Here is a 222939-nt window from a genome sequence, read left to right as displayed (position 1 = left end):
TCACAGCGGCACGTCACGGCAACTGCCATCATCGCCACGACGAAGTCCGGCACATCGGCGTGGGTGAATGGTGGCGTGCAGTGCGTGAGGGAGAAGCGGTGCTACAACTCCATAGAAGAAGTTCCGAGAGGACGTCGGAGGAACGCAACGTGCGCGGCCGCCGTGGCTGTAGCAAGCGTAGCCCCGCCGACAACCGCGACGTCGACGTGCTTGTGTGTGTGTGTGCGCGATAAAGCTGGGGGGCGAGGGGCACGTACGCGGCTGAAGCACTGGTACGGCGGCTGTCCAGCACCTGCGTGCATGCGTTGCCGAGTCTGAGCCCGTCGGTCTCTCTCTCTTCCTCCCCGCCGTCGCCACCGCGGGTGCTTGTAGGCGCCCGTGCGTTCTGCGCAGCAGCTGAGCGGACGCATCGGCGTAAAATACACGAGAAGCTCGAGGCCTTCCACACACCGCGAGAAAGCCGCACACATACACGCATACACACATGTAGGTGTGCGCATGCGCACCCACTCCCGCACGCATCAGAAACGAAGACAGGGCGCCGAATAGAAGGGGGAGCTTGTGCGGGTGCCGGTGCTGCTTCCGCCACGGTGCCCCCTTCACACCTACACTTACACAAACACACACAGGCACCGACACCCCATACACTATCCAGAGGTCCAGCCATCACCGTTCAAGCCCTCCCTCCCAACAACGAAATTTTTAGCCGAGAAAGCGAAAAAAGCGAATGCGGATTTTCCTCAGCTCGGCTGTGCCGCGCACAGGGTGGAGTCTCCGTCGCCGCCGTGCTGACCCACTCTGCGTAGTGGCCGCCGCTCTCGTTGCGGCATCTCTGTCGTGCGCCGACGGCCAGCGTCTCATTCATGGGCCGCCGCGGTTGTCTTCGACGTGGCGGCGCGGTGCTAGGCGTCTGCCAGGGCCCTCTGCGTTCCTGCCTGCCTCATCGGCGGTAGCGGCGTCGCTAACAGCGCAGTGCCGCGGCGTTTCGAGCACGACGAGCACATCAGCTGATGCAACTGCTGCCGCTGCTTCTGCTGCTGCTGCCGTCGCCGCCTTGTCAACGGGGACGAAGTTGCGCCATCGCCGCGGCGCTCATCGCAAGCGCGGCCGTGTCTCGGCGACGGCAGCGGCGGCGACCACGCCGCCCCTCAATGCGCCGCTCGGGGATGGCGCGAACGGCAGCTTCTCCGTTGTCGATCCTGTTGTGCCGGCGTCTGTGCTGGTCAACCCATCAAACACATCCAGCGAACCGCTCAGGCGACGAGCGGTCAAGAGCAGTGACGCAGCGGTGACAGATGCGCGCCTGTGTGCATTGGGCGATACCGAAGCCGAGGCGGAGCCACCGGTGGTCACCGCTGCCGCTCACCTCAACGGCTTTGGCAAATCCGCTAATAAGCCTTCGACGACCCCTCAGCCAGCTGGCGAGGCGGATGCTGCTGAGTCGGTGCCCGCACCATCCGTGACGGCTGTCGTTGCCGCTGAGATGCCCTCGCCTTGCCGCAAAAGGAAAAGCGGCACGGCAAAGAGGGGTACCAGGGGCCGCCGCGCGGCGGTGGAGACGACTGTGGAGCTGGTCGCTGTTGCTGCAGCTCCTGCTGCCGCTTCTAGCCCTGCTGCTGCGACGCTGTTAGCAGAGGCGCCAGCCGAGGCAATCAAAATGGCCGCTGCGGTCTCACGCGAAAGGCTATCGCGAGGCCTAAATAAAAGGCGCTCGAGGCGCAGCGGAGCTGGTACCGTCACGGCTGCCTCTGCTGGCGACGCCGAGGCGGACGAGGTCGTGACTGCCGGCGTCACAGTGGTGCCATCTGTCGCTGTCAACCCTAACCTCGCATCTTCATTGACGGCAGGCGCCGTTGAAGGGGAAGGTGGCACACCCTCAGTCGACCCGGTGAGAGCCGCAGCCCTGCCGCCGGCCCCACAGCACCTGGATGCCACTGGTCGTGTGGTCGCGTCCGATGCCGACGCTGTTGAGGGGCGCGTGAGCAGCGGCAGCAGGAAACGTATAGCGCGGCAAGCGAGGCAGAAATACGTCGAGGAGCCGGCGAACGCGAGGAGCTCGGGAGTCGTTCTGGACAATTACAAGGACGGTAGTGCTGCTGATGTGGACAAGAATCCAGATGAAATCAGCGAGGATGGTGGTGCTCGACCCAGTGGTCGGCTCAGGCGAGCCAGCTCACGCACCCGAAGTGGCAAGCGGCTGCGCGCCAAGGCACCGACAGCTGCCGCCAGCACTCTGGTAGAAGACGCCATCGCGGCTTCTGTGGCCAAGGCGGTCGCTGAGGGCGTTATAGGCGCTGCAGGGCAAGCACCAGCGACTGGCGCGGCGACGGCAGGAGGGGCCACGTTGGCGTCCTTCTCGCTTCTCACTGCGGCAACGTCCCACAAGCCCGCGAGCAAGACCACCACCACGACCACGACCATCACGAGTGCAGACACTAAGGTGCCATGCGCTCCCACCGCCGAGGTGGAGTCGTTGGAGCCGAAGACGGATGCCGACGGCGAAGGTCCAGCAGAGGCCATCAGCTCCACTGCTGCCTCTCGCGCGCCCAGGAACAGGGAGCGGGCTGGAGGCAAACGGATGAAGAAGAGACTTCTTGCACCTGCCGCCGTCGCCGCGGCCTCGGCAGCGGTAGTGGCGGCACCACCACCACCACCCATGGCGGCTGCTGCGGACGATGGGAAGACGGCAACGACACCGCGGCCGGCGGACTCGTTCAAGAGGCTCTTCGATACCGTCGACGCCGCGAAGGGGATCTCCTCTCTTGCCTTGAAAAAGCGTCTCGCCGCGCAGATCGTTCGTCGCCGCTGGCAGCTGCAGCGGGGGCTCACGCTGTCCCCGCAAGCCCTCCTTTCCACCGCCACACCGGCAGCAGACGAAGCAGGCGTTATGGCAACCTCAGCAGCAGCCAAGGCCGACGAGGGGGCAGCGGCGGTGACGGCGCCTAAGTCGTCTGCACCTTCGCCGACATCGCCGCGCCGACGTCTGCTGCAAGGAAAGAAGTCGGCTTCGCTTGAAGCGTCTGCGTCGTCACCGATAGCGGCTGCGCCTCTACCGGAAAAGCCGGCGCAGAGCGACGAGGCAGCCGTCGCAGGTGGTGCCAAGTCGAAGAGCCGTATCACCAAGAAGGGTGGCAAGCGTGGCGGATCGGCGGCAAGGAAAAATAGCGGGCACAGGGTTGCCATGGCTGCAGCAGCGTCCGTTGCACCCGTGGCGGAGCCGACCAAGGCTGCTGAGGTCGAGGATCCTGCCAGTGACGCAGATCGAGAGGCGGATGTGGCGGCGGCAATGGCAGCAGCGGTGGAGCTGGTGTCAAAGCCGGAGGTCATCGATGACGAGTTCTCGCTAGCACCGCAGGCGTGCGACGATGCCGCTGCCCATGCGACGCCGAAGTCGCACTCTCCATCTGCCCTCGCCGCCGGCCGCGCATCGCAGCAGCAGGAGCTGCTTCAGAGTGCCGGCGTCTCGAAGGTAGCTTACGGCGCCAGTGGCGGCAGCAGCGCTAACGGATCGGGCAATCATGCCGGCAGTAGCGGCAGCAGCAACGGTGGCAAGGGCGGCAAAGGTGCGAATTCGAAGGACACGCTCTTCTTCCCCGACTACCGCGAGCGCGTCGTGCAGATATTTGAGCAGCTGACGCAGATCAACAGTGCCCTCGGCGAGCGCTTCAAGTCGCAGTTGTACGGGCGCACGGTAGAACGCTTCAAGCGCGGCGACAAGGTATTTCAGCTGCTGCCGCCGAACTTGCTGCCGCTGCCCGAGGAAGACCCGAAGAAAAAGGCGATAATCGAGGCGCTCTACAAGGACGACCCCGCGGCGCAGAAGAAGCGCGTGGAGGAGGTGGAGCGCAACCGGGCGAAACGCAGTCTTGTGCTCTCCTCCGACAACCTCATCCCAGGCCTGGGGACGAAGCTGCGGGAGAAAGTAATCGAAATCCTGGTGACGGGTGGCTTGGAGGAGCTGCACCGGCAGGAGGCGAAGCCCATCATTCGCGCCATCCGAGAGCTCACACAGGTGCACGGCGTCGGCCCGCGCACCGCTATCGACTACTTCAAGAAGTACGGCATCAGCACCGTCGCGCAGCTTCGCGACTACGCCATCAAGGCAGGGGAGCTCGACATGAGCAACAAGGACAGCGGCAAGCCGTCGAATCTCGTGGTCTGTGCTGACAAGTCCAAGTTCCACTTGAACGACGCGCAGCGGCTCGGGCTTGTCTACTACGAGGACATGTGCCACCGCATCCCGCACGAAGAGGGCCGCCTGCACGAGGCTTTCATGAAGCTGCGCATGCGAAAGTACCTTGGCAAGGACTACGAGCTCGTTGTGTGTGGTAGCTACCGTCGTCAAGTTGAGTCCGCTGGTGACATCGATGTGCTCATTACACACAAGCGCAGCGCGACGGAGGGCGGTGGCCGTCCTTTGTTACCACCGTCGGAGGTGCTTGGCTCGTTCCTCGCTGGGCTCAAGGCGGACAAGTACATCGAGGCTACGCTGGCGCAGGGGCCGACGAAGTTCATGGGGCTGTGCCGTCTGCGCGCGATGGGCACCGAATCTGTATCGGCTGCTACGGGCAAGGGCAAGACAGCGAAGACGAACGGCAAGGCGCCAACCAAGTTCCGCGCGCGCCGCCTCGATGTCCGCTATGTGGACTCGGACAGCTTCCCTGCAGCGATGCTTTACTTCACCGGCAGCAAGAACTTCAACGTCATTATGCGCAGCGAAGCCATCAAGAAGCACTGCGTCCTCAACGAGTACGGCCTCTTCCGCAAGCCGACGCGCAAGCAGATGCAGCACTACAGTGTTGTGCAGAAGAACCCGGATATGAGCTTCCACGACATGATCACCCGCCTCGCTCGCTTCGACCTCTCCGCCATCAAGGACGAGGAGAATGAGCTCGCCAGCGGATCGTCGGCCGAAGCTGGAGGCGGGGCTAGCGGTGCGACTGCTGCCGGGAGCGGTGCCAGCGGCGACGCAGACGGTGCGGCATCAAAGAAGGTGACGGCTGCGTTCAAGAAGATCAAGAAGAAGGGGAAGGAGAAGACGAAGCAGGAGCTCGCCGAGCTGCGTGAGATGGCGAAGATTGTGGAGCGGCAGCGGGTTAAGGCGTGCACGGAGCGCGAGATCTTCGAGGCGCTGGGCATGGACTACGTCCCTCCAAAAGACCGCAGCGTTTAAGGAGGATGCGAGTGCCTGCACGTGTGTGTCTCGGCAGTTCTTCTGCTACGAGAGAAGTTGTTTCACGGCTCTTCGACTTCTCCTTGTCGCATGTCGGCTCGCATGCGCATGCATGCGCGCTCGTGTGTCTGAGAGTGTGTGTGTTTGTGTTTCCGTGTGTGTGTGTGTGTGTGTGTGTATGGGAGGGGGGCGTACCGCGTAGATGAGCTCATAGATACGGACGGCGTGCGAGAGGGCTCGCGACGAGGCGGCTGAGCTGCAAAGTGCCGCGCGCTCGTGCGCGCATGTGTGAATGTGACTGGTGATGAGCGCGTCGGGTTGCCGACGCCGTTGCGCATTTTTCGCGTGCGTGCGTCTCACTGATAACATTTGCGTGAGCTTGTGCTCTCTGTTTGAATGAACAACACCGAGGCGAAGGAGGCTGGGTGAGGGGGGGGTGGTGGTGGTGGTGGTGGCAGAGGCCAGAGGTGAAGGAACAAGGAGAGCAACAGAGCCAGCGGACTGCGCGCACGGAGCAAGAGGAGTGCGCCCCGACATCAACGCATTGCCTGCGTGTGCGTGCACTTGTGTGTAGGTGTTTGCCCCCTCCCCCCTCGCTCTCTCGCCTTTCAGGGGTGGGTGGTGGTGGTGGGGGGGAGGACACCTCCACGCGATGGCTTACCGCTGGCAGAGGCGTCACCAAAGAGGGAGGGCGAGGGCAGATCGGAGTAGTCCGCTCACTATCTGTTCGCGTCCTCACGACCACCGCTCTCTGCCGCCTCTGTTCTTCTCTCCCTCCCCTATTATATCTCGCGCAGACCCTCTCTCTGACCGCACCATTGCTGCCACTTCGACTGTTGCCGAACACCGATGCTGAGCTCCCCCCGTATGACCACCGTGACCTCGTGCAACTGCCTTCGCGCTCTGTCCAGATGTGCGTTGAAAACGGCCACAATCTTCCTCTTCCTCTTCCTCTTCGACGCCCTACTCACTCGTTCTCTGCCTCTGCCCACGTTGCCGGCGCCGCACGAGCACAGCAGAGAGCACTCATCTCCTAGGTTAAGCGCATCATCCGCCTGCGTACGCCCCCCTCCCCCTGACTCTCGCATACCCATACCGGTAGGTATATACATATATATATATATACGTGTGTATATCAGCCCTCATAGAGAAGGAACAAGCCTCCCTGAACAGGAAGAGCAACGCGTTCGCGGCGTCATCGGCATACGCCGACTGGCACCACTCCCTTTTTAGCAGCCACACGGACAAGCACGCACCCGCCACATGCACATACGCGTTCCCATCGAGCTCTAGATACCGACACACGTACGAATACATATATATATATAGAGAGAGAGAGAGAGGCACGCACACGCACCCATACGCGCCCGTGGACATACACGGCCCTCGGTGATACGGGCTCTTGCTCTTCATAACGGATCGGACGCGCCTCGTCACGGCTGTGCGAGTGCGTGTTTGCTTGCCTCCCTTCGTCCTCAGGTTCCTCCTTGCAAGCAGACGGACAATGCTCCGCCGGACGTTCCTGCGTCGCGATCATCGCGAGAACATCATCCGCATCTTCCAGGAGATGGCGGATTTGAACAACGCTCTGGGCGAGAAATACAAGGTGAGCAGCTACCACCGCAGCATCGAGAGTCTCAAGACGAACCTCGACAAGCCTCTCAACACCCCGCAGGACCTGAAGGCGTTCTCCGGCTTCGGCGCGAAGCTGCTGAAAAAAGCGGAAGAGATCATGGCCACCGGGAAGCTCGAGGAGCTGGAGAGCAAGACGAAGCCGAAGCTCAAAGCCATCCAGGAGCTAACACAGGTGCACGGCTTCGGCCCTCGCGCCGCCGCGGCGCTCTTCGACCGAGAGGGCATCTTCACCGTGGATGAGCTGCTGCAGAAGGCTGACAGCATCCCGTCGTTGACGGACCAGCAACGTGTCGGCATCAAGTACTTCTACGACATCAACGAAAAGATCCCGATGCAAGAGAGCGTGCTGCATGAGAACTACCTGCGCGAGAAGTGCATGGAGGTGCTCGGCAAGGACTTCTCGATTCTTATCTGTGGTAGCTACCGCCGTCGCCACCCCTTCAGTGGTGATGTGGACGCGATCCTATCACGCACGCTCGACGCGCCGCCGCTGAGCGAGCCGGTCGCCGCTACCGGCGTACTAGGACACTTTGTGGAGTTCCTCGAGAGCCTCAAGTACCTGGAGGCGACCATGGCGCAGGGGCCCCTCAAGTACATGGGGATGGGCCGGCTGCCGCCCCGCATCGTCCGCGACAAGGCTGGCCGCGAGAACACGAAGGTGTACAAGGCGCGCCGTGTGGATATCCGTCTCATCGAGACAAAGAGCGTGCCGACGGCGATGCTCACCTTCACGGGAAGCAAGAACTTCAACGTCATTATGCGCCAGGCCGCCATCAGCAAGGGCTACTTGCTGAACGAATACGGCCTCTTCAAGCTGGGCACACCCGAAGAAGCGCGTGCGCTGTACGAGCGCATCGGCATTCGCGGTAAGAATGCTGGCGAGGAGCTTGGCGTCCCGAAGGACGAGCTGGAGGACAAGCGTGTTGAGGTGCGGTCGGAGCAGGATGTGTTCGACGTACTTGGGATGCCCTACGCCAAGCCGGAGAACCGCGACCCTTAAAGTTGCACTGTGATCACGTAAGCATAGAGAGGGCGAGGCGAAGATGAAAGGCCTTTGCCGCATCCCAGCGGCACACCATAGAGTGTTCGGGAGCGAGTGCGACAACGCAAGGAGGAAGGGGGTGGGTGGGGAGGGGCATTCTGAAAGAGAGAGGAAGAAAGCTAAACCCTGCGCTGCCGTGCTTGGCGGTGCGGCTGTGTGGGGCGCCTACACGCGTGCCGTTGGCTGTTGCTCAGTGCTTCGGCCCCTCCCCTCTGCTTCCTCTGCTTCTTCGCCCTTCCTCTCCGTTCTCTTCTTGGGCCACGCTGTGCTGTTCCTGAGCGCGGCTTTACATACACACACACACATAGGTGTATGCACCCCATCTTTATAGAGCGCCGGCGCGCTTGCATCCTTCGTGCGCGTTGTCGTCGTGGTGCGGTGATGTTGAGCGGTACCTCGTTATTTTCTGTTCTTGTCGTCCCTTTTTTTGTGTGCGTTGCGGCACCCCGTGATGGCCGGTCGGGTGTCCCCCTCCTCCGTGCGTGGTATCAACAGGATACCGTGCACCTTACCCCCCCCCCCCACTATCTCTCTGTGTGTGCCTAGGTGTTGGTGATGTGTGCGGCGTGTTTTCCCGTTGTATGCGTGGCGTTGCTCTGGTGCATCCGTCACAACGCGGCCTGTAGCGGCGGTGATAAACGAAGAAGCAGGAGAGCACGAGGGAAGGATCTTCTCCGCCCCCCCTCCCCCCTCGCCAAGAGGGTGTGGGTGGGATGCGCGTGTGTGCTTGTAAACTGTGGCTTACTCTGTTGTGTTGTCCACCTTCGCTCGGCTCCTGTTCGTTGGGTTCGTTCATCATGGTGTCGAGCCAAAGTACAGTGAAACCACTCAAGCAGACAGGCGGGTAGACAGCGACGACGACAACAACACACACGCACACGCAGCGAAGCAATGAATGAGTAAACCCTCTAAAGCGGTTCGCACCGGAGGCGGCAGGACGACTTCACGAGGTTGGGGGATAGAATGGGGGCGGCATCACAGTGGATTTCGTGTGCGTCGCATGCTTCACGTTGGACCTACCCCTCTCCTTCTCGCTGCCATCTTCTTCTCCGTCTTGGACTTCCTCCTAACTTCATCTTCCGCGCTGGTGGGCTTGTCACTGGCCCACGAAACTCTCGCGTTCCGCCCGAAGGCGCACCACCACGCTGCTCGCGGTGCGCCTCCTGCTACCCTTTTTATCGGCTCCCTCACGCCATCGACCTCCTCTCAACTGCTCCCCACTTCGCTCCCCACTTCCCGCAGAGATGCATACAGGCCATCACTTCTTGTCATTGTGAGAATCGACACGGCGCAGACGAAGGGGCAGTAACAGAACGCACACGCACTCTCTCCATTTTTCAGTTCTTGCCATTTTATAGCAGCGTGCACTCTGCCGTTCCAATGAGCAGCTACGTCCACCCGACACAGGTCTCCATCGGCGCCGCCCCGCGCATGGCGGTGCAGGAGACGCACCCGGATGCGAAGCGCAAGGGTCGCCGAGTCGTGGCAACTATGGAGCTGAAGCCCGGCAACGCGATCTTCGCCGCCCCGCCGGACATAGCCGTGCTCTACTCGCCTTTCGCACGCCACATCTGCGCCCGGTGCCTTGTCGCCGACGTTCGCGCGTGCGCGGAGCCGCTGAAGGCACATCACCACCAGCACCAGCACCCACATCAGCAACCGCATGCCACACTTTCCCGATCCCCCGTTGGCGCGTCGTCTTCGCCGCCGTCATCGTCCTCGTCGACCACCGCACCCGCCGCCGCCGCGGTGCGCTCCTACTGCTGCCCCAACTGCGACCAGTTCGTGCTCTGCGCACCGTGCGTGGCTCAGCTGCTGCTGGACAGCGGCGTGGATGTGACGAGCTCTGCCGGCACGGACGCGGCCCAAACGGCCGGCCTCCTGCTGCAGCGACGCGGAGAGAGCAAAAGAGGTGGCAGTGTCGTGGATGAGCGACTCCACCTTCACCCGCTCCTCCGCGCACACGCGATATCGTGTGCGTGGTACACCTCCCTCCCCGCCTCCATCCGTGCACCGGGCAACGATACTGACTTTCTACGCTTCTGCCTGGACTACGGCGCGCGTGCGTACCTCGGCGACACGGCCATGATGCGTGCCCTGGCGACACTCGACACGAACGCGAGCGTGCAGTCGAAGGAGTCGATGCAGCTGTGTGAAGTTTTTGCGCGTGACCGCGTTGTAGCGACGTTCGGGAAGGAGCCGAAAGCCACCACCACCACCACCACCACCCTCGCCACCGCAGCATCAGCAAAGTACATGGGAAGTGATCCTCTTTCGAATCAGGCCGGCGCGCACGACTCCGGTGGCATCCGCCGGGGTGGCAACAGTGATGGCGTCCGTTGCCGTGGCAGTGCAGCTGTGGCTCCTTTTCCTCCACGCTACCCCATTTCTTGGACAGACCTGCGCGACACACTCCTGCGCACCCGCTGCAACAGTATCGGCTTCCCGTACAACACGGAAGAGACGACGGGGTGGTCGCTGCACCAGACGGTGTGCATGCTGAACCACAGCTGCGTGCCTAACGCGGCTGTCATCATGCTGTACGACTCGGCGGACGCCATGGCAGCGGCGGCGGCACTGGGAGCGCGCACCGGTGCCTCACACACCGCACTGCCGAAGGAGCGCACGCAGGAAGCGGCTCGTCGAAAAGCCAGCGAGCGCATTGCTGCCTTCCGGGCTGTCGCGACTTCCTCGGAGTCGCCGTACTCCACATCGTACTCGCCGTCGCTGGCCGGCTGGATCGGCATCGAAGCGACTCGACCCATCGCCGCTGGCGAAGAAATCACAATCTCTTACGTGGATCTTGGCAGCCTTGGCGACGACCTGCAGACGCGCTCGCGACACCTCCTGGAGCAGTACCGCTTCTTGTGCACCTGCGAGCTGTGCATGCGCCAGCGTTCACAGAAACGGTGACGTGTAGAAGAGGGCGGACGCCTTCGTCACCTCCACGAGAGACGCTGAGAAGGGAAGAGAAGGGGGTTGGCAGGCGGCAGGGGTTCGCAGTACTGTCTCAGTTGTTGCGTGCACAGTGCGGCGCATGTATCGCTGCGCTCTACCCCATTCGACTCCCTCTGCTGCTCTCCCCCTCAGCTCACACATCCTCGTCTTCTCTGGCTTGCTGGAGGACACGAGCGCATGTGTAGCCATGCCTTCCTCATCACGTCTCGGTGTCATAGTCGTGTTCGGTGCCGTTCCGCCGGCACAGTGGGAGGGTGCCGAGTGGGCTGGCTGGTTAAGAGGGGTGGGGCTGTGTACGCCTGGTGGTGACGCGCTGCTGAAAACGACAAGGGACAGCGTGGAGGGAGAGAGCGGGAGCGGGAAGGGCAGGCGCCTCCCTCCCTCTCCCTCTAGCCCAAGCAACTATAACGAAACTGTCGTGACTTATGGAAAATAAAGATGGATCGGGGACGCACAGGTGCGTACACATGACTGTGCCAGGAATGCGTCATGGGATATGCATGTATATCTGGTTGCGTGGTAGTGTGCGCAGGTGCCTCTCAGCGCGGGACCACGTGAGTGCCTGCGCTCGCGAGAGAAGGACTCTACGTCTTCCTCCCCCCAAGGACGGCTAAACCGGAGGCAGGAGGGCGGCGGCGGCCTCCGCAGCCTGCGTGCGCGGGGACCGCAGTCCGCAAGACCGTGCACGAGACTTTGTGCCTATCCTTAGCGGCGGCGGCACGTCTTCCTCTTCTCCATTGTCTTTCGAATGCGTGCCGCCGGCCACTCTCTCTGACATTCCCTTCAGCGCTCAAAACTCGCGAACCATGCTTCGCATCGCATCACCGCTTGCTCTCGTGTATTTTCGCCAGCGCCCCTCCTCACCACTTCTTCTCGCTCCCTCCCGTTCTGTCGCTCTTTCTGTCTGTCTTTGCCTCCTTTGGGATATCACTGGCTGCTACTGATTACGCTCGCACGCTCGCTCTCACTCTCCTCACATATGTCCTGGCGGCTCGCGACAACATCGCCCCCTTCCCCTCTCCGCTTTCCTACACGGTCAACTTCTTCCTCTCTCGGCGATTATGATGTGCGTTGCATGCGGGGAAGCAGAGAAGTAGTACTACTACTATCCACCACTCACCTTCTCGCCTTCCCGTCCCCCGCCTCTCTTTCTGTTTCTTCCTTGCCTGCCCACTTCGTCGTTATCATCGTATTCCACGCGCGCTCTCTTGCTCGCTCTTCAGTTTACTTTGCTACTGTTGTCCTTCTCTCTCCCACCGCATCTGTCACGCCTGCGTGCGCGCGTCTGCTCGCGGGGCGTTCCAGTTGCGGGCGTGCTGTGTGTGTGTGTGTGCCTCTTCCACTCCACATCTGCTTTTCGACCACCTCTCCTGCTCCTTCAGCGTGTCCTCGTCCTGCCCTGCGTAGCGTTACCAAATCTTGCCCTTGCCCCCCCCCCTCCCCGTTCTAGCGCTCTTGCGGTACGCAAGCACGCGTACCGCATCACCCACCCACCCCCTTCTCTTTCTCGCGCGCGTGCAGACGCACACGCACACACACACACACACACACACACACAGTCAGTCACCCATACGTGCGTGCACACAGCTGCACCGCCTTCCTCTCTCTCTCTCTTCGCGTTCCTACATCCATGCAGAAGCTTCGCGCCGACCTGACGAAGCACTTCGACTCGGAGAATACCAACATGACGGCGTACCGCGACTATGACTTTGAGCGTCGCGTGAACGATATGCGGCGCCTGCAGCACGCCGTCGACCACTTCGACCACGCGGTAAGGCAGGGCATGATGGCAATGAAGGAAATCGCGAGCGCGTACGAGGCTGTCGGGCAGGCCTTCACGGAGCTGACCCTCACCAACAACAACCCCGTGCCCGGCCCAGGGGAGGCCGAAGAGCCGAACCCCTATCCGACTGAAGCGGATGTGCAGTACATGTCGCAGCCCAACGCCGGCGCCGCGACGGCGGACTACGCCGCCTCCGTCGCGAGCACACGCATGCCGGACGAAGCCAACTCGCAGGTGCGCCGCCTGGCAAAGACCTTCGCTGAGGAGGCGCGCCGCATCAACGAGGGCGCGCCGTACCAGTCGTACAACGCCGGCATTCACCGCGACGTCCATAACCGCCTCCTCCCTGTTCTGGAGCACCTTAAGAGCATCAACGAGTACCGCCACAAGCGCATCGAGGCACTGGAGCGCTACAACAAGTACAAGGCCGAAGTAGAGAAGGTTGAGAAGCACTACACGAAGAAAGGAAAGCCGTTCTGCGACAGCAAGGACCACAAGAAATACACCGAGAAGCGCGACGAGGCGTGGAAGGAGTACATCAAGCGACGCGACAAGTTCAACAAAACCTTCGGTATGCTGATGGAGGTGAACGACCACGCCGCCGCGCAGATCATCCACCGCTACCTCGTGCTGAATCACGAGTATCTGCAGCAGCTCGTGGCCTCGATGGACCGCGTGCTGCCAGCGATGGCGGAGGTGTATCCGCTCAACAACGAGTACAACAGCCTCCAGAACACGCTGATCCTCGAGGCGGTCGCGAACGCAAAAATGCCGTTCGCCGACCACTCCAAGACGCGTTCGAAGCAGGCCGATCATGCCAAGCGCGATGGCGCCGGGGACGAGACACACGAGGATGCTCAGGAGGCTATGGACGCCCATTACGAGGCCCAGCAGAGTACTCTCACTTCCATGAGCTCGGACGGTGGAAGCAACATCGCCTCCGGCTCACGGCTGGAGGATTCGGTCAGCTACGACGCGCACGCGAAGCCATCGACGGCATTAGAGTCCATGGAGCCGCCGCACGACCCGGTGCAGGGCCGCGCCCAACATGCCGGGAGAACGAGGGTGGATCGCGGCCTCACCATGTCGGAGCCGCAGCATATTTAGGCCCAAGGCAGATACCTCGACAATGGCGAAGCGCAGCCGCTCGGGGACGGTAGAGGTGCGGACAAAGGAAGGCTGCACCTACGTGGAGGGCGCGTGCGTGCGGGAGACCTTGAGTCGGCCGACAGATTCGTTCCCTTTTCCCTCAGCCATGCGCGCTCACCGACACCCCGCGCTCCTGCGTCGCTGCTGCGCCGCCCAACTGGGCCCATCGTGGTAGCCGTCTCCTTCTCTCTCCCTCCCCCTTTTCCGTTGTTCGTCGAGCCGTTCGAGTAGCAGTGCACACGCACTCAGCCCGGACTCACATGCTTCCGCAGCAGCCACTCCCGTTCACGCGTCGGCGCGCGCCCTTTCCATAACGTTCTGCTGTCTTCGCTTACTCATCCACGTCTGCCCTCCGCTCACGCCCCCCTAACCCCTCCCCCCTCGCACACCCACGCACGCCCCACGCACGTGAAAAGACGCACATGCATATACAGGCGTGGCACATTTTCGCTCGTTGCGTTTTCGCAGGCTCGTGTGGATCTCTGCCCTTCACTCTCTTGTCCTGCGGCGGTGTCTTGTACGCTTTCTCTTTCTTTCCCCTCCCTCCTTCCTTCTTCTTTTATGCGTCACCCCGATTTCCTCTTCATGCTTCTCTCGTTGGCTGCTTCGCTGGTTCCGCCGCCCCCCTCTCCCCTCCCCCTCTTGTTGCTTTCCTATTTTGCCTCACGCGCACGTGTGTGTTTCCCTCTTCTTCGTCTGTCGCTCGCTCTGTCTCGCCCCCACTCCCGCTCGCCCTGCATGTGTCATGCACGACGAGGGCATCATTCGCATGAGGGGTGCGAAGAGAGGGAGAGACAGGGATGGCAGTGCGCCTCGTATCGCTGGTGTGCTGTCGCGCTTTCTTGGGATTCGATGCGGCATGGTTGCTTGTCTTTGTGTAGGTTCGATTCGAGTGCTTGTCCCTCCGCCTACTCCGTAATGTAAGTTCTAATCATAGTAAGGGTGCTGACTGAACGCACAGTGAGGAGCAAGATGGACCACGAAGAGCAATCCACGAGACGCCGCTGAGCGCACGTGCGCACACTGGCAGCACGCGAGGGTCACATTTTGGTTGTGTGTGTGTGTGTAGGGAGAGGGCCAACGGTGATGCGTGTGCGTGCTTGCCTGTGGTCTGCGCAGGACAGACTCGCCAGCGCAAATCTGTGCCTCTTCCCCCTCACTCGGTGACAGCATGTGCTCACCGGCGGCACACACGCCCCCTGCGCTTTTCGCATCGACGTTGGGGTTGGCCAGGGGTGTCCGGTGGGGGCGTTTCGCTGCCACCGCGGTTTGGCCCGCCGGTTGCTCCCCTCCTGCTTGCCGTTGCGTCGCCCATCCCTCCTGCCTCCTGCGTGGCTTTCTCCTGCCCTTTGCGGGCATCGCCGCCGGGCGCGGTTTCCTGTGCGGGCGCACCTCGGCTTGCGCGCGGGCCCAGCCGCTCCGCCCGGCCCGGCCCCTTGGCGGCGGGCCAGGGATGGGGGTGGGCTGGGTGGCAGTCCCCAGCCCCGTCGGCGGCGTGGTCGGATCGGGATGGCGAGGTGAGGGGTGCGGGTGGGTGGGTGGGGTGTGGGGTGCGTTGGTCGGCGTGCTTTTGCATGTGTAGCACAGGGTGGGGTGAGGGGGGCTCGAATCATCCGTGTGCGCGCATTCCGCTGTAGTTCGGGTGGCCCGAGAAGCGGCCGCCGCGCATCATCCGTGCCGGCTGCGACCGCGCAGGGCACTCGATTTCTTTTTTTTTTCGCTTGAGGGACTGTCTTTGGCTTCCCAATAGGAGGACACAAGCACACGGCACACGCGCGCGCAGGAGATGAAGCGAGAGCAGCGCAGAAGTGTGCCAGGCGAACCACAGTTGTTGGTGGCCGGGGGTGGGGTGGAGAGAGGAGGGGAAAGAACAAAGAGAAGCGTAGGGGCTGGACGACAAGTGGCGGTAGTGTAGCGCGTGAACGACGGCGGGGAGGGGCGGGGTGGCTTGTGTGTTTCTTTCTCCTTTCTGTGTGCTTGGGCGCGCGCGTGTGTGTGTGTGTGCGCGAAGGGTGGATGCATCAACATCCAAAAGCAAAAGCCTCGCCACCACATGAAGCCCCCTTCTCGCCCACCCCCTCCCCCACTCTTTCACTGTCCCACACATGCCGCTAAGGTTGGCGAACCTTCGAAAGAAACTGGAAAAAAAAAGAGAGTGAGAACGCGTTTCGGAGGCCGCTGGGTCGTGTGTACCATTCGCAGGAGAGAGATGGGGGAAACGAAGGATCACCGCCAGCAGCCTGTGCGGTATACAGCGGCGCTGTCTTACCACGACGTCGCCACTATCACCTTCTTCACCCCTACTCGTGCGTCACTAAAGCACACAGCAGCACGCCTCTCTCTCCCTCCTCATCTCCAACCCATCCCTTCACGTGCTCATAAATAGCCGTGGTTGTAAAGCGAAGGAGCTGACGACCTCCGCAGTCAGTGCTATACGTAAATAAATATATATGTTCTCTCGTTGGTGTAGTCTCCCTGCGGTGCCGCCTCGTCATCCCTGAGGGTGGTGCGTCGCATCCGCATCGTTCACGAGACACACACGCCTTCACACCTCGCGGCTTCGGTTATGCCCATGCTTCCATCGTGGCGAGCGAAGCGCAGGAAGACACACACACACACACACACACACACACACACAGAGGGCAGAGTGAGAGAGGGAGAGGCAGAAGGGCGGGAGGAGCACGTACAGCAGACACATCGTTCCCTTCTATCCCTCCCCCACGCGTCTCTCCCATGTAAACAAAACCATATATATATATATATATATTGTATCTGTTTCGTTTCTTCCGTCTTCCGCCTAGTAGAGGCAAGCACAGCGGAGAGGATGGACAAGGGAGGGAAGGCGAGCAACAATAAGAAAGAGAGAACAGGACAGGATGGAAAGGACCACAACCCGATCCTTCAGCACGTGCGCGCACACACACACACACACACACACACGCACGCACGCACACACACGCACGCACACACGCACAAGAGTTGCCCGCGTGGACAAGAGAAGATACATATATGCACATCCATAAGCATACGCTCCCGGTAGCGGCGGGCCCGAGGGCAACACGAGCAAACCCAAAGATACCGTGGATAGCATCATGCCGCCTGTGAGAGAAACGAGACGTGGCCGTCTGTGTCTGCGTCTGTGTATGTCTATGGTGTGATCAGCTTGACCGGTTGCTATATGTATATATATATAGTTTTTGCCCTCTTGCGCATAGCTCTCTCCCTCACTCTCTCGAACAGACCGCCGCTACGAGAGCGAAGGCCGCCCCTCAGGACACGAGGGGCATCCACGCCGAGGGAAAGAAAGGCGTGTGTCTCTGCTGCTTCTTCGTGACGTAGGCAAAATGCAGAGTTCTTTGGGTTGCCAGAAACACACACACACACGCACGCACGCACACGTTCGAGGGAGGAGAGGGGTCGAAGAAAAAAAAAAGAAAGAAAAGTAAAGAGCAGCGAGAGAGCTCAGCCAAGACGTGAAGGTAACGAGGCCGCCGGGAGCGAGGTGGGCGGCAGAGACGTCGGCAGGGATGTCGCATGCGCGCGCACTCGCATCTCTCTGATGGTTGTTCTCTCACCCTACATAAAACGCGCAAAGGGATCGACGCCGCCGAACATGGCGGCGCGCTGCTTATGCATGTGGTATTGCATTGCCTCCATCATGCGAAACGGACTCTCGGGCCCGCCGGTGCCAAAGAAATCTCCCGTGAACGGACCGCCCATCACCCCGCCGCGGCTGTAGGGGCTGAGCTGCCACTTCGATTCGTCCGAGGCCGACGGCGACTTCTGTCTACCCTGCGCTGGCGCACGCCGAGAGGTGAAGGGGAACGCGTCCCCAAATCCCAGCGGTGGCTGCATCATCTCCGCCATCATCGACTCCATACCCCACGGATCCCTCCAGAACTCTAGGGCGTCTGGATGTGAGCTGCGCTCGCCTTTCTTGCCGCTGCGGCGGTGGGCTCGCGAATCAGCGTCATTGTAGTCGTTTTCACCGTCGGGCTCTTCAACGATGGGATCCTGTTTCGACGTTCGACGCTTCCCCTTATCCCTGTGATTGGCGTACACGTTGGCATTGTTACCACTGTCCGTGCTCGCCTCGTGCTTGTCCGCGCCCAGTGGCTCCTCGACCACGACTGGACGCTGGCGCTCCTTCACGACGCCGGGATTGCGACCCCCGCCACATCCGTGCGACACATATGTGAACTGCGCGCTCTGCACAAAGGCATTGCCGTTGTTGTGCCGGTTAAAGCGCTCCTGAAAGGTAGGGTCGTCGTTGGAGTTATAGTAGGACGCGTACATCTCGCTGCCATCGGGGCCGCGCTGGTACAAGGACTTCGTATGGGTGCGCGGATCAACCCTCATCCGTCGCTCCACCGGCGACGCGGAGTCGTCCGGACGGTGCGCGACGAGCGCACCGTCCGTGCGGGAGGAGCGACGGCGATCGTCCGGCATCGCAAATAGAAAATAGAGAAGCACACAACTCTGGTATGTTTTCCCTTCTTCTCCCGATCCTCTTCGTCGAATATGTTGAGGGATGCTGTGGAGATGTGTGTGCTTGGGGGGGGTGGGATGGGGTGGGGGGAAGTATGATGGTGGCACGCACCCGAGCCTCGACGGACACACGCGCAAAGACGATCCCTCTTGCGCTCTCGTCCGCCGCACAACTTGATGAGAAAAGACCGAAGCGAAGCCCCAGACAGGGCGCGAACAGCGAGAAATGGGAGAGAGGGCTGCACGGAGGAGAGAGGGAGGAGGTGGGGGAGGAGGGGGGGGTAGAAGAAAGGAGCGCGTGACAGGGGTGCTGTTGTCTGCGCTTCGTCCAAACAAAGAGAGTTGTGTGGCACTTGGTACGCTGTGAGAACGATCCTGGCGAAAACACGAGAGAGGTGAGTGCGACCCCTCATCACCGATAAGATGTAGAGGGAGGGAAGTAGAAGGCTTTCGCGACTACAGACAGCATAACGCCCATTTCTCTTCAGAGTGAACATGAGGAGGGGCAGTGCAGGTTGTGCTCAGAGAAAGCCCAGGAGACACGCGTAAGCTATACGCCCGTGCTGTGTGCGCGCACACAGCCTCGTATCCACAACACTTGCGAATCCGCGTGGAATCACCATAACTGATGCCGGTGGCATTCGCTAAATGCCAAACCTCCCCTCAGCGTGTTCCAGTCGTCACAAAAAAAATCGATAACAACACACATACTGTACGAGATCCAATTTCACCGGAGCGCTCGCGCACCTACGCGTGACCCATAACATGTATCCCGCATGAGCCACATCACTGGATTGTCTCCTAAGACGCTGCTCGCATATGCGCCCATCACAGCAACAGGTAGAACACCGATTGACAACGAAAAAAAAACACAAAAAGACGAAAAATACACACACACATACACACCTCCTCCGTCGCGGCCCTGGCACGCAGCACCACCGCGCCCACCGCTGCGACAATCCACCGACACCACCGGCGCCGCGCCGTCACCGCCCGTCCCGCTCGTTGCAGACAGCAGAGATGGAGGCGGCGGATAGGCACGGGGCGAGGGCGCACAGAGACGGCACCGCAGCCGCTCGGCACCACACAGAAAGGCGGCAAGACGAAGAGCAGCAGATGCGAGTCGGAGCATGTGAGTGTGCCCCTCCACCCCCGCACTCACGCGCTCGCACAGATCCCTGCCCCGCCCTCCTCCATCACCACCTCACCTCACCTCGCATCTACAGCCGGCAGCACCGGGGAAAGACGCAGCGGAGCGGAAAAGCCTCGTGCGCAGCAGCCACACATCCTTTACGGGACCGTGCGGCGCAGTGCCCTCCACAGCGCCGCCGGCCGCGGCCTTGGTGCACGGCGGCAAACAGCTCGTCCAAATCGCTGCTGCTCGTTCCGATGATGTCGATGATGCGGCTGGGGCTGACGGGGCCCACAAAGTGTGCTGCGCGTAGGCGAGTGCCTGCGCTCGCGGTCGAGCACGGGACTCGTGCAGGCGTCGCGGCGCGGCAGCCCAGCGCCTGCCACGGTCAGCGGCTCCATGGCCACCTCCCGGGCGAGATCGCACAGACGACCGTCGCACGCCAGCGCGACCGCGCCCTTGTACACCCGCCGCGAGCTACTGCCCCCGCGCAGCCTCCGTGCGCACCGCCGCCTCCTCATCCTTGCGCTTCACGGCGAGAGCATCGTCGGCCGTCGCCAGCACACCCTCGCCCTGGGATCACCGTACGGCCCTTGGAGGGGGTCTCGATGGCTGTCTTGAGCTGATGGCCCCGCTGCTGCCGCCGGTGGGGCGCGGCGGTTCATCGTGAAGACGTCACGGACCGCAGACACGCCGAACATGCAGCTCATGGTGCCCTTGTACTTGGCCGGGGCACGGCGAAGACTCCCCTCCTTCACCCGCTGCGCCCTCTCGCTAATGCCGTCCTGCTCGAGCTTCGACGCAAACACACACGGCGAGGGGCCCGCCCTCCCCGGCAGTCACAGCCGCTCCGCCCGCCAGCCGCGGCCAAACAGGATCAGCGCGATGGCCTCGACGTCGCGCGGGTCGTGCGCGCAGGAGCGCAGCGGCCTTACTAGCCCCAGCAGCCTCGCGCGGTGCAACATCCTACTCGGCGGCTCCCGCGCCGCAATGCGCTCCACCCTGGCGACGGTGCCCATCGTGTGCATGCCGGACTGCACCACGGCCGCGGCGCGGGCGGCATCGTCCTCGAGGCTCGTCGCCACGACGGAGCACACCGGCGCGGCCCTTCCTGCCAGCCCGCAGGGCCCTCACCCGGTGCGCCGTCTCCGACATCTTGCCGGTGAGGCGCCCGGGCGCGTGGGGCGCCACAGCATGAAATGCGCGCTCCCGCCACCAGCGCCCGAGGCGGGCGAGCAATCAGAGCAAAGAAGGGACTTTGGGGGATGCGGACGCAGCCGCACCAGAGGTACGGGCAGCAGCAGCACCGCCTGCCCCACGTGCCGCGCACCGACGGATGCCGGCGATGCCGCTCAGCATTGTGCTCAGCTGAGTGTACGAGAGCGCGTACCTTTATGTGGGTATGGGCGTGCCTGCCCGTTTGCGCGTGTGCAGTGGACGAGTCGCGCGGACGAGGCAGCGAGTGGGGAGAAGCGACGCAGGCGTCCCGCACACACGTACGTACAGGGGGAGAGAAGAAGGGCAGGTGAAGGGGAGTGGAAGCAGAAAGAGGCTGCGCTGCCCGAAGGCACACGCGTCTGCATATGTGTAGTTATGCATGTGCATGCATCTACGGGCATACACCGACGTACGAGAACGCACACACGCGCGCACATAGCGCAGCCCGACCAGTGGCAGCGGCGCAGAGCTCGGCGTCCCCTCTGCCCCTCCTCTCCGAGGGGAGGGAGGGAGGGCGGTGACGCTGCTGGGGTGGACGAGTCGAGGAGCGAAAGCGAGAAGGGGCGGAGAAGCGAGAAACGCGCGCCGGAAGACGGCACAGAAAAAAAAGCATAAAACAATAACGCAACGGGGAAGGGGAGAAAGGCGCACGCACGCCGTCTTTTCAGCCGAAGAAGACGGGCGACGGCGGCGGTCGGGCGAGCAAGCGGATGCGGGGCGTTTTGCATTTGGTCGTTTTGTGTGTGTGTGTGTGCGCACTCCCTTCTCGTTCTGCTTATCGTTTGCCTGCGTGGCGGGGCAACGGAATGCGCGCTTTCAGCGTGTCACGCCATCGCAGGCAGGCCCGCAAGTAGACGCGCGCGCTACGGTCCACCGACCTCTGTTGCACTGCAGCTAAATCCGGGCCGTCTAGGGCGAGCCGCGCTCAGGGTGCTGCTCGTGGGCGGAGGTGGTGGCGCCTGCCGCGCAGGTAATAGGGGACGGGTACAGGTAAATGCCGGATGAGCTCAAGGAGGAAGTCGGCCAGCTTCGGGTCAGGGCCCTCTGAGACCCTGCACACGGCCCGCATGCCATGCTTCCACCTGAGTCGCCTCAAGCTGCTGCACTCCATAGTACGGTAGGGAGACTCTTGACATCGGAGCCTTGAGGATCCAGCGGTGTAGCCACGAAGTGAGAGAAGCAACGAAGATAAAGCACAGGAGAGGCGACGAGATGGAGGGGCGGAGCGCGCACACAGGCACAAGCACACGCAGACACGGGCACGGGCACGAGTTGCAGCGAAGAGGAAAGCAGCCACGTCTCTCGTTCGTTGTTCATCTTTTCCGTTTCGCATGGGCCCCTTCCGCTCTGCACTTCTTCGCTCCTTCCTTTTCCCCCTCATTGCCTCGTGCGTGTGTGTGTGTGTGTGCACTTGCTGCCGCTGCTCGCTTCCCCACCCAGCCCATCGGCCTCTTGCGTCTGCACACGCGCAGAGAGAGCGCAACGAAAAGAAGGGCAAACACGCGCACAACGAAGAGAGAAGGCGAAGCACCGACAGCCGGGAGTGCGGCAGAGACGCTGCTCGGCGCCTTCCATGTCGCTGCGGTGCTCTGCGTCGTCCTCTCGCCAGTGCGAGGAGCACCGGGGTGCCGCCGCAGCAAGAGAAAGGCGAGGTGGACGGAGGGGAGGGAGGAGGGCCGCGGCCGCTTCTCCTGTTTCGCGCGCGTGCGCATAGGCCTCTCTGACTCCTCCCTCCCTCCCACTCCCGTCTCACGAGCGCCTCCGTCACCCCCCTTCTCCGTCCCCCTTCCACTCCCGCTTCGGCTGTTCTCTTCTCTCTTTCGCCCTCGTTTTCCCTCGCCGATTCGCCGGCCTGCGGCGACGGCGCCACCATCTCGCTTCTCCGCTCCGCCAAGGGTGCGCCGGGCGAGCGTGAGGGCGGGGAGGGGGGACGGGGGCATGGATGGGCTTGCCGGCGCCGGATGCGCGCTGCCATCTACACAGCGCACACCCTTGTGCAGATGGAGAGCAGGCAAGCGGCGAAGGAAAAGACGCGCCGCGCATGACATGACGTGAGCACGAGAGAGGCAAACCATCGGCACACCGTACCATGTTCCTTCCTACGTGCCACACCGCCATCCACACGTCAGAGCATATTCGCGCACACCGCCATAACGGTTGAGATGGAGGAAAGCGCTCGAGAAGAGACGCGAGGACAATGGGAGCGAGAGCGGCTCCTCGGGCTGTGTGCTGGGGCCTGCGCGTGTGTGTGGGAGCACGTCTGCGCCGCCTCGAGAGCGCGTGGGGCGCGCCGCACGCGCACGCACGAGAGGGCAGCGCGAGAGAGAAGCCGGTGCGAGGCAGAGACCGGAACCAGCAGCCCTAGCGCCCTCTCTCGCTGACATGAGCGCCGCTTCCTCCTGCGCTCTTCCTCCTACTGTTCCTTTTGATTTTGGTTCGCGACTTTCTGCTTCCCTGAGTCTGCGGAGTGGCAGCAAAGAAGTAGAGAGATAATACTGAATATATCTCTGCACCATGTGGACACGAAGAGAGCAAAACCAGCACCGAAGTGATAACGGTCGCTCAGCCTCGGACAATCTCTGCCGTCATCCTTGTAGTAGGCCACCACCATGAGCGCCCAGACGACGCCCAAGGTGCCGAAGCCAAGGATGTTGAGCGTCAGGCAGACCCAGCGGAGGCAAAAGCAGCAGAACAGCATAATGAAGCCGAGGATGAAAGCCAAGCCGTACACGACGATGGAAATGGCAGCGAGTGCCTGGGCAACGCGGAACTGGAGGCGGCGGTCCGGGCACTTCGCCCACAGATCGTCCGACTTCACGTTGTAGACGGTGCTGTAGCACTCTTCCTTTACACCCCACAAGGTCAGACACGGCGTGTTGCCGAATTTGCTCGTACCATGTTGGCGAAACATGTCGATCGGCGTGCCCACCAGCACAAAGAGAAACGCGAGGAACTGGGAGATCACGTAGAGAATCATGCCGATCCTGCACGCCATCTTCGCACGCTCACACCAGAAAACGGATGTAAAGCAGATGTGGACGGAGGGGGGGGGGTGAAATGGCAAGGGGGTCGAGATGGCGCAGCGGAGCTGGCGAGGAGGGCGGCGAGGGTGAGCGAGTGGGAGAGCGGAGGGGAGTCGAGTCCTGGCAAAGGGATGTCGTTGTTGCTGCTGCGTGTGCACGCGCTTCTTGTTGCTGTGCGCTTGCCCGTGCGCGTTTGTTTTGGGGGCGGGGAGGAGAGAGAGGCAGAGCGAGAAGTGTGCGGGGGGGGGGAGTGGTGAGGGGACAGGCAAAGACGACTGCGAGTCGTGCACAGCTGGGGCGGGTGGGCCACCTGCTGGCATACACACAAGCATAGGGAGAGGGGGCCGGTGGGTGTCAGACACGCCGCCGCGGCGCACAGCCGGGGCGAGGGACGGGAGGAAGAGAGAGCGCAAAGGACCGCCGTGGCACAAATTGTCGCCCGCGGTTGCTTGCTGCTTTCTTTCTCCCTTGCGCTGTCCTAGGCGCGCCTGTGTGAGGCCTGTGGTGCGCGGTGCGTGCAGAGGGGGACGGAGGGGCCTCGGCGTGCCTGTGCGGCAGGGCTCCAGCACCCTCCATCCTGCACCGCCGCGCCACCACCCGCCAACCCCGTCACCCGTGCGCCACCCTTCACAGCACCAGAGAGCAGAAGAAGCATCCACGACAACAGCGCGAGGAAAGACAGCGACACACACACACACACACACATACACACCTCCTCCGTCGCGGCCCTGGCACGCAGCACCACCGCGCCCACCGCTGCGACAATCCACCGACACCACCGGCGCCGCGCCGTCACCGCCGGTCCCGCTCGTTGCAGACAGCAGAGATGGAGGCGGCGGATAGGCACGGGGCGAGGGCGCACAGAGACGGCACCGCAGCCGCTCGGCACCACACAGAAAGGCGGCACGACGAAGAGCAGCAGATGCGAGTCGGAGCATGTGAGTGTGCCCCTCCACCCCCGCACTCACGCGCTCGCACAGATCCCTGCCCCGCCCTCCTCCATCACCACCTCACCTCACCTCGCATCTACAGCCGGCAGCACCGGGGAAAGGCGCAGCGGAGCGGAAAAGCCTCGTGCGCAGCAGCCACACATCCTTTACGGGACCGTGCGGCGCAGTGCCCTCCACAGCGCCGCCGGCCGCGGCCTTGGTGCACGGCGGCAAACAGCTCGTCCAAATCGCTGCTGCTCGTTCCGATGATGTCGATGATGCGGCTGGGGCTGACGGGGCCCACAAAGTGTGCTGCGCGTAGGCGAGTGCCTGCGCTCGCGGTCGAGCACGGGACTCGTGCAGGCGTCGCGGCGCGGCAGCCCAGCGCCTGCCACGGTCAGCGGCTCCATGGCCACCTCCCGGGCGAGATCGCACAGACGACCGTCGCACGCCAGCGCGACCGCGCCCTTGTACACCCGCCGCGAGCTACTGCCCCCGCGCAGCCTCCGTGCGCACCGCCGCCTCCTCATCCTTGCGCTTCACGGCGAGAGCATCGTCGGCCGTCGCCAGCACACCCTCGCCCTGGGATCACCGTACGGCCTTGGAGGGGGTCTCGATGGCTGTCTTGAGCTGATGGCCCCGCTGCTGCCGCCGGTGGGCGCGGCGGTTCATCGTGAAGACGTCACGGACCGCAGACACGCCGAACATGCAGCTCATGGTGCCCTTGTACTTGGCCGGGGCACGGCGAAGACTCCCCTCCTTCACCCGCTGCGCCCTCTCGCTAATGCCGTCCTGCTCGAGCTTCGACGCAAACACACACGGCGAGGGGCCCGCCCTCCCCGGCAGTCACAGCCGCTCCGCCCGCCAGCCGCGGCCAAACAGGATCAGCGCGATGGCCTCGACGTCGCGCGGGTCGTGCGCGCAGGAGCGCAGCGGCCTTACTAGCCCCAGCAGCCTCGCGCGGTGCAACATCCTACTCGGCGGCTCCCGCGCCGCAATGCGCTCCACCCTGGCGACGGTGCCCATCGTGTGCATGCCGGACTGCACCACGGCCGCGGCGCGGGCGGCATCGTCCTCGAGGCTCGTCGCCACGACGGAGCACACCGGCGCGGCCCTTCCTGCCAGCCCGCAGGGCCCTCACCCGGTGCGCCGTCTCCGACATCTTGCCGGTGAGGCGCCCGGGCGCGTGGGGCGCCACAGCATGAAATGCGCGCTCCCGCCACCAGCGCCCGAGGCGGGCGAGCAATCAGAGCAAAGAAGGGACTTTGGGGGATGCGGACGCAGCCGCACCAGAGGTACGGGCAGCAGCAGCACCGCCTGCCCCACGTGCCGCGCACCGACGGATGCCGGCGATGCCGCTCAGCATTGTGCTCAGCTGAGTGTACGAGAGCGCGTACCTTTATGTGGGTATGGGCGTGCCTGCCCGTTTGCGCGTGTGCAGTGGACGAGTCGCGCGGACGAGGCAGCGAGTGGGGAGAAGCGACGCAGGCGTCCCGCACACACGTACGTACAGGGGGAGAGAAGAAGGGCAGGTGAAGGGGAGTGGAAGCAGAAAGAGGCTGCGCTGCCCGAAGGCACACGCGTCTGCATATGTGTAGTTATGCATGTGCATGCATCTACGGGCATACACCGACGTACGAGAACGCACACACGCGCGCACATAGCGCAGCCCGACCAGTGGCAGCGGCGCAGAGCTCGGCGTCCCCTCTGCCCCTCCTCTCCGAGGGGAGGGAGGGAGGGCGGTGACGCTGCTGGGGTGGACGAGTCGAGGAGCGAAAGCGAGAAGGGGCGGAGAAGCGAGAAACGCGGGCCGGAAGACGGCACAGAAAAAAAAGCATAAAACAATAACGCAACGGGGAAGGGGAGAAAGGCGCACGCACGCCGTCTTTTCAGCCGAAGAAGACGGGCGGCGGCGGCGGTCGGGCGAGCAAGCGGATGCGGGGCGTTTTGCATTTGGTCGTTTTGTGTGTGTGTGTGTGCGCACTCCCTTCTCGTTCTGCTTATCGTTTGCCTGCGTGGCGGGGCAACGGAATGCGCGCTTTCAGCGTGTCACGCCATCGCAGGCAGGCCCGCAAGTAGACGCGCGCGCTACGGTCCACCGACCTCTGTTGCACTGCAGCTAAATCCGGGCCGTCTAGGGCGAGCCGCGCTCAGGGTGCTGCTCGTGGGCGGAGGTGGTGGCGCCTGCCGCGCAGGTAATAGGGGACGGGTACAGGTAAATGCCGGATGAGCTCAAGGAGGAAGTCGGCCAGCTTCGGGTCAGGGCCCTCTGAGACCCTGCACACGGCCCGCATGCCATGCTTCCACCTGAGTCGCCTCAAGCTGCTGCACTCCATAGTACGGTAGGGAGACTCTTGACATCGGAGCCTTGAGGATCCAGCGGTGTAGCCACGAAGTGAGAGAAGTGACGAAGATAAAGCACAGGAGAGGCGACGAGATGGAGGGGCGGAGCGCGCACACAGGCACAAGCACACGCAGACACGGGCACGGGCACGAGTTGCAGCGAAGAGGAAAGCAGCCACGTCTCTCGTTCGTTGTTCATCTTTTCCGTTTCGCATGGGCCCCTTCCGCTCTGCACTTCTTCGCTCCTTCCTTTTCCCCCTCATTGCCTCGTGCGTGTGTGTGTGTGTGTGCACTTGCTGCCGCTGCTCGCTTCCCCACCCAGCCCATCGGCCTCTTGCGTCTGCACACGCGCAGAGAGAGCGCAACGAAAAGAAGGGCAAACACGCGCACAACGAAGAGAGAAGGCGAAGCACCGACAGCCGGGAGGGCGGCAGAGACGCTGCTCGGCGCCTTCCATGTCGCTGCGGTGCTCTGCGTCGTCCTCTCGCCAGTGCGAGGAGCACCGGGGTGCCGCCGCAGCAAGAGAAAGGCGAGGTGGACGGAGGGGAGGGAGGAGGGCCGCGGCCGCTTCTCCTGTTTCGCGCGCGTGCGCATAGGCCTCTCTGACTCCTCCCTCCCTCCCACTCCCGTCTCACGAGCGCCTCCGTCACCCCCCTTCTCCGTCCCCCTTCCACTCCCGCTTCGGCTGTTCTCTTCTCTCTTTCGCCCTCGTTTTCCCTCGCCGATTCGCCGGCCTGCGGCGACGGCGCCACCATCTCGCTTCTCCGCTCCGCCAAGGGTGCGCCGGGCGAGCGTGAGGGCGGGGAGGGGGGACGGGGGCATGGATGGGCTTGCCGGCGCCGGATGCGCGCTGCCATCTACACAGCGCACACCCTTGTGCAGATGGAGAGCAGGCAAGCGACGAAGGAAAAGACGCGCCGCGCATGACATGACGTGAGCACGAGAGAGGCAAACCATCGGCACACCGTACCATGTTCCTTCCTACGTGCCACACCGCCATCCACACGTCAGAGCATATTCGCGCACACCGCCATAACGGTTGAGATGGAGGAAAGCGCTCGAGAAGAGACGCGAGGACAATGGGAGCGAGAGCGGCTCCTCGGGCTGTGTGCTGGGGCCTGTGCGTGTGTGTGGGAGCACGTCTGCGCCGCCTCGAGAGCGCGTGGGGCGCGCCGCACGCGCACGCACGAGAGGGCAGCGCGAGAGAGAAGCCGGTGCGAGGCAGAGACCGGAACCAGCAGCCCTAGCGCCCTCTCTCGCTGACATGAGCGCCGCTTCCTCCTGCGCTCTTCCTCCTACTGTTCCTTCGGATTTTGTTCACGTTTAGGCATTCCAGCTACGTGGCTAGTCTAGCAGATGTGGAGCAGGACGATGATGCCGAGTACATCAAGGCTCCAGGCCGACACGAGGAGAATGAAACCCAAACCGAAATCGAAGCGGCTGCTCAGCATCGGGCAACAGTTGCCGTCATCCTTGTAGTAGTCCACCATCATGAGCGCCCAGACGACGCCCAAGGTGGCGCTGCCAAGGATGTTGAGCGTCAGGCAGACCCAGCGGAAGAAAAAGCAGCAGAACAGCATAATGAAGCCGAGGATGAAAGCCAAGCCGTACACGACGATGGAAATGACAGCGAGTGCCTGGGCAACGCGGAACTGGAGGCGGCGGTCCGGGCACTTCGCCCACAGATCGTCCGCCCACGAATCGTAAGCGGTGTTGAAGCATTCGTTCTTGTAACCCCACAAGGTCAGACACGGAGTGCTGCAGAACCTGCTCGTACCATGTGGACGAAACATGTCGATCGGCGTGCCCACCAGCACAAAGAGAAACGCGAAGAACTGGAGGAGGGCATAGAGAAGCATGCCGATCCTGTAAGTCATCTTCGCACGCTCACACCGGAAAACGGATGTAAAGCAGATGTGGACGGAGGGGGGGGGTGAAATGGCAAGGGGGTCGAGATGGCGCAGCGGAGCTGGCGAGGAGGGCGGCGAGGGTGAGCGAGTGGGAGAGCGGAGGGGAGTCGAGTCCTGGCAAAGGGATGTCGTTGTTGCTGCTGCGTGTGCACGCGCTTCTTGTTGCTGTGCGCTTGCCCGTGCGCGTTTGTTTTGGGGGCGGGGAGGAGAGAGAGGCAGAGCGAGAAGTGTGCGGGGGGGGAGTGGTGAGGGGACAGGCAAAGACGACTGCGAGTCGTGCACAGCTGGGGCGGGTGGGCCACCTGCTGGCATACACACAAGCATAGGGAGAGGGGGCCGGTGGGTGTCAGACACGCCGCCGCGGCGCACAGCCGGGGCGAGGGACGGGAGGAAGAGAGAGCGCAAAGGACCGCCGTGGCACAAATTGTCGCCCGCGGTTGCTTGCTGCTTTCTTTCTCCCTTGCGCTGTCCTAGGCGCGCCTGTGTGAGGCCTGTGGTGCGCGGTGCGTGCAGAGGGGGACGGAGGGGCCTCGGCGTGCCTGTGCGGCAGGGCTCCAGCACCCTCCATCCTGCACCGCCGCGCCACCACCCGCCAACCCCGTCACCCGTGCGCCACCCTTCACAGCACCAGAGAGCAGAAGAAGCATCCACGACAACAGCGCGAGGAAAGACAGCGACACACACACACACACACACATACACACCTCCTCCGTCGCGGCCCTGGCACGCAGCACCACCGCGCCCACCGCTGCGACAATCCACCGACACCACCGGCGCCGCGCCGTCACCGCCCGTCCCGCTCGTTGCAGACAGCAGAGATGGAGGCGGCGGATAGGCACGGGGCGAGGGCGCACAGAGACGGCACCGCAGCCGCTCGGCACCACACAGAAAGGCGGCACGACGAAGAGCAGCAGATGCGAGTCGGAGCATGTGAGTGTGCCCCTCCACCCCCGCACTCACGCGCTCGCACAGATCCCTGCCCCGCCCTCCTCCATCACCACCTCACCTCACCTCGCATCTACAGCCGGCAGCACCGGGGAAAGGCGCAGCGGAGCGGAAAAGCCTCGTGCGCAGCAGCCACACATCCTTTACGGGACCGTGCGGCGCAGTGCCCTCCACAGCGCCGCCGGCCGCGGCCTTGGTGCACGGCGGCAAACAGCTCGTCCAAATCGCTGCTGCTCGTTCCGATGATGTCGATGATGCGGCTGGGGCTGACGGGGCCCACAAAGTGTGCTGCGCGTAGGCGAGTGCCTGCGCTCGCGGTCGAGCACGGGACTCGTGCAGGCGTCGCGGCGCGGCAGCCCAGCGCCTGCCACGGTCAGCGGCTCCATGGCCACCTCCCGGGCGAGATCGCACAGACGACCGTCGCACGCCAGCGCGACCGCGCCCTTGTACACCCGCCGCGAGCTACTGCCCCCGCGCAGCCTCCGTGCGCACCGCCGCCTCCTCATCCTTGCGCTTCACGGCGAGAGCATCGTCGGCCGTCGCCAGCACACCCTCGCCCTGGGATCACCGTACGGCCTTGGAGGGGGTCTCGATGGCTGTCTTGAGCTGATGGCCCCGCTGCTGCCGCCGGTGGGCGCGGCGGTTCATCGTGAAGACGTCACGGACCGCAGACACGCCGAACATGCAGCTCATGGTGCCCTTGTACTTGGCCGGGGCACGGCGAAGACTCCCCTCCTTCACCCGCTGCGCCCTCTCGCTAATGCCGTCCTGCTCGAGCTTCGACGCAAACACACACGGCGAGGGGCCCGCCCTCCCCGGCAGTCACAGCCGCTCCGCCCGCCAGCCGCGGCCAAACAGGATCAGCGCGATGGCCTCGACGTCGCGCGGGTCGTGCGCGCAGGAGCGCAGCGGCCTTACTAGCCCCAGCAGCCTCGCGCGGTGCAACATCCTACTCGGCGGCTCCCGCGCCGCAATGCGCTCCACCCTGGCGACGGTGCCCATCGTGTGCATGCCGGACTGCACCACGGCCGCGGCGCGGGCGGCATCGTCCTCGAGGCTCGTCGCCACGACGGAGCACACCGGCGCGGCCCTTCCTGCCAGCCCGCAGGGCCCTCACCCGGTGCGCCGTCTCCGACATCTTGCCGGTGAGGCGCCCGGGCGCGTGGGGCGCCACAGCATGAAATGCGCGCTCCCGCCACCAGCGCCCGAGGCGGGCGAGCAATCAGAGCAAAGAAGGGACTTTGGGGGATGCGGACGCAGCCGCACCAGAGGTACGGGCAGCAGCAGCACCGCCTGCCCCACGTGCCGCGCACCGACGGATGCCGGCGATGCCGCTCAGCATTGTGCTCAGCTGAGTGTACGAGAGCGCGTACCTTTATGTGGGTATGGGCGTGCCTGCCCGTTTGCGCGTGTGCAGTGGACGAGTCGCGCGGACGAGGCAGCGAGTGGGGAGAAGCGACGCAGGCGTCCCGCACACACGTACGTACAGGGGGAGAGAAGAAGGGCAGGTGAAGGGGAGTGGAAGCAGAAAGAGGCTGCGCTGCCCGAAGGCACACGCGTCTGCATATGTGTAGTTATGCATGTGCATGCATCTACGGGCATACACCGACGTACGAGAACGCACACACGCGCGCACATAGCGCAGCCCGACCAGTGGCAGCGGCGCAGAGCTCGGCGTCCCCTCTGCCCCTCCTCTCCGAGGGGAGGGAGGGAGGGCGGTGACGCTGCTGGGGTGGACGAGTCGAGGAGCGAAAGCGAGAAGGGGCGGAGAAGCGAGAAACGCGCGCCGGAAGACGGCACAGAAAAAAAAGCATAAAACAATAACGCAACGGGGAAGGGGAGAAAGGCGCACGCACGCCGTCTTTTCAGCCGAAGAAGACGGGCGACGGCGGCGGTCGGGCGAGCAAGCGGATGCGGGGCGTTTTGCATTTGGTCGTTTTGTGTGTGTGTGTGTGCGCACTCCCTTCTCGTTCTGCTTATCGTTTGCCTGCGTGGCGGGGCAACGGAATGCGCGCTTTCAGCGTGTCACGCCATCGCAGGCAGGCCCGCAAGTAGACGCGCGCGCTACGGTCCACCGACCTCTGTTGCACTGCAGCTAAATCCGGGCCGTCTAGGGCGAGCCGCGCTCAGGGTGCTGCTCGTGGGCGGAGGTGGTGGCGCCTGCCGCGCAGGTAATAGGGGACGGGTACAGGTAAATGCCGGATGAGCTCAAGGAGGAAGTCGGCCAGCTTCGGGTCAGGGCCCTCTGAGACCCTGCACACGGCCCGCATGCCATGCTTCCACCTGAGTCGCCTCAAGCTGCTGCACTCCATAGTACGGTAGGGAGACTCTTGACATCGGAGCCTTGAGGATCCAGCGGTGTAGCCACGAAGTGAGAGAAGTGACGAAGATAAAGCACAGGAGAGGCGACGAGATGGAGGGGCGGAGCGCGCACACAGGCACAAGCACACGCAGACACGGGCACGGGCACGAGTTGCAGCGAAGAGGAAAGCAGCCACGTCTCTCGTTCGTTGTTCATCTTTTCCGTTTCGCATGGGCCCCTTCCGCTCTGCACTTCTTCGCTCCTTCCTTTTCCCCCTCATTGCCTCGTGCGTGTGTGTGTGTGTGTGCACTTGCTGCCGCTGCTCGCTTCCCCACCCAGCCCATCGGCCTCTTGCGTCTGCACACGCGCAGAGAGAGCGCAACGAAAAGAAGGGCAAACACGCGCACAACGAAGAGAGAAGGCGAAGCACCGACAGCCGGGAGGGCGGCAGAGACGCTGCTCGGCGCCTTCCATGTCGCTGCGGTGCTCTGCGTCGTCCTCTCGCCAGTGCGAGGAGCACCGGGGTGCCGCCGCAGCAAGAGAAAGGCGAGGTGGACGGAGGGGAGGGAGGAGGGCCGCGGCCGCTTCTCCTGTTTCGCGCGCGTGCGCATAGGCCTCTCTGACTCCTCCCTCCCTCCCACTCCCGTCTCACGAGCGCCTCCGTCACCCCCCTTCTCCGTCCCCCTTCCACTCCCGCTTCGGCTGTTCTCTTCTCTCTTTCGCCCTCGTTTTCCCTCGCCGATTCGCCGGCCTGCGGCGACGGCGCCACCATCTCGCTTCTCCGCTCCGCCAAGGGTGCGCCGGGCGAGCGTGAGGGCGGGGAGGGGGGACGGGGGCATGGATGGGCTTGCCGGCGCCGGATGCGCGCTGCCATCTACACAGCGCACATCCTTGTGCAGATGGAGAGCAGGCAAGCGGCGAAGGAAAAGACGCGCCGCGCATGACATGACGTGAGCACGAGAGAGGCAAACCATCGGCACACCGTACCATGTTCCTTCCTACGTGCCACACCGCCATCCACACGTCAGAGCATATTCGCGCACACCGCCATAACGGTTGAGATGGAGGAAAGCGCTCGAGAAGAGACGCGAGGACAATGGGAGCGAGAGCGGCTCCTCGGGCTGTGTGCTGGGGCCTGCGCGTGTGTGTGGGAGCACGTCTGCGCCGCCTCGAGAGCGCGTGGGGCGCGCCGCACGCGCACGCACGAGAGGGCAGCGCGAGAGAGAAGCCGGTGCGAGGCAGAGACCGGAACCAGCAGCCCTAGCGCCCTCTCTCGCTGACATGAGCGCCGCTTCCTCCTGCGCTCTTCCTCCTACTGTTCCTTCGGATCTTGCGCACGGACTGCCTCCTCGGTTGCGTCCCCAGCCTCGCACTCTAACAGCAGGAAAAAAATGTCTATGGTATTCAGGCACCAGGCCACCACGAGGAGAATGAAACCGAAACCAAAATCGAAGCGGCTGCTCACCCTCGGGCAAAATAGGCCGTCATCCTTGTAGTAGGCCACCACCATGAGCGCCCAGACGACGCCCAAGGTGCCGAAGCCAAGGATGTTGAGCGTCAGGCAGACCCAGCGGAAGAAAAAGCAGCAGCACAGTGCAATGAAGCCGAGGATGAAAGCCAAGCCGTACACGACGATGGAAATGACAGCGAGTGACGCCGCAACGCGGAACTGGAGGCGGCGGTGAGTGCAGTTCGCCCACAGTTCCTCATACGACACGTCGTACATTGTGCTGTAGCACTCTTCCTTTCCGCCCCACAAGGTCAGACACGGCGTGTTGGCAAATCTCCCGAGTTCCTTCACGCGAAACATGTCGATCGGCGTGCCCACCAGCACAAAGAGAAACGCGAGGAACTGGAAGATCACGTAGAGAATCATGCCGATCCTGCACGCCATCTTCGCACGCTCACACCGGAAAACGGATGTAAAGCAGATGTGGACGGAGGGGGGGGTGAAATGGCAAGGGGGTCGAGATGGCGCAGCGGAGCTGGCGAGGAGGGCGGCGAGGGTGAGCGAGTGGGAGAGCGGAGGGGAGTCGAGTCCTGGCAAAGGGATGTCTTTGTTGCTGCTGCGTGTGCACGCGCTTCTTGTTGCTGTGCGCTTGCCCGTGCGCGTTTGCTTTGGGGGCGGGGAGGAGAGAGAGGCAGAGCGAGAAGTGTGCGGGGGGGGGAGTGGTGAGGGGACAGGCAAAGACGACTGCGAGTCGTGCACAGCTGGGGCGGGTGGGCCACCTGCTGGCATACACACAAGCATAGGGAGAGGGGGCCGGTGGGTGTCAGACACGCCGCCGCGGCGCACAGCCGGGGCGAGGGACGGGAGGAAGAGAGAGCGCAAAGGACCGCCGTGGCACAAATTGTCGCCCGCGGTTGCTTGCTGCTTTCTTTCTCCCTTGCGCTGTCCTAGGCGCGCCTGTGTGAGGCCTGTGGTGCGCGGTGCGTGCAGAGGGGGACGGAGGGGCCTCGGCGTGCCTGTGCGGCAGGGCTCCAGCACCCTCCATCCTGCACCGCCGCGCCACCACCCGCCAACCCCGTCACCCGTGCGCCACCCTTCACAGCACCAGAGAGCAGAAGAAGCATCCACGACAACAGCGCGAGGAAAGACAGCGACACACACACACACACACATACACACCTCCTCCGTCGCGGCCCTGGCACGCAGCACCACCGCGCCCACCGCTGCGACAATCCACCGACACCACCGGCGCCGCGCCGTCACCGCCCGTCCCGCTCGTTGCAGACAGCAGAGATGGAGGCGGCGGATAGGCACGGGGCGAGGGCGCACAGAGACGGCACCGCAGCCGCTCGGCACCACACAGAAAGGCGGCACGACGAAGAGCAGCAGATGCGAGTCGGAGCATGTGAGTGTGCCCCTCCACCCCCGCACTCACGCGCTCGCACAGATCCCTGCCCCGCCCTCCTCCATCACCACCTCACCTCACCTCGCATCTACAGCCGGCAGCACCGGGGAAAGGCGCAGCGGAGCGGAAAAGCCTCGTGCGCAGCAGCCACACATCCTTTACGGGACCGTGCGGCGCAGTGCCCTCCACAGCGCCGCCGGCCGCGGCCTTGGTGCACGGCGGCAAACAGCTCGTCCAAATCGCTGCTGCTCGTTCCGATGATGTCGATGATGCGGCTGGGGCTGACGGGGCCCACAAAGTGTGCTGCGCGTAGGCGAGTGCCTGCGCTCGCGGTCGAGCACGGGACTCGTGCAGGCGTCGCGGCGCGGCAGCCCAGCGCCTGCCACGGTCAGCGGCTCCATGGCCACCTCCCGGGCGAGATCGCACAGACGACCGTCGCACGCCAGCGCGACCGCGCCCTTGTACACCCGCCGCGAGCTACTGCCCCCGCGCAGCCTCCGTGCGCACGGCGCTGCAGGGACGCTACGGCACCAACTGGAAAACTGTATTCTCTTCTCTTTGTTGCGAAGTAATGTGCTGCGGCACCGATGAGGCCGTAAAAGGACGCTACGGATGCGATTTGACGTGTGCGTGAGCGAGTTAGTGGCGCTTGCGAGCTGAAGTGTACGTTGCTCTCTGCGATGAGTCATCAAATGGTGCTCCAACGCGAAGGCGATACGCGAAAGCGCCATAACCGCGCTGACCACACCGCTGCAGTTGATGGAATCGCAGCGCAAGCCGCGCTCGGCTACCCGCTTTTTCAGAAGCTGCAGCACCCATCGATGGTGGTCTCTATGCCGCCTCGATTCGTCCAGCACGCGCAGGGGCCACTCTTGCGGAATGTGCGCCAAGCAGGCCGTGTGAAACCGTTCCACCACCTCGCGGTGCTCAGCTGTGCTCAGGATTTTCGGTCGGCCTTCTGGTGGGATTATCGTCTCCGCGGGACCAGCCACGTTGAAGCCGCTGCTGTCCAGCAGCAGCGTTCTATACGTTCCGTTGCCGTTCACGCGCACGAAGACGCCACCCACCAAGCCGCTGAGGTACTCCTCGCTCTTATCGTGTTCAATGTGGACGCCAAAGCCGATCTCGATGATGAGCGGCAGGAAGAGGTGCTGCAGGTGAACGGCGTAGACGACTCCAGGAATCATGGACGTGATGCTGCCGCCAGCAGCAGCGGCGCTCGCGCTATTACCAAAGAACTTACCGACATACCGCGCATAAGGAGGCTTGGCCGCAGCGGTGTCGCCGACGCAGCCGATGAGATCGATGTTGTCAAGGCGCACGCAGGCGGACGCGATGGTGCCGTCGGTGCCGCTCCAGAGGGAGCGATGTGAGTCGAGGAGCGCACAAGCCGTCAGTGTGTGTGAAAGTAGAGCGGTACGCTGGTGCGGCGGAGTCTCGACATTGACTGCTATAGAGCGGACCGCCTTTGTGCTCTGTGTCGTGAAAGTGGCGCTCTTGCGCGCTCGAGATCAAGATGGCTGTGTGCAGAAGCAAGAGGAATCGACCATTCCACACACGCAAGAACGCACCTCTCTGCGCAGGCACGCGTGTGCGTGCGTATGTGTGTGCGGGGTGGGGTGTGCGCGGTGTCAGCAGCGCGAACGGTGCCGTAGGTGACTCCGCATCCCCTTCGCTGCTTCCTTCTTCTTCCTTGCTCGTGCGGTTGAGCCTTTTCCGCAGCAACGCAGCGGCCTCGCTTCAGAAACCCGCACACACACACACACACACACGCCAATGGACCGCCGTGCTGCCTGCTGTCTTCGCGCGCGCGCACGTACGTGCATGGGTGAGTTTACTCTATGCGGAGGAGGGGAGAGGCCCGCACCAGTCCCCGCACGCGCCTCCATCCACAAAGAGATGAAAGCGAGAGAGCACCGCTGTGACGAAACCGAACGTGGAGGCGTGCTGGCAGCCGACCCGAGAGGCGGGGGTGCGGAGGGAAGAGCAAGGGCGAGGGCAAAGGCGGTAGTGAAAGCGAGAAGGCATACATACACCAGTAGGTAAGAGGCCCCTGCCACGCGTCACGAAGACGGTGTGCGTGGGAGGTTACGCGCTGCCGCTGACTCGTTTATCTCGGTCTCTCACTATTTTCTTTCTCCCCTGCTGACGCTGCGCTCGTCCTCGACCATCCCCAAAGTGTCGGGCGCGACGGCAGCAGCACCGCCCAGCTACTAGCTCGATGCCTGCTGCCCCACCAGGCGGTCTGAGTAATGCCGGTGCACGGAGAGGGCACCCATGAGCCATGCATTGCACGGCTCTGCTTACTTCCCTCCCCCCCTGCCCCGGAGTAGTACGTCAGCGACGGCCCGCAGAGCACGTGCACAGAGATGCCTGCCGCCGCTTTCTCGTCCGCGCCGTGTTGAGCCGCCTCATAGCAAGCAGGAGGCGGCGGTGTGCAGCACTTGGTTCTTGAAGAGCCAAACATCCTGCACAGAATTGTAGAAGATCACATCGCGCAGCGATGGGTGGCTGAGACTGCTGTCGTCAAGGCCCTCGTGTTGGCCTTCATCGTATGGCAACTGCGCCAGACGCTTCACGGCCGCCTTGAGCTGCGCGTCATCGCCCCACGCCGTCTGCAGCCGGCGCATCGCCTTGAGAAGCTTCTGGTTCGTGTACTCTGTCGCCGATACACGGTGCTGATGAGCGGCAGCAAGCAGCTCATCCAAGTCGTTGCTGTTCGTGCCCACGGTGTCCAGAAACACCTCCATGCCGAGAGCGTCGAGGCGATGTTGAATGTACTCGTACGCCTGCGAGCGGCTGAAGTTGGGGACCGTGTAAAAATCCAACCGCGGCAGCAACGTGTTAGTCGTGGTCAGCGACTCGAGCGGCAGCTCAACCACGATGTGGCACGCGCGGCGATCGCACGCCAGCGTCAGCGCCTCGTTGTACACACGCGTCAGGCTATTCCCCTCACGCAGCTTCAGCACAATCACGGGCGCCTTTCCATTCGTGATGGACTTGGCCTTGTAACATGCTTCCGAGATGAAGTCGAGGGGGTCGCCGCAGGCCTCGACGTGCGGCACACCAAGTGCCTTGATGACGCTGCGCAGCGTGTCCTCCTTGTTGCGCACATCCACGAAGACGCCGGCCATGCCTTCATCGTGAATGGCAGTGCAGCACAGCGAGCTCTTCCCGCACCCAAAGTACCCGGTGATAACCACGATACGAGGGTGCGCTGTATCGAGTCGGTGAAACACCTGTCGAATCCAGCGCTCCTGCACCACCCGACTAACGTGCTTCGACATGCGATGCGCCGCAGACGACGACATCGATGTCTCCACACCCGTCGCTGCTGGCGGCGCGCCGATGGTGGCTGCGCTTCCCGGAGGCACCTTCTTGCAGAGCGTCTTCACCGCGAAACGCATCTGGTAGGAGCGCTGATGCGTCAGGTAGTTCCTGTAGTTCCACCCAAAGAGCGAAAAGGCACCGCAGAAGGCGACGCTGGCGGAGAGGATGCCGGCGTACTTGGCCGACATGTACCGTCGGTCCCGCTCCTTCACACGCTCCCTGTGAATGTTGCGCATCTGACGGTGGTGATCGCGCTGCCACTCTGCCTTCTCCATGAGCGACATGCGGGCGGACTGGGACAGGTGCGTCATGCTGCGGATGTCAGAAGCCTCGAGCAGGTACAGACGCTCCGCCCGCCAGCCGCGGTGGTACAGGATGCACGCGGTGCTCTCCACGTCGTCCGTCTCCGAGAGACCGGCGGAGCGCACCCACTCCACGACCCGCAGGTACTTGGGGTGATTGAGGAACTTGCACACGCCCTCCGTCACGGCTATCTTTTCCGGCGGGACCGCCAGATCTACCTTGTTGTGGTCCAGCAGGACACCCAAGGTGCCATTAGGGTTCACTCGCACGACGAGGCCGCCCACCAGGAAGACGCGACTCGGTGCACCACCCACGCCTCCATCGCCCTGCTGCGAAGTCTGGTCCACATCCTCCCGCTCGTAGGCCACGTAGACGCGTGATCCCAGCGACACGGCGGGCGGTGGTAGTCTGTCATCGAAGTCTACTGCGAAAACAAGGGACGACAGCTGCGCGACGACGTGACCAATAGCCACGGGAAGCCGGCGCTGCGACGACGGCACGCCTGGCTCAGTAGGCGCGTACGCAGCGATGCGCAGTCCCTCCAGCCCCGGCTGGGCAAAGGCCGACCGCCTCACCGCCGACGCATCCAGCTCGCGCGACACGCCGCCCGAAGAGGAGGCGGCAGTGGTGCTCGACACCGAGGACACCGCCGTGAACAGGCAGCGACGCGTTGGCTGGCTCAACATAGCGGCACGGTATTCGACCGCAATGATGACGATTGAAGCGCAAACGCCCCGAGCGGCTGCACTCGTCTTTCTTAGCTTGCCGGACACGAAGTTGCAACGACGGAGAGTCCGAGGCGGAGGGAGAGAATACAGGAAGAGGACGGTACCAAGGCGTGCGCACCTCTGCGAGCGAGTGAGTGGGGAGGGGGGCGGTGCGAGCTGCAATACTCCTTCGCATCCGCAGCTCTGCCGCAGACACGCATGCACGAGTAGAATAAAGCAGTAGTGGCGACAGCGATGGATGGGTTCGACCTCGTTGGCGTTTCCGGTTTAGGCGCCGTGTATATATATGTACACACATGCATATAGGCGCTTCCTTCCACAGTGTGCTTCGTCTATAGCACGGCGCTACTTTCCGCAACAAATGCACCGAAGCAAAAAAACGTGAGACGCACGCTGAGGGGCGCGCCATGCACGTTCCACGCGCGGCGTGAAGGGGGCAGGGCAGGGCGGATGTGGAGAGGGTGGAGGGAGGGAGTACCGAGAACGCAGCGCGCGTGTGTGCACACAGAGGGAAGGCGTGATAAAAGTGATCGAAGAAAAGGGTGGCGAGAAGGACAGAGAGGGAGGGAGGATAGTGTCGAGTGGAGACAGCAGTGACGCGTGGGGGGAGGGGAGGAAGAGGGGAGCTGAATGACGACGAAGACAAAGGCAGCCTGCGCCGAGGACGTACCCTTCTGCCTCGACGCCCACCTCCAAGCCCCTGCCCTTAACGTCAACGTGACGCGCTGCGCACACCCACCCCCTGGCAAGACTCAAGCGGGGGTAGATGGGTGGGCGAGAGGGGCTGAAGGGGTGTTACAGTAGGTGTGAGAGCACGCCGTGCACACGCACACACGTGGTGACGGGCGACTGGAGGAGGCAAGAAGAACGTCTCATCACGGCCTGCCAGCGCAGCAGCCCCTCCTGCCTCATTCTTGTCCAAACGCCCCCCTCCCCCAACTCCGCACAGCATCGCAGATAAGTTCCTGGCACATAGCGATGCGAGCACGGTACACGTGGCCGGGCAGGCAGGCGAGGAGCATGCCGAAAAGCAAAGAGGGTGTGCGGTGCGGCACAATGGAGAGGTACGCGAGGGGGGGGTCGCCTGCACGGTCAGCGCCCCGCATCGTCTTCCATCCTTCTGCGCTGATCGCCATGTCCTCCTCCGTTTTAGGTGGCTTTTCGTTGAGCGCGTGAATGGATGTGGCGCCCATCGCGTTTGACACATCAACAGCGTCGTGTCTCGGCTCTGCGGAGGACTATAGACAGCAGCGCGCTGCGGTGTGGTAGACCTTGTGGGTAAAAACCCATCGATCGCTCACAGGGTCGTACAAAACCATCTCCTTCAGCGCCGGATCGCGCAGCGCGTCGGTGCCATTCTCCTGTCCGACGTAGCAGTCCGCCTCAGCCAGCTTCTTCAGTGCAGCCCTCAGCTTCTCGGAGCCGGCCCAAGCGGTCTCGACCTGCCGCATCGCCCTCCGCAGCTTCTGCTCGGTGTACTCCGCTATCGAGACCTTGCGGTGCAGAATGGCCGCCAGCAGTTCGTCAATGTCGTTGCTGTTCGTCCCCATCGTTTCAATGAAGTGCTGCATCGCCACCGCGTCCACCGTGTGTTCGGTGTACTGGAGCGCCTGCCGAACGTTGAAGTTCGGCACCGAGTAGAAATCGAGCCGTGGCAGAAGCACATTCGGAATCGACAGTGACTCCAAGGCCACCTCATAAACGAGGTGGCATAGCCGGCGATCACAAGCGAGTGCGACGGACTCGTTGTACACCCGCGACAACTCGCTTCCCTCTCGCAGCGTGACAACCAAGATGGGTGGCTCACCGTTGATCTTCGCTGCCTTGGTAAAGGTATCTGTAATGAACTCCAGGTAGTCCCCGCACGACTCGAGATTCGGCACCTTCATCGCCTTCACGATGCAGGTGAGCGTGCCCTCGACCCCGCGCACCTCGACAAAGAGAGCGGGTTTGTGCTCCTTGCGCACCGCCGAGCGCAGCAGCGAGCTCTTGCCGCACCCGCGGAACCCCGTCACCACGGCGATGCGCGGGTGGGTGTTGTTCAGCCGGCGGAGCATTTGGCGTGTCCATCTCTCCTCCGCCGCGCGCTCCACGAACTGCTGCGGCACCGCCGGGCTGCTCGAGCGCCTGTGGTCTGTGTGGGTGAGCGTGTTGACGGCATGCTTCACCTGAAACGAGCGCTGCTGACGCCTGAAGCGTTTGTAGTTCCAGAGGAACACGGACAGGACGCCGAGCCCGGCCCAGTTCGCACTGACGAAGCCGCTGTACTTCTGAATGAAGTAGCGCCACGCGCGCTCCTTCACCCTCTCGCGCAGCAGCGCGCGCATCTCTGCGTGGTGGTCGCGCTGCCACTCCGCCTTCTCCAGCACCATCTGTCTCACCGACTTCCTCAAGTACTGCATGCAGTGAACGTCGCTCGGCTCCAGCAGGTATAGTTTGTCGACACGCCAGCCCCGCTGGTAGAGCAAGAAGCACAACCGCTCGCGATCAGCGCGGCGGTGCACACCGGCGCTTCGAAACCACTCCATCATGTCTTTGTATCCTTTCTCCCGCGTGAAGCGGGAGCGCCCCTCCACCAGAATCACGTCGTCCTGCGACACCTGTGCCTCAAAACTGTTGTTGTCCATTAGGACGCCGAGAGTACCATTGCTGTTCACGCGTCCGACAATGCCGCCCGCTATGCGGTCTTCGTTCGTCGCCGTGCGACCGACTCGCACGTACACTCGCGTGCTCACATCGGTAATCGAGGACAGGTGAACCTCCTCCATGTCCACGATGTACTCGTCGTGCGACAGCTGCTCCTTGATTCGGCCGACGGCGAAGTGGTGAACACCGACGCCGACAAGGGGTTGCCTGAAGTACGCTCGCACGGTAAGAGAAGCAAAGTCACCAGGGATGACGCTGACCGAATCGACAGAGGACGAGGGCACCGCCTCAGGGGTAGGATTGGGCGGTGCCACGGCTGCTGCAGAGTCGTCCGCAGCGCACTTCCGCAGCCAACGCGCTGCACCGCCAACGGCAACGCTGTGCAGTCGCCGCATGCTCCAGTACATGCTGTGGTGTGTGCGTGTGAGTGGCAGGATCTGCGAACTCGCGGAGAAGACGTTCGTATGTCCGCCAGTGACTCGGCGTTCGGCCCACCTCTGACGCGTAGATGCACCGCGTCCGCTTGCTATGGTCCCTCCTTTACAAGCTGGCCGTACATATGGTGTGCGCGTGCTGTTCTTGGAGCTCTTCGACTTCGACGCCACCCGTCGTGCGCGCTCCCTTTCGCCACCACCACCAAGACCTCTGTGTGAGTGTAATGTCGGGGAGAGAGAAGGGAAGTAGCGCGAGGAAAGAGGGGACGTAGACTCGCAGCAGCGATGTCATGCGTGGCTTCTTTAATTTTCGGGTTTTCTTCTCTCTGCCCGCTTCGGCGCGGGCGCGTGGCACATGTTTGTGTGTAGGTGGGTGGGGGCGAGGTTGACGAGAAGGGGGGCGGTAGGGGGAGCAAAGACGATGAAAGGATGAGGCCCGTGCATCCATCGTACAACCACGCGTACACTCACTCACCTGTGCCTGCTCGTGACGAGGCGACTACGGGTCTTTAACCTGCATGAAAGGTCAGCGAGCAGATCCGGAAATGAGGAAAAAAGGCGCGCTCCACGAGTCAACCGCTTCACATAACAGAGAAGCCAGCGTGGCATACGCGCCGACACGCTAACTTGCAAAACTGCATGTAAGTACCGGTCTTCCAACACAACGCTGTGCGCCCATGCACAGATACACGAGCACGTTGCGTCTCTGTACTAACGGTAGCGCGGATCCACCTGACTGTCGAGCTTCTGTCTCACCTCCCAGAGTCGCGAGTTTTACCACTTCGCGAATTGCGTGCACCATCACGGCTCGGCCTGCCGGCGGGGTTTCCCTCGCATTTTATGCAATGGGCCTTTGATAACGCACGGTGGACTGCGTCACGGTGTGAAGATCGCGCACTTGCGGAAAGCAGAGAGGACGGAGGCGCCGTCCAAATGAAGGTTAACCGCAGTTCCACCAGACGAGAGAAAAACAAGCGAAAAGTCAGCGCACATGCGCGAAGGCACCGCTCGGTGCGCCGCCGCACGCGCGCCATCGGCGGGGCCGTGACCTCAATGCTGGCTTGTCATGGGGGCTTGCTGTGTTGCCCGCTGTACGCAGGCGGCTCCTCAACTGTTCGTTTGCGCGTCGGTGTAGGGGCCGGACACTGCGTCCGCCGTCATCGTCGGTGCGGTGCGTCTTGGTGCATTGGCTGCGGCCCACTTATACCGTCTGTACAGATCACCCGGGGCACTTCTGAGCAGCGCGGCGAACACGGATAGGGGCGGCCCTGAGTGGCACTAACACACCCGTCGCTCTTGAGACCGTTTCCAGCAGCGTCAGCGCGTGGGGCGGCTGGTCCAGCCACCGCAGAGCACCCGTGATGCTCCGAGCATACGTGTGCTACGCACGACACAACACGGCCACGCGGTGGATGGACAACAGTGCCGTGTGTGGGCCCAGCGCAAGGTCGTGCGTGTGTCTGCCAACGGCTCAGGCAGTGGCCGGCGGCTGCGAAGCTGCGCGACGCTTACATTCCGGCGCGGCGGCGCACACTGTGGTGCCCGCCGTGAGAGGGGGCGCGCAAGGTTGCGCTCACTTCATTTGGCTGCTTGATCCTTCTGTCCGCTGCCGCCGCACTCCCCACCCGCAAACCTCGCTGTGGGGTGTACACGTGATAGGGGCACCCCGGTACCCTGCTCTCTTCGCACTGTGCCTCCGTCTCATGCACCTGCTCGCGGCTAAACACATCAGAGCCACGGGGTCCATCGTCCGCTCGTCCCGGGAGCTTGCGCTGCAGAGGGTGAGCAAGCGCGAGAGCCGCGCCTGAGTGAGGAGGCAGTCGAAGGCCCTCTTCAAGGCCAGTGCAATGTCGCGGGTCTCTGCTGGCGTCATGCCGCGCCCGTTGAATGCGACGCTGCAGATCGCCGAGAAGACGACGAGACGACGGTCTGCATCATGCCACAGCCTGGGCAACACGGGCTGGTTCTGACGATTTGGGCAAGGTGCGCCTTCAGCAGAGGCCCACGCCACGTCGCGCTGCAGCAAATGGTGCCTGGGGGCTGCCCGCAGCTGAAGGCGTCGTGGTTGCTTGCGCCGCGGCCTGCGCTGCATCCGTCCGCTCGGCCGTCGATGCCGCTACCAGAATGAGCCGGCACACGCTGTGTCCGCCCTGCAGCGACGCCTTGCATGCATGCCACGGACCGAACACGAAGGAGGGGAGACGGAAGAGCACCCGCGGATCCTCCTCCGTGGGCGTGCCGGTCCGCGATGGGGCCCCTCAGGGAGGGCAACATCCATGTCTTCCCAGACCCACCGCAACCCGCCCTGTGTCAGCATCCGCTTCGTCTCCCGGCAGCGGGCACGAGCGGCTGTCCGTGAATTGGCTGACAGCTGCCTCGAGGCGATGGATGCACTCCTCCGACACCGGCACCCCTCCCCTCAGCAGCATGGTGATTGAGCCATCCGCATTCAGAATCCCCACGTGCGCGGGACGCCCGCCTTTCCACGGCTTTCGGTGCTCACTGAACGCCCACCAGCAGCCGGCGTCATTAGTCAGGAGCCCCGCAAATGTGAGGCCGCGCGGGGGGCTTGGCCATGCACGAGAATGCCCATGCACAGCTGCTTTTCCGCCATCAGCCCATCGAAAACTCAACGGAAGCGGCGCCCACACCGCTCCACCGTCACGAGCACCAGGTGCAAAAAGAGAATGTTGGTGCGCGACACAGCTTCTAGAGCGTGAGAGAGAGGTATGCAGCAGAGTCGGACCAATGGGGACTACTATGAGGCGTTTCGGCGCATCCAGATCCTTTCGAAGCGACCGGTGCACTCGCTGGCCGGCCTAGGGCGGAGAGGAGGAGACAAGCAGGAGAAGCACGAGTGTGAGAGCATGAGTTTTCCCCTAGCATTCGCTGTCAAAGGTGCGCACACACACGCACACACGCCGTGGCGTCCCAGGCGGAGCCGGCATGCGGAGCCGTCGGAGTAGCAAGCAAAATCGAGGACGTCTGCATTGTCGTCCGCGTGCGTGCGCGCGCGCGTGCATTCCCCCTTTTCTGTTTTGCTGTTATGTGCTATTGACGTTTTGCGTGTCCGCCCGTGGCAGCGAGGCACCCCTCTACGCCTCGCTCCACCACGAACACGTCGACAAATATACGCATTCAACCACAGCTCGCACGCCTCTGTTGCACCACGGCAACATCCTGGCCGCCAAGGGCGCACTGCCTGCCGTTCAACCGGGGGCCCTGCGTCTGACCGGCTCATCTTGCCCTTGCTCGTCCCTTCCTCGGGTACGTGCGGCGCTTGCGGCGCCAGACGGAGACCCGGGCGGACGGCATGCCTCGGTCCAGGCGGGCCGCGTCCAGGCTCCTGCTCGAGGGCGGAAGCGTCGACGTCAGTCGTGTGGGCAACAGGCGGTGGCCAAGGTGCATGCCCGGCAAGCGCAGAGAGAAGGTTGGCCAGCCGCAGGCCAGGGCCTTTTGAGACCCTGTGCTCTGCCTGCATATGCCACGCCTCTCGCTCACTCGCTTCAAGCCGCGGCATGCCGTAATACGGTGTGGACACTCTCTACACCCGCGTCTGGAGGACTCGGCGGTGTGATGAGGCCACCAAACAAACAAGCGAAGCGAAAAAAAAGAAACGACACACGGAAGGCAAAGAGATAACAAAGACTTCGCATATATTGAGGCACGCGCACGCACGCACCCCGACCGCGGCGTTGGCCCGCGGAGGACCGAGAGTGCGCCCGACGGCTTCCCTGTCGTGGTGCCGCCTTCTCCGTGTGGGCGCGAGGGGCGCGGGGAGTCGCCGCAGCAAGGGAGGGGCGACGCCGAAGGGGCATTCGCTGAAGAAGGGGGTGCCCCCTCCTACGCACCTGCGCGCGCGCGGGTGTGCGCGCACACACGTAGGCCGTGCATGGGGCGCAAGGAAAGATCAGGAGCCAGAGCTGCAATCGCCTCGCTTTAGCGTTGCGTATGCACCTGTGTGTCGCCGCTGGGCGCACGGACGCCGCCCTCCTGTCTTCCCGCTGCGCCTACACGTGAGCCTCCTTGGCTCCTGCCCCTGCCACCACCACACCTGTGGCACCTCGCACACCCCCTCCCTCCACCTCTCCGTTTGAGGAGTCCATGCGGTGTGCGTGAGGGGGAGGCGATTTGGAGAAGGCAACGAGGGCGACGGCTCAGAGGGGGAGGGAGGGGGCCCTCGATGGGCGTGTCGCCGTCAAGGGTGCGCTGCCCACCACAACGCGCAGATCGCTGTGCAGATCGAAAAGGCAGAAGCGAAGGGGGAGGCGGAAAGCTCCACAAAGGACACACGCAGGAGAAGACGAAAGCAGGCGAGGGAGAAACCGCGAACACGCCCGCAAGCGGTCGCGCGCACGAGAGGGCAGCGAGCGAGAGCGGGAGAGATGCCGGCGAAAGTCAGGGGCGAGCGTCCGCAGCCTCCGCTCCCTCCGTCTTTCCCGCCGGCATCAGCTCCGCCGGCTCCTCCACGAGGGCGTCGTCGTGGAGCTGCCGCGCTGCCGCCACGTTTGCCCGTCACTTCCTGCGGCACTCTCCTTCCTACTCCTCCGTTGCTTTTTTAGACTGCACCACCTCCTCCTCCTCCTCCTGCCCATTCGGTTCGTCACCCTCACCGAACTCTCCGATTTGCCACGGGAGCATCAGGAAGATAATGTCGATGATATCCAGGATCCAGGCAAGCACGAAGAGACCGAAGCCGGTGCCGAAATCGTAGCCGTCACTCAGCTCCAGGCACTTGGGCTCTGGGAGTCTGTAGGTGACCACCATGACCGCCCAGACAACGCAAGCGGTGACAGCGCCCACGATGTTCAGCGCCAGGCAGAGCCAGCGGAAGCCAGCGCAGCAGTACAGCAAAAGGAAGCCGAAGAGGAACGCCGCGCCGTACACGAAGATGGAGATGACAGCGAACGCCTCACCAATGCGGAAGTTTCTGAGGCGGATGGGGCAGAACTTCCACCGTACGCCCGGGGTGATGGTTACCTTGGCTTTTCGACAGTCAGTCTTTCCACCCCACAGGGTTATGCATACCCTGGCGCCAAAGCTGTGCTCCGGCTTGATGTAAAACATGTCGACCCCCGTACCGATCAGCACGGAGAAGAACGCGATGAACTGGAGGACGACGTAGATAATGACGCCGAGCTTGCACGCCATCTTCGAAGGCCCACGGCGGAATTCTGAGAGAGGCACAGCGGAGGCACACACGGGGACACACGGCAGGGGAGTCGAGATCGCGCAGTGACGCTGGCGAGGGGAACGCGGGGGTGCAAGCCGAAGACAGCGAGGGAGAGCCTTGGCAGCACACACACACACAAACAGGTATATATACGTATATTATTGTTGTTGCACGTGCACGTGCACGTTGTCGGCGTTTGTTTGTGCGCGTGCGTTGTGAGAGGGGGTGGGCGGATGCGCCACGCGAGCAAGAGTGAAAGGAGGCGAGGAGAGAGAGAGATCGGGGTGAGGGAGGGAGGCAGTCGTGAGGAGACAGGCAAGTGGGACTGCGAGGCGTGCGCAGCGGGAGCAGGTGGGCCACTTGATGACATGCACACAAGCGAGAAGGATCAGGACGGGAGCCCGGTGGATGTGCGGCGCGCCGCAACGGCAGCGAGGGAGAGAGGCAGAGGCGCGAGAGACGGCGACCAAGCGGGGAGGGCAGATGGCGCTGCCTGCCGCCCCCCCTCCCTAGGCCCCGACAGCAGAAGACACATCGCTCACAGCACCGTGGGAGGAGACAGCAGCACGCAAACACACCGCCATCGTCGCGGCCCTCACAGGCGGCACCGCCGCGACAATCCGCCGACACCACCGGCGCCGCGCCGTCACCGCGCATCCCGCTCATTGCAGGACCACAGGGAGAGACACGCCGGGCGCAGACCGACGGAAAACACACGGACACCGCACCGCGGCAGCCCTGCACCACAACAATGAGGAGGGTCGCCAGAGAGCAGGGGATGTGAGCAGCAGCGACCCCCCTCCCCCCCGGTGTGCGCGCGATGGGGCGAGGAGGGCGGGGGTGCCGGTCGCAGCACGTGAGGGTGCCCCTCCATCAGTGCACACTCCCCTCCACCCCGACACCCACGCGCTCGCACAGATCCACCACCCGCCCTTCCCCATCACCTCCTCATCTCCCCGCGCGTCCACCGCCACCAGCACCGGGGAAATGCGCAGCGGAGCGGAACGAAGCTGCGCGCGGCCGGCACACGTCTCCTGCAGCTGCCGCGCTGCCTTCAACAGTTTCCCATTCGTACACCTTGCCGCCCACACGCGGCCTTGATGCACGGCGGCAAACAGCTCGCCCACGTCGTTGCCGTGAGATGCCGACCAAGTGGTGGAGGCTAGCAGCGTCGATGGTGTGCTGCGTGTGGGCGAACGCCTGCTCGCGGCTGAACACGGCAGTCATGCACAAGTCGAGGCGCCGCAGCCCAGCGGTCGCCATGCTGAGCGACGCAGTGGGCACCCCTCCATGGCGAGATGGCACAGACAACGGCCGCACACGCCAGCGCCACCGCTGAAGGCGACGATGCGGGGATGCGACGGCACCACCAGCGCAGGCACACTGCGCACCACCGCCGCCTCCTCGTCCTTGCGCTTCACGGCGAGGGCCCCCCGCCGGCCGTCGCGAGGACGCAACGCACCACAAGCGCGCGCGCAACGCGGCTCACGCGCTCCAGCAGCCTCGCGCTGTGGTGCAGCTTCCTCGGCGGCCCCCGCGCCACAATGCCCTCAGGTGCCACGCAGAGCTCCCCCTTCGCCAGTGCCCGTCACCAGCGGCTAGGTCGCACTGTCCATCGGCTTGACAACCGCGCCGTGCCGTAGGCCCGGTGACGGCGCTGGCCGGTAGGGGAGGGGGGGGGACGGCACCATCGAATGTGCGCCGCCGCCACCAGCGCTCCAGGCGCGCAGGCAATCAGAGCAGCAGGAGACCTGAGGGCATGCGGGCGCGTGCCGCACCGCCTGTGCCGCGCACCGCGCGCAGACGGATGCCGGTGATGCCTCCCGGCACTCGGCCTAGCCAGTATGCGAGAGCCAGCACCTTTATGTGCGCATGGGCGTTTCTCCTGTTGGTGTACGTGCGCGTCTTGGCGTTCACCTCTGCGTTGCCGCTCATCATCGTGCTTCGCCAACAAGCACCCATGAGGCAAGCGCGAAGGTGCAGCAGAGAAGAGAGGGGCAGGTGAGGAGGAATGGGTGCACAAGGAGGCTGCGTCGCCAGGAGGCGCACACGCACGCGTATGCGCACATAACGACACATATGCCGGCATGCAGGCGCACGCGCATAGCACAGCCGCGCCGCTGGCCGCAGCAAAGACCTCGGCGAGCGGAAGACACGGAGGCGAGAACGAAATGATCAGAAACGCTCGAGGAAGGCACCGTACAGAACAAAAGACAAGGCGAGGGAAGAAAGGAAAAGGGGAAGGGCGCACGCACACACGCACACACGCCGTGGCGTCCCAGGCGGAGCCGGCATGCGGAGCCTTCGGAGGAGCAAGCAAAATCGAGGACGTCTGCATTGTCGTCCGCGTGCGTGCGCGCGCGCGTGCATTCCCCCTTTTCTGTTTTGCTGTTATGTGCTATTGACGTTTTGCGTGTCCGCCCGTGGCAGCGAGGCACCCCTCTACGCCTCGCTCCACCACGAACACGTCGACAAATATACGCATTCAACCACAGCTCGCACGCCTCTGTTGCACCACGGCAACATCCTGGCCGCCAAGGGCGCACTGCCTGCCGTTCAACCGGGGGCCCTGCGTCTGACCGGCTCATCTTGCCCTTGCTCGTCCCTTCCTCGGGTACGTGCGGCGCTTGCGGCGCCAGACGGAGACCCGGGCGGACGGCATGCCTCGGTCCAGGCGGGCCGCGTCCAGGCTCCTGCTCGAGGGCGGAAGCGGCGACGTCAGTCGTGTGGGCAACAGGCGGTGGCCAAGGTGCATGCCGGACGACCTCAAGGAGGTCGCGTTGGCCAGCCGCAGGCCAGGGCCCTTTGAGACCCTGTGCTCTGCCTGCATATGCCACGCCTCTCGCTCACTCGCTTCAAGCCGCGGCATGCCGTAATACGGTGTGGACACTCTCTACACCCGCGTCTGGAGGACTCGGCGGTGTGATGAGGCCACCAAACAAACAAGCGAAGCGAAAAAAAAGAAACGACACACGGAAGGCAAAGAGATAACAAAGACTTCGCATATATTGAGGCACGCGCACGCACGCACCCCGACCGCGTCGTTGGCCCGCGGAGGACCGAGAGTGCGCCCGACGGCTTCCCTGTCGTGGTGCCGCCTTCTCCGTGTGGGCGCGAGGGGCGCGGGGAGTCGCCGCAGCAAGGGAGGGGCGACGCCGAAGGGGCATTCGCTGAAGAAGGGGGTGCCCCCTCCTACGCACCTGCGCGCGCGCGGGTGTGCGCGCACACACGTAGGCCGTGCATGGGGCGCAAGGAAAGATCAGGAGCCAGAGCTGCAATCGCCTCGCTTTAGCGTTGCGTATGCACCTGTGTGTCGCCGCTGGGCGCACGGACGCCGCCCTCCTGTCTTCCCGCTGCGCCTACACGTGAGCCTCCTTGGCTCCTGCCCCTGCCACCACCACACCTGTGGCACCTCGCACACCCCCTCCCTCCACCTCTCCGTTTGAGGAGTCCATGCGGTGTGCGTGAGGGGGAGGCGATTTGGAGAAGGCAACGAGGGCGACGGCTCAGAGGGGGAGGGAGGGGGCCCTCGATGGGCGTGTCGCCGTCAAGGGTGCGCTGCCCACCACAACGCGCAGATCGCTGTGCAGATCGAAAAGGCAGAAGCGAAGGGGGAGGCGGAAAGCCCCACAAAGGACACACGCAGGAGAAGACGAAAGCAGGCGAGGGAGAAACCGCGAACACGCCCGCAAGCGGTCGCGCGCACGAGAGGGCAGCGAGCGAGAGCGGGAGAGATGCCGGCGAAAGTCAGGGGCGAGCGTCCGCAGCCTCCGCTCCCTCCGTCTTTCCCGCCGGCATCAGCTCCGCCGGCTCCTCCACGAGGGCGTCGTCGTGGAGCTGCCGCGCTGCCGCCACGTTTGCCCGTCACTTCCTGCGGCACTCTCCTTCCTACTCCTCCGTTGCTTTTTTGGACTCCTCCTCCTCCTGCCCATCCGGTTCGTCACCCTTACCGGACTCTCCGATTTGCCACGGGAGCATCAGGAAGATAATGTTGATGAGATTCAGGACCCAGGCCACCATGAAAAGAGCAAAGCCGACCCCAAACTTGTAGTCCTTCCGCAGAGGGGGGCAAAACCTGCTCTCATTCCTACCGTACTCCACCACCATGAACCCCCAGGTGATGCCCAACGTGACGATGCCAGCGATGTTGAACACCAGGCAGAGCCAGCGGAGCAAAGAGCAGCAGCACAGCATAATGAAGCCGAGCAGCGCCGCAAGGGCGTACACGAAGACGGAGATGATGGACAAAATCTGGCCTATGCGGAAATGCTGGAGGCGGGTCGGGCAAAACTTCCACTGGTCGTCGGTGGGCATGGCGTACATGATGGTGTTGCACTCGAACTTTGAACCCCACAGGGTTATGCACAGTGATATGTTGAACAGGTCCTTGGTGGTGCCACGGAACATGTCGATCGGCGTACCGACCAGCACGAAGAGGAACGCGATGAACTGGAGGATCGCGTAGAGAATAATACCGACCGGGTACGCCATCTTCGAAGGCCCACGGCGGAATTCTGAGAGAGGCACAGCGGAGGCACACACGGGGACACACGGCAGGGGAGTCGAGATCGCGCAGTGACGCTGGCGAGGGGAACGCGGGGGTGCAAGCCGAAGACAGCGAGGGAGAGCCTTGGCAGCACACACACACACAAACAGGTATATATACGTATATTATTGTTGTTGTTGCACGTGCACGTGCACGTTGTCGGCGTTTGTTTGTGCGCGTGCGTTGTGAGAGGGGGTGGGCGGATGCGCCACGCGAGCAAGAGTGAAAGGAGGCGAGGAGAGAGAGAGATCGGGGTGAGGGAGGGAGGCAGTCGTGAGGAGACAGGCAAGTGGGACTGCGAGGCGTGCGCAGCGGGAGCAGGTGGGCCACTTGATGACATGCACACAAGCAAGAAGGATCAGGACGGGAGCCCAGTGGATGTGCGGCGAGCCGCACCGGCAACGAAGGAGAGAGGCAGAGGCGCGAGAGACGGCGCCCAAGCGGAGAGGGCAGATGGCGCTGCCTGCCGCCCCCCCCCCCTCCCTAGGGCCCGACAGCAGAAGACACATCGATCACAGCACCGTGGGAGGAGACAGCAGCACGCAAACACACCGCCATCGTCGCGGCCCTCACAGGCGGCACCGCCGCGACAATCCGCCGACACCACCGGCGCCGCGCCGTCACCGCGCATCCCGCTCATTGCAGGACCACAGGGAGAGACACGCCGGGCGCAGACCGACGGAAAACACACGGACACCGCACCGCGGCAGCCCTGCACCACAACAATGAGGAGGGTCGCCAGAGAGCAGGGGATGTGAGCAGCAGCGACCCCCCTCCCCCCCCGGTGTGCGCGCGATGGGGCGAGGAGGGCGGGGGTGCCGGTCGCAGCACGTGAGGGTGCCCCTCCATCAGTGCACACTCCCCTCCACCCCGACACCCACGCGCTCGCACAGATCCACCACCCGCCCTTCCCCATCACCTCCTCATCTCCCCGCGCGTCCACCGCCACCAGCACCGGGGAAATGCGCAGCGGAGCGGAACGAAGCTGCGCGCGGCCGGCACACGTCTCCTGCAGCTGCCGCGCTGCCTTCAACAGTTTCCCATTCGTACACCTTGCCGCCCACACGCGGCCTTGATGCACGGCGGCAAACAGCTCGCCCACGTCGTTGCCGTGAGATGCCGACCAAGTGGTGGAGGCTAGCAGCGTCGATGGTGTGCTGCGTGTGGGCGAACGCCTGCTCGCGGCTGAACACGGCAGTCATGCACAAGTCGAGGCGCCGCAGCCCAGCGGTCGCCATGCTGAGCGACGCAGTGGGCACCCCTCCATGGCGAGATGGCACAGACAACGGCCGCACACGCCAGCGCCACCGCTGAAGGCGACGATGCGGGGATGCGACGGCACCACCAGCCCAGGCACACTGCGCACCACCGCCGCCTCCTCGTCCTTGCGCTTCACGGCGAGGGCCCCCCGCCGGCCGTCGCGAGCACACACACGCCCCGGGATCACCGAGCGGCCTTGGAGGGGGTCTCGGTGGCGGTTCGTGGTTCATGGCCGCTGCTGCTGCCGCCGGCAGGCGCGCAGGCTCGTCGCGAGGACGCAACGCACCACAAGCGCGCGCGCAACGCGGCTCACGCGCTCCAGCAGCCTCGCGCTGTGGTGCAGCTTCCTCGGCGGCCCCCGCGCCACAATGCCCTCAGGTGCCACGCAGAGCTCCCCCTTCGCCAGTGCCCGTCACCAGCGGCTAGGTCGCACTGTCCATCGGCTTGACAACCGCGCCGTGCCGTAGGCCCGGTGACGGCGCTGGCCGGTAGGGGAGGGGGGGGGACGGCACCATCGAATGTGCGCCGCCGCCACCAGCGCTCCAGGCGCGCAGGCAATCAGAGCAGCAGGAGACCTGAGGGCATGCGGGCGCGTGCCGCACCGCCTGTGCCGCGCACCGCGCGCAGACGGATGCCGGTGATGCCTCCCGGCACTCGGCCTAGCCAGTATGCGAGAGCCAGCACCTTTATGTTCGCATGGGCGTTTCTCCTGTTGGTGTACGTGCGCGTCTTGGCGTTCACCTCTGCGTTGCCGCTCATCATCGTGCTTCGCCAACAAGCACCCATGAGGCAAGCGCGAAGGTGCAGCAGAGAAGAGAGGGGCAGGTGAGGAGGAATGGGTGCACAAGGAGGCTGCGTCGCCAGGAGGCGCACACGCACGCGTATGCGCACATAACGACACATATGCCGGCATGCAGGCGCACGCGCATAGCACAGCCGCGCCGCTGGCCGCAGCAAAGACCTCGGCGAGCGGAAGACACGGAGGCGAGAACGAAATGATCAGAAACGCTCGAGGAAGGCACCGTACAGAACAAAAGACAAGGCGAGGGAAGAAAGGAAAAGGGGAAGGGCGCACGCACACACGCACACACGCCGTGGCGTCCCAGGCGGAGCCGGCATGCGGAGCCGTCGGAGGAGCAAGCAAAATCGAGGACGTCTGCATTGTCGTCCGCGTGCGTGCGCGCGCGCGTGCATTCCCCCTTTTCTGTTTTGCTGTTATGTGCTATTGACGTTTTGCGTGTCCGCCCGTGGCAGCGAGGCACCCCTCTACGCCTCGCTCCACCACAAACACGTCGACAAATATACGCATTCAACCACAGCTCGCACGCCTCTGTTGCACCACGGCAACATCCTGGCCGCCAAGGGCGCACTGCCTGCCGTTCAACCGGGGGCCCTGCGTCTGACCGGCTCATCTTGCCCTTGCTCGTCCCTTCCTCGGGTACGTGCGGCGCTTGCGGCGCCAGACGGAGACCCGGGCGGACGGCATGCCTCGGTCCAGGCGGGCCGCGTCCAGGCTCCTGCTCGAGGGCGGAAGCGGCGACGTCAGTCGTGTGGGCAACAGGCGGTGGCCAAGGTGCATGCCGGACGACCTCAAGGAGGTCGCGTTGGCCAGCCGCAGGCCAGGGCCCTTTGAGACCCTGTGCTCTGCCTGCATATGCCACGCCTCTCGCTCACTCGCTTCAAGCCGCGGCATGCCGTAATACGGTGTGGACACTCTCTACACCCGCGTCTGGAGGACTCGGCGGTGTGATGAGGCCACCAAACAAACAAGCGAAGCGAAAAAAAAGAAACGACACACGGAAGGCAAAGAGATAACAAAGACTTCGCATATATTGAGGCACGCGCACGCACGCACCCCGACCGCGTCGTTGGCCCGCGGAGGACCGAGAGTGCGCCCGACGGCTTCCCTGTCGTGGTGCCGCCTTCTCCGTGTGGGCGCGAGGGGCGCGGGGAGTCGCCGCAGCAAGGGAGGGGCGACGCCGAAGGGGCATTCGCTGAAGAAGGGGGTGCCCCCTCCTACGCACCTGCGCGCGCGCGGGTGTGCGCGCACACACGTAGGCCGTGCATGGGGCGCAAGGAAAGATCAGGAGCCAGAGCTGCAATCGCCTCGCTTTAGCGTTGCGTATGCACCTGTGTGTCGCCGCTGGGCGCACGGACGCCGCCCTCCTGTCTTCCCGCTGCGCCTACACGTGAGCCTCCTTGGCTCCTGCCCCTGCCACCACCACACCTGTGGCACCTCGCACACCCCCTCCCTCCACCTCTCCGTTTGAGGAGTCCATGCGGTGTGCGTGAGGGGGAGGCGATTTGGAGAAGGCAACGAGGGCGACGGCTCAGAGGGGGAGGGAGGGGGCCCTCGATGGGCGTGTCGCCGTCAAGGGTGCGCTGCCCACCACAACGCGCAGATCGCTGTGCAGATCGAAAAGGCAGAAGCGAAGGGGGAGGCGGAAAGCTCCACAAAGGACACACGCAGGAGAAGACGAAAGCAGGCGAGGGAGAAACCGCGAACACGCCCGCAAGCGGTCGCGCGCACGAGAGGGCAGCGAGCGAGAGCGGGAGAGATGCCGGCGAAAGTCAGGGGCGAGCGTCCGCAGCCTCCGCTCCCTCCGTCTTTCCCGCCGGCATCAGCTCCGCCGGCTCCTCCACGAGGGCGTCGTCGTGGAGCTGCCGCGCTGCCGCCACGTTTGCCCGTCACTTCCTGCGGCACTCTCCTTCCTACTCCTCCGTTGCTTTTTTGGACTCCTCCTCCTCCTGCCCATCCGGTTCGTCACCCTTACCGGACTCTCCGATTTGCCACGGGAGCATCAGGAAGATAATGTTGATGAGATTCAGGACCCAGGCCACCATGAAAAGAGCAAAGCCGACCCCAAACTTGTAGTCCTTCCGCAGAGGGGGGCAAAACCTGCTCTCATTCCTACCGTACTCCACCACCATGAACCCCCAGGTGATGCCCAACGTGACGATGCCAGCGATGTTGAACACCAGGCAGAGCCAGCGGAGCAAAGAGCAGCAGCACAGCATAATGAAGCCGAGCAGCGCCGCAAGGGCGTACACGAAGACGGAGATGATGGACAAAATCTGGCCTATGCGGAAATGCTGGAGGCGGGTCGGGCAAAACTTCCACTGGTCGTCGGTGGGCATGGCGTACATGATGGTGTTGCACTCGAACTTTGAACCCCACAGGGTTATGCACAGTGATATGTTGAACAGGTCCTTGGTGGTGCCACGGAACATGTCGATCGGCGTACCGACCAGCACGAAGAGGAACGCGATGAACTGGAGGATCGCGTAGAGAATAATACCGACCGGGTACGCCATCTTCGAAGGCCCACGGCGGAATTCTGAGAGAGGCACAGCGGAGGCACACACGGGGACACACGGCAGGGGAGTCGAGATCGCGCAGTGACGCTGGCGAGGGGAACGCGGGGGTGCAAGCCGAAGACAGCGAGGGAGAGCCTTGGCAGCACACACACACACAAACAGGTATATATACGTATATTATTGTTGTTGTTGCACGTGCACGTGCACGTTGTCGGCGTTTGTTTGTGCGCGTGCGTTGTGAGAGGGGGTGGGCGGATGCGCCACGCGAGCAAGAGTGAAAGGAGGCGAGGAGAGAGAGAGATCGGGGTGAGGGAGGGAGGCAGTCGTGAGGAGACAGGCAAGTGGGACTGCGAGGCGTGCGCAGCGGGAGCAGGTGGGCCACTTGATGACATGCACACAAGCGAGAAGGATCAGGACGGGAGCCCGGTGGATGTGCGGCGCGCCGCAACGGCAGCGAGGGAGAGAGGCAGAGGCGCGAGAGACGGCGACCAAGCGGGGAGGGCAGATGGCGCTGCCTGCCGCCCCCCCTCCCTAGGGCCCGACAGCAGAAGACACATCGCTCACAGCACCGTGGGAGGAGACAGCAGCACACAAACACACCGCCATCGTCGCGGCCCTCACAGGCGGCACCGCCGCGACAATCCGCCGACACCACCGGCGCCGCGCCGTCACCGCGCATCCCGCTCATTGCAGGACCACAGGGAGAGACACGCCGGGCGCAGACCGACGGAAAACACACGGACACCGCACCGCGGCAGCCCTGCACCACAACAATGAGGAGGGTCGCCAGAGAGCAGGGGATGTGAGCAGCAGCGACCCCCCTCCCCCCCGGTGTGCGCGCGATGGGGCGAGGAGGGCGGGGGTGCCGGTCGCAGCACGTGAGGGTGCCCCTCCATCAGTGCACACTCCCCTCCACCCCGACACCCACGCGCTCGCACAGATCCACCACCCGCCCTTCCCCATCACCTCCTCATCTCCCCGCGCGTCTACCGCCACCAGCACCGGGGAAATGCGCAGCGGAGCGGAACGAAGCTGCGCGCGGCCGGCACACGTCTCCTGCAGCTGCCGCGCTGCCTTCAACAGTTTCCCATTCGTACACCTTGCCGCCCACACGCGGCCTTGATGCACGGCGGCAAACAGCTCGCCCACGTCGTTGCCGTGAGATGCCGACCAAGTGGTGGAGGCTAGCAGCGTCGATGGTGTGCTGCGTGTGGGCGAACGCCTGCTCGCGGCTGAACACGGCAGCCATGCACAAGTCGAGGCGCCGCAGCCCAGCGGTCGCCATGCTGAGCGACGCAGTGGGCACCCCTCCATGGCGAGATGGCACAGACAACGGCCGCACACGCCAGCGCCACCGCTGAAGGCGACGATGCGGGGATGCGACGGCACCACCAGCGTAGGCACACTGCGCACCACCGCCGGCCGTCGCGAGCACACACACGCCCCGGGATCACCGAGCGGCCTTGGAGGGGGTCTCGGTGGCGGTTCGTGGTTCATGGCCGCTGCTGCTGCCGCCGGCAGGCGCGCAGGCTCGTCGCGAGGACGCAACGCACCACAAGCGCGCGCGCAACGCGGCTCACGCGCTCCAGCAGCCTCGCGCTGTGGTGCAGCTTCCTCGGCGGCCCCCGCGCCACAATGCCCTCAGGTGCCACGCAGAGCTCCCCCTTCGCCAGTGCCCGTCACCAGCGGCTAGGTCGCACTGTCCATCGGCTTGACAACCGCGCCGTGCCGTAGGCCCGGTGACGGCGCTGGCCGGTAGGGGAGGGGGGGGACGGCACCATCGAATGTGCGCCGCCGCCACCAGCGCTCCAGGCGCGCAGGCAATCAGAGCAGCAGGAGACCTGAGGGCATGCGGGCGCGTGCCGCACCGCCTGTGCCGCGCACCGCGCGCAGACGGATGCCGGTGATGCCTCCCGGCACTCGGCCTAGCCAGTATGCGAGAGCCAGCACCTTTATGTGCGCATGGGCGTTTCTCCTGTTGGTGTACGTGCGCGTCTTGGCGTTCACCTCTGCGTTGCCGCTCATCATCGTGCTTCGCCAACAAGCACCCATGAGGCAAGCGCGAAGGTGCAGCAGAGAAGAGAGGGGCAGGTGAGGAGGAATGGGTGCACAAGGAGGCTGCGTCGCCAGGAGGCGCACACGCACGCGTATGCGCACATAACGACACATATGCCGGCATGCAGGCGCACGCGCATAGCACAGCCGCGCCGCTGGCCGCAGCAAAGACCTCGGCGAGCGGAAGACACGGAGGCGAGAACGAAATGATCAGAAACGCTCGAGGAAGGCACCGTACAGAACAAAAGACAAGGCGAGGGAAGAAAGGAAAAGGGGAAGGGCGCACGCACACACGCACACACGCCGTGGCGTCCCAGGCGGAGCCGGCATGCGGAGCCTTCGGAGGAGCAAGCAAAATCGAGGACGTCTGCATTGTCGTCCGCGTGCGTGCGCGCGCGCGTGCATTCCCCCTTTTCTGTTTTGCTGTTATGTGCTATTGACGTTTTGCGTGTCCGCCCGTGGCAGCGAGGCACCCCTCTACGCCTCGCTCCACCACAAACACGTCGACAAATATACGCATTCAACCACAGCTCGCACGCCTCTGTTGCACCACGGCAACATCCTGGCCGCCAAGGGCGCACTGCCTGCCGTTCAACCGGGGGCCCTGCGTCTGACCGGCTCATCTTGCCCTTGCTCGTCCCTTCCTCGGGTACGTGCGGCGCTTGCGGCGCCAGACGGAGACCCGGGCGGACGGCATGCCTCGGTCCAGGCGGGCCGCGTCCAGGCTCCTGCTCGAGGGCGGAAGCGGCGACGTCAGTCGTGTGGGCAACAGGCGGTGGCCAAGGTGCATGCCGGACGACCTCAAGGAGGTCGCGTTGGCCAGCCGCAGGCCAGGGCCCTTTGAGACCCTGTGCTCTGCCTGCATATGCCACGCCTCTCGCTCACTCGCTTCAAGCCGCGGCATGCCGTAATACGGTGTGGACACTCTCTACACCCGCGTCTGGAGGACTCGGCGGTGTGATGAGGCCACCAAACAAACAAGCGAAGCGAAAAAAAAGAAACGACACACGGAAGGCAAAGAGATAACAAAGACTTCGCATATATTGAGGCACGCGCACGCACGCACCCCGACCGCGTCGTTGGCCCGCGGAGGACCGAGAGTGCGCCCGACGGCTTCCCTGTCGTGGTGCCGCCTTCTCCGTGTGGGCGCGAGGGGCGCGGGGAGTCGCCGCAGCAAGGGAGGGGCGACGCCGAAGGGGCATTCGCTGAAGAAGGGGGTGCCCCCCTCTACGCACCTGCGCGCGCGCGGGTGTGCGCGCACACACGTAGGCCGTGCATGGGGCGCAAGGAAAGATCAGGAGCCAGAGCTGCAATCGCCTCGCTTTAGCGTTGCGTATGCACCTGTGTGTCGCCGCTGGGCGCACGGACGCCGCCCTCCTGTCTTCCCGCTGCGCCTACACGTGAGCCTCCTTGGCTCCTGCCCCTGCCACCACCACACCTGTGGCACCTCGCACACCCCCTCCCTCCACCTCTCCGTTTGAGGAGTCCATGCGGTGTGCGTGAGGGGGAGGCGATTTGGAGAAGGCAACGAGGGCGACGGCTCAGAGGGGGAGGGAGGGGGCCCTCGATGGGCGTGTCGCCGTCAAGGGTGCGCTGCCCACCACAACGCGCAGATCGCTGTGCAGATCGAAAAGGCAGAAGCGAAGGGGGAGGCGGAAAGCTCCACAAAGGACACACGCAGGAGAAGACGAAAGCAGGCGAGGGAGAAACCGCGAACACGCCCGCAAGCGGTCGCGCGCACGAGAGGGCAGCGAGCGAGAGCGGGAGAGATGCCGGCGAAAGTCAGGGGCGAGCGTCCGCAGCCTCCGCTCCCTCCGTCTTTCCCGCCGGCATCAGCTCCGCCGGCTCCTCCACGAGGGCGTCGTCGTGGAGCTGCCGCGCTGCCGCCACGTTTGCCCGTCACTTCCTGCGGCACTCTCCTTCCTACTCCTCCGTTGCTTTTTTAGACTGCACCACCTCCTCCTCCTCCTCCTCCTGCCCATTCGGTTCGTCACCCTCACCGAACTCTCCGATTTGCCACGGGAGCATCAGGAAGATAATGTCGATGATATCCAGGATCCAGGCAAGCACGAAGAGACCGAAGCCGGTGCCGAAATCGTAGCCGTCACTCAGCTCCAGGCACTTGGGCTCTGGGAGTCTGTAGGTGACCACCATGACCGCCCAGACAACGCAAGCGGTGACAGCGCCCACGATGTTCAGCGCCAGGCAGAGCCAGCGGAAGCCAGCGCAGCAGTACAGCAAAAGGAAGCCGAAGAGGAACGCCGCGCCGTACACGAAGATGGAGATGACAGCGAACGCCTCACCAATGCGGAAGTTTCTGAGGCGGATGGGGCAGAACTTCCACCGTACGCCCGGGGTGATGGTTACCTTGGCTTTTCGACAGTCAGTCTTTCCACCCCACAGGGTTATGCATACCCTGGCGCCAAAGCTGTGCTCCGGCTTGATGTAAAACATGTCGACCCCCGTACCGATCAGCACGGAGAAGAACGCGATGAACTGGAGGACGACGTAGATAATGACGCCGAGCTTGCACGCCATCTTCGAAGGCCCACGGCGGAATTCTGAGAGAGGCACAGCGGAGGCACACACGGGGACACACGGCAGGGGAGTCGAGATCGCGCAGTGACGCTGGCGAGGGGAACGCGGGGGTGCAAGCCGAAGACAGCGAGGGAGAGCCTTGGCAGCACACACACACACAAACAGGTATATATACGTATATTATTGTTGTTGTTGCACGTGCACGTGCACGTTGTCGGCGTTTGTTTGTGCGCGTGCGTTGTGAGAGGGGGTGGGCGGATGCGCCACGCGAGCAAGAGTGAAAGGAGGCGAGGAGAGAGAGAGATCGGGGTGAGGGAGGGAGGCAGTCGTGAGGAGACAGGCAAGTGGGACTGCGAGGCGTGCGCAGCGGGAGCAGGTGGGCCACTTGATGACATGCACACAAGCGAGAAGGATCAGGACGGGAGCCCGGTGGATGTGCGGCGCGCCGCAACGGCAGCGAGGGAGAGAGGCAGAGGCGCGAGAGACGGCGACCAAGCGGGGAGGGCAGATGGCGCTGCCTGCCGCCCCCCCTCCCTAGGCCCCGACAGCAGAAGACACATCGCTCACAGCACCGTGGGAGGAGACAGCAGCACGCAAACACACCGCCATCGTCGCGGCCCTCACAGGCGGCACCGCCGCGACAATCCGCCGACACCACCGGCGCCGCGCCGTCACCGCGCATCCCGCTCATTGCAGGACCACAGGGAGAGACACGCCGGGCGCAGACCGACGGAAAACACACGGACACCGCACCGCGGCAGCCCTGCACCACAACAATGAGGAGGATCGCCAGAGAGCAGGGGATGTGAGCAGCAGCGACCCCCCTCCCCCCCGGTGTGCGCGCGATGGGGCGAGGAGGGCGGGGGTGCCGGTCGCAGCACGTGAGGGTGCCCCTCCATCAGTGCACACTCCCCTCCACCCCGACACCCACGCGCTCGCACAGATCCACCACCCGCCCTTCCCCATCACCTCCTCATCTCCCCGCGCGTCCACCGCCACCAGCACCGGGGAAATGCGCAGCGGAGCGGAACGAAGCTGCGCGCGGCCGGCACACGTCTCCTGCAGCTGCCGCGCTGCCTTCAACAGTTTCCCATTCGTACACCTTGCCGCCCACACGCGGCCTTGATGCACGGCGGCAAACAGCTCGCCCACGTCGTTGCCGTGAGATGCCGACCAAGTGGTGGAGGCTAGCAGCGTCGATGGTGTGCTGCGTGTGGGCGAACGCCTGCTCGCGGCTGAACACGGCAGCCATGCACAAGTCGAGGCGCCGCAGCCCAGCGGTCGCCATGCTGAGCGACGCAGTGGGCACCCCTCCATGGCGAGATGGCACAGACAACGGTCGCACACGCCAGCGTCACAGCGTTGCGGCGCACCCTCCACCGTCGGCAAGGAGATGGCCGTGCGTAGATGCGCCAGTGCGTCGATTAGTTCGTGAAGCTCCACGCGAGAGAGGCAAGACAACACTCGGCGCGCCGCCGCACGCGCGCCATCGGCGGGGCCGTGACCTCAATGCTGGCTTGTCATGGGGGCTTGCTGTGTTGCCCGCTGTACGCAGGCGGCTCCTCAACTGTTCGTTTGCGCGTCGGTGTAGGGGCCGGACACTGCGTCCGCCGTCATCGTCGGTGCGGTGCGTCTTGGTGCATTGGCTGCGGCCCACTTATACCGTCTGTACAGATCACCCGGGGCACTTCTGAGCAGCGCGGCGAACACGGATAGGGGCGGCCCTGAGTGGCACTAACACACCCGTCGCTCTTGAGACCGTTTCCAGCAGCGTCAGCGCGTGGGGCGGCTGGTCCAGCCACCGCAGAGCACCCGTGATGCTCCGAGCATACGTGTGCTACGCACGACACAACACGGCCACGCGGTGGATGGACAACAGTGCCGTGTGTGGGCCCAGCGCAAGGTCGTGCGTGTGTCTGCCAACGGCTCAGGCAGTGGCCGGCGGCTGCGAAGCTGCGCGACGCTTACATTCCGGCGCGGCGGCGCACACTGTGGTGCCCGCCGTGAGAGGGGGCGCGCAAGGTTGCGCTCACTTCATTTGGCTGCTTGATCCTTCTGTCCGCTGCCGCCGCACTCCCCACCCGCAAACCTCGCTGTGGGGTGTACACGTGATAGGGGCACCCCGGTACCCTGCTCTCTTCGCACTGTGCCTCCGTCTCATGCACCTGCTCGCGGCTAAACACATCAGAGCCACGGGGTCCATCGTCCGCTCGTCCCGGGAGCTTGCGCTGCAGAGGGTGAGCAAGCGCGAGAGCCGCGCCTGAGTGAGGAGGCAGTCGAAGGCCCTCTTCAAGGCCAGTGCAATGTCGCGGGTCTCTGCTGGCGTCATGCCGCGCCCGTTGAATGCGACGCTGCAGATCGCCGAGAAGACGACGAGACGACGGTCTGCATCATGCCACAGCCTGGGCAACACGGGCTGGTTCTGACGATTTGGGCAAGGTGCGCCTTCAGCAGAGGCCCACGCCACGTCGCGCTGCAGCAAATGGTGCCTGGGGGCTGCCCGCAGCTGAAGGCGTCGTGGTTGCTTGCGCCGCGGCCTGCGCTGCATCCGTCCGCTCGGCCGTCGATGCCGCTACCAGAATGAGCCGGCACACGCTGTGTCCGCCCTGCAGCGACGCCTTGCATGCATGCCACGGACCGAACACGAAGGAGGGGAGACGGAAGAGCACCCGCGGATCCTCCTCCGTGGGCGTGCCGGTCCGCGATGGGGCCCCTCAGGGAGGGCAACATCCATGTCTTCCCAGACCCACCGCAACCCGCCCTGTGTCAGCATCCGCTTCGTCTCCCGGCAGCGGGCACGAGCGGCTGTCCGTGAATTGGCTGACAGCTGCCTCGAGGCGATGGATGCACTCCTCCGACACCGGCACCCCTCCCCTCAGCAGCATGGTGATTGAGCCATCCGCATTCAGAATCCCCACGTGCGCGGGACGCCCGCCTTTCCACGGCTTTCGGTGCTCACTGAACGCCCACCAGCAGCCGGCGTCATTAGTCAGGAGCCCCGCAAATGTGAGGCCGCGCGGGGGGCTTGGCCATGCACGAGAATGCCCATGCACAGCTGCTTTTCCGCCATCAGCCCATCGAAAACTCAACGGAAGCGGCGCCCACACCGCTCCACCGTCACGAGCACCAGGTGCAAAAAGAGAATGTTGGTGCGCGACACAGCTTCTAGAGCGTGAGAGAGAGGTATGCAGCAGAGTCGGACCAATGGGGACTACTATGAGGCGTTTCGGCGCATCCAGATCCTTTCGAAGCGACCGGTGCACTCGCTGGCCGGCCTAGGGCGGAGAGGAGGAGACAAGCAGGAGAAGCACGAGTGTGAGAGCATGAGTTTTCCCCTAGCATTCGCTGTCAAAGGTGCGCACACACACGCACACACGCCGTGGCGTCCCAGGCGGAGCCGGCATGCGGAGCCGGCATGCGGAGCCGTCGGAGTAGCAAGCAAAATCGAGGACGTCTGCATTGTCGTCCGCGTGCGTGCGCGCGCGCGTGCATTCCCCCTTTTCTGTTTTGCTGTTATGTGCTATTGACGTTTTGCGTGTCCGCCCGTGGCAGCGAGGCACCCCTCTACGCCTCGCTCCACCACGAACACGTCGACAAATATACGCATTCAACCACAGCTCGCACGCCTCTGTTGCACCACGGCAACATCCTGGCCGCCAAGGGCGCACTGCCTGCCGTTCAACCGGGGGCCCTGCGTCTGACCGGCTCATCTTGCCCTTGCTCGTCCCTTCCTCGGGTACGTGCGGCGCTTGCGGCGCCAGACGGAGACCCGGGCGGACGGCATGCCTCGGTCCAGGCGGGCCGCGTCCAGGCTCCTGCTCGAGGGCGGAAGCGTCGACGTCAGTCGTGTGGGCAACAGGCGGTGGCCAAGGTGCATGCCCGGCAAGCGCAGAGAGAAGGTTGGCCAGCCGCAGGCCAGGGCCCTTTGAGACCCTGTGCTCTGCCTGCATATGCCACGCCTCTCGCTCACTCGCTTCAAGCCGCGGCATGCCGTAATACGGTGTGGACACTCTCTACACCCGCGTCTGGAGGACTCGGCGGTGTGATGAGGCCACCAAACAAACAAGCGAAGCGAAAAAAAAGAAACGACACACGGAAGGCAAAGAGATAACAAAGACTTCGCATATATTGAGGCACGCGCACGCACGCACCCCGACCGCGGCGTTGGCCCGCGGAGGACCGAGAGTGCGCCCGACGGCTTCCCTGTCGTGGTGCCGCCTTCTCCGTGTGGGCGCGAGGGGCGCGGGGAGTCGCCGCAGCAAGGGAGGGGCGACGCCGAAGGGGCATTCGCTGAAGAAGGGGGTGCCCCCTCCTACGCACCTGCGCGCGCGCGGGTGTGCGCGCACACACGTAGGCCGTGCATGGGGCGCAAGGAAAGATCAGGAGCCAGAGCTGCAATCGCCTCGCTTTAGCGTTGCGTATGCACCTGTGTGTCGCCGCTGGGCGCACGGACGCCGCCCTCCTGTCTTCCCGCTGCGCCTACACGTGAGCCTCCTTGGCTCCTGCCCCTGCCACCACCACACCTGTGGCACCTCGCACACCCCCTCCCTCCACCTCTCCGTTTGAGGAGTCCATGCGGTGTGCGTGAGGGGGAGGCGATTTGGAGAAGGCAACGAGGGCGACGGCTCAGAGGGGGAGGGAGGGGGCCCTCGATGGGCGTGTCGCCGTCAAGGGTGCGCTGCCCACCACAACGCGCAGATCGCTGTGCAGATCGAAAAGGCAGAAGCGAAGGGGGAGGCGGAAAGCTCCACAAAGGACACACGCAGGAGAAGACGAAAGCAGGCGAGGGAGAAACCGCGAACACGCCCGCAAGCGGTCGCGCGCACGAGAGGGCAGCGAGCGAGAGCGGGAGAGATGCCGGCGAAAGTCAGGGGCGAGCGTCCGCAGCCTCCGCTCCCTCCGTCTTTCCCGCCGGCATCAGCTCCGCCGGCTCCTCCACGAGGGCGTCGTCGTGGAGCTGCCGCGCTGCCGCCACGTTTGCCCGTCACTTCCTGCGGCACTCTCCTTCCTACTCCTCCGTTGCTTTTTTAGACTGCACCACCTCCTCCTCCTCCTCCTCCTGCCCATTCGGTTCGTCACCCTCACCGAACTCTCCGATTTGCCACGGGAGCATCAGGAAGATAATGTCGATGATATCCAGGATCCAGGCAAGCACGAAGAGACCGAAGCCGGTGCCGAAATCGTAGCCGTCACTCAGCTCCAGGCACTTGGGCTCTGGGAGTCTGTAGGTGACCACCATGACCGCCCAGACAACGCAAGCGGTGACAGCGCCCACGATGTTCAGCGCCAGGCAGAGCCAGCGGAAGCCAGCGCAGCAGTACAGCAAAAGGAAGCCGAAGAGGAACGCCGCGCCGTACACGAAGATGGAGATGACAGCGAACGCCTCACCAATGCGGAAGTTGTTGCGGCGGATGGGGCAGAACTTCCACCGTACGCCCGGGGTGATGGTTACCTTGGCTTTTCGACAGTCAGTCTTTCCACCCCACAGGGTTATGCATACCCTGGCGCCAAAGCTGTGCTCCGGCTTGATGTAAAACATGTCGACCCCCGTACCGATCAGCACGGAGAAGAACGCGATGAACTGGAGGACGACGTAGATAATGACGCCGAGCTTGCACGCCATCTTCGAAGGCCCACGGCGGAATTCTGAGAGAGGCACAGCGGAGGCACACACGGGGACACACGGCAGGGGAGTCGAGATCGCGCAGTGACGCTGGCGAGGGGAACGCGGGGGTGCAAGCCGAAGACAGCGAGGGAGAGCCTTGGCAGCACACACACACACAAACAGGTATATATACGTATATTATTGTTGTTGCACGTGCACGTGCACGTTGTCGGCGTTTGTTTGTGCGCGTGCGTTGTGAGAGGGGGTGGGCGGATGCGCCACGCGAGCAAGAGTGAAAGGAGGCGAGGAGAGAGAGAGATCGGGGTGAGGGAGGGAGGCAGNCNNGAGGAGACAGGCAAGGGGGACTGCGAGGCGNGCGCAGCGGGAGCAGGTGGGCCCTTGATGAATGCACACAGCGAGAAGGATCAGGACGGGAGCCCGGTGGATGTGCGGCGCGCCGCAACGGCAGCGAGGGAGAGAGGCAGAGGCGCGAGAGACGGCGACCAAGCGGGGAGGGCAGATGGCGCTGCCTGCCGCCCCCCCCTCCCTAGGCCCCGACAGCAGAAGACACATCGATCACAGCACCGTGGGAGGAGACAGCAGCACGCAAACACACCGCCATCGTCGCGGCCCTCACAGGCGGCACCGCCGCGACAATCCGCCGACACCACCGGCGCCGCGCCGTCACCGCGCATCCCGCTCATTGCAGGACCACAGGGAGAGACACGCCGGGCGCAGACCGACGGAAAACACACGGACACCGCACCGCGGCAGCCCTGCACCACAACAATGAGGAGGGTCGCCAGAGAGCAGGGGATGTGAGCAGCAGCGACCCCCCTCCCCCCCCGGTGTGCGCGCGATGGGGCGAGGAGGGCGGGGGTGCCGGTCGCAGCACGTGAGGGTGCCCCTCCATCAGTGCACACTCCCCTCCACCCCGACACCCACGCGCTCGCACAGATCCACCACCCGCCCTTCCCCATCACCTCCTCATCTCCCCGCGCGTCCACCGCCACCAGCACCGGGGAAATGCGCAGCGGAGCGGAACGAAGCTGCGCGCGGCCGGCACACGTCTCCTGCAGCTGCCGCGCTGCCTTCAACAGTTTCCCATTCGTACACCTTGCCGCCCACACGCGGCCTTGATGCACGGCGGCAAACAGCTCGCCCACGTCGTTGCCGTGAGATGCCGACCAAGTGGTGGAGGCTAGCAGCGTCGATGGTGTGCTGCGTGTGGGCGAACGCCTGCTCGCGGCTGAACACGGCAGTCATGCACAAGTCGAGGCGCCGCAGCCCAGCGGTCGCCATGCTGAGCGACGCAGTGGGCACCCCTCCATGGCGAGATGGCACAGACAACGGTCGCACACGCCAGCGTCACAGCGTTGCGGCGCACCCTCCACCGTCGGCAAGGAGATGGCCGTGCGTAGATGCGCCAGTGCGTCGATTAGTTCGTGAAGCTCCACGCGAGAGAGGCAAGACAACACTCGGCGCGCCGCCGCACGCGCGCCATCGGCGGGGCCGTGACCTCAATGCTGGCTTGTCATGGGGGCTTGCTGTGTTGCCCGCTGTACGCAGGCGGCTCCTCAACTGTTCGTTTGCGCGTCGGTGTAGGGGCCGGACACTGCGTCCGCCGTCATCGTCGGTGCGGTGCGTCTTGGTGCATTGGCTGCGGCCCACTTATACCGTCTGTACAGATCACCCGGGGCACTTCTGAGCAGCGCGGCGAACACGGATAGGGGCGGCCCTGAGTGGCACTAACACACCCGTCGCTCTTGAGACCGTTTCCAGCAGCGTCAGCGCGTGGGGCGGCTGGTCCAGCCACCGCAGAGCACCCGTGATGCTCCGAGCATACGTGTGCTACGCACGACACAACACGGCCACGCGGTGGATGGACAACAGTGCCGTGTGTGGGCCCAGCGCAAGGTCGTGCGTGTGTCTGCCAACGGCTCAGGCAGTGGCCGGCGGCTGCGAAGCTGCGCGACGCTTACATTCCGGCGCGGCGGCGCACACTGTGGTGCCCGCCGTGAGAGGGGGCGCGCAAGGTTGCGCTCACTTCATTTGGCTGCTTGATCCTTCTGTCCGCTGCCGCCGCACTCCCCACCCGCAAACCTCGCTGTGGGGTGTACACGTGATAGGGGCACCCCGGTACCCTGCTCTCTTCGCACTGTGCCTCCGTCTCATGCACCTGCTCGCGGCTAAACACATCAGAGCCACGGGGTCCATCGTCCGCTCGTCCCGGGAGCTTGCGCTGCAGAGGGTGAGCAAGCGCGAGAGCCGCGCCTGAGTGAGGAGGCAGTCGAAGGCCCTCTTCAAGGCCAGTGCAATGTCGCGGGTCTCTGCTGGCGTCATGCCGCGCCCGTTGAATGCGACGCTGCAGATCGCCGAGAAGACGACGAGACGACGGTCTGCATCATGCCACAGCCTGGGCAACACGGGCTGGTTCTGACGATTTGGGCAAGGTGCGCCTTCAGCAGAGGCCCACGCCACGTCGCGCTGCAGCAAATGGTGCCTGGGGGCTGCCCGCAGCTGAAGGCGTCGTGGTTGCTTGCGCCGCGGCCTGCGCTGCATCCGTCCGCTCGGCCGTCGATGCCGCTACCAGAATGAGCCGGCACACGCTGTGTCCGCCCTGCAGCGACGCCTTGCATGCATGCCACGGACCGAACACGAAGGAGGGGAGACGGAAGAGCACCCGCGGATCCTCCTCCGTGGGCGTGCCGGTCCGCGATGGGGCCCCTCAGGGAGGGCAACATCCATGTCTTCCCAGACCCACCGCAACCCGCCCTGTGTCAGCATCCGCTTCGTCTCCCGGCAGCGGGCACGAGCGGCTGTCCGTGAATTGGCTGACAGCTGCCTCGAGGCGATGGATGCACTCCTCCGACACCGGCACCCCTCCCCTCAGCAGCATGGTGATTGAGCCATCCGCATTCAGAATCCCCACGTGCGCGGGACGCCCGCCTTTCCACGGCTTTCGGTGCTCACTGAACGCCCACCAGCAGCCGGCGTCATTAGTCAGGAGCCCCGCAAATGTGAGGCCGCGCGGGGGGCTTGGCCATGCACGAGAATGCCCATGCACAGCTGCTTTTCCGCCATCAGCCCATCGAAAACTCAACGGAAGCGGCGCCCACACCGCTCCACCGTCACGAGCACCAGGTGCAAAAAGAGAATGTTGGTGCGCGACACAGCTTCTAGAGCGTGAGAGAGAGGTATGCAGCAGAGTCGGACCAATGGGGACTACTATGAGGCGTTTCGGCGCATCCAGATCCTTTCGAAGCGACCGGTGCACTCGCTGGCCGGCCTAGGGCGGAGAGGAGGAGACAAGCAGGAAAAGGAGGAGTGAGAGCCCGATATTTGGTTGACAGCATCGCCCTTTTTGTGCCATGCACGCCCTCGCCACAGCACACATGCACAGACCGAAGGAATAGAGAGAGGCGGATATAAGCATGACGAGCCCCTTCATCATCTCCCCCGCCCGCCCGCCTGCCCCCACCAACGCAAAAGAAAATCATTCATTTACCCGTATCAGCAATCGGGCCACTTTCCGGTCCATTAAAGAGCCGTCTGCATCTTCTGTGGGCGTGGCGCGGTTAACACTTCGCACCTGTGGAAAAGTGTGTGTGCGTGCGTGTGTATGTGAGGGAGAAAGATGACCACAATCAAGCGCCGACCCTTCCTCAATAAAAAACAAAAACTGACTACGTGAACCCTCTCTCTACCTCTCCTCCTTCCTTTCGCACGCTTCGTCAGATACGAAGATGGCGCACAACACACAGGAAGCCATGAGGAGGCGCGCACAAATAAGGAGGGAGGGAGTGGGAAGGCAACTTGGATGAGGAAGTGAGAGATGCCTCACAGAGACCACGACGCCCATGCAGAGGGAAGGAGGGGGGCTTGTGGGCCGCACGGTAATCAGGGGTGGTGAACTTACGTGGCAGGCGCTGGTACGAGTGTTTCGAGGGCGGTGCGAGGCACCTGAGCACGCATGCACACCCGTGCACACACGTCCACCCGAGAACGAGAACACAGAAAAGGGCGTGGGCGGCTTGATGATGACAAGATCTCTCTTGCTCGCCCCGAAAAATATAGTTTTACCGCCCCCCTCGTCCACTTTCTCTGCCACATGGCGTGCGGTTAAAGGTCGCTCTACCTCAACCCCCCTCCCCCGCTGGCACTGCCACAGGCCCCCACCAGCGTAGTGCAATGCAGCCGCGGACACACACGCACATACGTAGACACGTGCTACAGCGCATGCGCCAGCCCAGTCATCGGAGCACGGCCCCTGCCCTACACCCCGCCCACCCTGCACCGCGCACGCTGCCTCCCAGCCGCTCCCATCATGCCGGTCGCCACGTCGTGCACCTCTCAGGTGCGGCTGAGTTACGCTCGGGGAGCGGTGACGCTTCGCCCATCATGTGGGTGGCAAAGACGTGTTCACCGTCGCCGGTCGCTCCGACGCCACGCCATCCGGGACGCGACCGCCGACATCAGCAGCGATGAGTCGCTCTGACTTCCCCTACGTCGCAGGCGCTTGGCCCCGTCGCCACCAGAGGTGGTGCGGCACTTGGCAGGGGTGCGGTGTGTGCGTAGGGGGGGGGTGCAGACTGGCTTTCTCCCACAGAGGGAGTGCGTGTGTGTGTGTCTTCTCCCCGCTCACTCTCCCGAAAAGAAAAATGAGATGAATGGAGTAAAATGGTGGCAGGGGCAAACGAGGACGACAGCACGCGCCACAAAAAGAAAAGCCGCAGCACTGAAGAGCGGGCTCGCGGAGTGCCCGACGTGCCCACACAAAGACAAGGAGCACGCGCTGAGGGGGAGAGAGAGAGGAGGAGGGGTAGGGGGGAGGGGAAGAGAACAGCGCACGTTGTCTGCTGGCGCGCCGCCAACTGGAATCGGCCAGGCCTATACACACACGCGCACAAGAAGACGCCTGGTCCGTCGCCTCTGTCGCTCCCTCACCTCACGCAAAGTACGCCTACAGGCAGTGCTGCGAGCCAAAGGGTCGGAGCATGTGGTCGGGGAGTCGGGTGGTGGAGGGGCAATCGTAGAGGCCACGTAGCGCCTTCTGAGACGAAAGGGCCGCACAGTCGGTGATACGCTGTGGTGTGCGAGAAAGAAAAAGGTAAGGTAGCAAGAACAGGCGGTGGCGTGGAGGAAGAAGGGGAGGGGGAGGGGAGGGGAGCCCCGGCTGTGACGAGGTCACTGGAAGATGACAGGAATGGGGAAAGGGCGAATAAACACACGCGACGAAACGCCAACGCATTCAAAAAACAAAACCAAAAAGAAGAGTGAGGTACACACCCACCCACGCACGTAGACGCATATATATCTATATCTATATATATATAGATAGATATATGTTTACAGGGGGTGACGGTGGTGGTGATGCGGGGCTTAAGAGATGGTGAGGAGAGCGGTAGGTGTGTGCGTGTGTGTGTTGAGGTGTGGAGGGAGGGAGGGAGGGAGGGAGGGAGGGGGAAGGGGATGCAGATTCCGAATCTCTCGCGTTTCCCTCCACGTCGTTTATACGGTGTCGCGCCACGAGCGTCACACCCACACTCGAGAAGCACTTCCTGTCCCGGATTTGAGCTCTGCGCTGTCCGCCTTCACCCTGGTAGCTCGCCCGCCGCTTTCCGTTCCTCAACAGAACACACCAGCGCTGCTGACATGATGTGCGTGCATGGCTGCGCTACACGGCACGTGAGCGAAGGAGACGCGAGCGACTGGAGAAGAAAGGGTCGAGTCGGGCCAGGTCGGGTGGGGGGTGGGGGGGAGGCGGATGAAGAGACGGGGCGGATCGCCACGTGCCGTGACGGATGTGACGCGCGCCCCTTCACCATACACACACACACACATACCTGGGTGGCGGAGGAGGCGATAGGTGTGCCGCTACTCTCTACTAATCCCCCTAACGCGTGTCTTCTTCCATGGTGATCCCCAGGAGATTGAGGACAGACTTGTTCTCCTCCCGCAGCTCTGCTGCCGTCGGCCGCGATGCCGGGTCCAGAGACAGCAGCCGTCGACACACACTTATCATGGTGTCGTTATGGTGCTCCGTGATTGGGCCGACATCCAGTTGTTCCAGGTTGAGCACAACGCGACCCTGCACCACCGCATCCGCAAACCTCTGCCCACCCGTCGCCATCAGGTCTGCCAGCTCCTTCGCCGACGGTGGCTTCGAGTCACGATGCCCTCCGTACTCCGCTGCTGTGGCCCATCTCCAACACGGCTGCTGCGTCACTGCCTCCATCGCCAGCAACCCGTAACAGAACATGTCGCACGGCGGCGTTGGGAGGGCACCAGCGGCCATGGCGGGGCTCAGGTAGCACGACGGCTTGAAGTGGAAGATCTCCCGCTCCAACGCATGATCCGCAAACTGCCCGATTAACCGGCAGTGACCATTCGAGTCCACCATGACGTTGTCCAGGTTCAGCCTACCGTGCGCCACTCCACGCTCGTGGAGGTGGGAGAGGGCAGACAACATCTGTAGCCCAAAACATGCGAAGGTGACGGACTTGACCCGCGGATAGCGAGCCAGCAGCTGCCGCAGCGTCCCACCAGGGCAAAATTCCCAGATCAGCACCACGCCACCCTCCACTGACTGTGAGTACGCCAGCGGTGCAAGAATGTTGGGGTGCCGCAGCTCTTGATGCCTCGTAATCAAGCGCTTAATGGAGGCGTCCTGCTGTGCTGTGGGCCCGCACACGGGTGTAGCGCGGCGCAGCGCATCGCTGATGGGGCCCGGAGGTGCATCGCGAATGGCCTTGGCTACCACCGGGTGCACCTCGCGGTACATGATGTAGTTGACGGAGGCGATGGCGCCGGCGGAGCCTAGCGCAAGGATGCGGCAAGCCCACAGCTCTGGTGGGGTACAGTCGCTTTTCCTGCACGCGAGCTGCCAGTACATTCCGTGATTGTCGCGCACCCATGCTGGCGGCGTTGGCACCACCACACGCGTGGTGACAGCACCGTTGCTCAGCAGCATCACGTGTCGGTCGCCCACCTCTGGATACCATGGCGGCGCCGTGAAGCTACTTGCCATTCTTCGCGGTTTGGCGCTTGCTGCAGGGACGCCGCTGCGAGCGGTGCTCACCGGCGGCGCCGTGCCGAGGGGCGTGATGTCATCTGGCAGCACGGCGTCCATTCCCGGTGGCCGCCGCGGCACGCGCTGAAAGCCATCGGCGACGCCTGCACGCACGCAGCGTTCGCACTCGCGCATGAGTCGTGCCACCTGCACCGACACGGCGCCTACGGTGGCGCCGCTAGCTGCGACCTCGCGGCGCAGGCATGGCGGTAGCAGCCCGGGATCCAGGTCCGCGATCGCGGCGACACCGCAGAAGGCGGTGAGCGCGCCTGCGTAGTCGCCCTGCCGCATGCGCGCGAAGCCGTCGAAGCAACAGCGCGCGTACAGCGGCAAGGCGGTGCCACTGGCGACACGACTGCAAAGTGCCTCGTACAGCACCAGTTCGTCCGCGTCGTGCTCTGCGCGGCCGGTGCACAGCGCCTCCACCGGTATCGCACTCACCGCCGCCGCGCCGCTATCGCCACTGCCACCACGGAGCACGCGCGCGGCGGTCTCCTCGGTCATGGCAACGCGCACGCCGATGCGTTCCACCATGCTACCGGCGTCGCGCAGCACATCGCGGCCCAGTGCCACTGTCATGGTCTGCTCGCTGTCGGCGGGGCGGTACTGCCCACACGTAAACAGACTCGTGTCCAGCAGCGCGCGCACGTCCGGCATGCGCGGCAACTCCAACTGCCCTTCCGCCGTCTGCTGCTCGTCCACCCAGCTCAGCAAAGCCAGAGCAAAGGCAGCCGCGTCGCGTGCGTCCTGCTGCGCGAGCTCCTCCGTGACCACGTCCACATCTGCTGCGTTGACCAACTGCACCTCCTGCCGCGGCAGGAGGTGCGCGCGCACGGCTGCGTGGAAGTGCAGGATGCAAGTGTCGGGGCGCAGGCGGAGCACCGTGCCGCGGTGTGTGTGCGCGAGCTCATGCACGACGCTGGCGAAGGCTTCGAGGGCCGCCGGCGTGGCGAAGGGACCGCTGCTGGTTGCGTTGACTGCGTGCACCGCACGCTGCACCATGACTGACAGGCGCTGCTTGCAGCGTGGCGTTATGGCGGCGGCGTCGTGCCCGGCTGGCTGCGTGGATAGAGGTGCTGGTGTCCTGCTCGAGCTGTGCGACGCTACTGGCGGTGGCTGCGGCGGCCGCACAGTGATGTAGACGACGGTGGAAAGGTGGCGCGCGAGGTGCGCGGCTCTGTTCTCAGACGACCCCATGACGACATTGAGGCCGGCTAGCGTTGTCTCGATGGGTACAGTGAGGGGTGCGGGCAGGGTGCCACGAGGCAGCTCCTTGCGCACGGCTGCGGGGACGAAGGCATCGACTTCGCGCAGCTGGCGCATGGCGGCGTTGTGTGCGTTGCCCAGCGCACGCACCTCCGCCAGCGCACCAATGCCGTGCTTCCCGGCGCGGTATAGTGCACGCGCACCTCGCTGCACGCTGCAGTTCAGCAGCCGCGTGATCTCGCGCAGCGGCGCCGCAAAGTACAGCTGCACGAACAGCCAAAAGACCAAACTGACGAGCACCATGACGGCGGCAAGGACACCGTTGAGGGTATCGTGCAGCCGCAGGTAGGGACCAGTGACAGTATTCTGGGAGTTGACGTACACCAGTGGCAGCGTCAGACCGTGGCACGATGTGTAGGCCCATACGGTGATGACGGCGCGTGCGTCGTTGTAGCGAAAATCGACGCTGTGCTTGTAACCGGGGTCTCGCATGCGGGAGAGGTCGACGTGCTTGAGCGCCTCGCGCATGAGTGGGTGGCTGACGTTGCTCGACTTGAGGTAGGCCGTGGGTGCATGCTCGCTGAAAGGAAAAATAATATTGTCGTGCACTGTCTGCTGACCCCAGTTGTTGGACATGATAAGCGGGTCGGCGTCTGCGAGGCTTTGGTTGATAAAGACGGCCAAGAGGAAACCGGACTTGGCTTCGCCGATGGTGTTGAGGGCGAGCCGCGCGCCATCGATGTGCACCTGCGTGCAATCAGTGATACTGACGTTCGTCGGGAGCTTGAGGCTACGGTAAATTAACCCGGCAGGATAGTTGTAGTAGATGAGGTGCGGATGCGAGGATGGTTGCAGCCACCTTAGCCGGATGTCGACTGAGTCAATGCTGCCCTTGTAGTATGCCTGTGTGTACTCGATCAGCTCACTTGCAGCGTAGTTGCTGACAAGAGCAGCGACGGTGCCGTTCCCTTCGGGGATAACCGCGCTCACCTGCAAAGGGCGGTTGAGCATGTAGTTACTGCGGTTCACGTAGTAGGTGGCGTTGACTGTATGGTTGAGCGAGATGGCTCCAATCAACGGCCCGCCAGCGTCCGCCTCTGCACTTCCGCGCCAACATGATATCATCTCCAGCTGCTCCAGCGAGATGACGGAGAAGGCGCGGTAATTCCTCGCCTCGTCGTATCTCTCCAGCAGCGCGCACAGCACCGAGAGCGTCTTTTCAGATTGCATCAGAAACTGGGTCTTCATGTAGAGAGTGAGGAGGCCGCCCGCCATGTCATCGACGCGGTCCATGCTCTGGTCAATGAGCTTGTTCACGGTGGTGATGCGGTTTTCGTGCAGGCTGCGCCCCGCCTCGATCAGCGAGCGACTCACCAGCCGATATGAAATGGAGGAGCTGACGGAGCCGACACAGACGAGGAAGACAAAGTAAAAAACGGCCCAGCAAATGTCCAGGCGGCAGAGAACGTTACGTGCGGCGGTGCCCACATGCTTTACCTTGCGCAGCCATGCCGGAGAGGAGCTGCATCGGGACGAGAGTGGCTGATGGCGCCCCTCTGGAGGATGCATCGGCACCTCCTGTTCGTGCGCGGCAGGGGTCTTCATTGGTGATACACCTGCTGCTGCTTTCATTGGTGGTGTCGCTCGCGGCGCAGCTAGCAGCGTCAAGCCCATGGAATGCCTTGAATGGCGAGGCATATATCGGCAACCAGATGTGTGCGCCTGCTGCGAAGGCGTGAAAGGGAGGAAGACAGACAGCGGCGGTGTGTGTGTGTGTGTGTATGTGTGTGCTTGTGTGGCTTAAATATGATCTCGGCTACCCCCCTCCCCCACGAGGGGGAGGGAGAGGAGGGGATGGGATGTGGACGTATATGTAAACGAGAAAAGTGAAAGTGATAATGATAACAACTTCAAGAAAAAAAAAGCGAGCAAACAACGCATAACGCCTAAAGAGAATATTGGGAATAATATATGGAGAGGGAGTGAGGAAGGGAGGGAGGGAGGGAGGGGGGGAGACTGTGGTACCCGTGTGAGGGGTGGTGGTGATATGGTGAAGTGAGTGGGCGAAGAAGGAGGCCGGTGGAGTGCATGTGGAACGTCTTTGTCGGTGCGTCTCCGTAGTGCTTGTGCGCACCTGTCTGCATGGATGGATCGGAGTGCTCGGGCGCGCGCGGTGCATGTGTGTGTGTGTGTGATGAGGGAGAGGGAGGGCATTGGATGAAAGATGAGGGACGCGACAGGAGAAGTTGACGTGTAAAGCTCGCCGGCGGTGGACGGCGGAAACACCAAGAGGCCGAGGCCCAACCACGCATATGCGGAGACGCAATGGACAGCGATCAGTGAATGAGCGAGCACCTTACACGCTGCGTGTGACCGTGCCATGCCTTTTTCCACCTTTCAACTTCTCCAAAGGAGAAGGGGGGGGATTGAGGTGTGGATGAGAAACAGCATGTTTTTGGCGATCCGCCTTTTCTGCATGCTCTCTGTTTCTTGTCCGCCTTAGGTATCGGCTGGGTGTGCAGGCATCGTGGCGCCGTCAGGCAGAGCTGGGAAGGGGAAGGGAAAGAGGGAGTCGGAGGGAGGGGGCGCGGCACTTCAAATGCAAATCGGAGCGCGCGGGCTTGAGACAGACAGCGACTAGGGAGATGTACCAAAGGTGAGGGACACTCCTCCTCCTCCTCCTTCGCAGTCGTGCGCTTTTTTTTGAGGCGCACCGCCGCGCGCGTACACACACGCACATACGTAGACACATGCTACAGCGCATGCGCCAGCCCAGTCATCGGAGCACGGCCCCTGCCCTACACCCCGCCCACCCTGCACCGCGCACGCTGCCTCCCAGCCGCTCCCATCATGCCGGTCGCCACGTCGTGCACCTCTCAGGTGCGGCTGAGTTACGCTCGGGGAGCGGTGACGCTTCGCCCATCATGTGGGTGGCAAAGACGTGTTCACCGTCGCCGGTCGCTCCGACGCCACGCCATCCGGGACGCGACCGCCGACATCAGCAGCGATGAGTCGCTCTGACTTCCCCTACGTCGCAGGCGCTTGGCCCCGTCGCCACCAGAGGTGGTGCGGCACTTGGCAGGGGTGCGGTGCGTGTGTGTGTGTGTGTGTAGGCCCTGCAGATGCCACACACACGGAAAGGGTGTGCGCCTCTCGTCATGAGAGCGAAGTGGGAGGTCGTTGGGTGAGGGGGGGGCTAGGGAGCCGGAAGAACGCCTTCGAAGGAAAGAGCACACACACATACACACACGACGTGGGTGAGAGCAAACGAAGCCGCAGCCAAACAACAAGAAAAAGGAGAAGAGGATCGTGAAGAAAACGAAAGGGGCTGAAGAGCGGCTCGTGTGTGCACATGCACGTGCACAGGATAGAGACAGCAACACTGACAACGGTTTCGCAGAGGTGACGGCAGAGGAAGCCGTGTATCCACGCATGCATGCCGCCAGTGCGTGGGCGCGTACGCGGCCATAGGGGCTTGCTTGGTGTACGTCAACGAGTCCGGCCAACACTCGCACGGCGGAGCCACTTCTTTTCCCCCTAACTCCCTTCTATCACAGACACGCAGATACCGGAACACAGACAGAGGGACGCCGGGACGCATAGAGACACACAAGTTGAGGAAGAGAGGCGTCAAAAAAGGGGGGGGGGCGCATCGATATTGTGTCTTCGTGCGCACGCCTGGTTTTGCGTGTGGGCACATGCAGGGCCCACATTGTGCAGAACCTGGAGGAAGAAGGAAAAGGAAAGTTCTGAATAGAACACAAAGGAGGGGGTCGAGTGAGGGTGATATGTGTGTGAGAGAGTCGACATCCACGCGAGGGGCACCGGAAGATGCAGCAATAACGTGAGCCGTGCCGAATTGAAAGGCAGAGAGATAGGGAGACTACGACGGAGATGCGCTCGTCTTGCAGTGGCAGACATCAACACGCGCATGCACACCTCGTCGTACATGGCCAGCCATTCACGCAGAGGAGGAGCGCAGCGAGAGCTAAAGAAGAGAAACAAAACATGTGTGCTAAACGAGAAGGGTCAAGGAAAAAGAGTGGCGAGTCCAATCGGCTGTGCGCCCCCTGCGTCCACCACTGCCATCACCGCGTCCGCCCCCGCCGCCACCATCCTTTCCTTTCCTGATGTACGGAATGGTGGGGAATCTGCCTCTTGCAGATTGGGGAGAGGGCGAGCAGCATCAACGCAGGGGAATATGGTTTGCGCGTGTGCGAGCGTAGTGGCGGGGAGGGGGGAGAGGAGGCGATGAATTTGCCACTGTCACACTCAGAGTACCAGATGCTCTTCAATGACGCGGATCCGGAGCGGCAGGTGGACGTCTGACACAGCAGAAGGAATCGCGGCTGCTGCCGCTGCGGACGGCTGCGCCTGCTCCTGCTGCTGCTGCTGCTGCTGCTGCGGAGGGGCCTCCGGCGTTTCTGTGGAGGCCGGGGTGCCTGGTGCAACTCCACTATCAGTGACGACCACGAGACCCACCGTACGGGGACCTGCCTTGATGGCGCGCACCGACACGGAGTCCGTGTATACAATCGACACGGATGACGGCGTGCTCGATGACGGCGACTTCGCAAAGTTCGCGCCGCCCTCCGGCACGGTCGCGGTCGCTTCTCCTGCCACGCCGAACGAGGTGCCCAACGCTCGTGTCATGGGGTTCGCATATTGCGGATGCACGGCACCCCTACGGGCTCCTTCCTCTGTGGAGATGGGCTGCCCGGAAGCAGGCGCGGCGCCTGCCGTGGCTGGCGCGGCGTTGCCGTCCACCGCCGTTGTCATCATTGCCTTCACCAGCCCTGCCATACGACTTACGCTCCGGTTGGCGCCGCCACCGAACGCGAACACTTGCGGCTGCGCTGTGCCTTGCGAACGACGGACCTGCTGGGGAGGCTGGTGATATACAGAGGAGTTGCTCCTCAGCTGTCGGGTGAGATAGGCGTCATACTCGCTCCGCCTTTGCGGGTTGGAGAGTACCTTGTACGCCTTGCTCAGAAGGTTCGTCCGCACCTCATCCAGTTCACGGGTCGTGTTGTACGCGACGCTGTCGTTGTCGTGGTAGCAGCGGTCCGGGTGGCAGCGGACGAGCAGACGCCGGTACGCGTGCCAAATCTCGTCTTGTGAGGCGCTCATCGGCACGCTGAGGACGTCGTAGAAGGTCTGCATGGCTGCAGCGGAGAGCTCAGCGGCGTTCGTGTGTGTGTGTGTGATGACGTTCAAGTTCGACGGTGAGCTGCGTCGAACGGAGCCGCAGGCGTAGAAAGGCAGCAGCAACAACAGTGCGGGAGGGGGGAAGGGAGGCCACGAGCCCCTGCGCAAGAAAAACTTCTTCGCAGCCGCAGCAGCGCTGTGCGCGCCGCGCAGCGGCGATGGGGAAGCAGCCGCACCGACAGAGAAGCAGGGGACGTGCAGCGGGTGGCAGCACCCCCTTCAGCACAATGAAAACACGGAGCCGACACACCACGAGAACACGTAGCAAGTGATAGCCCACTCACAAACCCCAGGCCGGCCGGCACACCTACACGCAGGAAGGCGACGACACCACGTGCGCAGCAGCGCTGTGGTTGGGTGCTGCTCGCGTTTGTGAGCGGTACGTCTGAGTGGGCGAGGCGTGCAGTGCGAGAGAGAGCGAGAGGTGGCGGGGCGGGGGAGGCACAGAGGCAAGTAAGAAGCCGAAGGAGCGAAGCGACGAATACAAGAAGAAGCGAGCAAGAAGGGGTGCGTTTGGAGGGGGGGGAGGGAGCGGCTGCGGCAAGCTTCACCGACGCGCACACGCGCACTGGCAAACTGTGTGTATGCCTTGTGGTGAAGGCTTCGAAGGTGGAGGGACGGTGGACCGCGTGCGCGTGCACGCGTTTCAGGGCGGAATGTGTGGTGTGCCGGGTCTACAGGAAAACGTGCACTCCTTCCTTCCTTTGTGTGTGTTCAAGACGACGAGATACAACGACGGAAATCAAGAAGACAGACACACGCACGCACGCAGAGAGAAGGGGGGGAGAGGGAGAGAGAGAGAGTAGAGAGTTGGTCTAAACAGGCGCGTCATCAAACGTGGCAGGCAGGCAGGGAAGGGAGGGGAGGAGAGGGTCGATGAGCGGCACAGATGCGCACACGCACACACAGACAGATAAGAAGAGCAATGAGTACCGGATCCGATCCTATTCGTTTTCCTTTTTTTTTTCGCCGTTTCGGCTGCCTCTGTGAAAGCGCGACCCAGCAAGGTAAAACAACATGCACAAGGGAAGACGTGTGCCGCGGCAAGTTGCACGTGTGCGTATTGTTGTGCTAAGTAGCAGGGAAGGTGTAGCAGCAGGGAAGACAGGTAAGAGGAGTCGATGGAGCGCTGGAGACACGAGGACACACGCGATCAGTTAATAACGCGGGTGCCCCGAATCGAGGATGTGGAGGGAGAGGGGGTGGGCCAGGCGCGATGAGTGGTGGCTGAGGCAATGAGTACAAGAGAGCGCGAAAGGGGTACGTGCTATCGAGCGACAAGAGCTAAGGAAAACAGCGAGTGTGTGTGCCGTCCTTTACGCATGGCGGTTGTGTGCGTGTGTGCCAGAAGGGAGAGAGAGGGAGGGAGTGGGTGGGGCGTGAATGCGGAAAAGCTTCACTGCACGTGTGCGCGCTTGTGTCTGTATGCGTGTGCGCGTGTGGACAGGAGCCCTTCCACCGACGTTAATCAGCGACACGCTTGCGGCGATGATGGGGTGCTATTACTGCGGCTGAAGGCCAAGCCCCGAAGCAGGAGGGCGAGCGCGAGGGATACACCGCCTTCGAGAACTTCAGCATCGGTGCTCCTTTTTCGTTGTTCGGTTGATGCCTCAACAGCGTTATCTCAACCAATCGGATGATGATGATGGTGCAGAGAAAGCAAAACGACTCCAGTCGTCCATGTACACACGCATACACGTCAGAAAGCGCCCAGACGGTGTCGACGACGACGTAGACTTCAGACACACGCACACGTTGGCAACGCTTCCAGCTCAACATTGGGTGTCTTCACTTGAAATAGGTGCAGCGGGTGCTGCAATAGTGCGGTTACACACGCCCAGCGCTGCTGTCCTCGCGAAGCTGGAGAGAATGCTGACGCATCACCAAACTGAAGAGCACGCAGGCCTCGATGCTGAGCAATACACGCCGTCACCTGCAACAGTCGCGAGCGCTCTTTCTGTTCGGCTGCACCCCGCGCTCCGCCTGCGCGTGCGTCAAGGACGCTGGTCCTGGGCTCACGTGCGTAAAGGCGATACCCGCGCGTGGCGTTCGCGCGAGACGGCGCGGAACTGCTGACGGTGGCGCTGCAAGGTCCGGCACCGCGTTCGTCACCCTCTTCGCGCTGGGCGTTGCACTTCGGCTCCTGGCCTGTCTCTTCCATTTCGAACCACGCCGCGCCACCAGCGGCAGTCGGTGTAGCGCCTCTTCAGCGCCGTGCCGGTCTGAACAACAGGAACACGGTGTTATTACGGTCGGTGAGCTCGCGAAGCTGCTTGCGTGCCGACGCTACGGTGTCCCCACCCCCTGACGGCCATGCCGGACAGCCTGCGAGGGCACGTGGCTGACGCGCCCGCGGCAAGGGGCTCAGGTGGCAGCTCCCGCGCACTCCAGGGCTTCACGATGGTGTTGTGAGCACGCGTCGCCACACAGACACAGACACAGACACAGACACAGACACACACGCACACACACACACCACAAGGCAGAAAACGCAACCACCGTCATCGAGGCCTCTCCGAGCGAAGTACAGAAGAAATTAGAGCCTGAGGATGGCACGGCCCACACCAGCGTAGGCCAGGGCGGCCTTGCAGAGGCCGTGCATCGTCATCATGAGCTCCAGATGAAGGCGGCACGGCAACGCAGCCCCGTACTGTACTGCAGAGGGACGGTTCAGCGCGGCCTTCATGCCGGAGGGCGGAGACGCCGCAAGCTCGCAGCACTACATGCTAGCCGCCGCATCACACCGAAAGGATGCAACCATGGTGGCCGTGAAAGAAGGCTTTCTACTTGCCCTGGTGATATGGTTGCTGCTGCCGCTGCTGTTCCACGCCGCCGTCGTCGATTATCATCTCCAGAGCGGTGGCGAAGCGGATCAGGAGTCGATGTTCCTCTTCGTGAAAGAGCAGCTTCGCTGTACGCCTTGCTCGCATGAAAGTGTCCAGGGTGGGCGGGGGGGTGACTAAGATGAAATATGCAGGAGCACCTCCTTCTTCGCTTGCGCTTCTCTCCTCTGTGCGCGGTAAGAGCAAGCGCTGATGAGCAGCAGGCGCGTATGTTTCTATGCAAGGAAACGTGACTAGGGAAGAAGAGAGGGGCCGCTGTGTATGCGCAGTGCCAACTCTGATCCACGGGTGCCCTACATGCGCGAGCGTACTCCTTAAAAGTATGAAGAAAAAAATGCCGTGCACGCATGCACGCACGCACGGAGAAAAGTTAGTGGATGGGGTGAAGTGATGTGGAATCGTGTGCAGATGGGAGAGCCGGAGAAGAGGATATGCCTTGACGGGCGCCGCCTCTCCCTCCTCGTCTCCTCGCTCGCCAGAGGAAACCACACTTCAACGCGCAGAGGCGCGCGAGCGAACACACGCACACACGTAAAAATGAGGGAGGGGGAGGCGGAATAACCTTTCTCTATATAATGGCTTCGCTTCAATCCTCTTCGTCCGCTCGCCTTGCTGGCGTTGTGTGTGCGTGTGAATGTGTGTTTCGCTCTTTTTTTTTATCTTTCGATGTGCTTCTGGCTGCCGCTGTTTGCTTTAATGATGTCCATCTTCGTTATGCGCACATACAAACATAAACACAAGCAAACACACACACATATATACATATATATCTAGCTATATATGAATAACTACAGATATGTATGTATGCATGTTTGTGCGTGTGTGTGTGTGTGTGTCGGGTGGTACTTTAGTCTCGTCAGACGTCACTGAGGGGTGGGTGGGCGCGATGTTTGAGCTGTATGGGCGAAACGGGCGGACAAAAAGATAAGAAGAACGTCAAGGAAAGAAGGAACGAACACCAAACGAAGAGATGCAGAGCGAAAGCCTAGCGATGGAAGCATAAATATATGTTATATATATATAATAATAATAAATATAATATATATATATATGTGCGTGCATTGCAGGCGTGTGGATGCACCTCTGTGCGGGGTACGCGTGTGTGCGCGTGCGTGTGCTGATAATGGCGAGGGCAAACAGCACCTGCGCGCATCGGCACAGGACACACACCACGTCTAAATAGTTGTGTTCGGATTTCGTAACCACGAGAACCCCCCTACCCCCCAAACGCACACACACGCACAGAGGTGCACCCACGCGCCCACACGCTGACACACACACACACACACACACAGTGAGAGGGAAGCACGAAAAGAAATCGGTAGAAATTAATTTCCGAAAGCGCCGCACCTTTACCACTCTCTTACGCACAGACATGTGCACCCGAAGAAATGATGAAGGGGTGGCGATGATGGTGTTGGAGCGGTACCCTCGGAGGAACGGCAGTGTTGGTGGTGGGCATTCGGAGTACCACCTATCGTCAACGCCACAGCGAAGCAAATAACAATAAAAGGAGGGAGAGGGGTACACACACGAGGAGGCGGCGGGGCGGGGCGTATATACGGCGAGTTGCGTGTGTAGGGGGCTGTGAACCGTGGCACTCCACCCACGCGTCTACGTGCTTGTGTGTCCCGTATGCGTGTGTGCGTGCACCCCTCCTTTCTCCCCCATCTCTACGGGTTGGCGTTGGTGGACTACCAGCATACATATAAAAGAAGGACGAAAGAAAGAAAAATGGAAAGGTGTGGTGTGGTGGTGGTGGGGGAGGGGGAGGGGCTCCATGCCCCCTCCCCCCAAATAAGCAAAAAAAAAGCAAACCGAGGGGGCCACGAGAGAGCGGCGTGAATAGCATGCAAACAACTAGACGGAAACGTAGCCACAAGCACAACACCCCGACCCCCTTCCCCTCCCCCTCACACACAATAAAAAGAAAACGGACGAGGAGGAGAGCGGGAGTGGGTGGTTGGGCAGGCCATCTCTCTCGATCTCCCACACACAAACACACAGACAGACAGACACGACGAGTGCTGGCGCTGCTGCTGTGGCCGTGGCGGCCTCGGCAAACAAAGTCACACACACACACACACACACAGACACGCATATACATGCGCGCCTACCTACACAGGTATCTGCGGCGCCGAGCCACCCCTTTGCTGAGCTTCCACACCGAAGAGAGAGCGAGAGCAACAACCACAACGACAAACGGTGACGGGGGAAACGGGAAGAAGGGAAGGCAATCGGGACTTCGCACGCTGACCACAGTACGCCCGTGCATGCCTTTTCTGCGTGAACGTGTGCGCCTTCGCTGACATGTGTGACGTGGTGTAGAGCATGGCGGCGCGTGGAAGAAAAGCAAGCAAGCACAATCGAAAAGGAGACTCGGGAAGGGGAGGCGCCAGCAGGCGCAAGAAGCACTAAAAGACATGCGCCCTGAAGAGCTCACCGTAGCAGCAGCAGCCGCAAGAACGAACAAGCAACCACGTGGAGCCTGCAGGGACGGCGAGAACCGCACGTCAACTGCAAGCAAAATCCCAGCAACGCCCTAACGCCTGCGCCCGCGCGTTGCGGGCTCTCGCTATCACGTCGAAGCGCAGCACGTGAGGCGCTCGCGGCACTCCTCCATCGTCGTCTTGTGTCTGCTCGCGTGCCATGTATATAGGTGGGCCCGCGTGCTCGCTTCCTCTTGCCCCCCCTCCCTCCCTGTCCGTCTCGCCTCCGTGAGTCTCACAGGAGTCGCTCGTCCTCGCCCTGAAGCAGTGCGACGGCCGACTCGTCCAGGCCGGCCTCCGACGAGCGACGGCCGCCGATGATCACCACCAGCGTCTCCGCGAAGAATCCGGTGACGGTCGCTGCCAGCGCCGCCCATGTCGTCTGCCACCCTTCCGCACCCGTGAACCCCATATTGTGGAAGGAGCTGATGCAGCCGTCGAACGGGTTGCAGTCCCCGAAGAGGCCACCAGTTGAACCAGTAGCAGCAGCCTTAGTCAGAGGTGTGGCGAAGATGTCGGCTTCCCGCGACACGGCAAATTTCATGTTTACGGCGGGGGTTAAGAAGGAGTGCTGGATCTTCGACATCTTGCGCAGAGGCAAGCCGCGATTGAGGAGAATCGACGGCCTGCCAATAACACCCATCGCCGACTGGGTAGCTTCCATGCACCCGGTGGTATTCTTCTCACACCAGTTGTTCTCGTACATGGCGCGCATGATGTAGCAGTTCAAGCCGGCCGCAGCGATTGCCACCGTGAGCAAAAGGCAAATCGGCGCCCCACACACGGCGCGCACGCGATAGCTCGAGCGCGTGAAGGTCGACGACATGTGGAGGACGGAGCACAGAAAGGCCAGAGCGAGGGCGCCGATGCCGACAAGAGTGCACACCTGCGCCACCTGAAACGCAAGCGCCAGATCGCTGCAGTCCTTCACGAACTTCTTCACAGGGATGTGCTTCTCCCCGGCAGGGGTGTATATGTCCGTCGTCCACAACGACTGTGTGATGGAAGAGTTGAGCGCGTCGATGTTCAGCCGAAAAATGGGCAGCATCGCCGTAGCGCCAAGGCACAGCGCCGCCGCCACCGCGCCGACGACGACACTGCTGCGCAGAAGGGTCAGATGTGTGTTCCCCGACACCATTTTTCTCGTGTGTTTGTATATAAATAAATATATGTGTCTGAGTGAGTGTGCTTATGTATCCGTGGAAAGACACTCTGATAACACGCGCACACACACCCGGTCAAGTAGCAAAAAAAAATCAATAGAATGCTCGTCAGGCGTGATGCGATGGAGGGAGAGGAGAAGGGGAGGGAGGGACTAGAGGATCCGTCCGCGAGCGCGTTATATCGTATGGTGCCGCTGTTGGTGTTCGGGCTGGAGGTGTCGCGAGCGACAAGGGAGAGTTGTTCGTGTGACCGTGAGTGGGTATCTGTGTAAGCCTGAGAAAGAGAAGTGATGGTTTTGGTGTTGGTGTTGAAGGCGGTGGGGAAGGAGTAGCGCGCGAGAAAAGATCTCTGACGATGCGGAGGGTGGGGTGAGGTGGAGTCGTGGAATGTGCAGAGAAAAGAGACAGGGGCGAGAGAGGGATGAAGGAAGAAGCGAGGGTGACCAGGCGGCTCTGCTTCTGGTCAGCATGGCCATTCGCGCTGCTTTTACGCGCTTGCATTGTTCACCGTGGCTGCAGGCGAACCGACCGTGCCCTCCTGAGGCGCTCCGACAGAGATGAGGAAAAAGAAGCGGTGACAGCAGCATGCTTGACCATACCCCACGCTGCCGCCATTATTTCGTTTCCCTGCTCGCGCTGAGCAGATGGTGACGCAAACACCCGCGCCGTGCCGCGCTCTGACCGGCAGAGAGACAGAGAGGTTGAAGATGGGGAAGAGCTCAGGAGGCGTCGCTCACAGCACTGATGGTGATGGGAAGGCTACGGCTGTGATAGACACGGCTCTAAAGCGGTGATGATTATTCTTTTTTTGTTGTTGTTGTTATCTTGAGTTTTGGGGCGGGAACTGCCATTGCCTATATGCCAAGTAAAGCGTGCGAGGAGCGGCAGTGCCGCCACTGGCAGCATTGGTGGGGAGCGGGACTGTGATGCCGCGTGACTGGGCAGAGGGGAAGAAGATCAAGGAACGGAAAGAGTGTGAGGCGCATCGCTGACGCTCCCGGCTGGCCGCCTGCCCTTTTCAGCATTCCGCCGCGTTTGAGCGCACAAGTTGGACCACGCCTTCGCGACACTGGCCAGGCACATGCTCAGCGTCTTCTTGTGCGGGAGAGAGCACACGCAGACATCACGTTACACACGAGACGGCCCATGACACATTCTTGCGCCGTCGCATGTGTGCTTACACATATTGGTGATGGTGGTGGTGGTGGTGGGGAGGCTCTCTTGTAGCGCAGTCCGTGTATACAGTGCCACCCGCTCAAACCCGCCGAGGGCGCAGTGAGCTGTCGGCGTGCCAGCTTCCTCACAAAACTGGAAGCTGGGAGGAAGCTGCATGGCAAAACGTTGACGGCAACGCGATGCAGAGGGAGATGCAAGACGGCACCGTAAACAACAATGTGAGAACTGCGCTAAAACGGTGATGAGGCAGTGATGACGTACCGTACAGAGTGGTGCACCGAAGGACGAAGAGCTCATGACCGCACGTGGGGGTGCCACGAGTTCAATGTTCCCGGTCGACGTGCGAATGCCTTGCTCTTCTGCAAAGGAAGCCACACACACACACACACAATCAAACAAACACACGTAAGGGCAGCAGAGGAGGCACGCGCTGCATTTCCAGTGCCGTCGCGTCTTCGACGAAAGAGACGTGACAAGACGAAGAACAACGCCCACTGCATTCCGGCAAGCATATAGATATATACAGATGTAATCCTGCACATAGATAATGCTAGGAGGGGGCGGCGGCGGCGGCAGGGCAGGGCGTTCTCTCCCTCTATATATGTACACCTTATATGTAAATATACCTATCTTGAAAACAATGCAGGTGGGCGATTGTGCCTCGGCGGAGTGTGGGGGAGAGGGGAGGGTCGGGTGGACAACGGCGCTCCACCACTTTCACTGGACATTCCTTGTTTGCACAACCGTGTAGATTGAGGGCAAGTGGAATGAGAACGTTCCCAGCCCCCATGCACTTGAGCGTAAATGGCTCCATGTACGCAATCCTGACATGTCTTCGTCCCGATCGCGTCGCCCACCCTCTCTCTCCCGCATTCCCCCCCTGACTTCAATGTGTGCCCGGCCATTCCTGAACCGCCTTGCCCGATCCTCCTCAGAAATCGGTTCAAACGTTTAGCGACAAGCGCTAGCCTTGCACAGCTGTGCTGTAAGCACACGTACACATACACGCGTCGACATCAGCGTTCATCAGCTTCTTTACATTGCTTACTGATGCCCAAGACAGGGAGAGAGAAGAAACATTGAAAAGTGGAAAGGGGAGGGAGGGAGGCACGCACGCATTCGTGCGTGCGCGTGTGGCCTCGCCGCGCTCCCATCGCCGTTGTCCTAACCGCTTCCGCTGCCGCCCTCCGCAGGAAGACCACCGCGGGCGTCACTGGCACTGCCGCCGGTGCTGTTGCTTCTGTTCTGCGCCCACTTGGTGCTCGCATACGGGTTCCACCGGAATGCCTCCCGCTGCATGTACGTGTCCTCGTCCACCCGCAGCACCGACTCGCCTTTCGTCTTTGATCCTTCGTTAATGAGGTTGGTAGGGAGCATGCTGGTCGGCGAGAGTCGCTGCGACCCGCTATCGTCAACCAGCAGTTGCGCCGGCGCGGACTGAGCGAACAACGACGCTGGAGGAAGGTTTGATGGAGTTAGGGGACTATGCTTGAAGGGTGTGCCCGGCCCCATGGCAGGCCCTGCCGTCGCGAGCGTCGTCAGCGAGGCTCCGAGCGAGGAGGTGCCCTGCGAGGGTAGCTGCAGCGGTGCTGGAGAAGCGCCGCCACCCACTCTGATCGCTGCCGTGTTTCCACCGCCGGTGCGCCGGCGCATGCGGACCGTCAAGTTGACGGCTGATGCGCCGGCGGCAGCCGTAGCGGAGGCGGGAGCGATTGCCGGTGCGGTGGGTGAACCAGCGTCAAGGCTGGAACCAGTACTGTGGTGGTGTGCCTCCACCGGACTCACGCCCATGCTCTCGCCACCACCGACGGAGCTGCTGGCAGCGGGCGAGCCGCCCGTCGCGGGGTGCCGCGGCGACAGCGAATGCATCTGCTGTGGCACCAGTGCGATGGGTATGGCGGCCAAGGAGGCCGTGGCCGCCGCTCCGCCTGCGGTTGGTAGCGAGGGCGCGGCAACCGGCGTGCGGGGCGCTGGCGACCCGATGGGGCCCCAGAAGCGGAAAATGGCCGGAATACCGCCGCGCCCCGTCTTTGGGTGAGGCAGCGGCACCAACTTTGTGATGGCCGTGGCAGGGTGGAAGGGGGTGCCCGTGGGCAGCGGCGGGTAGTACTCGTTCTCGTGCTGCTTTCCGTCTTGTATGAATGTGTTACCGCCGTACTGGTAGTAGTAGTTTGGCCCACCTCCGAAGCCGATCTGCTGTCCAGATCTGTACATGGCGGGGCTGCTGGGTGCGCTGAGACGGTTGCGGCTGCCGCTGACTGGATGCTGCGGCGGCGGGTTTGGAAAGGGGGCACGACGCGCTGCCGTTGTCGTTTTCGTCGTTGTCGTCGCTGCTGCGGCGGCGGTCAGCGATCCAGCCGCGATCTTGGGGGAGCAGAGGGCGGGCCGGGCCGCGTTCCTGCCGGCGTGCACGGAGAAGCCGCCGGCAGAACTGAGGGTGCTTGCGAAGTTGCCCTGCTTTGCTTGTTCTCCGGCTGTTGCGGGCGCAGCGCTCACGTGCGAGGCGGTGGCGTTAGTGCTGGCCCACTGCGGCATCGGTTGCTGTGGAAGAGTGATGCGCGCGTGTGGCGCCGAGTAAGAGATGCTGTCGGTATAGAGCGGGTTCATGCGGTGAGGCAGCGGCAGAGGCGCCGATGTCGCGGCGATCGGCTGCTGCGTCTGCAGATGGGGAGAGGAGTGACGCTGGCGCTGGCGCATTGCCGCAGGGTGTGTACTGCTTGCAGCCGCTGTTGACACAGCCTGTGCAGCTGCCGACGTTGACAGTTGCTCTTGCGGCAGAGGTGGCTGCTGCGCTGTACCCGCGTGGGCAGGTGGCGAAACGCCTAGACTAGGATGCGGAGGAGATGAGGAGGCTTGATCACCAAGAGCCGGACCCGCATGCAGGCTGCCGGTGCCGGTGACGCTGCCGCGCCGCGGCGGTTCTCCTTCTTGCTGCGCCTCAAGCGTGTCGTTTGTCCCCCAAGGGCTTTTGCCGCTGGGCCTGGGGGGAGAGGAGAGGGTGGCGGCAACGGCGGTGACGAGCGCTGGGGACGACGGTGCCGAAGGCGCCACCGACACGTCACTCGACCGCTGCACACCCACCGAGGACAACGTCAATATCCCCGCCAGCGGCTGCGCTTGCTGGCGCGGCGCCTCGACGTCCTTCTTCTTGCTGCGGTTGCGCTCAACCATCTTCTGTCGCCGCAGCCGCCCCTTCGCGAATTTCGGAATGACGCCGTAGAAGTAGCGCTGATGATTGTGGCGGAAGCTCCAGAGAAAGTAACGGCCGCCGAGTTGGATAGGGCTGCCGTCTGGAAGGCTTAGCCAGCCCAGGTCGGTGCGGTCTTCGTAGAAGCGGTTGTCGACGATCCACTTGGTCCAGCTCAGCAGCAGCTCATCCAGCCCGACGCACAGGAGTCTGGCGGACATGGAGGGGTCCACGACGGAGCGGGCGCAGCTCCGGCTGCCGTCAGAAGCTACCGCTACGTTGCCCGTGGACATTGGTTCGGCGGTTTTCACCGGCATCGCAGATGCCGCCGTCGCCACCGCATCCGCAGCAGCTGTGGCTGCCCTCGCAGCGAATCGTCGGCGCAGCTGCACATGCTCGTAGTGCTCCCACCGCCGCTCTTCGAAATTGAAGACGACCAAGTCACCATCACAGAAATCGTCCGCGGCGTAGGTGAAGACGTGACCGTACTGTGCCAGCTCTCGTGCCTGCTGAGCCGCCAACGAGCCTGCCTCCCCTGCAAGGCCACCGCTACTGCTGCTGCGGTGCTGTGCATAGGTGGTGGATAATGAGGTCGTTGGCAAGATCAGCTTGCGCAGTCGGTGCGCAGCGCTCGGCCCGGGGGCCGCCTTGTCCACATCCGACACGCTGAAGCACGTGATGAGGCCTTTGCTCTTGAAGTATTCGGCCATCACCTCCATCCCCTCTACCTGCCCAATGACTACCCGCTGGCCATCGTAGTTGCGCCCCGGGGCGGTGCGGCTGCCGCCATCCTCGTCGCCGCCATCGAGCGGGATGTCGACGGTGCTCGGCCGTCGTAGCCGCACCGAGCCACCGTAGCTGAGGCTCGTTGTGTCCACTGGCTCGATGTACGCGCCAATGAAGATGGGGGCCGCGGCGGCGGCGCAGTAGAACAGCAGCGCCCGCACGCAGTCCTCGCGTAGGAGAAAGAGGAAGTTGCGGCCGCGGGTGGTGGCCAGCATGCCGCACTCGTACAGGGCATGGCTAGGGCGCCGCGTGGCTTTCGGCTCCGCCTGCTGTCGCTCGTTCTCACGCAGGATGTCGCGTTGAACGTAGCTGGGCCATACGGTGGTGGCGGCTTTTGCAGCGGCACTGGCGGCGGTCGCCTGGCCCACGCCGTCTTCCTCTCGGCTGCCGGGATTGTTTGTGTGGTCGGCGGCTACGCCAGCCGCAACGGCGGCGGCCAGCTGCGTGACCGTCTTCTTCGCGGCTTGGTCAGCGCTAGCGTCGTAGTCGAAGAGCGTGCAGAGCGACAGTGGCGCATGCGGCTCAAGTCGGGATGAAAAGAGTTGGAAATTCGGCCGCGGCGGCACCTCTGGCCGCTGCTGGTGCGGCTGCTTTTCTGCACCGCGCGCCTCCACCGCTACCGCTGATGGTGGTGTCGGCTTCTGGAGCGAGGAACCACTCGTCTCTGCGGTCTTCGCGACGCTAACGCGTGCGCAACGGCGCTCCTCTTCCTCCGTGCGCAGGTCCGGATCATCATCATCGTCGAAGTTATTCACGGAGGGTCTCATTCCGTCGCCTTCACCACTGCTGCCCTGCCCGGTGGCGGCGCGCGCCGACGCGGCGTTTGGCAGTAAGCGGGAGGTGGTGGTGACCGTGGCTGGGGGCTTGCCAGATGCATCCTCACCATCTTTATTGCCACCACTGCGGTGGCGATGGGCCACATAGCTACTGTCGACCGCAGCAGGCAGGCCGCCTATCGCACTTGCCGCTACGGGGTTGCCCTGGCCATCACTTCTCTTCTGTTTCGTATCCTCCGTGAAAGGTGATGCCGATGCTGCGGCAGAAGCCGCGGCACTTCGGTCCGTTGATGACGCCGGCGGAGACGCGGTGTCCCAACAGAGCGATGGCAGCCCCAAGTCCTTGTGCTGCAACTTCTTCTTACCTTTTTCACGCCGTGCAGCGGCCTTGGCAGCCACGTCGCTCTCGCCCACGCCGTCGCTGGCGCCCCGCTCCCCGCCCTCGTCCCCTGCGTCATCCTCGTCGTCTTCGTCTTCCTCGACCTGGTCGCGCGGGTCGTAGCCCTCGGGTCGCCCGATCGTGGCTTCCTCGAGAGCGCGTGTGAGGTGGCGACCGCGCAGACCGGCGCCGTCGCCTTCCGCCGGCTTCAAGTCGCCGTCCTTGTCCTTCCTCTTGCAGCACACGCCCTGCGCCGCCGCGTCTGTCGTGTGCTCGGCCGTCTCGGCCGACTCGCGCGCCGCCACCGCCGCAGCGGGGGCTGCCCTGCGGCGCGACGGCGATGTCGTGGCACCGCTCGCCGACGTTGCGGAGTGCGCCGCGTGACTCTCCGTGGGGCTGCCATTATCTTCAATGGCGGAGTACACGGCCGTCTTCAGCAGCGACGGTGACGTTACCGACGAGGAGCCGGCAGGGCCGACGCCGACGTTGCCGCCCTCTCTGACGCCACAGCCACGACCGGTAGTCGTCCTCCGACTCGATGCTGTGCCTGCGCTGGCGACATCGTCGGCCTGCTCGCGCTGCCGCACCGTCCGCTCCGGTGGGGTGAAGTTACGCGTCATGTGCAGGTTCGCGTTGATGAAGTTGTAGAAGTTGTTTTCGCGATCGACGACGTCGAGCCAGTCGCGCAGCAGCAGATCGTCGTTGTCCACCTCCGCGACCGCCGCCTTGGCTCTAAAGAAGGTCTCCCGCACCATCTGCAGGTACGGAATATTCGACAGCACACACATGGACCAGATGGGCCGCGTCAGGGCGTCGCTGAGCCCCGCCTGCCGACACATGGGGCGATACGACAGCAGCGTGACAAGCGCGGCACGGTTGACGATCTTGTCCCCGACGGAGCCTTCGATAAAACGGCACACCCGCATCACTGGCGGCTTCTGCTCAAGCTGCTCGATGTAGGTGTCCTCGGCCGCCTCGCTCTCCTGCGCGTACCCGCGCAACCACGGCGTGCCACGGCTGCGGGACGGCAGCAGACCATCCATGCCGACCACGCGAACAGGCATGATGTTGATGATGAACTCCTCCTCGCCCTCCTCGTCGACACGCTCCGTGTTCGAGGCGACCTCGTCCACGCTGTCCTTCTCCCTGGGCGAATCCTGGTCGCCGTCAGGCAGCTGCTTCCGCACGGCGCGGCGATGCGCGCGGGTGGACTTGAGCCGACGCAGCTGAGTGTAGTCCATCCGCTGCGTCACACTTTCCCCGCAGCGCGCACACCAGGTGTAGCGCACAGGCGGCGCAACCTCGGGCTCACTACCCGCGAACCCCGAGGAGGACGCAGCGGCGTGCTTGCTGCTCGACGCCGGCGACGTAGACGGCTTCGCGCAGTATACCACATCGTGCAAACAACGTCCGCGGACGATCGGCGTCTGCGAGATCGGCGTCTTACCAGCTGTCAGAACCCCAGACGGCGCAGTGCCGTCCGTCGTCACTCCTTTTTGCGAGCTGCGCGAGGAGTCGGCAACAGCGACGGCGGCCACCGTCGGGGACGGCCGCTTGGCAAAGTAGGCAAAGTGGTAGAGCACGCCGTGCTCCTCGACAAGATGGACGCGGCCGTCGCGGTACTGTGGGTCGTCCTCGAAGTGGTAGTGGCGACGCTCCACAACGGGCAACGGCGTCGGCGGCGCCATGTGCTGCTGCTGAGCAGAAAATCCGCCAGCACAGGCGTCAGCGCGGTTTCCTGTCGCTGTGCCGACGCTGTGGAATGCCGGGGCGACGTACGGGATGCCATGCTGGCGGCAACACTCGGCGCGCATCTCCTCCTCTTCCTCCGTTGTCAAGCGCAGGGCTATTGCCCTTGGCATGGGATGTAAGAACTTTGCCGGCGGCGGCGGCGCCGAGGACATGGCTGGCCGGGTGACGGACGGGCTGTGGGTTGCGGCCTCGCCGACGCCGGCGCCGTTCGCCGCTGCCGCGCTGTGACCCTTCTTCACCACCTTGTCGTGGCTTTGCTGCCTTGTCGCACTCGCGCCCGCGACTGGCTGAGCATGGTCGGCGTCCTTCTCGTCGACTCCGTGGCCGCCGTTGGCGTTGCACCGCTTGCCAGTGTGGCTGCCGTGTTGCTGCTGCCCGTTAGACAGGTGCGGTAAGGCGGCCCGCCAGCGCTGCTCCTGCTCAAATAGCGCACACATCTCTGAGTCTGTGTCGACGAGGGTGCCCTCCATCGGCTCCGTCACGAGCACACGGTAGAGCTCCTCGCGGTCCTCGATGGAGGGGCGGAGATGCCGGCCGATCCGTGGCACGCGCGGCACAGCAGCGCCGGCGCCGGCGTCCTCGCAGATAGAATCGGCGTTTCTGCCGCACTCGAGAACTTTCTCGCGGATCTCGTCATCGTAGTAGTGCAGGCTGGGGTCCACCTCGTCCACCTCCGCGCCCCAGTCCTCCTCCTGTGCCTCACGGAATGCCGCTGCCACGTCCTTCGGCATCACAGATGACACGTCCTTCATGTCGAAGCAGTACAGCGCCGACTGATTGTTGCGTGCATGGAAGAGCTGACGGAAGGCAAGGCTGTGCGGAGAGGGGAAGTAATGATCCGTCATGGGGATGTGGAAGACGACGTGCGAGCCGCAGTTCGCGAAGAAGACGGAGGACGGGTCCTCGTTCGACTCCCGACTCGGTAACGCGCCCATCCTTCAATACGTCTGGTCGTGCGACCGCCCTCCTTCCCCTTTTCCCCTTCCTCGAAGAAGCACAGAGAGGCGAAACAATAGTAATAACAAGAGGCAGACGACGCACACGAATGGTGGGTGATGTCGCCTGCCTCAGATCGACCACACACACACACACACACGCACAGAGAGGGAGCACAGTACAACAACAGGAGGGGACCAAATTAAATCTGCTAGCGGGAAACACACGCACCTCCTCACACCCGCTCATACACAAGCGGAAGAACGAGGTTCGAGGCGCCTCGACACCGAACCACAACCACAACCACGAAACAAACACACGCAGGAAAAACACGTGAAAGACATTCACAACACAGACAGACTGGAAGTATTTAGATAAGAAGACGAGATCGAAACCGAAGAAAACAAAAAGGCGGGTGTGGAGGGGGGTGGGGGAAAAGGGTGGGGAGAGAAGAGGCGCCGTAGTCGTCCGGCGAACTGAAAGCAACGAGCCGGCTAACTAAACACACAGCACACACCAACAAGAGCAACAACAATAAAAGGGAGGTGATACGAGCGCAAACCCGCAGCACGTGGCGGAGAGGGAGAGAGGGAGGGAGAGATGGGGGGGGGGGCGCTCCAATACACGAAAGCCGCCGGGGGTCGGCCACAGTCAAAAAGGAGAGACGCACACAAAGACACACACACACATACACACACATATATATATATATATGTGTGTATAGAAATAAAAAAAGGAGGAGGGGCGGGGCAGGGCGGCGGTTTGCCGTGGGAACACTCGCCGTTGTCGTCAAGAGTTGAAGACGCCGTTACACTACAGCACACACTCACCCACCCACACACACACAGACGGGCAGAGAAAAAAAGATGAGAGCGATAGGCGATCGCGACTGATGCACACGCGTGCGCGAAAATGAACGTATGGGTGCGTATAGGGCGATGCCAGTGCGAGAATAGTGCACACAAGAGAGGCCCAGAGAGGAGTAAGAGAAGGAGAAGCGCGAAGACGACAACGGCAACACAACAGAGGAGGGACGCGCTGCTGATAAATACGCACACCCACGCACTCCTCACGCAACCCGCACCACCCCTTACACAGCCGATCAGAACCACTCGCTCACAGAGTTGTGTGTGTGTGTCGGGGGGGGGGTGGGGGTAGGGCCGCGCGCGGAGGAAGAAGCACTGCCAACGAATGGCAGCGCTGATGCGGGCAAGAACACGTTACGTGGGGTCTGTGCACACTTCACCGTGAGCTTGTGATGTAGATGTGTGAGAGAAGCTTTCGCCTTGTGGTGGTGTGGACGTGGCTTCCGCTACGAGCGACTGTGCACGCGTATGTGCGAAGAAGATGAAGGAAGGAGGGTGCACCACGCGGTAAATGCACCATCGCGTATTTTGCGCACCGTCACGGGGGTAGGCATGCGCACACATAGGTGGATGCGATGAGGATGATGTATAACGGCGTTGTTGTTGGCGAGCGCGGAGAGAAGGGGGGAGGGTGGTGGAGAGAGGGTGAGGGGGGATGGAAGATGGAACGAAAACAAAAAAGGGAACAAAGGAGTTCCATGGTCGAGAAGCAGATGCACACACATAAACGCGCGCGCGAACCCTTGTGAGATCTACCCAGAGGAGTCACTGGACAAAAGAAAAGGAGGACACATGCGTGTAGCTCTCTTTCTCTCTGTGTGTTGTATGTGCGCCCGTCACGGAATACGGCTTAATGACGGCGAGAGCAGAGAGAGAGACGTCGACATTTCTCATGTTTCTCCCTCCGCTAGCGCTCCAGGGCTACCACAGCCCCTCCTCGCCAAAAAAAAAGGATTGATCTTCCGCCTACTGCTCTGATACATCACCACGGCGTCTATCGACGAGGCCTCCCCATCGATAAGGCTGCTGCGATGGAGCCCGACAGCTGCTCATTTTTTGTGTTTTCGTCAACCACTGCCACGGATGCAACTGTACCAGCCGTCACGCAGACACACGCCAACCCCCCCTGCCCCCCCCCCACACACACACACAGAGACACAGACACAAGGAGGAACCATGCGCACGCTATGATACGAGGGCGTGCAGTAGAGCGGGAGGGGGAGCGGGAGCGGGTAACACGAATGCACATCCAAAAACACATACGACGAGATGCACGGGCGTCTTCACGTCGCCGCCGCCGCTGCCGCCCGTCCTGACGTACAGAGAAGATGCGTCTTCCCCTCTCTCTTCGCTTGCGGCTTTACGTAGGCGTGTGCGCCTACGCGTGTGTGTGTGTGAAAGAGAGAGGCCACACTTCGGGACGGCCCCGAATTGCCCTGCTTTCCAGTCAAATCACAACCACAAGCAAAACAACGAAGAGCGGAGGAAGGAAACGCGAGCGGTTGCGACACCGCCCTTTGCCACCCATCCACCTCCTCGCCTTTCCACACCGACCCAGAGAGCGACCTCCCCCCTCCCCCGGAAAAAGAAAAAAAAATCAGGCAACCCGAGAGAGAAGCCACCACACAGCCGCGATATCAACAGCAACAACAGCAGAGCACGCGGTCGCGAAAACAAACCTTTTATAAACTCTCCATAGACATCCACGTAAGAACAGCACACATACACATACACACACAAATATATATATATATATGGTAAGCGCCCACATACCCGCCGTACCCTAACAGAAAGTACCGGGCAGACTTGGGGGGGGGTTAGGGTGGGAGGCGGAGGGTGGGTGGGGGCAGCCACAGCGAAAGCGACACTAATAATAGCAATCACACACAGAGAAAAAAACGAAAAAAAAAGGCAAAAAACAAAAGAAGAATGGCAGGTGTGAGAGATGTGTGTGTGTGTGTGGAGGGGTGCCGGACGCAGCATCTTTAGGTGTGTCGACACCGTGCATGCGTATGGGGCGTCGCCCGCCAGGCAGCTGCGTCACCTAACTCCTCTCCAGCACATCCGCCAGACGCTCCGCTCCTCGACACGAAGCTGCTTTTTTTTTCGAAATAGGTTTCTTCATTTCTTTTTGGTGTTTGTTCCCGCTACTGCATCGCGTAGGGGTTGTGTGCGAAGCGCTGGGCCGCCGTGTTGTTGCTGTTCGAGTCGTATGAGGTCTCCGCGACGCCCACGTTGCTGTTGTGCACGCTGTGATTGTTGTAGTTGCCGCTCCTACGCATCTGCCTTTCCGCTTCTTCCTTCGTAGAGGCGTACGGAGACGTTGGCTTCTGCTGCTGCTGTCGTTGATACTGCTGGTTGTGGCGCTGCTGCGACCCCGGCGAGGCGCGGAGCAGCGTGCCGCTGGCGTTCGGTGTCGCGGCTGGCCGCTGCAATGCTACGGACGGCTGCTGCTGTTGCTGTGGATGCGCTAGAACTTGGTTTTGGTAGTACCCGCCCGGCGCAGGGGACGAATGAGTGATTCCTTGCTGCTGCTGGTGGTGGTGGTGGTGGTGGTGGTGAAGCGTGTATGCATGATTGACGGACGCGGATGGGGCCCCACCAGCGCTCATCATCGTCTTTGGTTGAAGACCACCACCTGCGCCACAGGGGAAAGGGCCAGCTGCGGCGGTGGCCCGAGTAGCAGAGCGCTGCCGCTGCTGTAGTTGGTGTTGCTGCTGGGGGTACTGGTTCTGCTGCAGATAGCGCTGAGGTTCTTGCTGCTCCTGTTGCTGCTGCGGTGACGCCTGTAAGTACGGCGAGGTGGGTCCAGACTGTGAGGAACGGTACCCGTAGCTGTCACTGCTACGCTGCAGCTGCGCCGCAGCGGATGACGCCTGCGTGGATTCACAAGAGCCGGCAGATGTCATGGCGGCGACGTTGCTGTTGAACGAGTTGGCACTCTGCATGGGAGTAGACAGGTGCGCGACTGCAGCCGGTGATATCACAACGGCTGCTGCACCGCGATCACTACTAACGCCAGCAGCTGCTGCCGGAGACGCGGGCGGCGCCCCCGCGTGCTGCGGGTACGGTGACGCTCGCTGCTCGTGCGCGTACGCTGAGGGGGCGTTCACGTTGCCCGTGGCACCGGCGCGGCTCGCTTGCGTATGGGTGTGGCCTCTACTGCCGTTGTTGTCGCTGCCGTTACCTGCCTGTGCCCCATACTGCTGCTGAACAGGAAGCGGCGTGGGCGTGCACGACGATGGCTGGGAGGAGGCTGATGTGGAGTGCTGCTGCTGCCATTGCGGATACGGCTGCTGATACTGCTGCTGGTATGACAGCTGGTATTCACCAGCTGCCGCTTGAGTGCCTCGGCTGCCGTGCATCACGGCGTCATCGTAGCTACTGCTGTCCAAACCATCACTGGCCACCGCCACACCTCTCGAAGCCCTCCCGCCAGCTGCCATTGCCGGCACGCCGCCGTTGCCGTTGTAATCGTTGCTATACGACTGCGCCATCACCTGAAGTGGATACCTCGAATCCCGCTGCTGCTGCTGCTGTTGATGCTGCTGGGGTGATGGCTGTTGGTGCTGTTGTTGCTGTGGATGCGGCGAGGCCTGGTACGGGGGGAAGGCTTTGACTGCGCCGCCTTCCGCGCCAGGCATCATGGATGATGTCGGTGCGGTCGCTCCTGCCGCCATTGCCACCACCGGGGCCGCCGTGAAACTAGTGCCGCCGCTCGTAGGGTACCCTGACGGTTGCGGCGCGTAGCCCTGCGCGCCTCGCCCTATACCACTGCCGGTAGACGGCAGAGACGCGGAGGCATTGCTCATGAGCGTTGAGGTTCCAGAGACGCCCGTAACCGCTTTCACCGTCGCCGCCGACGCCGACAGTGAGAGCCCCACGCGGCTGAAGCTGCTGTTGGCGTTCGGATTGGCGGTGGACGCGGCGTAGGTGCCGTAATTATGACCACTGCTTCCTCCATCATAGCTGGCGTTGCGTGTCCCCATCTGCTGCTGATAGGCATGCTGCTGTGAAGTGGGTGACGTCATCTGGCAGTAGTGCGCGCCTCCTGGGGCCGCCGACGCTGGGCCGCTCGGAGGCGATTGCGGCTTCTTGTGCTGCAGATAGCACTGGCTGGCGACACTTCCTTGCCCACCTGCTGTGCAGGCATCCATCATCGCTGATGGAGGGTACGCTGGCTGCCGCTGCTGCTGCTGCTGCTTTAGCGGCGGCAGCACCGGAGGGCCGGAGCCAGTATGAGGAGACGCAGCGCTGCCCTGCGGTCCTGCAGGGTGCATGGCGGATGTCGCCGTCTGCGACGACGTGCCGTAAGACACCTGCGAGGGACTCGTAGGGTAATAAGACGTGGACTGCGAACCTGACGGCGCCACGGAGGCAGCCGACACGTCCGAGTACATGCTGTTGCCCCCAGTCAGCGCAGAGGGAGGTGCAACTGAGACGGCCGTCACCGACGCCAGTTGCTGCTGCTCCTGCATCGGCGCCGCTCCGGCGCCACTGGCCACCATCCGAGGGTGCGGTGCATAGCGGGAGGAACTTGTGTTCATGGCGGCGTTGGCCTGCGCCGGCGGCGGGGCAGCGGGGCCAGCGTTCGGCGCGGACATGGCCATCATCATCTGCTGGGTGTGGTGGTGGTAGGGGCCAGGCGCCATTCCCGGCGGCTGCATCCTGGCACCGCTGACGACGTTTGCCATAGCCGGCTGCGTTTTATAGGACGGCTGGTGAGACACGTGCTGCTGCGGCTGGTGGGGCCTTGTGTTGTACGAGACATACTGCTGCTGCTGCTGTTGCTGCTGAGCGTGACGAGGAGAAGGCACTCGCGGCCCGGCGAGCACCAACGTAGGACGCTGGTTTGCCTGCGCGGCACCAGTGTTCATATACGCGGTGGGTGGATGGAGGTGTAGTGGCGGTGGTGGGGAGTCGGAGGGCTGCTGCTGCTGTTGCTCTACAGGAGCAGGGTAGCCTTGGTGTGACTGCTCATACGCCGCGCTCTCCGCGCCGGCAGGGAGAAGCGGCGGCGGTGGCGGTGACTGGGGAGGAGGAGGAGGGGGCATGTCCGAGTAGCCGTGACCCGATGTGTGTGACGTCGCAGCGTACCTGTTCACACCACTGCCGCCACCGTAGTTGGTGGTATTGGTGCTGTTGTCGTACGCTGCGGATGATGGCGCTTGCATGTACTCGTGCTGGAGCGGCGGCGGCGGCGGCTGGTGCGGCGGCGCATGGTAGCGGTTCTGCGGAGCTCCTTTACATCCCAAGACCACTGCGCCGGGGTCGCTGATGCGACAACCTTGCTGCTGCTGCTGCTGCTGCGATACAGGGTTCGCGGAGGCGAGGGAGGAGCCTCCCGACAAAGGGTGCCTGGCTGAGTGCATCTCCGGGTGTTGTTGTGGGATGTGCGGAGGGTACGGACGGGCAGCAGGGGGCGGCGGCGGCGGGGGCGGAGGCGGAGACGCGTTCGCAGAGCGAGGTTCGCGCTGCTGTGACTGTGGGGACGCATACGCCGACTCTGCTCCGTTGCCTCGCCGCTCTCCGCGTCCTTGACGGTACCCGACCTCCTCGGCGGACGTGTAAGACGCCGCGGCCGGTGCAGTGGCGGACTGGCGGCTGAACTGCGCCGTGGTAGTAGCCGAGCTGCTGAACTGCTGCTCACGCGAGACATTGCCTCGGCCGCTGATGCGGCTCACACCGTCTTGGCGTTGCGGAAGTTTGCGGGGGTTGGAGGACGATGCGGCTGCCTCGGCTGCAGCTCCTCCAACGACCACGGACGACGGCGGCGATTCTGCTAGGGAAGTGCCGGCACGGGATGCGCCGCCGCGTCCTACTGCGGCCGCGCCTGATCTTCCGGCTAGCGCTGCCTCCGATTCTCTAGGAGTCACCAACGCTGTGGGCGCCGATGATGGTGGTGACGCGGCTCCGCGTGAACCTGCAGTGCGTCGGCTGGCGACACCTGGAGTGTTGTAGGCAAAGGCTGGAGGTACCGCTGACGTTGCGACAGGGGATGAGGTGGACGAAGACGCCGAGGCTGCCGCAGGGGACGACGACGTAGGCGGCGATGACTTCTCACTAGCGCCAGTGCGGGGTGCGCCGCTTGTCTGTGCGGGTAGGCGAGCACCACTGGTGGCGTTGCTCGGGTTGCTCAAGCGGTTCGCGCCGGCCGTGCTGGCGCTTGCTGCAGCGCTGCCAGAGGAGGCAGTCCCGCGTCCAGCGCCCCCGCCCACAGCACCGGGTGATCGCGGGTGCTGCTGCTGGTGCTGTCGCCTCGAATGCGAGTCTGGGCAGGCGGCGCTCAGCGGCGCGTCAGTGCGTGTTCGCAGTCCGCTGCCCGCATCACCCTTGACGTCGCTCAGCGACACGGACGGCGCCGCTGCCATCGCCGCGTGGTTTTTGGCGCTTTCGTCAGCGGACGCTGGTCCGGCCCGCACCTCCGTTTTCTCCATCTTGCCACCACCGCGCCCATCAGTCGGCTGACCGTTTATCGAGCCGCTGACGGGGCCCTGCTGTGAGGCAGGAGTGAGGGTTTCGGGTAGTGTGCCGTGGCGGTCACGCGCGCTGACGCTGCTGCTGCCGCCGCCGCCGATCTGAGGTCGGCTATGACTGTTCAAAGCACTCGACGACCCGCACACGCTGCCGTGCGCGGTGATGCGGCGGGTGTGGCTGTCCTGATTATGTTGATTGTGCGCGTTGCCACCAGCCGTGCTGTGCCGCTTGTTCTTCTTTTCCTTGGCGAACTTTGGGATCAGACCGTAGAAATACTGCTGGCCGTCTTGCTCGAAGCCCCAGATGTAGTAGCGGCCCTCCTGCACAATGTGCCCCTCGCTGTCGCGCAGCCACCCCGGGTCAGTGCGGTTGCGCATCGTGGCGCTCTGCAGGCGGCGCTTGATCCAGCAGAGCAGAATGTCCTCGAGGTGGATATCCTGCTCATCGTCGTCATCATTGGCATCGAAGCCGCCGCCTCTGGTCGGGACCAAGGCGCCTCGACAGGCCTCGCCGCTCTCGGCAGCCTGCGTCGCCGCAGCGGCAGAGGCGGTGCCCTTGTTGCTCTGCGCCGGCGTCTTGTTGCCGTCTGGCTCACCCGCCGCCTTCTCCGCCTGCGCCTGAAGTTTGCGCGCGCGCCGCTGCGCCAGCTGCTGGTGATGGAAGTACTCGAAGTGCTCCCAGCGGCCCTTGTGGACATTGTAGATGACCATGTCGCTGTCAACAAAGGAGCCCGGCGGGTATGTGTACTGGTGCGCCGCGTACCGTCCGTCGCCGTCGGTGGAAGCCGCGGCTGCCTCCGCCTCGTCCAGCGTGTTCGCGTCGGCACCGTCTTCGGGGGCCTGCAGATTTCTCTTGTAGTGCTCCAACGAGGGCCCTCGCGCCTTGCCAGATGGGTGCACGACCGCATAAACGAGATAGGGCGGCGCCGCGTTGCCGTCCGCCGACGCGGGGGGCTGACGCCGCAGCTGCAGTCGCCGTCGATGATCGGAGAGGAGCTGGTCGAGATTGCGCGGCGGCGGCAGCACCTGCAGCTCGTCCGCGCACGTCACGCGGTTGCACAGGAGGTGCAGCCGGATGGCGCCACCGTAGTCGTACGTGGGCAGCTCCAGCGGCTTCATAAAGAGCGACGTCGACACCGGGGCGGTCGCCTCGGCGATCAGGTGAAAGAACGATTCCTGCGCCTCGCAGCGGACGCGGGAGAGGGACTGGTTGCCGCGGATCGTGAACTGCGTGTAGAACTCCATCTCGTTGAGTGGGAAGAGCAGGCTGTGCTGCAGGGCTGCTTGCGAGGACCGGGTCGGGATGGCAGGCGGGACCTGCAGGCTCTGGCTCTCTTGGGCCTCTTCCTCCGGTGTTTTCGAGGCGCCATGCCCAACGGGGAGCAACGACGAGCTTGCCGCCCCGTCGCTAGCGCCGCCACCGCCACCGCCCTCTGCGGCGGCGGCTGCTTTCGCTTCCGCTTCTGCCAGCTCGACACGCGCGCGCGCGGCCCGCTGGAGGTATGGCAGGATGTCCGAAAAGCCGTAGATGTAGGACTGAAGGTCGTTTTCCGTGCCCTTGATCATGTCGCGCAGGCCTCGGTAGCCGAGCTCCACCTCCGCGGCAGCCGCCCGCATGCGGAAGCGCATCTCACGCGAGATTTGCAGCAGCGGAATGTTCGACAGCAAGCCCAGCGTCCAGAAAGGCCGCGTCAGCGTCTTCGGCAGCCCGGCGTCGAGGCAGACGTTCCGGTACACCTGGAAGCCCAGCAGGTAGGCGCGACTAAGAATTTTGTCACCGATGTTGGCGTCGATGAAACCACCACCGGACATGATCGGCGGCTTCACCGGCAGCGACTCCACGTAGGCGTCCTCCTCGGGTTCGTCCTCGTAGCCGCGCAGCCACGGCGTACCGCGGCAGCTAGACTCGGCGTAGCCGTTGCAGCCGACAATGCGCACCGGGCAAATGGGGAGGATGAAAGGGGCAGCCGTGACAAGCTCCAGCTGCTGCACCACGCGCGCCCGCTTCTCCTTCATTGCCGCTGACGTCGCCCCATTGACGGTGGTCGCGGTCACGCCGGCGCTGCACGCCGAGACTGACGCGCCCTTGCGCTGTTCGTCACCGTCGTCGTCGTCTTCGTCGTCGCTGGAGGTGCTCGGCTTTCCGTCGGAGCGCTGCAGCAACGCGCTGTTGTCGACCAGGATGGCGCTCTGCCGCCGCTGGTGCCCTCCTGGTCCGTTACAGGCGGACGACAGCGTTGCGTCTTCCTCTGCGTCCGCCTCCTCCGCGGTGCTCTCCGTCTGCTTCGCAGCGACCGCGGGGATCGTCCCCGCCGCGACTGGAGAGCCCTCCGTGGAGCTCGCGCGCCTAGGGCTGGCATCCTTGACCTTTTTGGACTGGGCTCCGTGTTCTTCGAGGCCCGCCTCGTCCTCCTCGTTACCGAAGGCGGAGACCGTGTGGTAGAAGGATGAGGTCTGCCGGTTCCCGTGAAACAGCGCGCCGTCGCCGTCGCCGTCGCCGCTACCGCTGCCGCTGTCCGGCATCGGTGTGGCAGCGGCGTTACGCTCTGTGCTACAGCTCCCTGGTGAGCCTGCTGCGGTTCCACTGGCGGTCCCTTCAGCAGTGGTGCCAGCGACTACAGCCCCCGCGCTGGAAGGTGACCGGCAGGCTTCGCCGCGCTCCAAGCTTTCCTCCTGGCTTTCATGCTGTTTGCGCTCCTTTCCTTGGCGCTGCTGCTTCAGCAGCTCCTCTCTCTGCTGCCTCATGCGCAGACGCGGGTCGACGTAGGCGGTGTTGTAGGCGAACATGTACAGCACGCCATCCTCCTCGACGAGGTGGATGCGGCCGTCCTTGTACTTGGGGTCGTCCTCGAAGCGGTGATAGCGCGTCGTCGGCACGTGCAGGTGAGAGACGGGCTTTATCAAGGGTGGGCGGAGGACGTTACTTCCCTCGGCGGCGCCTGCCGCAGCGGGGGAGGACGACATCGAGGCAGCAGCGTCATCGCCGCCGCCGGATTGGCTTTGTTGCGGCTGCCCCGAGCGACTACGCAACCGCTGTTGCTCTGCGAGGTACGCCGCGCGCGTCGCCTCCTCTTCTTCACGGCTCATGCGAACCATAATCACTTGAGGCACCGGTCGCAGAAATACCGGTGGTGGCGGAACCGTGGCCGCCCTCTCAGCCTCCTCCTTCGTAATGCGCCGCTGTGGCTGGCCCTTTGGTGAGTTGGGGGACTCGCCAACCACCGGCTGGGGCGCGCCCTCGGCAGCGGCATCTTGCTTGCACTGGTGCCGGTAGGCGCGCACAACGTTACGTGCTTCCTTCCAGCGCTGCTCCGCTGCGTACAAGTGGCACATCTCTTTGTTTGTGTCAACGAGAAAACCTTTGTTCGGCTCCACGACGAGCGCGTTGTACAGCGCCTCCGGACTGCGTGCGAAGAACCGATTCACCAAGTCGCGCTCCTCGGCAGTTAAGTGCGCCGTCGCCGCCGTGCTGTCAGTCCCTGCCTCCATGGAGGCGTTGTGCGTCTGCCCGTACCGCGGACACTGGCCGGAGGAGCACGGCAGCGACAGCGACGATGGCAGGCAGCGCAGACCCCCTCCCTTTCCATCTAAGCTCACATAATTGAGCTCATCGGTGAAGCCCAGCTCGTTGTCCTTGTCCTGGATGAGCTGCTTGGCTGTGTCGTGGGTGCGCCAGTGCGCCACTGGGTTTGGCCATTGCAGCTCCTCGCAGACCTCCTCGTCACCATCCGGGGACAGCGACGTCGGGTCATTCGGCGACACGCACTGCGTGTCGTCCTTGAAGAACTGTCCGTAGTTGCTCGCGTCGATCGTGTCAACACCGACCCACTTCTCATCTGCGTCACTGTCGTCACCAGGCGGCTGGCCATGTCGAAGATACGGCTGCGGCTTACTGCGGCCCGCCGGTGGCGCCATCGCCTCATCCCCCACCCCCCCTTTCCCGCGCCTCTGCTCCATGGAGCGGTGCCGGTACTTGCGCAGGAGTTCAGGCGATATGAGGGAGAAGTTGTACTTGGCAGATTGCATGTCGCGGCCCGCATAGAGCTGCCGGAAGGCGAGTGAGTCGACCGAAGGGAAGAAGTGCTCAGTCAGTGGTAAAATCGCCATGGCGTGACTGCCGCTCAGCGCGAAGTGGAAGGCGCCGGGGTACTCGTGACTCTCGCGGCTGGGAAGGATCCCCATCGTGGATGAGCGACCTTGCAGGCGGCGACGTTCGAGCGTTCCAAGGACGGTGAAGGAGACGACGACGACGACGAAATAACAACAAGGCGTGTATGTATGTGTGTGTGTGTGTGTGCGTGTCTGCGTGCGCTGAGGTCGGCACGAAGAAGGGAGCCGGAGGGTGAACACTATACAAAAAATAAGGAAAACCAAACACGATGGCTTGGGGGGCGGGGGCCACACAATGCGCCCCGCACAACCCACGGCTCGACCGCTCTCTTGCCGCTACGATCACACGCACACGCACGGGACGCCAAAGAAAGCGACGACGCTGATGCCGCCCACACGGCACGAGGAATCACGATTGGGAAACTCTCTTCCTCGAACAAAAAAAAATATGTACAAGAGCAGCTACACGCGCCAGCATGAACACGCACACGCACACACACCGAGGGTCTCTGATGACACGACTACGCCTCTCGCGTTCCCTTCTGTTTCGCGCTAACTCCACAAGGCGGGCGTCCTTGGCGCAACAAAGTCCAAGCGAATAAAAAATAATAAAATAAAATTCACGAACACCAAAATGAGAACCGGAGAAGAAGACGGAGGGGCGAGCAAGCACGAGAGCGTGTCTCTGTTGTTTCACGCGCGCCCCCTCCCCTTTTTTCTTTTTTTCGGGTGAGTGAGCTGGGCAGATGCACCCGGTGCGGTATCCCTCCCCCCTTGCGTGCACGCACCGCCTCGTTCTCTGTCTGTCTCGCTCCTTTTCGCTTTCGTTTACGTCTCGATAACTGCACAGCTCGTCCGCGCAGCGGGGCGTTACCTTCTTTCTGTTGGTCTGTCTGCTTCACTGTGTGCTCCGCCACAGAGTGGTTAGCAAGAAAAGAAAACTTTCTGATGGCTGATGGAGGGCTCGACGGCCCCTTTTGCAAGCAAGCACAAAACACACACGAGAGGCGGTGAGTGGGTGGAAGGGGCTCACGGGTGTGGTGGTGGTGGTGGTGGTGCCAGTGCCTCTCCAAGCATGCAGGGCTTAGGGAGGGGCTCTTTCCGCCAAAACAAAAAATGAGCCACAAGCACACACACACACACACACACACACACACACACACACAACGCTACACAACAACTTTTCTCTGGCAATGCAATGAACAGTATATCGCGGAGCCAGTGTCGCTGTGCACACTCGGGAGGGTGTGTGTGGGGGTCGGGATGTGGGTGTGGGAAGGATTCCCTCCAAAAACAAAAACCGGCACCTGTTGCTGCTTAGCTTCTTTCTCCTCGCACACACGCACAACAACTACACATGTGCTGGATAGCTGACTCGCCCCTACCTCGACCCTTGCTGTGTTCTTGTGTTTTTCAATCTCGCGTCTCGTCTTCCGCCGTTCTATCTCGTGTGCTCTCTTCCCGTTCCTCTGTGTTTCCAATGTCTCGCCGTGCCCCGTCTTCTCGCTATCCTGTTGTTTGCTTTCTGTGGATGCCCACGGCAGAAGAGAAGAGGGCGAGCTCCTCCCTCCTCTCCCCTCAAGCAACACCAAAGAGCCGCACAGGCGGACACACAAGGAAAGGAAAAGGTGAATGACAAGGCGAAGCTGCAAGTGCCAACAACACGCACGTGCATGTGGTGTGCGCCTCCTTCCCGCCGTCCCGCCTTCCTTTGTTTTGGCTGCAGATGTTCCTACGAACGTCACACACCCACCACTGCCGCCACCAAGGAAAACGAAAAGCGGAGATGTCGAAGCGGGGAAGGGGAGATGTATATATATATATGTATGTATAGATGAATAGAGTTCGGGGAGACCGCGGTGAAGAAGACCGGCAAGAAGGGCGCGCCACACGAGTAAGCGAGGTGGTAAAGAGGATGGGGTGCTGCAGAGAAGACAACGAAGACGACGACAGAGGGAGGGGGAGGGGGGAGAATGAGCGAAATTGCAGTGGCGTTACAAAGGAGAAAACCAAAACAGAGGAGGAGAAGGCGCTGTTTGGGAACAGACGACAACGTCCCGACGACGCGGCGGCGGCGTGAATGAGGGGAGGGAAGGAGGGCGGATCGAGGGAGTGATGATCGGCGATGACCGTAATGGCGTCCGCGAGTGCAGGGATGCGCTTTTTTTTTCCTGTTGGCTCAACGACGGAGCCGATGACAATGGGGTGACGACCAATGCGGCTGACGGGTAGGAAGGGCAGAGGAGAGACAGAGACAGAGTGCGTGAATGTACGCGTGAGCGCCGCCAGTGCGAGCGAAGATCGGTAGAGGGGGAGGCACGCAGAGGAAGGGGTGTGGGATAGAAAATCAACACACACACACACGCGCGAGAGAGAAAGAAAAGGAAAAAAAACACAATAAAGGGGAGGCGGGGACGACAGCAGTACAAGAGACAACAAAACAAACCAAAGAGATGCCGAGGGAGCGAAAACGAAGGAAGCCGGCGAAGAGAGGTGCGCGTGCGTGTGTGTGTGTTGTGCGTCTAAAAAGATGCGTGAAGAGATGCGGCAGAGCACAAAAACGAAAACCGGAGAAGCACACCGCAACCAAACAAAAGGTGCAATGGGCAACTTTAAAGGGGAACGGGGGAGGAGGAGGAGGGGGGGTGATCACAGATAGATATTAGTGTGTGTGTGATAGACAGAAAAGGGAGACAACAGCCACAGCCACCACACAGAAAGCAACAACATAAAAAAAAGAAACGAAATCTGATGAGAGACGTCACACCCATACAGGCACACCGACGCGAGCGCGGACACTCCACAACAACGAGAATCACAGAGACCAACAGAGGGAAAACGAGTCGTACTGGCTATAAACAAAACGATGACGACGAAGGAGGGGTGGGTGGGTGGGTCGGTGGGGGAATAAAAAGGACTGTGATGTCGGTTGCAGAGGCGATCAGAGAGAAGGAGAGGGAAGGGATTGTGAGCTGAGCTCTGAGAGCACAAGCAGCAACAGCAGCAGCAACGGCGACAGCGAGCCACTGCGGGAGGAGCCGAACAAGGGACGATTTGCAGATGGTGTGTGTGTGTGGGGGGGGGGCAAGATGATGATAATAAAAAATAAAGAAATAAAAGGCGTGAGCGCGCAAGGACGGCAAGAAGAGAACACAAAGAGCTGATCGCACTGACACACACACACACACGAGGAACAAACTCACGAAAGAAAAAACTAAAGACAATAAGAAACAAGGGAGAACGCCAAGGAACGGCGAGACAGAGGTACGGACACACCTACACTCGCTTGCACAACGACGCAGGGATGCCGAAAAAAAGAAACACACACACACAAACGCACGCACAACACAAGACGAGGACGACGAGAACGAGCGACACGACACGAAACAGCCCAAAACAGCCGAATGGCAACAACTAAAATATGAAGACAGGGTGTGATGGGGTGGGGAGAAGGAGAGCGTGAGAGGGAAATGAAAACAAGAGAAAGACGCGCCTGTTGTTAAGGTAACACAAATCAGCGAGAGGGCCTTGAAGGGAGAAGGTGCGGTGTGGCCTAGCAGTGTTGGGATGGGCGAAGCGCGACAAGAAGGGCGACACAACACAGCTCACGGCGCTTCAGTCCGCCTCCGCCTCTGCCTCCCTTTTTTTGTTCTGTCTTCGTTCCCTTTGTGGGGAAAAGATGAGTCGATCTGTGCACGGCAGCAACGAGAGACACCTCCCCCCCCAAAAAAAAAAACAAAAACACACAGGCAAGAAACCCCAAAAGAAACAAATCGACGCGGGCTCTTGCAGGAGACACTCGGGGCAGAGCGCGAGAAAACGTGTGTGAGTGTGAGTGTGTGTGCGTGAGGGAGAGGGGGGAAGGAGGAAAAGATTTGTTCAGCTGCGAGAACAAACAAACACAGGAGAGCAATGACACACACACACACACACACACACACAAACACACACGCACGCACGGACACACAAATAGAGAGCGCGCGCGCGCGGGTGTGCGATCGTGTGTGATGTTCTATGTGCGTTGGCCGCCACTATATACGTATGGATGTTTGTGTGTGTGTGAGAGAGTATTGTTTCGTTTCTTCGGGTTTCTGTGTTGTTGTTCGTTGGCTCGACTATACTTGAATGCCGTTTTTCTTGCCCTTTCGCCTCGTGTCGGCGTGCGTATCCTTTCCTTTCTCGCGGAAGAGGGGAGGGGAAGGGAGGGGAGATGAGGGAAGGTAGCTTCCACGCAACGGCAACAGACGAAGAAAGGATAACGTCACACGCGAGACACGTACTTGTGCGCTCGCGGAACAGCGAAGAGAACGGCGAAAAGAATAAAAAATGAGAAATGGACCATGCGTGTGCGTGAAACAAACACAGAGAAGAGAGAGGGAGGTGAGAGGCGAGGAGTGGGGGGGGGAGGGGAGCGGGCGGGGATGTACAATGCCGTCGATGAAGCATGTGAGAGAGAGAGAGCAAGAGGGAAAGGAGGGAAGAGGGAGTCAGTTAAAGATGGTGTAGAGGCAACAGTGTCATATATCTATCTATCTATAGATAGATATTTTTCAGTTTCGCGCGCTGCGTGCTGTGCTCGCCACAGGATTGCGGAGGAGATCGGGCTTTGCTCGACAGCGGCGTGCATCATGAAGAGAGAGACACACACACGCGCGCGAGCGTCCCGACTCACTTTTAGTCTTGTCTTGTTCTCTGCAGTGCTCATCACTCTCCCGTCGGTACCGCGTTGATGCCAAAACCATCGGACCACGAGTGGGCCCCCGCCCGGCGACAGCACGAAAGTTAAGAGATACAGATGATGGAGGGGAGAAGGGGGAGGGTGTTTGTCTTCAGTCACCTCAAAGGCGCACTGCCACCCGTGCATCGAGACCCCGAACCCTTGCCAGCATAGGTGTGTGCGTCGTGCGTGCAGGCGATATACACATGAGTTTCGTTCCTTGCCATGACACACACACACACACACATACACACGTGTGCGGGGGCTCACACGCGGGTATATACATAACGGAGATGCACAAGCACGGCTAAGGAAACAAAAAGGCGTGAGGGTGTCCTCTGATGGGACGCGGCGACCAAATACGTACCGAGAGGGAGCACACGCGCGGAGGACGTCTCTTGGCTGCTTTGCTCCTTTTTTTTTGGATTCCACCTGCCCCCCCCCCCCATTTTATCGGCCGTTAACCAGCATGAGCTCCTCTACCCCCCCTTCCACCCTTCCCCCCCCCTGGCCCTGCCACAGGCTCCCACCGGCGCGGTGCAATGCAGCCGTGGACACGCACACACCCGCTCGCAACAGTGAGGCGATGAAGAAAATGAAAAGGGACCGACTGCGGGAGGGAGGGAGGGCGGTGATGAGCGTTCTGACGATGATGCTCGTCTCTTTATCCCTCTTCCTCTCTTTTCGGGTGTTGTTGGCGCTGCTCTCCAGCCCACGTCATTTTTTATCGTCGTTGCATGTACGCGTCCGACGGTGTGTCTCCATGTGCATGCGCGCTACGATCAAAGCAGCCATCATATAAAACAAACGTTTTAGTGCCCCATGCCCGCCCGCATCAGCACAAGTACATCGAATCCAACAGCACGGCTACACCCCCCCTTCCGCCCACCAATCAGCGCCGCTACAGAGACGCCGCAGCGTGCGAGCAACCCCTCCCTGCCAAAACAGAAGGATACGTCAGCCCCCCCCCCCTTGTAGCAGAGAACGTCTGCAGATGACGAGTGGGCGGTATACTCGGATGCGTTTCGCTGCGTGCGTGGGCTTGGCCAAGCGGGCGCATTCCGGCGCATGACTGCGCACACAGGGACAGCGGAACCCCTCCAAATTGGCCAGTGGAGGGTGAAGGAGAGGGTGGGGGTGCGCTCATTTTGTGCGAAGAATCAAGACGCAGTATTCAGAAACGAAAAGCGAAAGCCCACGAAAAAAAAAAAAACAGCAGCAGCAGTATACACGATGATGATAAAGTATAAGCGAAAAAGGCGAGAACCTGCGACACAGGAAAAGCGCCTCATCGTCTGAGGGACTCTCTGTACTGCGTGCGTGCGTGTGTATGTGTGCTCACTAAACACGCATACACACACTCACGAAAGCAGAGAAAGAGGGAGAGGGACGATCTTGTCTTCGATGCACACGTACACACATACACCCACGGTCGTGGCGCCCCCCCCCCTACGGACCCCTTGGTGCGCGGCATTCCCTCTTCACCACCGCCCCAATGCATCTCTCGTTTAGTCTTCGATGGGTTCGCGCTGTTCATCTTGGCCGATTCCATCTCCTAACGCAGAAGGCAAAGGCCGCACGAGTGACGCCAAGACGTCGCTACTCCGTGTGCGAGAAGGCGCCATGGTGCCATCGCCTTTGTGGCCTCCCTCCTTTTCATTTTCCCTCTTAGTGCTTTCCACGAATCTCAGAGAGGAGTGCGCAGCGGGTTGCTGTACGACGACCGCCCGCTTCGGCTGTACTGGCCCGCACCCTGGCTCCTTGCATCGTCATCACCGCTGCCGCTCTCGATGTGCATTCGACTCATCTCGATTTCCTTCCTGCGACGGAGCTGCTCTGAGTGCTTGAAGTGGTGCTGCACCGCGGCGTACAGCACCATGACAACCAGCAGGAGGACAAGGATCATGATGATGAAGCCAACCCACCAGTACTGCGTAAAGAAGGGCACCTTCACCTCGTAGGTGCGACGAACGTACGGCGTCGGCTCGGGTGTCTCGACTTCCGCCTGGGCGACGAGCAGCGCGCCGCCAAAAGCCGCCAGGAGCGCCGCTGCAACGAAGAGCGCGGTGAGGAGCCGCTTCGGCTGCCGCGCTGCCCCGCATCCGTGACCCGCTTCCATGACTCTTATGGACGACAAAGGCAGACAGACACAGAGGGAAGAGGCGACGCAAGAGGGAGTCGCCGCGGCCGCAAGAGAGAGGCGCTCGACAAGTCCACCGAGCACCTCACAGACCGGCTGCACCCTTGATGGAGCACCTTGGTGGAGGCGGAAAGAACGGAGAGGCAGGTGGCAGAGAGAGAGAGAAACACGTGAAAGAGGCGACGACACATACACAGGCACATGCAGAACGAGAAGATGACGATGGGTGTGGTGGGTGATGGTGGGTGGTGTGCCATCTGAGAAGCACCGCTTCACGTTAGTGCTCGAATATGCTGGAAGAGAGGGCGCGGAAGCAAGGGGACGGAGGAGGGCGGAGGGCGTACATCGATAAAGAGGGAGGGAGCAGGAAAGCCACGCGCATGTGTGCGCGACGGTTCGTATAACAACATTTTTGTCTTTGCTGTTGTTTCGTTCAAGGGAGCAGAAGGGTGGCACCATGCGAGAAGACAAGACCAACACGCTCGTGCGCGCTGCTTGTGTTTTCGCGGGTTATGGGCTCCATCCCCACCTCACCTGCCCCCCTGCCTCGTCTCCATGCTTTATCATCTCTCGTCGGCCTTTTCTGCAGCTGGGCGTGAAGGGGCAAGTTCATAGTGGCGATAGAACCGAAGCAGGGCAGATCGCACCGGGAACCTGGGGTAGGAAGGGGCGACAAGAGTCGACCCCCTCTCCCCCATAACACAGATGCTTGGCTGCAAAGACAAACACGCGCACCAAACCGCCTCTGCTGCTGCACTGCGGAGTCGAGTCCTCATACCTCTTCTTTCCTTCCGCTGCGCATATATACCCCATACCCCCCCCCCCCCCCCACATACACAAAAAGCGAGAGAGGTACACACGTATGATGGGCCGCTTGCCAACGGCTTCGACATGCGGAGAGAGAGAGGAGGGAGGGAGGGGGTATACGCGAGCAGGCAACGACCAATATATGAATAGAAACAAGAACAAAACTCAGGCACAACTCACACGCACGGAGTTTATGTATGCATGGGAGAAGGAGAAGAAGGATGTTGAGAGGGTTGAGAAAGATGGAGAGGAGGAAAGCGGAGGCGGGGGGGGGCAAAAAAAAAATAACAGATGAAAAAATGAGAATATACACCAAAGAGAGAGAGAGTGTCACCGCGCAAGCACACACACACACACACAACTCCAGCCTGTTTTTTTTTTTGTGCTCTGCTCGGCTTGGCGTCTTCTTTTCCACCCAAACATGTTCACTTTGATATCGCTTCCTCTGCATCGTGTGTGTGTGTGTGCTTGCGCGGATGAGGGCAAGGGAAGGATGCCGGCGGCTGTCGGAATCGGCTCACGGACACGCACACCCACGCAGGCGGGACGGGAAGGGAGAGGGAAGGGGCAGTGAGAGAGAAAGAGGGAGAGAGAGTGGAAGGAAAAACGAAAACCTGACACCACACACACACACACACACACACGCACACACACACATATATATATATAGAGTTGAGGGTTTGCCACCAAGTGGAGAAAGAGAGATGCACATACGAGCGGATACGTCACAGCAGCACGTCATGTCGCCATAGCGAGGGAGCAAGACAGGCATACATAGACACATGACGATGAGCGGCAGAGGAGGACATACCACGTACACGCGGAACAAACACAAAAAAGGAGGAGTGAGCGCCAAAGAAAACAACAGAAAAACCACTGCACCCCCTCCTCCGCCCCTCCACCCGTCGCCTCAACCGCACGTCTAGGCGTCAACGCTGAGCTGATGGCGAAGGGGGCCGGGGTGGACGCAGCAAAGACTTTGCGGGCCCGGCAGAACAACAAAAACAAAAAGAAGTCCACACCGCTCCACATAATCCCCTCCTCACGCAAATAAAGAGCAGCTCATAACCAAATACCGGTAAACCGTAGACAGAGAAACATACGTGTATGCATACATGCATGTGTATGCGTGTTCATTGAGCGATACATGCATGCGCAGACACGCCGATATGGGCACAGAGATGCGCCCCCCTTCCCTCCCTCGGAAAGGGAAGAAAAAGCACGTCGAAGACACCGAGAGGGAAAAAATAGAGACGTAACCGGGGGGGGGAGGATCGCATGAAAAAAAAAGAAAAGGAGAGAGAAGTGATCAGGTGGCTACATCTGCCTCTTGTGGCATATCTGCCACTTCTGCGCTGCCCATGAGGATAATCGTTTCGCGTGTGCGTGTGCGTCGAGCGTGTACGGGTGAGAGTAAGTATAGCTGTCGAGGGGGTATGAGAACGAAACTGGAAGAAAGCGTGAGAAGGGCGGTGGGAGGGATGGAGAGAGCGGCGGGGTCGGCTGGGCAAATATAGTGCTAGAAGTACACGCAGAGCCAAGAGAAAGGGCGTGCGGGGATGGGTAGTTGGGTGGACCTCAGTAAGTTGGCTGAGCAAGCAATAAGGCGCAGGCAAAGAAACAGAAGCCCCCCCCCCCCGAAATGAAAAGGTGTACGGCGATTCGGGAGAGGAGCAGGAGGAAGGGCTGGTGTTGGGGGAGGGACGAAGAAGGAGGTCACGTGGAGGCATTCCGTGTTACCTGAGAGCGAGCACCTGTATGTGTGCAACCGCGCAAACAACGACAGAAAAAAAAAACGACGGAAAGTATCTAGCGAAACTGAGCGTAAGAGGAGAGGAGGAGGTGGTGGTGAGTACAAAGACGCGGGCCTCCCCTCGCACCCCCACTGCCTTTCCACGGCGTCCTAAGTCAGCTCTGCATCCGAATACGCGGTCGTCAACGTCAATCAAGCACACACACACACACACACACTCAACCACATGCTGATACTTTTATACATCAAGGAGAATCACAGATATACGGAGTATGGGGGAGGGCGAGGGAAGAAGACACGGAGAAGAACGAGCAGGCCTTCCCTTTCCTCCGCTCCCACACAAGCGTCCCACAGGAAAAAAGATAGAGCGGGGCAACCACAAGCGGAAAATGAAGAAGAGGCGCGGCAGCAGTGCTCGAAGGCGAGATGGAAGGGGGGGGGAAGGTCGAAACAGATAGAGATCAGCAAGCTGCTGTGGTGCTGTGAGAAGATGGTGGCACAGAATGGGTGATTACAGTAGCGAAACGCCGGGAGGACGGAGCACACATATACCCTTCAAAAATACGAGCGACAAGAGGGAAGGAGGGAAGTGAAAACAAAAACAAGAACTCAAAAACACAAAGGCAAATCATCATGTCGAGCATCGACGGCAGTGAGCTTGCGCGCGAGCGGGCGTATGCGGCACCCTTCGCGTTGATGCGCACATACACATACACACACACACAGAGATGTACATGGAACCTAACATCTATCGCTCACTCGTTCCATCGCGGAAGCGTTTTAGATCACGTTTGTGTTGTCAGCTCATCTTACTCGTTTTCCCTTTTATTTTTTTTTTTGCCGCCTCCGATCGTGAGCGTGTGCTTGTGTGGAAGGGAGAAGGAGGAAGAGGAGAGAGACAAAGAGGTAGACGTGGTTGCCTAGAAGAGGGTGACCCATGTAAAGGATAAAAGGGAGAAGACGTGCACGGATGCTCAAATAACCAGAAGGTGGAGCATAGGTGCTTCATACGTCCACAAAACACACACACACACACACACACACACAGGAGAAAATGAGGCCTTATCGCGCGATACCCCACCGTTACAACGGAAAGACAAAAAAAAAGAAAACATCGCGAGAAGCACCTTCTCCAACCTCCACATCCGTACACACACACACACACACACACACACACGTGGGCTTCCTCTGCCGTTTCCCGCTCTGGTACGCCTTCCTCTGCTGTTCCGTAAAGAAAGGGCCCCGAACAAGCCAAAAAAAATGAGCAAGGAAGACGTGCGCGTGTGCACTGCTTGCGAACAACAACAAAAACAACAACGACATCTTAGAGCTGGAGGCGTGGAGAGGTGTTGACAGGGAGCAGAGAGGCGTACGATGTATAGACGAGCGTGTGCGCCGTCCCCCAGGACCACCCCTCCCTCCTCCTCCACGCCGACGGAGCTGCAGAGAGCGTGTGTGTGTGGAAGGGGAGAGCGAAGGGGGAGGGAGGAGGGGGCTGCCCATCACTTTCGTTCTCGAGCATGGCCGCCGCCACACCCCTTTTGAAGACATATATATGTGTATTTACATTTACTGCTTAGTTGGACACTGACGAACAACAACAAAAAGAAGAAAGAGACGGAGGAGATGACAACCCGGGCATACACACCGACAGCAAGTACCCAAGCAGACCAACGATACCGTCTATACTCACCCCCTTCCTCTGAGTCCCCCGCAACCAAGAAGCCAACAGCATCTACAGTGACACTGACGGAGACGAAGATGGCGACGTCACGACGCGGTGGCGGATCAGCCTACGCGTGCGTGCGGTCATGCACGTACTTCTGATATATCTACCCACATTTGCCTCAGCGCATGCACGGGTGGGCAGGTATTGGAATTTGCGTGCTCACGCACCCCTAGTCAACATCGGGACACGCGAGGAGGAGAGATCGAGAACTCTAGAGTATGCACACACGGCGGGCTGGAAAGAGCGAAGGAGGGGGAGGGGGAACCAACAAAAACAACGAAAAGGGGGCCGTCAGCCACCATCAACCACAAAGGAAGATTCCATGCATTACTGCACCGAGGCAGCTAGTAGGGGGAGAGAGAGAGGTGCGATACGAGACCCAGCTACGCGGAGAATGGGAGGCGGAGCTCCCTCGAAGCGCGCTCCTCTGCTCATGTGTGCGGATGCGACGACAGGTTCTTCGAAGAGCACACCATCAACGGGATGCCCACCCTCCACCTCAGCGAGTCAGTGCATGCGTGGTTACTGTGCGTTGTGGCGGTGCCGCTGCCCATCGAGCACAATACTGCCGAAAAGGCACGGATCTGCGTGGACGGCGGCTCGCAGCCGCCGTCCTCTTCGCGTTCATTGCCGCTGCGGATATGATAGTCGCGCTCGGCTCTCGTGGAGTTCGACTCAGCTAGGCTGCCGCAACGAAGGACATCGAACGCGCAAGAGCTGTATCGCACCTCTTGCACCGCTCCTGCATCGGCGCTGCCGGACTCTTCCGACGCAAGCGAGAGCGTCATGTGGTGAACGACATCGGATTCATGTTCCCCCCGCAGATGGCACCACACACGACGCACTCGACGATCGCGCCCTCGATACATGCCAGCACTGCCTGCACGGGGCTGAGAGCGTCATATCCGCGGTAACAGACACGCCATGACGGCCGCGCGGCGTTTAGTGCAACCGCTACGAGGGAGGACCACGCCGTATGGTCGCTGCTGGATAGGGCCACACCAGTGATGACGGCATCCGGCAGCCGCTGCAAAGCATGGCGCGTTTCGCTCCTTCAGCATCCCAAGGCATAACGAGAGCAGCACCCTTCGCCGCTTCGGTTGTCGAATCACCCTAGGCAGGCGCAATGGGGGTGGTCGCTTGCACGAACGTTGGAGGGCGGCATCGACGCCAACGCTGACACAGAGGCCCAAGACGACGAGGGCGACGGCATCCATGAAAGTGGAGGGAGGGCGTGGGAGGCGCTGCACTACCCCGTGTGCTCGCACCGCAGCGGCGGGGCTGCTGGTGAAGGGGGAGCTGACGATCCAGGGAAAAAAGAAGGAAGCAGCGGCACCAGGCGCGACTTTTGCCGCTGAGGGTGGTTGTAGGTATCGTCACTGCTATTGCGATGTCTCATATCGTGGTAGTGCATGCCGCTAGCGTCATCTGCCGGCGTCTGCTGTGACGCACGGCTCACGCCCCTCTCGGCATCGGCGAGCGCGAGCAGTACAGAGGATCCGTGGCTGTTGACGGGGGCCGCAGCAGCGGTGTCGGCGGCGTTCATCGTCATCGGCGAGCGCGGATCCAGCGGCATCGGTGCCGCTTTCACCGCAACAAACACATCCGCTGCATCGACTTCGGCATCCGTTTCGTACTCAAGGCCCGTGTCTAGGATCGACGGATACCCTGGGAGTACGGGGGTAGGGCTGGAGCGAACTTGACACAGCGGCACGTAAGTCACGAGCACGGGAGAAGTTGACGGACGCGTCTTCGCCGCTACTGCTGCTGTGGCGGTGTTGGCGGCGGCTCCGTTGCCTGTCGTTGATGCGGATGACGACTCTGAGGAGAGAGACGTCGACGACCCAGACGATGGAGCGAACCAGGTTGCCGTATCGGCGACATGAGCCGCTGCGGTGATGGCGGTTACATCACCGCAGCTTCCGCGGCCGTCAGAGCAGCGCTCCCGACGACGGTGACCACCACGATGGCGACGAGGAGCTTGAACTGTTGCACATGCATCGCTGGCCGCACACGGGCGCCAGGACGCGGCAGGGGACAGCGAGAGAGATCTCATGGCGCGCACCGGGTCGGCTTTCATTTTGCGCGTCAACGACATGTCACTCTTCTCGTCAGCGGCGGCAGTCAGCTCCTGATCCCCCAGCGGAAGCAACTTGGCCACAGCCGACATCTTCAGCGCCGCTAAGGCCGTGTTGTCTACGGAGTCGGAGAGCCTTCTTTTTGTGTCCGCACTGCTGCTGCCGCCGCTGCTTGTCTCGCCACACCGGTGCGCGCATAACCGCAGCGGTGTCCTGCCCAACACTGAAACCGCCTCTGCTGTGGCGGTTTCGCCGCGTACGCCCTGCGCGTTTTGCTCCCCGTCATCCTGGTCGCTCTCCACGCAGTTCTGCAGCTTCCTGAGGCGGTACACTGTCACATCGCTCATCTGCAGGCTTCCCCGAGCGGCTGTAGGAGTGGCTTTCGAGGTTTCCTCAGCCCGCGCCGGCGATGCATTACTCATCATGCCCGTCATAGCGCACGCTTCCTCGCTGTTTGCTGCTATGAGGAAGGCCGGCGGAGGGGATAGCTGCTTTCTCTGCGTGCGGCCACGTCGCACCGCACGCCGACGGTGCACCACGGCGAGCACCATAACGGCGAACCCGGCAAAGTAGAGAGAAAAGACGATGACATAGGAGAGAATTGTGAGGGATTCGGTGAGCGGCGACGTGGCCGACACGGTCAGCGGCGGCGCACGCTGGCGCTCCACGATCCGTTGACGACGAGCTCGTGCAGCATTGCCCGCACGGTGCGCATCCACCATCTTGTGGTCGCAGAGGATGCGGGTGATGCAATGCGAGTCGGTCTCTATCTATATATGTCCGCGCGTAAGGGATGGAGTTGGTGGTGGTGGTGGTGGTGGTGGGGGGTCGGGGCTTTCAGTCCGTGCGTGTGAGTATGAGCGTTTGCCGAACTTCTGCGATCTGCCATACCAATAAAGCTGAGCTGTATAGAGCACGCGACACAAGAACTCACATGCCGCAGCTTCCGAGGGGAAGGGAGGAGGAGGTGTTGCAGGAGAGGAGCGGGACACGAGAGACGATGCCTTCGACACCGCCTGTCTCGCGTGCCGTGGAATGGTATGCGTCAACGCCAAGCCGGATAGGTCCACTGCATCCGCCGTGTTCCGGCAAACAGGAAACGATGCGCGCGCAACACGTTCGTGTGTGCCCACGAATAAGCACCTGCGTTCCACACACGCGATACGTGTCTGCTTGGCACCTGCATGGCCGCTTACGACGTGTGTGTGTGTGTGTGTGCTTTATAACGTGTGATGGAGATGTTGCGTCTTTACTCGGGGGCCTGATCGCGTGATGAGTGCCGAAGAAATCTGAGAACTCGTGAACACTTGCGCCTTGTCCTTTCTGGACATCATCCGTCATGACAGACACAGACACACACGCAAGCAGCCCTACGTATGTGCGCATGCAAAGACCACAAGCAACCACGCGCCTGCACAGACGAAGAGGAGCGATTTGGCATCTTTTCTTGTTATTTATCGACCTTGCGTCTTCCTTTCCGTGCCAAACGCGGGAGGGTTGCGGGCACCTCCACCGCACAGTACGTCGACGGCTGGTAGAGGCAGCCCCTTCACCTTCCCTCAAAGCCGCCGTATAACTCTCGCCACATACCAACTGCTCTGACACACCGAGTCGACGCGCACCGCGGGAACGGTGGCGCGATGGCATTGTAGAAGCACGCAGCAGCAACCGCCGAAAAAAAAATAGAAAGAAGGATGCACATACATGTGGAAGGACGAGAGGACCGCGAGAACGTGTGGTGCGCCCAAAACGGCAGAGGGATGCGATCAACGATCGTGAAAGGCAGAACACATGCGTGCAGCGCCCCATCGCCATCGAACGACAGAGGGAGGGGGCCACAAAAACGAAACAGATCATATCTACGCATGCGCACAGACGCGGCGACAGACGCCGCTTTCCCTCCCTTTCACCCCGTCCAGACAGCCGGCGACGACGAAGCTGAAAGAACAACAACACACAACGGAGGACGAGCAACAACGCCACACGGCCATCAGAAGAATAACAAGAAAAAAGTACAGACATACGTATAACGAAATTACATACATGCACACATACATACATCTCTCTCCCCATACATATGTAGTTGTATAAGGAAAGCAACCAAGGCGCTCGCCGGCGCAGTCCACCTATCGGTGCACGCACAGATCATCCCGTGAGGAACACGAGCGCAACTACACCAGCACCAGCAGCACCGTCACGGCCCAAAGAGCAACTAAGAAAACTCTATCCGCTGCGAATATGCCGTATAGCTCTCGTGCGCAGGTCCGTTATGAGGGAGGCCGGGAGGCGGGGGCAAGCACAACTTCGAGAACGGCTACACACATGTGTGCACTTGCCGGATGCGAGGGTTGTGAATGGAGGGGGGGGGGTCTGAGAGAATGAATAAAAAAGCACAAGAGCCTAATAAAAAAAATGCGTGCTTGCACACGCGAGGAAGCAAAAAAAAAAGAAAGGAAGAAAGTGTGTATGTGTGTGTGTCGCTTGCTTTTCGGTGGGGGCAAACAACAAGCAAAAAAAAATATGCCCGTGTCAGGTGGCGCGTTTTCTCAGCACCATGCCCTGCGGCTGAAGCGGGTTCACGTCCACAAAAACATATTCGTCGCTCTCCGACGTCGTCGTGCTGTCGCTGCCGCTGTGCCAGTTGTGCGTCTCTTCGTGCTCGTCGCGCGATGCGGAAGGATGAACGCTGAACACTGTCGTCCTGCGTTCGCTGCTGCTGCTGCTGCGACGATCCCGCTGCGTACGCAAGCCCGTTTTACCGCGGTCCAGGTCGAAGAAGCCGTTCGTCACGTACGCGTGCTTCACCACCTTCTTCGCCTTGCGCTGCTCCGCGTACTCGAAGTGGTGGCAAACCCACAGCGCCAGTACAATGTAAGCGGCAAGCACCACCAGCACAATAATGATGATGCCAGTGTACCAGTGGGCATCGAAGAAGGACTTCGGTGGCAGGCGGTGCTTCACACGCTGATAGACGACGCTGTTGCTCGGGAACTCGACTTCGGTGCCGTCCATCGGCGCCGGGGTCGTCATCCATATCGCCGTCTGCGAGGAGCTAGGAAGAAATCGGGTCGCTGCAGCGTCGGAAGAGGCGGTGGCGAGGGCGGCACTCGGTGCTACGCAGCACAACGCGCCCCACAGCGCGAGTGTTGAAAGAACGAGGGGCTTGATCACTGAGCACATCCTTGTGTTGCATTGCGTGGACGACGACGACGACGCCGAGCGTGAGGACAGGTGGGGAGCAAGCATCGCATAGGTCGCCGCAATCGGGCAGTCGTGTTAGGGTCTGTGTAGAGTATTCCCCCTCTCACCTAGCTCACTCTCGTTGTTGAACAGGGAGTCGAGTGGGGCGCTGATGGGGGCGATGGCCGAGGAGAGACAGAGGGAGGTCCCGCGAAAAAAAAAAACGGAAGCAACGAGAAAACGACTGCGTATCTCCGCGTGCGGCCACGCCGAGGGACGACAGAGAGCACAAGACGAAGATGAAGCTGCAGCAGAGTAGAAAAAAAAACGAAACAACTGCCGTGAGAACCGTCAGAGGCGGTGTTGGTGGCGGCCAAGAACACCAGGCATGCCATAAACGATGGAGTTCTGCGAAGAACAAGAAAAGAGAGATGATGATGATACGCACACACTGGCAGAGGCGGTGAACGAGGGGATGTAAAGGGGGACACGAAAAGGCACCAACCCCCTCCCCCCTCAAAAAAAAAGAAAAACAGTTTGCTGACACGCGAGCGGACGAGAGTTTGACGTGAAATGAAGCCAAGAGGGAAAGGGGCTCTACACACGCACACACACACACACACAGCGCATAAAAGGATGGCGATGGCGGCGGCGACAGTCGTGGGGGCTGTGCCTTGCGTCCGCGCGGATGCATCGCAGATGCGCCGCGTGAGAGGGGTGGGAGGGAAGTGAGAATGCGGAAGAGAGATGGAGAGATGAGGGAGAACGGTATCTTTTCATTGCCGATGCGTGGAAGCCGTCGACCCGGTCTTGGGCGTACAGACCGGTGATCAGAGGTCAGAGAGGGAGAGAGGGGAGGGCAGAGCAGAAGAGTGCTCCCGCCCATGCGTGTGGGCGCATGTGCGACGAAGTGGAGTGCACACCCACCCAACCCCACCGACTTACTCTCACGCTGAGAGGCACGCATGCGTCGGTGACACACTTTCTGTGCTTGTAAGAGAGGTGCAGCTTCTCCCAGAGCGCACACCGTTGCTGCTGCTGGTGCTGTGGGCGCTGCGTGCTTCGGCATTCATGCCAACGTAGGTGCTCACGCAACACCCATGCACGTGCGGAGTACAAGGACGCGGTTCGCTCACCAGCTGCCGCTGCTTTGTTTGTCGCGGCCCAATACGATCACGGCCGCCTTGCTGTTTTTCTTCGCCTCGTGCTGCGTGACGCAAGCGCGTAGGCGCCAAACCACTCGAGGAGGCGTTGAAATAGGGAGAGCGAGGCGACGGCACTCATCAACGATCAGCGCTTTCACGACACACCTGCCAACGACCGACTGACGTGTGTGTCTGCGCGCGCGTGTGTGTGCGTATGTGTGGCGGGATGCGAGTGAAGGGGGAGAGGGGGGGCGGCACGTTCTATAGCGAGAAGAGCCTCTCTCCCCCTCCGCCTCGCCCCGCAAACGGAAAAGTATCGCAGTAACAGCACAATATAAGCAAAAAAAAAACAAAAATATGTGGAAAGGCAGCAGAGCGGCTGCACCGAAACACACAAACTCGGCGAAGGGGGTACACATCCTGCACACATAACATCTGTTTGCATGCACGACCCAGCAGACAGAGACAGGCAGACGACTAAAATCTGCCCCTCTCCCCCACCCCCACCCCCACCCTCTCCGCACGCGAACGCGCGCCCGCTGCTGCCACCAGCACAGTAAGAGGAGTCCTTACACACACACGAAAAAGAAAAGTATTCACAAGTGGTGCTTCCGTTCCACCGAAAACAACCAAACAACACACACACATGTGCACACGCCGACACCCCACCCGACCTCACCCACACCCACAACGGAAGGAAGGAGACCCCGAGCACGGCGACAGGCGAGGCAAACCACTACACGAAGTAGAAACGGCAGCGTCCTCTCCGCATCTACATCGATATAGATAGATAGCTGTGCACATAGATGTTCCAGATGCAAGCAGAGGGAGAGAGAGACGAGGAGAAAGAGGGAGTGGGATGATGATGGTGGGCGGAGGACAGTAAACGTAGGCGCATGCATGACGGTTATGCACCAGCGGGAGACAAGGTATGGCGGGGACCCCACACGGCCACACACACAACAGAAGAAAACATAGAGAACCCCAGAGAGGAGGCTTAGAGGGCCGCATATATACACACGACAGCACAAAAAAAATGAGCGAGACGAGTGTGGAGAGGGTCCGACAGCTGGACGCGTACGCGCAAACGCACAACGCGCGCACGTGGCGGATGTGAAAAAAAAAAAGGCTCCGAGTCAGATGGCGGCGGCGGTGGCAATGGTCGCTCGGCCAGTCGCGGCGAGCATGATTCGAGAATGAGCAGAAGAGGGAGACAGGGAGAGGATGAGGATCTACGCGGGCACGCGCCACGACGGGGCTGGCTCGACCCCCCCTCCCCCCGTGGTTCGCCCACCTCCTTCTCGCTCTGTCAACAGCGGGCGAAGGGCGTCCCACGTTCGCACCACCCCCACTCCCACCCTTTCCACGCGCACTCCCCCCGTCCCTCCAACGCCTGTGCGCCACGCCAAGTGCACGCACATGCTGCGCTCTCCTCTCAGTCCTTCTCTTCGAATTTTTTTTTCGTTCTTTGTCTTCCGCGTTCGTCGTCGCGCTCATTGTTGCTGCCCTTCTTAGCGCTGCAGAGGGTTCATCTCGATGATGCCGTCGTCAGCCTCCGACGGCGACGGTAGACTCTCGCCATCGTAGCTGTCATCGCTGTACGAGGAGGATTGCACGGAGCTAAGCGAGAGACGACGCGACCTTGCCGCGTGCGCCCCGGCAAGCGCTGCCGTCGGCCGCGGCGCACCATGGGCGTCCTCGCCGTCGAGGTTGAAGTAGCCCTTCGTGGCGTAGGACTCCCCCACCACCTTCATCGCCTGATGCTGAGCGTAAAAGTCAAAATGGTGGATGAACGACAGCGCCAGTGAGGTGTAGAAGCCGCAGACGGCGCACAGGATGAGGGCGATGGCAACGTACCAGTGGTGGAGAAAGAAGTTCACCGGCTGGATGGTGTGGTTCTGGGGCTGGTACGCCACGGCGCCCGGCGGGTACACTATGTGTGCGTCCCCCGATGGTGGCAGCGTGGTTGTCCAGACAGCATAACTGCAGATGCCCGTCACGGCGGAAGCTGAGCCCTGTGCGACGACCATCGTCGCCCACGGCGTCGTCATGCACAGCACGCACCATGCAGCAGTCAGGCACAGCAGTATGAGGGCGGCATTGCTACGCTGCGGCGCGCACGCACAGGTGGAGACGGCGGACGCCATGAGACTGCGGAGTAGATACAGTCGTGAGCAGGAGAGATGAGGGGGCGCTTCAGAGAAAAACGAACGAGGATGGCCAAGGCGCCAGGGCGAGAGGCGGAATGAGTAACAGAGGCTCGGGCGTGCAATCGTCAAGAGGCGCGCACAGCGCACCAGCGGCGAGTCGATCGCTGTGTAGGGGCACAGACGAGGTGCTGCGAAGATACTGGCACGTTCGCGTGCGCGAGCGTCAGCGGATGCGGGTTGGCGGCTTCTCGAAAATGCGCCTTGTCAGGAGCGCAGAGAAGCAGTGCGTGGGGGCGCCGCAGCTGGCGATGATGTGGGTGGTGACGGATGTGTTCGTTTGTGTGCGCGTGTGTGTTGGTGAGAGAGGTGCGCCGTTAATGATGACGGTGATGTCAAGGGTGCAAGACATATACAGCAGAGGGAGAGAAGGTGGACCAGGAAAGAGAGCGAGAGAAGTACGCAGACGCACATGCATGCGTGGCGGCACCTTTGAAGTTGACGGGCAAGAGGCGAGGCACGGAATACGGAAAGAGGGCAGTAAGAGTCCGTGGAGCGAAGGTGAGGCAGTTGAACTTCGTCGTTGTGAGGCAACTCTTGTGCACTCGTCCCCTTTCGCCCTACCCCAACGTGCTCTCAGATGCCTCGCTGTGATTTGAGCGCGCCTGTGATGCATCCACTCACGCCGTAAACGGCATCTCTTCCCTCCCCCCTCGCTCACGCACGGTCTGCCTGCGTCGTACCCCGCTCGGCGGTCACCGACGATTCGTGGAAGGGACTCTGGCCGGCGTTACTCGGGCACAGACATATTACTACAACACGCAACCAGAGAGAGGGAGAGACTTCTGACGCAGTTCTCGTAATGTGCTCCTGCATGCATCAAACCAACGTATGCTTGCGTGCTCGTGCTTCCGTCGATGAGCTCCGAGGATAGCTGTGAACCTTAACCGTGACGAAGAGGAAGGAGTCGCGCGCGAGAGAGATGGCACAGAGGCCGTATCGAAATGGCACGAGCATCCCTCTTCATCTCCGACCAACGCACACACACACACACACACACGTGCACAGACATGCCTCTCTTAGGCATGCGCGGACCGCACCACCTTTGTTTTTCTTATTATTACTTTTTTTTTCGTGCAAACTCAAAACCCTAGCCCCAGCAGCCAGTGGTGCAGCACAGCACGGCCATCCAAGTTCACATTGTACACGTACACGGAGTGGCTGCGCACAAAAATCTTCTTGGTCGGAAAGATCTTCATCAGCTCCTCCTCGAAGCGGAACATGTCACCCTCGATGTTCTGGATCCGCATATAAAAGGCCGGCATGAGCGTCTTGGCGTTCATGGAGTAGACCTTGCCGGGGAGATGGCCGTTGCTGCTGCGGTGCACAAAGAAGGGGATCACGTCGACCGGGTCCGCGGGGCCGAGCGGTGGCGCGTACCCGACCGCTGAGTCGCGGCCTGCCACCGCGTAGTACGCCGGCGCGTCCGGCGACGCGGAGGAGAGGCCGCTGGAGGCGTGGTACACACCAGGTGGCAGCCGCTCTCCGGCAGCAGCAGTGCCGCTTGCATTGGGGGCGGTGTCCGGGACAGCGTGGATGTGTGCCTGCAGCGCGCGGAAGTCGTGCAGCGCGTAGCGCAGCGGCAGCTTCAGCAGTTCATCGTAGATGTCGGAGCGGAGCTTCCGAGACCACTTGGAGAGTGTAGGCTTCAGTAAAGGTATGCGCTGGCCGCTGAGCGACATGGCGGCCCCATCGGCCATGTGCCGCAACTCCGGTGCGTGCGCGTAGTGAGTCGCGGCGAGGCTGTTCGCCTGCGGCGTGGGGTTGAAGTGACCTGCCATACGCCGCGGTTGCATGCCCTCCGGAACGACGTTTACGAACTGTCCTGCCGGAGAGCGAAGGTCGAGCCCTAGCGCCGGAGAGGAGCCGGAGCCGCCGAGCCACACCCACCGCACAGCTGAGTTGCGGAGCATCTAGAAGAGAAAAGAGGTGGGATGGGAGGTGAGGGGTTGAAGGGGCAAGAGACACTGACAACCCTTATACAAGAGAAGGGAGCACAGCTTGGCAAGCTCACAACCCGTGCATGCTACCGTTTTTTTTTGTGTGCGTGTGTATATATGCGTGTATGGAGACCTGCGCGTGGAGGGAGGGGGGGGGGTTGGGGGTGGTTGGATGAGGGGAGGCACGCGCACGCGCGGAATCGCAAAGTAAAAGAAAATGCTAGCCAGGAGCGAGGGCTTGTGTGAGGGAGCACGAGAGGATGGCTTTCGTGTGGTTCGGGTGCGCATGGCAGTCGCGTTTGCCTACTCGTAGCTGAGCAACGACGAAGTAGTGCCGTGCCCCGGAGGCTCCCCTTCCTTCCCCCCTTCGGCACCTTTCCAGCGCGTGCAACCGCTCACGACCGCCAGCAGCTCATCGGAAAGGGAAGTACCAAACAACATGCGTGTGTGTATAATGGCGGTGCCCTCTCGTCGCGTGCCGGTCTCGTTGGAACGAGGCAGAAGAAAAAAAAATCGAACGGAAGAAGCACGCAACGCATGCATCTGCACAAATGTGCTGTGCACAGCAGGCGAACCTGGCGGGCCCTCGGTGATGCGTCTCGCAGCTTCCTTTTCGTTTCGTCGCTTCTCTGCGTGTGCCAGCGCTGCCGATACCCTTTTTGTTGGTTGCCGTTGTTGTTCGCCTTCCGTGTTAAAGAGTACCGATTTAAATACCCACCCACCCACCCACCCACACACACACACACACAGTCAGACCCACGCACACGCATGCTCACACGCATGCGCGTCCGCTTTATCGACGCCTTCTTTACCAAATTTCTTGTTTTTTTTTCCCGTTTCCCTCATTGACGTCGCTGCTCTTAGAATACACCGTGCATGTGCTTCTGCCCCGCATATTCGGTCATTCACGTGGGCCGCCACGCCCAGCGCCAGTACTGCGGACATCAGCATTGCCGGTCACTGCCTTTCTTCTCCTCGCTTTTCTCGCGTGTGCGACTGCCTGCCAACCTGTTTTTCCTCTGCTTGGTGCGTATGCCGTGAGCGCACAGCCGTCCACCGAACGAGAAGAAGACGCGCACACACGCGCGTCGAGGCGCTCGCGTAGGCGAGATATCCAACGTTGTTCGCCACGACGCATGCACACATACAGGCGCGAAAGAAATCTGATCAGCAGCAAAATCGAAATAAAAAAGTAAGTAATCATCATCGTCGTCCTTGCCCTTGCCATCAGTGTCACCATGCGCTCATCCACACGAACACCCACACACAAACGTACGCGCAGCTTAGTTAGGGCACCAAAGAATAGAGTGGGAAGAACAACGACAACGAAGCCAACGAAAAGAAGCGCCGCAGCTCAGCACCAGCAACCGGCAACACGCTACGGCTGCCGTCGTAACATGGGAGAGACACGTAGAGATCTGTTCGTGTGCGCGTGCATGCATCTCTGTACAACGGAGGCGGTGATGGGCGTGCTTCGTGCTTGATACCCGCTTGCCGAGAAGCATTAAAAAAAAGATCATAGGTGGCAGAACCAGCTACAACCACAGCGCGAGGGGGGGGTGTGGGGAAGGGTGGGACTCACATCGGTGCGAGCACATCGCACCAAACTCCCCGCCCCTGGCCCCTCTCAAGCACCGAAGACAACTGCGGCCGTACCCCATGTCTGCTCTCTCGCCCCCTCACCACAGAAGCGGGCAGCGCACGTGTACAGAATGCGTCGGGCAAAAGGCGGTAGAAGAGACATCTTACATGTTCGCACGCGTCGGCTTCGGTGCGAGAGAAGGAAGGCGACACGAGAGCTGCGGTGGTCGTGAGCCCAGCCGTCTCTTCCTCCCTCCTCTCTGAAAAGACACAACCACAGATCACAGGATCATGGCGGCACGCTGGCGAGAGCGCTTCTCGATCTGAGCGCTGAACGTGGCCGTGCCGGCGGCCGTGACCGTGCGCGTCGCAGTGCACACGTTGCAGCGCAGCTCCAGACGACGGCCATCCTTGGTGAGCGTGGTGTCAATGCGGTGGCACGAGTTGCACTTCACGTACTCATCGAGGTACTTGATTAGCACACGATCGAAGTCCGTCTGCTTGCGGATCTCAAACTTGAGAATGAGCGCGTTGTTGCTATCGAGGTTGCCGCGGATGGACAGCTCCTTCTCAATAAAGTCCTTCACGTCCTCCATGGGGCGGTGAAAGGCGTCGCAGATGCGACCAAAGTTGGCGATAACCGTCTTCTTCTTACCCATACGCTCCAGGATGGGCACCGGCAGCTGGTTGCGCTCCGTCATGGCGCTGCCTTCATTGTTTCGGTTCAGAGCCTCGAAGAGGCGCGTCAGCATCGTGTTGTAGCGGTAGCCCTCCGCTGCCTCCTCCTCGGCGCCACTGCCGTTCGCCTCCGCCGCGGCGGCCGAGCTCGTCGTCGCCACGTCGAGGAAGCGCTCCACACGCTGGTTCTGCTGCTGCTGCATCGTCGACTCCACTTGCTGCTCTTTCTGCGCCATCAGCTCCTCAATCGCCGGGCGGCTTGCGCGATTCATTATGTCGAGCAGCGCGGCATACGTCAGCGCGTCGTAGTCGATCGCCTCCATTTCTTCAGAGAACTCGTTGGACGGCGCCGCGGCCGCGGCCGAGGACGGGGCATCCTCGTTCGAGCCGCCCTCCGAGTTCGTCGTCTCCGCCGAGACCGCGGACGGCGCCGTCACCTGGGTTGCCGTCGGGTCGGCGTGCAGCGTCATGCTCGGCGCGCTCACCACAGCCGCGGCAGGCGCCTTCGCGCGCACGCGGGCTGGAGGCGCTGCCGCCGTCGTCTCCTGCACCGTCGTGGTCGTCTGCTGCTGCTCATCCTCGCTGCTGCTCTCGTCGCTGTCGGCGTTGCGACGACGCTGGCGGCCGACTTCACGTATCATCCGCGCTCTTGTTGTGTTCCTTTTTTTTTTCGTAGAAGAGGACGTAAGGGGGAGAGGGGGAGGGCGCGCGGGGCTCTCTGTGCCTGGCTGTCTGTCTCTTGCGCTTGCGTGGGGCTGTGATAAGAAAGCGACCGAGTTTGAGGACTTCACGTTCTTTATGTAGCGTGTACTGTTGGCGGCCACGCATGGGCGACCGAGTATGGAGAGAAGGGGAGGGAACAGAAAAAGGGGACGGGGCCATGAGGGCGATGAGAGGGCAGAAGGAGTTCAGTGAGTGCAGCTCTGCTGCGAGACAGGGCGGGGGACAGAGGTGCACAGAGGCCTGCCGCCCTATCTGCGCCATAGAATGCGCATGGACAGTCTCGCCCGCAACGCAATGGCCACCGCATCCCATTTAAACGCACCGATCGTCTTGGCAGCCTGCACTGGCTGGTGTTGCTCACACACTCCTCCTTTCCCTGAGGGGCGCGCCATAGGCGGTGCGCACGTGAGCGATAATGGCGGAGAAGGGGGTGCAATAGATGACGATGAGAGGGTGGGGGTGGCGAGCGCCTGACCATGAGAACGACAAGCAGCCCACGACGACCCCATACAAGAGAGAGAGGAGGAAAAGAAGAAAGGCGGCGAGAGCCACACAATAGGGTAAGCGGTGGAGAGAAGTGTGGGTGGGGGTCGGGACCACCCAAGGCGAAGAGTGAAGACGCGGGCGAGCACGGACGCACACCGACACACGCTCACACACAGAGAAGCTCAGAGAGACAATGATAGGCGAGACGGGTGGTCATTGATACCAAGGCAGGAAGGAAGGAAGGAAAGGGGGTGGCCGATGGGCCAGTGAGAGCACAGAGGGTGAGAGGGGAGGGCAGACGCCATCAACCATACCAAACACCCGTAGAGAACGCTCATGAGCCACGACGACACCAACGAAAGAAACAAAAACAACAAAAAAGCCGCGATGGATAAGCAAAGAACGACGCGGCGCTATCCACCTATCCACATACGCGGGGAAGGATGACGTGATCGGTTGCCGGAGACGCACGACAGGCGAAGCGGGAGCGGGGACGTGCGCAGTAAAAAAAAATGCCTTGCGCGTTCGCCGGCAGAGAAAAACGGACACGTCGTCACATAAACGAAAGAGGCGGAGAGGAGAGGTTTGGAGGGGGGCCAGAAAAGGAGACGCCGACGCAGGCATTCCAGCTCTCTACAACTGCACGCAAACACAAATACACATAACACGGACAACGAAAAGGAATAAGAGATCAGATCGGAAGACGTTTTGTGGTTTCGCCATTCCTATTGTGGATTCAGTCTGCCTCTTCCCATTTTCCGACATCAACAACATGAGCTTGCCACCCTACCACTGGCACTGCCACAGGCCCCCACCGGCGTGGGGCAACGCACACCTAAAATAATAATAAGTGCATAAGCACCCCCCCCCCCCCCCCCACATGCACAGACGGGGGGTGGGTGGGTGGAAAGAGATGCGCCCGTGGAGGCATTTGAAGGAAGCAATAGGACAAGAGCAATCACCACCACCACCTCAAAAAAAAACGAAAGGCGAACAAGAACACCGAGGAGGGGGAGGGGGCAGAAGAGTTGGGGTGGGGGGGGTGGGGGTGGGGGCTCAGCCACGCCGATGCAAAGCCCCGGGCATGACGCGCTGAAAGCGGATGACGTGAGAAGAACACACCGGGGGGGGATAGGGGAACGCAGCTTCGCAAGGAGGGGCCCTGGCCGCATCCAGGGCGGCTCTCCGACGCGAGCGCTCAGCTCCCCATCGACGCGCCCTTTTCGCACCACTTTTACGGCCGGTACACGCTGACGTACCCAGGTGTCCCCTTCGGGCTCAGGACCACTTGCCACAGCTGAAGGTCACGTGCCTCGAAGGCGCCAGCGCTGCTGCTCAGGTAGTAGTAGAACATGCGAAAAAACGCATCCGCGCCGGGCTTCGTGCTCTCGGCCGACTTGTTCCAGTGAACGAGAAAGTTCGAGCGCCAGGCAAGCAGCGTCAAGCCATAGAAGAAGCCGAAGTTATGCAGGTCCTCCATGACAAAATACGCCTCGATGCCCTTGCCAATACTCGAAATGCTCGGCAGACAGCCGCCTGGAAAAATGTACTTGAGGTACCACTGATCGGCGCTGCTCATGGTCGTCTTGCTGCCGATGGTGTGCAGCAACAGAACCGCTTCCGGGTCGTCGTCGCGCAGTAGACGGCGCATGTGCTTGAAAAAGGTCTTGTAGTTCTTGGGGCCAACGTGCTCGAACATGCCGACGCTCACGATGCGGTCAAACTTGCGGTCGAAGGTGGCGTCGCGGTAGTCGCGGTTGAGGATAGTCACGTTCGGGTCGTCCTTCACCAAACGCGCGGCACCCTCGCGCTGCTCCTCGGAGATCGTGATGCCTGTCACCTTCACGCTGTACTTCTCGCTCAGAAACGCCGCCAGAGCGCCCCACCCACAGCCGCAATCAAGCACCTCCATCCCTGGACGCAGGCGCAGCTTCTCGCCAATCATGTGCAGCTTTAGCTCCTGCGCCTCGTCCAGCGTCTCCACCGGCTTAATCATGTGGTCTTCGGCGGAGCCGACGTGCTTCTCCCAATACGCGCAGCTGTATTGCATGCGCGGCCCCAGCATGTTTCGAAAGAACTCGTTGCCGATGTCGTAGTGCTGCATACCCACCCTGCGACTCTTCGACTTGGTTTGCGGGTTGTGCACCTTGGCGCGGATGATGTTGAGCATGTCTTTGGCGTTATTTGGAAAGTAGTACTCGATCCCACTCTGCAGAATGCGCTTGAAGAAGTCGTCCAGGGCATAGAAGTCGCGGGTGTCCCACCAACCCTCCATGTAGGCCTCACCGAGGCCAAGACTGCCCTTGCGGATAACGCGGCGGAACAGCATCGGGTTGTGCACGACCATGTCGTATGGCTTATCGCCGCCAATGGTAATGCCACAAGCACTCAGGATCTTCTGGGCGATGCGCAAGTACTTGGCCTCCCTCTTCTCCAGCTTCGCGTACTCCGCCTTGCTCATGCTGAACAGGCTTCCGTTGCCGTGCGGGCCACCGTAGTTGACTACGCGGCTCGTGCTGCCGCCCATGCCGTGGTCGTCACCCTTCATGGCGGCGGCGATGACCTCGTAGCGGTTCTCGCTGCTGGGTAAGTCGCTGGGGCACTTCGACAGCCTCTGCACGGATTCGTACGATTCACGCGACAAGAGCGCCGCCGCTGCCGCTTCCTTCGATTCGGAGTCCTCGTGTGGCCGGTTTTCCATGCTTGGCCGGAGCAACGAAGAACAAGAGACGAGAGAAGAAAGATCGACGCGCAACAACAACGCAGTCGGAGAGGCGACCGACGGACCGAGAGAGGGGGCCGCTCGCGCGCGAAGAGCGAGGGTGGAGGGTGAGAGACGCGCACAGACGCAAACAAGCCACGAAACGAAACAATGAAGGAAAACGAAGACTCGCAAAGAACACACGGACGAGGACGACCACCGTGCACTGAGCGCTGCCACCGGTGCCTTTGGCGCGGTGGTGGTGGTGGTGGTGTGTGTGCGTGGGAGGGGGGAGAAGGTAAGGAAGGAGTAGCGAAGGGGAGGCTGTGGTGGCGTGGAGGAGCGGCGTGATGTGCTGTGGACTTCGAGGACGCCAAACAATGAAAAACGAAAGCGCGAGTGAATGCTAGCTGTTGTTAGTTTTCAGTCGACACTGCATCCCTGCGTCTACGTGTACCCGTGTGTGCCTGGCTGCCGTGCCGATGCCTCTGCGTACGTATTGGGAGAGGGGGCGGGTGGGTGGCGATCGAGAGAATCTGCACTGGTGGCACGCACGCTCACTCCACTTAACACGTCCACGAAACAAGGAAAACCGCACAACGGCGACACCACCCAAGACAAAAAGAATACCCGACAGAGGGAGGAAACGTCGGGGCAGACAGACAGCCAGAGCGGGTGCGTGGGTGCCTGCCTGCCTGCCACAGAGATGCGGAGCCCCTCCCTGTCCGTTTCCCTGGACGCCTGGTTCACCTGGTCGTCTCCTGTCTGCCCTCGTAACAAGAACAGAAAGAAGCTGAGGTGGCGTGGTCGGGCGTGACGGGGCGCGTGTGGCTGCTTCTACGGATGCCTTGCGCTGCTGCTCTTGTGGTGATCGCTTGCCTTGACGTTGCGTAGTGGGTCCTGTTCGCTGGCAACGGTGGTAGGGCGATGCGAAAAGGTGGCTGGGGGTGAGAGCAAGGACGAGGAGGCTGTGGTGGTGGTGGTGGTGTCCGTAAGAAATGACGATGAATGGTCTGCACTCAGCGACTCCGTTAGAGACGCAAGCCCGCATACACAGAAAACAGAGGGAGAGAGAGGGAGACGAAAGACATGGGAGGGGCAGGCGCAGATAACGGACAAGGTGTGCAATCGCGGCGGTTGAAGTCGCAGTGATGAGGACGTGAACGCATGGGCATGCGAGTGTGTGTGTGTGTGTGTGTGTGTGTGCGTTCGAGGGGGTGTGGAGAAGAAGCTGACGGCAATTCCCGCATCTCTGTGCGATGCGCCACAGAGACGTTGAGAGACAGCGTACGAGCGGGTTTCTCGCATACCGACAACAACGGGAGATTCATTTCGCACGAGCATGCCCATTCTCCGCCGTTGATCGTGAGTTGCACGCTCCTCTACCCTCCCCCGCTGGCACTGCCACAGGCCCCCACCAGCGTGGTGCAATGCAGCCGCGGACACACACACACGCACATACGTAGACACGTGCTACAGCGCATGCGCCAGCCCAGTCATCGGAGCACGGCCCCTGCCCTACACCCCCCCCACCCTGCACCGCGCACGCTGCCTCCCAGCCGCTCCCATCATGCCGGTCGCCACGTCGTGCACCTCTCAGGTGCGGCTGAGTTACGCTCGGGGAGCGGTGACGCTTCGCCCATCATGTGGGTGGCAAAGACGTGTTCACCGTCGCCGGTCGCTCCGACGCCACGCCATCCGGGACGCGACCGCCGACATCAGCAGCGATGAGTCGCTCTGACTTCCCCTACGTCGCAGGCGCTTGGCCCCGTCGCCACCAGAGGTGGTGCGGCACTTGGCAGGGGTGCGGTGAGGGCGGGTGGGGGCTGCCTCACGCGCTCACACAGGGTGGGGTGTGCCCCTCGCGCCATGAGGGAGCGACGGAGTTTAGGTGTTACTGTTCTTCTAACGTGTTGAATCCGCCACCACAAAGTAGACGCACGACACACACACACACACAGAAAAGGGGAGGGCGAGAAGGGGATCGGGTGCCAGTGGCACTTTTTCAGTGAGCGTGAACGCACCACACGAGCGCACCCAAATCGGCGGCGGAAAACAACAGAATATAGAAAAGGAGGTGGCGTGCACCCGACAAGCACACCCCGACACCGACGCCGACACCTACACAGATGCACCGAGACCATGCGCGCGCGGAGAAGGCGCCGGCACGCATCTGCAGACGTATATGAAGGGCGGGAGCTGAAGATGATTGCATCCATGTGGGGTCATCACCGCACACGCAACAAAAAGCAACGAAGCAGGGCATCAGCAGCCCGCGGGCGCGCCCAAGAATGGACGCGCCCTGCCGCCCCTCCTTTGTCGAGAGAGCCACTGAAAAAGAGGGAGATCAGAGGAAGGCGGGTCGGTGGTTGCACGGCCGCTCCAAGCGCGACTTGCTCGTCGTTTTCAACGCGATGCACATCGAGTACGGCGCCGTACTCATCTGTTTCGTCGATAAAGAGAGAGGTGTGTATATATAAATATGTGTGTGTGTGTGCGTGTGTGCAGGCGTCAGCTCGCCATCCCGGGCGGCGGCGGCGGCCGCAGGGCCCTGTCCTCGTCGCGAATCTCCACCTTGAAGCCCTCCGAGGTCTTTTGGTCCTTCCAGTGGTGCGACCCCGACGTGGGCCCGAGCCCTTGCCGATGCAAGTGCTCTCTGCCCGGCTGCACATCAGTGAAGTTCTGGAACTGCATGCGGGACTGCTCCGGGTCGTACACCTCCTCCATGTACGTCTTCACGTCCTGACCCGTGTCCTTGGGTAGCGTCATCGAGTCGAACTCGTACGTGCCCGTCTTTGTGAAGTTGTGATGCTTTTCCAGCACGTAGATGGAGCGCCGACACTCTTCAATGCACTCGTCAATCAGCAGTTTCTCCGTCGCCATAGCGCGACGGCGAAAACACATGCGGGCGTAGGCGATCATGCTGCGGCGTCGGACGCTCTTATAGTTCATCAAGCCTTTCAGCACGTTGCGGTAGAGAAGCAACACGAGGGACTTGTGCTCTGGCGTCGGCGTGAATTCCCAGCTCGCACGCTTTCGGTTCGGGTCGTGGGGGTTGCGCGGCATGTTCTGCTCGTCGAAGTGGAGCAGATACTCCTGCGAGGCTTGCTTCTGTGCCGCCTCACGCGCGCGGGCGGCGCGGTGGATCTCGAGGTCGTACGAGAGGGGACGCCGGTTCGGCCCGGACAAGTGCGCTGCACGCTCTATCAAGATGTCGTCTATCGGCTGCTTTGGCACGGTGGACCCTGGAGCGGCACCGCCGCCGGCCTGGAAGGCTTGCCCATTGCCGACGCCACGTCTGACGGTGCCGTTCAGAGCAGCTTGCCGATAACTGGCGGTGCTCGTGCCTTTGCCATCCAGCGCCTCGGAGGCCTCGTTAGCCATGGGCTGACCCACATCGCCGCCACCGAGGCCCATCGCGCCCTCGCTGATGAAGGTGTTCTTTGCCTTTGTGCGCCACGTCGCGGCCGCGCTGCCGCGGTGTCCACTGCTCTGACGCAGCCACGAGAAGAAGAAGAGAGGGCGAGAGGCCTGCAGCGGCGCACAGCGCGGAGGGGTGATGCGCAGCATGTCAAGGCGACGGTGATGGCGCGGCGGTATCGGTTCGCCGGTGCTGTACGCCGCCCCCTTCTTCTTTGCTCGTTCTGTCCACGCCTCTCGCGCTCTCCTGTTGTTCTGAACGGAAGCGCGACCACCACGTCATGCATGTGACACGTGCGTGCCTGCGTGGGGCGGAGGGGCGCGGAGTGCGGAAGGAGCAGCAGAAACGCCCTTGGGAGTGGTGTGTGTGTGCGTGTGTGTGCATATATCTGTATGTATGTGTGCATGTGTGTTAGAAGAGCAGCGAGCAGGAGGGTGCACGGAGTGGATGAGGATTCGAAAAGGGAAAAAAAAGAAAAAAAAACAGCATTCCAGCCATGGAGAGCCAAGCGGGGAAGTGCGCATCACGGCACACACTCGCACGCACATGCACCGCCGCGAGTATCGGGTAAGCGCCTCTTTGCATGTTTCGGGCGGGGCGAGGGGGGAGGGAGGGGCTCTGTTTTCTTTCTTTTGGATTGCTGTTGTGCTGTGCAAGGCTCATTGGTGAGGTCCTGCGTGTGTCGCCCGCGCCCCGCACCGAGACAGACACACGCCCACGCACGCATGCTAGAGATCGAGCACGTTGCTGAAGAATGGGCTGCTGAGGTCAAAGCAGATGTCGCCGTCTGCGACGCAGAAGCACCGCGCCGCCTGCGCCGCCGTCGGCCTCTTGGCCGGATCGACGACAAGCAGCGACACGACAAAACTCGCGAAGGCCAGGGAGTACTTGTGCGCGATGATGTCTTTCAGCATGCGCGAGGCAAACCCGTCCCGCTTCGCCTCCTGAGACATGATCCGAACGTCCTCGGCAACGAGACGGCACGTGGCGAGTGCGTACAGCACACAGCCGAGACTCCACACGTCACTAGCCGTGCACGTGTCGCCCTTCCAGCTCTCTGGTGCGATGTACGGGCGGGTGCCACCGCCGCGGCTGCCGTGCGAGCGGCCGTGGGTGTCTTGTAGGATTGCAAGACCAAAATCGATGAGAACAATGGGCACCACAGCGCGCGTGATTCGGATCGGCGGCAGCGACGTCAAAGAACTGGCGGCGGCATCGATGACTGCGGCCGGGGTTGTGAAGGGCGGCGTCATCGGAGACACAGAGGACTTGCCCAAGGCATCGTCCTTGCCACCGCAGTGCACGGTGTTGTTAGTGCTCGCCAAAACGGCGGAGAGAGGCAGGTCGAGGTAGTCGATGAGCTCGCCTTTGATTAGGATGTTCTCGGGCTTCAAGTCACGGTGAACGATGGGCGGGTTCTGCTGATGCATGTGATCGAGCACCGAGGCAAGCTGATACGCGATGGAGAGCAGCTGCGCCTCGGTGAGGGGGTTTTCACTTGTGGGATCGACCGCAACAGAGGCTGCTCGCTGGGTATCGAAGTCGGTGGCGCGCTCGTCACCATCGGTGCCGCCGGCGGTATGGCTTCCAGAGGTGTTACCACGACCGCCGACTCCGGCCGAGAGCGCCGGGTGGAGGTCCGTTCGGCTCATAGCCACCTTCACCGTCCAGGTGGCATCTGCGGCGGCCGCCAGCAGTGACAAGGCGGCCGCTGCTGACCCCGCTGCCCCACCATGCGTGAGCGATAAGGGGCGAAGAGAAAGCGGTGAGGTCGACTCCCCTGCCTCCGCCCCCGTGCCACCGCCGTCGCGCTCGGTCGCGTTCTTCGTGGGGGCTTGCGGTTGCTGAGCAGAGCTTCGCTCGGACGTACACGTCCTGCTTTGCGTCGTCGCTGTTGCCGGTGACGTGATGGGCTGCAAGATGCCCACGCTCATCAAACTGCTGCGTGCCAGTGCCTGCGACTGGGACTGCTTCTGGCGGTGGCGCCGCATCTCCAGTTCATGCTGGGCGCGCAGCGCGTACCGGCAGAGGTCGCCCATAGGGTGGTGCTCCATTACGAGGCACAGATAGCCGGTGTCACAGACATCTTGCAGGTGACTGCTGCTGCTGTTCGTATGTGTCGTCTTGCTGCTCTTGCCGTCGTTTATGTTACTCTCCCCGGCGCAGGCGGCTGTGGGGGTTTTCGCACCGATTCTGGGCGACAAGCCCGTCAGCGCGGCAACGGCAGCAGCGGACGCCGCGCTCGCCGGGGACGCGCCCGCGTTGTACGCGTTCCACAGGTTCGGGCTCCCAGCGTTGGTGTACCGCACTTCAGACGGTGCCGCGCCAGTTAATCCGACGTTGCTGTAGCCGCGCTGCCGCTTCCTGTCGGCATCATCGCCGGCGTAGGAGTTCGATCGGGGATGCCGCGGCGATGGTGGCTGCACGCCAGTGCGGAGCACGTGCGTTGTCGTGGCGGTCGCGGGGTCGGCGGTCATGCTGGGGCCGGCGATAAGAACACCAAGGTTCGTGTACAGAGGCCTTGTAGGGGATGGGGCCTCATCCTGAGCCGCGGCCGCCGCGGGCGGTCGCCCCTCCCCGTACGGAGCGCGGGGTGTTGCCGCGCGCGGCACGGCGCCAGCGCCGTTAACGCGACCAACCGACCGAAGAAAGTACGCGCCACTGGTCTGGTTCGCCAGACCGGGTAGCGGAAGCAGCGGTGGTGCTTGCGTTGACACCAACCCAGCGTCTTTTGCGGGCCACGACGCGCTCACGCGGGGCTTGCCGTCATCCCAATCCTCACGCTCTCCCTGCTGACCCGCACGCGCCGTCCGAAGGACGCCACACACGCTGAGACGGCCACTGCCCACCGTCGGTGCAGCAGCAGCAGGGCAAGCCGCTGAAGGTGGTTGCGGCAGCTGCTTCTGCAGTGAAGGTGACGGTGGCGGCATGAGAGAGGAGCTTGCCATGCTAGACGTGGCCGGTGACGCTGCATTGGACTGAACCACGTTGCCGTACCGAAGCGGCGCGTACGTGTTGCGCACCACCGTCGCCGCCGCCGGGGCAGTACTCGGCAAAGACCGCGAAGCGGTGAGGCGTGCGGCCTGGGACGCGGGCATCGATGCGTCTGAGTCCTGTGAGCTGCTGTCCGCGCCCGTTACCTCGAAGCGCCGTCCTTGTCCTGCGCCCGCCTTACGCTCGTCGAAGGCGCTGACGCCGGTGCCGCTTGCGCTCAGCGTCAGTGAAGAGGAGGGGCTGCTAGATTGAGCGGGAAACCCCTTCGCCGCGGCCTGCAACGTCGTCGGGGCCGCGACATACGGCACAGTGAGGCTGTTGTAGCGTACTCCGCCACCTGGTGCGTACGACGTGCGCGGCGGCGGCACCGGTTCGCGGCCGCGGGCACGCTCTAGGTAGGGGTTCACACACTCATCAGTTGGACGAGCCACTGTCAGCCCAGTGGCACCAGCTCCCGCAGCTCCTGAGCCTACCCTCGCGGAGGCGGCGCATGGCGGCGGAGCGGGACTCCCACCGCGGTCGGCCGGCTGCCGGTGCGTCTGCCCATCTACAAGGGCGTTTGCCTGCGTCGCTGGCACCGGTGTCCACGATGCGGCGGCATGTGCAGTGACGGTGGTGGGCGACAGCACAAAGTCCTTGTACCGGATCGGGGCTTGCACTGCAGGCGCACCGGTCGCGGCGCTCTTGACGTCTGCAGATGAGACGGCAGCACGAGCAGGGGCGTACGAGGTCACAGACGACGGGATGGGCTGCGGGTGCTGCTGCTGCTGCTGGTGCGGAAGGGTGGACGTGCTGACAAGGCTACCGGCTGTGTGACGCAGGTTCACGGCCGCCGACGGCGACGGCGACGAGGACGTGAGCGAGGCGGAAGCGGCGGCGAACGGTGGAGGAGATGCGGTTTCTGACAGCGACCCGACGTCTGGTCTTTCAGCGATGCGCCGCACCGGAGCGGGCGCAGTGCTGCCGTTTGCCGTCTCTGGTCCCACGACTGCCAGTGCTCCGCCGGCTGCGGCGGTCGGAAAGGCGGAGTACAGGTGGTGCGAGGTGGGGCTTTCCCCACCTGTCGCACAGGTCCGGCTCTGCGGCCGCAACACCGAGGCGGCACCATTGCCAGTGCCTGCGTAGCTCACGCTGTTGTTGCTGCAGATGCTGCAGCTTCTCGGCGCAGAAGCCATTCCGTTTAACGGTGGGTGCATGTACGGCGGCGGCACGAAGATGCGGTGGATCGGCTGGATGGGCTCTTCGTCCGCACCGCTGGAGCTGGTGGCACCGGAGCGCGCATCGCTGCCTTTGCAGCTGTGCATTTCATCGGCGTCGGCATCACCGCACAGTTCTGTCCGCCGCTCCTCTCTGCCCGCCTCGATATCAGCATGACCGTCGTCCGCCCCGTCCGAGCCGCGGCCCTCCGACGACGCCCTGCGCGACTGCAAGGCTGGCTTGGCCCTTTCTCCCGTCGCGCTCTGCCCTTGTTCCGCTCTTCTCCTGCTGTCACTGCCGCTGTGAACACCATCGCCGCCATCGTAGTCCTCAAGGGTGCCAGGCTCATGACTGGCTTCGCTGCTTCGACTCACTGTAGCGTTGCGCGTCGTCGATGGAAAGCAGGGGTGCATCGATGCCGCGGTGGTGGTCGTGCTGTGCGCGGCGCAGCACCTCGCCGAAGCATTGACTGGGGCGGTGGCGTCGCTCTCGTCATGTACGACCGCATCTGGCACGTCGATCGCGTGACAGCACAAGTGGGGCTGGTCGGCGTGCGCCTCGTCACGAGGTGGGGACAATGAACCGGTGGCGGCAGCACGAGCCGCCGACGCTGTGGTCGATGAATGATGAGCAGACTGCGAAGGTACGTGCCCGCACCCTTGTGCACCTCCACCGGCGGCTGCGCACAGCTGCGCCGGTACGTAGCTGCTTCCAGCAAGCGCAGAAGAGGACGAGGCGGTGGCCGGCGCTGTCGACGCCGAAGCGGCGGCGCTGAGGGTAGGATGGACGCTGCTGCTACTTTGACTCGTGTGCTGCACGCTGTGCGGAAGCGGACGTGGGCAGCACACGGAGGACGCGCGCATGGACAGTTTGCCTGGCTGCTGTGGCTGCTGGTGCTCACTGTAGGCACTCTCTCCATTTTCCACATCGCTGGCATGATCAACGTTGACCATGCAGGCACCACAGGCTACTCCTTCGACGGATGGGCGCACGCGCGGACGGCTGCCGCGCCAGCGCCCCTCGCTATACCTGTCTCTGTCCACGCAGCTGAAATCCACGTGACCATCGTCAGCCTCGCTGTGCGCTGCTGCGCGGGACTCGGTGGAGCTTTCCATCGCCGCCTTCGTCAACGCAGCGTCGTTGAGTCCCTTGAGCCGCCCCGCGACCGACGTGGTGTACGTGCTCGCCGGAGCGGCAGAGGCCGGCGCCAACGCCGGCGTTGCAATCGCGGAGGGTGCGAGGGCGGCGGCGGGTGCTGCCGGCGCGCTTGGTGGGACACCAGGAAACGACCGCAAGCCCTGCTGACCAGACGCTTGCTCTTTACATGCGGAGTTCGTCGCGGCTGCGGTAGGAGAGCCGGCGACGGTGGGCGACGGCGATGCACGTTGGAACTGGTAGCTCATAAACATGTCCACAATACGGATCACCTGCGGGTGCCCTTGTAGGCTGTAGATCACTTCGCACTCGCGCAGCGCCGCCAGTCGCTCGCGGTCGCCCTTGCACAAGATGTACTTGAGCGCGTACTGCTTGCCCGTCGTCTTGTGCTGCACCAGATAGACAGAGGAGAAGGCGCCTATGCCAATGCGCTGCAGGAGGCGGTAGCGCGAGTTGTGCGTCGTGTTGTACACCACCATGTCCTTCTCGGTGGTCGTGGTAAAGACTGGCAGCTGAGAATTGCCGCTGGGTGGGGTGGCGCCGTGATCGGCGGTGGCAGGTGCGGCCGACGACCCAGGCGCAGCGGCCGGGTGCGACGCGGGTGCTGGGGAGGCCGACGCCGGCGCGACGGCAGCTTCGTCACACTTGCGCGCCGCGCCGCTCCGGCTCAGTGAGCCGTTGCTGTGCCAGGTGGGCTGCGGCCCTGAACGGAAGGCGCCCCTCGAGTTCTCGTCCGCGGCCAACGCGTCGGGGACGGCACGACGCCCAGCGTGGCGCTGCTGCTGTGGTGAGCTGCGCAATGCTGGCTGATTTTCGGGAGTGGGCACTGCTGAGCTCCCTGCCTGACAGCTTCTCGACCGGCGTCGCGGCGCCGCCGCAGCTCCATGGCTGCTAGCGTCCGCGGTGGGGGGCGTGGAGGAGACACCGAGAAGAATGCTGAGTGCTTCGAAGACGGCCAAGGTTGTGCGTCGACCAGGCTGCTGGTGCTGGCGACTAGCACTGCGGCGATGACGACCAGCTCCGCCGCCGCGGCCACGTACGTGATGCAGTAGGGGTTCCCGCTCATCGGCATATTCCACAAGCTGTGTGCGGCTGTCACCGTTGTCGGTGTGCAAGGCTGCTTCGTCGTCGTCGTCGACGATGCCGACACTAATGTACGCCGCGGCCTCACCAGCACTCAGGTTGTTGCTAAGAATGTCCTGGCCCCTTGCACCTTCCGCTGCTGCTACAGCTGCCGCGAACCGCTTGAGGAGGCGAACACCAACGATCAGCAGCACAATTGTGACGACCAGCAGCGTGCAGGCGACAGTCAGAAGCACGAGAGAGACATCTCTGCCAGAGTTGGTGAGCGCATGCGCGGCACCGTGGCCACCACGGCCACCATTCGTCCAGGTGTGTGCCGCCGCGCCGCTGTTCGTCACGCTTGCGGCATGCACTGTCGACATCGCCGCGGCGGCGGCGGCAACACCCACGGTGCGCATTGAAGGTGCCGAGGATGGGGACGGCGAAGCCGCATACGCATAGGGGTTCGTCAGCGGTGGCGCAGCGAAGGAGTAAGCGGATACGTTCACGGCGGCGGCGGTGCTGTTGGTCCGCGTGCCCCTTCTTACGGCGTTGCGAATGGGTGTGTGCTGCGCCGCCGGGGAACGGATACGCGTGATGTGAAACGTGCTAGCGCAAAGGAGAGGAGGGAGATGATGATGATGCGCGGCGGCGCGCATGCGTGGGCCGTAGCACCTGCCTGGGTAAGGAAAAAGCTGAGGGCCGGGGTTGATCGACGGTTGCCGGATTCGGTTGCTTGCGGGCCCGTGGGACGTGTGTGTGTGTGTGTGGGAGGGGTGGAGGGCGACGGTTGCGATGCGCATCGCCGGAGGGAGAGAGGAGAGAGGAGAGAGGGACAGTGGACAGGCCGAAACGGAGGCGGGCAGCGGCGCTGACGACCCGTGCCGGCCGCCACCGCCTAGTCAGACACGCCTACGACGCTCAGAGGAGAAGTTGCGAAAGCATGCGTACACAAACGACGCATCCCTCCCAAAAAAAGAAGAAACCAAGCCAGAATCAAGAGAAAGCACGAGTATGGGGCCAACCACCGGGCTCGCTCACCACGCCACACCCCCTCCCCGTCCGCTGAGCACGTCCCCACGAATCCGACGAGCTGTGGAGTAGAAACACTTACACCCATCCACACACGCACACACACACGTACACACGCAGGTGGTTTCGTTCTCTTTCCGCGATCATCGCTGACGCAGCGCCATGCGAGCCGTCTGCTCGTGTAGCATGACGGATGACGTTGCATCACTTGCGCCGCCGCTGTGCCGGGTGCGCGGAGGCGGGCTTTGCCGGGCGACACTGTACTCGCGATCTGCATCCGCAAGGCCGCCTCCACCACCGCGCATGATGTCGGATGCAAGGGTGGCAGGGGCGCCTGTGGTCACGAGACGCAACTGGTTCACGATGTCGCCGGCGCTGGGGCGCCGTGCCGCTACGGGCGATAGCATGCTCGCAAGGACGGACGCCAAAGCATGTGTGTAGCCCGCCTCGCCGATGACCTGCATAACCTCATCTTCCAGCGCACACGAGCGGGGCCAGCGGAGGCGGTCATCGGCAGCTTCGTCTGGCGGCTCCACATCCACGCCATCGCCCTCGTCGCCGCCTACAGACCGCAGGCCGGCACCACCATCGCAGCTCCACCCGTTGTTGCCAGGGCCGCCACTCGGCACCCCTGTTACGGCAAGGTCGTAGAGGTCGCCGAGGAGTGCCGCAAACGCGCGCTGGGCAAGCCGCGACGCGCACGTGCACGTGGGAATTGCAGGCGGCAGCGTGTCTGCGACGCCCTCGTGCGCGCGGACACGAGAGCTGCCGGCTTCAGTCGCATGTGGCGGGCTCAGCGTAGAGGTCGGTGTGGAAGCGGACGTTTGGTGGTGGCGGTGGTGCTGCTGCTGCTGCTGCGCATCCACAGTGTCGGCGCACATGCCGTAGAGCAGCACGCCAAGGCTCCATATGTCACTCGCCGTGTCCATCGCCAGCACCCGTTGGATGAGCACCTCATACACGCTCGAGCTGCTGCGGCTTCCTTCTCCACCGACAGAGCCTCCTCCTCCCTCGGCCATCCGCCGACCACCGTTGTTGCTGTTGCCACAGAGTTGGCGATCCACATCATTGTGATGACGGTGCAGCGCCTGTGACGTCGGCTGCGTAGACGATGTAGACGGCAAGCCTGTTGCCGCCGTGGTAGTGCTCGCAAACAGAGGTGCGTTAGAGAAGCTCGACGGCAGTCCACGCATATCACCGCCCAAACCCCGACGGCCACCGTCCTCTCCGGTGGTGTTCCGCAGCGGCTGCAGAGTCACGTCTGCCACGGAGCCTCCGCCCGGCGTGGTGGTGGAGGCAGCGAGAGCTCCTGGTAGCAAGGGGTCCACGGCCGCCGCGGAGGTGCGCTGCTGAGGAGGAGCCTGGCGGTAGTGGCGGCTGCCGCGCGGCACGCGGGTGAGTCCTTCCGCCTTCCACATGGCGGAGGTCAGCGCATTCACCTCCTCGCAGGTGAAGATACCGTCCTCGTCGATGTCGAGCTCCACGTCTCGATCGTCCATGTCTTCGTCCGCGTACGGGTCGTCGTGCCGCTGTAGTTGTGGCTGCTGCTGCTGAGGAAGCACACCGAGGGCTTGCTTGTCCCCTGTCACGTTCGCTCCCAGTTCGTCACTAGCAGTCGCACGCAAGAGGTTTGCTGAGCCCACCGCCGGAGACGCGGCAGGCTCGCGCGCGACATCACCACAACGCCGATGCGTGAGGCTATCACCATCGCCGCGTCGACGGCCGTCGCGGCGAGAGCTGGCCACGTGTTGCTCTCGCCGGTTTCGAATGGAGTGGAGTGACGAAGATGACTGCGTCAGCGATGAGCCGGGCACGGCGAGACCGGCAGCAGCGCCACCTTCATCACCGTGGTCAGACTGCGACAGTGTGCAGAGCCGCCCCCACAACAACTCCGGTGCGACGTGCGTGGGCACATCGATAAAGGTGAACAAGAAGTCAGCTAACGCCGCAATGCAGTCCTCGGACGGAAGGACGCTGCTCTTCGTCGTGATGGGCGGCGGCGACGATGGGGGCGGGTCAAGCCGGCGCAGCCAGCAGAGCCCAGCCGGGGCCTGCCGAAGAGTGGAGCGGGTCGTGCGCCCGAAGCACCCGCGTAGCCGCAGCGGCAGTTGCACCGTCAACCACCACGACATGCCGCCGTCTGTGAGGCTGATGGGCAGGTAGGTGTGCGTACTGAGCAGATGCCGTGCACGCTCCGGCGGCCACAGCTGTTCGTCTTCGTGTGGCTGTAGTTGTGGTTGCCCTTCCTGCGGCGCGTCGTGCGAGAAAGCCGCCGTGGATGATGACGCTGTAGCGCCAGCACGGAACAGAGAAGGCGGTGATCCGATGGATAGCGAGGAGCGCAAGACCGGCGAGCCAGCTTGCCAGACAGCGGTGGCGGCAGCTACCAAGCTGCTCGCCCGCCAGAAGGACGCGTGCGCAGAGAGCGGTCGTGCGGCGGCGGCAATGCCGGCTTCAAGGCGACGGTCCCGCCATCCACCTTCTCCTTCTCTTGCCTGCTGCGCTCCAGGTACGCGCATTGTGGCAGCGGCCATGTCTAGATCGCCGTTCGCGTCCTCGAGTCCACCGCGACCGCTGCTCACGCCCATCTTCATCCCTGCCAGTGCCGCCGGCGTTCCAGCGACGACCACACGCCGTCGTGCCACCGAGAAGGAGGCCGGCTCCCGCAGCAGCACGTTCGTCTGCTTAATGTTGCCGTGCAGGATGGGCGGCGACTGCGCGTGCAGCAGCTGAAGCCCAGTGCATACTTGGAAGAGGATGGAGCAGAGAAGCGACTCGGTCCAGCAGTGGTGGACAGGCGGCACACATGCCGGAGATGCGGAGGTTCTGCTGCTCAGCCCGGTGCGCTTCGTGTCCTTCGCGCCCGTCACGTCAGCAGGAAGCAGCTGCACCTGCTGGCAACGCAAAATGAAGTCGGCAAGGTCGCCGCTGCGCTCGTACGGCATGACCAGGCAAAGACTCCACGGCCTGAGTGTGGAGGGCTGGAGCGGGTTCACGCAGGCAGCCCAGCATACACGCGGAGTTGACTGCTCGGGGAGGCTCTGTCCTGCTGACAGCATCGGTGTGCATCGATGGCGTTGGCGGTGATGAGACGCCTTTGCTGGCTCGGCGTTCGCGCCGGGCCAGACATGCCTGCGATTCCATTCCACCGCAGCCTGTGACACGCTTAGCGGCGTCAAGCGGCCGCTGCGGTCGACGTGCGCGTGCTGGCTGCTGCTGTTGCTGTTTTGCTGCTGAAGAACGCTCACCTCGTACGATACGAACAGATCCTCTGGCAGCAGCAAGAAGAGCGAGAGGACGACGTTCACCTCGTGAGCGTCGAGCCACGCGCAGCTGTTGTCATCGTCGTCGCCGTCGATTACGCGAGCCTCGTTCGCGGCAGAAGACAGCGGCGGCAGCGGCTGACATCCCGCTCGGCTTGCTGTGGTGACGATGATGGCACTGCTGTCTCGTCTGCTCGTTGGTGGTGCCGTGGCATCCTCGGCATCCGTTTGCAGCGCCTGTGCCGCAGCACCTCCACGGCTGCTTCTACCGCCGCTGGCCACCTCGCGGGCGATGCCGCATGTGAGTTGAGTTGACACATCTAAAGGCCGAAGAGCGGCGGCAGAGGACACCGTCGTCGACGTGTCCGATGGGCGGTACCGCCGGTGAGGGCGACGCGACGGGGCACTGTTGCGGTGCTGTCTATACACCCCTGTCGCACCCAAAGCCTCTGTGACAGCGTCCGCTTGAAGGTCGCGGAGGCGCTCGCACAGGCGTGTTATGAGGGCTCGCGTGGCGTCGTCAGGGCACTGCGTGTACTTGACCACGACGGCCGTGCTCTGGTCGTGCCGCGCGGCCCACAGGGACGAGGTGGCGGTGGTCGGGACGCCTGGACTGAGGGTGGCGGACGCTGCTGGGAACGACGGTGGTGGCCGCGTGAAAAGGGACGAGCGCACGACGGGACTCGCATCGCCATCCAGCATGCGTACCCTTCGGTTCATACCGGCACCCGCCCCCCTCACTCGCTGCTGCTGCACCCGTAGCGGCGGCGGCGGCGGCGCCTTGCGAAGCGCAAGGAAGCACAGAGAATGTGGCCCTTGGCCGATCCGCGAGAGCACGCGATAGCGGTGTTGGTGCAGCCGCAGCACATCCACCGCTGTCGCCAACATGCGCGCTTCACTGTCCTCCTGCGCGCTGCCAACCACCTGGAGGAACTCGGCGTACGTTGAAATCGGGTACAGGCCAGGCTCGTCGTCATCCTCGACATCTGCGGCTTTGTTGGGCTCGCCGCTGCCGCGGAGAAGACGCTTGCGTCGGCCTTGCCCGTTGTGCCTCGCGGCGCCGCCGCAGCTGCGGCCGCGAATCCCGGGGCTCGCGTGCTGGTCACCTGCGCCATCGCCGCGGTCGAGCAGGCTCATCACCAGAAGCCCATCCTCCGGCACATGCTGAAGCCGCGCAGCGAGGAGCAGTGCCACCAGTAGCGTAACGATAGACACGCCAACGGCGAGCATGAAAAGCGGGGAGCTGGTGGTTTTGTCGGCAGGGTCGCGCGTCGGAGAAGGACGCGGTGTTGGCGTCGGCGCGGAGGTGGTGTGGCTGTTGTCGAGGATGCGCAGTGGCATCATCGGATTCAAGATGGAAAAGGACTGCCGGATGCGGCATGTAGGCCACAAGGTTGGCCGCACCACGTAGCTGAAGCATACGTACACCGGGGTCGTGCTGCCGCTGGCGCTGAAGAGGATAGTCGCGTTCGGGGAGCCGTCGTAGGCGCTGTCGAGTGTGCCGGCGGTGTTGCCGACGCAGTCGCGGCGACTGCTGAGCCGGACAGCGCAGACCACATTGTCATCGTCGTTGTCGACAAGCCGATTCCACCTACAGTAGCGTGTGTAGTTGAGGTCTCGAAACGCTAGATGGATAATGCCCTCGGAGTTGGTCTGCAGGGTGAGCGCATCGGGCCACAGCGGCGTGGGCATCGTCACGGCGAGCAGCTCGGGGCGGTCTCTGTCGTAGCGCACGTCCGGCAGCTCCCGCTGAGCCCAGCGAAGCGTCGGCTCCCGACGGACAACGGCTTCCGTGCCTTTGCCGGTGGCACGGAGAGTTGAGGGGTCACCGTGCAGCTGCGGCACCACATGCTGCCTGCCTGATGGATCGAGAAGATCAGCAGCAGCACTGTCGCCTGCCGCGGTGACCACCTGTGACCAGACGTCCTCGCCACCGAGTGCGTAGTAAAGAAGGATCGTGTCCGCCATGACGGGCGGGTCCGGCGCAGCAGCCGGGGCGGGGCGGCGGGCGTAGGGCAGTGAGATAAGGGTCGGCTGCATCCATGAGTAGCGGTACTCCGGCAGCGGCGCCGATGAAGACGACGATGAGGCGGTGGCTGAAGAAGACGATGACGTCGATGAGGTCATAGGCGCTGCACTGCTGCTTCCGCTGCTGGCGAACACGGCCGTCGATCCGGCGTGATCGTTGTGGCGGCTACTGGCCTGGGCATCCCGGCTTGCCGCACTCTCGGTTCCGGCGAACGTGCGTGCGGCAGCGTTCGGCTTCGCTGTTCGAAGCAGCGTCACCGCCGGCGGTGGTCGCAGGACCAACGGCGCACGAGCGGCGAACGCCTGTGCCAGCCTCGCGCGTATATCCAGCGCCGCGATATGTCCCAGGTTGTGATCGACCAGCACCACCTGGCCACCAAATACCGCCACGTGGCAGCCGTTGGGTGAGAGAAGAATGTCCTCCACGGCTGTGCGTGGTAGGGTAGAGGAGTCCACCGGCGACACGCAAATGCTTCCACCTATCTGCAGCGCACCACGTGGCACGGCGCGTGAGCAGCCGCGTACTCTGTCGGGCTCGAAAAACAAGAGATCAAACAAGTAACGTGCCACTGGCTGCAGTGGCGCCGGTGACGGCACGGACCGTGACGGCGGTGATGATGGCGTGTCAGAGCGGGGGGATGCCGATGACTTCCCTGGCGGCGTCGCCAGCTCCTGAACTAGATGCAGCGGCTCACCGCTCACGGCAACGCGGCTGCTTCGCCTAACGCGGCTCTCCTCTTGCAGTGCCCTAGCTTCGCGAGTCGCGCTGGCCGTGGTGTCGGCCTCGTAGGTCCAGCCGCCTGCAACGGCAGCGAACCCGGTCGATGTCGCTACGGATGGCTGCAACACAGGTGCGGTCAGGAAGGCGACATCGGCGTCGTACTTGCGCGTGACGACGTTGAAGGAGTCAACGCTGGCCGTGACGCGCTTCCCGGAGAGCAGGAAGCCGCCAATGATGAGCAGTTTGTTTTCCGTTGCGAGAGCGGTGCAGCTGGCGTTGACGCGCACGCGATCGGCGGGCACCTTGAAGTAGGTCAGGTTCACTGCTGGTGGCGGATCTGGGCCACCGACACGCGTGCTCGCGTGCGCCGTTCCTTCCGGGTAGAACGCTACCACCGGCGCGTAGGCTGCCTGCATTGCTTGCAGCTCCTCTGCCGTCATGCTCGCCACCTCGGCTGGTGATTGCGTGCTCATGGTGCAGCTACGCGCGACGTAGACACTATCGGTGAGCGTGACGGCTGCGTAGCGGCCAGCGAAGCCTAGCCCGGAAGGCAGCGTCAGCTGCGGCAGCGTTGTGATGTTGCCTTTGTCCACGTTCAAGGAGAGCAAGCGCTCGTGGTACGGCGAGGTGACGGAGGTCGCCGCGCTTGCTCGGTGGCGCGATGCGGCAACCCTCGTTCCTGACGCCCCGACGGGTGTGGCACAAGTTGCCGTGGCGCAGCCGCCGAGCAGCAAGATGGAGTTGTTCAGCAAAGCAATGGCGGGGTAGAAGACGGGGTACGGCAAGAGCGACTCGTTGAGCGTGCGCCACGGTGCGGCGGGGGCGGCGGGGGGCAGGCCGTTCGGGCGAATGAGAGAGGGGGCCGCTGGCGTCTCAGCCGTGATGGAGGGTGGCGCTGCTGCATGGCGGATGTAAGCGTAGCAGGTGGAGAGCGGTGCCGTGACGGCATGGAGGGCGATGGCGCATGCCAGCAGGAAGTGAAGGACGCGGAAGCCACGACGACACTGCAGCCCGTGGGGCCCACGCGTGCTGCCGGCGATGCTACGTGGACCTAGAGAGATCGAGTTCCATCGCGCTCCCGCCGTCCCGCTTGTGCTGTGCACCCGCGAGGTGCCCATGGAGAACTTGAAGACACAGAAAGACAAAAAAGGAAGGGGCGGGACAGGCAGGGAGGCACATGAACCCCCCCCTCCCCACACTATTCCAACAACAAGAACGATTCGGCACCGGCTTCTAAGAACACGGCACTCTCAGGGGTCAGCGGACGATCATGAGCGGGCGCGGCGAGGACCAGTGGACGCGCCAAGGGTTTGCGACGGAGAAGGGGGCAGGGCCGTCCGCGCAGTCTAAAAATGACACGAGCCGTGATGACCGTGGGTGTTGGAGGAAAGCAACGCAGAGGCCAAGCGCGGCGACGTCAAGACACGATCCGCGACCGGGACAAGCACCCGCAGCAGCGGCAGGGGCAGCACGGATACACGGAGTGCGCACCACCACCCCTTCCGTTCACAAGAAACAAAAGAGAACACAGAACACGCACCGCACGGCGATGCGATTTCTCTGCGCGCACGCGTGTGTGTGTGTGTTGTGCGTGCGTGCGCACACAGAGAGATGAAGAGCAGGGAGAAGGGCGGGCAAAGACCCAGGCGCAAGTCGAATTCGATGAGCTTGCCAGGGCAGTCGTTGAGCTAAGAAGGTGTTTTGATGCCAGCCTGGAAGAGGGCGTGTGTGGCCCAACGAAGCGACCACGCAAGTGCGGAGCGAAAGCGGGACACGAGAGAAGAGACAGCAGTGCGTGCGGGACAGAGGGAGAGGCAAGTTGGAGGGCTGAGCTGGCTGGGTGTGGCTCGGTGGGTGGGAGGGTTGCCGAACGGACATGCCGTGATGGACAAGTCACCTCACGACGCCACCGTATAGACAGAGCCGAAGAGAGAGAGAGGAGGGCCGCACCTCGCTCAGCTTCACCTTGCCCCCTCCCTCCTCCAAGCCCTTCCCCTCGTCAACTAGACGGCCTGCCGACCTACCGTAGCACGTGGTGTCGAGCAGAGATGAGACAGTCAGCTGATAAGGAGGGAGGCCCCATCACAAATGATCGCCGCGCTTGTCATCACCATTCCTGCCCTTCGCTTCCCTTGCCCCCCCCCCTCTCGGTTCTATGGACTCACGTTGGGCATACAGGTTTCTTTGTTTTCGTTTCTTGTCGCGCGTCCTGCTCCCTCGAGTGGCGTTCTCGTATTCGACTGTGCATGTCTGTGCGCGGGGACACGCCAGGGCAGGGGAGGGGGCGAGGGAGCGGAATGGCGGTGGTTTTTGGTGCTGCTGCTGCGCTGCTTGAGCAGTTCTACTCCATCTTGAAGGGCACTTCCGCTCATTCGCCCTCCCTCTCCCTTTTTCCTTTTTTTTGGCCTTTGTTGGCGGCCGCTTTCCGGCGCACCGGCGTTGAAGTTGTTACGGGAATCGAATACGACAAGGTGCCCCCAACACAGAACCATCAAGCAATGAGGGGGGGAGAGGATGGACGGAGCCAAGAACACAACGGTGGTGCGTGCGTTAGGGTCTCTGTACCCGTGCCCGTGTGTGCGTGTGTGTGCTTCGATGTAGGCACGAACTGTAGCAGAACGTCCGCGCGCACGTATCGGTGCTTCGGCGCCAGATGTGCTGATCACACGCACACACACACACACAGAAACACACAAAAAAAAAACAACAAGAGGGGTGGGGGCGGGGAGGAGGCAGAAAAAGCGGTGTCGGCGCGTGCAATCCAGCGCTCCTCACCACACAAAACAAAATATCAAACAACAACACAGGAGGCCCGGACGTCCGCGAAGGCAACTTATAACACGTCCTTCTCATCACTCTCCTCATCCTCATCAGAGCAAGGGGAAGACGATCGTTGCGTGGGTGCTGGGGCCGAGGACACACGACGGATGCTCAATCGACATGATCCGCCTTCCGTTGCGTTATCTCTTCTTCATCACCTAACCGTGCTCTTACCCACACAGAGAGACATATATGTATATACACACACATGCCACTGCTTCCACCATCAATGCATCACTTCGCCCCACCACCACTACTACCGCCACCGCCACACACACACACGCACACACGGGCGAGTGCGTCGGAGCAGTTCCCTCCCCCTCACAACTTTTCCTCTTTATATCGTCTTCACCGTTTGCTTGGTCCTATTTTTTTTTCTTCTCTCCGCATCACGGCGGACGCCGGCACGGTTGTCGCACCGCACACGCACGTCCGTGCGTGTGCGTATGCGTGTGCTAGGACTTGTCGAAAAGTGTCGCGAGCGTGTTCTCGGTGTGAATCTTCTCGATCGCGCGCGCGAGCAACGGCGCGATCGGCACGACGCGCAGCTTGCGCGCCAGCGCCGGGTTCTTCATGAGCTCGTCCTGATTTACGCTATCTGTAACCACGACCAGCTCAATGGGCGACTCGACCAGTAGATTGATTGCATTGCCGGACATGACCGCGTGCGTCGCGACGAGGATGATGCGCTCTGCGCCCTGCTCTTGAAGGCAGCGCGCCACGTGTGCCATGTTAATAGCCTCGTCGATCACAGTTTCAATGATGATGCACAGGCGGTCCTTGACATCGCCGACAAGGACGTAGTTCTTGTACTCATTGCTCGCTGTCTCCTTACGCATGATGAGTGCCTGAGGGCCCTCTTCCTGTTGCCGAAGGGCCTTCTCGATACCAAGAGTGCTGCTGCTGCGTTGCATGTCCGGCTCGCCGTGGCGCTGCAGCAGAAGGCTGTGGGTGCCGCCGTGTGCGGTGGCGTTCGTGCTGGCGTAGTAGCTGTGCGTGCTGAAACTCACGGCCTGTGATTCGCTGCCAACGATGGCGACTAGCTCCGACGTCACCGCATCCGCCGCGGGCGGCGTAGCAGGGCTATGCAGGTACTGTTTCCCCTGGGCATCGATGGGGGTGTTAACGTTGATGTGGCTTGTCGCCATGCTTGCAGCGGTGCTGCTGTTCGGCGTACCCCACTCCGTGCTCCGCGTCACTGGCCCGTGCTGCTGCTGCTGCAGCTTGCACTCGTGCGCCACCTCCCCAGACGAGGAAAGGCCGGTGCAGCGGTGGCTTTCTGCTATCACGCGCGGAATCTCGTAGTCGTGGCGGTTGGTCCGAGTGGTGCACGCCAACGGCTGCGTCTCTACCCGCCGCACCGCCGTGCACACCGACACGAACTGCGTGGCGCTGTCGAGGTTGTTGTAGCGCATGAGCGCATCCGCGTACTCCTTCGTACGACCGAGAAACTCGCCGCTTGGGGCGACGACCGTAATGTTCTCGAAGGTGTTCCCCTCGCTTTCCAATAGATTCGAGACGTAACGCACAAATTCGTACATGGCAGAGGCGCTCTCTATCGGGATGGAGAACATGCCCTCCACCTGGTCGCTGTGCATGTCCACCGTGATGACGTGGTGGCAGCCGACCAACTCAATCATCTCCGCCACGGCCGAGATGGAGGCGACGTTGCTCGTGTATGCAAGATACGGAATAACCGCCGTAATGCGCGCCGCCGCCGCGAGCTGCGCCGAGTGGACTAGCAGCGCCAGCTCCATCAGCGCCCCCGCGTTGCTGAGGTTTTCCGACTCGAGAGCGACCATGGACTGCACGACGAACACGTCGTCGCCACGGACAGGGGCCTGCAGGTTCACGCTGACCTCGCCGTTCGCAAAACGGCCGCAGCTGTTGCCGGGATAGCGCGGGCACTGCAGCACCTCCGTGATCATCTTCTCGCAGAAAAGGCTGCACGTGCCGGACAGCACTCGCACCGCAAACGTACCTGGGCGCTCGTGGTGGGGAAAGGCGTCGGCGACGAAGAAGGTCTGGCTGTTAGGCAGGATACGCTGCGCGTTGACGCCGGTGCGGTTCTCGTACTGCTTCATGTGTCGGACGGCCTGCTCGTACGTGAGTCTGAAGACGGTGCCGTACACTACAATCAGATCGAGCGCCGCGCTGCGAAAGTCGATGGAAGGCTGTGAGATGTTGCTCGCGTAGATGAGCCGGTCAATGTTCACGACGCGCTGCAGCAGCTCGAGGCTGTCGCAGGCGCACCGCTCCTGGAACTTCTTCAGAATCTTTCGGAACGCTTTCAGGTTGAGGGCGCGGTACTTGACTATGACTTCAAGCTTCAGGTAGAGCGACGGGATGTAGTTGCGCGGGAGCTCGTTGCGGATGTGGTCCTCGTTGAAAGTGCGTAGCTCCGCGACAGCGTTCACAAAGTCGCGCTCGAGCTTGATGAGGTAGCGCTTGACGCGCATGTACGACTCATGCAGCTTCTCGAAGAACCTCTCCTGCAGCTGGATGCGGCGCTGGATAAGCGCCGCCAGCTCCTTGTCCGTCTCCTTTAGCGCCCTGAAGCCGGGTGTCTCGAAGAAGAGTGGCGAGAGCGGGTCGGTGAACATGGTAGTGGTGATGTGCTGCTGCCGCCCTCTCGGTGTGACGAAGACGGGCGAGGCGGGAAACTCCTTGTCATCGCGCCGGCCCGTCGGCGTGACGGCGGCGGACGTCTCGCACAGACAGGGCTGCACGGGCTCCACCTGCAGCGGTTCCGTAATCGTCAGCGTCGACGTCAGCGATGGCTCAACGACGCTGCGGTGCGCATACCGGTCACGGTACGTGGACTCCAACGCTTGCCGGATGTGCTCGATCTTCTTTGCAATCGGCTTCAGCTCAAAGTAGGAGACGTAATTATCCAACGTGATCTCCGTGTTGTACTCGCTGAGCAGCTGCCGGTGGAAGGCCTGGCCCTGGGAGAGATCCTTGCCGGTCTTCAGCATCAGGCCCGTGTAGGCGTGTGTCGGTGGGGCGGTATGGCGGGGTGGGGGTGGGGAGGAAGAAACGAGATGGTTAGGTTATATGTACGCGTGCACTCCAGAGGTTGCCTGTGAGGTGCGGTGGTGCTGGTGAGTGCGGGGGAGGGGGGAGGGAGGAGGGCTAAGGATGAAGCTGGTTCGGAGCGATTCGCTTCTGCGCAAGGCGATGAGGACGACATAATGAGGGTGCATGACGGAGTGCGAGTATGTCAGAAAGACCGAGAGCCGTTACGGCCTTGCCTGCTTACGCGCGCGCATGCACGCGTCTACTTTGCCCGTTTTTTTTTTTTGGGGGGGGGGGGGGGGTGGGGGCGCTCCTCTGGCGTACCTGGACGTGAAGAACAGCAGCAGTAGAGGGGCAACGGAGCCGAGGGCGTCTTCTGGCTGCTTGTTGGGTACACCATGACACAGCTAGCGAGACGGGAAAGGAGTAATCTGTCTGTCTGTGTGTAGCAGAAGTGAAGTGCAGCGTATAGCAGGTTGACTGTGCTGCGTTGGCGACGGCGAGGCAAGGGAAACCGACCAGGCCCGCCGTCCCGCCAAATGGCACATCTGCACCAACAAAGGATGCTGCACCCGCGCACGAACAGATTACAAAGAAGATGTAGGGTGAGAGAGAAAGTCACAGGAAGTCCAGCACGCAGATCGTGCTGAGACCGCGTCGCACGCCACTCGGCACAGAGGCGATTGCTGCGGCGGTGTACCGGCGTATCGCTCGCTGCTCCGCGTGCGTCATGTAGGGTGAGCATGTGAGGTTGTCCAGCCGACGCCGCTGCGGACGCGCTGCTGCCTGGTGCCCCTGTGGAGGCGCAGCAGTGCATGTGCGACCTCCAGCCGTCGCAGTGCCGCTCAGGCGCCGGTGCAGAAAGAAAGATCGCCAATCGTTGCTGAGCATCGAAGAGACATCGGTGGCGGGCGAGTTCATGTCGCCCGCTTTCGCACCCCCGTGAGCGAGAGCAGCGGCCACCGCTGCCTTCTTGTCGCCCCGGTGACCCGCCGACTCTCCGCCGCACCGCTTGCCACCACCGGTGATACCGTTGCCGTCGCTGTTGCCGACCGTGGCTGGCGTGGGCTTCGCGGCGTCGTTGGCTCCGTTCACTAGCGGGAGGCGAGCCAGTAGGCCTTCCCAGAGCTCCCCGTACGACGTCCATTTGATAGTGTGGGTAGGCGGGGAAGCAGCCTCGGTGGTGGCAGCGGGAGCGGTTGGTGCCGACGCATCGTATGCGCTCCGTCTAGCCATGCGTGCCGTCTGCGCAGTTTGCACCCTGGCCCCACCTGCAGCCCCAGCACCACAAGGCGCAGGTGGCGGCGCAGCGGTGCCCAAGAGCAACTGGTTAGGCTGTACACCATCCCTGGCGTCGGCGGGCGCTGTCGAGGGTAGCAGGCGCAACAGCGTCGCGGCAGTGTACGCCTCCTGCGTAGCGAGATGAAGTAGCTGTGCCCGCCACGACGTCGCCGCACTCGCATGCCGTCGCGGATTCGATGCCCCCACGGGGGAACTTGTCACGGAGGTCCGTGACAAGCTCCCCTTGCGGAGCCGCGGTGCAGCACGGGCGGTTGCACCGGTGGAAGTCGATGTGCTTGCAGAGCTACCTTTTCCGACGGCGTGATCAGGGGAGGGCGAGCGCTGCTGCTGCTGCCGCTGCTGCTTCGCGGGAATGCGAGGCTCTTGCACCGCAGCGGCGTGCCGCACTTTGCGCGACGGCGGCATCTGCCACGAAGAAGGCGTGCTTGCACGTGTTCGTGCACCAGAGCTGCCGATGAAGGGGAGGGGGAGGGGGCCGACCCTCAAGTGGCAGGGTCAGGGACCTCAGGAGAGGAGGGAGGTTTGGAGCAAGACGAAGAGCACAGCAAATAAAAAAGAAAGAGGTGAAGGATCGGCCTGCGCGCGCTCGTGCAGATTCCGCCAAGAAGGGCTCGCGTGGCATGCATGGGGCGCGGCGAGCACTTTAAGAGATGTTGCCCGCCATCTACTCTCTCCGCCTGGCTTCTCGGTGCTACGGTATTTCTCTTCGCGCACAAAAGCACCGCTGGGAGGAGAGGAGGCAAGCTCGGCACTGCACGACAGTGCCACGTGCCTGACGTGCCCCTCCCCCCGCCTCGGCAGACGTCACCTGCCAAGTTCTGTTTCGTTCTCGCGCATTGCCTCTCTCGCTCATGGTTTCGTCTGCGTGCCACTGCCGCACCCACCCGCCCATGGTTCTGTCTTTACGCCCAACACGTGGAACGCCATCGCGTTCTCCGCCGTGATGATACCCCCTCCCCGCGTCTACACGGAGCGTGTAACGCCGAGACCACGGAGCCGACCTGCCTTCGTGCACAGCGACATCACATGGCGCGGCCGTCATTGTCGCAAGCGCGCGAGGAAGCCAAGTGAGGACAGAGAGAGAAAAAGAAGGAGAAGGGGAGGGGGCTGCGCGGCAGCTCGCCGCAGACACGCATCTGGCGTCGCCGTCTCTCCAACCCCCCCCCCCACACACACGCACCATTTCCTTCAACGTAGAGCTCACGCCAGAATGACGGAGATGGAGGCGACACCGCTGCAGAACAGTGCCTCCGACTGCGAGGTACCGTCACGGTCACCACCGCGAGCCTGGACGCCTTTGCTCCCCTTCACGACAGAACCCGTTGCCCCCGGGAGGTTCGTTGGTTGCGCACCAGGGAGGGCGAGCGGCACATCTGCGAACACGCCGGACCACCCCAGCACATCCATGGTGCGGCTGCTGGGCTCGATCGAGACGACGTTGTCGGCCACCGCCGCCGCTGTCACGCCGGTGGGCTGTTTGAGAGTGGGCGAAGTGGAGCTACGGCCGGCTGCGGCGCCGGCCGTGTGCTGCTGGCCACTTGTGTAGAAACGTAGCGGGCGCAGCTGGTGCACAGAGACCGTCGGGTCGCCATGGACGGTGAGCCAGCTCGCCTCCGCCGCATTACCATCGACCCTTGTGATGCGGCTAGCCGTATCGCAGGCTGCTTCACCGACGACGCCGGTCGCGGCATTTGGGGTTACCGTTGGGGCAGTGAGACTCCAGGGCCACCATCGGCTCCTCTTGCGCGGGGCCGCACTCCCGTGCGGCGTTTCCGAGCCCGGAAGGGGCACGACACCGATGGACACGGCGAGGTAGTCCATGGGCAGCCGCGCCGGAGACGCTGCCACAGACGACGGTGATTCTGGCAGCTGTTCGTGCAGGGATGCCGCGCCCGAGCCACGATGGTGTCGGTATAATCGAGTTGTCTCCATGGCAGTCATCCGTGGCGGCAACTGCGAATCCTGCGAGGGTGTCGACGCGCAGAACGGCGCCGCGCTTGCGTAGCTGCCATCGTCAACGCTGTTGTGACATTGTTGCTGTGCCACGGTCACTGCTGCTGCTTCTGCGCGCGCTGCTTCAGCCAGAAGGAGCTGGGACAGCAAGGTTGAAGAAAAGCTTCGGACGGACTGGCTTGGCGGCGATGCCTGTGCAGGGCTGGACGCGACTGCTGTCTTGTCCAAGGCGCATACAGGCAGCACGGATACGGGGACGCGTTCCAGCGATACGGCAGCGCGACCGCCGTGTTGTGCCGGTGGCATGTGCATCGCACACTCCGCGTCCCCGGTGCCATCGAATGCGCGAGAGGGAGAGGGCGGCGGAGACATCCCCCGTGCGCTCTGCCGTTCTGACACGTTCGAGAAGCGCTGTAGCATGTCCGCCTCGTCCTCGTCGGTTTCGCGGTCGTGCGTGTTGGGCACGCGAGAGGCACGCACCGCCGCTGTTGTTGGCATGACAAGGGACGGAGGCGCGTCAGTGGTGGCGGCAGACGTGCGCGACCCGTTCCACCTTTTGTTGCCGCTAGAGTCGCTACCGGTGCTGCCGCCATTCCCCGAGTTGTGTGCCCGCCGGCACTCTGCAGCGGCGCCTGTCTCACTGCCTCCGGCGCCGGTAGCGGTGATGGGTCTGTCGCTGATGCTGCTAACTCGCGTCCCGCTACTGCGCTGGCGCCGCCGCGCCGACGGCCGTGCCCTTGGAGGCATGTGTGCTGTATTTCGTCCGTGAGGTGGTGTGGACTGCGATTACCTTCGTCTAATACCTGCGTGTGTGCGTGCTTGTGCGTTTGCGTGTGAGCTCCTTCCATTTTATGTTTTGTGTTGTTGTTGAGGCGCCGAGCAGTCAAGCGTCAGCCGGTGCACCTCGCACGGTATGCGGTGTTCCTCCGCGCGTAGCGTTGTGAGCGAGCCACGAGTGATATGGAGAGAGGGACGGGTGCAGGATGACGATGTGTTGGGTCGGAGTTTGAGGGGAGAGCGAAGAGGGCGCGTTACGGCGCAACCGAAGCGAAGGCGTCACTCGCCGTTCCGCCTTGTGGTCGTGCATGCGTCTGTGTCTGTCGGTTTGTCTGTGTGCTTGAGGTGGGGGTGGGGGGGTGGGGAGTTACTCGCATCCGACCATGATGCCCTCTCTGCTGCTGCTGCCGCCGCCGAAGCTTAACCGGAGCTCGGGATCGAACGAGGACAGCGGCACCAGCAAGCGGTGCCATTGTGGCGCAGCAACCCCAGACGGTCACCCACAGTGACCAGTCTCGTCCCTGTCCGAATCCACTTGGGATGGCTGACGGAGGCCTCGCAGGCGGCGCGACGGTGCCACTCACAAGGTGGTGGTGGGTGGTGGGTGGGGGGAGTTGCGAGAACCACGCCGGTGATGACGCAGACGAGAGCAGAATACAGCGATGACGGTGGCAGCAGTAGCGCTTGTAAAGGGGGAGAGAGTGAAGCTGGTCACGACCACCTGCGGACCGCGGACAGCGGAAAAAAAAGGGGCGGGGGTGAGGTGAGGGATGGGCGAAAACGCAAAATGCACCGCCGTTGCGCGGTCTGGACGCGCGTAAGGTTGATTCCATGAAGCTGTCCTCTCTCCTCCCCCACAGCGTTTTTGCTGACGTGGTCGACGCCGGATGGTCATCTACGGGGCCCCTCGCCCACCACAGCCGCCGCGACCACCACTGCCACGACCCCTGCCGCTCGGCATCTGGCCGAAGCGCTGCATCGTCTGCATGAAGGCGCCAAGCTGACGCTGAATGAGGAGCATGTCTTGCATATCCTCCGGCAACGGCGGGCTGCCGTTCATCGTTGCCCGCTGCACTCGCTCGAGGGTCTCGCGTTGCTTTGGGCTGAGGGTGCGCATCGCCATGTCCATCATTTGCATCACCTGTGGAGACGGGTGCGCGACGGGTAACACGTTCTCACCGCCGCCGGCCCGCGCGGACGCCGCCTGTGCCTGCTCCATCACACTGGAGCCATACACGGAATTGCTGTAGAGGTGCTTCAGGGCTGGCACGGCCGCTGGGAGCGCCGTCACCTGCGACTCGATCAGCAAGCAGAGCTCCGTGATGAGCCGCACCGTCTCCTTCTCCTTGTACATGCGTACCGCGTTCTTGAGCTGCTCCACAATTTCGACGCCGTCCAGCTTCGGCGCATCGCTTGCCTTCTCGAGGCTCATGTTGTCCACCTGCTGCGCCAGTACCCCGGATGCATCTTGAGAGCTCTTAGCACGACCACACGCGTCGCCAGTACCTCTGCCCACTGCACCGGCGCTGACGCTGCTGCAGATGCCGCCGGCTTCGGCGTTGTAGTGGTTGGTGAAGTAGTCCGCCTGTACTTCTTCATAGCGCTTCATGACGGCCTCAGCATCCGTCGGGGTCGGCTCACGGCTCATCGCAGCACGGACGCGCTCCTGAAACGCAGGTGTCTTGATGGCGGCGATCATGGCCTCGGCGTAGGTGTGGACCTCATCTCTCGTAAGTTGCGCCATGGCAGCTGATGAGGGCGGGGTGAGGGGAGGGAGGGAGGGAAAGAGGAGGTGGGCGCGCGCGCTTAGGAAGGCAAGCCCACGTAAGCACCGAACGCTACGGCGTTTGCCCAACCCGGGATGTATGAGAAAGGGACGGCGCAGCACCACTGCCGCGCGAGGCGAGTACGCAGACGCACCGACACGCCCCGTGCGTGTGTGTGTGTGTGTGTAAAACACAGGGAAGACCAAGGAAAGCCCGAACAAGGCGAACGATAGCGGAACGAGAGAGAGAAAAGGGCAAGAGAAGGATGCATGTGCTGCACGGCTCGCCGGAACGTGAGGGATATGACGAGCATCGACGTCATACGCGCCACTGGCCCTCTCCACGCAGCGGCAGAGAGCGTCGGCAGGAAGCGACCGCAACAGCTGCTTGCGCATTGCCCGCATCCGCTGCAACCCCTTGCAAGCACTCCTCCCCCATCACCACCACCCCGCACAGGTGACAGAGCCGCGGTGATGCACAAGCTTGCTGCGATAGAGATGCGCACGTCATCGCATTATTCATTCTTTCAGCTGTGGCCTTCGCTTTTCCACTCTTGTACCCGCCCTCCCCAGCGTGTCCATTCCGCCGCCACCAAGCAATTCACAACAAAGCAGACGCACTGCATACACACGCATACAGCTCCGCCTGGCCCTCTGCTGCGCCGCGGCCGCGTCCGGCTCGTCTGGGACGAACCGTCCCCCTGTCAAATCGGGGCCATGCGTCGCACGCGCTCTTCCTGTCCTTCCTAGCCCGTTCTTCCGATGCGTGCTGTACGGCCGGTGCCGGAGACAGGCTTGGGCGGACGGCACGCATCGGGTCCAGGGCGGGCTGCGTCCACGGTCCTGATGCATGCCGCATGAGCTCAAGAAGGGTCCTGTCCAGCTCCAGGCCAGGGCCGTCTGAAACCCTGCACATTCTGCCTGTGTGCCGTGGTTTCGGCATCTGCGCCTCATCAGCCCACCCGATTGGACGACCTTGTCTGCTTGGATCGTTGTCTTCATCTGTCATTTTCCTCGATGCCACCGACGGCAGGGGGAGGGGAGGGTACGCGCCTGGGCAGCTTGCCGGCATGCGCCGCGACAGGTGGGACGCGGGCATCAGTCGTCTGGGGCAGCAGAGGCATCCCACCGTCCCCTGAATCCGCATGCCTCTGCCAGGAGTGGGTGTGCCAAGCGGAAGGGGCCCGTGCCTGCGCACAGAGATCTCACAGCATGCTGTCCTCGGGGGGGGGAGCATAGGAGGCAGCTACACACACACCCAACGGGGGAAGTCCATGCAGCGCGAGTGAGATGTGCGTGTAATCAGATCGTTGTGCGCAGGGTCACCGCGTGCCATGCGGTGTGCTTCGAGCTCCGGGCGATCCGCGGGTCGCGCGTGGAATACTGGGGCACATCGCCGGGTCGGGCACTCTCATAGTAGAATGCCTTTCAGCGGAATCGCCGGCATGACTGGTAGTGATCTGGCACAAACGCGAGGATCATGGCTGCAAGTCTCTGTGGCGTAGCGGCCGTCCCAGACATGTCCACCGACGCACCTGGTGGGCAGGCTGCAGGCTGCTTGGCTTCCCACAGCGCGACTTTGGGTACTGGACCCTGTATGAAACGACGCACGGAGGTGATCCCGCATAATTAGGGGGTTTCCGTTGCCTTCGTGCCGAAGAGGCAGACAGGAAAGGCGGAGCCACACCAGACCCATCGCAGATGCGCAGGCAGACGTCGCAGGAAGGTGGGATGGGCGGAGGAGGGGCGAAGAGAATGTGAAGGGGGGGGAAGTGTGGGCACCTCTATCTTCTTCTTGCCCTTCCTCGTACACCCCTTCGCCAGAGAGGCACGCTGACAAGCGTATACACGCCGAGAAGGAGCTGCCGCCACCTGTGCAGTGGTGAGGCCGCGGAAACGTCAACAAAGACAGCCTCCAGATGGGGAGGGGGAGGGGACAACGACGGCATCGGCAAAGAAAAAAAGAAAACGGCGCACCAACACCACTACAGATGAAGAAAGGATGCACCTGTATTCGGTTCGGCAATGTCTCTGGTCCCTCTCATGGGCTCCACACACACACGCACACGCACACACGCAGAGAAAGAGAGACACAGAGACAGACAGAGATGCACAGAGACACGCGTCGTGCATACGAGTACACATATGCGGATGTCTAAAACCGATGCTCATCGAATACCTGTGTGCCTTGCCGTCCTGCTTCACAGCTTCCTTTTCTTCTGGTTTAGCCAAGCACCAAGCGTCACCACCGGGGGGAGGGGAGGAGGGAGCGAGGCGGGGCGGTGGTGGTGAGCAGGCGAGGGCGAGAGGTGTCCCGGTCAGGGCGCGTCGGGGAAGGGGCGAGGGCGGCGCTATCCGCGTCGTCCGCCACCTCTCCTTCAGCACCCGCCCCCATGTTTCCTCCCTCTGTCTTCTGTGACCCGCGGCTTAATCTCTGTGTTACGTGTATCTATTTCGGCTGTGCGTGCGCCACGATGGACGTTGCGAGGGAAGGAGGGAGAGTTTGGTGGAGATCGACACAGCTGCGCGTAGACAAACAAGCCGACCTTCATAGCTGCCTCACCACGCACCCGCCGGTCTGCTCTACCATGGCGTCGATCACGTCGTCGTCCTCCATCCCCAAATCCTCCGGCGTCTTCATCTCATCGATCGGCGCGCCGTCGAAGAGGAAGCGAACGCTCCCGCGGGAGATGCCCTGCTTCTTGCAGTACGCGTCGATCAGCTTCTTCAGCTGCGTCCCTCGCTTGATCTTGAAGAACATCTCCGCGCCGTCGGCGTTGACGACCTTCAGCGAGATCTGCTGTGCCGATACGGCAGCGGCGGCCTCCGCCTTCACTGGCGCTGGCGCTTCGGTGTTGTTGTTCCCTTCCGGGTGCTGGTTGGTGTGCTCCGGATGCTCCATTTTGTTTGTGCTGTGCGCTTTCCGCTTGCTGTGCTTCTTCGCTACGTGCGACGCGACGGCAGGGAGGGGAGGGGTGTACGCGCGTCAGGGATGGCTGGCGCACGTGGTTGCTTGCTTTGTATGGTGTGTGCGTGTGTGTGTATGCAGGGAAAGGCTGGAGTGTGATCGATAATACATGCTGGGGCGGCGAGACCGTAGAGGCACCGAGCGATGGAGAGATGGAACAATACAGAAGTAAAGGAAGCGAAGATACGCAAGAGGGTTGGTGAGGCTGTGTGTGTGTGTGTGTGTGCTGAGGGGTGGGGGGGGGGACGTCCCTCTTCTTCCTTGGCGCGCCCCCACTCTCGCTGCGACNGCCACAGCTCCCCCCCCAAAACCCCCTCTGCGTGGGGCGGAACAGCCCTAGACGCGCGTACCCGCACACACACACTCGTGCTGCAGCCATGCACCGATTTCCGTCATCCAAGCAGGGCCTCTGCCTCAAACGCATCCCACCCGCTATCAGAGCCGAGGTGCACTCTTGCCAGTGCGGAGTACGTGTCTGTGGGTGTGCTCATCGCTGCTGCGCTTCCGCGCGCGCGTGCACTGTCACCAGAGGATCTATTATTTCGCTTGTTTGTGTCCCAGATGCACAGGCAAGCACATCACACTGCGGCATTAAAGCACCCACGCGAGTGTACACAACTCTCTTGAGCGCATCCTACTCATGTGCAGGCGATGGACGTTGCTCGGCCGCTGCCCAGGGCGGCGGCGGAGGCGTCTAAAGTGGCGACGGCGCTGCATATGGGTGCTGAACTTCGTTCTGTGGAGCTGGGGCTGCCTCCTTGACTGCTCGCCGTGTGCAGCTCTATGATGTCGTCGCGTCACCTTTCGCCTCTGCCACACTTTCGTGCCTGGTTCTGGCAGCGTCGCAGGCTATCTCGCACACCCGATGGGCACCTCCAGCTTGCCAGTCGGCGCCTCGCCAACCCCTCTCTGCCGCTTCCACTCGACACGGCATACGCGATAACATGGTTTGAGGGCGAGGGCGAGGCTCAGGAGGGATGAGAGAGGGAGAGAGGGGGGGGGACACTGTCGTCATTCCTGGAGAGACACAACGAATCAACGGCGACAACGGGCACGGCGGGACAGATTAGTGGATGACTGGGCTTGACATACAGAGAGATGCATCCGTACAGAAGGCGGAGGAGGGGTTCTGGTGGGCAGGGTGCGGGGTAGCCTGGCTGTCACCACTGCCGTGACGGCCCTGACCGCCGTCGCGGCACAGAGACACAACGCAAGAAAACGAGAGAAGAGACAGGGAGGTGGCTGAGAAAGCGCCGGGCAGAATACCTCCCCCCCCACCACACACACACACAAACAGACCGACAGAGACACACCCTCTGCACGCCAGACACACGAGGAAGAAGAACAGCGAGACCCCTATTCGGTTATGGTGGTGGTGTTGGTGTGCTGAAGCGATGAAAAATAAAGCCCGAGGGCGAATGTTTACGACGAGGACGATGAGTGAGACGGCGAGCGAGCGAGAGCGGGGTACGAAGTCGGACGACGCGTGACTTCCACGAAACGCGCCGCACCGTGTGCGGCCATTCCTCGATCGCCTAGACCGACACACCCGAACACACGCACGCAGACCGAGACAAGGCGGAGCCACGTTGCGATGCAGAGTTCGAGGAGGGAGGAGGAGGTGGTGGGAGCGCGCGGGCGTCTGCGCATACTGAGAGCTTCCTCTCGCCATTTTCTCCAGGGCAGCACGTCGCCATGGTCACCACCTCTCTCGCTCGCCTACGCCCTCCTCCTTTTTCGTTTGTGATCCCCCAAAACAAAAATCGTGAGCGCGCACGCACACGTGCTTGCCGGCACGCGTGCGTGCGTGTTCAACCGATGTTGGCAATCTACCGTGCGGCTCACGAACGGGAGAGACGCGCGACCAACGACGAACAATAAACGACGACAGACGACATGTCGGCACGCGCACAGCGCTCTCCCACCCCCAGAAAGCCGAAAAAGGAACAACGCACACACACACAGCAACGCGCGAACGCAAATGAAGAAGACACAGAGTCCACCAGTGCCACCGTCGTCAAGCACGGGAACGCATGTAGAGAGAGGGAGAGAGGTGTGCACATGATTACCAGAACCCCATCCTCTCCTCCCTCTGTCCGCCAACAGAGGCGAAGCAACAGACATCTAAATCACAGGAAAAGAGCGAGCAAGAAAGCAAGCGCGACAGACACAGGCGCACACACACAGAGCATCAATGGGAAAAAGAAAAGATGTAAACACACACACACACGCACCACACGAGAAGGGTGAAAAGACAGGGAGAGAGGGAAGGACAAGACAACGCTTCACGACGTGTGTGCGGGTGCGTGTGGGCATCAAGGGAGACGTGGACGACACACTATGAGTGGGAGGGGGAGAGAGACAGAAGCACGCATACACGACCAGCAGGGAGAATCAGGGGACAGCGAGAGAGGGACCGAACAGAGGAAGAGACAGCGACGCACTCGCCATGCTTGTGCGTCTGTGTTGGTATGCCGGCCTCTCTGTGTGCTGAGGGAGATGGCGACGCATAACGCCGACACCAGACACCGTCACAAAACGCAAGGGAGGGTACAACATACACATATACACATGTGCACACACAGGCACAGACACACGCACAGAGAGAGAGGGAGCGGGAGAAGGGGAGGAGCAGATATACGCGTCAGGGATGCGTCTGTCGCCTACATCGACAACCCCGTCCACGCCTTTCGCTCGCACCCGCTGCTACCATTTCGCTTGCTCTCTCCCTGCCAAAGCCTGCAGTGGTAGCGCCACCTGCCGCCGCCGCCGTTGGGGCTGCTGATCCTCTTCTCTCCTCCGCTTCCCTTTCTGTGTTTCGTTCCCTGTGCGTCTCCCATTCTCGTTGGTACGCCTTACGGCGTGCACTAATCACCCATCCGATGCCGCCTATCCTGGGCCTCCACTTCGCTCCACATAGAGTTCGACTCGAGCCTATGCGCCGGCGCCTCTTTCATCACGGGCTTGCTGATGCGCACCTGCGCCGGGCAGCAGCAGAAGCAGCAAACAGAGAAAGACACAGCGGCGATCGTCAGCGCCATCATCAGCAGGGCGGCACGGCATCCCTGCGTGCACAGTTGATGCGTATACGGCAGCGGCGGAGGGCGGATGTACTCGTCGCACTGGGTGTAGTTCGGCAGGCACGTGACGAGGCCGCAGTTCTGGCGCGAGTTCGCGGCAGCGCACATCATCAGACGGCACGAGCGGAAGATATCGGTGATGTCGAACGTCTCACCAGGGCGGTTGCCGTGGGAAATCATGTCGGCCATAAGATCCACTTCCGTCGGATCGAGGTTCCCGCGGTCTTCGAGGTAACGCGTGTAGAGTGCCTTGTTTATGCACCGCCAGAACTTGGAGAAGCAGTCGACCAACACGTTACACGTCGTGTAGCCGCTCTCCATCCAGCCAGAACTGTTGCAGAAGAAGCCGCTCGTCTTGATGGCCGTACTCGTCGCGGCGCCCGTGCAAAGACACCGCTCCTTTACGCAGTTCGTGTAGGCCGGTGTCTTGTCGTAGGGCAGCATGCCGTACAAATCAACGATAGGCGGCAGGTACGCATTACAGGACGTGACGGTCGGCTTCGGGTTGAGGATGAAGCACTGCTCTTTCGTGATGGGGCCATCCGCGCGTGCCAGCCGCACACCAGAGGACAAGGACAAGATAACGTTGTCACCGCTGAGGCACAGCGTGGCCGCCACCACGACGGTGGCGACGAGGAGCGGCGATCGCGTCACGGGGCGCATCGTTGTTTCGGCACAGCAAAACGATAACGGGATGCGTGGATGTTTGGGTGGAGTGAGGGGTGGGGGGGTGGGGAACAGTGAAAGAGAGAGCGTGAGAGAAGAACGGAAGGCTGTACTTCTGGTGAGTCCGGATGCTTGTGCGTGCGTTAACGTGAGGGTGCACACCGTATGGCTCAGTTGCTGTTGCCGCCTCTGCCTCGGTGCTGACGTGCGCGCGTCTGCGTGGGTGATGTGCACTGTTGAGATATGCGAGGAAAAGAAAGAGTGATAGTGAAGCCAGTAAGCAGGAACTGGCGTGTGTGCGTGCGCGCGTCCACGTGAGGCTTATCGCATGAACGCCTCAAGGGGGCCTCCCCTTCCCTCTTTCCGTTCAACTGTGCGCCACGCAAGCCATGCGTGCGCATGAAGTCTTCGAAAAGAAAGAAACGCGGCGCTGACACACTCTCACACATGTTGTCCGGTTGAGGTGGTGGTGATGGGGAGGGGTGAGGAGGGGGCAGGGAGAAACACCCCCCCTGCCATCAGCTCCCTCGTCGATGAATATATATATATATGTCTGTAGCTCGATAGCTTCTTCTCCCCACGCACACACACACACAGAGATAGACGCAGCGCACCCCCTCTTCTCCCCCTTAAAGGACGCAGGGACGAATAAGCGACGTGTGCGGTCATGGGCAGCAGGCAGATGCACGGTCCAGGTGTTCAGACCACACACGGGGAGGGGACCATGCGAGTGAGAGGAGCGGTGAGGGGAAGGGGCCCCAAATCGAAAGGAAGCGGAGTTGGCGCACTCGGGGCGCCCGGCGCAATGTGGGGGCATAAACACCCACACACACAAAGAAAATACACAATGACCCCGAGTGCCTGTGCAGCCGACGTGGCCAGCCAACCGCTGCCGCTTTTCGACCCTGTTACCAACAGCGGGCCCATCTACTAGAGTTCTTGGGCGCGTGCGTGCGGCATCAGCAGCCACGGCACATATCCATTCAATCCCAGCAAGAGCAGCGGCGGTCGGTGCCACCGCAGCTTACAGCTCCTGTGTGGAGGTCAGCATAAAGAAGCCCAAGAGAGCCAGCGCAACGTACTTGATAACCTTCGACTCGTTAAACACGATGGTCAAGTACCCGATGCGCGGCACGTAGGCAAACGTCTTGCCGATAATCATGTCCTGCTCCACCCACTCCCGCCCGCTATGGAAGAGAAAGCGGTCGTCGTTCATGTTGTTGTCGCCCTTCGTCAGGTATAGTTTTTTATGATCCTCGGCACGCTCGTGGATGCGGTGGACGCGGTGCACAATAGGAATGTCCTGTCCCGGCAGCGTGTAGACGATGATGTCGCCCACCTCCACCGGGTACTCGGGGCGATGGTGCAGCAGGAGCACATCGCCGCGATGGTAGCCAGGCTCCATACTCCCGCTCAGCACCACGACGATGCTCGCCTCGCAGTTGGTGATCACCGCCGCGCCGCGCCAGCCCACGAGGACGACGCTCAGGAAGAGGCTGATAGTGACGACTTGTTGAACGACATCGCGGATGCGCAGGGACAGCAGCGTGTCAATGTGCTCGCGCATGATGTAAGCGGTGTGAAGGAAACGGGGCGTGAGACGGAGAAAAAGGGGGAGGGAGGGCGAGCAACCTGCCGATGCGGAAAGGCGGAGGCGCGCATGTGTGCATGCGGCGGTGGTGAAGACGGCACAAACGACGGAGGAGAAAGGGCGAGTGGGGTAGCACACACACACACACAGAGGGAGCGATCGACGGTACGCATAAGAGGGCCACCGTCACACGCAGGTTGGCGCCGACTAGGCCACACACGCACAGACAAGCGCGACTGCATTGTCTGCACGTGACTTTGCCGTTTTCTGTCCGCGAGCTCCGACAGTTCTGTCCTTCTCGAGCTCCTCACGGAACATCTGGAAGAGCGAGACAGAAGGAGGCGCACTGCAGCGCCCGAACCGACAGAGACGTCCGTCACCAGCCAAAACCGGGACAATCCCCCCCCCAACACACCCCAAACAGAGCGTGTCTGCCGTTTCACCGAAGACCATTACGGAGGGGGAGGATTAGAGAGTTCATTCGGTTGGGCACAGGCGCGAGGAGGGGCGAGGTGCCGTGGAGACGGGAAGAAGGCGGGGATGAGGCGACGGAAGACACGGGCAACGGCATCCGTGAACCAGTCATCACCACGCCGCCGCCGCTGCCGCCCACCCACCACCATCACCGCCGCAGCCTCTCTTCCCCTTGTCCCTTCCTTATTTAGCTCACCATACGGAGAAGAGAAAGAGAGATCGGTCAAGAAGGAAACCAACACTGCCCGAAACACTCCCGGCAGCGACACGGCTAGCAGACGACGGCGGCCTCGCAGAGAGAGGCGCACCGGCTACGCCACCCGGAAGATACTTCGGCTGCCGTCCGTCAGCGCTGGCCCACGTTCACCTTCGCTAGCCATACCACCCCCGGCACTGCCGCTGTCCATCACGCCCTCCTCCTCCATGCGCAGCGCCGCCTGCTTGAGCAGCGACTTGCTTTCCGCATTGCCGACGCACATGTAAGCGAGGTCAGCAAACGACATGTCCGACCGCACCGTGCCGCCGATGCGCACGCCGACGCGATGGGCGATGGGCGGCCGCGTCACGGTTGGCAGGAAGTGTTGGCTGAGCACCTTTAGGAAGTCTGTGAAGAGGAAGTCCATGTCGCTGCTGAAGGCGGTGAAGATGTGAATGTAGTGGTGCGCGACCTCGAAGAGCGCCGACGTGACGGCGGCGAGGGCGGCTCGCTTGACGTGCGCGGGGATGGCGGTACCCGCCGCCCACGCTTCAGTGCCGGCCTCGAGTCGGCGCTTCTGCGGGCGGCGGCGCTCCTCGCTTGTTGTGGCTGGCGCGCTGCTAGCCGACCCCTCGGCTTTCCTTTCGCCAACACCCTCGCCCTCGTCTTCGTCGCCGTCAACGCTGTCGACATCCGCATCGCCCTCGTTCGCAGTTGCCGCGTCCACGTGCGCCGCCATCGCCGCCAGCCCACTCGCCAGCACGTTCAGCACGCGCGGCGAGAACTGCTGCGACTCCATTCCACGCATTACACACGTAAACAGCGCGCACATCAGCGGCGGCAGCATAGCAGGGCGGGACCACAGCACCTGCTGGCGCGCCGAGTGCCCTAGCCAGGTCTTCGTGAGCAGCAGGATCATCTGAACCACCTCCCTTTCGCGCAGCAGCGGCGCCGACGACGCAGCAGCGGTAGCGCTCTGCGGCGCTCGGGATCCTTCCAAGAGGGAGAGTAGCAGCAGCCACACATTGTCGAGCAGCTCCTGTGCAGCGCTGCTGCCGTTGCGAAGCTGCCAGCCACTGCGGCACGCGTCCAGTTGCTTCTGATGCGGCGGCAGCGGCGATGCCCACGTGGCAATCAACGCAGACGAGTCTGACGCGCTTGATACGGCGGGGTGCGCGGCAACGGCGGCGCAGACGCGGATGCAAAGTGAGGGTAGGGACGGACCCGCCACGCCGTGCACCCCCGCTGCTGCCAGCGACGCGGCTGCAGAGGATGCGTGCGAGAGCCACACGAGCAGGCGCTGCGCGTGTGGCAGCAGCTGCCCACCTGGCAAACGTGGGCGGACAGAAAACAAGTGCACGATCACCTCCGCCGCTGCAGGAGCTACCAACGCGAACGAGCTCGCGGCAGCGCTCGCACGAGGCGACGCTCCTGGAATAGTGCGCGTCAGCAGCGCTTGGACGTGTTCATGCAAGAGCGGCGGTGCCTCCTCAGCAGGTAGAATGCGGAGCGCAACTGGTGACGCCCGCAGCGACGCCACCAGGCGGGTGTAAGCGGTAGAGGTGGTGGCAGCTGTCGCTGCATCGCCTTCGACGCTGGCGTTCAAGTCGTAGTAGGCGCACAGGAACGTCCTCATGCGCATCTGCGAGTCGTCCTTGACGCCATCGGCCGTCGCAGGCCGGTCAGTGAGGGCGGCCGAAACGCACTGAAGCTTCCACAAGAGCCACAGTGCACAGACGCCTGCCTCACCTCCAACACTCGACAGCCGCATCCATATTCGGTCACACGGGTGGCGCGAGCGTTCAACACCACGCGCCGCTCCGTCCGTCGCTGTCGCCGGCACCCCAAAGAAGTCTGCCAGCTGATAGCGCAGCTCGTTGCCTGTTACACGTCTGACTCGGTCGCTGCTGCCATCCCCAGGCGCGCGCGGGCGACCGAGCACTGCAGCGAGGAATGCGTCGACATCCCCCGCGAGACGGCTCTGGCGCGCTTTCGGCTCGCTGTCGCCGTTGCTGCGAGCGCGTCTGGCGTCACCGCCGCCGCCACCGGTACGACCGCCTACACCCTTGGGCACCTGGTGCTTCCGAAAGTGAGCACTCGACCACATACACGCGAAGAGCTGGCGAAACGTGAGACACGCCCTCTGCAGCGCGGTGGCGCACGAGCTGGGCTCACTGTCGGCTGCGTGGCTGAGACGCATCACCGTACACGCCGTCCATCGCAGTTGGTCACGCCACAGCTCCTCCACCGTCTCGAGAGCACTTGACGGTGCAATGATCGCCGTCCGAAGGGGGGAAGGGTCACCGGCAGCGCAGTCTGTGTCACCAGCGCCGGCGTCTGTCCTGTCGCGCGTTCTGCGCCGCTTCTCGCCAGATGAGGCGGCAGATGCGATGTGGACGAACAAGTGCTGCTCTGAGTGCTCCTCGTCATGAGCGCGGAACTGCTCGAGAAACGCCGCCAACACGACATCGACTGCCGTATCGGAGGAGGCGCCGCTGCTTGAAACTCTCGCAGCGCCGCGTGCGTGAAAGCTACTGACGACGGTGTGCAGGAACACGACCGCTGGCGTCTGCACCAGCGCCTCCAGGCTGCCGTTGGTTGCCTTGGCCCGCCACGATGCCTGCACGGCAGCCACACAGACCTGGTAGAGCAGCGCGAGCGTCATCATGCTAGCACGCAGGGCAACAGTGACCGTAGCCAAGGGCACCGACATGGCCGCCGCCGCGCTGTCACTGCACAGGTCCGTCACAGTGAAGATGCGCTTCACGAAGGACGCGGCGAAGAGTTCGGTGCACACGTCGCGCACTTCATCCTCGAACGTCAACTCCTTCAAGGCGGCAACCACCTCGACCGTCCCTCCTCCATCGGCGGCGGTGGTGGGGTCGGACGTCGTCAGCATGGTTGGCGCACTCAGGTCACCGAGTGACGCTGCCGGCACCGTCAGTGCTTTTAAGTAGGCCACGGACATGCCGCTGCGCGACAGTACTGGGACCGATGGCCCTGCTGCCGATGAAGGCGCGACCGCCGACTCCCTCGCTAACGTCGACAGCACCCGGCGGAGCACCTCTACGGCGCGTGGCTCACTACGCAGCGTACACAGCAGCAGCGAGATGAGCTGTCGCGTGAGCAGCGCAAACATGTGCGCCGCGGTAGAGTTGTGAGGGGCCTGGGCAGGTGTTTCGACAGCCCAGCCAAGCCGCCCCTTCGCGTGATTCCGCCACACCCGCGCCACATGCGTCACTGAGCGCACCGTGTGCGCGACAACCGAGGGCCAGTACGGGTTGTGGCCCACCACCGCGTACGCTGCGACGAGCGATGTCGTGAGGGCCATCCACTGCCGCTGTGCCAGCTCGAGCCGCCGACGTGCGGACGACGACGATGCGTTCGCGAGGGACGCATCGCAGAAATCTTCAACGGAGAGCGACACGAATGCGTCGACGAGTGCGCGCAGCACCGTTCCAGGGATGCACTGCAGACACCTCGACAACCACGCCGGCGTCTCTGTTGTCGCTGCGGAAGTTAAGGCGGCGGAGCGCAGAAGGAGCGCCATCATCGAGGAGCGCGCATGCTTCTCCTTGCCGAGCGCCACCAAGCTGGCCCACTCCTCGGCAGTCATCTGATTCGCCAACCAGAGCGACACCCCGCCCGACCGCCGCTGCTGCGGCGCTGCTGCCTCATCTGCGTCGTGCCCGTCCTGTCCGAGGCAGTCCCACAGGTGCGACACCATGTCACGGAGCTCCTCTGCGGGCCCTGCGTGGGTTCCGAGGGCGACGGTCACTGCGCGCGCTAGCGACAGGCGCTGCAGGATGAGCGACGAAGGCAGGAGCTGCACCGGCAGCTGTTCCAGCGCCGACGGCGACGGCGCAAGGACTTCGCTGCCGCCATACCGCGCTGAATGTGACCGCAGCAACGGCTGCAAGTCCGCCAGTGTCAGCGATCCGACGAGGCTGCCCACGTGACTCGTGAGCTGCCACAGCGCATCCTCGAGCATGCGCAGGTAGTCGTGCACCTGCTGCGTGCCGAGGTCCTGCAGGCAAAGGATTGTCACGGCACGACACTGGCGGATCGTGTACATGTGCTGGATCATGAGCGCACGCCTGTCGTCCAACGCGTCACCGCAAACGCCCTTCAGCTCCTCCACCGCAGCCATGAACGATGAGTTGAGAAACAGCTCCAGTTGCGTTGTGTGCTCCAGCACTGCACCCGCAGAGACGCACGTCGGTGTGACCCCAGCGAGAAGCGCTTCCATGAGTTCCAGAGCCAGAAGCATGCGCTGCAGCCGAGCGTCATCGTGCTTCTTCCGGCAAGGCCTTGCAGCGGACGACGGTTTAACCTGCTCCTCATCGTGAGCGCTGCTGCTGTTGCTGCCCTTGTTGCCTTCCTCGAGCTCCGCCGCGACGCCGCTCAGCCGCTGCAGAAGGCTTTCTGGGTCCAGTGACGCCCCGGCGGCTTCCATAACCGCCTGTCGCACCGGGGGAAGCGAAAAGACCGCACGCAGCGAGCGGATAGCGGACGCCGGGTCGCCGCTGTCGTCCACGACCGAAGAGGCGGCGGCCGCGGCGCTCGCGTTAGCAGCGAAGTCGCCCCGCAGGAGTAGGGCATCGACAAGGTGCGGCAGGTCGTTACCGCGGCCTAGACGAGCTGTAATGTCGCGCACAAAGTCCACCAACACAATCGACAGAGACGAGGGCGACGCGGAGGAGCGAAGTGAGGTGGCCGACCCCGCTGATGTGGCCGCGGTGCGCGCAGCAAGGCGGAGGATGGTGGGTAGGTTCATGTCCACCACCTGCGGCGCCACCGTCTCGTACGCCGTCAAGCACCTCGACAGGGCCGCCTCCACGGAGGCGCGTGTCGTGGGGTCGTCGTCGATGGTCAGCACCGCGCGTCCCACGGTGGCTGCGGCGGCGGCGGCGTTGACGAAAACCCCTTCTTCGGTGCCGTCGCCGTCACTATGGGCACCGCTGCCGCTGCCCGTCTCGCTGCCGTCGTCGTCCTCGGTCCCCGTTGCCTCGCCTGTGGATCTGGGAAGTCGATGCTGCTGCGGTGGAGACCATGATGTCGACTCGATCGCACGCGATGACGTGGGGTCCAGCAGCGGGGCCACTACCTTCGCAAACAGCAAGCCCAGGCACTCATAGCCCATCCCCTTGTTGTAGCGGATGTCTTGCGCGAGGTTGAAGAGCGGCTGCGGCAGTTCGTGATCGTTGGGAAAGCGATTGGCCTGACGTTGTGCTGCCGCCCCTGCTGTCATCTTCGTCGTGTTCACGAGAGACTTCTCTACAGTGGCGAACATGCGTGCGATGCTGCTCCACGATACGCTGCGCAGCCCGTAGCGGTCTAGCAGCTCTGCTGGGTAGGCCTCCATGAAGCGGTGAAGACCCAGAGCGAGCTGCTCGAGCAGGATGAGAGGAAGGTTTGTGTTGCCATCCTCAGACTCGTGCATCTGTCGATCTGCGCCAGCTTCGTCATCGCCGTCAGCGCTACCACCGGGGCCAGCACCACCCGCCGCTGAGCCGGAGGTGATCGACGGCCGAAGTACGGAGATGAAGGAAAGGTAGGAGGCCGCCGAGTGCTTGGAGAGCGTCGAGAGAAGCGACACACGGCTGGCGAGTGACGTCACACTGCCGCAAGTGCTGCCGCCAGCGTGGTTCGCGTGGCTCGCCGTTTGGAGGGACAAAAGAGATGTCGTTTCGGCATCACCGCTGCCGCTGCCGCGCTGCCGCTGCTGGCGGCCGCCAGCTGAGGACGCGGAGTCGGAGCCACTGCTGTGCGCTGAGGCGGCATCACTGGAGTCGCTGGACACCGAGGAAGACCGACTGCCGTGCTCTTCGTTCAGATGCATCGCCGTTTTCTTTGCCCCCTCTTTCCGCTGCTGCCGACGCGACGCCCTCTCGAGTCCGCGGCGCGCGCGGGACTGCTGCAGCAGCACAAGCCGCCGCTGCTCCTGCGCGAAGGAGGACCACGATTCACCTTGGCAGAAGCTCTCGAAAAAGAAGGGTGCGCTCACGCACCACTGCGCAAGCACGAGAGCCGCGCGCGCACGCGTGGCCTCGTCGTTGCTGTCGGCAGTAACGCCGTCCTTCAGCAGCGGCTCCACAAGCCCCGGGTCGACCGGCGGCGTAGTGGCGAAGGTGTACAACGCGTACTCGGAGGCCTGGCGAATATTGTGCTGCATCAGTCGCAGCTCGTCCTCACGGAAGTACACGACGTAGCGAGTCGCACGGTTGCACGCGGTGCTGGACAGGAGCTGGCTCAGCCAGTACTGCACGTCTTCGCAGGCACTGCAGAGCTGCGCCGTGAGCCCTTTCGGAAGGGCTGTGGCGGCGCCGAGCGCGCCGTGCAGCATGCCGAGGCGCTGGAAGAGGGAAAAGATGGAAAAGAGACTGGCGGCCGACGCGCTGGCGGATGGGGCGGCCGCTGACTGTTGCTGACTTCCTGCGATTGAGCGCCGCGCACACAGCTGGATGTAGCGATGAAGCACATCCAGCAGCGCCGGCACACGCGTCGCCGTTGTCTGATGCCCCGTTGCGCCCTTCGCAGTTTCACTGCATGCGTTCGGCGCAGCGCGCCGGGTCTGCTCTGTGGCAGCGTCGCTGCTGTCGCTGACATGCGTGAGCCGCTGTTGGAGTTGCTTGTGCTTGTTCGCAACAGCCTTCAGCAGCGCGGCGCAGGGGCGGGTGTGGTAAAGGTCGTTGATGGGATAGCTTGCCTGCACGCGTCGCAGCATCTGCGCCGTCGCAGCCACCAACACGAGCGCCTGCGCGAGGATCGACTCCCGCTGTTGCTGCTGCTGCTCCGCGCTGCTGCTGCCCGGTTGCGACTCCTGTCGTTCCTGTGTAGCGGCGCCAGAGGAGGTGGGGATACCGCCCAGCAGTAAGAGGGCAAGGTCCGTGCAGCTCGTGAGAAGATGTGCCACCGCCTTCGTAAAGTCGTCCGATGAGGCGTTGCTCCGCAGAGCACCGCCGCTTCCCATCGCTACCGTCATCTCCTTCAGCAGTGTCAAGAGCTCCAGTGCCTGGGCGTAGGCGTCCGTGAAGATAAGACAAGCAGCTGTGGCGGTGCTGACTTCAAACAAGTGCTGTGTGGTGAGGACCACCGCGAAGCTGACAGCGTAGACGAGCGCGTCTGTGTAGCGAGCTGGTGCCTTCGACACATCTGCGACACCGTTGGCGTCCCCGCCGCGGACGGCCTGCAGCGCCTCCTTCCACGTGCTCAGTAGGGTCAGGGCATAGATGTTCGCTCGTCGCGCGTCCTTGAGCGACGCACTCACAAAATCCTCTGTGCTGTGTCGCTTCAGCCCGAGAGAGCCGTACCGCTCCAGCCGTTGTAATGCCGCACACGCGATCATCGTGGCCGCTATCAAGCCCGCGGACCACGTCGCACACGGGGGTCGTGAAAGGCGAAGGCAAGTACGTGTGTGTGTGTGTGTGCGTGTCCGGATCGATTAAAGGTGACAGTCAAGGGTGGGGGTGGGGTGGTGAGAGGGCCCCTTAGTTAAGAATCGACTGAGGCACACACGCACTGGCTTTTAGAGCTATCGTGCATAACAACACCGGCAACGCCAACAAGGTGGTGGTAGTGAGGAGGAAGGGGGGGGCACAGACGCCAGTGGCAGAACGGAGGATGACGGGCACACACGCACATAGATGGGGCATGCAAAGAGGAGAGTGAGTGGGTGGGTAAGAGGGAGGGGGAGCCCGCGCGCGCATGTGTGTGTGTGTGAGGTGCGCGGAGAGGGGGAAGGGGACGCAGAAGCCGGCCACACTCCGGCCGTCGCAGCCGTCCTTGTGCTTCGTCTCTTCCTCAGCGCCCCCCCCCGGCGTGACACTTCTGCGGCACTCGTTCAGTGGCTTCGGTGGCACACACACAGAGGCACCTTTCTCCATGATCTGCTTCAGGAGACCCTCGCACCCGTGCAGCCACAGAACCGTGCTCTTACTCGCGTGCCAAACTTCTTCATCGCAAGAAGTTATGGTAGGGAAGGGGGAGGGGGGAGATGAGCCGCGGCGCCGCGATGGACTGGCGCCCCCTCCTCTTGCTCTTGCTCGTTCGCTTTTCTCGGCTTTTATGAGAGGCACAGACGGGTGCAGACCGCATTCTTGTTAGCTCAACGACACACACACGCATGCGTACACATACACAGAGAGAGAGGGTCAGCGAGAGGGATGAGCACCGCCGCCCCCTCGCTTTTCTCCAACGGAAATCCAGAGAAGGCGCCAGCCATCTGTGTTGCCATGCAGAGATGTAGATGTAAAACAGAGAAGGTGGATTGGGTCGGAGCGGGGGGGGGGGTAAAGGGAGGGGGAGTGCATCAGACACACACACACACACACTCGAATACGCACGTGCGCGTATGTGCGGCAACCATCGTCATGTCGCACAAGGAAAGCGCAGACCGATGCACGAGAAGGATAGAGATGCAACGAGAGACCAACACACGGCGTAGGGGGAAGAAGGGCGTCGTGCACATACAAGCACACTTGCGTACGCGGCAGCAGCACTGACCCGCACCCACTCAACCGACCACGGGGCCGCCCGTGCCAATGTTCACGGCATCAGCAGCGAGGCGTCACACCCCGCCACCCCTCGCTCTCTGGAAAGCCACATGGACACCCACAAACGGTGGAATACTAATCCTCGTAGATAGGTGTGTCGGCCACCGCGCGCTGGCGTGCCTCGGCGGCTGTGTCGTGCGGCAGCACTGCGCCGTTGTCGTCTATGGGCAAGATGCCTGGATGCAGCACAGCGCCGGCACCGAGGACACCGACCGCGGACGCGCCGAGCGCACCACCTGCTGAGGTCGCTGCCTTGGAGAATAAGCTGCCCTGCTGCATCTGCCTCTCCAAGTAGTGGTCGACGCTCTTCTTGAGCCGCTTCTCCGTCACTTTGGTGAAGCGCGCCGCGATGTTGTTCGACTGAACCGCGAGGGACATCCCCTGCCGCTCCGCCTCGGCGCGCATGGCGCGATCCAGGAGCAGCCGGCACATTTCGCGGCACTGCTCGTCGTTCAGCACCGCCGGCTTGCCGTGCTTGCCACGGCGGTAGAGGGTTAGCTGCTCCATGATGCTGCGCTTCGCGTTCGAGCGCCAGTCCGCGGGTGCGGTGGCTGCGACACCGTTCTGCGTCGCTGCTGCGGTCGCGCCACGCTTGCCAGCCGAGCGGCCGCCGCGGCGGTGCTCCTTGGCCTTGTCATCCTCGCCGTTTCCGCTGTACGCCGAGGCCACAGACGTCGCCCGCGACGTGTTCACAGACGCCCCCTCCACGTCCGGCGAGAGCCCGCTCACGCTGCCGCGGCTGCTTCGACGCTGGCGCTGACGGCGCGAGCGCGGTTCGTGGTCGAACAGATAGGGGTACGAGCTGGGCGCTGCGCTATGGGTGGAGTAGGACAGAGACGTGCCGTCCTCCGTGTGGATCGAGGCGTCCTCGGCTCCGCGGCCGAGAGACACGGCGCGACTGCCCGGGGCTATGGTCTCGCCCACCGATTCGAGCAATTCTGGCGCCAGCGTGCTGGCCGCGGCAAAGCCGGCGTTGAGCGGCACGGACTCGAGCGTCACCGGGGCCTCCGTGTCGCAGCGCAGGCTGTGAAACTGAAAAAACGCTTCGCGCCGGTGCACCGCTTTGGCGGCGTTCAGACGGCTCTGCTGCTGCTGCTGCTGGATCAGGTGCTGCTGCGCCGATAGCGGCAGCGCCGCGGGCGTGGAGGCGGACGGCAGGAATGCCGTGCTGGTGCCGGCGAAGCTGCTCGGGTCGAGGAAAGAGGCGCCGTCGCGAGCCGCTACAGCCATGCGGTCAAAGTGCTTCTCGGCGTGGTCTCTCATGCGCTCCCGCATCGTCGAGTACGCTTGCGAGATGTAGGACGTCGGCCGCACCTTCTGCGCCTCGGCGCCGGCGTTCACGAGCAGCATCATGTCCCGCCCGCGCTTCCACTTCTCCATTGGCTTCGGCACCGCGTAGAAGCCGGTCTTTGTGAGACCACGCATGTTGGACTTCATCTCCTCATGCTGGCGACGCTGCTGGACGTACTTGCGCATCACCTCTGTAGCGTCCTCGCGCGGTGTCGCGGCGACAGCGCGCAGCTGTTCGAGCAGCGTGATGACGGACGTGTCCTGAAAGGTGCGGGTGCGCCGCTGCACCGCACGCCGCGCCCGCGCCGCGGCATAGCGGTCAAACGCGGCGGTGGATGCCGACACCTGCTTGGAGACAAGGCGGCGCACCAGATCAGCCACACTAAGCGGCGCGTCCAGCTTCCCGATTGCCTCCGACAGCGCATCCACCTCGTTGCTCGCCGCCGTCGACGCTTCTCCCCTCTCCGACCCCTTCTCCTGTTGCTGAAGGCGCTGCTCCAGCACCGACTGAAGGTACACCCGCTCCGCCGCCCTGCGGCGCAGCTCCGCGTCGATCTCGCGCACCACTTCGCCCTCTTGCTTTGTGAGCAGTAGCCCCTCGCTGGCCACCTCCTGCGCCAGCTGCCGGTACTCGTAGTCGATCTCCATCAGGTATGGGTACGCGTAGGGGCACGACGTTGAGAGGCCGGGAATGTCCGGCGCTGCCCGGGCCACATTCAGCGCTGACAGCGCCTGCCCCATTCGGTTTCCAGCGCGGACACCTCGCTGCTGGCGCCAAGTACCGCCGGCATCGCACCGGCCAGCTCCATCGCCTTCGATCTCTTCGTCCTCGGCCTCCTCGTCGGAGAAGAGGTCTGCCTCGAGCGCCGCCCACGCGCCGTCGTCGCGCTCCTTCTTTGACTTGCTCTTCTTTCCGCTGCTTGCACCTGCATTGTCGCCTTCGCCGGCCGAGCCGCGATCGCGCGCCTGCCTGTACTTGTTTTCGATGGTCATCGCCGCGAGAAGCTCATCATCACCGTCGCCGTCGTCGCGGTGCTGCACCGTCGGCGCGGACGTGACCTCCTCCCGCTCGCGCTTGGCGGCCGCCCTGGCCGCCTTCTTCGCCTCCTTGGCCGCCTTCTTTTCCCGTTTTCGCTGCTGCTTCTCCTCGTGGCGGCTGCGACTGGCGCTGCTGCGACCGTGTGCACGGCCGCCATCGTCGTCGTCGTCCTCGAGCAGGAGGGTGTCCGAGGGCCCCTCCGCCTCGTCATTGTGCGGCCACTGCTGGGCGTGCTGGGTCCCTGCAGCGCTGCCGTCCTCGATGGCCTGAAAGCCTTCAAGAATCTGCTGCGCCGTCGCCACACCGAGGGCGGCCGCCGGGTGCGATGCCTTGGCCGTATCATGGGGGTCGTAGGGGCTGAGGTCCGCATCGGGTACCACTACGGTGCTGTCGAGTCCGAGCAGGTACACGGCTGAGTAGCCCGCCGGCAGCACCGTCTCGGTAATCTCCTCTGCGGGGATGTGCAGCGCGGGCTGGTAGACGCCGTCATAGTGAGCCCATCGCAGCTTCGATGTACCCGACATGACCAAGGATGGACGGAGGAGTTGGTGTGGGCCTGTGGTGTGTGTGTGTGTGGGGGGAGTGGGAGAGTCGGCGACCGGATAACGCGCAACACGAGCAACGCAATGCAAAACAGGTGTCGGCGCAAGCAGAAACCGATCCCCAAAAAGCTCTGGCGCGGTGAAGAGGACAACGTTGCAGGAGAGGGCACGAAGGGCGCCGTGTGTGTGTGTGTGTGTGCGTGCCCCTTGTCGTCGCTGTCTCCGTCGTCGACGCGAACAGCCACTGGCACCACGATCACGCTGCTGTGACGGCCACACACGTGGCACAGAGAGGAAAACCAGAGAGCAGGCACGCGGCGTCGCTGAACGATGTGTGTGTGTGTGTGTATGCGCGAGCGTGACTGAGCAGCGTTGCCGACAAAGGCAGGGATTACAAGGTAGAGCGGCACTGGCGTGAAGATGGAGATGGAGGCAGAGCTTGGGAAGAATCTAGGTCGCACCAAGTCGACTGGCAGCTGCTCAAGCCTGCGACTCTGCGCGTGCATGTGTAGCTGCAACACGTGTGGGGGGTATCATGGCCTCGCTAATCGTGGTAAGAGGTGAAGGGCAAACGATAGAGGCCATCCTCCTCGTGATTTGTCGCCCTTGCGCACACCGGCATGCCAGCACATCCGCAGATCGTTGCTGGCGGTATCATCACAACACACAGAGGCACAAAGAGAGAGAGAGAGACGGGGAGAGACACGTACACCGCAGCGTGGTACTCTGTGCTCGTGCTGTTCTGTCGTCAACGTTTGCTGCGGCGCTTCCATGTTTTTTTTTTTTCCGCGTATTCGGCGTTGTGTGCATTGTGCCTGTTAAGTCCCCCTTCTCACTTAAACGCCGCCCGACACGCCCCCTTGTGATGGCCACCACTCACGTGTGCCAGCTCCATCCCCTGCGATGGCACGTGGCCATGCCTTTCACACGTTGTTCGCGTGGACGGTGGTGGTGGTGGTGGGGTAATCAAAACAACAACAAAAGAGAGGGTGGGATGGCGAGCGGCGGGCACGGTGCCCTGCCCTCTGCCTCTTGTCGCATCCACGACCTACGGGGGGGGGTGAGGGAAGGAGTGAAGGAGGGAGAGGGAGGAGGCGGAGGGGGAGGGGCAACGAGGTGCTGCTGCGCACCTTCTCTTTGCGCCGAAGCGGGCCGCCCCTACACCCGCCCACGCGCTCAACGGCCACACAAAGACGAAAACGGTCAACCAAGCCTCTCTTCCCAGCACACACACGCACACGACTTCGTACGTCGCGCGCGCGCGCTCGCTCTCTCCAATGTTCATGTCCCTCGCCGCAAACAGCGCCTGCGCACCAGTGCACGTGGCTGCTGCACAGCAGATGGGGTGTCGGCAAACAATCCAGCGGAGTCCTACCGACGGCAACGATTACCACCACCACCGCCGCCGCCGTTCCCGCCGCGCCGACGTGGTGATCGGTCACGGCGGCGGCGACGGCCGCGGGATCCGTCGCCGTTCTCGCGCTTGTCATCATCGCTGTGCGAGGCGTCGCTACCGCCGCCCTCGTAGCGTCGGCGTTTTCGACCGCTGTTGCTGCCGTGGCCCTCGCGCTCGGAGCGGCGCCGTGATGACGACGTGTGCTGGTTCTGGTGGTCCCGGTCACGCGAGGATGACACCGGCGGCGCTGCTGCGCTATCCCCGGCCACTTCGACCGCCGCGTTCTCCTCCATCGCCTTGTCGACGTCGCTGTATGTGATCGGTATCAGCTTCACCACCGCGGCATCGATCGCAGCGTGCCGGATGCGCTGATCGGCCATCCACGACTCGACGTCCTTCTTCTCCACTCCGGCATCACGCGCCACCACGTCGAGGTTCACCTTTCGCTGCTGTGCAAACGCCTGAGGCGATACAAAGTAGTGCTTCCGCGTCTTGGGGTGCACAAAGAGCGGCGGCTGACTCGGGCCGCTGTTTGGGCCCTTGAAACCGTACTGACCGCGGGCGGAGTTGAGGTAAACGGCCCAGCCGCGACTGACCACCGGGTACGGCGCCCCTACAGCGGGGTACGACCTAGCAATTGCCTTGGCGAGCAGCTGTTGCAGCTGCTCCGGCGTCGGTGCCGTCGCACCGGCGTCGCGACCGCGCTTCACGCCACTTGTCGAGGCGGCGTCCGCGGCGACGGTGTGGGCGCGACCCGATGGCCGGTACTTGATGCCCAGCAGCTCCATCGTGGCGATGTCGAGGAACACATTGCGGCGGCGCTGATCCGATGCCCATGCCTCCGCGGCCGCGGCAGTGAGCTCCGCCGGTGGTGGCAGCCCGATGGCCGCGGCCTCTTCCGCATGCATGGCGTTGGCGCGGGTGCGCACCTGATCGAGTGTGACACTGGAGGTACTCCCACCCGCGGCCGCCCCCTGCAGCAGGAGGGCTTGCGGGGTGACCGGGTACTCCTTGCCGTCCATGGGATGCTTGTAGGTTGGTGCGGTGACAGGGGCGGCTGCGCCGTCCGTCGACGACGCTGGCGCAGGGGGCGTGAAGCAGTAGTGCCCGTGTTCGCGGCTGGGTTGGCTCGTCCACCCCTCCGGCAACGCGGTGAAGGGGACCCCCGAGGGAGGGTACGTGCGCATGGCCGCCGTCCACTCTTGCCGCCATCGAGACGCGATGCTCGTCGGACCGCTGCCGCCGCCGGCACCGGACGCGTTCAATGTCGCGTGCGACACCTGCGGCTGCTGTTGCTGCGGTTGATTCCACCGAGCGTTGCGACGTGACGGAGCTCGGTAGTAGAAGATGCTAGGAATCGCTGGTGCCTCTGTGCCGCGCTTGCGCGGCGGCTGACCAGCGTTGGTTTTCCCCTTGCCGCTGTTGCTGTTGCTACCATCGTACCACTCTGCTAGCGTCGGCACCTGCAGCTGCAGTTTCGCGGATGGTTCGGCGGGGCTGAGGCGGGCAAGCACGGACTCGAAGCGGGTGATGGGGACCTCGACGGCCAAGTACGCGTCACGCAAGGTGGTGTAGACGTCGATCGTCTGCATGGCTTTGAAGGCAGTATCTAAGAGCTGCTCTGCTTCCTTCTCTCCGACCGAGGGCGCCCTTGTCGCGTTGCCGCCGCCCTCGGTTGCCGGGCGCTGCTGCTGCTGCTGCCAGCGCGTGTGCTGCAGCTCCAACAGCTTCAGGAATGCACCACAGAAGGCGGCCGTCTCACGACTCAGCACCGGGGCTGTATGCGACCGGGAAAGCAACACGATGCAGTAGTAGTAGTGATCCCGCGTCAGGCACACCTCGGCGCTGGCGAGAGAGGTCGACGTCGCCGACGAGGAGAACCGGCCACAGCACAGCATCCGCAGCGCCACCTTCGCGCCGTCGCACACGTCCGCGTTCACGTAGAGACGCACCAGAGATCGATAGAGCGCCCCATCGGGGCCCCAGAGCAGGGGGAGCGCACCACTATCCTCCGCCGGGTCATGGACGCCAGTTGCGTGCATCGCTTCAGCAAACGCGTCCACGTAATTGCACGCATCGTTGCTGGCACGGCAGAACTCGCGCTGCGCCGGGGAGAGCGCGGCGAGAACGGTGTCCATCGAGCTCCCGATGGACGACACGAGATGCTTCATGGCGGCCGTTGTGCTGCCACTTTCGCCCGCAGCCACTACGGCTGCACTCGCCTCGCCGCCATTGCGCTTCTCCGCTGCTTTGTGGTGAGCGACGCGCAGCAGCCACTGCGCCAACGGACACCAGTGCGCCAGTACGTGTCGGACGAGGACGTTGGCTGCCTGCGCGTCACGCCGCAGCGCTGTTGCAACCACGACTCGAACGACATTTTCGTCGAAGAGGTACGCTGGGGCATACGGCAGAAAACGCCGTGAGAAGGCGCGGGGGTAGTGAAAGGCTAGCAGCATCGCGAGGTCGACGCCCGCGGAGGTGCGCAACAGGTAAGGGAGCAAGGCTGGCAACTGCGTCTCGGCAGGGGCCGCCTCCCCTTCCGCAGGCTCCCCTGCCTCGCCGTCGTTCGCCGCAGCAGGCGAGGCGGGCACCTCGCCGCCGTCAGCGGCACGCCGCTCCCACGCAGCGCGGATCGCCTCTGGGGTCGCCGGCGACCCCGACTCTTCAACAGTCATTGTGGCGCCAATCAGCAACGCGCGTGCAACGCGGGCGCGGAAAACGGCGACCTCGGCCGCCTGCTCGACGGTCGTCGTGGTGGTCTTATGGAGCAGGCGACCAACAAGGCTGACGTTGCGCTGCAGAAAACTGAGCAGCTCCTCGATCTCTGTCGTTGGGGCGGGCAGATCCGCAACGGCAGCCGCGGCTGCGTCCGGGATGTGCTCCAGCACGCAGTTCGACTCCTCCGAGGTGCTCTGCAGGTCCTGACCCTCGAGCACCTCACCGTCTAACAGGAACGGCTGCGCCGAGGCGGCCGACGCGGTGGCCCACGTGGCGGGAAAGGCAGCCTGGATGCGCTCCTCTAAGTCTGCCGCGATCTCTGCTGCTTCGCGCACGTGCGGCGGCATGGGCATGGGCATCGGCACCGGCATCGGCATCGGCTCGCCATACCTCAGCGGTGCTCCGCTGTTGCTGTCGGCGTGGCTCCACGGCGCCGCTGCTTGTGGGGGTGGCGGCGGATAGCTGCTACCGTCGCCGCCTGCGTAGTACGAGGGTAAAGTCGGGTCGTAGTCCCCAAGAACGCCTCCGACAGCAGCACCAGCTTCGTAGGCGTTGAGCTGTTGCTGCTGCTGCTGCTGCGAGTCGCTGAAGGCTGACCAGTTGCTGCCGTAGCCCTGCATGCCGCCGACCTCCTCGCCTTCCGGCAGGAAGGCGTTGACGTGACCCTGCTGAGTGCGATGAGGCGGTAGTGGAGAGAAGACCCCGGTCGCCGCGTAGCCAGGCCCCGAGCTGTGCGCCAGCCCCTCATCCATAGACCACGAGAGAAGCATATCTTTCTCGTGAGGGGCTGGCGCGATGGCCTGAGAGGACGACGGCAGTTGCTGCGGCTGCTGTCCGTCCAAGTTGCCATAGCCACCGCCGCTGCCATCGCCCGACCACAAAGCCGACGACTGCTGCTGCTGCTGCTGTTCCTGCGGCAGCGGATGCTGGATCACGTCTTGCTCATCATCTGCCTCGTCCACGAGCAGCGGGTACGCCGACGGAGCGCCGCTGCCGCCGGCGGCGGTGACGGGCAGCGCGTCGGCGGCTGTGCCGATGGCACTTCGGTCTCTGTACGCATATGGCGGCGCGGCGTACGACGAAGAGGACCGCTGCGCAACGCTCGGGTACGGGGCGGCGCGTGGCAAGGGAGCAACACCCTGGTACCCGTCGTAGTACGACTCTGGCGGCGCGCCACGGCCAGCTCCGCCGTAGGGGCCGGAAGACGGGTAGTACTGTGGCGGCGGCGGATACCCGTGCGCGCCCTGCTCAGGTGCATACCCAGGCAGAGAACCATAAGGGTCACCACCGTAGCTGCCGTGACCACCACCCCAGCCAGCCCCCTCCACCGACGGCGGAGGCAGGATGCATGCGCCACCTTGGGGGCCGGTGTCCGACGGTGCGACACCATCCTCACCGACAGCCCCCCCGTCCACAGTCGCTGCCGATGCCGCCGATGTCGTTTCCTTGCCCTTGCGCCCCTTCGCTGCAGCCTCTTTCTTCTTTCCTGCGGACGGTGGCGGCTCCGTGACGGCGTTGTACTGCTGGAGCAGTGCATCCACATCCTCGAGACCGTCTTCGTCGACGAAGGTGATGGCCGTTGCGACAGTGTTTGCCGTCGCTGCTGCCGCGGCTGTGGCGGCAGCTCTGCTGCTGCCGGAACCATACCCGAACGGGTCGGACGCTGCCGCCGACGTGGGCTGCTGCTGCTGCTGCTTCTTCTGCACGCGGCTGGCAGGGGTGCTCGACCCGAAGATGTCGATCTCGTCCGCGGCGTTTGCGGCCCACGCGGGCGGTGGGCCTTCGCCGGTCGCCTCGTCGGCGCCGCCGTTCATGCCATCGTCAGAGTCGTCGTCGTCGTCGACGCCGCCAGCGCCGACACCACCGCCGCTGCCATCGTACTCGCGCTTCTCCATGCCTTTGCGCTGCAGCTCTGCTCGTATTTTCTCCTCCAGCTGCTGCTTCTGGATGTGATACGGGATGCCCTTCTGCAGGAACTCGTGCGGGCACTGCGCCATGGTCACCAGCACGCCGTAGCGGCGGAACAGGTCAGACTGGAACTTGTAGGAACAGAAGTAGTTCCACAGGAACGAGTACACCGTTTCGGGCCGCTTCACCGGCGCATAGAAGACGCCGGGCTCGTAGCCCTCGATGACGTTGATGTCGACGGTGTTGTACTGCCGAATCGGCTCCAGCAGGAATGTGACGTCTTCAGCCGAGATGCCCTTGCCGTCGTGCAGGGTGCGACGGTAGTCGACCACCTGAAAGGTTGCGTTCGGCGGAAACTCGAAGACCGGCTTGCCGTAGTACGCGCGGAGGCCCGCGGCCTGCAGTTCTGTCAGAACCCGTCCCGCCAGCCGTATGTCCTTGCCGAGCGTCACCACCATCTGCAACAGCTCTGTTCCTTTCTTCACGAAGCGCAGCTCCGTGATGGCTGTGGAGGCGTTTTGGTAGTTCAGTAGGTCGAACATGTACTGCACCATCTGCGCCGCGTACTCGGAGGGCGTCGTGTTCTCCGGCAGCATGCCCTTCAGCGAAATAGCGATACACGAGGTAGGCCTGATCGGCTCACGATCCTGCACGCGCTCGCGGCGCTGTGGGTAGAGGCGCAGCTCCGCGACGTTCGCCGGCAGGTCGAAGCGGATCTCGCGCCAGTGCCGCGGTGGCACGAAGTGCACGAGCCCAATGAGCTTGCGGTAGTAGGTAAACACCTCTTGCGGATCCGCGTCGTCTGGCGGCATGGGGATGTCGTCGTACTGTTTCTGCTGCTGCAGACGGCGGTTGTAGCGCTCCGCCCGCTCGCCATCTATGGGGCCGCGGTAGTCGGCAAACATGGGCGCATCGTCTTCCCCTTCTCCCCGGGCCTCGGCGCCTTGGCCGTACACTTGGGGCTGCATGTACGCCTGCTGCTGCTGCTGCTGCTGATTGTCGCTTCCCTGAGCGGGGTACGACGTCATGTCGTAGCCGCCCGGATCCTCCTGGCCGTAGTCACCGTATCCCTCCCCATTACCCGCCACAGGGGCACCAAGCCCATCCGCGTAGTCGCCAACACGAGACTCGGCGCTGTGCCCGTAGGCGCGCCCTTGCCTCTGCGCATCATGGCCGTCATCTTCAGCCATCGCTTGCGGCCCCGCCGATGACCGTTCATCGTCGTGAACATCGTTTGCTCCATGCGCGCCGGCATCGCCCTCGACTCTTGTGGGGGCGTCCGCCCGCTTATGGAAGTTGTACATGACTCTCGTCACCGGATTACACAACAGGGAAGGCGACAAGCGGGTTAGGAACGGACGAGATGAGGTTAGCGGTGCTGACGTAGTCCGCGGGCGCGTGCGTCACCTCCCCCTCCCTCGTATGCAGAGGCCCACGTGGCGGGAGCAAGCAAACAGCAAGGCAAAAACAATAATCAAGCGAAGGTGCGCACACAGGCACGCGTACTCCACCGTACGATCCGCTGCACGCGTATGCAAGCGCCTAGTTAGCTATGTATGTGTTTAGAGGTACAACGTACCGTGCCGGCGTCGCGGAGCTGGTGTGATGTCGGTACAGCGCCTCCTGCTCTGTAATCAAGGTGTGCGTACGAGCTTACGTATGTGCGGAGGAGAGACAGGCAGGCAGGCAGACAGATGCATACACACACACACACACATACCGAGGATGCGCGCGTGGGATGAGGGGCGGTCCACGATGGCGTGTATGCGTTGTGCGTTTTCAGTAGCAGCCAAAAGAAAGAGGAATAACGAAGCAGCAGACACGGAGAGAGGCAAGAGTGAAGAAACACCCGAGTATAGCAGGAAGGAAGAAGAGGAGGCGATCGTGGCGCAGGGGCGCTGCGTTGGTGCAACTCGCCCCATCAGTGTCGCAGCAGCGGATTTTTCACTCTCTCACCCTCCACCCCGAACAGGATCACCCTGTGCTGAGCGAATCGGGGAGCGTGCGCATCCAGCCTTCTGTGTGCTCACGGTGGAGAAAGACATGAAAGACATGAAAGACATGAAAGACAAGCAAGGGCTCTTGTCATCCGTATGTGTATGCGTTGATCTGTACCGTGCGTCGCTTCGAAGGGGTGCACACTCGACCCTAGTGCGCGTGCGCACAAGCCACACTGACATGGCATGTCTCGTGCGCCGTAAGACAACACCAATCGGCTCGAGCGCCTTTTCATTCCGTGTTGTTTCGCTGCTGCGCTGCTGTCCACACTCTCTTCCCGTCGTTGCCGTCGTACGCATCGTCTGTCATTGGTGCTCGCTTTCGCTCCTTGTATGTATATATATATATCGAGAGAGAATGGCCAGCTGTGGTGGCTTGATAGGACTCAAGTCACGTGTGCTCGTCGGCCCCGTCCCTGACACTCTTTTCGGTGCGGCGCAGAGGTCAGAGGGGCGTGGTGGAGTGGGATGGATGCGAGGAGGCTTCGAAAGGCGCGGGGAGAGCGAGAATAGGTCGGCGTTGAAGGTGGTGGGTGGGTGGATGAACAGAACACACAACGGGTGGCCGAGCGAGACCACACCCCATCCACCCCATCACCCACGTCATCAAGTCTATGGTCAGAGACATTCTCATCGGCACACACAGTCACACAGACACACCGGGGCAACACACCATAAAAAAAAAGAAACAGAAAGGTACAAAAAGGCGATCACAGGGAGAATGAACCAATACACCCATACCCCGCATGCGCACATGTGTGTCCATATCCATATAAATCTATATATAGATCTATATGTATATGGATATGGATATCGCTATCGATACACGTATGCGCATGCACCCATCTCACTCTCTAGATATATATATATATATACCCTAGTTGCTTGCACAGCTACATCAAGAAGGACCTAAACACACACACACACACACGTACAAATGCACACAGAACAACGCGTGGCAGACGCAGGCACAACGCACAGGAGGGTCGAGGTAACGGCGGTATCAGCGGAACGGATGGAAGGGATAGATGCAGATACGCCGAACAACGTTCGTACTGGTACGAGTCACAACCAAGGAGATGATAGGCACAGATACACACGCACACATACGCATAATGTACGCAAGAATAAAGAGACGAAATTGGCGCAAGCCCGCCCACCCCCACCCCCCACCCCTCCTCCGGTCCAACGTTCGCACGCAGCGAACTGCTTCCAGCTCCGTCTGTCCAGAGCCGTCGGCACCCTTTCTCCTCCTTCTCCTCCCCCAAACCGCCGCAGCCTCAAACACGAAGCACAAATATGAGCGGCTCTGCGCCCGCGTCGCTCCTTTTTCTGCCCTTCGTTCCTCTTGCGCGGTGTGGCACTTGGGTGGTGTCCCTTTGGGAGGCGCTTGGAGGTGGCGCGGCGACGCTGCCCCGGGCTAGAGCATCATCGCTGAACTCGTGGAAAGGAGGGGGGCGATGAAGCGATAGGAAGGGGCGGCGAGGGTGTAGAGTGAGGTGTGTGTGTGTGTCGTAGTGGAGGTTAAGGAGATAGACCGGCATCCATGCGGCACTAAAAAAAAGGCAACCAAAACAAAAAGATGCGTGAGGGAACACAGGAGGGCTCACGCAGCGCGCGCGTGCAACACGACCCGTACACCCGTGTATATATATTAGACGCAGGCATGCATTCACATTGCCTCGGCGGGAAGACAACAGGAGAGCGTCTGTAAACACCATGCTGGAGGGCAGTGCACAAGACCTGCTCAACACGCAAGTCAGACCAGACACATGTGCCTCTCTTGTCGCTCACGACAAGAGAGGAGAAAGGATGGTGATGGCGCGCACGTGCGTGTGCGCATCCCCCTCTGCCACTTCTTCCTCGCTCGCTCTGTCCGTGTCTCTACCATATGGACTCCCCCCGCTTTCCCATCACACACACACACACGCGCGCGCGCGCAGGACAAGCAAGCGGGTGCCCACAGAGACGCCACTCGATGAGGCAACACGACAACATCTTGTCTCTGCGTACGTGTATATCTATACGGCTGTCAGCCGTGCTCCGCTCCCGAGCGGGGAAAAGTGCGAGCACAGCATCCACGCGAGCGCCTCGGATTTCGAAATAAATGAGGAGCTGTCCTCCAGCACGTGCACGGCGCCGCACACGGGGTCGCCGGTGAGAACAGAGACGATCTGTCGGCCCTCGCTCGACAGCGCCGGTAGCGTACAGCCGACGGAGGAGCAGTCGACCTCCTTCGAGTGCGGCGAGTACGTGCCAAGGGCACCCTGCGTGTTGGTGAGGATCGTGCTAAGGCTCGCGCTGCCGGAGGCGGCGGCCAGCTCACGCGCCTTGGTGAAGGCGCTCTGCAGCAGCTTCGGAAAGCGATACACCTTCACGGCCATAAGCGCCGCAACGATGAAGACCAGGGCCAGGAAGCGCTTGTGCTCTGGCGTCATAGAGGAGATGACGGCAGACGCGGACAGGCTGACGCTGGCGTTGCCCCCGGCCTTGCTCGGCGTCTCGAACGGCAGCGACACGTACGCCGACACGTTGTACGCCTGTCGCAGATAAAATGGAGTGGTCGCGCCATCGATCTCCTTCAGTGCGACGGTCAGGAGACTCTCCATAAACCCACTTAAGCTCTGCAGGATGGCGCCGTCCGTCATCGGACCTGAGGAGGGGTCCGCCATGAGCACCATGGCAGCGAGCTGGTTCTGCGAGGCCAGCCCGTCATGCGCATGCCGTTGCTGGATCGCCGCAGCGTCGAGCGGCAGCTGCAGCTTTCCGCACTCCCCCCGCACCTGCTCGTAAAAAGTCTTGAGGCGCTCGCTGACGCCCTGCAAGGTGGATAGGTTGCCAGATGTCAGCGACGGCGCGGTGCTCTTCCCCGCCAGTTGCTTGCCCTGCGCCGTTTGAAAAAGCGCGAGCACCGTGGCCAGGGCATCGTACGGGTTCGACTGACGTGTAGCACAGGCGAGCGCTGTGTCCCACCTCTGCTGGCGCGCGCTCTGCAGCATCGAGAGCCGAAAGGCGGTGTCGATGCTCGCCTGCTCGCGCAGCGGCACTGTGTGGACGAGGAGGTGAGCAAGCACGACATCGCCGCAGTGCTGCAAGACGTTCACGGCCTCATCATGGTGGCCGTAGGCGAGCAGGACCGCCGCGAAGAGCTGCGGGTTCGCGTAGCGCTTCAGCACTGCCGCACGCTGTCGCTGCAGCTGCTGCGTCGCAGCCGTCATGCTGTTCACGTCCACGGTGGTGTTGTGCGGTGGCTCATTCGCTTGCTGCTGCTGCTGCTGCTGTGGGTCATCGGCGACCTGCGGACACGTCTGGCACACCACTGTGGCAGCATCGTAGTGGCGCTGCGACAGGCGTGTCAGCAGTTGCGCAGCCTTGTGGGCATGCTCACCGATGATGTAGTAGGCCACGGCGCGCGCGTCGCCGGCCGCCTCCATTGCCTCTGCGGCCTTCTGGCAGACACTGCGCCAGTAAGCACGTGAGATGGCTGGGCTCGCCGCAATCGCGCGGTCCCACTCCTCCGCCTCCATGAGCACGTTGCAGTGCGCCTCCAGCTGACCCACGCGTAACAGCTCGTCGGCCGCCTCCAGCAGGCGCTGCTTCCTATACGACGGCCCGGCGGCGTTGACGGACTTGCTGTGGGCGCGCTCGTTGGTGCACGTGGCATGAGCACGCGCCGCCTCTGCCAGGCTCCGCGCCGGCACAACGAGCCCCGTCGCGGCCGTCTTCCCCTCTGCTACCGCCACCTGGTACGCTGCCGGGTCCACCGCGCAGAGCGCCATCTCCGCCACCTCCGCCGCCCCGTTGGGGGACTCAAAGAAGCTCACCAGCTTCTGCAGCCGCTCCGCCGGCCTACTCGCACACTCGGCGAGTTCCTTGGCAAGCCGCTGCACTGCTGCGCCGGCCACCTGCGAGACGGTCACGCTGGACGCGGCCACGCCCATGAGCGAGGACGGGTCGGCCACAATGCAGTTCTCAAGGGTGCCCAGGGCGGCGTCGAGGTACACCTGCCGCAGCAGGGCCACGCTCCACGCCACCAGCGTGCTATCACGCGCGGCCGACAAGAACGTGAGCGGACGGTCGACGTGACTCGAGATGGCGACGACATCCGCGTTGTGGCCGCGCACGGTGGTTATGGCGACGCCGTTGCGGATGTCCCACAGGCGGATCGACGCATCCGCGGAGCCACTGATGACCAAGTAGGGCGCCAGGCTGCACCATGCCACGCTGCGCACGCGGTCGGCGTGGCCCTTCAGCGCACGCGACGATACAGAGATAGTGTGCGCGTCGTTCGACGAGAGGTCCCACACGCGCAGCGTGCCGTCGTAGCTGCCCGAAAGGAGGTAGTTCAGCGCTGTTGGGTTGTAGGCAACGTCGCAGACGGCGTCCGTGTGACCTGCCAGCACGTGCACGGGGTGCTCGCTGCTGCTGGAGAGGTTGTACACGTAGATGCGGTGATCGTGCGAGCCGGCGGCTATCATCTTGCTCTTGGCGGGCTCGATGTCGACACCGTAGAAGGCGCCGCGCGTGGCGGGGTAGCGCCGAACCACCTTCCCGTCCTTCGAGGAGAGCACGGCGACGCCGCTGCGGGAGGTGGCGGCGATGAGGCTGGAGTCACCCGCGGCCCAGCAGACGCGGTAGACAAGCTCCGAGAAGACCGGCGTCCGCCACGACTCGCGGTTTGTCGACGTGGAGTACATGACCACCTCACCGCTACCGAGGGCGGCAATGAGGTGCTTGCCATTCGGGGACCAGTCTACAGAGTGCACCATCACGGGCCCCACCGGGATGCTGTACTGCTGGCTGAGCGTGCGCAAGTTCCACACACGGATCATCCCATCGACACCGCCCGTCGCCGCCTGGTCGCGATCGTGCTTCGACAGCTTGCAACTGAGCGTTGCGTCTGTGTGGCCCGTCACGATGTCGCACTCCAGCCGCTGCTGTGTCACGTCGTAGACCTTCACGGATCCGTTTGTCAGCCCCACAACGACGCGTGTCTGGTCGATACAGGCCACACTGCGTATGCCGATTCTGCTGCTGCTGTGCTCCGCGTCGGCGGAGTCGCTCGCATCTGCTGCACCGCGTGCACCTGAGCTCCGCTGCTGTGGCATCTGCTGCATCACCATGATGCTCACGCTGCCGACGACCGACTTGCTGGAGACAGACCACTTGCGGAGCACCGGACTGTCAGTGCTGGCGGTGTAGAAGGCGCCTGCCTCACCGGGGATCCAGGCGATGGAGCTTATGTGCTTCTCAGGCAGCTTGCTGACCTCAAATATCTGCACGATGGAATTCTTGTTCATATCACAGAGCGCCAGCGCGCCGTCTTGCGAGCCGACAGCGAGGTACTGCGCAGAGGTTGGCTCGAAGGCGAGGGAGGTGACCGGTAGCGGGTTCACGTCGAGGACTGTGTCGCTCTTCTCCTTTGCTGGGAACGGGCACAGCGAAGCCGTCACAAGCAGACCCGTGCTTGCGTTCAGCGTCAGCAGGCACAGCGTACCATCCGAGGTGCCGCACGCGACTGCCTCTGGCCGCGCTGTTGCCGCCACAATGCACTCTACCGATTCCACCGCGGCCGCCGCTGCGCTGCTCGTGCCGCTGGGATTGAGGGAGCTCAGCGGACCGGCTACAGCGGGGACACTGTACGCGTTCCCCGGTGATAATGGCGAGCGGGGCTGCTGTGCGTTCCCGCGTTTCTGCGATGGCGGAATAGCGACGCTGCGCGGCTCGGCATTGTCGAGATTCGTGTTGAGCGAGATGAGCCGCCCTGTGTTCGTGCCGCAGAGAACATGGTGCCTGCCGGCGAGGCACATTGTGGACGGGTTGCCCTCGCGCTTAAAGGCGTCGGACAGAGCGGTGCTGGTAATCTTTTTCGCCGTGAGCGTCTCTGCATCCTTCAAGCGCCACAGAAGAACCTGCTTGTTCTGCGGCGTCAGGCATGCCATGTAGTCATCGTTGTACGAGAAGGCCGCGATGGCGGCGTTGGCGCCATGGCCGAAGAGGGTCACCAGCGGGTAGTCTGTAATGGCGATCGTTTCGAGCGACTGGTGTTGCTGCTGCGCCTGCGCTGGGGTGCTGCTCGCGCTCGTTGGGATGGTCACGTTCGCGGTGCTCACTCGGTAGAGAGAGATGCTCTGAACGGAGGCAAAGGCGAAGGAGTCTGGCTTGGCACTGACGCACTGCCGGCACTGCGCGCTGCAGCCGGGCGAGACGTAGGCGGTTGGGGAGAGCGCCATCACCCTTCCAGAAGGCGCCACCTACCCACGTGGAGAGCGAGAGACGGTTGTGGTAGTGGCCGTACCGGTGCCCACCCCGAGCGTGCCTGCTTGTGTCTGTATACGGGCGCTGATAAAGCAGAGGAAGTCGTGTGTGTGTGTGTGTGTTCGAGAGAAAGACGGATGGGAGCAGCTCGGTGACGGTTACGTGAGCGTGGGTGTGTTCGTACACACGTGCTGGGCGGTGGGGTGTGCGCAGGACGCTGGGTGCGGCGTGTTTGCGAAGGGAAGAGTTCGGGAGGAAGGGCAGGGGTGGGTGGGTGGGTGGGGCGATGGTGGCAAGACGCAAAGAAGGGCGCTGGTGCAGCACACGCACGCGCCACGTGCACGATCGCCGGCACCGAATCTACCGACGGCGTATGTTGACGTATACATGTATTTATGTCTCTCTCTCTGTGCGTGTGTGTGTGTGTGCAAGCCGTGGCTGAGTGCGCAGGAGACGTCCTCGAGAGGGGCGCTGGGCTCGGTGCTTAGAGCCATTGAGGCACGCAAGAGAGGGAGGAGGCGACGAAGGCAACGCCTCCGTGCGCGTGTGCGCTGCAGTATGCAGACCGACCCAGACAAGAGGGTCAGCCGAATGCAGAAGAGGCGCGCGGGCGGGCGAGGGAGACGACGTCATCGATGTAACTGAAGGCACACACACAAACACACAAACTCACAGGCACAGAGACCAGCTTTGGGAACGCCGTCGTCACGTAAACCGTAAGCGTCTGACGGGCAGAGCCCAGAATCGGACGTTGCGCCGCTTCTGGGCCTTTTTTTTGCGTGCTGGCCGTCGTGTGCCCAACCAGCGCTGAACGCAAGGGCAGTGACTTGCCACACCCGCCCGCTGCGTGCTTGCACAGGCCGCGGATTCAGCTTGCGTCGTCGGTGCCCTCCCCCTCTCTGCCTTCCGACGCGTCCTCTCCGAGTCACGTGCGAGCGCGCGTATGTGCGTGTGCTGGCGTGCTTCTTTTCACGCTGATGGACAGGCGTGAGAAGCGCGAGAGGCAAGACATGATCCCGCGACGGCGCCATGGTGGTTCAAGAAGACAACATGCGCGCAAGGCGTAGCGAAGGCGGTGATGGTGAGGGAGGAAGGAGAGAGGCGGTGGCGATACGACCAAACTGAGGAGAGTGCCGGAGACGGATCAACTCAACACACCGTCTCTCTCTGTGTGTGTGTATGTGTGTGTTTCTCTGTGGATGACGGGCGCCGGATCGGGACCCCTTGCCATCACCGTCACCGCCACCTCTCCTTGGACGCTTTCCACGCACCCACAATGCACGAAGGCGCCCACACGCAGCGCGTCAACTACTCCCTTCTCATGCCGGCGATGGTGTCCCCACCTGCCCAGCGACCTCTCCGTCATCCTCACTCACCTGCTCGTCGGCCCCATCGTTGGCCGCCTCCCCGGTGATGGCATACAGCCGTTCCAGCTCCACCGTCGCCTCCCTGCACCACTGCACATTTGCCAGGAGCTTCTTCATGCCGAGGGTCCAAATCGCCTCTGAGACGCTGCCGTGACGCACAGAGAAGCCGTCCACGGTGTCGCCACGCGTTCGAAAGGGAGGCTGAAGCGGGAACCTCCCCCCAACTGCTGGGGAGCTGCGGCGTTGCGCAGACTGCGCCTCCTGCGGTGGCTGCGGACGAGACGACGTGCTCGCAGACTTCCTCAAATCGTTGCCGCGTACCGCTGGCGTCGTACCCAGGCTTCCCGCCGTGTCGAGAACGGCCGCGCTCACGTGTGGCGCACTGCTGCTCAGTGCATTCGCTGCGCTGATCAGATGATCGTTGGTGCCGGCCAAGTTTTGCAAGAGTTGGGGCAAAGGCACAGGTGCCCGTGGCTGCTTGCAGGCAGCGGCCCCATCTCGGCGGGCTTGCGCGCCTTCGAGGCTTCCCGCATCAGCGGGCGCTGCGGGTGCGGTCCCAAAGTCGGAGGCGTCCTCCGTGCCCTTTACCGTGCCTGAAGGCGCAGCTGGCGCCGCCGATGGTGCAGGTCGGCACACCATGCTCTCCCGCACTCGCCAACAGCGGAGACTCTCATGCAGCGCATCAGCCAGCTCCTTCACACACGTGGCCACCGCCACGCAGGCGGCGCCGAACGTCCGCCACGCCAGGAGGCGGTCGGTGAGGTAGAAGTCGACTTCGTGGTCCACCACATGTGCGACCGAGGACCTTGCCGTCGCCCTCGCCGACTTCGCGTCGCCGCGGACCTGCGTGAAAGCGGCACCTTTCCCGGTGAAGTAGCTGAGTGTAAAAGGAGAGAAGACCGAGGACTTCGTCGCAGCGGCAGCACCACCACAATCTTTCGCGCCGCTGGCAGAGACCGGCACGCGCTTCAGCAGCGCTACCGTGCTTCGATCCCCGGCAGGCCGCAGCACAGCCGTGCTGAACGAGAAGCCGTTCACGTGTGCCAGGTAGTTCAGCAGCAGCAGCATATAACCGCACGCTGCGTTCACCTCCAGCGGCGACACGCGCGTGCTCGCCTTCGCTGCCGCGGTCGATGCCGGGGCAGAGGAAGCCGCTGCTGCCGTTGGCGCCGCATCGCCACAAGACGCACTCCCATTCACGCCAGTGCTCCTCTCGCTACTCCTCTTCTTAACGGCGTCGCTGTGGCCGTCGCCGTCGGCGCTCGTGTTGCCGCTGAGCAGGAGCTGGGCGTAGCCCAGCTGGCGTTGCACAAAGCCGTCGAGGTGCATGCTCTCCTCGGACACAGACACGGCCGCATGGGCGAGCGGCGGCAGCGCCGACATCGTGCATGCTACTGAGGCGCCGCCGCCGCGTACGTCGCCGTCACCGGAGCCGGTGCGGCCGCTGCTGGACCCAGAGTACGGTGGAACAAGACCCAGCCGCAGTCCTGCAATGAGCCCGACGGGGCCGGAGACGTCAATCGGAAAGCAGAGGGCATCGATCGGCGTGGAGGATACGTAGGCGAAGCTTTTCATGAGGTCCTCCATGGCGTGCTGCCGCTCTGCTGCCTCATCGCTGACGGTGAAGGCGCGCTGCACCTCGCGTATGTTGTGCGCCACCGCCAGCTCCTTCCATCCTGGTGGTGTCACCGCTGACGGTGGCGCAGCGACGGTGTCACGGAACTGTTCCCCGCGATTGCTGTGAGGGTGGGTCGTGGACTCCAGGGAATGCAGCACATCTCGCAGCACCGCGAGTTGCCGCTCCAGGTTCGCTTGTTGGGCCCGCAGTCTCTCCAACTCCGCCATCATCTGTTCTGCGTCGTCGCCGTATTCTGCGTGAGAAGCCTCACGTAGCTCGAGAGGCGCGTCCGAGGAGCACGGCAACGGCTTCAGCGCTCTGGCAGCCCCTCGCGTTGGTGGGAAACACCTTCCGTGAGGCGTCGAGAGCGCCTCTAGCGAACTCAGCAAGCCTTCCTCGTTAGCGCCGAACAGGTTCGCGGCGACCGCGTCGAGTGAGATGAGCGGCAGGGCCCTGCTGAGGTTCTCAGCCGCTGCCATCGAGTCGACTACTTGCCCGTTCTCGACCTCATCAAAGCCTCGGCGCAAGCCGGCTGAATTGGCGAAGGCTCCCCGCAACGGCGCCGCTGCCGGTTCGGTGTAGCACATGGTGAAGAAGCGAAGCTTTTCAGCCGGCGTGCTCGAGATGATTGTGGCAAGTGTCTTCATGCCCTCTAGCGAGAGTCGCGTGCGCTGCTGCAGCGGGGCAAGACATGCACCGCGCCAGCAGTCGATGCAGAGCGGCTGCTCATGCGGTACCGCTGTGCGGGCGAGAAGACGCATCCAACGGCGGCAGAGCTCATCGAAGGGCACGGGGACTGCAGGATCGCCTTCCGGTGTTGCTGCGTTCATGCCGGGGCCAAGACGAGACGTCGGCGCTGGTTCGGGTGGCAGGGGAGAAGAGAAAGATGTCCGTGAGCTGGACGCTGGAAGGTCCGCGCATACGTTGTCCGCCACGAGCGGGTGTGTCGCTAGCGTGCACGGGGCGGCAGAGTCGACGGAGCTGGGCGTAACAAGCGTTGTACGGGCTTCCTCTTCCGCGGGCGACTGCGGCGGTCGGATGGCGGTGCTGGGGTCTCGTGGAGGGGGCGTCCGCGCGCGCGTGTCAGTGCGCTCGCCGTCGTGCTCGGCAGCGGGTGTGAAGTGAGCTTGGCTGTCTTGGTGTACTGCACTGGAGCTGCTCGTCTCCTGCATCGAGTGGACCGGTAGTCGCAGCATCGCACCTGAGCCAAGGGTGTCACGAGCTTCTTTATCCTCTGCCTCATCCGCGTCTCTGCTCGTCGCGCTTCGCACCGGCACACCTAGGGAGGCCAGCTGCGACACGTTCAGCACCGCAGCATCTGAGGGGACGGCGGGCGCAAAAGACGGAGCGGCACTACTGGGAGAATGTGGCGGAGGCGACGATGTCAGCGCGCGGGTGCTCGTGGCGGTCCTCTCCGCACACATGCTCATCGGGGCAGCAGCAGCGCAGCTCTCTTGCGCGTGCGAGAGCAGATCCGCCAGGTGCGATGAGGTCAGCAGCTCCGCTGAGGAGAAGAAGTGCGACGGCAACGCGTCGAGAAGCGCCTCGTCCGTGAAGTGGGCGGTGGTGCTGCAGGCAAGTTGGTCGCACTCCTCAAAGATGCCAGTCGATGTGACGGTGGCCGGTACGCCAGCGATAGCATCACAGGTGCCCTTGCATCGAGCTGTAAACTCCTCGTTGCCCAGAGCCGTCGCTGGTGGCACGAGGGGGCGGAAGGTGCGACCGGCACCGCACGTCGCGTGCGAGCCGCGTACGGCACTCTCTACTGTGGATGCCTCTGACGACAAGCAGAAGACATGCGGCTGCGCCCCTTCAACGGAAACCGCGGAACCGCTCGACAGCGGGGCGAGCCCGTGCGATGGTGGCAGAATCGGTGCAGCGCTACTTTGCATTGCTGGGCGGACCACCAACGAGCGCCGGCAGCGACAGCACGTGAATCGAAGCGCACTAGCCGGCCAGGGCGCACCGCCGCCGCCTCTTGCCACGCTGGGCACGATACCACGGGTGTGGGGCGCTACGGGACATGCTGCATGCAGGTTTGGCTGCAGAGCGGCAGGAAGAGGGGCCGAGGCGTGCGATCCTTCAGCACAGACGAGGGGGTTTGCGGCGCTGTTTGGCACATCAGAGGCGCCTCTCTTCATCAGCGGAACGAGGAGCGCAGAGCGTTGCGAACGTGGATGGATGATAGCAACACCATTGAGCGGGGCGGGGAAGGGGAAGGGGAAGAGGAAGAGGCTTGATCAAGCGACCGCGCCACCCCCTCCTCCTCTCTCCTTGTGGAGCTCAGGTGCAGTGAAGCAGCCGGCAAGCAACGAAAAAAAAAATAAAATGCGGATTGCAGGCGACGCGGTCACGGAGGCGTCGCTCGTCGCTTCAATCAAGGAGGGCTGCCGGCGAATAGGTGCGCGCGTGCTTGTGAAGGGTGGTGGCAGTGGAGAGGTGGAAAGCGCTGCGGGCCAGCATGGAGCGGCGACGAGGGACGACGAGGACGAGAAAGAGGGAGGGTGCAGCTGCAAGAATCGCCGTGGCTGGCGGAATGTGCGCATCCGCAAGCAGAGCGGGCGCGGAGGTGTGCGTGTGAGTCGCGGAAGGAGAAGAACGCGGCGCACTCGACTTGCCCGCAGAACAAAGAGGGGGCGGCTTGGTGCCCCCCCTGACGTACACCTGCGTCCAGCGTCTGCGTCGCGCGTGCAGCAGTGGCGACACACACACACACACACATAAAATCGCGAGGGGACGCCCTGTCCGCCAGATCGCAGGAAAACAAGAACAGTAAGGGCAAGGAACGGGGTTCGTGAATACTACTGCAGATCTGGAAGCGCGCGGCGACGGAAATGGCTGGCACCGCTACCGCGCTGGCCGGGCACGGAAGTAGAGCGGACCGCTGACGTGGCGGGTCACGCCCGCAGCTGCTGTAGGTTGGCCAGTGGAGTCGAACTCCTCCCTCGATAATGTAGGCGCCTCTGTGCGCATGTCGGCCGACGCAGAGGCGCTCACGCCCTTCGATGGAGAGTGCGGTGGCGGCGGTCGCGGAGCCGAAAAGGACGCGGCCGTGGAGGCAGTGGATCCGTGGTTGGCGGCGACTGCGGACGGTGGCTCCACCACATTCGCCGCAGACCTCCGTAGCTGCTGATGCGTCGATCCGCGGCGTTCCTCCGCCGGCGTCTCCGTGTCCGCTGTGGATCGCAGTGGCGGCGGTGGCGAGAGAGGTGGCGGCGTTGCGGCGCAAACATCCGACTCTGGTGCTGGCGCATCCGCCAGAAATGATGAAGATGGCGATGCAGTCGCGGCAGCGTGGCTCACGATGCCGAACCCTTCGTTGTTGATGGTCTTTCGCTTCGCTCGGGTCGTCTTGGCGGTGGTGTCCAGCCGTCGCTCCTCACAGTTCACGGCGTTGTGACTGCGGGGCTTCTCACGCTGGCGAGCCACGCTTGGCACGTACAACTCCAGCGCGTTCGCCGAAGTTAGCAGCGGCTGCGGTGCAGGCGGCCGTTCCGCAGGCGTTGTCGTCTTCAGTGTGTCCATACTGGCCGCTGTCGGCGAAAGGCCTATCGCGCATGATGGACCGTGCGGCTGTCGCTGTTCGTTCCACAGGGACGCATCGGTATCGCTGGTTGGCCGAACCCCTCCTCCACCACCGCCAGCACCAGGAGCAGCACCAGCAGAGCGGGTATCGTCCGGCGATCCGCTCTCGGCGAGATCCTGCGGTGTGGGCAAGTTGGTACGGGGGCGGCAATGCGGCGTCCGCAACGGGGGTGTCTCACCATGCGCGCTACTCCACTTTGGGGCGTCCGCGTGTGCGCCAATATTGCCTCCATGACGATGCCCGGCGCGAGCGTGGCTGTCGCGCTCATGGCCGTTTCGGAGCAGCTCGTGGTAGTAGACGTTCTCGGAGTTCCGCTGGTAGTCCACCTCCGCCGCGAAAGCTGCTGCGCGCCAGACCTGCGGATGGCTGCCGTGCGCAAAATCCTGCTCGCACAGCGCACTCCCGTCCATCACACTGTCCGCGAGTGCATCCAGGTGTGACGACGGTGCCGCAGGGCGGCGCGCGGCGTCCGACATAGTTGTGTTATCCACTTGTATCGACAGTGCAGACGTGGCCAATGCCGGCCCAGCACCACCTCCATGTGCAAAAGGAGGAAGAGGGCGCGTCCCCCCGCCAGCAGGCGACGCACCTCCCACAGAGGTGCCGGCCAACTCCATGTTCAACGAGTACACCTCACGCTTGTACTGCTCTCGATCGCTGAGCCACTGAAGTCGCGCCTGTTGCAACTCCGCCAGACGCGCCTCCGCCGCGCGGCGCAGCTCGCGCTCCCGCAGGAGTGATGCGCGCACCTCGACCAGCCTCTCCTGCACGGCGGTGCGCTCCGCTCGCTCCGCCTGCTGCAGCTGCAGCTGCGATGTCAGAGACCGCACCTCCGCGGAGGCGGCGGCGTGCTCGTTAGTCCGCAGCTTCAGCGCGGACACTAGCGTTTCGTTGTGGTGCATCAACCGCTGCACCAGCATGTGCGACTCCGCCACTTGGCAGGTCTGCGTGACGGCCCGCTGCAGGTGTGACTGAAGGAGCGCGGCGAGTCGGTCTGGAAGGAGGGGGCGCAGATCCGGCACCGGAAGCACCGGCTGTGGTTTCGCGATCGACAGGCGATTCCGACCTCGGCGCCTCAACAACGTTGCACTCAAGGCTTCGCGCACTTGGGCGAGCTGCAGGAGCTCCACCGTAGCGCGCGCACTCGCTGAGCTGGCTGCCAACACCCCATCACACAGGTGTCGCGTCGTGGGAGCCTGCATATCAATCTGCGCAACGGTGAGCAGCTGCACGAGCTGCCGCTGCTGGTGGTGGTCCGCGCCGATGTACGTCTCCTCATCCTCGCACGCGCGACTGCGGAGGTCGAAGCGGACCTTGGACAATCCAGCATGCCCTCCGGCCTCCACCTCTGCCGCCTCATTGTGCGCGACGGCTGCAAGTTCCAGCGGTGCTGGGAGATGGACAACCGGGAGCACGCAGGAGTCCGGGCGTGTCGCGTAGCGCCGTAGACGGCTATCGTGAAGTGAGGCCGCCGCGTTGTTGAGCGCCGGAGTCGCAGCACCCCACGCAAAGGCAGAGGAGAGCGCCAGTAAGAGCGGCTGCAGTGACGCCGGCTCCGCTGCTGCTGCCGAGGGCGAGAGGATGGAGCCATCGCTGCGGCGCGTACCGGCGTGACTCCTCAGACGCTGGCGCGCTGTCAGGAGTCGCGAAAGCCGCAACACCGCTCGCACAGCATGTCCAGCTATACGGAGAAGCGTAGAAGAAGTCGCTGAGTGCGGCGCGGCCCCCGCAGGGGAAGCGGATACTCCACTTGCAGCTCCCGTTGACCAGGGGAGCCCCCTCTCACCGGCCAGTGCCGTCGCTTGCTCACTTCTTTCTGGGCAGCAGTTCTCTAGTACGCGCTCGACCATCCTCGCCGCCTGCGCATCCGTCCACGCGAGCGTGCGCAGAACTCGATAGTGTTCCTGCAGCTGTTCGTGGTCCGCCAAGAGTCGCACGATGAACGCCACGGATGTTGTGATCAGCGCGTGCAGGTCCGTCTGCGTCCGCTCTGTGACCGACAGTCGTGTTTCTAGATCCTCGATGTGCACGCAAAGGTCAGCCTGACGGCGCTCCAGACGATCGCGCGCCGCCGTGACGTCACTCAATGCATGCTGCAGCATTTCCTGCGAAGCGTGCTGAGCGTTGTGATCCACATCTGCCTCCACGAGCGCCTGCTCGGCGCGGTTCAGCTGCTCCTCGGCGACGCGTAGACGGCGGCGGAGCGCTTCGCGTTCGCCTTCCCACTCGGCCGCCTTCTGGTGTGCTTGCGCGCTGTCGAGCATGTGCTTTCGTTTCACATCCTCCAATTCTTTGTGTGCCTGCTCGAGCTGGTGCGCGCGGCGCTGCTCCGCGGCACGAGAGAGGCGCAGCTGTCGTTGACAGCGCGTCGCCGCCTCTCGCCTTTCCTCTACCAGGGCGGTGTTCTTCGCCGTCATATCTGCGAGTTGCCGTTGCAACGCCTTGCGTGCCTCTACGAGAGCGTGCTGGCGATCGCGCCACGCCGTGAGCAACTTCAACAGACCCCACACCACTACCGCCATATCACGACGCACTTCACTGTGTGATGCATCACTACCACCGTCCGTGGATTCCACGACGACGAGCGTAGCCGCCGATGACTGGGGCAGGTTCGCAGTCCGTGTGGTGCGCCGCCGCGAGAGCGATTCGCCTTCACCGTCGGCAACGGCTTCAGGGCGATCCATCTTGTCCCCCTCGCCGGCCACCTTGGGAAGCACGAAAGCGTCTTGAAGCAGGTCATCCAAATCCGCGTCTGCAATCGCGTCGCCATCGGATGCCCACACAGGCGCAGCGTCAGCCGTTGTTGGCAGCATGGCAGCGTGGCCTTCACTGTCTTCGATACCGTCGAGCGACGCGGCAGAGGCGGGCGAACTCTGCGACCGCCGCTTCACCGCGCGAGCGCTCCTCCTCCTCGTGACTCGGCGGCCTGCGCTGTCGGCATCATCACCCGGAGAGCTCAGCCGTGCCAACGATGCAGACAGGGGCTGAGCGTACTCTCGGAGCGCACGCCGCAGAATACCTATGATCTGCTTCAGCTGCACCTCTGCCGCTCGCCACGCCGCATCGTAAACGTCCTGGCGAGCCGCTAGATCGTTGTGGCGCCTCTGCCATGCCGAAAGCTCGCGCTGCGACTCGTGCAACTGGGCCTCGGTGGCCGAGAGAGACGCGATGCGCGCCTCGTTCTGAGCCTCCGCCACGCGCAACGCCTCCTCGAGCGTTGACAACCGTCGCTGCTGCTGCAGCGCCGCTTCGTCCGCCGCGGCGGCCTGCTGCTGCGAGCGCAGGGTGGAGGCGAGAGTGTCGAGCGCGGCCAGGGTGGCATTGAGCGACGCCTCACTGGAGTCTGCGAGGACTTCGCCAAGGCAGCTGAGATTTGACGTATCCGCAGCAGCAGCAGCAGCAGCATGCTCGAGAGTACTCCGAACGTCGTGTAAGCCCGCCACATGGAGGACAGCACCAACGGCCGAGCGTACGGCAGCCCACCGCTCCGTCTCACAACGTTGCTGCTCTCTGTGCCGCTCAAAGAGGGCGGAGCTCTCTCGACGAAGTGCAGTGTACTCGTATTGAATCTCCTGCAGCAGTCTCTGCTGCGTTCGCAGATCATGCTCGGTGCCGTGCGCCACGGCGTCGCGCCGACCCATCTGGTGACCGGCATTGTCTCTGCCGCCGGCCGCCTTGGCTGTGACCGCCACCGCTGTTTCTTGCCTCGCCACCTCAGACACGCGTTCCGTGTTGGCAGCGGCCGCCTCGGCATTCGTCAGTGCCTCCCGCAGCTGCTCGCTCTGCTCCAGCAGTTCGGCCACGCGCTCCTCGGCGAGTCGTCGCTGCTTCGACTCTTGCTGAATGCGGGCGTCAGCAATGGACAGCTCAGACAGCATGGTCTGTTCCCGCAGCTGCTGCTGCGCCAGCACGTCACGATGCACACGCGTGTATGGCGAGGCATCGCTCTCTTGCGGTATCGCTTGAGCGGCGGGCAACGCCACCACGTCAGTGTTGGTGGCCGCATCCACGCGAGGAACAGCGGCGGCGCGCTCTGCCTCGGCTTCATATGCAGGCGTCGGCGCCGCACCCAGCGAAGCAGCTGCGACGGCCTCGTGCTTACGCTCGAGCTCGGCGCGACGCGTCAACAGCTGCATCTGCTGCGTGGACACCGCGACCTCCGTCACATCCCACTCGACTAGTTTTTCCTCGAGGCGGTGCCGCTCGTGGCGCCACTCATCTGCCTGCAGGTGCTGCTCGGCGCGCATTCGCTTCAGTTCACTTTCGAATGCGCTTCGCACCTCTCGCAGCTCACGCCGGTGCACCGCTTCCTGCTGTGCCGCTGCTGTCTGAGCCCCCTTGATCTGCCGCTGCAGCTCCAGTTTTGTGCGCCGCAGCACCCCAACAGCCTCCTCGAGTCGCAGCACCTGCTGCGACAGCGCGTTGACAGCACTCTCGTGTGCTGCACGGTCCTCGGCACGCTTCGCGTCCGCTTCAGCGAGCTGGACTTCCAGTGCACGGTTCGCGGCTGCTACTGCGTCAGCCCGCTGGGCCTCTCGCGCGGCCTTCTGCTGGTACCGGCGCAGCTCATCCACCTGCTGCTGCGTCTCGCGCAGCAGCGTCTCCGCGTGCGCTGCAAACGCCTGCTGCCACAGCGTACCACCGACCCCTGTGCCCACGGCCGCACTTTGAGGCGCGGCAACAGGTCCCCAGGCAGCAGTGACAGCAGCAGATGCGAGTGCTTGGAGTGGGGCGGATCGAGCTCGCCGCACCGCAGCCGCTGGAGGTACCTCGCTCTCCTGCGGTGACGTGTGCGAGGCGGCTGTCGCCGCGCTTCGTGAGGCAAAAATGGAGGACACGAGCCCGATAGAGTCGACGCCCGCGGTGGGGCCCGTGTCAGCGCGGATATGGGGCTGCACTTCAACGCCGTCGCACCTCTCCATGCGATGTGCGTGCGCAGCAGCGATGCGGCGCTGCGTTGGCGTGTGATCGTGCGGTGACACCGTCGCGTCTTCTTGACCGAGCGGCGCGGGAGGAGAAGAGGAGGGGGCGCAACAGGAAGGGCCTTGCTGCGCGGCTGCAATGGCCGCTGGCGGGATCGGCTCGCTCGCCGCGGGAGCCCGTGACCTTCTGCAGTGCTCTTGGCTCGTGGGAAGCACTGCTGCAGAGTGCGGCAGCGCTGGCTGGGGCGATACATTTGGCGCCCCCATGCTTGACTCAACCGGGGTGCAGCTTCGGTTGGCCGGCGGATCGCCAATCTCAAGCGGTCGCCCTTGCCACCGAGAGCCGCTGCTTTCAGCACCACTCATCCACCGCAGCGCTTCAAGAATGGTGGTCGCGTCCCAGCGACCAACGTCGGCAGTGGTAGCACTGCCCATCCCCACAGGTGACAAGGATGACGCTGCCGCTGCCGCTAGTGGAGTAGACGACGAAGGATACAGTGATGCCTCCGCTGTGGCCGCATCATCGCCAGACAGCGATGCCGACGTCACGCGTGCATCATCCTGCGCCGAGGAGGGGAAGGTGGAGACGTCCATGGCGGCGGCGCTGGGAGGTAGAGGCGAGGCGCTCTGCTCGCCAACGGGGTTCCGAAAAACGGAGAAGGCCGAATCTACGCAGAGCAAGCGAGACCGCAGAGAGAGGGAGAAGGTGAGACCTGATCTAGAGCTCGCGCACACTGCCAGGGGCACATACACGCGCACAGGGAGAGGGGGAAGAAGGGGTGCGGCCGATGGGGACTAAGAGATAGGCGGCGGTAAGGATGCAACTGCACCGCCTCTACGTGTTCCTGCGCGCGGAACGACGTACACATATGTGTGCCCTCGAGTTCTCTTGTCGTGTGCGCGCCGTGTGTGTATGTGTGTGTGTGTGTGTGTGTGTGCTCCGCGGAACTTCAGCGCCACAACACACGCAAGAGCAGCGAAAGCCGAGCGAACAAGCACTTCCGACTGGCGACGAGCATCTCAGCACACGCAGAGAAGGTCGCGCCATGTTGCGAGGAAGCGGGAGGAGAAGGTGGGAAGAAAGTGCAGAGCAGGTGCGCGCGCACAAGCGAACATGTATACACATACATACCCCGAGATGGTGGGTGCCGAAGCAGCGACAGAGGAGCACACAGCTGCATGAGTGTCACATGGAAGGAAGGACGCGGTAGCCGCTTAGCCACGGCGTGCGGCGGTGGCGACGGCACTCCTCCCGCGACACAGGACGGCGTGCGTCGGTGTGGATGGTGGTGGTGGGGTGGACGGAGAACACGATGAAGTATGGCGAGATATTTACAGCTCAGCAGCGCTCAACGCGCAAGCGCTCTCCGCACACGCGCACATGCGCGCTTGTCCTGCCGCCCAAGCACATCGACATTTCTGCGCGCCCGATACGAGAGAGGAAGACAGCCGCCGCGCCGGTGCCCGGACGAGTCAGCGACGCAGTGGAGAAGGGGTGGGCGGTGAGTGGATGTGCGCCCGTATGCGTCCGTGCACGCCTGCTGCTTTCTCTCTCTCGACCGAGAGAGAGAGAGAGAAAGCAGCAGGGGGACGGTGGAGCGCTCAGGAGAGGCGGCACTTACATGACTTCGGGCAGAAGAGCCGAAAGGCAGCTGCACGCTAAAGTGCGGTGCGCTCCCATGCAAAACAAGCGGGCTTACAGAAGACATGGTATTACTATACATGATGCGCAGCGAGCCGTCGAGCTCTGCAGACAGGCAGAGCCAGGCATACCCGCGCGCCTAGAAGTTGAACTCCTTCGTCCTCTCCGTTACTGCACGGGCCGCTGTCGCGTCGCCCACCTCGCCGCAGATCAGCCGCTCCAGCGCGAGACGACTCTGCGCGCAATAACGCCGCATCATGGCCTCTGACTGCGTGTAGGTCATCGCGCTGGACAGCTGCAGGTGCTGAACCGTGTAGTGCTGTCGAACCACCTGGTCTCGCTTGCTAATTGTGTCCAGGTCTGCTAGAAGCTGCACGCGCCTGCGAAGCGCTTCCTTCCTCAGCGGGGCCAGCCGACGTGACCGCGGCTTTGGCTCCGTGTGCGGAGCAGGCATGGCGGCGAAGCTGTCGCCTGGCCAGTTTGTCGTGCCCCTCGTGTCGCTAGTGGCGCCGTTGCTGCTCGCGCCCGCGCCACCAGGGCACCTCGACAACGTCGTTACGATGGCCGTGTTGTGAGCTGTAAGACCCTGGTTCGTTAGCGTACGGCGGTGCATGCTTGCCAAGGCGGGAGGCGCCAGGGCGCCGCTCGGCATCATACTCCAAAAAGTCGATGCGATGGGCGTGGCTGCCGTGGTCAGCGTCGTCACGTCCGTCGAGTCAGGGCAACCGTTGCTGCTCCCCGCGGTGCTGCGGTGCGCCCGGTGCTGTTGCGCACGCCATCGGATGCGTTCGCCGCCCTTGCCGTGCGCAGGCATATAAGACGTGTGCGACGACGCCGGGGTCATGGACGGGGAGCACACCTCATAAAAGGGAGGCGTGCAACTCTCGTAAGCCTCTCCGGTGCCGCGACGTCGAGGGTGCGCGACGGCCGGCGGGCTGGCGGTCACCACCGTCGCCGTCGTTGTGGACGCCTCCAGCTCTGCCGCGTCCGCCGGAATGTTGAGCGGCGTGAGAGGAAGCATTGCAGAGCACATGAACAGAGGGTCCGCGGCGCCACCTACGCTGCTTGCAGTCCTCCATCTTCCACTGAAGCGCGGTGGGACGACGCTAACGGCAGGCTCCTCCAGCTCCGCAGTCCCCGCAGCTGAAGGCGCGGGCCCGCTCGGCGTCGCCGCCGTCTTCGCCGCGTTGATCGCCAATGCGAGACGGGGAGGCGCGAACACGGGCAGCTCTCGACTGTCCTCCTGCGAGCGCCTCTGCCGATTGCACTGGTGGTGCAACTTCTGCCGCTCCACCATCCTGTGCAGGTGCGCCTGCTGCTGCGGCACTGTCTTGCCGTAGACGCGCATCTGGTGCGCCGCCTGCTGGGCTTCCTTGCTGATCGGCGGCACTGCCGCGACGGCCAAGAGCGCCCGCCATGGTTCGAGCTGTAGGCGACACAGATCTTGCAGCGGTACCACTTCGCCATCCGCGCCAATCGGCACGGAAGACCACAGCAGAAGCTGCGCGCTATGCTGCTGCAGTGTGGCAGGCGACGTTGCGGCTTCTCCGCCAGCCACCGCTGCTGCCGTCGCTATCGCCGTCCGCGTCGTCCACCAGAATGGGGCCCGCAGGAGCATGGACAGCCAGTAATCGCGGATGGGCGCCGGGCTGACGCAGAGAGGATTTGAAGACAACAGAGAGCCAGCAGACAACTCGCGCCGGTGGGCTCGGACTCCGGTCGCGGGGCACTCGCTGTTCCTCTTCTTCGACGCAGCCGCACAAACGGCCGCAGCAGCGTTGCCACTGACGTTCGCACCGGCGCTGTGAGGCGCACGCACCGAGGCACTCGCTCTGTGTTCGTTCTCTTGGCAGATGGATCGCGCCGAAGTCGCCTTCCACGTTGCTCTCGCGACTCTGCCCTTTTGGCTGCCACGGCGAAGCTCCGCAGCCAGTGTCACCAGGCTCTTGCCCACCGCCACGGCCGCACTCGTGCGGTACTGCGCGCGGGCCTCTTCCTCTTGATGACAATGGGGCGAAGCCGCCGTCGCAAGAGCCGGCGTGCGCCGCTGCCGCGGCGACTGCATGCCACAGCCACTTTGAATGGAAGCGCCCTGCTTCACCGCGCCTCGACTGCTGCTGCTGCGCGCGTCGAGGGTGGCGCACTGTGACAGCGGCTCCGCTGCCGTTGTGGGAGATCCGCCAGTCGTTCTCCGAGAAAAGCCGGCGCTGCTGTGCTTCTGCTGCCGTGATGTCTTGGTCCCAGTCTGCCGGCGTGCCGTCGAGCGGTGGGAGCCGGCCTCCGTGTCCACCATCTCGATATGGTTTGGGTGCACGTTGGACGGCAACGGTGCTGGGGTCGCACTACCCGCGGAGCTGCCCCGACTGTTGCCGGGGGTCCGACTAGAGCCGCTAACACCACGCGGCCCGAACTGTGAGTTGTAGCTGCCACACAGATCGCCTGTCATGTGGCGCCGTTGGAGGAGCGCCATGCTCCGCTCGAGCTCTGCCACGTGCAGCACAGCGGAGCGGCCGTATCGGTCGAGTTGGTAGACCACCCGGGCCTCGCTGTTGGCCTCGACGCCACCAACGTCGAAGATGCCGTCCTCCGCGGCCGTGAAGAGCGAGGCGGACCGCGCAGCCTCAGCGATGGCGGTGAGCGACGACTTTCCTTGCACACCTGAAACGACAGCGGCGCGTACAATGCCCGCCGTCTGCTGCTCGCACGTCGGCAGCAGGCCCAGTGCCGAAATCTCCAGCTCCGTGGCGGCCCTGCGCTTCAGCTGCGCGTCCGCGTAGTCGCCCTTGGCCGGCATGGGCCAGTGCCGCACCTGCACATGTGTCAGGTAAACACCGTGGTAGCATACAAAAAGCCAGCGCACCACATCCGCGCGGAACTCCTCGTCGAACATGCCAGCGCAGACGTCATTCGGGAAGCAGAAGACACAGTTGTAGTAGGTAGCGTGCGCAACGAGCAGCAGCAGGCTCTCGAGGATACCGTCCATCACGGCAGGCGCAACGGCAGCCGCGGCAGCAACGGCCGTGTTGGTCATCATGGCGGTCGTGTTCCTGCTCTTCCGCGCCCGCAGATCGCCCCCTGATGTCGGCGCGCCGCTTCGACTTGCGCGGAGGTCACCCCAGCCCTCGCTGCGGGCGATGGGCGTGGCACTGGCTAGAGCAGACGGGCGCCATGTCGCCGACGGTCGGGGGCCTTGGGAGACTCCGGCGGAGAAGGACGCCGTGGTGGAAGCCGCCGTCGACGCCTCGGCGCTCATGGCCCCCTGCTGCAGGTGCATGACCACGGTGCCAAACTGCAGGGCGAGCTGCTTCTGCAGAAGCTCCTCGTACAAGCATAGCTGCACGTACTCGCTGTGGTGTAGCCACAGATCCTGATACATCTTGCAGAGAATGGCCAGGGCATCTTCAGAGGGGAGCATCCGTTGCACCTCTTGCCGACATGAACTGTGCGGCTGCTCCTGCTGCTGCGCCCACTTCGATTCTTGGTAGCCGTTGCCACTGCCGGCATCGACGGCGCCCGTGCTGACCAGTTTCGACCATGTCGGGCTCAACAACAGCGGGAAATAAGCGGCGTGCTCGTGTAGCCGAAGGCGCAGCGGCACCTTCGATGGGGCCGCGGCAACGCTTGCCGCATTCGGGGTATCGCTTGTCGTGTGCGTCGTAGACGCCGGTGGCGACTTCGGGGTTGCGTTTGCCAGAAGCCCGCTCGTGCTCGCTGTCCTGCCTGACGTCCTCGTTAGGGTGGCAAAACCGTCCGACGTCGGCAGCTCCACTGCGCGCCGTGATGAGCTGGCAGCGCTTGCGGCGCTCGATGCCGCGGCAGCACTCGTCGCGGTATTCGTCGCGCTCTGCACCCCTGCCGAGTAGCGTAGGCAGGTGAGGAGCTCCACCAGCAGCTGCTCCAGCACATCCAACGGCGGCAAGGCCTCGTCCAGGGCGACATGCGGGAAGGCGTTGGAGAAGGCGGTCGATAGTAGACGGTAACCGTTGACCAGGGACTGTTCCCGGCGTGCCTTGCGGCACCGCAGGAGGACAAACCACATGAACGACACAGTGAACCGGCACGCCGTCGAGTCACGCGCGTCGATGAGGCCTCGGACGGCGTAAAGTTTGCTCAGCTTCTGCTGCAGTGACGGTGTCTCGCGTGGTAGCAGACGGTCCTGCAGCAGCTCCGGCACAGTGAAACCCGACGGGGTCGTGACCTGCGCGTATGGCAGCAGCACGTCGGGCGCCTGCTGCTGCGGTGGTGGTGCGCGAGTTGGCGAAATGGCAGGCGCGTCCTCGACTCTCCTGGTGCTACTGGCCGCCTCTCTGTGCTCCAAGAACGATGCACTGGGTTCATCGGTGCTCAGCGCGCCCCGCGACGCGGCGGCGGCGGCGTCCTCGTGGTGAGGGCGATCCGCAAACGCGTGCAGCTCGGACAGCGGGCGGACAGGGAGGCGGAGGGAGAAGAGGGACGGCGAGGCGGAGACGTCGCGGGCGTAGCGGCTCGCAAAGGCCTGCGCACCAGCACGCTGCTCGGCCGCGAGCTCCGCACGAACGCCACGCTGCAGCGCCGCGACTGCGGTCTTCGCGTCGTCCGCCGCCTTGCTGAGTGTGGCCTCGCCCACGTTGCTCGTGCTGCGAGAAGGTCGCACACCGACTGTGGACACCACTGAGGTGCGTATGCTCTTCTCGTTGGCATCGTAACGACTAGCCGCCCCGGCTGCGGTGATCGGAGGCGAGCCAGCCGGCACCATGGCACGGAAGCCTTCCATGCGCCCACGGCCGCCCTCATCACCCCCAGCCTCGGTAGACTCCCTGGCGTGATCGGTTTTGCCTGTGCCCTCGCTGAAGTTGGCCGGCAGCCTTGGCGGTGTTTTTCCTGAAGGGTGTGGAAGGGTGATGCTCGCCGCGACCTGCTGTTGCTGCGGCTCAACGGTCACGAAGGACCACGATGGGAACTTCGTCGCCTGCCGGCTGGACTCCGCCTCCATTGGGCGCACTGCACTACGCTCCGCTGCGTGAGAGGGAGGACTGGCGGACGAGGCGGCGCCGGCCGCCTGCGGCGTGACGATGGGCTCCACCAGGGGCGGCAGCTGCTGCTGGTGCACCTGCGCAACGGCGCTAAACGATTCGAGTAGCCACCGTCCGCTCGCCGAAGGGGACGGAAGCGGGACTGCGTCCAGCGGCAAGCTCCGAAGATGGTTTCTCTTGTCATCGGCGCACATGCGACGATGGCTCGCCGCACTGGGCGCATGCGTCCGTTTGGATGGCGGCTTCGTTGCACCACCCGCCACTACTGTCTCGACGTGACCGTCGGCATACAAGAGACGTGTTTTTCCGCCGTGCGAGTGGCGCAGCAGCACGGGTGCGGCCGGCATCATTGTCCGGGCCACTGCCGCCGCTCCTGTGGGCGACAGCGAGCGGCGTAGCGCTGTGGGAACGGAGGGGGTGCCGTGCGGCGACTCAAAGGCGTCCTCTTCCTTCAATATGTAGTCTTTCCCAAGCGTGCTGGCCTCGTCGCTGCTGCCCTGTGGCACCGTGCGCGAGAGCGACGATGGGCCGGACGCGGCAGAGGCATCGTAACTGAGTTGCAGAGAACCGCTACAGCTGATGGGATCAGTTCCATATCGTAGACGGCCACCAACACCTAGGCCGCTCCGACTTCGCGAGTTGGCTTTGCGTGACAGCGGTGACGGCAGAAAGGGCAGGGGTCGTCCCAGAACGCACTGGATCATACTGGAATACGACGGCGGTAGCGAAGAGGACGGGTATGCCACCATGAAGGGGTCCTGCGTGCCGACCTCATTCCCATCGTCGTTGGCAGCCTTGCAGAGGGCTGGAAACCCGGTGTGTCCGGCAGCGGGAGGGACGGAGGAGTCTGTAAAGGCCATGCAGATGACTGTGCGCGACCCGCCGTGGCGGGTCGAAGAGGATCAGGACTCGCCGGCAGGGTGAAAGAGAAACACGGGAGAGGCAGAGCGACGGAGACACACTCAGCGCTCCGGCTGGCACACGCACACACAAACACAGACACACAGATAGACAGAGAGAGAAACGGCGCGGGCGAAGAGAAGGAGGGGCACGAGGCACGACGTTCACACGGGGAGGGGGCGAGGCAGGAGAGTCAGGCATGAGAGTAGCTGCAAAACAGCGATGTGCGCCGCACGCCCCTTCAAGTAGAGGGCTTCCGCACAGAGCATGCACATGGTTGCATATCTGTTCGGCACATCTGTGCACGTGGGCCGGTGGTGGGCATTGAGCATGCCTGTCGAACCCCTCTCGCGCAGGCGCGACTCCCCCTCTCACGCGTGACGAAGAAGGGAAGGGGTGGTGGTGATGGTGGCAGCGGCGGGAGAGCAGAGGGAGGGTTATATATCCGAGAGCCACCCGACTTTGCTTAGGGCACACGGTGCGGGTGTCACGCTTGTCCTGATGCGCGCCGTAAGGCAGGAAAGAGAGAGAACAGCGAAGCAAGCGGTCAGGCAACGCGCAACTGCATAAATGAGGACGGGTTGCATGGCGCGCGTGAGCGAGATCATGAATAAGCGGTTGAACAAAAGAAGCCGTGCACGCAGGGAGGCCGGACGAAGCGGGGGGGGGGAAGGGAAGGGGGGACCACACATACGCGGATACCGGCGAGGGAGAGGAGGAGGGGCGCAGCACCGCAACGGGCCACACACACACACATGCCAAACCCATGCGCATACAGCTCGAAAGCGATCCGACACGCGCGGACCGCGGCCAGCAGGCGTGGGTAAGAAAAGGGGCAAGCGAGAGAGAGAGAGAGACATGCGACAAACAAAGGGCCCTCCTAGCCATACTGCCAGCGGAGGAGAACACATGCACAGCCGCCCGTCCACGACGCGGATGGGGGTGTCTGTGTGTGCCTGAGTCGTCACTGGCGCGCTTCCTGGATCCTGCTTTCGTCGCGGCTCGGCAAGCACTCTGGTGCGTGCCGCCAACGTGCGCACTCACGCAAAAAATGAGCACTAGAAGCGGCTTGTCATGTGGCGCCACTCAGACTCGTCGGCGTACTGCATCGGAATCTGCCACGTCGTCTTCGCGCCCTCGCGTTTCACCAGGGGCTTCCAGTTCCAGAAGCGGTCATAGCGGCTGAACTTCTCGCGCATCTCGGGCCGCATCCACTGATCGAGGTAGATGTCATCCTCCTCGAGCACCGGCACTGTAGGCTGGTTCAGCACGACGTTCTTGAAGTGCGACCAGCCCGGCTCTGTGCCCATGGCGCGGTAGCAGCCCCAGAGGGTGTACCAGCTGTAAAAGAACATAATGAACCACGCCATCCAGAACGTCGGCTTCGAGGACATGTTCAGTCGCATACCGTACTTGCTGGCCATCTCGTCCATCGTGCTCTCCCACGACTCCTCCGTCATGCGGATGCTCTCCTCACGGGTGTACGGGAACTTAGGATCGAAAATTTCTTTCGGGTACTCGAACCACTCAATGTGCGGGTTGAAGTCCATGGGCAGAATGGGCCCGTTGTTGCTGATTGACGGCGGCGGCGCGGCTCCACTGCTTCGTGGGCGGATGTCCTTGAACTCGCTTGCAATGCAGCGTGCACTACACCGGAGGCTCGTGCTCGCCGTTGCTGCCGCCGTCGAGATGGCTGTGCCACAGCCACGACGCAGCATCATTTGGGGACTCGGCGAACAACAAAACAACCACGGCAACGAACACGTTGGGGCCTCCCCGACAACTACCCGGCGAGGCCGTTGAGGTGCCGCGGCGTCCGCTACGGGTGGCAAAAGGTGTGCCGTGCGGGCGCTACAAACCCGGAGTGGGGGGAGGGGGCGGGGGTCAAGACGGCTACAACGAAGGTGGTACTACTACTAGAGATGGATGCTACGGGTTGTTTCCGACTGCTAGTGAACGGAGTGATCGGGAGCAGGAAGAGACGCGGTAAGGCGGATAACACGAGACCAAAGACTAAGAGCAACGGTAACGACGCGCACAGCGGGCGAATCCCCCCCCAAACACACACACACACACACAGATAGATTGTGGCTGGAGTAACGCGGCGGGAGAGGCTTGCTGAGCCTTGTGCTGGGCGTTAGAGATGGGCTGGACCGGAGAGCGAGGGCAAGGAGAGCAAGAGGGCAGTGCGAAAACGTAAGTGCATGTGGTTCACATTCTGTGACACACTCGGGTGAGGGACGGAGGGGAGGGGCCTCGCACAGTCGTGAGGTGGCCATCCGCAGCACAGTAGGGATAGTGATGGCGGCAGCGTTACCACAAGTGAGTGCCGCCCTCTTTCCTCAGCGCCTTCCTCGCTCCCAACCCTCACGCTTCCTCGAGGAATACGCATTAGGCGTGACGCACGCCACCGTCGCTCCGTAAAACGAGGGAGCGCCGGCGCATGCGCGCACAACGACGGTGCGAGCAGAGATGCAGTCTGTTGCGATGCGCAACGCCGTCATGTCTTGCATAGCGAGCTTTCTTCCTTGCCCTCCCCCTCCTTCCCTCCCTCCGCATGCCCGTTGTGAGATGTATGCGATGATGTCTGTGCGTGCGTGTGCCCTTCGATGTAAGCGCGCTTGAAGGGCGCACGCACGCACGCACGCTTCCTGCCACGGGAAAGTAGGGAGGGAGGTGGGAGAGGGGCAGAGGGCCGTTGCATAGAGCGCGTGAGCAAATGCTTGACAACGATATCTAAGCGAGAGACACGTAAAGGGAGGGGGGGGCGTCTGGCGCAGCCTCCAACGAAGGGAAACACAGCCGAGTGGTAGACCCGACAACGGATGTTCGCATGGGGAGGATGGAAGTGCGGGTGTCCTCCTCGCCCGCTTTCGGTGTGTGTGTCTGCGTGCATGTGTTCATGTGCACGCGTCTATATTGGAGTCCGTTTGAAGGGGGCGGGCATACTGGCTCTGTCACATCACAGCAGCACCAGCAGCAGCAGCAGGACGACGACCAGGAAGAGGGAAGCGCGGAATCACGAGAGACCGTGACAAGCGAGGAATGCGCGCCGGCATCGGTGTGGCTTCCGACGGCTCCCGAGGACTTGGCAGGCCGCGTGCTCACAGAGGCCACCATGACAGCTCCCGTTATGGTGCCCTTCCCCCTCCTTTCCACCAATACACTCACACAATGTTCTGAAGCGCGGCGAGCAACGCCACGGAATCCTTTCTGAGGCATGCCGCGATCGCACGAGCGCGGACGTCTTCCAAGTCGTCAATGGCAGCGAGATTGCACTGGATCGCGTGGGCCATGATGGACGGACACACATTGCACGTTAGCGTATCGGGGACGGGCGACAGCAGTGATGAGCCACCTCGGTCACCGAGGGTCTTGGCACACACGGTGTTCACCATACGCTGACGGCACGACGCCTCCAGCGCATCGCACACGTTCGTCGCTGGCGCCAGCAGCGGAGCCACCTTGTGCATCGCACCGGCGCCATCGGGCACGTCGCCGCCAGAGGAGCGCTCCGATGTACTCCCGGACGTCGTCGTCGGCAGCGTGAGAGGACGCTGTTGCTGCTGTGCTCGGTGCAGCGCTAGCTCCTTCTGGAGAGCCGCCTGGGCCGTGCGAAGCGCCGCCTGTAACTCTGTTGCCTGTGCAACGTAAGGAGTGATGGTTGCCACAGAGGCGGCGTGTACACTGCTGCTTGACGTCGTCCAGCTGAGGCCGGTCGCGCTGCAATCGTCTGTGCGTGCGCCGCCAGCTGCTGCTACTTCCTTGATGGGGGATAGAAGCGCGTGCACGGGTGACACAGAGCCGACGAGCGGCGTAACACTCGACGTCGCCGGCCTTGTTGTGGCTACCGCTGCCGCTGCATGGACAGGCACCGGTGAGGTCGACGGCAGCGTCTCCGGCCGCATGCGCTTCATCTCCTGCGACAAGGTGTCGCCCGACGCATCTACTGCGAACGTTCGCGTGCTCTTGCCAGGGAGAAGACCGCCGCGCGCGTCGCCTAGCTCCACCTCAGCCACGTCGCTCATCTCCATCATGACTACTGGTGAGTGTGGCGCTGGCGACGCGCCCCGCGACTGGGCACAGCTCGCCGAACTCGTCTGTGAATCCTTCGTGGGCGCTCGCGCCACCGCGGCGACGCCTACCTCGTGCTGAAGGTAGGCACGGATGGCGCGTCGAATGGCGCGGGCCGAACTGCGGTGCCGCTCCGCCATCAGCCGCACCCAACGCCATAGCTTCAGTTCCTCCACAAAGGCGCTACCGCCCAGCCACGCTGCTGGCGTCATCGACGGCCCGAGCAGCAGTACGACAGAGGCGGCGTGACCACCACCACTCGTTAGTGTGTCGCTGGCCTCGGCGCGCGAGAGCTCCGCCTCCTCGGCGCTGAGCGTACGGACCATCGCGAGAACGTGCTCGGCGTTGCGCTGCTGCGCCACCGCAGACGCAGCACCGCCGTGCCCATCTGGGAGAGGCGGCAAAGGTGAAGCGGGCGCGCTGCCGCCAGGGCGCGGAGCGGAGGCCTCCGCCGCCCCCGATGGCGCAGCAGCCGCAGGATTGGCTGGCGCCGTGGAGGGAGGCGTCGGTGGAAACTGAAGAAGCTGAAGGTAGCGCATGCACGTCTCGTGGTGCCGCTGGTGGTGCCTGTGTAGCTCCGCCGCGGAAAGCAACGGCACACTAGCGCTGCTCGTCGTCGTTGCGGCAGCGGCGGCAGTAGTGTCGCCGAGGCCGTTCGCCGTCGTTTCGCCTCTGGAGGGGCAGTCGTGGAAGATGCCATAGAGCAAGAGGCCCACCTCATAGCTCGGTATGTTCTGGAAGGTGGCGTACGACGTCTCTAGCACGTCGTTCGCCCACGCGAGTATCCCAGATCGTGTGTACTGCGTCGTCGTCGTCGTGCTCATTGTGGCGGAGGGTGCAGGAAGATGGAGAGGGAGGGGTGTGCTGACGTCGTCTCACAACACGATGATGTGTGGGCAGTCGAGCTGAAAGAAAAGATGCGGCAGGAGCCCGAAGAGGATGGCCGCTCTCAGATCGGCGCGTGTCCCGCTATGTGTGCTTGCACGTGTGAGTATCCAGAAACAGGGACGCAGATGCAATCCCGACAACAAGGCGGGACACGCAAGGCAGCAGCAGCCGGGGGAGGGCCACTTCGGCTGCAACACAATCCTCTGTGGCACCGTCTGATGACGTGGAAGGGTGGTGCAGTGAAGACGACAGCGAAGAGCTGAGGAGGCGTGATAGGGAAGCAGGGGTGGGGGTGGGGCATTAGTGTTGTTTGCCATGCGTATGCGCATCGGCCACGTCATGAAGGCTAGGGAGGAGGGGAAGTGAGGCATCAGAAGAGTTCACATAACGCTAGCCACCGGTGAATTTGTTAGGTGAGAAGGGGCACGCGACCACGTCAGCTCTCTCTCTCTCTTCGTCCACCTCCCGCGCTGTGATTGGTGGCGCGGCCGGTCTTGGTTGTTCCTCCGCCGCTGTTCGCCCCTTACGGCGCCTCGCTGTGCTGCTGTTCGGTTCGCTACAGCCGCTCATGCGCACGCTGCGCTGACTTTCGGCGATGCACTGAGCACAGACGGAGGAGCGAGTCAGAGAGAG

The 222939-nt window shown here is 62.7% G+C and overlaps 47 protein-coding genes across 47 annotated transcripts; 4 read left to right on the top strand and 43 right to left on the bottom strand.

The window, feature by feature from the left end:
- Positions 1–727: 727 nt before the first annotated feature.
- On the top strand, positions 728–5173 carry LINJ_08_0840 (putative mitochondrial DNA polymerase beta-PAK; the record flags this gene model as incomplete). The annotated part of the gene is made up of 1 exon (XM_001463384.1): positions 728–5173. The coding sequence occupies one exon, from the start codon at positions 728–730 to the stop codon at positions 5171–5173; it is 4446 nt and encodes a 1481-aa protein (XP_001463421.1).
- A 1504-nt stretch (positions 5174–6677) lies between these two features.
- Positions 6678–7808, top strand: LINJ_08_0830 (mitochondrial DNA polymerase beta; the record flags this gene model as incomplete). The annotated part of the gene is made up of 1 exon (XM_001463383.1): positions 6678–7808. One exon carries the CDS (start codon positions 6678–6680, stop codon positions 7806–7808), a length of 1131 nt encoding a protein of 376 aa, XP_001463420.1.
- Positions 7809–9230: 1422 nt separating this feature from the next.
- LINJ_08_0820 (conserved hypothetical protein) lies at positions 9231–10763 on the top strand (the record flags this gene model as incomplete). The annotated part of the gene is made up of 1 exon (XM_001463382.1): positions 9231–10763. One exon carries the CDS (start codon positions 9231–9233, stop codon positions 10761–10763), a length of 1533 nt encoding a protein of 510 aa, XP_001463419.1.
- A 1675-nt stretch (positions 10764–12438) lies between these two features.
- Positions 12439–13698, top strand: LINJ_08_0810 (hypothetical protein, unknown function; the record flags this gene model as incomplete). Its single annotated transcript, XM_001463381.1, has 1 exon — positions 12439–13698. The coding sequence occupies one exon, from the start codon at positions 12439–12441 to the stop codon at positions 13696–13698; it is 1260 nt and encodes a 419-aa protein (XP_001463418.1).
- A 3618-nt stretch (positions 13699–17316) lies between these two features.
- Positions 17317–18189, bottom strand: LINJ_08_0800 (hypothetical protein, unknown function; the record flags this gene model as incomplete). Its single annotated transcript, XM_001463380.1, has 1 exon — positions 17317–18189. One exon carries the CDS (start codon positions 18187–18189, stop codon positions 17317–17319), a length of 873 nt encoding a protein of 290 aa, XP_001463417.1.
- Positions 18190–22991: 4802 nt separating this feature from the next.
- Positions 22992–23573, bottom strand: LINJ_08_0790 (amastin-like protein; the record flags this gene model as incomplete). Its single annotated transcript, XM_001463379.1, has 1 exon — positions 22992–23573. The coding sequence occupies one exon, from the start codon at positions 23571–23573 to the stop codon at positions 22992–22994; it is 582 nt and encodes a 193-aa protein (XP_001463416.1).
- Positions 23574–28222: 4649 nt separating this feature from the next.
- LINJ_08_0780 (amastin-like protein) lies at positions 28223–28750 on the bottom strand (the record flags this gene model as incomplete). Its single annotated transcript, XM_001463378.1, has 1 exon — positions 28223–28750. One exon carries the CDS (start codon positions 28748–28750, stop codon positions 28223–28225), a length of 528 nt encoding a protein of 175 aa, XP_001463415.1.
- A 4592-nt stretch (positions 28751–33342) lies between these two features.
- Positions 33343–33924, bottom strand: LINJ_08_0760 (amastin-like protein; the record flags this gene model as incomplete). The annotated part of the gene is made up of 1 exon (XM_001463377.1): positions 33343–33924. One exon carries the CDS (start codon positions 33922–33924, stop codon positions 33343–33345), a length of 582 nt encoding a protein of 193 aa, XP_001463414.1.
- A 1119-nt stretch (positions 33925–35043) lies between these two features.
- Positions 35044–36072, bottom strand: LINJ_08_0750 (putative tuzin; the record flags this gene model as incomplete). The annotated part of the gene is made up of 1 exon (XM_001463376.1): positions 35044–36072. One exon carries the CDS (start codon positions 36070–36072, stop codon positions 35044–35046), a length of 1029 nt encoding a protein of 342 aa, XP_001463413.1.
- Positions 36073–37296: 1224 nt separating this feature from the next.
- Positions 37297–39204, bottom strand: LINJ_08_0740 (putative tuzin; the record flags this gene model as incomplete). Its single annotated transcript, XM_001463375.1, has 1 exon — positions 37297–39204. One exon carries the CDS (start codon positions 39202–39204, stop codon positions 37297–37299), a length of 1908 nt encoding a protein of 635 aa, XP_001463412.1.
- A 1280-nt stretch (positions 39205–40484) lies between these two features.
- On the bottom strand, positions 40485–42014 carry LINJ_08_0730 (putative tuzin; the record flags this gene model as incomplete). Its single annotated transcript, XM_001463374.1, has 1 exon — positions 40485–42014. The coding sequence occupies one exon, from the start codon at positions 42012–42014 to the stop codon at positions 40485–40487; it is 1530 nt and encodes a 509-aa protein (XP_001463411.1).
- Positions 42015–46865: 4851 nt separating this feature from the next.
- Positions 46866–47477, bottom strand: LINJ_08_0720 (amastin-like protein; the record flags this gene model as incomplete). The annotated part of the gene is made up of 1 exon (XM_003392189.1): positions 46866–47477. The coding sequence occupies one exon, from the start codon at positions 47475–47477 to the stop codon at positions 46866–46868; it is 612 nt and encodes a 203-aa protein (XP_003392237.1).
- Positions 47478–51387: 3910 nt separating this feature from the next.
- Positions 51388–51990, bottom strand: LINJ_08_0710 (amastin-like protein; the record flags this gene model as incomplete). Its single annotated transcript, XM_003392188.1, has 1 exon — positions 51388–51990. One exon carries the CDS (start codon positions 51988–51990, stop codon positions 51388–51390), a length of 603 nt encoding a protein of 200 aa, XP_003392236.1.
- A 4027-nt stretch (positions 51991–56017) lies between these two features.
- On the bottom strand, positions 56018–56620 carry LINJ_08_0700 (amastin-like protein; the record flags this gene model as incomplete). The annotated part of the gene is made up of 1 exon (XM_003392187.1): positions 56018–56620. One exon carries the CDS (start codon positions 56618–56620, stop codon positions 56018–56020), a length of 603 nt encoding a protein of 200 aa, XP_003392235.1.
- A 3981-nt stretch (positions 56621–60601) lies between these two features.
- Positions 60602–61216, bottom strand: LINJ_08_0690 (amastin-like protein; the record flags this gene model as incomplete). The annotated part of the gene is made up of 1 exon (XM_003392186.1): positions 60602–61216. One exon carries the CDS (start codon positions 61214–61216, stop codon positions 60602–60604), a length of 615 nt encoding a protein of 204 aa, XP_003392234.1.
- A 5008-nt stretch (positions 61217–66224) lies between these two features.
- Positions 66225–66839, bottom strand: LINJ_08_0680 (amastin-like protein; the record flags this gene model as incomplete). The annotated part of the gene is made up of 1 exon (XM_003392185.1): positions 66225–66839. One exon carries the CDS (start codon positions 66837–66839, stop codon positions 66225–66227), a length of 615 nt encoding a protein of 204 aa, XP_003392233.1.
- A 5878-nt stretch (positions 66840–72717) lies between these two features.
- LINJ_08_0670 (putative protein kinase) lies at positions 72718–76797 on the bottom strand (the record flags this gene model as incomplete). Its single annotated transcript, XM_001463368.1, has 1 exon — positions 72718–76797. One exon carries the CDS (start codon positions 76795–76797, stop codon positions 72718–72720), a length of 4080 nt encoding a protein of 1359 aa, XP_001463405.1.
- A 2574-nt stretch (positions 76798–79371) lies between these two features.
- Positions 79372–80262, bottom strand: LINJ_08_0660 (hypothetical protein, unknown function; the record flags this gene model as incomplete). The annotated part of the gene is made up of 1 exon (XM_001463367.1): positions 79372–80262. One exon carries the CDS (start codon positions 80260–80262, stop codon positions 79372–79374), a length of 891 nt encoding a protein of 296 aa, XP_001463404.1.
- Positions 80263–85874: 5612 nt separating this feature from the next.
- On the bottom strand, positions 85875–86777 carry LINJ_08_0650 (hypothetical protein, unknown function; the record flags this gene model as incomplete). Its single annotated transcript, XM_001463366.1, has 1 exon — positions 85875–86777. One exon carries the CDS (start codon positions 86775–86777, stop codon positions 85875–85877), a length of 903 nt encoding a protein of 300 aa, XP_001463403.1.
- A 2365-nt stretch (positions 86778–89142) lies between these two features.
- Positions 89143–95793, bottom strand: LINJ_08_0640 (hypothetical protein, unknown function; the record flags this gene model as incomplete). Its single annotated transcript, XM_001463365.1, has 1 exon — positions 89143–95793. One exon carries the CDS (start codon positions 95791–95793, stop codon positions 89143–89145), a length of 6651 nt encoding a protein of 2216 aa, XP_001463402.1.
- A 3014-nt stretch (positions 95794–98807) lies between these two features.
- Positions 98808–107318, bottom strand: LINJ_08_0630 (conserved hypothetical protein; the record flags this gene model as incomplete). The annotated part of the gene is made up of 1 exon (XM_001463364.1): positions 98808–107318. The coding sequence occupies one exon, from the start codon at positions 107316–107318 to the stop codon at positions 98808–98810; it is 8511 nt and encodes a 2836-aa protein (XP_001463401.1).
- A 6332-nt stretch (positions 107319–113650) lies between these two features.
- Positions 113651–114082, bottom strand: LINJ_08_0620 (hypothetical protein, unknown function; the record flags this gene model as incomplete). Its single annotated transcript, XM_001463363.1, has 1 exon — positions 113651–114082. The coding sequence occupies one exon, from the start codon at positions 114080–114082 to the stop codon at positions 113651–113653; it is 432 nt and encodes a 143-aa protein (XP_001463400.1).
- A 5559-nt stretch (positions 114083–119641) lies between these two features.
- Positions 119642–121192, bottom strand: LINJ_08_0610 (hypothetical protein, unknown function; the record flags this gene model as incomplete). Its single annotated transcript, XM_001463362.1, has 1 exon — positions 119642–121192. The coding sequence occupies one exon, from the start codon at positions 121190–121192 to the stop codon at positions 119642–119644; it is 1551 nt and encodes a 516-aa protein (XP_001463399.1).
- Positions 121193–122999: 1807 nt separating this feature from the next.
- On the bottom strand, positions 123000–123500 carry LINJ_08_0600 (hypothetical protein, unknown function; the record flags this gene model as incomplete). Its single annotated transcript, XM_001463361.1, has 1 exon — positions 123000–123500. The coding sequence occupies one exon, from the start codon at positions 123498–123500 to the stop codon at positions 123000–123002; it is 501 nt and encodes a 166-aa protein (XP_001463398.1).
- Positions 123501–126306: 2806 nt separating this feature from the next.
- On the bottom strand, positions 126307–126846 carry LINJ_08_0590 (conserved hypothetical protein; the record flags this gene model as incomplete). Its single annotated transcript, XM_001463360.1, has 1 exon — positions 126307–126846. The coding sequence occupies one exon, from the start codon at positions 126844–126846 to the stop codon at positions 126307–126309; it is 540 nt and encodes a 179-aa protein (XP_001463397.1).
- A 1238-nt stretch (positions 126847–128084) lies between these two features.
- On the bottom strand, positions 128085–128798 carry LINJ_08_0580 (conserved hypothetical protein; the record flags this gene model as incomplete). Its single annotated transcript, XM_001463359.1, has 1 exon — positions 128085–128798. One exon carries the CDS (start codon positions 128796–128798, stop codon positions 128085–128087), a length of 714 nt encoding a protein of 237 aa, XP_001463396.1.
- A 2006-nt stretch (positions 128799–130804) lies between these two features.
- On the bottom strand, positions 130805–131842 carry LINJ_08_0570 (translation initiation factor-like protein; the record flags this gene model as incomplete). The annotated part of the gene is made up of 1 exon (XM_001463358.1): positions 130805–131842. One exon carries the CDS (start codon positions 131840–131842, stop codon positions 130805–130807), a length of 1038 nt encoding a protein of 345 aa, XP_001463395.1.
- A 1802-nt stretch (positions 131843–133644) lies between these two features.
- On the bottom strand, positions 133645–135111 carry LINJ_08_0560 (cyclopropane-fatty-acyl-phospholipid syntahse; the record flags this gene model as incomplete). The annotated part of the gene is made up of 1 exon (XM_001463357.1): positions 133645–135111. The coding sequence occupies one exon, from the start codon at positions 135109–135111 to the stop codon at positions 133645–133647; it is 1467 nt and encodes a 488-aa protein (XP_001463394.1).
- Positions 135112–137622: 2511 nt separating this feature from the next.
- Positions 137623–138681, bottom strand: LINJ_08_0550 (conserved hypothetical protein; the record flags this gene model as incomplete). The annotated part of the gene is made up of 1 exon (XM_001463356.1): positions 137623–138681. The coding sequence occupies one exon, from the start codon at positions 138679–138681 to the stop codon at positions 137623–137625; it is 1059 nt and encodes a 352-aa protein (XP_001463393.1).
- Positions 138682–139260: 579 nt separating this feature from the next.
- Positions 139261–145599, bottom strand: LINJ_08_0540 (putative protein kinase; the record flags this gene model as incomplete). The annotated part of the gene is made up of 1 exon (XM_001463355.1): positions 139261–145599. One exon carries the CDS (start codon positions 145597–145599, stop codon positions 139261–139263), a length of 6339 nt encoding a protein of 2112 aa, XP_001463392.1.
- Positions 145600–146115: 516 nt separating this feature from the next.
- LINJ_08_0530 (conserved hypothetical protein) lies at positions 146116–153102 on the bottom strand (the record flags this gene model as incomplete). Its single annotated transcript, XM_001463354.1, has 1 exon — positions 146116–153102. One exon carries the CDS (start codon positions 153100–153102, stop codon positions 146116–146118), a length of 6987 nt encoding a protein of 2328 aa, XP_001463391.1.
- A 2157-nt stretch (positions 153103–155259) lies between these two features.
- On the bottom strand, positions 155260–157782 carry LINJ_08_0520 (putative ribose-phosphate pyrophosphokinase; the record flags this gene model as incomplete). The annotated part of the gene is made up of 1 exon (XM_001463353.1): positions 155260–157782. One exon carries the CDS (start codon positions 157780–157782, stop codon positions 155260–155262), a length of 2523 nt encoding a protein of 840 aa, XP_001463390.1.
- Positions 157783–158440: 658 nt separating this feature from the next.
- LINJ_08_0510 (hypothetical protein, unknown function) lies at positions 158441–159529 on the bottom strand (the record flags this gene model as incomplete). Its single annotated transcript, XM_001463352.1, has 1 exon — positions 158441–159529. One exon carries the CDS (start codon positions 159527–159529, stop codon positions 158441–158443), a length of 1089 nt encoding a protein of 362 aa, XP_001463389.1.
- A 795-nt stretch (positions 159530–160324) lies between these two features.
- Positions 160325–161575, bottom strand: LINJ_08_0500 (conserved hypothetical protein; the record flags this gene model as incomplete). Its single annotated transcript, XM_001463351.1, has 1 exon — positions 160325–161575. The coding sequence occupies one exon, from the start codon at positions 161573–161575 to the stop codon at positions 160325–160327; it is 1251 nt and encodes a 416-aa protein (XP_001463388.1).
- Positions 161576–162749: 1174 nt separating this feature from the next.
- Positions 162750–163598, bottom strand: LINJ_08_0490 (conserved hypothetical protein; the record flags this gene model as incomplete). Its single annotated transcript, XM_001463350.1, has 1 exon — positions 162750–163598. The coding sequence occupies one exon, from the start codon at positions 163596–163598 to the stop codon at positions 162750–162752; it is 849 nt and encodes a 282-aa protein (XP_001463387.1).
- Positions 163599–166167: 2569 nt separating this feature from the next.
- Positions 166168–166521, bottom strand: LINJ_08_0480 (putative small ubiquitin protein; the record flags this gene model as incomplete). Its single annotated transcript, XM_001463349.1, has 1 exon — positions 166168–166521. The coding sequence occupies one exon, from the start codon at positions 166519–166521 to the stop codon at positions 166168–166170; it is 354 nt and encodes a 117-aa protein (XP_001463386.1).
- Positions 166522–169454: 2933 nt separating this feature from the next.
- On the bottom strand, positions 169455–170330 carry LINJ_08_0470 (hypothetical protein, unknown function; the record flags this gene model as incomplete). The annotated part of the gene is made up of 1 exon (XM_003392184.1): positions 169455–170330. One exon carries the CDS (start codon positions 170328–170330, stop codon positions 169455–169457), a length of 876 nt encoding a protein of 291 aa, XP_003392232.1.
- A 1027-nt stretch (positions 170331–171357) lies between these two features.
- Positions 171358–171900, bottom strand: LINJ_08_0460 (putative signal peptidase type I; the record flags this gene model as incomplete). Its single annotated transcript, XM_001463348.1, has 1 exon — positions 171358–171900. One exon carries the CDS (start codon positions 171898–171900, stop codon positions 171358–171360), a length of 543 nt encoding a protein of 180 aa, XP_001463385.1.
- An 809-nt stretch (positions 171901–172709) lies between these two features.
- LINJ_08_0450 (conserved hypothetical protein) lies at positions 172710–179942 on the bottom strand (the record flags this gene model as incomplete). The annotated part of the gene is made up of 1 exon (XM_001463347.1): positions 172710–179942. One exon carries the CDS (start codon positions 179940–179942, stop codon positions 172710–172712), a length of 7233 nt encoding a protein of 2410 aa, XP_001463384.1.
- A 1282-nt stretch (positions 179943–181224) lies between these two features.
- On the bottom strand, positions 181225–184002 carry LINJ_08_0440 (conserved hypothetical protein; the record flags this gene model as incomplete). Its single annotated transcript, XM_001463346.1, has 1 exon — positions 181225–184002. One exon carries the CDS (start codon positions 184000–184002, stop codon positions 181225–181227), a length of 2778 nt encoding a protein of 925 aa, XP_001463383.1.
- Positions 184003–185391: 1389 nt separating this feature from the next.
- Positions 185392–191346, bottom strand: LINJ_08_0430 (conserved hypothetical protein; the record flags this gene model as incomplete). The annotated part of the gene is made up of 1 exon (XM_001463345.1): positions 185392–191346. The coding sequence occupies one exon, from the start codon at positions 191344–191346 to the stop codon at positions 185392–185394; it is 5955 nt and encodes a 1984-aa protein (XP_001463382.1).
- Positions 191347–194060: 2714 nt separating this feature from the next.
- On the bottom strand, positions 194061–198272 carry LINJ_08_0420 (conserved hypothetical protein; the record flags this gene model as incomplete). Its single annotated transcript, XM_001463344.1, has 1 exon — positions 194061–198272. The coding sequence occupies one exon, from the start codon at positions 198270–198272 to the stop codon at positions 194061–194063; it is 4212 nt and encodes a 1403-aa protein (XP_001463381.1).
- A 1344-nt stretch (positions 198273–199616) lies between these two features.
- LINJ_08_0410 (conserved hypothetical protein) lies at positions 199617–203174 on the bottom strand (the record flags this gene model as incomplete). Its single annotated transcript, XM_003392183.1, has 1 exon — positions 199617–203174. One exon carries the CDS (start codon positions 203172–203174, stop codon positions 199617–199619), a length of 3558 nt encoding a protein of 1185 aa, XP_003392231.1.
- Positions 203175–204129: 955 nt separating this feature from the next.
- On the bottom strand, positions 204130–209790 carry LINJ_08_0400 (conserved hypothetical protein; the record flags this gene model as incomplete). The annotated part of the gene is made up of 1 exon (XM_001463343.1): positions 204130–209790. One exon carries the CDS (start codon positions 209788–209790, stop codon positions 204130–204132), a length of 5661 nt encoding a protein of 1886 aa, XP_001463380.1.
- Positions 209791–211571: 1781 nt separating this feature from the next.
- On the bottom strand, positions 211572–217304 carry LINJ_08_0390 (conserved hypothetical protein; the record flags this gene model as incomplete). Its single annotated transcript, XM_003392182.1, has 1 exon — positions 211572–217304. The coding sequence occupies one exon, from the start codon at positions 217302–217304 to the stop codon at positions 211572–211574; it is 5733 nt and encodes a 1910-aa protein (XP_003392230.1).
- A 1098-nt stretch (positions 217305–218402) lies between these two features.
- Positions 218403–219065, bottom strand: LINJ_08_0380 (conserved hypothetical protein; the record flags this gene model as incomplete). The annotated part of the gene is made up of 1 exon (XM_001463342.1): positions 218403–219065. The coding sequence occupies one exon, from the start codon at positions 219063–219065 to the stop codon at positions 218403–218405; it is 663 nt and encodes a 220-aa protein (XP_001463379.1).
- A 1446-nt stretch (positions 219066–220511) lies between these two features.
- Positions 220512–222242, bottom strand: LINJ_08_0370 (conserved hypothetical protein; the record flags this gene model as incomplete). Its single annotated transcript, XM_001463341.1, has 1 exon — positions 220512–222242. One exon carries the CDS (start codon positions 222240–222242, stop codon positions 220512–220514), a length of 1731 nt encoding a protein of 576 aa, XP_001463378.1.
- Between the last annotated feature and the right edge of the window lie 697 nt (positions 222243–222939).

The sequence above is a fragment of the Leishmania infantum genome, chromosome 8 (genome assembly GCF_000002875.2).
Source record: "Leishmania infantum JPCM5 genome chromosome 8".
In the NCBI taxonomy this organism is placed as follows: domain Eukaryota; phylum Euglenozoa; class Kinetoplastea; order Trypanosomatida; family Trypanosomatidae; genus Leishmania; species Leishmania infantum.
Note: the sequence above shows the minus strand (reverse complement) of the source record. Positions and strands in the feature narration are given on the sequence as shown.